At 37.9% G+C, this 238,426-nt stretch overlaps 1 long non-coding RNA gene across 2 annotated transcripts; it reads left to right on the plus strand.

Moving 5' to 3' along the window:
- The first annotated feature begins 9,205 nt into the window (after positions 1 to 9,205).
- Positions 9,206 to 154,957, plus strand: LOC107326512 (uncharacterized). 2 transcript variants are annotated; one of them, XR_015795807.1, is made up of 12 exons: positions 9,206 to 9,284; positions 10,585 to 10,765; positions 106,549 to 106,618; positions 108,164 to 108,230; positions 137,901 to 137,957; positions 139,115 to 139,229; positions 141,540 to 141,849; positions 144,923 to 145,012; positions 147,886 to 148,005; positions 148,963 to 149,043; positions 150,587 to 150,745; positions 152,183 to 154,957. It is a non-coding gene; the product is annotated as an uncharacterized LOC107326512 (long non-coding RNA). The 2 variants fall into 2 exon arrangements; XR_015795808.1 differs by lacking the exon at positions 106,549 to 106,618.
- The last annotated feature ends 83,469 nt before the right edge of the window (positions 154,958 to 238,426 follow it).

Below are 238,426 nucleotides of genomic sequence, written 5' to 3' on the forward strand. Positions count from 1 at the left end.
TGACATTTATGTTATCTTCACTCACACTAATATATGCATGCATAACAAGCCATAATCTATTAGTGAAATTTACCTAAATGGAGTTTGAATTATTACAGTGACAGAGCTTATTTAAAACTTCTTCTTTAGTGCCAACATTATATTGATTATCCTAATCATAAAACTAAATCTGCTGTAATTGTTTGGAGAAAACATTCTCAGTCTTCAACATTGAAGGACATAGTAAAATACCATTTAAAACTAGCAAATTAAGAATATACATTTTGGATTTCTTTTGCTGAACAAATTTGTTGGCATCTTTCCCCAGTCAGGTGGACCTGTTTTAGGCACTGATTTGTTTTTGAGAATAATAATGGCTAATATACTGTTATTGAGAGTTTTAATATATATATATATTAGGTAAGAATTTGAAGTGAGGTAATGGTGCTATAAAACATAATGTTTTCAGGATATTGTTATTACTACGAGGACTATCATAATGATATCCATGTGATTTACATCAGACTCAGCCCTTGATATTTTAAATCTTTTATTAGCCTCCTCCCTCATTCCTCTAGCTACTGGAAACCTAAAATACATTATATGATATTGGAACTTCATTGTTCCTAATTTTAATTATATAAAGTAATTATATTGTGATGTAACATACTAAATGGGAGGCCAACTGTCATGGAAAATACTAATATAAGCAAAGGAGATACAGTTAATATATAGTTGTTACCCAACATACAAAACAATAATTTGAGAAAGAATGGCAATTAACATTACCTAGGATATAAGCTATCAAAGCCAAGAAGATACTAAAATCCCTGGTGAATTTAATTATCACCATAGAGAAAAATATTAATATTTGAATATATTTCGATGGTCTGTATGTTCTTTATGCCTTTATTTTCCTTAATCGTAAGCATAAAATTGAACTAGAAGCCAACACTCAGCTGGTGACTGGAGCTTTCTTTAGCTCCTTTACCTTTCTTGATAAGAAGTGCTATTAACTGAGTATAAGATACAAATGACCTTCTGTTATCTAGGAATCTTGATATTTCTTTAAAGAACAGAGTCCACATACAAATTGCTGAACAGCTCATAGTTACACCTATTCTTATGTTCTCATCAAACATTTTTGATGTTTGATGTTGTTTGAAGGGCCACCTTTCCCCAGTTACATCTACCCAGTTCACCAGAGTGGGGAGGCACGGTGCATTGCAGGTCCCTTCAATGAGGGAGGTATATCCAGTGAGACTGAAAAAAAGGGCCTTCTCCATGGTGGCTCCCTCTCTAAGGAATATCATTCCCCTGGAGATAAGACTGGCCCCTACCTTGATATTTTTCTGGAGACCCTGAAGACGTGGTTTTGTCAGCAGGCCTGGGGACCCCAGGCTGATACGGAGATGATCAAATGGTTAGTCTGAGTGTGTTTGTTGCTGCCAAGGGGGTAGGAGTGGGGGTTACTGGTTTTTGTGTTATGAGTTTTAATTCTGTAAGCTGCCTGGAGTCACCATGTGTGAGCTGGGCAGCCATATAAATTTTGTGGAATGAAAGTCAGCAAGTGAAAGGCAAAAAAGAATGAAGCAGCAGATGCAAAATCAAGTTAGGTTTGAACCCTTTCATCCACATCTTCAAAATATTTTGTGTAGCTTGCTTCTTTCTGTCATTGTGATCTGAACCAACATAAAGGTAAAGTATGTTAGCTAGGTAACACTGACAATAACTGAGGATCAAGAATCAGTCACATAAACAAAAAGCTTAGAAGCACGTAAGTAATTGTTTGAGTCATTGTTGTCTTCACAGCAAGTATAAAGGCAGAGATAGTTTTTCACATTTAATAGTATAAGGTCTCCCTGCTGACAGCATGTACCAGATGCTGGATTTCCTCAAGGTTAAACGTGATTATAGTACATACTCACAAAAATTGCAGGCAGAGATTAAATCATAAAATAATGAGATCTTCGCACGAAGCAGTGTATTTATGATTAGCCCTTCTTTTGTCTCTAAGCTATGCTTCTGTTTTAAAATTCTTTATCCAAAATATACATGGGAAAACAGAATATCAGGAAGTTTCATGAAACTCCTTTTATGAATTGATTAGTTTTTTAGTATTTGGAAAATACTCTGAAAAGGGTTTTCTATATTATTTCTCTGCCAGTTTTATATTAATCTTTCTACAAACATTCATGAGTTTGTAGCTTGGACAATTCCTTAGTTAAAATGATTATTGTAAAATAGTTTAAGCGCATCAGGTTAACTGAAAATATACAGGAAGACATCTGCTAAGAGTTTGAAAAGGTATTCTTATTAAACAGAAAAGCTAAGAACACATCTAGTTCTATCCTTTGGATAAATGGAATTATTTTTCATTGGAAGAGAAGTAAAATCCTCTTGGCTTTCTGGAAAGAACTAAAGACCGAACTCTGCCAGGTTGCATGGGGCAAGAAGAGTTTTAACCATCCCTGGGGATGGTTGGTGCCCTGATGATGCTCCTCAAGCCTAACATTCTCTAGTTACCATCAATCCTTGGAATATACTTAGTATTTATTTAGGACTACTGTTTTATTGTATTTTTAATTAATATTTATCTTTTTTGTAAACTGCCCAGAGCCATTTTTTAACGAGATGGGCGGTGACAAATTTGATATATAAAATAAATATATACCGTATTTTTCCGTCAATAAGACCCCTCCATGTACAAGACACCCCCCACTTTTCCAACCCAAAATTAAGAAATCAATATTTTAAAGATAGTGCAGAACACATTTTTATTTAGTAATTAGGTAACATTTACCTGATACACTCGGTGGGAGGAGGTCCAAACCGTCTCTCTGCAGTTCTATTTCCATGCTCTTTTGCATAACTGATTACATTCAATCACAAGTGAAACTGCCGATAGCTTGTCTCTGCAAACAGACTTCCTCTAATTGGTTTGTTCAGCATCAGCTGACATCAGTTACATAAGGCTCGTGATTGGAGGAAGTCCGTTTGGGAGACAAGCTATTTCACTCGTGATTGGAGGCTAGCAATAGGAGGAAGCCTGTCTGCAGAGACAAAGTATGGGCAGTTTTGCAACCGCGCGGTTCTCTCCTCGGCTGACTTCCTTAAATAAGACGCCCTTCAATTTTTAGCATAAGGATTTTAGAAAAAAGTATCGTCATAGTCGGAAAAATACGGTAAATAAATAAAAATAAAAGCTGAACTCAAAAGTAGATTGTGGTAGAAGATAAGCAACATCAGGCCACTGATGACTGGATTTCTCAGAATTAATCTTGATAAATGGTCAGCAACTGTTTCAGTGGGTATTGCAACAAAATATTGTTCGTGGTGCCAAAATATAAACATGTCCAAAGTCTCATGAGAGTTCAACATTAGAAAGTTAAAATACCGGTCAACATTTGAGACCTGTTTGGGACAATAAAATTATCTCATGCTTCTATAATGTTCTATATTAAATACATAAGTAAAGGCCATATTTGCAGTTTTATGATGCTGTAATTATATCCATCCATACAATTAAATTGGGTTTAGCATTTAATGGGTAAGAAATAGAAAGCCTCAATCTTACATTCTGTTACCTCCATTGGCTCAGCCACAGGGAAGAATTTAGAAGAGTCTGCTCCTAGTTTTGACCAATTGCAGCTTGTTGTAATATATGAAATGGGGTATTATCATAACCCAATCTAGTTTCATGCCATAGGTTATGAAATATGCTTGCCTTTTTATAACTGAACAATTTCTTTCAATTCAGCCTCTCTTATTCCTGGCTTTGTCTCAATGTGCCATGCACATACAATAAAATCCATAAGTGTTCATTTTGTTCACTCTAATAACATAGACTTTGCATTTTCTTTTAATGGGTCTCAACCCAACTCAAGCCTTCATCTCAACTCATATGTGTCAAAAACCATTTCTGTCCTTTAATCCAGTCTTCCTTTATGCTCTCTAGTACCAGTATATCCTAGATTTGTAGTTATAATTATTTCATGAAACACTTGGGAATAAATAAATGGCTACAGTGTATGTTTATAATTTGACAGTTAGCAATACCTGTATCTGGAGACATATAATTTTAGTGATGCACATCTGTTGATTACCCTGTGAATTCTAGAGGAAATGTACAGTATGAGACAATTAATACATGCAAACAGTTTTGAAGATGTAAAGCCCTGTTAAATAGCTCAGGGATTGTTCAGCTTAGCAACATGCATTTTATTAATGTATATTGCTAAATATATTTAACAAAAGTCTCCTGAAATGGACTTAGCTAAATTTATACAAAAGGGGGGGGGGGGAAACCTTAACTGATTTATGGATAGATAATATAGGAAGACTAGTTATTATACATAGAATTAATTAATATTTTTATGTAGGTCACATTTTGGATTGAAATTACTTGAGAGGCATTTGTTTTTTAATGTAACCAGTACAGTTCTCATTGGACAGAAGCCAATCATGCATTTTCATGACTCACGGAATATTCCTCGTCCTGCAGGTCCTGCAACACCCCATCTCCAACCTTCAGGGGCAGCTTTTGGGGCCATGGAGGGATTGGGACTGTAGGGATTGGAGGGAGGGCGAGGACTAGTCCCATTGCATGAAAGGAGATAATATTTCAATAATCAGATTTAATAATCAGATTAAGTACAATCTATTTTAATAATAAGTTTGCTGACCATATCTTTACACTGAGAAGGTTTCTATAAAAGGTATTAATATGAAATGAATATAACAAGTTTAGAATGTTTATATAAAAAATGTTTCCCTGGAGGTAGCCGTTTATTTCTTAGTTGTTCACCCCTCCCTTCTTTGGTTTTAATTTGAACCAAAATTTCTACCTTCAAGGATAGACATTGTGATTGTTTTTGACTTTTCAAGAGCTTATGCATGTGTGGCTTCCTCAGAACATGCTTTGACTGATTGGAGAAATCAATCAGTTGAGCACTGTAAAGCTGATTCATTCCCTAGGGCACCTTCTATGTACTCCAGACACTAAAACATGAGCTGGACCTCAATGTCCTTTGTTAATTCTACATACATAATTTTTCAGTGATTGTATGACATATATAATACATTTTTGTCACAGATCCTGCTGTTTTGTTCTATTTAAAAAAAAAAAAAGGAATGCTAGGTTATTCATAGTAAAATCTTCACAGGGCTTAACTCCTTAAACTCTAAAACATGAAGACTACTACTACTACTATTACTAGTACTACACCCCCTTTCCGCCTCCTCCTGCTCCTCTCCCTTCTTTCCTTTCCCAGTTCCTTTCCTTTCACTTTTCTATTCAAGAAATAATTTAAGAATACAAAACATATGTATACTTCCACACACAAAAGGAGAAATACAAATATGTTGAATATCCATATCCTTAATGGCATTTAGACTGAAAAAAGAAATATATTAGGAAAAGCATTGTTATTATATCCAATAAATTCTGATCAGATATGAAAAAATTCATCCTTCATTAAATGGTTTTTAAAAGTGCTTTTTTGTGTTAATTTTTCAGTAGAAAAAAATTACATTAGTTTATACATTTAGGAAATATGGACAGCAGAATTAATTATGGACCTTTGATGGTGATTTTCCCAATTTCTTCAAAAGTGTTAGGCTAAAAGGATGGGCTAACTTGGGTATAGTACCACAAAAGTTTGTATTGCAACCCAATTTTCTTAGAACACCATGTAATTCAGAAAAATTACAATTTATATAGAGTGCCATCTATGGATTATTTTCATGGTTAAACCTTGATGACATTGAAATAATTGTTAAAGGAAATGTTTAAAAAGGAGTTTTAGCACAGAATATTAGAAAGAAGGATATGCAAGAAATGTTCAATATTCTTGGAGTTCCAGGGAGATTCATCAAATCCCAAGTCATCTTCCATAGGTTTTTAAAACCTTTCAAGAGATTCTGTCATGCTTATTATAAGAGTTTAATATAATATTGATGAGATTCCCTTGTTATTAAATAATATAAATGTGCACCATTCTTCAACATGGTTAATGCTCTTGATAAGATATGGATAGTTTACATAGAAATGTAACCTATCTCACTTGTACCTGACTTGTTTGAAATCAAGCTGGAACTTGACCAATCCTTTTGCAAAATATATTCTGCAGAGACAGAGTTTTCATCAATAATTGAGTATCTAATTTTACAAAATCCAGTTATCTTCACATTCTTTGTATTGTACAGATTTATCTTAATGGGAACACTCAAGGAATGGGAAAATGGGAGAAAGACAGGGGCCAAAAATCATGTTCATCATTTCTATACTTCTAAAGTAAGTGCTGAAGATGATTTGAGAGAGCAGGCATTGTTTTCTAAATCCAAGGAGGAATAGTATCATCCTTGATTATTAGTTCAGTGTTAAGTCATCACTTAACAATATTCAAATTCCTAATGATATGAATTGTCTTAATTGAAAGACTTGAAAATGATGTTTCAAATTTGCTGTGTCATCCTTTTTTATATTATATTATTTATCCTAGCTTTTTAAATAGTTCTATACAGTTATATATAAATGAAGAAAACATTATTGGCCAAATATGAAACCAAGTTGTAGGAAGTACAGCTGGGAATGTGTGAAGCAGAAAGAGATTTTTAAACAGTAATTTTACTTGCAGCTGTTCTACCAAGGAATGACAAAAGATGTCACCATGACTTCCAATCTTGTGCAAAACAGGGTTATAATTACATTTCTTTAATTGGTGCCAATCTATTGTAATAATTACTTTTAAATACCTAAATTTATCTAGACTGATATAAATTCTGCTAACTTCATGAAGCTGTTTTTGTGGGGGTATATCAGAGTTAATTTATAATCCCAATACTGCATAAAATATATTTAATTTAAATTGCAGTTGAGTGTTTTCTTTAAAATCAATTTGGTTGTTTAAGAAAAATGAACAGATTAATTATAATTACATGATCTGTTTTTACATTAAGACTTGAATATTCTTCTTTTTAATATCTTGTGCTAATACTTCTATAATAACATGGAACAAAATAGGAGATGTTAGGTGTCCCTATTTATCTGAAAATAATCCATACCCAATCCATTGATGGTAATTACTGTTTGTGCATGTGAATATAGCTGCTTAATTATAGAAATATCCAAATCCCATTTCCAAACAATTTTAAGTAAATTTACATTTGTTTCTGTCAAGTACTGAAAACATCTAAAGACAGCAGAATGAATAGAAATTTGGTATATTTAGCATAGTGTATTACATTTAATACTTTTCTAATTGACTCTCCTATATTTCTTTTAGGAAAAAACTCAGATTGAACAGGACATATAATTACTTGCAAACATATTTAAAATTGTAACAAATAATCCAGTTATGTTTTAAATCTTGATTTAACAATGCAGATGTAGACCTGTACAATGACATCTGCCTAAAGTCTTTATTTAATTTGGGAATAATTGGAATAATTTATTTGATTTTGGAATAAGATTTGTTTCCAAGATGCTGGAATACTGTAATAGGTTCCTATTATATATTATTACACAGTTGACCCAGATATGGTATTTATTATTTTTAAATAATAATTGCACTATTCATGTCCAAAATCATACATATTTGGAATTTCAACATTTAATGTATTTCTTATGACAACATCTATTTTATTTTACTTGTCTGTTTGCTTGTTAGTTAAGATAATCTTTTTGCTTGTTAATTAATTGAGTTCAATGATTATCAGCCCTCCCAGGTAAACCAGACAGGAAACATGATTAGATGAGCTAATTCTACTTTATTGTAAGACTATATTAACAGAAGCTTCCAAGTCTGAAAGTACAAATCTCCTGCCCTCCCTATTTACCGCCTGAGTAGTTAGGGCGGGTCCTTTCTAAGTTTCTTTTTCTGGCTGTTACTGTGTTGCAGGCTCCTTTCTCCTTTATCTGATCATTCCCTAAGTGGCATCTCTTCCCCCTGTCTTTCAAGGTCAGCCTCACATTCCATCACATAACCCTCCCCTTCAGACTCATCCCCCACTCTCAAGGTCCCAGGGGAAACAGGCTGTGGACTGTGAGAATGAAATGCAGCTGTGTCACTCTCCCCTTCTGGTAACTCCCTGAGATCACACAATGCTTCCCATAACCATCTGCTCTGGCCAAGGTGACAGCCACCTTTCCCTTGGGAATCTGTTGGCTTACCCCGCTCCAGCCCTGCATGCCTGATGTGGGACGAGCTGATTCATTTCCCCCTACTCAGTCTCTTGCTGTTCCTGAGGCACTCTCCACCCCCTAGAAAAACTCTTCCTGCTTGTCTTGGTCAGTGCCTGACTCTTACAAGGTCAGTAGTTGCCAAGGATGGGGTTTCCTGGGATACTATTTGTGAAAGCAGGGCACCAATTGTGCATGCACCAATTGTGGTGCATGCATGTCAGTTGCTGGCTCCCATGATCTTTCTAGTATATCAGGTTCTTGACCCACTGTGATGGAATGTATCTATGAGGAGGAGAGTGATGTGGGAGATCAAGGCTATCAGGAAGGAGGGGGTGCATTCCAGGAGGGGAAAGGAAACAAGAGGCAACACAGTCCTCAGGGTGAGTGTGAGAAGAGTAAGAGACTCAGGATAGCCACTTCCTAGAATCTCACAGGGTATATCCACTACTTGCTGTAGTATAGATTTAGTTTGGCAAGATTCTGTCTATAAGGTGTAAGCAAATAAAGGAACTGGACTGGACTGTTTCATTGTTGTTCTTGGGCTGGGCCTGACACCCACTTCCCTCTGCGTCTAGAGTCTAACACCTTTTCCACCTCACACTCTTCCTCCCCATTTACTAGAATGGGAGGGGGGTGCTGTCTGTGAATGTAGAGTGAGCTTCCTTTACAGCAAAGACTGATGAAACACAGGGTGAACCTTCACTGATGCCGGCAACTGCAAATGAAAAGCCACTGGGTTAATTTGCTTAATTACTGGGAAAAGGCCAATACATTTTGAGTCCAGTTTCTTGGAAGGTCTTGCAGAGGTTAGAAATTTTGTAGAAAGCCACACCAAATCCCTTTCTGCAATTTTAGCTCCCTCTTGCCTAGGTGCACCTGTTGCTTTTTTGTACGCAGCCTTTGCTAGTTTGAACTGTTCCTTTAAGAGGCTTTGGGCTGCTTGTCTGTCTTGCAGGAATTCTGTGGCATGAGGGATGGTGCTTTCTTGTGTGGTTGTTGATAAGACCTGTGGGTGGAGCCCATAAGTTGCCTGGAACGGTGACATACTGATCAATGAGTGCGCTGCCTTGTTGTAAACAAACTCAGCAAGAGGTATGAGATCAGTCCAGTTGTCTTGCTGGTAAGTAATACAGCATCTTAAATACTGCTGAAATAGTTTGAGAATGCATCTCAGACATCCTCCTCCCCAGTTCTCATGAAGATAAAGTGAGGGAGGGGGGAAGGACATTTAGACTTGCAAGATTCTGTTACTTATAACCTTATAATAAAAGTAGTATTAGCTTGCATGTGTTTGGTTTTCAAGTTTGGTCTATCCTGGAGGGCTAACACCACTTGACACAGTGGGTGATTCCAGTGCAAATGCCAAACCAAAAATAAGTGTTTGTGTGTGTGTGTGTGTGTAGGCCAAAATCTCAGGAAGTGACCAACTCTCTCAATTTTGGAATCCTTTCTCAAAATCTCACAAGATGGGAGACTGGAACACCAAAATAACATGTAATTTGGCAATCTGGGAAAATCCAGGTGCCATTGTACTTTCATTTGCCAGGCTGCCTACTTCTGGTTAATGGAGTGGTCCTCAAAATTTTTTGATGCTGTAATGGACCACATAAAGATAGAAGTTGGGAACAACTGCATGATTGCTTCTCTAGGTCAATATCAGGGCTTAGCCTACAACCTGGCAGTGACCTTTAGGCAAAAATAGGAGCAACAGCAATGTTGACAAGTAGCAGATTTTAGAACATGCTTGCTCATTAGTTCTTGTCTTCTGACAGCAATGCCAAGGAAGGTGATGGGGCTTCTAAAGGTAGAAGAGGCCAAACAGGATATTTTGGCTAACAGCTATCTTACATTCACAGAAATGACCAGAATGAGGCTGAGTGCGAGGGGCGGGGGGAGTTCTTGCCTATCCTTTGTTTTTTCCTGCCTTAAAACTTCAATGAGAAGAAAAGGACGTGGCAGAAGTGGCTATTTTAGATTATAAAAAGTTCCCAAAAGCCTAACACTTAACTAAAATGTGTATCCTTTTTTTTTTTTTAATTTGTATTAGCCGTTATGTAAATAAGCTGCCAATATAATTTAGATATTAGGGAAAAGACGTAATTACTGTATAGTTAAAGAGGTAAAGAAATTATAGTTTATATTATGTACTATCTTTGCATCCTCTTAGGTTTCCTTTATATTGCTAAAGACGTGCCATGGAGAGCAGATATGGCATAACTAGAAAAAGATTACACTGGGTTTCCTTAAACCATTCTTTTGTTTTTGTCTATTTCTTTGGATAGGGAAGCCCTAGATTTTATTTGTTCCAAACAGTGGAAGAACCTCCTCAGTTAGATAAAGAAAGCAAACGTCGTACGTGAGCCAATGCTTACTTACATCGTTTCGAAAATTCCTGATGGATTCTTTGTTTTATATTTCAGAGCACCAGACATATGGCCATTTCTGACACCGGTCCTCTACTTGCAGCGATGCCTGTCAGCTTCCACCAGAGAGCAGAGCAGCTCTATTACCCAAGTCTTTTACGCTGTGGAAATCAGGGGAGACAGCGAGCGACACAGCCAGATCCTGGCCAAACAACATGGATTGCAGTTCATTTCAAAGGTCAGCGCATATTTAAACTTGCTTCATTACTTCCACCTTTATGCCTGAGATTTTCATTTTTTGAAAATCTGTTTACCAAGGGTCCTTTAGAGACAGAAAAAAAATGAAAGTGCTGAGTCCTATTTTCATTTGGAGATATCAAGCTTTTTATCAAATTATAGTGGTGGCGTTTCAGAATATTTCATATCTGATCAAAAAGGAAATCCAAAAATAATTTTCTCTTTATTCAGGAGTCTTTCAGGCACCCGGACTGTTTTATTTATTATTTGATATCCACGCACTAGTCAATCATTTTTGAATTCAGACAAGAAAATACTTTTTTTTAAAAAAATTTTAACGGTATTAAAAAAAAAAAAATCCTAAAATGTATACTGTTGAAATGCTATTTTTATCTGGAGCATAAAATTAGAACCTCACACCTTGCTCTCCTGAATGCATAATATTGGTTTTAACCATAATAGGTTAGACTGAAGCTATGCACTTAGGCAAAGCCTCTTGTGTTGGTTAATTAGGGGCACTGGGCCTCCTGTGCATGTGTACATTTATCTTTTAGCTTTCAGATTTTTGGTTACTTATATCTTTGAAGACACTTTCCATGGAGCTTTATACTGAAACGTTGCTGGCTTCACCACGTGTGCTCACGCAGACGCGGAGCAGTCTTTTAAACAATAGTGTTTCATCTGAATATAACTGGTCAAAATAGATCATCTTTTTTGTTTATTAATCTAACAGAACCCTTACACTGTTATCTAACCTGGTAATGTTTTATTGGAGGAGAGATGAGTACTCCTGGGACCTAATTTCCGATCTTGCAGTCCTTTTGTTTTCTCTGAATATATAAAAGAAATCAAAACATGCATTGTGCGATAGTCATTTTTCCCTTTTTTTGATTTTTTCCCCCTCTTGGATATACTCGGCAACCATTGCTTCCTTGAATAAATTAATCCCCACAGCTCTCTTCTCAGGGTTTCTCATCTCTATACTATACATTAAGAAGATAAGGAGAATGAAGGTGAAAATGGCCTCTGCAATGACTCTCCTATAGCACCCTAATATATCTGGTGGCCATTTTTCTAACCCTTAATTTATAGAGCTTACATGTCAGTATCAAGAGTAATAACACTGGCACATGTATTTGTTATCTGCTGCTACATCTTATGACTCCAGCAGAGTTCAGTCATGACACAGATGATATCTTCAACAGTTTCTAAGTGCTGTCCTTAATGGATTTTCCTACTTCATCTGCAGCAAAGAATAAAATAAAACTTGTGAAAATAGAGTATCAGTTGGTATGTTCTTAGGAATACATGTTTGGGTATATGCGACTACTGGTAACTATAAATGTCAATACTTGATGTTCCTTCTGGGAAGTTTGGCCTAGCATTTCTATGAGAAAAATTGTGTTCTGGCACAATCCATTTAACAATGCATTATAGTAATGATTCAGAACACTAATCCTGAAATATATTTGATTAATAATGGTTTCAGTGGTTAGGATTACTACTCCAGTATTTTATGCTAATAAGGAAGACCTTATAATACAATAGACTTCCAGATGAGGTTTCTTAAGTCCTGTTTTAAGCATGGTTTCCAGGTGAAAGGAGAGGTACCAGGTATTACATATGACCCCCTTTTTCAAAAACTGGTAGTTGAATTTCTAAACCTTCTCAGTTCATGTAATCCTTATTCTGTTCAGAACTGTCATTGAAAAACTACATGCAAGACAACAGAAAAGAGAAAACTTATATATTTCTTACTGCCATAATATGTTACTGTGCTTCTGCCTTTTCTGTGTTTTGTATGAGCAACATTTACCTTTCTTAGCATTCTTATTTCAAAGATAAAACAACAGCCACTGTGGTATTTGGGGCTTAGGGTTTTTGAGCCACAAGAAGCACTGATGCAGACTTAAAGATTCAAATGTGATTAAGCTTAATATTTTTTGAACTTCTTGTGGTTTTCAGTAAGCTACTCTATGTGCTCTATGATAATGGCAACAGAACATGTATTTGACAAAAGCGTTCTGTTAAAGTCAGTATAGCTAATATGCCTTATTACTAAAGGTTGAATTCTCAGTCACTGAAGATGGAGCTAACACAAAAGGAACAGTTACGTCTACCTCTTCTAGCCTATGAGATGAGGGAAGTACAGTATTAGGGGAAGAATCTAACTAGACTCCAGGGTCAGCAGAGCATGGAGAAAGTGAGTGAAAGTGATGGCTTTGATTCTGCCTACAACCCAGCAAGCCACTCAGTAACCCTTTGCCCCAACTCAACAGCGCTAACTGCGGTGACCATCTGGGAGCCTGAAAGAACACCTCTCCTCTGTGGGGGATAAGAAGTGCTGAGAGAGACCCCAATAGCCCTGCCAAAAGACTGAGGCTGATTATAGGGTGATTGACACCTGAGCTGGCAGGCTGGAAAGGAAACAGGGCTGACAGCCCCCAGAACCCATCCCTCCTGTATCAGGCAAGGAGTTGGGTGATGTCATCAGCTAAAGGCTTAACCTAGAGCTGAACCATCACCCAGCCTGTCTACAGAATCGTAAGAAACACCAAGGAGGTTTTTCCCACTATCTTATCCATGGACTTCAGGATACTCTTGCTGAAAGAGTCAAGGGGGAATGGGCTTAATTATCCAAGTAATTTTCAGTAGCAGAAAACAAGTTGTATCTCCTGCCTAACCAGGGATGAAAAATCTAGCAACACCTTGCACTGACAAGCTAGTGAATCATGGTTGCTGAAATGTGGTAAAGTTGTTGTTTTAACTCTTTCCCTAAGACGTTATGCTGATTCCTTGTAGACTTCATTGACCTCATGAATAACTGCCCTTTTCTTGCTAGTTCTGCTTTACAGTATTTATCGAGACCTGCCTTACGAAGTGTAGTTGTGTGGGTAAAGAAGAGCTGCCCAGAATGTTTCAGAAATGCCTGAGTTTCCAAGCCATTTCTGAAGCAAGTTGTTAGGCAAGGTTGCTGGGCTTCCCATTCCTGATTTTTTTTTTCATTAAAGCCATGCTCAGTACAATTATGGTATATCAGGTATGCTGTTAGATAGGTGCTGTGTATCTGACTCTGAGGTGTCATCTGAACAATTCACTGGCTTGGTTCCTGGAGTTTGGGAGATGATTTTAGCAAATTGGGATCAGGGAGATGATAATGAGGGTGGTCAGGATCTCCTAGTGACTTTCTTGAGCATGATATCTTCATAGATGTGGTCTGTGAAGTCTAACCACATTTTCTGATCCTATCGCACACATTCACACTTTACAACCAACAATAAAATCTACTGTCTTTTTCAAGGACTCATGAGGTCTCATCACTGAGAAGGTGGTAGGATGGGCATTAATGGAGCCAGACATAATCAAAGGATCCAATATTTATTCAGATAGATCAAATTTTCTGTATTACTCTTTTGTTCCCCATTTAAAAATAATAATAAAAAAAATTCAGTAATTATTTTTGTAGAATGATTTGTGATTCTAGATCTCCTCAGAAAGATTCTTTTCTAACTGAGATTTCAGCATCCTGGTATGGTAGAGTTTTTTTCCCCCCTTAATAGAAATATAACTTTTCTTCCTTTGCATCATTATGAATAGGGCTGTGCAGATCTTTTGAAAGAGATGTTTTGAATGCACTGGAACATATGCAAAGCACTCTTCAAATAACTGAAGCAGCTGTATTTTTTCCCGTGCTTGCATGGCTTCTCCGTAAGCTACTCTCAGCTGCTTCTGTGTAAGTGTCCATGCACAGCTGCTTTGCTTTGCTAGGAAAAAGCAAAGTGGAGTGTTTAGGCCTGCAGATGCATCTGGAGTCAACTGGGAGCAGCTAAAGCAGCAGCCACGTCCACCTGAAAAAAAGACACAGGAGCTTCTTATGTGCTCCTATACTTCTGAAAGGACTTATTCTGAAGAATTTTGTACAAGCCTAATAATAAATGTATCTGCCCAGGAAAGGAATCTTAAAAGGGGAGAAAGATTATCGTCCACCTCTTGAAAATGCTTTGGCATCAATTGACTTTTCCAGTATTGACTTTGACTCTTTACCTTGGATGCTGCATAACATTAATCTCTAGTTTTGCCTGTTTTAAATAATATTTAAACAAGGGACAGATAAGAACTCTGAATTGCACATCTTTCCTGATGTTGATTGACATGATGTTAATTGTGAGAATGTATCTATTTTATTTTTATGTGTTCAGCAGTAATGGAGAATTCTGGGCAGGAGGTGGTTTTTAGAGAGGGAATGCAAAACTGAATTATTTTTCTCCATGCAATGGTTCTAATTAAATTCATTTCTCTGTAGATGCTCTTTGTATTTCAGATAGAACTTCTATTAAAATAAAGGGGAAGTTTGGTTAAAATACAAGTAGTAACTAGAGGGAAATTATTTTTGTCAAGAATGGGGGATGAAGAGAAAGAGGTGAGCCCTCCCCCCCCCCCAAATTTCAAGACTTCTTATGGTTGTTCTTTGTATTGTAAAATAATACAAAAATCAATGTCAAATCTAGTTTGGTCCTAAGTGTTCCTACTTTGCCCAAGTGTGTGGCAGTATTTAGCCAACTTTGCCTGATCTAAAAAAGTTAAGCAGGTAACAACTGGTTAATACTAGGATAAAAGACTAACAGGAAATACTGGGGCTATAGGAGACTGAGAAATTTAAAAAAGCATCATGAAAAAAGGCAGCAGCAAACTACCATCATATTTTTGTCAAGAGAATTATATGGAAGAGCCCCTATATTCATCAGGAATCAATCTTGTCTCAAAGGAAACTTATATTCACTAAGTGCAGGGTATGGTAAAAAAGTCAAGATGGTGGCCACAGTGGTGTAATTGAATTTCTACTTGTTTTTTTTTTTTTAAATGTGTATTGCATGTGCCATTCAGCAATGAACTATTTCCCTGTCTACAAAGTAATTATTCTTCTGAAGTTAGTGTCCCTAAAATATTGTTATATATATATAGCTATAGCTAAGTTCCTCTTAAAGATAATCAAGTTTTCAAATAAACTTGGTGACCTTATGTACATAGCAGAACATTGATCTTTGGATCCTCTTCTCCTTCAATAATTCTGCTTAGGTAGACTCATCACTTGAAGTATAATCCTCCTCCATCTTTGTTGATCGTTTTGGTGGACCTCAGTCTACCTAGAACTAGGGTTTCTTCAGCAACCAGACCTGTGAAATCCAACTTGGCTTGCTAGCCGTCATCGTCTTTGCCGTCTCTTCAACTTCAGCTGCAACTTGTCTCCTGCCAGTTCCTTGGCCCATTTCAACTTCCTCTCCCCTCAGCATGAGAATTTGTGTGTGTTTGTGTGTGAGTGTGTGTGTGTGTGTGAGTGAGTGAGAGAGAGAGAGAGAGAGAAACACCATTTCTACTTCACTTCCCACTCTTTCCCTAGACTGGGTTTATCAGCTCCAAGTACAGATTGTAATCCTTGGAGATCACCTGACAAAATGTCAGACAAAGTGTATATGCTTCATTCAGTTGTAATTCAGTTTTGGGATTAGATTTAAACATTCCCAGTTTTCAGATTTCAATTTATTTTGGAATATTCTTCCCTGGGCTGTCGCTACTATGCCACGTGAGAAGACAAAATATACCTCTGAAGCAATATATATTGCTAAATTCTTTCAATGTTCCCCCATTAATCAACCCAAATACACATGTGGGTGTGTGCACACGTACACACATATATTTGCAATGGGAACATCCATTGACTTTTGAAGGTAGAGTGCCAAGGTACAAAGCTTTTCTGTTATATGAGGGTTGAGAGAGGACCCAGTGGACACCAGAAGATAATTTTTTTTTTTTCAGAATTTATGCAGAATAAAAAGTTAATTGGATTCTTCCCAATTGCTTTAAGGGAAGGTGGTATGTCTCTTTACTTTAACAGAAAGAAAATGTTATTGTGGTCAGTGAGCATGTATTCATTGTTACTTGCATAGATGAAAATGAAGAACAATTAATTCTCCTCTTTCATGTTAGCTCTTTGATGTTCCAGTACTTGCCTTTTGTCTACTTACATCTCCTTTATTTCACTGAATTGCTTTTAGGTTTTACTTGTACATGAAGTGATTTAACTTTTTTTTTTTAGATTTTTTTCCCACCTTTATTATTTTTATAAATAGCTCAAGGCAGTGAATATACCTAATACTCCTTCCTCCTCCTATTTTCCTTACCACAACAACCCTGTGAGGTGAGTTGGGCTGAGAGAGAGGGACTGGCCCAAAATTACCCAGCTCATTTTCATGCCCAAGGTGGGACTAGAACTCACCATCTCCTGCTTTCTAGCCTGGTGCCTTAACCACTCCACCAAACTGGCTCTCAACTTTACTCTTTACTCAACTTTAAGTTGTTGTTGATCTTCTAATCCAGCCATTGCTGAACTTACAACTTCAGTCATGATAGCCAATGTTGAGGGATATTTCATAGAATCATACGGTTGGAAGGACCTCGAAGTTTTCCAACCCCCTGCCCAAACAACTGAAACGAATGGCTTTGCTTGAATATTTTTAGCAAGAGTTTAGTAATTAGAAAATAACAAGTTCCCAGTGCGCGTTAACTTTAGACTTCATAGGATATTCTTGCTTTTCTGTTAGGGCAACAACTGAAATTAAAAATCAAAGATATCACAAAATGTGTATCTATATCTATGCATTTGTTCCAATGTATATCCCCAGAAACATATGCACGCGCATATGCTTATACTTGAAATGAGAACTAATTTGAAACAGACTTATTTAACATAAACTATTTCTCAGGGAAGGCAAATATTTTGCATACTTGTCTCAGCCATTCTCTGGAATCGTCCATGAGAAGGATGTCTAGGGATTTCTGTAAATTAATCCTATAGTTGAAGTGGTAGGCTAACTCCTAAGTCCCACATATAAGGAAAGACAATCATATATGTTTTTATGTATGTTCAAATAATCCTTCCTCTTGCATTAAGATTCATGACAAGATTTGTTCCTGTGACTCTTCACGGAAAATTGTGACCAAAACTTTAAAAAGGAAACCCATGAACTAGTTCCCAGGGCTTCATAGCACCAAATACAGAATGTGATGGGGGCTTTTTTTGACATTTCATTATTTTTGTTTCTCTCTAAAAGAGATGTACAATGTCACTTGCAACCCTGAAAGGCCATAGATGTGGCTCCTGGTCCCTCCAAAGCTGCTGCTAACAGCAAGGGAAAATTATTACGGACATAAAGAATAATCAGATTTGCTGTATTCAAGTAATGTTGCTGAATTTTAATTGGATTTAAATTAATCAAATTCAGCTTCTGGTCTTCCTTTGCACTGGCCTTATCCACTGTTTGGAGTGCGGCCTGTGAAAAGTGAAGTGTGCCCTCTGTTTGAGAAAGGTGGTGCCGCTCTGCTCTAGCAAGTTCTTAATGATTTTTCATTTCTCTGCCCGACATCAGCAATAGCCCTTCCATGTGTTATTCTGAAGCCCTTCCATATTGTTATGCTGAACAGGAGCCCTTCCATGTGTTACTCTGACTTCACAGAGATTTATAACTCAGAGATGCCTTTTGGCTTGGTAGTGTCTTGCTTCAAGGAAGACAGAGAGCTTCAGAACTAACAGTGTGGGCTCTTTCCAGATTTCAGCATCCCATCTAAAGTACCACATTGATTCTTGATGTGGGCCACTGGTAAGAGAGCAGTGTGCTCCTTACTCACTCTTCTAGACAAAGGTCAATACTGTTGAAACCATGCCTAGATCTCAGAGCATCAGATGCAGATATCTGGTAAGTATTTGTATCTCTTTCGGTGTGTGTGAATGGGCATGTTTGTGTATTTGCAGTCTTTGAGCAAACACCTGTCCATTCCTTGGCTCGCGCTCTGTTGGGTGGCTAGCACAGCTTCATTTGCCCTTTGTACATGTGATTAAATATTAATTAGGCTTCTAATATGAGCAAGTGAGTTCACAGACTCAAGTGCCATATACATAATGCATGAGGTACCCGAAGGCTCGGCCTGAAAAGCTGATTGGCCACCTCGGATTTGTATAATTATGAAGTTTCATTATTAACAGTGGAGGCAGTGGAGAGATTTGCCTAGCTTGAGGGACTTTGAAAGCATAAGCTGTCTCATTAGGGAAAAGGGGAATAAGGCATAATATGCAAACTTGTTAGCGGGAGGGATTTTTTTTTTTTAAATTAAGCCCAGGTCTTTAATAGGAGGTATGTGTAAGAGAGAGAGAGAGAGAGAGAGAATGAGAATGTAGGCATATATAAAATAATTTACGCAAATGGAAAAAATGAAATTCAAATAGAGTTTGTAGCATTACCTTTCATCGCTTTCCTTTTATTTGGAAGGCTCTTTTTGCTTCAAAGCATTTAGGCTTCATATATAACCATGTTTAATATTTTACTGAAAAATCCACAGGTAGCTTAATAGGTTCAGCAAAGTGAGAGGTAGGGAGGTGTGAGAGAATGAAGACTGTCCAGGGTTCTTGGTAGAATGTGTGTTGTGCATGCAATTAAATCTCAAGGTCAAACAATTTACAGACAATTACTTTTCTAACATCTCCAGAAATGCCTGCTTACACGTCTTTAATTTTAAATGATACTGATATTCCAATTCTCCCCAAAGGTTAATGCTGACTAAATCCAGCTGTGACCTGACACGAAGCGACAGCACACTGCCTAATTATCCTCTGGATAGTCATTTACTTTATACCATTAAAGGAATAGGCTGAGAAGATGATTTAGAACTCTAGAAAAAAAAATGCCAGTCTTACTTTTTTCTTGAAGCTAGGATGGCAGCAAAAATAAAAATAAACCTCTTATAAAATGTTATCCATTTGCTCATGATGGAAGAACATTTTTATCCAGCTTTTTTTTTCTTGAAAGGAAAAAAAAAACAGGTTAAATTGCTAACTAGTTCATTTTATCCGTTGCTGGTGGTGTGGCACTAAATGTCAGTGACAAATTTTGTACTTGTCTTGAAGAATGAATTAAGTTATGCACAAAAGCTATGTAGTGCTCTTTTTAGGATGAATGATTTGCAAAAAAAAAGTGGGGGGAGTTGCTCTTTTGAAAAAAAAAAAAAAGATTATATCGATTAAAGGCCTTTTCCATTGTAATGGAAGACAGGTAGTGGTTTAAGATAATTCCAACAGTTATCACCCATGGAGGCTGCAGTCTTTTGCAAGAAATTTTTTAAGAGCTCTCACATCACTTCATATACCATGACTATTATCATAAGGCCATTTGTAATGGTAGGGAAAAAGAACAATTACCTAAAGAGACAACTGTAGTATTTATTAACTAAAGTAAAAGTTACTCTGTTTTTGCACCATTAAGGGCCTGTTTTGTTTTGTTTTTAATATACACGCATTATCTATCAGTGCACAATTAAAAAAAAAAGTACCGTCTGTAAAAAGGCTGATAGAAAAGACCAGTTTATTCAGGAATCTGTTTTGGATGACAGGGCAAGAACTACACAAAGAACCCAGTTCTTAATAATTGATCAATGGTTCTACTCTGTGTAAACAAACTGCAAAAGTAGGAGTGTTAACATTAAATTGTTTAAGCCAGATATAGTCGTCTTGCATTATAATTCCATCTGCTCTCTTTTAATAGTCCCGGTAAATCTGTCCTTTGCAGCAATGATAGCTTCTGCACAAGCTAGAAGCCTCTCTCCACCACCCTGGACTTTCTGGATGTAGATGAAGAGGCCATTTTTTGCTTAGGCAATCACAGGAGATATGGATAATGCTGGTTTAAAGAAAGAGGAGGCATATTTTTGGTCCATATGTGGAACAGATTCAGGAAACTGAAACAATACAGACTGTAAAGAAGGATTCTGTTTCAGTCCAGCTTGAATTTATCCACAGGGAAAGAGTGTGAGAAGCTACCTAGCGTCAGCATGGATAGGAAATACTATACCTAGGCACATATGATATCTTTCCAGTAATTAGTTGTGACTTATTCTTCTCCGGAAATATGATGAAATACTCCTCTTCTCACATAGGCCTTCAGGCTTCAAGAAATCTCTCCAGATTTTAGAGTCCATTTCTTCACACATATCCCTCCTGCTGGAGACTTCTAGTTCTCTTCCATTCCTCAAAGAAGTCTTCTGGGCCACCGCCCACAATTCTGAAAAGCTCAGAGGGTAAGAGGGTAAGGGGGGGACGATGAAAATTTACAAAGAGATAAAGAAATAAGTAGTTCCATCTAACTGTGAAATCCTCTGATTGATTTTTCTTGTGGGTCAATGGCTCTTCATAGGAAAACGGTTCCTCATCTCTGTTTTACAATGTGTATTTGGTTGTTTATATAAAATACTTATAACTCATTCTTTATCCAAGCTTTTCAGGGCATGATGCAATAAATAAGAACAGTAGAGCAATTGACAGATAAGATAATATAAAAAGATTAAGCTGTGGTCACTAAGGCTCAGAATCTTAAGTGAACAGCCAATGTCTTCATCTGTTATCAAGATGAAATCAACATAGGTGCTAAAATGACCCCTAGAGGGAGGCCATTTCATAATAGGAGAGATACAACTGAGAAGAGCCTCTCTCAAGATATTGCAACTTATTTTCCACAGGAAAACTACAGGTTTCTAGAGATCTTTCTAGTCTTCAAGGTTAACCTTTCTACATATACATCTCCCATTAGAGATCGTCTTTAAAGATGCATAAAGCATACCCTAACTTCATGTTACATTATTAGAAAATAGTTTTCTCTTTAAGATTTCTCCAGCTGAGAAGTTTTAAGTCTACTATTGGATACTTGATAATTATTGAACATAAGGCGAAGTATTTGAGTCCTTAAGACATTTAAATATTTCCTTGTTAATCCAAAACTAAATAATTCAAGTGAAATAATATTTAATGCTTGCACATTAAAACAATTCTAAAGTGACCGTTATCACAAATCAACTTTATCTTATGATGGAACAGAAGACTATTGGCTTTTATTAAAGTTTGAGTCATCCCACCCCAAAATAGAATGAGGCTTTGTTAAAAGTCAATAAAGGCAAGATTTGATAGTTTTCACATCAGCAGCCAAACTACTCTTGTATATCTGAAGATAAAGCTAACACAAGAACATTTTTCAAATGGGGTATTAATAGGCCTATGGAGTGAGGCATAGTTGTCAGCCATGGTAGCAACTGACAGAGCTCTTTTCTAAAATTAAGGAAACATTTCATCAATAAATCTGGCAATTCGGTGCTTAAAAGTTCCAAAGGCAAGGACTTTGTATTTGTTGAGTCTTGTTAAGTTGAAATGCTGTGCTAATTGGAAATGGTGTTTGTTCCAGGTCTGGACAACATGTTTTATCACAGAAAATCTACCAGGGTTGGATGAGGAGCCATGAGAGTAAAATGGCAGTGTGCACATTTGTGTTAACTGGTCTGCAAACCTGGGGGGTGGGGAGTACAGAGAGACTAGTTTTTGTTTTTTTAAAAAAAAAACAGGTAAAAGAGATGGTTTCTTATAACACTTGACCAAGAATGCAAAGTACCTCTCTATATATTTAAAAAAAAAAACTTAGTTGTACAAGAGGCTAGGAATATCTTGATGCTTGTGCAGTTTAGGTATTCCAAAAAAGTTTTCAGATTCTGTATAAGGATTTCCCATGCTTCTGTGCATATGTACTATTTTGAGGTTTTGACAAAGTAGAAAGGTGGGGTATAAATTGGATAAATAAATGATCAATTAGTATGTGGAAATTTTAACATGGAAATTCTTACCAAGGTACATCTGGTGGTTCCAATAGTAGTTCAGCTAGGAGTGTCTGGAAGGAGGGGAATCCAAAAAGTCAAGATGGCAGGTGAGACTGCACAATCAAGCCCCCTTTTTAAACATATGCAAAACAGGTTTAAAAAGTAAGGGGCTTTGATTGCATGGTCATAACCACATTTTTTACTTTTTTGAGTCTTCCTGCAGATGCTTCTGGTTTCAGTTCACAGTACTATGGCCAGTTCTATGGCTTTTTGGGGGCTCCACCTTGATTAACTCCTCAAGTCCTGCTATGCTGCCTTCTCATGGTTTAGGGGCTGTTCCTGGAGGAGTGAAAAACCCTGTGAATGGATGCCAAGGGTATATGATTGCAGGCTTGAAGGTTTTCCCAGCAGTCCAGTTAAAGCAAGCAGCCTCCTATATTTGGCAGCAGCAATACAGGAAGATGCTGGAGGTGAATGGTTGCTTTAGTGACAACAGCAAAGGTATCCATTCATGCTGCCTGGTAAAAGACAGTGGTAAACCACTCCTGTATTTTACCAGGGAAAAGACATGGATAGACCACATAAAGTGACCCTATACAGTATATTATATATCCAAATGATGGGCACTTCAGACCAGATGGCACTCAACTGCTGAGGAAGAGCTGAGGATCTTTCAGGATACTAATGGTGTTTATGATGTAGGGTTTAGGATTAAAACCTTTGGGATGTCTAATTGCTGATGTTGCAATCCAGGAAAAGAAAGTCCAGTGCTGCAAAGACCAAATTTCAGTGGGAACATGGAGCATAAGAAATATGAACATGGGAAAGCTCAACACAATGAAAGATTAAATGAATTGATTACACATTAACATCTTAATGATGTTAATGAATTGAAATGGGCTGGGATTGAAGACTTTGAGTCAGAAGACCACACTGTTTACTACTCAGGATGTGAAAAACAAAGAAGGAATGGTGTTGACTGGACACAATCTAGTCAGTGACCAAACATGATCAATTAGACTTCACAGATAACCCTTTAATATAACATTTATCCAAGTTTATTCTCCACCTACTGATGCAGAAGAAGAGGAACTTGACAGCTTTATGGTCAAGTTCAATCTGAAGTTGACAGAATAAGCAAGCCACATGTGCTGCTTATGGTTGAAGACTAGAATGCCAAAATTGGAAATATTAAGGAAAAAGATGTAGTTGGGCTGTATGGCCTAGGAAATAGAAACAAAGCAGGAGAATGACTTATCAATTTCTGGCAATCCGATAATTTCTTCATTTTTAACATAGTCTTCCAACAAAACAACATGGTGCTATAAACATGGACATCACCAGATAGAGTACACAAAAATCACATTGACTATATTATTGGTACAAGGAGGTGGAACAGCTCAGTTATAACAGCAGAAATGTGGCTAGGGGCTGATGATGGAATAGATCACAAACTGCTCATGTGCAGATTCCAAGACAAGCTAAAGTAAAAAAAGAAAGCCAACCAATGTTCACAATATAATCTTGAGCATATACCCACATGTTCAAGGAGATTGATTTAAAGACCTGGACCTCATTGATATGGAGTCAGAGGAATTGTGGAATGCAATCAAATGAGTTTTTAAGAATGAATGTGAAAACAGACTGTCAAAGACCAAGAAACAGAAGAAAGCAAACTGGATGTCAGAATAAATGGTGGAAATTTCCAAGAAGAGAAGTCAAAGCTAAGAAAGACAGATCTCAGGAAGGAACTTAAAGAATTTCAGAGAGCTGTTAGGGGAGACAAGAAGCAATATTACAATGACATCTGTAAAGTTATTGAAGATGGAAACAGATATGGAAAAGCAAGGAAAGACTTCCAGAAGATCTTTAAATTCTGAAGGCGGTTCTAGCCTCCCACTGGTATACTAGAGGATGCCAATGGGCAGATGGTTACTGATTCAAAGAAGGTCAAACAAAAATGGAAGGAGTATACTGAAATTCTGTATAGTAGAGATGTCAACATCCAAAATACTTTAGAAAATATTCCCTATTTACAGGAACCTCTAGTATTAGAAGATGATGTTATATCACCACTCTGGTCAATACCAAGTCAGAAGGCTACAGGAATTGATGGAATATTTAGAGAAATATAGCAAGCAACAAAGGAAAAATCTGTAAGGTTCTAACCAAATTATGCCAGCAAATCTGTGGCAAACAGATTGGAAGAGGTCAGGCTACATACCAATACTAAAGAAAGGAGACTGTCTATATACCAGTACTAAGGAAAGGAATATGCAAACTATCAATTCTTAATTCCACATGCTAGCCAAATAATGCTTAGGATCATCCAACACAGATTAGAGCTGTCATGGAAAGGAAGATGCCAACTGTTCAAGCTAGTTTTAGAAAAGGCTGAGGAACAAGGAACATTGCTGATACATATTGGACAACTGAGAAAACCAAAGGATGCCAAAAAGAACTTGATATGTGATTTGTTAATTATGGAAAAGCCTTTGACTGTACTGACCATATCAGGATGTTTTATTTATTTATTTGATTTATAAGCTGCCTGACTCCATTGCAACTTTGGGTGGCATATAGTAGAAAACCTTATAAAACAATAACCTGAAAAAATATCTGGAAAAAAATCTAATAAACCAATAATTCCACAAGGGATCTGCCACCTGCTCTGTCCCAAGGCCTGTAGGAATAGCTAGATTTGGAGGGCTTGTTTAAATAAAGTCAGGGTGGGAACCATACAAATCTTAGAAGGAATATTATCCCAGAAGGTAGATGCTACAGCAGAGAAGTTTCTTTTCCTGAGTCCCATCAGATGACACTGTTTTATTGATGGCATCCAGAGCATGCCAACTCTGTCAGATTGTACAAAGGTGGGCAGACACTACATAAGATAGCAGTACCTCCGATAATCTTAGAAAACTTGTCTAATTGTCCTCATACAAATCTATATGCAGCAAAGGAAGCCACAGTGCAAACAGAACATGGTGAAAAAGACTAGCTCCATATAAAAAAGTGTGAGAAAAGGCAGTATATTCTCTCCTTATTTATTCAACCTATATGCTGAATATATATTGAGGGAGGCTGGATTGGAAGAATATGAATGTGGTTTTTAAAATTGGAGGAAGAAACATCAATAACCTGAACTATGCTGATAACACTACTGTAATAGTTGAAAATGCAAATGATCTGGAAACTCTAGTAATGAAAGTCAAGGAGCACAGTGAAAAAAAAATGAAGATTTAAATATAAAGAACATCAAATTAATGACGACAGGTACAACAACCAGCCTGATGACTGACAATGAAGATAGTGAAATGGTGGTTAACTTCTGCTTTTTAGAATCAACTATCAACTTTTGCCCTTTAGGATTAACTAAAAGAACCAGCCATCAAGAAATATGCCACAGATGAGCACTTGGTAGAGTAGCAATTAAGGTCTTGGAAAAGGTAGTCAGAAGCTGTGATGTGTTTATACCTACAAAGATTTGAATCATGCAGGACATGAACTGAAACACACAGTTATAAACTTCTATAACGGCAAAAGTTTGACTCAGCATTGAACAAACAGGAACCAAAACCCTGAGCATAGGCTTTAACTTAAGTTAAGGGACTAGATAATAAGTAAGTTGATGAAGATTCTCAGTCATCCAGGTGGAATTATCTGGAGGTTGAGTCATGGCAACTGGACTTCTTTTCTTTTGGTTTGATATGTTTCGCTGCTTGTCCAAGCAGCTTCTTCAGTCTAGAAAGTTGGTTAGGGGGGACCCCATAAATGTCTTCCAGGATGACTGCATTTCTCACTAACATGATGGGCTCGTTGAAGAGATGACAGGAGATGTGATTAGTAGAGACTTTGGGATGTAGATGTCTTGCTCCTAATCCTTCACTCATCCCCAAGTGGGTCATTAAGTGCTGCCTCCCTGGTGAACTTGTGAAGTGATCTTAATCTTCCTGGGGACTGATGAAAGAGCAGCATGAAAAATGGGAGACAAGCTGTGTCTGAGGCCTCCACCTCTATTGAGGGAAGGATTTTCCACTTTGGCATAAATAGATTCCTTCACTCCTCTCTCAAACCACCTATCTTCTCTGTCCAAAATGTGAACATTATTGTCCTCAGATGAGTGTCCTTTTTCCTTTAGATGAACGTAAACTGCTGATTCTGGTCCTGTGTTGTTGCTCCTCCTCTGCTGGGTCATCCTCTTGTGTAAAGGCTGTTTGGTTTCTCCAATGTAGAGCTCTGAACACTCCTCACTGCACTGGATTGCATATACTGGATTGCTCTTCTTATGTTTTGGAGTTCAATATTTAGGGTGTACAAGCCTCTGTCCCAGTGTGTTAGTGGGTTTGAAAAACACAGGTATGTGATGTTTTCCAAATATCTGTTCTATCTTCTCTGACACACCAGCCATGTATGGAATGACAAGATTCTTCCATTGACTCTGGATCTCAGCTCTGTCTGCCGTTTTTTTGTTGGATCTAGAAGTGGATTTAATAAAGGCCCAATTTGGATTCCCACAGGCCTTAAGAGCTATCCTCAGGTATCTGTTTTCTTTCTTTTTGGCCTTCTATGGAGGTGGGGATGGTTTCTGCCCCATGGTGTAATGTCCTGATGACTCCTAGTTTGTGCTGCAGTGGATAGTGGGAGTCAAACTGCAGGTATTGGTCTGTTTGTGTGGGTTTCCTGTAAATCCCTATTTCTAGCTTGCCACAGGTCCCAATTAGAACCTCACAGTCTAGAAGTCATCAGGACATTACACCACAGGGCAGAAACCATCCCCACCTCCATAGGTGCCAAAAAGAAAACAGGCACCAGGGGGACAGCACTTAATGACCCATTTGGGGATGAGTGAGGGATTAGGAGCAAGACATCCACATCCCAAAGCCTCTACTAATCACGTCTCCTATCGTCCCTTCAACAAGCCCATCATGTTAGTGAGAAAGGCAGCCACCCTGGAAGACATTTATGGGGTCCCCCCTAACCAACTTTCTAGACTGAAGAAGTTGCTTGGACAAGCAGCGAAACATATCAAACCAAAAGAAAAGAAGTCCAGTTGCCATGACTCAACCTCCAGATAGATAATAAGTAAGGTCACAGAGCTATATCAAATTGTCCACCAATAGAATTACCTGGGAAATTAGTGTGTATTGTCATACGAAAAAAGGTCAATTTCTAACAGGACAGAATTTCTGGACAAATCTATCTGGATTAAAACACACATTAAAACTTCCAGGAGCTTTGTTTTCCATAAAATGAAGAGGTTAGAAAAGCATAGATGATGTGGCAATATATGAGCAGCAAATTGTACCCATGTTATTGGGGAAAAGTGGGTTGGAGCAAAAACTTATATCTGTGTTAGCTGATTGTCCAACTAAATCCTGGGAATAGAGTAGAATCAAGCTTAAGGGCTGTTCCTGGAGGGTGAATTAGATTAAATCAGGTTGAGGAGTCAAGGAAGTGCCCAACTCACTTGGAGACCAATAAACAGCACATTAAGGAGATTGGGATCTTATATAGCAGCTTATATAATGTCATGCCCATTGTCCAAGTATGAAGAATCAGCTGGTTTGTTTTCAATCATTTCTATGTGCTATTCAAGGAGCAGAAATGACATTTAAGTCATCTGTTCTTAAGGGTGTTAGTTTATTATACCAGTTCATGCCATGATTTGGGAGTGTAGTGACTTCTTTGTACGAACCTGCAAGGAAGACAAAAGTAAACATAGTAGTGTGGACAATGAAATGTCAGTAAGCTTTCTAGAAGCTGAAGGATACTTTAATGATTCTGCTAATGTTGTAAATTCTAGATCATAATGAACACTTTTATGTAGCCAATGATGGACCAAATTTTATACTGGAAGCTGGATTATTGCAAGAGAAAGGAAAGTTAAAGTGCCCTGTAGTTTAACACATTTAGAAACTCTGGAAGGGGGACACGGCGGCACAGCGGCTTAATGACGCTGAAAGTTGCCGGCCAGAAATGGTCGACACTTCAGCGGTTCGAGCCCAGCCTTCCCGCAGCAGAGTGAGCTCCTGCTTCCTCCCCCAGTTCCTGTCAACCCAACAGATCGAAAAGTCACGTGAGTAGATAAACGGGGACTGTCACTCTGGTGGGAGGAAAAATGCTGGTGGCGCTTTGCAAAAGGAGTCGGGAGCAGTTGCCGGTAGTGCAGAAGCCGCACTCGCCCGAAAAAGGCGCGAAGCAACGGAAACCCTGCCTCCTGCGCTCGCCAGCTGGGCTCTGCTCTAGGAAGGAGGCTCTGGCAAACCACTTCCGAAACACCTTGCCTTGAAAACTGCAAGGGACTCATCCAAAAGCAGTCACTGCAGAGTCGGTAACGACTGAGTGCAGACAAAAAAAAACAACAACTCTGGAAACAGGAAATAATTTTTTAAATAACACAAAAGATATGTTTAGCTGTGGCTTGAACCTTTAGTAGGTTATGGGCTTATATATGAGGATTGAAAGTAACTTTAACTGATTTGAAGGCTGTGCAATCATTCAGAAGGGTACACTGCAAAACACCAGACTCACTGCTTGGAGCATTGAGGCATAGGCATCCTCCCTGTTAGGCGTTCTACAGCGGGGCAAACAAGTACTTAGTCCGCCACCAATTGCGCAAGTATTGAATTATAGTGTAATTGTCATCATAGGCATACCTCAACTGTGAGAGACAAAATGGGGGGGGGGGGAAATCCAGAAAATCACACTGTCTGATTTTTAAAGAATTTATTTGCAAATCATGGTGGAAAATAAGTATTTGGTCAATATCAAAAGTTCATCTCAATACTTTGTTATATATCCTTTGTTGGCAATGACAGAGGTCAAACGTTCTCTGTAAGTCTTCACAAGGTTTTCACACACTGTTGCTGGTATTTTGGCCCATTCCTCCATGCAGATCTCCTCTAGAGCAGTGATGTTTTGGGGCTGTCGCTGGGCAACACGGACTTTCAACTCCCTCCAAAGGTTTTCCATGGGGTTGAGATCTGGAGACTGGCTAGGCCACTCCAGGACCTTGAAATGCTTCTTACGAAGCCACTCCTTCGTTGCCCGGGCGGTGTGTTTGGGATCATTGTCATGCTGAAAGACCCAGCCACGTTTCATCTTCAATGCCCTTGCTGATGGAAGGAGGTGTTCACTCAAAATCTCACGATACGTGGCCCCATTCATTCTTTCCTTTACACGGATCAGTCATCCTGGTCCCTTTGCAGAAAAACAGCCCCAAAGCATGATGTTTCCATCCCCATGCTTCACAGTAGGTATGGTGTTCTTTGGATGCAACTCAGCATCCTCTCTCCTCCAAACACGACAAGTTGAGTTTAGACCAAAACGTTCTACTTTGGTTTCATCTGACCATATGACATTCTCCCAATCCTCTTCTGGATCATCCAAATGCTCTCTAGCAAACTTCAGACGGGCCCAGACATGTACTGGCTTAAGCAGGGGGACACGTCTGGCACTGCAGGATTTGAGTCCCTGGTGGCATAGTGTGTTACTGATGGTAGCCTTTGTTACTTTGGTCCCAGCTCTCTGCAGGTCATTCACTAGGTCCCCCCATGTGGTTCTGGGATTTTTGCTCACCATTCTTGTGATCATTTTGACCCCACGGGGTGAGACCTTGCATGGAGCCCCAGATCAAGGGAGATTATCAGTGGTCTTGTATGTCTTCCATTTTCTAATTATTGCTCCCACAATTGATTTCTTCACACCAACCTGCTTGCCTATTGCAGATTCAGTCTTCCCAGCCTGGTGCAGGTCTAGTTTTGTTTCTGGTGTCCTTCAACAGCTCTTTGGTCTTGGCCATAGTGAAGTTTGGAGTGTGACTGTTTGAGGTTGTGGACAGGTGTCTTTTATACTGATAACAAGGTCAAACAGGTGCCATTACTACAGGTAACGAGTGGAGGACAGAGGAGCCTCTTAAAGAAGTAGTTACAGGTCTGTGAGAGCCAGACATCTTGCTTGTTTGTAGGTGACCAAATACTTATTTTCCACCATGATTTGCAAATAAATTCTTTAAAAATCAGACAATGTGATTTTCTGGATTTTTTTTCTCATTTTGTCTCTCATAGTTGAGGTATACCTATGATGAAAATTACAGGCCTCTCTCATCTTTTTAAGTGGGAGAACTTGCACAATTGGTGGCTGACTAAATACTTTTTTGCCCCACTGTATGTTTACGTGAACTCTTGTTGACTATACAGTACATTTAGCTTTAGAGCTATCATGGCCTGTCTGCCAGTAGCTTGCAGGGAGGGAAGTCTTATAGAAGCTATGCCAAATATCCCTTCCTTTTTTCTATATGATTTTGTATCAGAGTTTGTTTACCTCCTAATGGTCAGTAGCTAATCTAAAACTACATAACCCCCCCCCCCTTTAAGGGAAGGTGGTGTTGAGACCTTTAGCATGAGTCCAGAACAGTAAAAATCAGCATATAGAAAAAAGAAAGGCATGCTTGCATAGCTTCTGTAAGATTGCAAGAAAAGTATTCCAGGCACTATCTCAAGAAAGGAACAGCACAAATGGCTAAACAACTAGTTTGATGACCACTTCGTTGGCTACTACTCACAAGCATAAAATCACAATTCCACTTAGAAAGCAGGATGTGAAATACAGTCATCTATTTATACATAGATAGATGTTCTGGACTTTTTGCAGAGGTGAGATTGGTCAGCTGGGCTGTTTAAGTTGTTAAATACTTAATGAGACTGTTAGAAATTTGAATTCAGCAGGAGCCTGTGTTAGAAGATATGCTCCTGAACACAAGCAGACTGCTGAAAGAATATGAAGTAATTAAGTAGTAGAACATGCCATTCAAAAAAATTGTTCATAATACTGTATAGTGTCTTGGATGCAGCGTGTAGCCTTAGCCCAGCTATCAACGCTAGCTGATGTTCACTGTATTTGAAAAAAAGGTAGATGGATTAATAAATATGTGAGGATAGAAAAGGCTCGCTTGTATCTAAGCTGACTCCTGTTTGTACTTGACACCTTGCCTTGTATGTCCACTGGTTAAAAAAACACAAAAACCTATCCTTTTACTTTTTTTTTTTTTTTTTATCCACTTGGGCTAGAAAGGGAAAATGACACACAGTGGAAGTGTCTGCCTTAAATGAAATGAAGTACATCAGATGAACCAGTTAGTGCTGCTTGCTATTTGCACTGTCTCCTGATGCATAGAAGGAGAAGACACATGGTGATTGCCTTGCTGATGGGTGGGTAGGTCAGTGGGTGGAATGTCATGCATTCAATAAGTGGTCAGTGGCTCATTCTTGTGTTGGGACAAGATGGTTGTGTGGATAAGCCCTTCAACACAGGGGCTCATTTAACTAGCCATAGGCCAGGTGAGTAACAGACAGAAGGGCAGTATGTGAAGATCTTCTTTTCATCTGTCTCTTGCTATTTGGCCTTATGTCAAATAGGCTCATAGATGCAAAGGAGTGATATAGTCTCCAAAAAGGAGAAACTTCAGAATAGCTGGAAGCTGTAGCTTGATGGCAAATGAAATTTGTTAGAGTGGTTTATTTGGCTTTGTGAGGAAAAAATAATTTATTTTTACTTATTTTTATATATCCAGAATGGTTTGAGTAAATTCCCATGTGACTAAAGCTGACATTCCTGACCAAATTTTCTGATATACATAGCGTACTTGAGGGTATGAAGAAGCAGGGAAAATAATCCTTTAAAAAAAAAATTATTGGAAATTTTGATTACGGTAATGAAATCAAGTACAAATTAAACTCAGAAAGAAAAGGAGAGATAGAAGTGCACAGAAAGAAAAAGAAAAGAAAAAAGAAAATAAGATAAGATAAGATAAGATAAGATAAGATAAGATAAAGAAAAAGCAAAGAAATGTTTAAAGAAGTGACTTCTGATCTTCATTACAACAAGTATAAACAAACTTTATAATTCTTCACCACCTATAAGATTACAAACAAATATCTCTTCTTCCCATAACCCATCCCTTATCTATATACAAATCCATAAATCATCAAGTTTTCACTCCTGGTGTCAGCAGAAAGTCTGAAAAAGGGTTACCAGAGCCTTATAGAAACATGTCTTACTTTAACCTTGGTCAAATAAACCAACTTTATATTCCTTCCTTTTACTTCTAACAATCTTGATCTTTAATTCATTCAGATGTTGTCATAGGATTTGATTTCTCTTCTTTTTTTTTCCATTCCAAAGGCTTCTTTGAGGCTTTAGCAAACTTATTTTGTAAATCCAATAAAAAGTCATTATCCAGATCACTCTCTTGGCTTATCATTTGTGTTTCCACTTTAGCTGTCTTCTCTGTCTTATAATCCACACTTTTTTTATTATACAGTATTTCTGGTTTTGATATTTCTGCATCAGGCAAAATTTGTTTTACATCTGTCATTCCTTTGTTAACATCTTTTGGACACAGTCTATCCATAGCTGACACTGTAGCTGTTAATTTCTGACCCTATTCTTCAACAAAAATCTCATGGAGTATTTCAAATGTCATAATGTTTTGTGCATTTTGTAAATCCCAGCGCTAACCAAAAACAAAATGCAAGGATTCACTTTTTTTTTTCCTTTTCCTTTTCTGCCTGGAATCTTTAATCCCCTCTAGTGTCCAATTTCTGAAATCATAAAGTCTCAAATCTCTGTTATATCTTAGGATAGACAAAATAGTTTAGTTCCCATGAAAGACTATATAATTATTTCCAAAACTTATAGTAAAAGTCTTAATATTCCAAATTTATCTGGACCCTTAAATCATTTACAACTTTCTTGGATCAAAGTCTTATTTAGCTTTTTGCCATTTATTTCTAATTCTTTAAATTCTTAAACTTATAGTTGATTTTTCTTTTGTTCAAGAATGAAGGTAAACTCACAAGTGGCTTTTCAAACTTCTTGTTCTGAAGAACTCTAATAGCTTAAGATATTTAAATAGGCAATTTCTGAAAGTGATTAGAAAGTGAGGTTAGTGAACCCAGCATCCTTTAAAAGGCTCCGCTGTGGGTGTGAGCTTGATGGCTGTTCCCTTCATCTCCTGGCATTCAAACCCACAGGAGACCACTATCCTACTGTCTCCTTGTAAGGAGCAACCATCTGGAGCACATGTGGATAATTTCCTGTCCTCTCCTTATCTGGAGAGGTTCCATGGAACTGGTCTGCTGACTGGTTCTTTGGTCTTTGTTGCAGTCATCATCTCCACTCACTTGGAGATGTGCTAGTTTGCCATGCCTCCCCTGGAAATTGCAAGGAAAAGAATCCTTAGGTGGCAACTGAATACCAACTATAAATCTTTGTTCCTATATAGTATGCCATCAAAGAACTAAGGGATGTCAATTATTCACCATAACCTTAGCATTGTTAGGCTTCAAATATGTAATATCTATACAGCGAGTTGTAAGAAGATAGTTTTTATTTAGATTCAACAACCTTAGAGCCATTGTACCATCCCTTCCCTGGTTAGTATTCATCCAATACTATATGATAATAAATAATTATGTTGGTAAAAGATTCTTCATAAAATAGTACTCATAAATTTATTTAGCTTTATCTTAAAGTCTGGGAGAGTTTTACTTCAAATTGTTCTAAAAAGTTGAGATGTTTTCATAATTCTCCACTGGAAATGCTTAGAGTAGTTTCAACTGTATATCTGCATGTATGTATGGATTATACGTTTGCATTGTCCTACTCAAATTCCTGAAATGCTTGCTGTCTATCTGTCTGTTTCTCTCTCCACCAAATGTCAAGCTCCATGCATCTGGGTAAGATCTAAGAAGCAAGAACTACCCAGATTTCATACAGCAAAGTTTCCTTGAAGTAGCTGCTTATGAGATAAACTGTCAACTGATTTGCCCTCCATTTCTTGATTGTTTATGTCTATTCTCCCTTCTGTTTCTTTCCCAGTCACCCCACAATCTCTTCCATCACTACCTCCACAGCAGTTTACAATACAATAACAGTGAATTATAAAAGATCAGTATCAGAAAGCATGGTGGTCAAGGTCCACCAACTGCATCAAAGGTTTGTCAAAACAGAATGGTTTTAACTGCCTTACAAAATTAACGATGTACTTCGTTCTTTCCCCACAATGTATTTTTCATCAGACAGAAAGTTCTTTCTTTTTTTGGTAAATTTTAAATTGGAGAAAGATTTCCTATGAGATCATCTCAGATTAGTGTTTTCCTTCCTTCCTTCCTTCCTTCCTTCCTTCCTTCCTTCCTTCCTTCCTTCCTTCCTTCCTTCCTTCCTTCCTTCCTTCCTTCCTTCCTTCCTTCCTTCTTACATCTGACACTTTCTGACATTTTGGCAGAGAATTCAAAAGGGAGTACAACAAGAGGAAAGACCAAATGAAAGCTAGGACTTGGCTTTTTCAAAACTGCAGTTTTGGCATGTGAAGTGTTGTGGCTCTCGGGGCATTATATAAATAGAATCTGCATTATGTTATGGTGCTTACCAAAATCTGCCTTGCCTCACATTTCTGTAAGCCTTTGATGGTTTTATTATGCAGGGGTGGGGAAGCAGACAGAATGCAATGAAAGCTGCAGGATGATTTAGCACTGTGGGAACCTAATCAATAAGGCTGTTGTAGAGAGCTCCCAGGAAAGAGAGCTGTTTTCCATCCAGATGATAATGAGGCAGTCTAGCAGCAACCTCTAGAGATAAATACCGGAGCAGCGATTTTTGTGTGGTGCTGCTTTCCTAGTTACTAATTAATAGTTTTGAGGCCAGCAAGACACCCTTTGGCCTCTCTGATACCTGCAAACTTTCTTACAGCAAGTCTCACTTGATTCTTCTACCATAAGGGGTCACTCTAGGCTGATTAAATCATGTCAAATCTTAACTTAATGGAATTTATGCATATTCAGGCAATTAGCTCAGAGATCAAAGCTTTCAGTCATCTTTAATTTTTGTTAAACAAATTACTTAATTTTTATTCAGATCCTAGGATGGCAGAGCTGATACATCTTTACATTTTTCACTTACCATCCATTTGCATCTGTATGAACAGAGGAAGAAATAAGTGGAAGAACCAGTGCCAAGCCTTGAAATATGGGAGGGATTAAAACCTTCAACAGTTGCAGAGCCTCAGATTTGTAAACAAGTCAGTGAAACGAAGCCATGTTGCCTAGATTCAACTCTTCTTAAGGTTTAGGAAGACTGTGATGGAGAACATTCCAAAATTCATCATCCCTCCTCTGAGTTCTCCCTGATCCAAGGACAGCCATCTGCCAGACTGTTCAGTTACACAATATTTCCTCTCAGTGCGGGTTTACTCTCAATCAACAGGTGCCAGGAGCTATTTAGGGCAATGGCTGTTTAAGGGTTCAGGCAGCTCCTCAAAAAAGGATGGACTTAATGACAGGAGGAGGGTCATCAGCCTTCTTAAAGCTGTGTCATTCCTGGAAATAACAGGAAGAGGAGTTCAGCAACACCTACTGCAGTGTCTTTTCAAAATCATGATAGTCCCAGCTACCTTCTTGATCTTGAACAGTTATTTATAGAGTAGTTCTATTTGTAATAGTGTACAATTTCCAATGATGAGTATTTACATTATATTAGAATTGTTTTGCAATCATAAAGGCTTGGTTTGCCATACCCATCCTTGAAGATTATCAGTAACCATACTAAACCTTGTTACATGTTGTAGGTGAATGTATATTTACAAACAGTGTAAATGAGTCAAACTCACATTCGCAAGCTTATAAGCAGGTATAAGAATCAAAGTCCAGTTGCTAATTATAATGTGTAAGCCTTGTCAAAATCTGTAGTTTTGAGTCCTTGTTGCAAAACTAAACTTGGTTGCAAAACTACCTTTGCTAGTATAGCATATATGAAATGGCCCTTAGTTATAATTATCAGTTATATGAATGTGTCTACATGAAAATTTAAATACTACAGAATTTGACCAGACTTAGAACTTCTATTTTGATTAAGTTTATGCGTTGGTAATTTCTAATAACTTACTTTGTAGTTTTATTTTATAAATTTGACAGTTAAACATGCCTGCATTTGATTTTTTTAAAGTATGTATTTTTGTGGCTTGAAGAAAAATGTTAATCTGCAGAAGTAGGATTTCAATTCAATGTACTACATCTGTATGCCAGTATGCCCCCCTCCACTTAGTTTATAAGCTTAGTTCACATCACAATAACTTAATAGATAAGGTTTAGCTGATTTTTCTGATCTTAAAAATCTATGCCATTTTTGATAGTCCACAAGTCTAGCTCTATTGTGTATTTCAAAATATACTACACATTTTTATGCAATGAAATAGCTTGCTTTTTCATGCACTTATAACTAGGCTCAATACAAATACAATATCACAACTTAATATAGTAATTCACTACAATCCAGTTGAAGATCACAACTGAAATATAGAGCCTCAGTTGCCTGAATGGTCCATAACATTTAAAATTTTAATTAACACATCTAAATAATAATATATTTTTACATAAAATAATGCTTAAATCAATTTCACAAAGGTTTATAAAAAAAGAGAGATGTTTTTAATGCCTTTTGAAATGTTGATAGATGTAATTCTGGAGGCAGTTGATTCTAGAGGATAAGTGCTAGACCAGAAAGAGCTCTTTGCTGTGATATATGTATTTTAGCATGAGAATGTACCAGTTGCCTTTGGGTGGATGATCCAGTTGAGCACAAAGAGAGATGAGTTAGAAGCAGCTATAAGCACAAGTCTTAAAGAATTAACATTAGCAATTTAGCCAGTAATATCCAGCCAATGTAAGGACTGGCAATACAGGAAGTAGGGTAGTTTGGGGAGAATGGTACAGATTATGCTGTTCTGGATCCTGATCAGGGACAGAGAGAAGTATCCAGAAGACTGCTGCAATAATCCAGTTGTGAGAGAATCAATGTATGAACACTTGCTTTACCATCTCTGTGATGAGGAACCAATGGATTCTGTGAACATTAATTAAATAACAGTTACAAGCTTTGATGCTTTTGTCAATGGAAACCCTCATTCATTTGGATTCTGAGATTCCTCACCCAAAAGGATACCTGAATCTGCAGCCTTAAAAAGAAGGAACAAAAAGAGAAAAGGTGAGATGATCAGGTTGGAACAAAACAATTTCTGTCTTTTCCATGTTCAGTTTGCAATGGTGGGAAGCCATCCAGTCTGAGATCTCACCGATGCGCTTAAGAAAGGAAACCCCAGACCATGTCATCCAGAACAGTGTCCGAAGGGTATACATGAGTGTCATAAGCCTATACGTAACAATTAAACTGATGGGGGGAAAAAATCAAAGGACTAGAAAGAAAAATGTACAAAGAAAATAAGAAAGGAGTCAATGCTTAAACTATGGAGGACACCTACTGATGAAGAGAAAGGGTAGGAAATAGTACTATTCCACATAAGAGGAAAAAGTGCTGTGGAATACAGAGGACTGAAGCTATTAGGCAGGAAAATAGTATTAGATGGTCCAGGGTATGAAATGCAGCAGCACTGAAGAGGGATGGCTTGCTTTGGGCCACCAGCAGATTATTTATGTCATGAGCCAATGTTGACTTGGTAGACTGTCCTGCACAGAAACTCAACTGAAATGGTCTAGGAGGTTGTTGGGGAGGGAGATGGAGAGAGAACAGAGAGGCTTCTATTTTCTCAAGTACGTTGGATAAGAATGGAAGGTGTGGATGATAATCAGAAAACACAGAAGGATAGAAAGCTATCTTTCAACATGGAACAAAGGTAGGCAAGTATCAGGGAATGTGAATAATTGCCAGTAGAAAAGGAGCACTTTGCCAGCCTAGTGAGAAAAAAGTGGGGAGGAGGGCAGTAGAGATGAATAAAGGAAAGAGGGAAAGGGATCAGAAGGACTGGTAGTATAGGGAGCAGATTAAATTATTTAGCTACCACATTTTCTGTTATAAAGGAAAAAGAAAAGTTAGATATAGGGTGGTAGGACTCAATACTAAAGTAGTAGCTTGGACCTTTTCCATTTTGGATCCAAAATAATTACCAAATTTATTAGGTGTAAGCCAGGAAAAACATTCCTTAGCAGCAGTAGGTGGAGTTAAAAGGGGTTGAAAAATGACAAAAACCTGTCTGCAAGATTTGGCTTGAGCAAATACTAAGTTCTGATAATAAGGTTGTACTGCCTGATGTTGCAGGCTAAAATAGAAAGGGCTTGTTAGAAAGATGTCCTCTTATCAGCGGTCAGGTGTTTCATACACTTTTGCCCCAGTTTTCAAACTTGAATATGGTTTATGCAAATTAATCAGTTAAGGTAAACAGAAGTTGAATTTTTAGATTTTGACGATGAGCTTCTGTGTTGACATAAGGCAATTTAAGCACATTTGAACTTTGTTTGTCACAATCAGGAAGCCTCATTTTTCAGATGTTCATCATAATTTAACAAGGGCTTTTGCATGGCAAATCACTTTTAGAATGTATGAAACCCTGTGAGCTCTAATGCTCTGCTATGCAAAATTTTGAAAGGGACATTATTGTTGATGAAACAGAAAGTGGGCTACATCAAGGAATCTTTTTATTTGATGTCTGTTGATCAAAGTATCTGCAAATCTAAAAGTAATTTCAGCTATAGCTGGCAGAATGTGATCTCCTTCCCTCCCATTTTGAATTCTAGTATCTTCTCTTTCTTCTGGTTAATATCCCTTTCTTTGAATTTTCCTACATACCTGTCAGGCAAAACCTCTAAATGGAACCTGTGAACCTATGTGCAACCATGTTTTCTGGTGAATATTTCCAGTAGTTTTTCCCACCTTGCTTCTCGCCAGATATGTTGGCTCTACAGCTGGGATGAGGGGCATACAAATTGGATAGAGCTAAAAAATATGACTCTCCTTTTCAACACAGAAAATTAATGGAGAGAGGTAACGCTATTGGCCATGAAAATAAACTGTTCCAAGAATTAAGGTTGGAAGCTCCTCATCAAGCTATTTAAACAGTCTTGATAAAACCTAGCCCCCTTGTAGAGCATTGTGTAGGATTGCTCTGAAGCAGCTTCTGAAGTGCAGTTAAAATCTGCAAAACTTTGATGGGCAGTCAACCAGATCCATTACAGTTTTGAAGAAAGGGGAATATGGAAAGTAATATAGGCACTTGCGTATTACCAAGAAACAGGAATGGGAAATGTTTGAATCAGAAAAAGAGAAGGGCTTTTTTTTCTCTATGTGAATGTGTGTGTGTGTGGGTATACATATATACATAAATACACATTTATAGATGGAAATAATTATAATCTAGATAAAATATAATGTATCTCACCATAAAATGCAATATTGGGACCAGATGAGCTATGTATTTATTAAGTCTGTGTCCAGGTGCTGAATCTAAATGGGAAATTAGGATCCATCTCTCTATCTTTCTTCATATTAGACCTAAGTGGAATCAAGACTTCAGATTCAGGATGTCCTGCTATAAAATACAACTTATGGCTACTCTAATAGAAAGCTGTTTTACACATTGAATTTAAGGAAGTGATAAAATCTTGAACCTTGGAAAAAACTATAGGGTTTGGGGTAAAGGAGAGCTTTCTGAAGTCTTGAAAGAAGGAATTATGTAGTCTATGAGGCTAATCCAAGTGTGTCTGATCTACATAGAAGAGTTACAGGACTTCGCCATTGGGTTTGAATCTGTGTCCTATTGTGTCCAAATTTGCATTCTGGAGCACATGGAGAAAATATAAGCAATTCTTGATGTCTGGAAGAAATCCCAGGCAGTTTTGTTTTATGTGATTTATCTAATCTATGGCCTGAATAAAATCTGAATCTGAATCTGAGTAATGCAACCTAGTTTCTGATTAAATTAATAAGATGCAAACTTGACTGCAGAAATACGGTATTGCTTTAGCAAACCGACATTTAGGAAGAGCAGTTTAGAAAACACTACTGAGCACATCTATTTTGTTGTATTTGTTTCCAGAGGATGAATTATGATACCGCTACTGTTCTATAAATACTTTTCATATCACTAAATTTGATCTGGTACAGAATAGCTTGCCACTTTCACCAAATACATCACTTTAACTGGATCCAGTATTTAATTGTAATTAAATTGTATGTCTAGCTATCTGGATTTGTGAGAGCATTTTGGTGCTCCATAGCACTTGCTATCCAGGGTGGTCCTAATTGATTCATTAAAAACATAAATGTATATGAAAGGATGTTCTCTGCCTTCTGAGATATGTTTACCTTTTATTTTCTGGGTGGACAGGTAACTTTCAAACAAAGTAATAGTGTAAAGTCTCCCATAATTTATATTTTCTAAGAATCCCTGTGGGTGGAAAGTAGGAATTCTGTTTTTAATTGCCTCTTTATTGAAATAAACATAACATTAAGGCAAAACTAAATTTGCAGTTCAAAAAAGAAAATGGATAAAGGAAAAACAAAAGCAAAGCAAATAACCCGTGTGTGTGCTTATATGGATACAAACATGAATACATACTTTCACGCATACTCTATATGCACATATTTATATACGTGTATATGATTTCAAATGATCTTAAAAAGAAATACACACATTTTCAGGATACAGTTTCACTATTTATATATAGAGTAACATTTGTACAGATGAAGATAGCATATTGGGAAAATAATTTTAATACAGCTACAAATTTTTACTAGATTTAAATACAACTTCTCTTAATTGTGGTGTTTTTCAAAGCTCTTCACTGTTAGCTTATGTTTTTCAGTCAAAGGAATTTCCCACACTTTTAAATACCTCTGGTCCAAAGAAAGATGTGCTTTAGTTTACCAGTCCCTGGTGGTAACAAATCTAGCCTCTGAATTAATTTATCATGCTGCACTGACTTAAAAACCTTAGCAAAAAAATGGACAGTAAATCAACAGTAAGATTCATTGTCAGAGATTGTTGAGTATTTTTACTGATTTTTTCAGAAATATTTGACTGAAATGTCACCAACGGCATTCTTGGAAATAATCATGATACTGGAACCTGATACTAATTTATTTTTAAAAATATATCTTTTAAAAAAATGATACGGGGTCTACCAAGTGAGTGCCAAGAAATGTGACCCTAGTAACCAGCTTGTCTATCGGTGTTACAAAGGCATCACAACTGCATTCCTAGAAAACAAGGATCTACCTTTTAGTTAACCATTTACCATACTGACTAGTAAGAAGTGTTCACATTGTATTATATATTTATCGGGGGTGAACTAGAATTGAAAAACATATTATGTTTCAAGTTTAAAACAAAACAGCCCCACTCAACATATTCTGTTAGAAATGCTTCAAGAGTTTTGTTTTTCAGTGGAACAAAATTCAAAAGGTTTTGAATGTTTTATGAATAAAAAAAATGGGAACTTAGAACAAGCTCCATATTTCCTTGTTTTTCATCTCATGCTGACTACAACCTGCCACCCAACCTATACTGTATGTAATTGACCAAAAAGATGGTTTTAGCATTCTTAAGATCACTTTAAAAAATCTATGTAGAAATAACACAAGTATTTACGTTTATTGTTAATCAAAGTGTATATCTTTAGCCAATTTTTATATAGACTGGATGGCAGCAAGCAATCCAAATGAACTACTGTTCCAAGTTCAAGCAATAGAGTTGTGGGGTGTGTGTGTGTTTGTTTCCGCCCCTTTTTTTTTTTTTTGCAACCTGCTTATCTCACTAGTCCAAAGCCAGCAAGAAACAACTGGTATTTCACTCTTTCCTGGGGATGTGTGCCTGCTGGGGCTGCAGCAATAAGGGCAGCTCCTTCCATGCATAATAATAGAACTACAGTAATAACAATAGCATCGCAATAGTTCCAGCAACAACAAAAAAGATAGTACTCTAAACGTCAGCGTCAGCGGAGCATGAAAAGATTCAGAATATATACATTCCAAAATTTAGCCAACCTTGAATAGCATAGCAGTGTATGCATGTATGTATATTTTGGAGCCTGTTTTCAGCAAGAAATAGGAAACCAGGTTAAGAGGAAAGAGAGAGAGAAGATTGTACAAGGAAAGGGTGATTGAGCTGCAAATAGAAGCTGCTAGAGTAAGCTTTGCATAGTTAACAGTGAGAATACAACCCAGTTAGTGGATGTGAAACATCTTCCCAATTTCACAAAAGGCAGTGATAATGAAGCCTTTTTCATCTCATATGAAAGGGCCTGTAAGGGCTTTGGAATATTTAAAGAAGAGCACATGAAATATATCTGTTCTCAAACCACTGGGGTATTGAAAGAAGTACACACAGATCTAGCAGATTCTGAATACAAAAATTATGCTCTCTTTAAAAACCAAGTCAAAATTCATTTTAGATTAATTGAAGAAGAAAGCAAGGGAAACTTCAGGGCTTTGAAAAAAATATACTTTCTATCAGATCATTTAGGGGCATTCCATTTGAAACAGCCTTTGTTGCAACAGTGGAAAGGTTAAGGAGCCTTGTTTTCTAGTGCTGGGAGCCAGAAACGTTCCCTTTCTTCTAGAAGTGGAACCATTCCTTTTATCTGGTTCTCTAGATTTGCATAAGGAAATAGCCAAGTACCACCAAAAAACCTACAAACCATTGCCAAGGCAATAGAAGCTGTGAACCAAGTGGAACTGCAAGCATGGAAACTTTTAGGAGGAGATAATAATTTCAAAAAATATTTTCTTCTCCCCAACTCCCTCAAGAATCACCCAATAACTGGGAGCATTGATCCAGAGAACCCAATGGCATGTTCTGGCCAACAGCATAGCTAGGTGAGATTGCTTGTTTTCATTGTGAGAAGAGACATTGAAAACAGATTGTCCAAAGCAACAGAGGTTTCTCTCAATGCCAGCTTTCCAAGACTCCTGTAGTAGAAAAAAATAGAAATAGAAATTACAGTCCCAATACAGTAAAGCTCCAAGGGCTAGAGATATCCAGCTCAGAAGAGTCAACCTTTGATTCCTGGAAGTCTCTGATAAAGTTAGATGAATTTCAGCCTATTCAAGTAAATAATGACCATTTTCAGAAAATGTGCTGAGCACTTCAGAATCCTCTTAAATCTCTACAACCTCCAGGGACTGTGGAAGAAGAAAGTCTGAAAGAATCCACCCTAAATACAAGACATGATTTGGAGAAAGTTAATACACCCTGGGCAATCATGATGCCTCCACAAAAGGTGCTGAGCACCTCTGCAAAGAAATGAGCAAAAGCTTCTCAAAGAAGTCCTGTCCTTCGAAACAAATCAGATTTGGATGTGGGGTGCTCTGCTTCTTATGTCACATGAAGAGTTGCAGCCCTAAGACTCCTCCAGAAGTGGAGGAAATACAGGGAAAAGAAAATGTTTGTTTTCACCATTAGATCATTTCAAAGGTATGCTTATCTACTCAAGCGAGGACAATTTTCTGCCCTGTGGTCAGGGTGGGTGGAAGGAAATTGGGGTGGATGGGTCTATTTTAGAATAGGATAGTTATCAGTCTCAGAGACTCTTTTTTTCCCAAGAGTCAAAACTTTGAGATCCTCCTATATACAGTCTGAATTGCCTGCTTCAAGTGGGCCTATTGATAGCTTTAAGGCTTGGGAGAAATTCTTTCAGGAGCCAAATAGTTATTTAAGAAATAATTCAGTGAGACCTATCCCATTAATGCTCTGACTAAAAAACCCTGTTCTGATTCTATTGAAAATTGTTATCTAGTCTCAGTTGCTAAAGGGTGCGATAACCTATGTCTTTGGAGATTGATGCAGTAGGGTTACTTTCTATTGACCCCACCTTGCTGAAATGCAACATTGCAATATAGCTTAAGGGTTTTGTGTAATCTAGGAATTAATCAAATTAGCTGAAGGGGGAAGAAAAGAATAGATCCTGTTCTTTCTTAGATTGTGAAGGAAAATCTGGACAATACTTTCCTTTAAAAAACGTGTATCTTCACAAACCCCACATTATTATCAATTGCTCTGAAACTGGGATCTGCAGGTTAGATGAAACAATAACAGCTTCAGCGTATGAGAAGCTAACTGGAGCATAGTTACTTCATACGTTGCTTTCTGCCAATTTGGATGAGTTGTTTTACAGAGGATTTCCTTGTTTTAAACCCAAGGTGGGACAATTACTTGCAGCTTGGGTGAAGTACTGCTATACCTTGAGGAAGTTAATTCAGTTTGGGAAATGTTGTAGTCTCTATGCTTTTCATTTGGACTTCTTGTATTACTGCAATGAGCTCTGTTATGTATCTTGAACAACCTCCCAATGGTGGAAACTAATATCATAGAGTATGATTTGTTTTAACATCTTACTTAGACATTCCTTTTGTGTTATACTCTTTAAGTAATAATGTTTTATTTTTTGAATGCTTTCTGTGTGCTGTTTATAGTGGTAAATGTATAAGCACCTTTATTATTGTCCTGTGTAGTCCAGAAGTTCTGTAAAATAAACCCTGCCACAACTGAATTTAATGGGGGATATATGACTCTGCTGGTAACACTAGTCTTATAGCTGAAAGTGCAAATGATCTGCAAGTTCTACTACTGAAAGTCAAGGAGCACAAACAGGATTACAATTAAATAAAAAGAAGACCAAGCTAATGATACCAGGTACAGCAACCAACCTTAAGAATTGACAGTGAGGATATTGAAGTGGTGGATAACTTCTGCCTTTTATGGTCAACTATCAACAGTAAAGAAAACGGCAGTCAAGAAATATGGCACAGCTAGCACTTGATAGAGTAGCAATTAAAGCCTTATATTTAAATAATGTGCCATATCTGTACCTACCAAGATCTGAATCATGACGGGAATGTTTTTCCCTGTTGCACCCTGTGGAAGTGAAAGTTGAATTTTGAGAAGGAGGTTAGAAAGGATATTGACACTTTTGAACTTTAGTGTTGGAGAAGCCTCCTGAGAATACCATGGATAGTCAGGGAAACAAACAACTGGATCATAGAATTAATCAATCCTCCAATCATCCAAGGCACAAATGAACAGGCTTAAATTATATTTTGGACATACTACATGAAGACCTAGTTCCCTTGAGAAGTCCATAATGCTGGAAAAGGTGGAAAGAAAGAGAATCTCTTCTCTTTCTGGATGGATGGACTGGTTTAAAGCACATTGGAAGACCTGCAGGGCCAGACTGGGGACAGATCAGCCAGGAGAAGATGTATCTAGGTAGTCACTAAGAATCAACATGGACCTGATGGCACATAAAGCTTATGTGACAAACCTAGTCTTGGTATGGCACAATAGTGACGTGTATGTATCTGACTGACACCATACTGAGCCCCACAGATAAATGGAATTTAGGTTTTGTTTCCCAAAAATGTCTCCCATCTGATCATATTTATACAATAGCACTGCTGATGGAAAATAGACTTCTTCTAACAAGGCTCATTAGGGAGGGAGGTTTAGCCACTAGATAATTTTGCAACTTAATGTTTCAGGATTGGTACAAGGTTTGTTAATGTCTGTATTTCTGGACTTTGGGTGGAAGATCAAAAGCACCTTCCTTTTATTTTTCCTAAGGCTAGCCTGTAGGAAGAAGTCCTTAGAGGGACTAAAATCTCAGCTGGTTCGATTAGGGTAAATCAGGAGGTGGGGAGGTTGTACTGTATATCTCCCTTGGGTAGAAGTCTAGGAGCAAGTGTTTTGAAAAGACTCCATCTTAATTAACTCAGTGTAAATGAGGCTAGGAAATTCCTGTTCCAGAATCAGAGATTCTGTATTTAACCCAGATACACATTCCTCAGTGGAACTTGTGTAAGTTCTTGCTTTCTTGGTCTTGCTAGCTATGCAGGATTTGATGGAGGTTCAGGTGAAAACCTATTATAATTATCTTTTACAGGGGAACCTTCCCAGTTTATGCCAGGGAGAAATTGACATTATGTTGTGAGGAAGCAATTGAAACAATTGCACGAGGGTTTCCCCCATGGAGGGGCTTTATCCAAAGTATGGTTCAGCATTTGAAAGGATGGATCAATCTTTAACATTCAAAGGAATAGATCTAATCAGTTGGAAAAATATCATCTCAAGAAGTTTAAATACACACACACACACACACACACACACACACATATATATATATATATATATGGGGTTTCTGAACATTTATTGGACCATTGGCTTCAGTGGACCAAAAAAGCAGTGGGGAAAAGAATTATCTTCCTCACAACATAATGTCAATTTCTCCCTGGCATAAACTGGGAAGGTTCCCCTGTAAAAGATAATTATAATAGGTTTTCACCTGCACCTCCATCAAATCCTGCATGGCTAGCAAGACCTAGAAAGCAAATACAGTGAGACAAAATGGACTGACCCAATGAGCATTCTGTTTCTGGACCTAAGACTTCAAGGAAAGTATTATTTGGTAAGCAGAGGGAGGAAAGCCACTGACAACTGGACTAGAGAACTGTTCTGTGGGAAGAAGAAGTGCAGTCCTGCTATCTGCCTCTCAAAACAGTCTCCAAACTACACAGACTCTACAAGTCTACATGTAATATTGCATCTTGCATATACTGTAAAATGCACGTGCAGAGATTTTAATGAGGTTTTAGTGAAGTTTCTATACGAGCATCATATCGTTGAAAAATCAATCTGAGTATACATCTTTTCTTTTCAGCTATGCATGCAGGCATAGTGGAGACTGCTGGATATATACAGCACTTTTCCATCTCCCTCATTATAATCATTTTGGATCACTGAATTTGGGTCTTTATACAAAAAGTACCTGTGCAGATGTTATACCATGTCTCTGGAAAATAATGATGCTCCATCATGAATATTACAAATTCCATCCTTCGATATAAATTAGATTACAAGTTGTGAAGAAGAAATAGATAGACTTAGAATCCGGTGCCACATTTTGAGGCACCTCAACTCATTTACTTAGTATAATATACATCCATAATAATGGATTCTTCACAGACTGGGAGAAATGAAAAAAAAAATTAAGAAAGAAATATATTTCCGAATTCCTCACAATTTAAAACTGAATATTCTGTGGTGAGAAAGATTCAGAAGATTTTTAAATAGGCATAGCCAACTTAGGATATTTTGCTACAAAGGCAAAGGATGAAATCCCTCCTCCCCCCACCTCCCATTTCACATATAGAAGCTTCTTACCACCCCTTGAGAAGATGTGTCTGAGGCAGTTGCCCGGCTTTCCCTAATGGGAGACCCAGCTGTTAAGACTGGTATCATATGAATAGCAGTCAGAGCTGTTTAAATCTATTTTGCATACATTGAATACAATAGCTGCTGCTTCCTCTCCAGATCCTGCCAGTGTTTCTGAAACAAACAAGTTTAGGAATGTTCTTATGTAAGATCATCTGATGAGAAAGCTATCACTTTACCCAGTTTGAATTTTGGATCATGTAGATGTTGCCTGGCAAAAAAAAAAAAAAAAAATCTTCATACCAGATACATAAGGCTTCTCATTTGATAGCTTCAGTAGGTGGCAACCTGGGATTGCTCTTGGCTGATCCTGGAAGCTAAGCTGGGCTGGCCTTGATTGTATTTGGATGAGAGACCATCTGGGGATTCCAGGACTGCTAGCCAGAGTAAGAAACATCCTGAAAGAAGGCAGCAGAAAACTCCTTCCACAGCCCTATCAAACAAACTCTGGGAATGCAGTGCTCTGGAACTGAGCTCACATAAGGGTGAATTACCTTTCAGTCATATATATCTATATCTATTTGTCCCTTTAGTCCCTTACAATGTTGACTCCTGGTGACTGCCTGGACAAGTCCCTGCAGTTTTCTTGGCAATGTTTTCTGAAGTGGTTTGCCACTGCCTCCTTGCTAGGGCTGAGAGAAAGTGACTGGCTCAAGATCACTCAGCTGGCTTTTGTACCTAAGGCAGGACTAGAACTCACAGTCTCCCGGTTTCTAGCCTGATGCCTTAACCACTACATCAAACTGGCTCTCATTTAGTAAGGATCTAGCTATAATGATGGAAGTAATTTCCATCCATGACCATGATGAGCAGAACTAGAATTGTAAGGCCTATATCTTGTTTCAAAGATTGGAAGTATTTTTTCCCAAAGTGGCTTTTTGTGACAGATGTTAATGAAAACTGTAGCATTTTCAGATAAGAGTTATATTTCATACACAGGTACAAGAAGTAATTTCCTTATCTAATTTCTTAATGAGCCTAAACATGGGTGCTAGCCTTTCCTCATCTGTAAAGTTCTTTTCTATTAAGTTGCCTAACAATATTAAATGATTCAATGGCATTTTAAGTTAATTCAGCACTCCACGTAAATCTGAAATTGCTTTTACAATACAAATTAAAAGTTTGGGTGTCATGTATTCTGCAAGATCCACAGTATTTCCTGAAAGGAACATCCTAACAAATTGGGCTTTTAGCACTGCATTTTGCTAATATTCAGTTTATCTCAAAGAATTGTTTGCTTTCTATTTTGTTTTCAATATCATCTATCACTCAGATATTGTCGTTTCCTCATAGCTGTAGATGGCTTGATATTTGTAGAGTGGTAAGGGAAAAATGGATTATATTTAAGAATTTGGACCAGTTAAATATGTGATATAAACTGGGAAAGCATTTCCACTAAGTGGATTGAAGCCTCACTCTTTTTTACGTCTGTCTTCTATCTGTCTGTCTGTCTGTCTGTCTGCCTGTCTCTCTCTCTCTCTCTCTCTCTCTCACACACACACACACACACACACCACACGGCACTAGATTCCTATGGTTTTTGCCTCTGGGAATCTTTTACTGAAGAAAAGATTAGTAATTTTGTTTGATTTACTTATTTAAACTTCAAGCACTGTCAAATCTGTCCTGCAAGTTGAATGTGCCTTTCACAGATCTGTTATACATTTGGTATACATGAGAATACATGAGAACGGTTCCTATTATGAAATAGGGGTAATTGTGTAAAGTTACAATAATAATTTATCATGTGTTGGGAGACAGGGAGTAATTGTTTGAAATATGCGATTCAAGCCCCAACCTTCTTACAGCTCCTACTGTAATTTATTGTCACTGGATTAGTAGACCAAGCACTCTGGTAAACAAAAGAAGAGATCCCCTTTAATGTTATGCTATAATAAAATTGTGCTGTGTTTGTCACCTTTTAAAGCTTGAAGCCTGAATATATTTGGTGGTCCCAGAGCACAGAGACACGATGCCAACTCTGAGTAAAAATTCAGCGTCCTTTACATATTAGTTCACCATCATAGCTTCTGAAAGGTATCCTAAATAGTTAGTTCTGTGGGAAAACCTCCACATTAGCAAAAACATTTTAATAAACTAACTTTTGATAGTTGGATCATGTGAATCAACATCTTGGCCATGATTCCTGCTTTCCTTTGTTCACGATCAAATAAGAATAAGCTTTGCATCCTCAGTAAAATATTAAGGCCGAATTCCTCTTCCCGCGATAGACAGAAATGCTATTCCGTGTGGCATTCCCAAGTTGCATTTTCCCTAGGCAGTTATTGTCTACCTTGATATCATGTTGTGAGATTCACTGACGTAGGAAAATGGAGAAACAGCAGCTGTGATGTCATAAAGACCCAGGTAAACTGCTACCTCTTTGGTAGATCTCTTTGGAGAAGACCCTGATGCTGGGAAAGATTGAAGGCAAAAGGAGAAGAGGACGGCAGAGGATGAGATGGTTAGATAGCATCACTGAAGCAATGAGCATGAAACTGAGCCAACTCAGGGAGGCAGTGAAGGACAGGAAGGCCTGGCGCAATATGGTTCATGGGGCCACAAAGAGTCGGACACGACTTAACGACTGAACAACAACAACAAAACTGCTACACATTTTGTAAAGAAAAGGGAGAGTTTGCTATCACAATACTATTTTCACATATTCTTTACCTTTTTAAAGAACAGTGCTACCTTAAAAAAAAATACTGAGAAACACAGCCACGGTCTAGTTTACTTTTTTATTAGTGTTTTCCCCCCTTTTATACAGATCCTAATTTAGGCCCCTGACAAAAAGAAAATGTATCTTGAATATGCATCACAGATTCCAAAAATGAAAAGAAATTGCATTTGGATAGCACTTACTCAATAGACAGAAATGATACATGGTAAGAAGGTGCACTGTCTGCCCTGTGATAGATTAAACTACTTTGTAGGAAAATTACTGTGAGACAGTCACCACCACCACCAGCACCGTGGCTAAATCTTTAATAAAATTCTCTTCCATATTCAGGAGCAAGGTATGAAGTACACAATAAGCAGAGTGAAGTAGAATGCCATTTATCAAACCACTGCAAGGTCTGTAATCTCCTGCTTTATCTTCTTCTCTCCCCAACACCCCCCCCCCCCGTTTCGTATTTTATTGTTACAATGAGTCACATTTTCCTATGCGTTGGGCAGGCAGCTATAACATACTATCTGCATACTGTCTCTCTGTCTGTAATTAGTTTTTGTCTTTCTGGTGGACCTTTGATTGTTGTGCTTTAAATACTCACCTGTTATTGTTACAATTATGGGGGAGAAGCATGGGAAACAGGCTTCTGAAGTCCCATCGTAATTTAGCAGGAGCCAGAGGACGAAGGGCTGCACAGAAGGACTAGCTTGCCTTCCATTTCAGGGCAAAGGAAACCTGAAATACTGGATTTGGCCCCTGGGTGGCACTACCTGGCTGGAGCTGCTAAGCCCCCAAGGCGTTGCAGCTTTCAGAGGAAAGGAGAAAGGAAGAGATCATTCCCGGAAATGGAGGGGAAAAGAACAAAAAAGAAAAAAAACAGTTGCTCAGGACTCAAAGGTTTCAAAGTTGCTAGGATGTAAAAATCAGAGTTTTGTGAGGGTAGCCTTTTCTTCGTATGGGATGGCAGCAGCATTCTTGTGCTTGACCCTTGTTCAATAAAGATGCCAGAGCAGCCTTTAATACTACACTGTGGTTTATGTACCGATGTGGTCGGTGAGAAAGGTAGCAGATTCCTGGCATTTCATGTAGCCTGAATATGCATACATACATATTCAATCAGTGCTAGAGCCCGGGGATGACTGTATTTAGTGCTATTATAACCCTTCCTTTATTGTCTGAATAGCGTTTTTATGACAAAACATTTATATTCAGCTTGCCTTTATACTTGCCTGAAAAGAAGCAGTCACCAACAGAGATAAGGCCACAATGGTAACGATAACTGTGCTTGTGGAAGCTCTTGCAAGACGAACAGCTGCGCCCAGATAGGCTCATACTTCATCCTCTCCTCACGGCTGATCCAGACTGGAACTGTTACTTATCACAGAAAGCAGTGGTGGGAATGTTGTGGTGTTTTGCTTAAGCAGCCCGCCCTGGGTTTGTAGATCTGTGGGAGATGGCGGGCCAAAATCACTCGTTCCAGGAGACTGAAAGGAACCGATAAGTTGGATAGAGTTAGACACTGATTTCTTCTTGGAGATTTTAATAAATGGCATGGTTTCTTTTCTAGTGCCCAGAGACATAACAAATAAAAACATACCTATACCAGTTCCACCAGTTATCTTGCAGAAGTGAAGATCATCGATTGCCCTTCAGGCAGGAAATCACCAAGAAAAGCTCAGCCAAACCTGAGTTGGATAGAAATGTCATCTTATAGCTCACTTCTCTGTTCTGGCCTTGAAAAACAGATTTCCCCCATCTCCGACTTCCCTTTGGTCTCTATCCTCATATCTCTTTTCCCTTTCCCCTGTAAGAATACAATGATTAAAAAGGTTCTGTATTTTTGCCAAGAAAACAACACAGATGTGTCCATGTAGTCACCACAAGTCAAGTTTTGTGGTGTCTCAGATGGTAAGTCTGAAGGGCAGAGTTCAGTCTCTCTCTCTTTCTCTCTCTCTCTGAGATGTAATTGTTGCTTAAGAAATGGGATAAAAATAAACAATACTATAATAATAGAAATGCATTAGTGTAAAAATGAAACCAAGATCACTAAAACACAGACAGAAACTAATGATTGCATGTAGTCTACTGATGACTGACTGACTGAGCATCCAAAGAATTTTCATGGGACCTCTAACCCAGGTCCTGTGAAGCCAGATGCTTATATGATAATATAATGCTATTAAACAATACATTATTGGGAAGAAAGTGTTACTCCAGAAATGGATGGACAAGTCTCACAGTGAGTTTCCTCAGAAATTGAGCATTTTGACATGATGGGGCATATCTTCTACAGGTAATTTTTCCATTAGCTTCCTGACTCTAAGAAACCTTTGAAGATAATGGAATCAAGTGGTTTGTGTGCTTGTGTATACATAGGAAGCTACCATATCACAAGCTAGACTGTTCATATTGCTCAGTGTTTTCTATTCTGACTTGTCAAGGTTTTCTAGAGTTGGCTGCTATATGACATATTACCTGATTCTTCTAATGAGTTATGGACTTTTTTGTTTTGTGAAAAGCACTGTTTTGCTCTCCTGGGCAATGGTCTGAACAATCATAAATCCCTTCTAAACAAATTGTTCAGCTAAAACAAAACCATATTAAAAACTTAAAGAATTAGAACAGTGTATATAATAAAAAAAACCTTTAAGCTAAAAGCAAGAGAAAACAAATAAAAAAGTTTAAATAAGCTTACTTAAAAACAACAGGTGGGGTCACTTCCAAAACTCTTGGGAGAGAGTTTGGGAGAGTTAACTGCAGTGAGAACACTTCCAATAATAATATGAATAGATGGGCAGGTTCATGAAGGTGTGGGCAAGACCCCACATAACATGGACTTAGCTCGTTTAAAGTTTCAGAGGTAAAAAAGAGCACTGAAGAACATACCAGCGATGAACATGGCTGTACAGAATTGGTGTCACATGACCCATCTTTCTACTTAGACCCAACAAGGTCTCAAACAGGCTCATTCTACGCCACCTGAAGCTTCAGAAGTTTCTTCAGGATGTTAACTACCACATACATCACTGAGCTTAGCTCCGCTTTCCCTAGATAAGAGTCACAACTTCCTCAGACAACTTCTAATCCAGAAACATCTTCAGACTATGAATTTGGTCAGGGGGATTTTAAGTCTGTTCAATATCTACTTTTTGTTTTCTCAGAGAGACATAGTAACCTCTAAAATATTATGCTGCCTGTCTGGCACAAATGATAGGTAGCGGACTGATTTGCTGTCCAATAGTATTGCTCAATTTATTAAAGTCTAGCTGCACCATTCTGAATCTATATTATTTTTGGGTAAACTAAACCTAATCATCAGTTTTACAGGTGAGCAAGCAGAGATTCATATAATGATACTGAGTTGTGTGCATCCTCCTCCTGATGTGTCAAAAGCTTTGAGAAACAGAACATCTTGGCATCTCTTTTGAAGCCATAGAGAAACACAGAAAGTCCTTCTAAGCTTCCTACTCATATCCTTGGTCCCTGAACAAAGATCAAAGCTACAAGAGGTGCCAATATCTTTGTGGAACATCAGCTGCAATGGAGGGATTTGGCTGCTCAAATCCATCATATGGTGCTTATTTTTGGATGCCCTACCACTTGGGCATCACTGTCATAAAATGTACATGTTGTTTTTAGCAAGACACATATTTGGAAGTATATTGGAAATATAAAGCAAAACCAACATTAGATGTTCTGGGTTTTTAGTAGCATAAATATATGAATGATTAAATTGAGTGGATACTTTTTTGTGCTAGAAAATTCTGTATGATACGATAGCGTCAGTCATATTCGTGGCAGTAAACTATCCTTTACATTAAAAAAATGTATTGAGCTTCATATCACCATGACACTATTGTTCATACTAATAAGGAGTGGCTTATCAGTAAGAATAGAAACTTATTTCCAAAACCATTTAACAGCAGTACAATACACTGAGCTTAATGGGATTGCAGCTATATGATTCTAATAAGGATTTCTGTCCACTTCTGTGGAAGGAATGGAAACCCACCGCTGCCCTCTCCAACCTCTTAATTACTATTTGTCCACTATGACAAACCAAACCATTGTTTTTAATCTGTAACAAATAAAAAATTATGACAAATGTATGTAATCAGGGGACACTGATTAGAATAACATTTGTATTTAGCATTAGTGTCCTCCTGTGACCTTGAAGGCTGGTGCCTTTTATTCTTAAGCATTTGCATATGTTTGAAATAATCAGAAGTAAGAGGGGAAAATGCAGTTTTACTAAATATAGAAATATAGCAATAAAGGAAAAGGTGTCATGCATCTATTTCTGGCTGCAGAGTTAATTTACAGTAAGGACATACATACTTTATTCTACTGTTTCTAAAAGACATGAATGTAAAGGAATAGAAGTACAGAATTATGAATAGACATCTAGATAGCTGTGTCACTTTTTAAGTGCCTTCATCGGTTATCACACTGGTTTTCCACATGTTTGAAAAACACATAACACTGTATTTGCCAAAAGCAATGCATGTAATGGGAGTCAGAGACAGAATTTCTCTGTGCTTCTAGCATTTTATTGAAATAACAGATGGAAAGATAAGGCATTTTCTACCAAACTTTTTTTTGGGTAAACCTTCTTTTGACTTTCCCCTAGTCTCATTACCTATTATTGAAGATATTGCTTCTTACAGTTTCTTGGGGAAAGAAAGTGCAGGAACATTTAATGTAAATTTTAAAATATGTGCATGGACTACTTAAGAATATGCACATTGAATATTAAACAAACACCTGAACTTCCTGGTGTTGTTGCCTAGATCCAGCACTTTGTTATCTGCTACGTGCAATGGTTTTAAATTTCTTATTAGACGCTAGTCTCTCAGTGTATGCAGCTTCTGCATGATGTATGTGAGAAGGACTTCCAGCAGAGATACTTATCACACATTCACCTAAAAGTTGATTTTTCCCCCTTTTAGTTCTTGGGTCCAAGATACTGCATATTGATCATAAAATATCTGACTAAAACATTTTAGTCAAACCTGCTGTGCAATCATATACCACATAGGCCGAGCATTATGGATAAGTGATGAGTGATGAATATCTTAAGCTTGCAAGGATATAGGCATGAGAACTCAGCTGTTTACAGGCTAGGATGAGAGAGGGGCAAACGGCATCCTGACATTTTCCACCAAATTTGTGGAGAGAAATTTGGTAGATGATTTCTCCAGATTTCTGTTGGGAAATAAGAAATTCTCTAGAAGTTTCTCAAAAGTACAGCATGCACCAAAAGTCTCTGGATATTTTTCCTTTTATTTCAACATCATTCAAGGGTAGCCTAAAAAATGTATGCAGTCTGATAGGCTTTGTTACTCATAACCTTGGAAAGAAGTCAGGTGGCTACAGAGGCTTGAAACAGAGGCAATAGAGGAAGAATGGAGATTAGCAAGGGGACAAGAATTTTCATGGTGCTGTGGTTTTCTCCCTACTCAGTAATGGGTGAGCAACACTGGGAAAAGCCATTACAGACACTAGTAGCAAAGCTGCTGAAAAAAAAATCCAATGGAAGGAAATTCCTCATGATATATTTTCTTGAAATGTAATGGAAGAGAAAGAAACCAGGGAGGCTGAGACCACTGGAGAGATTACTGCATAATGAAAGACTAGAGACAGTCACATGTCTTGACATCATCATCATCATCATCATCATCATCATCGCCTTTGAGTCAAAGCTGACTCCTGGGTACTGCCTGGACTAGTCCCTGCAATTTTTTTGGCAAGATTTTCAGAAATGGTTTGCCATTGCCTGCTTCCTAGGGCTGAAAGAGAATGACTCAGTTGGCTTTGTGCTTCAGGTGGGACTAGAACTTGCAGCCTCTTGGCTTCTAGCCTGATATCTTAACCACTGCACTAAACTGGCTCTCATTTCAGAATCAGTGCAAGGAAATTGCACTTTACTCATAAGCATTTCTCCAAAATTCACTTCTCCTTTCAAAGAATGTCTGAAGGAAATTTCCTTTATCAACTGTTACCAAAAAAAAAATGCAGGAGAAGATCTTTCTCTTGCACTAGCCAGGACATTAATGTAGGCCTCAAACCAGGGCTTCCAGGAGGAGGGGGCAGCAGGGTCAAAAAAGTCAAGATGGCAGCTGCAACCATACAATTGAGGCTCTGCCCCTTTTTTTGTATGTATTGTGTTTGGATGCTCCTGGTCTTAAGCAATAACTGATGCCATCCCATGACCCACTTAATGAAGCGGATGTGAAGAACATGATAGGGAAAGCTAGGAGAAGAAGTTCCATCTCTTAGAAGACGTACTGAGTTTTCTGTAGTCAGTTCAGAATCACCATTTTTTGATTACTAAACAAATAATTTCGTTGTTCAATATGGCATACATATCTCCTCTTAATTATCTCTGTATGCAGTTGCTTCCTTTTGCAACTCAGTTTGTGCAAAAACCTTATGGAGGGACTGAGGAATTTTTAAAGGATTAATACAAGAAACAGAAGAAAAGAATCTTGTGTTCTTATTCATTGTGGTTGCATATGCAGTTTTTAAAACAAAGCAGGGAACAGCTTTTTCCCCCCAGCCCCTGAGCACTCTGCAGTTATAACACTGACATTCAGTGTCAGATTGCTGAAAATTGGAGGCATCATTTCCTGCCAGTTTCCAGCAGAAAATTTAATAAGGTACAGCTAGGCTTAATTCACTGGAAACAGACAAACAAATGGACACTAGTGAAAATCCCTAAGAAATCCATTTTGAAAATTGCCACAACTATTTGCATGTCACCACCCACCCACTGTGGCCCCCAGGCTGCTGAAAATAATTCTAAAAAGAGGGAAAGAGAGGGGAGAAGCCTCTGGTCACAAACTTCTGCTTTCCTGTATTAAACAAACCTTCAAACAATCCTGATCTGCAGATGCTACCCAGAACCGAAACATTTTAAAATGGAAAAGCTGGTTTAATCTTTGTAAAATGAACACCACCACAAGAAGTCTGCAAAGAGGAAAACAGGAATACTCCTCCCATTTATCGGGAAACAGAACTGACATCGATAAGAGCTTTTCTATGTATGCTTCTTCGTGATCAGCCACTGATCCAGAGTTCCCAGAAGTCATGGGGGCTGTTTTGCCAAAGGTTTCCATTTTCTGCAGAAAGGGCATAACAGCCTTGTTCCCACAAAACACTAAGGTTGGTTTGCTTTGTGATGAGCGAGGCCCTAGGGAGTCAGTCCACAATTAATCCATTAAATCTCTCTTGCTTAAAAAGTCCTGGTTTTGCGTTATGGGGAGGAGAGGAAACCCTGGACCTAATTCTCCATGCTCGGTGTCAGACACTGTTAGCATTTCAACAAGAAAATATTGTCGTTATAACGATTTCCTTTGTCATTGACTTTGCTCTGTGCTAGAGGCACAGGTCTATTAATTGTAGATTTGTAAGTTGGCTAGGTTACAAAATCTTGAAATGTATTTAAGCTGTAGCCAGAGGAGTTCTGTTTAAGCCCCTGGCAGCCTGCCACACTCTTGAGTTATTATAAGCTCACGTAGGCCACTGTCTCCCACCCTATTTATTTCCTGACAGTTAACATTCTGTGGCTTCTGAGAATCATCAGAACTTAGATGGCTCTTCATTGGTTTGTTTTGGAGGGACGGGGGTCAGCTTTAAAGAAATAGGTAATGGATTCTGCAAGTTATGCCTGACCCCCAGAGACTTAAATAATAATAATAATAATAATAATAATAATAATAATAATAATAATAATAATAATAATTGTGGACAGAATTGGCTTACGCCTGCCTTCTTTCAAGGTGCTTTTGGACTTCCTGGCCTAGTTTATGGCCCTCAGTTTTTCTAACCACATCTGAGGCAAGTTGGTTATGTGCTGCCTCCTGCTGTGGACTGTAGGAAAAAGCTGTTTTATACAGAATATAAACTATACAGAAACAGGTGTTTTGATTAGATTGCAAGTGTCAGAGGTGAAAACTTCTTTGGGTAATGGTTGATGATGAATCTGTGAATATCCTAAGGGTGGGTGGGGGGAAGAGTATTGTGCAGGATGCATACAAGAGAGAAACGAACCAAAAAACAACTATATAAAAAAAGATAAGAGGTGTAATCGTTGAAATGAAAGGAGAGCCAGTGTGTGTTCCTTTTTAATAATATTTTAATTTTTTCTCCTTGCATGAATGCAAATACTAGTTATTAGTAGTATTGGCTAGTTGTTGCTATTTAATATTAATTAAATCTTAATGCTAGCACTTTTAAATATTAATTAAATACTAATATTTCTAAATGTACTTTGAATTTGGGGGCCTTCAGATTCTGGGTACTTACCATCTTTGGCACTGGATGGGTTTGCACTACCCCAAAGAGACCCAGTGCATAATCTGGGGGTCCTCCTGGACTTGCAATTCCTGCTTAAAGAGCAGGTGGCAGTCATGGCTAGAAGGGCTTTGCACAATTTCGGGTTGTGTACCTGTTTTTGGATCAGGAGGCTCTACTCTTGGTCACTCATGCCCTGATCCCTCCAGAATGGATTACTGCAATGCGCTGTATATGGGGCTGCCCTTGAAGAGCATCTGGAAGCTACAGCTGGTACAAAATGCAGCGGTGTGGGCAGTTATGGGCACTCCTCATTCAGTGCATGTTAAACCTCTGCTCCATGAGCTGCATTGGTTGTCAGTTTGCTTCTGGGTTCAATTCAAGGTGCTGGTTATGACCTATAAAGCCCTACATGGCATGGGGCCAGGTTATTTGAGGGTCCACCTCTCCATGGCTACATCTACCTGTCCCATCAGGGCTGGCAGGAGAGGCATGTTAAGGGTCCTGTTCATTAAGGAATGTCATCCGATGGGATCCAGGGGCAGAGCCTTTTCTGCTGCAGCACCCACCCTTTGGAATATCATTCCCCCCGAGGTGAGACTGGCCCTGACCCTGCCAGCCTTCTAGAAGGTTCTTAAGACATGGTTTTGTCATCGTTCCTGGGGGTCCAGTGATGGTATCAAAATTCTTCATAGGTTGCACTGTAAGTAATTTATTGTTTTCTCCAGCAAATTAGTGTTATTGTTTTAATTAACTGTTTTAATTGGTTTTAATGGCTTTTATTTTGTTTTTATTTCTAATTTTTGTTGTTTAGTTATGTAAGCCATCCAGAGTCACTTAGGTGAGATGGGTGGCTATATAAACTGAATAAATAAATAAATAAAAATACTAAATGCTAATTTAATTTTTTTTTTTTTAATCCGCACTCAATCGTGACCAATTCTGCAGTGACTGCCTGGATGAGTCCCTGCAGTTTTCAAGGCAAGGTGTTTCGGAAGTGGTTTGCCATTGCCTCCTTCCTAGGGCAGAGCCCAGATGGCGAGTGCAGGAGGCGGGGTTTCCGTTGCTTTGTGCCTTTTTCGGGCATACGTGGCTTCCGTGTTACCAGCAACTGGTCCCGCCTCCTGTGCAAGGCGCTGCCAGCATTTTTCCTCCCATCGGGGTGAGAGTCCCTGTTTATATACTCACAGAAATTTTCGAGCTGCTGGGTTGGCAGAAGCTGGGCAGGAGGCAGGAGCTTACTCTGCCGTGCAGAGCTGGGCTCGAACCGCTGAAGTGTTGACCATTTCTGGCCAGCAACTTTCAGCGTCATTAAGCCGCTGTGCCACCGTGTCCCCAATTTAATATTTAGAAGTAATAAATGAGGAGGATTAATTTAGAAGGAAGTCTGAGAGCAAGCCAAAAATCAATACAAAGATGCCTTATTTCTTTAAATAAACACAAGGTTTTGGATTCTAAAATTTCTTGAAACTATTAGAAAATTGTGCTTCTTCATGGCAATTAGAGAACAGATTTCCTCCTTTCATCTATTTTCCTTGTTGTTGCAACACTTTGATACAGCTGGCATTCTCCATTAATCCCAACAGAGGCACTGGGTATTTTGTGGCATGAATTAGTTTTATACTGGCCGTATGAATTTGGATTTAATATCCATTAGTAAGAAATTATTTAGCACATGATAAGTCATTGGGTTCTGTATCACTGATGCATGCTCTTTGGGAATTCTGAGAGTTGTAGTTCCAATGGGCACCTGGAGGTTGCCAAGCTAGGGACAGCTAATATGAGCTAACCTACACTGCAGAGAGGACTTCTTACTTCAGCAGTTTTGTCAATTTTAAACAGGCATCAAGACAGAACTACAAAAATCAACAGCTGCCACCAACAGGCTTTGTCATTCAAAAGGACTTCTCTTACCTATAATCCGATTGCTTTATGCCTTTCACAAAAGCAAAGGTGATTCTGTCCTTGCAAACTTATAAGTGATCTCTGACTAATGTAATACAGGTCTTCATTCATAACAGACAGCATAAATTACCACTTTAAATTATCATTTTGACCTTTCCTTGACTAAGGCTACTTGCTTGTGATAGATAACTTCGGATAAGAATTGTAATGCATTTTGTCCAAAAGTATGCTAGAAATTATAATCAGGAATGGAGAATACTTTTGATTCTGGTGTTATGTTCCATAAACATTGCCCTTTTCACATCTGAAACACAATTGCACTACCATTAGGCACGCTGCTTTCTACTCCCATTACCAAGGGAGGTGTAGCTTAATTCTGCAGATCCTATGTGAAATGCTGCCAAGAGCATATTGGTTTGCCAAAAACAGCTATTAACATCATATAAAAAACATGTACTAGAAGGAAAAAAAGGTATAATCCACTGAGTGGCAATGAAGGCTTCTCTTCTAATGCATATAGCAGCAGCCTGGAGGCTATTTTTATTGAGATCATAGCAAGGTGGTCCTTCGCTCTTGCTGCTGAGTGGATTTTTTCCTGCACTACACCACAATTGTTACTTACATGTGAAGAAGGCACAGATTCATTGCATCTCTAATTTGACCTTGCTTCATAGTAGATACTTTCTAGAAATACTGAAGTTTTCTCGTGCCCCTCTTCATTTAATTCAGAATCCTGCTTTGACCAGATGATTTTGCATAAAATCTGTAATAAGAAGCGGGCTGCCTTACTACTAGCAGGAAAGGAAGTTATGGTAGAGGGATAAAAAGAAAGTGTACATCCAATCTAGAATTCCTTTGTTGACTGTTAGAGTATTAGCTTTATTGCTTGTGGAACCAGGGAAGAGGTACACAGCTTTTTAAATTGATTTTATTCCCAAAATAAAGCAGGGTGATCCAAATCTCTTTTGTAGGAATTTCTGAGAGAAAGAGAGATTTTATTGTTACCAGCTAGAGACTGTACAGGTATATAAATACATAAGTGAGTTACATAATGCAATATTTGGAACATGAATACAGTTTAATTTTAAATAATACTTCAATTGTTCATTTGTATATTATCATACTTCAGATATCTAGGCAGAAGTAGACAGAAGAGAAATGGATTGGATTGATCAGCTCTCAAGATGGTTATTCAGAGGGGAGAAAGGAGGGCACAGGCTCTGGGTGTCCATCTGACTCAAGTTTTCTGTTGGGCTGATCAGCTGCAAATATCCATTTCTTACTTGTCTCTTGTACAGTTTTTGTCCTAGTATTTGCCAAATGCAATTCATGCAGCCTTCTGCATTGATCTCCTTTGCTAATCCTTGAGCTGGTCATTAGATTTCCAGGAATCTATTGTTGATGTAGGTAGATCTTGTTTTAAAAACACTGTCCCTGATGTATGAGAAATCTATGATGTCTGGGACATGCCTTAGTTATAAGAATCATGCTCTATTCTTCTCAATGCATCCTTGCCTATTCCCAGTAGGACCAGTTTCTGATAAGAGTCTGGAACCATATCTGATTGTTGTCCTCCATTCAATTCCATTCCCATCTTTATGGATATCTCTTTTTCTGCTTGGCCATTGATATGATTCCAGGGTAGACCTAACTTTGTTATTTGCAGCTGCTGTTTAGAAAGCTCTCATGATCCTAGCTGCCACCTGCTCCTTGAGCAGAAGCCATGATTCAAGGAAAACCCCCAGATTGTGCACCAACACTGCTAGTATGGCTTCTAGATAATGGAGAACATTACTGGGGAGTCTCATTTTATGCACATCAATATCATTGATTCTTAGGTGTTTACTTCTTGGATCATGTCCTTGAGTATTTTAAAATGAGAAACAAGAACCATTTGCAACCTCTTTGCTTTGTTTACAAAACACTCTGAAGCTCTCTCCTTCTATGCCTACAAAATTTGTGTAGTTGAACTGTTTTCTTCTTGACTGCTTTCTGCAATATTCCATTTGCTCCATGGCATTCGGATAACACAATAGGAGCAAAGGAAGTCAGATCATGCAGTTCTTAGAATGAATACCAATTTATAGATTATTGCAGTTTCTCTAATAGAAAGATGAGGGTATTGGGACAAATGCTAAGCATCAGTAATAACCAATGTATATATACATGTATGCTGTAAATAATTAAATAAATAAACAAATAAATAAATAAATAAATAAATAAATAAATAGAACAAATGAAGTATGGAAACTGCTATATAAAAGGGCTAATGTTATAAGAATCTGAGGTATCTATGGTGGTGTGTGCGCGTGTGTGTTAAAGGCAAGATGACTGCTACACAATTGAAGTTCTGCCCCTTTCACACATGACATCTTGAGTTTGTTTGATACCCTCCAGATGCTATAATAAGGATATAAAAGTTTTTTTAAGAACATAAGAGAACTCAAAAGACTTAATCCTTTATCAAAATTTCCAAAGCAGTTTATGTCTAAACTTATGATAAAAAATACAAGTAATCTCTGAACGCTAATAAAAGGACTCCTGAAAATGAATGCAATCAAAAATGATATTGGAAATCAAACCAAAAAGAACATTAGGAACAATCCAAAAACTTTGAGCAATTTGCAATTATAACAGTAATTGCTATTTTAAAGTGTTGTGTTTATTTTAAAAGAAAACCTCTGCTATTAGCTGAAGTTCTTGGCATTTTAAATCACACAAAATCTCTTTGCAAGTAATGAAGACTGAAACATACAGGCAATCCAAATCACCTATTATCCGCATATTTTAGTTTTAAAAAGATAACTTTTGGAACTTAAAAAATATTTTCCCTGAGTAATGTCACCCAACTAAAATTTATTTTAACAGACCAAAACATTGTGGTGATGATGATGATGATGATGATGTTGATTGTCATTATTGTACAGAGGTGATGGGTTTTATATAAGAGTTGAACAGGCATTAGGAATTCCTGTTCCTATATTCTTCTATTGTTACGGGCATTATTTTCTTAACTTTGATTTCTTATCTGTCTTGTACCATATATTTGCTATATTTCAGATTTCTAGTTCAGTTTTCACTAAATCTAGATGTTTTGCTTTTCTCATTTAGGGATGATGAGAACAAGGGAAACCTATTTTGCTCAGATGGAAGTTCATTAACTTAATGTAGGACATAGTCCATTATTTGCTTTGCTGTGTATATTCCATAAATAGGGCTTCAGGCAATAATGTTAGTACAAGAAAGACACTCCCACTTTTAATGGTTTGGAAAAAGACTTATTTCCTGATCAAAATCATACAACTCCAAGTTGCTTTTCAACCAGAAGGAAAAAAGACACATGAGTAGGTTGCTCTCATGCCTTTTCAAAGGATAGTCCATTATTTGCAGTAGTCTTCTACTAGAAAGGCAGTCTCTTCTGAGTTCACTTGACAGAAAAAGTACCAGAAGAAGGGAAGAAGGGGAACTGGTTTTCACAATCGTCAGCATCTGAACAGCAAACTGAGAAGGCACATAGATGCAGATCTATTACTTTTATCCACTTTTTTCATGATGCCTTTCTGGATTTTTGGCAACACCTAAGTGTCTTCCCTATATGGAAGGCCCAGTAATATAGGTGACCCAATAAAATGAAAGACAGTCCAGAAGCCGTTTTAGAATGAAAACTGTAATTGTTCCCTTATAGGAACAATGATTTCTTTCTATGATTCTCAAGAAACAGAACTATGAGTGCTTCCACCCTTACTAGGTTTCACATTGTTCCTCAGTTTTAAAGCCTACTCTTTCCCTGCTCATTTTTTCATTCACTGTGCCTCTCCCACTCCAGGCCATTATATAATTTCTCCATAATACTCAGAGGTACCGTATTTTTCCGTCAATAAGACGCCCCCATGTACAAGACACCTCCCACTTTTCCAACCCAAAATTAAGAAATCAATATTTTAAAGATAGTGCAGAACACATTTTTATTTAGTAATTAGATAACATTGACCTGATACACTCGGTGGGAGGAGGTCCAAACTGTGTCTCTGCAGCTCTATTTCCATGCTCTTTTGCATAACTGATTACATTCAATCACGAGTGAAACTGTCGATAGCTTGTCTCTGCAAACAGACTTCCTCTAATTGGTTTGTTCAGTTACATCAGGCTCGTGATTGGAGGAAGTCTGTTTGGGAGACAAGCTATTTCACTCATGACTGGAGGCTAGCAATAGGAGGAAGCCTCTTTGCAGAGACAAAGTATGGGCAGTTTTGCAACCACGCGGTTCTCTCCTCAGCTGACTTCCTTGAATAAGATGCCCTTCAATTTTTAGAGTAAGGATTTTAGAAAAAAGTATCGTCTTATAGTTGGAAAAATACGGTATTTTTTCCCCCTATCGGTTCAATCATGTCTGATTCTTGGAGATGAGCTGAGAGAAAGTGCCTGGCCCAAGGTCACCCAGCTGGCAATTAGTCCAGCCTAAGGCAGGACTAGCTCACAGTATCCTGGCTTCTAGCCTGGTGCCTTAACCACTACACCAAACTGGCTCTTTACTTAGAGGTATATCTTGAGGTAAATAGATTTACAGCTTTTATGGACCTGCTTTTCATGTCCATACCTTTGGGAATATTGGGATATGATTATTAATAGGACTATAACTAATAACATGTGAAAAACTGAACAGACATCCAAAATACTCTTTATCCATATCCTAAATGTATCTTAATTTTTTCTTAAGAAGTTACTATTAAGAAGTACTGTCAATTAGAAACAAACTCATAAAGAACAACCATGTGAAAGATGCACACCTTTCTTTTACAAACATTTTTCCAATAATTACATTTGTTTTCAACATCCTTAAGGAAAAAAAAAATTACAGTTATTGGGATTTTTTTTTTTAAAAAGCAAAAATAAAAAACATTACAAACTATCTGGTTTTTTTCTCTCTACAATATAAGTGTATATTTTAAGTTCAATCCATTTTAATGTCAACTTTGCTGTTCACTTCATACATATTGCCTTCAGGTTATATTTCTTTTAAACAGTGGTAGCTCAGCAGTTTTCCTGATAATGCTTCTTCTCCCACCCCCACTACCAAGTTGTGTCTGCTTCATATGCAGTGGAGTGGAGCCTTGGTGGCAACCAGTGATTAATTAGTTCCAAAAGTGTGCAATCCCTAAGGATATCCTGGGAGATGCTTTCCAGGTCTTGTTTAAAAGAAACATATTGCTTGCATTTACAGGTGTTGGTAGAGTGAATTTAGATTGGCTATAACCCTGCTCTGAGTTTGTGACATTGCTGTACTTACTCTGTTCTCCTGTTACAGGGCAATGTATTAATTGTGTTTAATGACCCATTGCTAAGATTAAATGTTTGCAATACTTAAGTATTTTCACCAATAGTAATGTGGCCATTAAATTGTTTTCACTTTTCTGTGAACAACAATAATCCAATAATTTTCCAGCAATCCTTTATCCACAGTTCCTCATCATTGGCAGGATGGCTGGGTTGATAGGAGTTGAGAAAGCTCCAAACATCTGAAAGATACCATGTTGCCTACCTCTTCAATAAAGACTTACAGAAGCAGGAAAGAAGAAGATAGGTGGTCTTCACAAATGTTCTCCTCTCCATGCCAACTGCCACATCATTCTAATGGGTTTCCCAGGCTTAGAAATTGGGAAGTACAGTGGTACCTCAGGATATGAACGCCTCTACTAATGAACTTTTCGGGTTACGACCAGCTCCGGCCGCAAAAATTTACCTCGATGTGTGAACTCTGCCTCAGGGTACGGGTATTTTTCCGCCCTGACACATGGTCCGCGGCCATTTTCCCACCCCTGACACGTGGTCCGCGGCAGTTTTCCCGCCGCGCCGCGCAGCGCCCGGCCGTTTTCCCGCCGCGCCATGCCCGGCTATTTCCCTGCCACGCTGCGCCGTGCGGCGCCCGGCCGTTTTCCCGCCCCTGACGCGTGGTCCGCGGACGCCAGAATGGATTAACGGTAATTACATTGAACCTTATGGGAAAATTTGCTTCAGGGTGCGACCAAATTCAGAGGGCGGAACGGATTAACCGGATTTACATTGAACCCTATGGGGAAATTTGCGTCGGGTTACGACCAACTCGGGATACGCCCAGAGTCATGGAATGGATTAAGTTCGTATCCCGAGGTACCACTGTACATAGGTCATAAAAGGAAAACAGATAAAAGTCACCCTTTTCTTTCTGTTCTTACAGAAATCTCTACTGGCTCAGAGGTTTTTCTTTTTCTTTTTGGCAATGGTTGAGACATAAAAACTTATTATTCAAGATTTTTGTATCATGATACTTTGAACAAGTAACTTTATTATTAATGCATATCTGATGGGTTGGGGTACAGGAAAGTTTTCTGAATGTGGAAGTATGGCTTAATGTCATGAGATGGACAATTTTTATATGTAAAAGACAGTTCTACTTAAGGCTACCAGATACATACTGGCCCACGCGCAAAGTGGAAGGACAGTGGGAAAATGTTCTTCTTTCTAATGATTTTTATGTGGAGTTGCTTCATCCTACAGCAGTACAGTAGTTGGAACCTTTTTTAAAGCAGACCCATTGAAATCAGTTGAAATTAAATAACTAATTACAAGCATAAGTCCTGTTGATGTCAGTGTGCCTACTCTACATATGATTAAGTCTGGAGTCTGAAACAACTCTGAGTTGTTTCAACAACTTCTACCATACTTCTGGGCTTCTGTTTTGTTTCAAGTACCAAAGAACTAATATAGACCCTGTTTCTATTAAGATACCCATAGGAAAAGTTAAATCAGGTAGTAGTTATTCCAAGAATGTTCTGATAGTTATTAACCTTTCCTTTATGCTAGGATAAAAATGTGGGATATGTGCACAGATGGTCACAATTGGAATTTGAGATTCATTGCCTCAGTATAGAGCTATTCATGGTGCTTGATACTGGAGCAGGAATATTGCCATTTGGCCCTAGTCTCTGTCTGAATTTCTTCTACTGTGCCCAGCTAGTGGTTATGGTTTATCTACGTATTCCTTAAAGTAACCCCAGGAGAGATTTTTTGAGAAGAGTCTCTTTAGATTGATTATCTTCAGGCATGCTGGTATGAAGGTGACAAGAAAGTCAGTTGTCTTTCAGTTAGTTACCTAGCTTTGTAAAGTAATCACACAGTTATTAAAAGCAGTGCTGAGATTAACAACATGGAGGATATTGCCACCATCTATGAAAGTGGATTGTGTTGTAGTAGGTTGAGTGGTCAGGCACTTTTTGATAAAGTTGCATGGATATCAATTTTGTTGGAAGATGTTGTATAAGTGGTCTGTTTTCTTTTTCTGCTGTTCTGGGTTGCTGCAATGTGTTTGTGCTCACTTGAATAATGTTCTTACACAGCTCCTCTTGCTTTTGGTTGGGTTGTTGCTTTGGAAATGGAGTATGTGATTGGTGTGGGTTGTCTTCCAATAAACTTGGGTTTCTAATTTACTGTTGTTTCCTCTGCTGATGAGGATATCCAGGAAGGATAGCATGTTGTTGTTTTCTTCCTCTCTGGTGAATTTTACTCCTTTGAAGATCTTATTAATGGTTTCATGTGTCTTCTCTAGTTGTTCCTTTTTATTATAACAAAGGTGTCATCTACATACCGGATCCATACTTTGGGTTGTATGTGAGGAAGTGCTATAGCTTCTAGGCATTGCATTACAATCTCTACTATGAGCCCTAACAGTGGTGATCACACTGCCATACATCAGAAACGTCTCAGAAACCACCAACAGACTATTACACCTGACCACTCAACCTACTACAACACAACCTACACAAGCTATGAAAAGGATCACAGAAACCACCAACAGACTATTACAATCACATGGCATCTCTGTAGCACACAAACCAACTAAAGCCCTCCAAAACATTTTAAGTAAACCAAAAGACCCAGTAGCTCAAGAAGAAAAAACAGGAGTCATCTACAGCATACAGTGTAAGGACTGTAACAACCACTATGTAGGACAGGGGGGCAGAAGACTAGCACAGCATATCCACGAGCACCAACTAGCAGTCAGAAGACATGATGAAAACTCCTTAATCTCACAACACATGGACAGACTTAACCATAGTTTTAACTGGGAAACTGTCAGCATTTTAGACCAAGCTAAATCCAAAAATCCAAGAGAATTCTTGGAAGCTTGGTATTCAGACAAGGTAGCAATTAACAGACACATAGAGATAGACAGCATCTACATACTATTCAAAAGAGACAAAAGACTGGAAGATTGCCTCACCAGCAATCATCACCCAGATAAGCAAAGGTTACCACCAGGCACACAATCAAGCAGTAAACATATGCCAATCAAAGAACTACCAGAGGAGCAAAACAAAACCCCCACCCCCATCAACACTGGCAAGCCATGCCACAGTATATAAATAGAGAGCAAACCCCAACCCATTTTAGCACTGAAGATGTTACCTAGCCAGGTAATGAAACATTTGCAAGAAAAGAACCAAGCTCAGAGAACCCCAAGGACTCCTTAGGTAAGTCTGTATGGTGACTGATGCAGAGTGAAGGACAATACATGCATGACTTTCATGATTTTCTTTACACATTGAAGTGGCATTTAAAATGGGGAGTGAACATAAAAAATAAAATGGGAATAATCCTCAGACCCAACAGCCATATCTCTTTATGTTATAGAAGCCCACACAAGGTTGTACAAACTGTCATCCTCCCAGTAGATTCTCCGACCATCACAATTTTGCCGAGCCTTCTGTTCTGTGGTAGACAGATGGAGATTTTATTAAATCAGGCCTTAAACATACAGAGATGATTCTTACTAACAGCAGGCTATGTGTCTGAGAAGACTGAAATATTTATCTGCTAATATTAAAATCACTATTATAGGATACAGTGACAACTTAGAAGCAGATGCTTCTTTAACGCCTGTGGGAAAATATAGGGTAAAGGTAAAGGAAATATTGCAGTAAAAATACTCACGTTTGTAAATAGTCTAAACAAGAATACATGAAATTCCCCAAAATGATTTGGAGCTGAGAAAACAACCTGACAATTCATTTTTGTGCTACTTCAACAGTTGTGGAGGGGTACGGGTGTTTTTGGAAGATTTTCATGTTGTTAGGTACGATGCATAGGAGAAGGGTGAGAAAGTGATTTCATGCTCTATTTATTCAGTTGGAATTTGGAGGTTTGCTGATAAATACTGTCATGTAACCCCTAAAAGAAAACCTAAATCTTGCAGTAGTCAGCAATAGTAAACGCAAAAGGTGTCTAAACCAGTTACAGATTTTGTTATAAATTTAACAAATTTCTTTGATTTGGCTTATGTAGGTCAGCACATTGTTGTCTGGCTTTGGGAAAATGCACAACTATCCGTGGTTCCCAAATTCTTTTTATCAGCATTGGATTGGGTTATGTTGATAGGAGATTCAACCTGAACCTTAAGGGGCCTTGCAAGCAGCAATCTGAATAGGATCCAGTAAGGTTTTCTCCATTCCTCCCAGCTGTATCTCATGAGACAAAGTAGTGTTTGGATGGAGACAACTCAACAGCTTCCTGTCACTACCACAGCCAACATACTGAGTTGTATATCTGTATAAGGGACAGGGGGTGGGAAGTAAGGAACAGAACCATTGTATTCCATGTCTATATAGGAGCCAATTATCCCTTTAAAGCTTCAGTTGGTTGTTGGGGACCAATGATGATAAGTATTAAGACGTGAAGCTGAGGACATATTTGTTACAATGTGGCAGTTTGATCGTGGCACATTATTAGTAGATTTTGAAATTAAATAATCAAAGTTAGGCTTTATTTGTAGTAAAGAATAAGAGGTAATAGTTTTGTTTGTTACACTATCACTTTATTATATAAGGAAAACTACAACTATGGAATTATTGCCTATTAAAGTGTTAATTAGTAGACATGTATATGAAGGATTTGGCATTATGCAAATTTGTGTAATCAATTACCTTGCTCAAATTATTTAATCAGAGTTCAACTAAAAGTTCTTTAATCAGTTGGCAGCCATAACATCAGAAGGATAATAACAAGGAGATACATTTTGCATGTGTAATATCTTGTTGAATTGCTGATCCCAGTATAGGCCAACCTGGCCTTTGATATCTATGGAGATGGCTTTTCTGTCAGCCCTATGAGGTTGTCCCAATCAGGAAGCATATTCCACAAGATGATTAGAAGTCTACTTTATTGAGAAAGGTTAGAGTAATGAAAGTCTGACTGTGTTTTCCCTTCCCTCCCACTTATAATCCAGGGAGTCAGGGGGTAGCAAGTCTGAGTCTCTTTTTAATACTTCCCCTTTACTCTGGGCTCAAAGCATGCTTGTGCCCCTGTTGTTATCTTGATAGCTTCCAGATAGTTTCTCTAAGGTCATCTCCGTAGCTCCCTCTGTCTCCTTAGATGATGCCAGGGAACGATGGCTGGGTACAGTTACCTGTGAGAGGGTCGGAGTAGAATGGCAGATGCCCAGGTACCTCCCTCCCCTAAAAAAGTGGAATTCACAATTTATACTGTGCCAAGACTTTTTAACCTTGATTTGTGGAAAAAGCCATAGTTGGTTGTTATCATGTTAAGCCATAATGGATAGGCTCTTGCAGCATACTATACTGGGGTGGGCAACAAATATAGGCTGCCAGCATCCCATACTCTAAAGTATCCCAACATTTTCTCAGCATAACTTTTGGCTTCCAAACTGGAACTGCTCTTATTTTCAGTATTAATCCTCCTCAAAAGACCTCAGATTATAAAAGCACGCTGAACTGTCCCCTTGGCTGACCCCACTGTATAACTGGAAGGCCTTTTGTGGCCTGCTGGTTGTAAGGCAGCTGCAAATATTTCCTACACTTCCAATAAATACAAAACCAACCAATGAACTGACATTGTTCATATGGAATATTGTTCCAGAGAAGCAGTTTGGAATAACTATGCAACTTCCTTTTATATAAGCAGGCAAAGATTTGCAGCCTGCCAAATTTTATGAGTGATAGTCTATGCCTAAAAGACTGAGATAAATGCATCTATTTTGTGTATTTGATGAGATAATTTCTGGTGAAAGTTTTGAGAGGCATCCATTCCGTAGCTCTAAATGATAATGTTATTAAAATTATTTAAAAGAGTCACATTTGTGAGATAGGTGGCTATATAAATCTGATAGATAGATAGAGCTGTGTTTTCCAAAGAGCACCTAGTTTCTGTGTTGTCGTACTATGGTGTCATGCAGGTACTCAGTGCAGTATAGTTGATAAGAAAATATATGATATTTCCCCTGGAAAAAAATGAAAAGGACAAATCAGCTAAATTTAATAGTAAGCTGTGGAATTCTTTACTGCAAAGGATACACAATATGTTGTTGGTGGTTGCCATTTACGGATCCAGGAAAATGGTGTCTTGATCTTTCTCTGCTCTTCTTTCATAGGTTTGAAAGAGCGTGCATTACATCTTCATCCTTCTCTGTAAATAAAGTCCCACGTAGCATTTTGCCCTTTGTCATTTGCACCAAAGTATACAATAAAGCCACTCTTAATCATCTGCATTCAAGTTAGAATAGAGGATCTGGTCCATCTTTTATGTGTATGGTGCACAAGTGTAATTCTCCACATTGGCTGTACCTCCCACCGAGATGGGGATTTAGCAGAAACACTCTACCCTACTGAATTATGCACATATACTGTACCTCATCTTGCTTAGTTCTCCATGAAATGTCAGAAGTACCTCCTACCGTGCCATGTCGACAACTCCGGCAATACTGATTAAATTTCTATATACTATCAAATTGCTGAGTCCTGCCATCCATAAATTATGAAATCTGTCTTATACTTCATAAGCCACTTCTTAAATGTGAATTTTCAGCTTAGCAGGGTTGAATTATAATTTTATTTATAGGTAAAAAAAGCATGGCCCATATTTTAAGTTTAAGGAATTAGAATAATTTTAAATGTATTTCTTTTAATGAAAGAAGTAAATAGAGTAATTCAACCTATTACTGTAGTCCAAATAGGGAAATGATGTTGGTGTGTTCTAATACATAGCCTCTGGCATATCTGTATATCTGTATATGTGTGTGTGTGTGTGTGTGTATAAAGTGTGTGTGTCTCACACACATGCACATACACACATACATATATACGTGCATACATATGGAAAAGAGTCTCTACCTAGGTTCTATCTCCAGTGAAAAATGTTCTGTAGAACTGTAATCAGGACCAAAGTATTATTCTAGATACTGCTGCATACCAGGAGATAAGTGTTTCACACATCAAATGGATATGTGTGTTTTCTCCATTCTAGGTTGCATATTTTAAATCACATTCACTACCACTGACCTTTTGGCCCTAAATACTAAGAACTTAACATGAATAGTCCATTACTGTTAATCTAAAGATTCTGCTTAAACTTGTGAAAAAAGGAGCAGTAAAAAGTGAAGGACCATATTCACTCATTCTATGCTGATCATTGAAATGCAGTTGTTCCTATCAACAGGATCAGCCACATTCATGTATGACATGCACAGCTTGTTGATTCACAGCTTAGGAAAATGCTCCTCTTAAAGAAAACAGCTCGAGTCACTGTGTAGCCATTCACAACTACATTCAATTCAACATAAAATACAGTGAAATTTAAAACAAAAACTCATCTGACTAATAAGACACATAATATTCTATGACTGGTGGAGTCAAGAGCTTGCATTCAAAGATGCTGGGTCAGTCTTAATTTTTCACATTAACTATGGACTATGACAAACAAAATGATAAAACCAAGAAATAAGCTGCGACAAATAAATCAGAATCATCTGAAGTTATACTTGGTGAAACGGACACATTCAAATCCAGCCAGTAACAATGTTTCTTCTGTATTGTACCACAATCTATAGATGCGTAACATCATTACTTTTGTGTTAGGACTTTGAAAAGTACATGGGGCTGCAGCACCATGGATAGCACCAAGTGAACTCTGCTCTGAGAGCCTTTAGTATCAGAAGATGGCAGCACCTGGCTGTCTTTTCAAGTCAGAGGTCCCCGCTTGCAGGGATGGGGTGGAATCTGGGAGAATGCTTTGACTGTCAAGGCTTTAAAGTCAGGTTGAACTTGAGTCTTGGTGATTACATGCACACAGCTGTGCACTTTACTTGGCAGCACTAAGTAAAGTACCAGGGCAGGCTTCTGACTTGGAATGTCCCATCCCTTGATTTTTCCAAGAGCTCATAAAGGAGGTGTTGCCCTTGTTATTGCACCAACTCCATGGATTATGGAACTCCTGGGATGTATGGCTCAGGGGCTGTCATTGAAGGTTGAAGGACTGGGCTGAAGGCTTTCTAGCATCTCAGGAGGCTCGGTTTTGTAGTGGTTTTTAGTTTTGTAGTGGTGCCTAGGTCTGGTACTTCCTCTATTGCCACCTCTGATTCTTAAGCCACTATTTTTACATACAGGTCATTGCTAGACTCCAGAGTCATTATTCACTTACCTTGTGAATTAAACTTTCTTGCCCTATAGAGATCACTTACAAATATATTTACATTTGTTGTTTGTTATACTACAAGGGGAGGCCTCACATACAAATATTCTGTTCTAGAATAGCTTCCTCAATATATCTATGAATTGGAAGACCAAGTCTATGATAGTTGCAGCAAGATGTTCTGCCACATGGCTTTGCATACTGGCATAATTGAAATTATTAAGTTATCTATAGTTCAATGGGCACTAGTAAAAATATGTGAGTTGACACAACAGCAGTAGCTGGATCCTGAATTATAAGATGGTAAAAGTAAGTATAAATAAATAAATAAGCAACATCCAAAGAAATAAGAATACTAAACAATATCGAATCAATATGAATATATTCAAATTAAAAACCAAACCAAACACGCAGATAAAACAAGACAAGAGGTATGATCTCAGCCTAATAAAGATTATGGCAAAAAGAAAAGGAAACAATTGCTTGAAGAATCCAAAAATATATCTTTGGTTTTGTTAACAGATTCACCTTCTTTTGTGGCTCAGCAAAAACTTTCTTAAAAGAAGGCATCTTTTATGCCTAGATCATTGATCCAAAGACCTTAACAAGAATTGAAACCCTGACTGCAGTTCTAAGCCTTCTTCCCAAGTGAAAACAATATGTTTCTGCAAGTGAGATGATAGAAATAAGGGAGAGGAAGGAAATTGTAAGCATAAAGGGAAAGCAACTGCAACTGACTTCTCTGTACCTTAATTTACAAAAACCAGCCTTTTCCCTCTGAAATCTTATGCCTGCACAATTCAGAACAATGGCTGTAATGGAACTTCTGATGAAATGACTTCAAATGCCATTTTATTTGCTCTATAGGAGTACAATACAATGGAATTTAATTTTATCTAAATGGTGTCAAGTGATACTGAGCTATCCCCATGATGGGGAACTTATTCTCATCCTAACTTCTTGAGCTGTAGCTAGCAGGCTAGTTTAAATGAGAAGACAACACTGGATTTTGGGGTTCCAGTCTAAGGATATCAGAAATAATGGCAGCAAAATGAACATACTGTAGTTTGGGAGGGAGTAAGAGAGAGCACTGGGATCATAGGTTGTTTCCAGAACACCCCAGTGGTGGGTGTTTCTATATACCTCCAGGGGAAGACAACTGGTAGAGTCCATCTAATTGCACAAAGCCTAGGGTGTTTCAGTTTGCTTATTTTGGAACTCACTGCATGATCACTTCCTTGCAAGCTGAGAGCTCAGCATGAGATATTAAGGTTTTGCTAGGTCATATCAAGAGATTTAAACGAAAATCTGCTAATGTTATTTTTAGAACTATTTCATTTATACCCTTTCTTTTTTGCTCTTTTTAAACTTCTGTTTTTGGTGGGTGTATTGAATTATGCCAGCTTCTTATTAACCATACATTAGTTATAATTCCATACTAAAAAACTTAGTGGGACAAGTGATAATTGTGTTTGTTAATCTTGAATGGTGTGGCTATGAAATAATTCTATGAAATATTAAGATGTTGATATAGAACTTGAAGGCCCCTTCTAGTCTCATGCTTCAGGTTCTTGATCTTTAAACAAGACAACTTGGACTATTTTCAAATAGAGAATTCTCTCCAATAGAGTATTAACAAGTCCAAAGCAGGACACATGGCCATCTTTTGGATGCTTAGCTATATCTGCTCTCTTCCCCCTCCCCCTTGACCCACACACAGGCTGTGATAGGATGTATTCATAGTCCAGTTTGACATAAGGATGGGTTCTGTCCCACCATCCTCCTTCCTCTCATCATAATGACTTTCTAGTAAAGCTATATGCTTACAAGGTATTCAGTTTTCATCAGTTGCATAGCACTGTTGTGGGTCCAGTTTCTTCATCATGCTAAATCGAATGCAAGAATGTTATCTGGAATATTTAAAACTGGCTTTGAAATGTAGAAAGATATCTGTCATTAAGTAGAGAAGCATTAACTGGACAATTGGCCTGTCTGGAAAGAAAATTACTGTTTTTATTAGCTCTGACTAGTGACTAAGAGGTGAAAGTTAATATGAACCTAGATTAATAAGGTTTATTGAAGCAATTAGGACTAATTATACACACACACACACACACACATTTTTAATTGAGGCTACATCAAAGTGAACATGCATGGGCTGCAGAGGTGAGAGCATGAACCACATTTCCTTTACAGTATATGCTACCTTGAATGGTATTAGAATGCCCAGCGCTAGTCTATTATTATGGTTGGTCGCACAGTCAGCCAGATGTTTAGACTAGATTTGGCATTTTTATACACCTATTGAGTCCTTCCCAAGGACCTGGGATAGGCCAATGTTGTTGTTTGATGATGATAAAAGTATCATTGCAGGATATAATCTGTTCCAAGTAAAGTTGCCTTTTGCAATTGACTGATGTTGATTTTGTCAATGCTGATGGTGGTGTTGTTATTATAATATTATTATTATAATGAATTTTTTATTAAAGATTTCACATAAATAAAAGATCAACACAAAATTATATAGAGTGACAGTAAGAAAAAAGAGAGAGAAAAGATAAAAGAATAAGCAGAAAAGACAGTGCGGGTAGAAAAAGAAGAAAAGGTATTTAAAGTGACTTCCGATCTTTACAGCAGTTACAAACAAATCTCTCCTCCCTCTTTAAAGTTACAGCGTGGTTCTCTTCTTCCCATATTCAACCCTAGTGCTAGTCTTTTTAAAATATTTTTCCTAAAAGTATAGCTTTGTTTATTTATTGGAGCAGGTTATGTAGGCTAATTAGCCTTTGGCGAGGGGGCAGGATTTAGAAGTGGATTTTTTTATGCTGGCACTTGTTATATTCTGGGATTACACATACCTGAGTATGATGTCCAAATTATTTAGCAAAAATGTATGAAGGGTTTGCACCAACTGCTGGGGAGCTGGGTGAGACATATTCTATGTTGTTGTTGTTTAGTCGTTAAGTCGTGTCCGACTCTTCGTGAACCCATGAACCATATTGCGCCAGGCCTTCCTGTCCTTCACTGCCTCCCTGAGTTTGCTCAGTTTCATGCTCATTGCTTCAGTGATGCTATCTAACCATCTCATCCTCTGCCGTCCTCTTCTCCTTTTGCCTTCAATCTTTCCCAGCATCAGGGTCTTCTCCAAAGAGATCTCTCTTCGCATTAGGTGACCAAAGTATCTGAGCTTGAGCTTCATTATCGATCCTTCCAATGAGCAATCAGGGTTGATTTCCTTTAAGATTGACTGGTTTGACCTCCTAACAGTCCAGGGGACTCTTAAGAGTCTTCTCCAGCACCACAGTTCAAAGGCATCAATTCTTCGGCGCTCGGCCTTTTTTATGGTCCAGCTCTCACAGCCATACATTACTACTGGAGACATATTCTATACATCTATGCAATGTAATGGATGTTGATGACACTGCATCTCCTTGAATTAATTAGCCCTTAATTTTCCCTTTACAGTGAATACCCTCTCCTCTGGGTTTCTGATTCTCTTCCCAAGGCAACATCAACTAGGCAACTATTTAGCTGTGCTTTTGTACCAGCTGGCAGCCAATGGCTCTCTACAGGGACTTAAAAAGGGGAAAAGCAGCCGATCATGCATAGTGTAATTTACATCTGATTGATGAAGATCTTAGAATCACAGAAACAATTAATTTGTACCATGGCTCCTGTGGGTCTAAAGCTGAAAGATTTTTGCCACTGGTACAAACATTAATTTTCGTCTTGATCAATCTCCCATCTTTTTATATGTCACATTTGTTCATGAGACACCTTTAAAATCATGCATGTTAAACAATGACTTGGGCAGAGTGTGTATTTCAGAATTAAATAATCTAGTTCAGCAAATTAACTGACTGAATAAATTTGAAATTAGCCACAGGGAAGATTTTGCTAGGATATATTTATATAATATTAAGTTGAAAGTTTGCTCTTGGGACTTTCCCCAACAATTATGCTTGTTTTTATACTTTTAATATTAGAACCATACTGTGTCCAGCACTAATCTTTTAAAAGTACATGATTTGAATAGAACACTTGCAAATTATTCATTAATCAGATTAGAAATATCCGTTAAAAATAACTTGTACTCATTATATTGGTAAGTGGGATTTCTTTTAAAAGACCCATGCTGTGCTTACCCAGCCTGGTGTGTGCTAGATGTCTCAGCCTTCAACTCCCAGAAATCCTGGCCAGAACCATAAGCTGACCTGCAATACATCTAGGGGATACTAGTTTAAGGAAGTTGGTCTAGCACAGTTTGCTTAGATTTTATGTATTTATTTATTTATCGTATTTATTTGGATCTTAGGATTCAGACTGTTGTACTTCAAATATGGCCTAAAAAAGTCTGATTTCTTTCCCTTTGTCCTTTGGCACAGATCCTACTAGGTATGTATATAGAAGGAAAATGAAGCCATTACATGGAATAAGAAAATTCCCATTTTTCATACCAGCCTAATGAAGTGTAAGCACATATATTATTTGCATGTACCAAACAGAGTTAGGTAAGAACCTTTATTTTATTTTATTTTATTTTATTTTATTTTATTTTATAAATTATTTATAACCTGACATATCGACACATATCTGTTCTGTTATTGCTGTATGGCAGTCCTTCTACATATGGTTCTTATGCCTACAGCAGAATGGTAAGTCCAAAGAGGAGAATATATGTAGCTCAGGATTGAACTGTGGAGTCCTTGGGGTTCACTGAGCTTGGCTGTTTGCTTGCAGATATTTCATTACCTGATTAGGTAATATCATCAATGCTGGTGGGTATGGGTGTGGTTTTCTCCTTGGTAGTTCCTTGATTAGGGTATTGGTTCCTGTTCAATTGTTTGTCTGGTATTAATCCCTGCTTATCTGGGTGTTGGTTGCTAGGAAGGATGTGTTCTGGTCTTTTTGTTTCCTTCTTAGTTTTTTATTGTCTCTTTTGTATAGTGGGTACATGTGGTTTACTGTATCTCTAAGTGTCTATTGATGGCTGATTTGTCTGAGTGCCAAGCTTCCAGGAATTCCCTTTGTTTTTGGATTTAGCTTGGTTTGAAATGCTCACAGTTTCCCATTTGAAACTATGGTTGAGTTTGTCCACATGTTGTGAGATTAAAGAGTTTTCATCATGTCATCTGACTGCTAGTTGGTGTTCAACTAAAATGTGGCACTGTGGGTAGTGATGGTCATGCCATGGGATGAGCATGTAACACCACTGCTCTGCAAGCCACATTGGTTGTTGGTAGGTTTCCATGTGCAATTTAAGGTCCTGGCTATCATCTATAAAGCCCTTCATGGTATAGGGCTGGAGTTATTTGAAGTACTGCCTAGTTTCTATAGTTTCTGCCCATCCAGTAAGGTCGGGCAGAATGGTAACACTCCAGGTCTACTTAATTAAGCAACATCATTTATCTGGATGTAGGAAGCGTGCCTTCTCTGCAGTGGTTCTTGCCTCTGGAATAGTATTCCTCCAGAGATCTGCCTGGCTCCCACTCTAATGATGTTCCGAAAGTCTTTGAAAACCTGGTGGTTTTCCCAGGCCTTTGGGTAAGGTGGCTGCTGAGCCTGTAGGTTGTTTTTGTTGCTTTGCTTGGTTTCTGTTCTCTTCTGGATGCCTATGATCTGTTTGTCAAGTTTTATGGTTCTTGCTTTTAAAGTGTAAGTGGCCCAGAATCATTTGGAATTTGTTGGCCTCTAAAATTAAAGAAACAAATAAATTTATTTAAAAGACTTTGTCACCTTAAAAAAAATGGATTTTGCACATTAGAACAGAAATGGTACTCTCTATCAATGAAAACCTTGAGAATTGTACTTGCTTTCCCATTCTAAAATATAATCATGGTAACCCATATTTAGTAATAGAATAAACCCATTGAAATCAGTGTTACTTGATTCTAGTAAATCTGCTCTAAGTATGATGAAGTCATATTTGCACAATTTCTTGCACAATTGGTCTGAGCTGCAGACCAATTCCTGTTCATCTGATTCTTCACAAGATATAACTTGTACACCCCTCAGAGCCTCTGAAGGAAGAGGTTTTATAATCTAATAAACAATCAACAAACAATCAAGCAGAAAACAATACCATAATCAAGGAACTACCAAAGAGAAAACCATACTTCCACCAACACTGGCAGGGCAAGCTACTATATATAACAGAGAGCAAACCCCACATTCACGAGCACTGATGATGTTACCTAGTTGGGTAATGAAATGTTTGCAATCAAACAACCAAGCTCAGAGAGCACCATGGACTCCACGTGGATCAAATGCTGTCTAACATGCATATTTGCTAAAATCCAAACAGAGCTAGAAGCCCAAGCTTAACATGCAAGTGGAGCCTGGAAAGAATTACCTGGCTTCAAAGCACAGCTTGGATAGATTCAGAATAATGAATCTTCACCACAAAAACATGTGGGCATTTATCATAAGGCCTCTGTATTTTAAACATGAGGTCTGTGGCCTGGCAATCACAAGGAAAACAAAACTCTTACAGATCTCTAAATCCAAATCATGATAACCTAAAAAAATAGGGTAAAGAACAAAAAGGGAAAAAGGTATTTTATATCAAGGCAAAAGGCAGAGATGGCATTGAACAAAAAAGAAAGCAAGGCACCTAACAAAGATGGAAGACTTTAAACTAAATTAAGGAACAAAATAAGATTACACGGGAAAGCCAAAACTGAAGCAAGTAAACAAGTCATGTTCATCAAAAAGTAGATCATAACTCAAGGTTCTAAGGAGAAGAGTTTCTGACACTATAATATTTTGGAGTTTTCTATATTTCTCCAACTCTGATCAGCTTATATATCTGGATGAGTGAAAGGGAGAAACTATAGACTTCTCTTGTATTTTCATTTCAGTGAGCATTTATTCTAAGTAAAAATGAAACAAAGCTGAAGTTTATGACATAATCAAGAATAGAAAGTCAAATTCTCTCCATCTTTTCCCACAGAATCTGGCTCTTAAAAGAAGCCATCATTTTCTTATAATTAAAAGTGAGATACTTTGCATCTTTACATTTTGTAAGGCATGTGAATAATATTTTTAAGAGTGTTATGTTCTTTCTTCCAGGATTTTGTGCTCATTTGGTAATTCATCATCAAAGCCCCTTGAGATGGATAGGGGAATATTTTGTGAATCCTACTATTGCTATATTTTATTTTAGAGTCCAACCATCTGCAGTCAACTGGTCAATAATAAGTAGCAAGAACATAATACAGTATAGTACATAAAATACAAACCCATTACAATGACAGTTCAAAATTATCCTGGTCTCTGCTGATTGAATTCTGAACCCCAAAGCTACCCCTTGTTAGATCAGAGTTTAAAAACATGCGAATTCCCAGTAAGTTACAGGAGAAAGAATTCTGTAACTGGATGAAGGGTATTTCTCTCCTTATGCCCTGCATCCTGAGCCAGATGCCCAGGTGGCACAATTAAGAGAGTGTTCATGGTGGAGATTACATACATAACATATATACAGTATGCATGTGTTTACACATGCATGCATATTCTCTCCCTCTCTTTCTCTCTCTCTCTCTCACACACACACACACACACACATACAGAAAGTGAATTATCACTGGCTGTAAGGAGAAAAGCTCTGAGTCCTGGTTTCATACTACAAGCATCTGAATACCTTGTCCTCAGGGATACTTGCAGAAAAGACACAAGACCTCCTGCCATTCTCAGTGACTGGTAAAGACAGAAGTGGCACAGAAGACTCATTTTTTAGGATATAGGTTCCCACCGAAGAAATATAATGTAGTTCAGACATTATGTCATTCAGGAAAAGGGAAGATCCTTCTTCTATTCATGATTGTTTTTCTGACTACTTACCTGTTCCTTTTCCTAGTTCCTAGATTAGAAACAAACCATACTGGGACAAATCAGTATCCTGAGTATAATTTTTTCCTACATTTCTGCTGCTGCTTCTCTGTTTTATATCACCCTACTTTTTTTGTCCTGCATCTCATATATCACCCTACTTTTTTGTCAAACCTCATATTCTAAGACTTAGGCTATGCCACTGTCACACCTTGAAATCTCCATATTTTCTAACACAGCCTTCCCCTTTGGCCCTTCAGGTATATTTGGACTATGATTCCCAGAATTCCTTTTGGCCATGTTGGTTAGAATTTCTGGAGTTGCAGTTTTAACATATCTACAGACACTGTATTAGAGATGCTGCTGTAATGAAGGCATGCACCTTCTTAGGAAAGGACAGATTAATGCTGGAGAGGAAAATGTAAGAGTTGATAGTAAAGACAGTGGACAAGAAAGTTTGGATGAATTTTGTAGAACACTGAAAGAACAAAACGGGTTTAATTTGGAAGGATTAAAAAAAACACAGATGGAAAATGAGGGCAGGCAAAAGATAAGGGGAAATAGCAGATAATAAAATAAGGAAAAAGAATCAATAGAAAAGGAGAAAAGTAGAGATAACAGCTGAAATTAAAACTGAGGATGAAAACAAAGGGGGAATAGAAAAATTGGGAAAAACATTTAAAATGAATAAAAAACTGTGTTTCAATTAAAACTTAGGATAGATGATAGTTTCTGTTTCAGGAACAGCTGCTGTCTGAACCTGAAGATATTTTTCCCTGGGATGGCACAAGCAATGATGAGCAAGGAAGATGCACGAGGTATTGACCCCTTTGACCATTCGATACCTATACGGATCATGCAGAATTTGCCTACACAACTGACAGGTCATGTAATAAGCCTGCTTCTAGACTGTATAACTTCAAGTTGCAGATCTTTGGCCTATGAACATGTATGCAATGTCTGAGTGATTTCCTTTGGAGAAAAGCACACCTACCTGGAGTAAAATTAACATTCTTCTATTCTGCTATCATCTCTATATATAGGTAGAGAAGGTGTGAAAGTGATCTCATCCCCCCCTCTGCAGTACAGAGCAATATAGTCCAGAACAAAGTTTTCCCTGTGCATTCTACTTTTTATGCAACCTACCTCAGAAGGTAAGGAATGCTATGTACAATATAGAATAGTTCTGACTGACAGTACCATCCTATTCATATTCACTCAAGTTACTCTCTGGAGAGTGAATTTTTAGCTAAAAAGTGGTTGTTCCATAGCTGCACATCTTGGTTGGCCCTTTTAACAACTTCAACTAGTTTTATTTTATTTTATTTTATTTTATTTTATTTTATTTTATTTATATATAAAATTTGTCACAGCCCATCTCATTAGAAAATGACTCTGGGTATTTTACAGAAAAGATCAATATTAATTAAAAATACAATATAACAATCAGTCCTAAATAAATAATATCTTCCGAGAAGTGATGGTAGCTAGAAATTACTTAGGCTTGTGGAATGTCATCAGGGCACCAGCCACTCCCAGGGTTGGTTAAAGCTCTTCTTGCCCCATGCAAGTTGGCAGAACCAGGTCTTCTTTGTAGCATATTCTATTTTTCCCTTTCTTAGGGATGCCTAAAGCTGCTGACAATGAAACAAAAGCAAATTAATACATCATGTCAGAATATTAATAATACAAAACAACAATTTTCCAAAATATAAAGGGTAATCCTCCAAATGCAACTTGGAAATATGTCCATGTTCTGGATGTTAAAGAATTTCAGTTCTGTGCTGACAGGTTGAAGCTATAGTTGTAGAATGAGTTGGTTTGGTTTCTGCTTTCTTTCCTTGAAGAAACGAGTTGTTTTTCAGGTCTACTGTTAGCAAGGAATTTATTTATTTATCATATTTATATAGCTACCCATCTCATACAAGGTGACTCTGGGCAGCATACAACAATTAAAAAATAAATACATAAAAACAACTACATATAAAAAACTGTAAAAACACAGAAAACAGGAGGGGATGAAATCAATAAGGGAGCCATTGTAAAATCTCCCCGGTCCCCTGGGACCCCCAGGCCTGATCACATAGCCAGGTCTTGAGCGACTTATGGAATGTTAAGAGGGATGGAGCTAATCTCACTTCTGGCGGGAGAAGATTCCACAAGGCGGGTGCCACAGCAGAGAAGGCCTGCCTCCTGGGACCCGCCAAATGTAATTCTCTAGCAGACGGGACCGCAGCATGCCTTCTCTGCCAGATCTGATGGGACGGGCAGATGTAATTGGGGAGAGGAGGTCCCTCAGGTCACCCAGCCCCATGCTATGAAGGACTTTAAAGGTCAAAACCAGCACCTTGAATTGGACCTGGAAGTAAACTGGCAGCCAGTGCAGCTCGCAAAGCAGAGGTGTAACATATTCTGCCCTAGGGGCACACATAACTGCCCGCACCACGGCATTTTGCACCAGATGAAGCTTCTGGATACTCTTCAAGGGCAGCCCCATGTAGGGTGCATTACAGAAATCCAAATGATATCCTTCAGCTGGTAAAGCTGGGGTGTGAGCCAACCAAGGGAATCCCAGGGCTAATGAAAGAAAGAATATGGAATTTTTTTGTGAAACAGACAGCAAGAATGAGGGCAGGAAAGAAGCTGCAACAGCAAGCAGAGAAGGAAAGAAAAGGCAGGAGGTGGAGTGGGGGGAGGCTCCAGGGCCCAGGAAAGGACTGGGCTATACCACTTGGGATGTGGATGTTATGTCATCACTTACATTGACTCTCTTGGATTCTCTTAAGGAGGAAATCTGGAAGAATTTTTTTAACATGTCACAGGTGAATTATCTTTGGCTTTAATAAGACAGAAGGATATGAAACCTTATGATGGGGAGTTCCTTTGGCCAGTCTATGAATCCTGGAGAATATGATATGGCTTCTTAGTCAGTCATAGAGTTGGAAGGGATCTTACAAATCCTCTAGTCCAACTCTCTGCCCAGAGCAGGAATCCTGCAACCAACCCAGACAAATAGCTGTCCAGCCTCTGCTTAAAAATCTCCAATGATCTGTGTCTCCTGGAGGAAGGCTGTTCAGGAAATTCACCCTTTTTTTTTTTTTTTTTTTGAGTCTCTATAAAGCTTCCAACCATTGGCTCTTGTTCTCAGGCACTATGGAAAATAAATCCACACCATCTTCTCTGTGACAGCCTTTCAAGTACTGCAAAACTCTACCATGCTTCCCCTTAGCCTTCTTTCGGCTAAACATGCCCAGTTCATTTAACTGTTCTTCATAGATTTGCCTTCAGACCCCTTGCCATCTTTGTTGCTTTTCTCTTCACTCTTTGCAATTCTTCAGAATTCTTCTTGTATTGTGGTGACCAAAACGACAATGGTATAATTTGAAACTAACACAGTTCCAAGAACCATCGAAATACCTTGAAACACAGTTTTAACAGACACAGAATAGAATCACAGAATCATAGGGTTGGAAGGGACCTTGGAGGTCTTCTAGTCCAGGGTTCCTCAACCTTGGCAACTTTAAGACGGGTGGACTTCAACTCCCAGAATTCCCCAGCCAGCATCCCCAGCCAGAATTCTAGGAGTTGAAGTCCACCTGTCTTAAAGTTGCCAAGGTTGAGGAACCCTGTTCTAGTCCAACTGCAGCCAATAGTAGTGTGATATATATAGTTATGAGGATGTGCTGCTGGACTTTTGTGAGCTATGATGCTGGAGATTCATAGGAACAGGATATTAAAGATTATATTAAAGTAATATATTTTCATTCTTGCTTTCCAATGAATTTCAAGAGATGGAAAGAAGAGACAAAAGTTTGCCTGTGTTCTGAGATCTGCAAACTGAAGAACGTTTATTTTCTGCTGACCTTATGACTGTATTTCTTTTGTGTGTGTGTGTTTTCTTTTAGTTTTATATTATTGAATATTGCATTGATTTTAAAATTTTATCTGGTTGGAGGAATAAGGGCAATTACTTAAGGAGGGTTTTTCTCTGTTGTGACTTTTGGCTGCTTGTGAAATTTTGCTGCCCCTTTAGCATTAAATAAACCCCATTAAATGCCCCTTTAGCATTAAATAAATTAAATGAATGTTAATGCTAAGGCATTAAATTAATCATGAATTTAAGCAGTAAATTAAGCATCAGATGTTTTTATTTACTGGGACCTTTTAAGATCTGTTCATTTCAATATTTTATAATTTTTTTAAAAAAAAACTGGTTGCCATTAATTTCTGATTATATTGAATGTCACTGTGATTTTGAATTTATTCTAAATTCTTTTGAATCCACTCTTGGAGTTTGTCTGAAAAGTAGGTGAACATCACATCTCAAGTTTTTCAAGCTAATTATTCTAACTTGATTTAAAACACAGGGCATTTTTTGAATCGGGAGTGAGTTACTTTACTATTTAATTAAATATATCTACTTGGAAAACTGAGAACTCTAGGGATACCAAAATGGCTAGATTCCCACCTTCAGTTTATTTTATGCCTGGGTAATAGGCAAGGTGCATATCAATGGAATTGGCAGAATAAAGTTTTGAGATGACAGTAGCTGTCTCAAACAGGCCAGATTGCTTAAAATTCTACCACAAAAATGATTACTCATTACTGAAATGTTTCATCAAACAAAACATAAATTGGACATACAACATATTAATAGCAAATTTTGTTTACACATTTTATCTCTATTATCTATGCCCATAAGAGCAATTCAATCAGTTTTTCACTAAGTACTTTTCAAAATATAATTACTCTTATGGGCAGATCTATGAACAGCCGCGCTATCTACACCATAGTTCACTAATTGCACTTCTGAGCCATTATAATGAATTATTCTTCTACGTTCCTTAAGAAGATCAGTTAAAGCTAATCACTTCCATCACATATATCACTTCTAAGAGATCAATCTATAGCGGCCTCTTCATTTACAGCTTCATTTCTTTTTAATTTTCTAGCATTCCAGGATATGGCGATAAATACATACATCATAATCTGTTAGCATCATAGATTTAGTAACTAAGAAGCATAGCGTGCGTTGATTAGTTTATGAAACCTTTGAGGCATGGTTCTCTCTCTCTGGATATATTCTCATTTATTCCTAGGACTGGACTGTGGAAAGGATTAAAAAGAGATGCTTTCCAAAGTGTATCAGTGTGAAGGAAGCATTCAGGTATTTGTGCCTTTTGCAAAGCTCTTGCACCACCTTGGTTATCTACACATGTCTGTGCATGTACCAGCAACACTGCTGCTAAGAGCATCAGAAAAACAAAGTGGCTGTGCATATATGAGTTTTGCAAAGGACATAGCTGCTTTAATGCTTCAGAGGTGAGCATTGTTGCAAAGCATCTTTTTCACAGGCTTTACAGAGTCCTAATATAGTTGAAGTACAATGTGGATTGGGGTGAAAGAAGTACCATATTAAAAGTGAGAGCTGGCAGAATAATTCCTCATTACACAATTGAATATAAACCAATGGGCTTTTCAATCCCATTATCTTCTAAAGAAAGATTGCCTGGACACTTTTCTCATAGAAGATTGCAATATCACTTTATGATCCTACAGACTTTACATAACACAGTTAAGAACATGCCTCTGTTTCTTTGGAAAAAGAATAATTAGCACCTTATTCAAGGATTCCTTGGCTAGTAGATAAAGGCTTATAAAGAAGTAGTTTTTGGAAGTACCTCTGCCTTGCCCTATATCAGGGTCTTTAGCAGATGCTTATTCTTTCCACATGTAATTATCTCAGAGTTTTATTTAGCAAGATTTATTGAGAAGAATACATTGTGATTATAAGAATTCCAGAAACAGAACTCTTTCCCCTAAGTAACCAATTTATTCCCTTGTGCATTAGTGTGGAGCCTTTGTGATTTTCTTTTTAATAGCCTTCATATGATGAGATGAAAAGGTTTGTCTTTTCATAATGGTCTTCTGCATCTTTATCAGTCTAGGAAGCAACCATTATACTTTCATTGGAAAATTCAGACATATTGAATTAGGGAGGGCTTCATCAAGATAATCAGCAATTAACTCCTTGCCCTTGCTGTTGTTGCTCAGTCTGTTCTCTTTGAACCAGCAGTGAGAAGTGCAGGGAAATGCAACAGTACCATTCATTTGCCTTGTATTTTCCTTTTGAATGGTTGGTAAGTTTAGTGCAGAAAGGAGACATCAAGGAAATGAGCAATGGCATCAATGAGAAAAAAGAGTTAAGGTCTTAGAGTTACACTGAAAACATATTTTCCAAGGATCCTCCAAAGCCAGCCTTCCGTATAATGACACACTGTAATGTATCATAACATTAAGATGAGTTTCCTGGGTGGCACAAAAACATTCATGGGAGAGCTAAAATGCTACTTTAAAAATGTTTTGAAAGTCATGGTAAAATAATATATTTGCTACTGAAGACCTCTCTTGCTATGAAAAGCTGAGGTCAAAAAGGAGGAAGTTAAAGAATATCAGCCATCCATAGACACATAGAAATAATCCATATTTATGCAACATTAAAAAAAAATAAAAAAAACAAGAAGGAAACAAAAAGACCAAAACACATCCCCTCCAGTAGCCAACACCCAGATAAGCAAGGGTTAACACTAGGTAAACAATCAAGAAGAAAACAATACCCTATTCAAGGAACTATCAAGGAGAAAACCACATCCCCACTAACATTGGCAGGGCAAGCCACTATATGTAAACAGGGAGCAAACCCCACACTCACTTGCACTGATGATGTTACCTACTGTAGTTGGGTAATGAAATGTCTGCAAGCAAACAACCAAGCTCAGAGAGCACCAAGGACTCCACAGTTCATCCCTGAGCTACATATATTCTCCTCTATTGGAGTCATTGTACACTCAGAACATGTGTATGTGTCCTTGACTCAGAACTTTAAGACCAAGTTGAAGGTGCACGGCAAGTCATAATCTGAATTTATTTACATTATTTTGTATTTCATATCTGGTTTCATCTCAACATCCTCCTATCCTTTACTACTTCCTTTCTAAATTATATACTATTATCACTTCCCAGTTCTCATATTCTCCTTACTGCTTGGAATTATCACTATGATTCAGAAAGGTGCCTCTTTATCCTTTGGTCCACTAATTGGTTTTATTTATTACTTTCAACCCTGCTTATGTTTCATGCAAACTGTCAAGTTTTATCAACAAATCTCTCTTTTTCTCACTCTCATTGTTTCTCTTTCCTATTGGTTTGATTAGTGAACTTTTCAGGAAACCTTCCACCCTTGGTGAAATTAAAAATGTTCTGCTTGGCTGCTGGATGAATTATTTCAGCAAGGTGCTAAAAATGTCAGGTTATGGGTAATGCAAGTTGTTGTTGTTTTTTAATTGCCAATCTTTATTGGAGTGTAGGCAGCTTGACTGAGAATGAATAACATATTACTCCGGTGAAACAGTATCGCTATTTTCCCCATATCTTGTTTTTGAAATTTGAAAGTTGAATACAGAGAATTGCTTGCTGCAACATTTATTAAAGTTATCAGATCTTACTATGATGCTGCATTAACTATAAAATCTAATCATAGCTTTAACATAAGTCCCTTTTACCATTGCTATATAGAAACTAAGGAGATGACTCATAGGGTTGCTGCTGCCGCTGGAGGATATTGATAACACGAACAAAATTAAAATATACATTGGAAAATTATTTCTAGAAGATAATAAAATGCTTGATGAATGCTTAAGTGTACAACTTAGGTCAAATGGGCTTAGCTAGTCTTACTAATACATACATTAATGTCCCCCAGATAAATAAGGTGAATTTTCACTCAAACCAGGGATAAATGCTCTACAACAGTTTTCATCTTCAGCCTTTCCTGTGCTGCATATTTCTAGGACAATCCAGTCATTTCAAAGGCTATAAAGTGATGCTGACTCTGGTCAAATCTTTGGCATTAGCAAGCCGCCTTCTAATTTCCTCTAGTGGCTGTGTGAAAGATACCCAGCATGCATGTAGACGCACAAGGAATTGATTGATTAGGGTTCCAATTCACATAAAGGAATGCTACACACACATACAAACCTGGTACAATCTATTTGTTCCTTTTTTGCAATCAGGAACTACAAAACAAGGGTTCTTAGACTGGCAAGTGGCCTACAGACCATTAGTTGCCCAATCTGATCTTATTGCTTTTTCCATCTAGAGCAAACTGTGTTTATATGCAGTTGAATTCTGCAGTTTACTGCAGAACTTTGGAATCTGAATTGTGTTGGCCTTATCATAGTCCAGCATATCTCAACATAGGCTGGTAGATCTCACTTCTACCCACTCTTGTAATGCAGAGAAGCATCCTTATTTTCTTCCATAAAAGTTGGAGTTTATGATACTTTGGAAAGTTGCCATAGCCACCTTTACACAACAAGTAAAGATTATTTAGGGCTCCAAACTTACATTAGAAATTCAACAGCATATCACTCATCCTCTTCTCCCACAAAATCATTTTAGAAAATGATTTGTGCTATGCACTTGTCACATCTGTTAAGGTTGGAAAACAAGCAGTTCTTAATTTTCATTTGTAATTACTATTGTTATGATTTCAAATATCTTTTCACTGCAGATGAAAAAGGAAATTCAAGCCCTGCTGCTTGAAATCAATACATGAAGTTTATTTTATACAAACACACAGAAAGTTCTCATGACAGTTTGAAAAAATGTAGAATTGCCTGAAGAGGATATGAGTTTATTGAATTTTCTCACTTTACTGTTTTATAGACTGTATCCTAACCAGATGCTATAATCTGATTGCATCAACTTAGAAGTATATAGGATTCTATTTTAATGTTAAAAAGCCACTAGCTTTGGATCTTAATTTCTTTCTTTCTTCTATACTGCACTGGAATTACAGTACTGAAGGTAATACAAGATAACTTTAATAAAAACAGTTGGGTTTTATAGGCTTAAATTTACTTATTCATTTCCTACATATACAGGGAAATTCTGTAGGTGCTCTTTAAGTTAGTATCAAAGCAATATATATTTTATTGAATGAGGGGTGAAATGTCTATTAATGTAGTTGATGTGGATATAAGATTTCTGCTAAAGCATTTTACAGTATTCAGTGTTACATTTTCCCCATTTTTTTTAAAAAAAGCACATTTCAGTCATTTTTAGTTTATTCTAGAAGTGAGTCTTATTTGATGCAGTCAGCTATCATGTCATCAGAACCATTTTATCGTTGCATTTAATGAAAATGTATGTCCTCAGTTCTTTTGCTCCTTGACCATGAGCTTTTATAAACTGATTATATGTTTTGGTTAAAAGAAATATAAAACCAATACCAAAATAAAATAAAAACCCCTTACTATAGAAATTAAACACTAGACAAAGTGAGACTAGAGAGCTAGAAGAATTTACCCTTCAAGAGCACTTGGGTGGTACAAGATGGTAGCTTTGTGCACATAACACTCAGCCATAATTGATTTGTTTCACTTTGGCATTTTGAGACATGTAATCAAAGCCATTGTGATTACTTTCTCCTTTGAGAGGAAGAGTGATATATAAATAAAAGAAATAAGTGACTTAAAAATCATGGTTTATGGTTGAGTTGGTTATGCAAACCCAACCAGTTGGGATTTGTTCGAAGCCATAGCTACACAAACCATCGCTTAGCATGACATCCGCGACAGGTCAAAGAAGTCCTGGCTAATTTTCCAAGGTTATGAATGAAGTAGCCTGATCGATGGGTCTCCTGAATGAAAGTTGAGAGAGTAGAAAAGGACCAGTGCTTGCTGATGCCTAATTCTAGCCACCAAGATAGCATAGAGCAGATGACAATGGCTTGCTCAGAAAGAATAATGGTAAAATACTCTGGTCTAGCATGGGCATCCACCAGAACATGTTGCTTTTACCAGAATGATGAACATGGCATCATGCTACAAGCTCCTCTTGTTTTGTATCTGCAAGTGATATCATCACACATGTAAAAAAGGGGCAAGGCTTGCATCATGACACTGCTTTTGTTACTCAGCCTCCCACCCCCCTCGTGTGGACCCTATGTAGATAATGAGGAAGATAACCTTGACGGAGATATGCAGCAACTATTACCCAAGGCAAAAGGGGCTAAAACATTTTTGAGGCCCAGAACAGCAAGATAATATTCAGAAGTGATTCAGGCAGTGAATTATAAGGAGGAGGAAGAGGTACAGCACAATCAGACTTGCAAGATTATAGCCAATCTCAGTAATAATAGTTTTAGCCTTCACGTGAAGTTGATTTCCAAGTCTGGTCTACCTGGTGGGGCTGACACATTACCATGGCTTAGGTTTTGATCCGTGCAATTATAAACAAGGATTTTGCAATACAGTCCTATTCATGCCTACTGAGAAGCAAGCTCAAATAAAATCAGCAGGATCTCCTTTCAGATCTGTTTGTCTAGGAACACAGCCTTAAAATACTTCTGAGTATAAAACATAAACCTATCTTCAACTTGTTTTAATCGATCTCTTTCACTTGGTCATCTTTGACAGAGTATCCAAATTTGGGAGGAAATGATTGCTGAGCCTGTCATATTAATCAGGAAGGCAAGAGATTTATAACATGATGGAACAATAAAGTTTACCTTCATCTTCTACAATACAAATGGGCATATTCAGTGTTTCTGTTATAGAAGAGATTCTGCAATAATAATGCTACTATTATAATACAATTTCTGTAATAATGGCATTTCTGTTATAAAATACCATTACAGAAATGCTATTATAAGGCAAGCATGGTTGTTTAGTATTGCTTTGGCAATAAAGGTGCTAAAAAGGCTCTGCATGCTATAGGAAATTATTGCAATTTTTTCTCATCTGGCACAGAAAATTTTTCACCCAGAATCTTGTCTGCTGCTGCAGCCTCTGGAAAGCCACCCTCATACTTCACAATGATGTTTCTTTGAATTACAGTAAACATTGTGCATTTATAACAGGAAATTATTGGACAGGCTAAAGGCAAAGTTCCCACCCACCACTATTCCATCTCTGCTTATCTTAATTCACCTTCTCTTTGAAAATATATTTCATATTGGAAATATTTGCATAGATTTATCATATTTGCATAGTTCACTGTTAGTGCTTGGAAGGGGGAAAAATAAAACAAAAGTTCCCATCTTTTCCGACTATCTTTGTTCCATGTGAGCAGCCTCCTCTTTAATGGATACCAGTGACATTATTTTACTCAAGTCTCTTTCTAGCTATTTAGTTGTGATAGACGCCACTGTATAACAGCTGTAAGACCGAATCCAGCAAGAATGCATTGTGTGAGGAGAAGACTTTTCTGTGAGGGGCCGCTCATTATGTGGGACTTAATGGCTGCACTCACGCAACACGCATGGCCAGGGTGCTTAAGATCTAGCAACTGTACGTGTGCAAGGTTCCTTAGTTTTGACACTATGTTTTCTTTTGTTTGGTAGTTTAGCACCAACCTAGTCTGTTTGGGTGGTTTATGGTTCAGTGATGATACTAATGCAGAAATTAAGTAAAATTAAGTAATATTAAGTAAAATATTAACCATTAAGTTAATATCGACTCTCAAGTTAAAGGAATACTGTCAGGTTGTGCATAATGGATTCCTTTCCAACATTTACGATGGAGTCATCCTGGTCCTTGCTGGATCTGAATGAGGGTTTTTGTTTAGTCGTTAAGTCGTGTCCGACTCTTCGTGACCCCATGAACCATATTGCGCCAGGCCTTCCTGTCCTTCACTGCCTCCCTGAGTTTGCTCAGTTTCATGCTCATTGCTTCAGTGATGCTATCTAACCATCTCATCCTCTGCCGTCCTCTTCTCCTTTTGCCTTCAATCTTTCCCAGCATCAGGGTCTTCTCCAAAGAGATCTCTCTTCGCATTAGGTGACCAAAATATCTGAGCTTGAGCTTCATTATCGATCCTTCCAATGAGCAATCAGGGTTGATTTCCTTTAAGATTGACTGGTTTGACCTCCTAGCAGTCCAGGGGACTCTCAAGAGTCTTCTCCAGCACCACAGTTCAAAGGCATCAATTCTTCGGTGCTCGGCCTTTTTTATGGTCCAGCTCTCACAGCCATACATTACTACTGGAAAAACCATAGCTTTGACTATGCGGATCTTTGTCGGCAAGGTGACGTCTCTGCTTTTTAATATGCTATCTAGGCTTGCCATAGCTTTCCTCCCAAGGAGCAAGCGTCTTTTAATTTCATGGCTGCAGTCTCTGTCTGCGGTGATCTTGGAGCCCAAATAAATGAAGTCTGTTACTGCTTCCATTTCTACCCCTTCTATTTGCCAGGAATTGATGGGTCCAGATGCCATGATCTTAGTTTTTTTAATGTTGAGTTTCAAGCCAGCTTTTGCACTCTCCTCTTTCACCCTCATCAAGAGGCTCTTTAGTTCTTCTTCACTTTCTGCCATTAGGGTGGTATCGCCCGCATATCTGAGGTTGTTGATGATTCTCCCTGCAATCTTAATTCCGGCTTGTGTTTCTTCCAGCCTGGCATTTCTCATGATGTACTCTGCATATAGGTTAAATAAGCAGGGTGACAATATACAGCCTTGTTGTACACCTTTCCCTATTTTGAACCAATCGGTTGTTCCATGACCGGTTCTGACTGTTGCTTCTTGGCCCGCATACAGATTTCTCAGGAGACAGGTAAGGTGGTCTGGTACTCCGATCTCTTTAAGAATTTGCCACAGTTTGTTGTGATCCACACAATCAAAGGCTTTTGCATAGTCAATGAAGCAGAAGTAGATATTTTTCTGGAACTCTCGTGCTTTCTCCATGATCCAGCGAATGTTGGCGATTTGATCTCTAGTTCCTCTGCCTCTTCGAAACCCAGCTTGTACATCCGGTAGTTCTCGGTTCATGTATTGCTGAAGCCTAGCTTGTAGGATTTTGAGCATAACCTTGCTAGCATGTGAAATGAGTGCAATTGTGCGATAGTTTGAGCATTCTTTGGCATTGCCCTTCTTTGGAATTGGAGCATAAACTGACCTTTTCCAATCCCGTGGCCACTGTTGCGTTTTCCAAACTTGCTGGCATATTGAGTGCAGCACTTTAACACCATCATCTTTTAGTATTTTAAATAACTCAGCTGGAATACTGTCATCTCCACTAGCTTTGTTGTTAGCAATGCTTCCTAAGGCCCACTTGACTTCACTCTCTAGGATGTCTGGCTCAAGGTCAGTGATCACACCAGCGTGGACATCAGGGACATTAAGATCTTTCTTGTATAGTTCTTCTGTGTATTCTTGCCACCTCTTCTTAATCTCTTCTGCTTCTGTTAGGTCCCTGCCTTTTTTGTCCTTTATCATGCCCATCTTTGCACTAAACGTTCCTTTCATATCTCCAATTTTCTTGTAGAGATCTCTAGTCTTCCCCATTCTATTGTTTTCCTCAATTTCTTTGCATTGTTCATTTAAGAAGGCCTTCTTATCTCTCCTTGTTATTCTCTGGAAATCTGCATTCAGTTGCTTATATCTTTCCCTTTCACCCTTGCTTTTCGCATTCCTTCTTTCCACAGCTATTTGTAAAGCCTCATCAGACAGCCATTTTGCTTTCTTGCATTTCTTTTTCTTTGGGATGGTTTTAGTTGCTGCCTCCTGTACAATGTTACGGACCTCCGTCCATAGTTCTTCAGGCACTCTGTCTACCAAATCTAATCCTCTAAATCTATTCATCACCTTCACTGTGTACTCACAAGGAATATGATCTAAGTCATACCTGAGTGGTCTAGTGGTTTTCCCTACATTCTTCAATTTAAGCCTAAATTTTGCAGTAAGAAGCTCCTGATCTGAGCCACAGTCAGCTCCTGGTCTTGTTTTTGCTGTCTGTATAGATCTTCTCCATCTTTGGCTGCAAAGTATATAATCAATCTGGTTTCGGTATTGACCATCTGGTGATGTCCATGTGTAGAGTCGTCTCTTGTGTTGTTGGAAAAGAGTGTTTGCTATGAGTAGCTTGTTCTCTTGACAGAACTCTATTAGCCTTTGCCCTGCTTCATTTTGTACTCCAAGGCCAAATTTGCCTGTTATTCCGATTACTCCTTGACTTCCTACTTTAGCATTCCAATCCCCTATGATGAAAAGGACATCTTTTTTTGGTGCTAGTTCTAGGTGGTGTTGTAGGTCTTCATAGAAGCGGTCAACTTCAGCTTCTTCAGCATCAGTGGTTGGGGCATAGACTTGGATGACTGTGATATTGAATGGTTTGCCTTGGATACGCACTGAGATCATTCTGTCGTTTTTGAGGTTGTACCCCATTACTGCCTTTCCCACTCTCTTATTGACTATGAGTGCAACTCCATTTCTTCTAAGGGTTTCTTGCCCACAGTAGTAGATATAATGGTCACCCGAATTAAATTCACCCATTCCCGTCCATTTCAGTTCGCTGATTCCCAAGATGTCGATGTTCAATCTTGTCATCTCATGTTTGACCACATCCAGCTTGCCTTGGTTCATAGATCTTACATTCCAGGTACCTATACAATATTGTTCTTTACAGCATCGGACCTTCTTTTCGCTTCCAGATACATCCACAGCTGAACGTCCTTTCGGCTTTGGCCCAGCCGCTTCACTCTTTCTGGAGCTACTTGGAATTGCCCTCCGCTCTTCCCCAGTAGCATATTGGACACCTTCCGACCTGAGGGGCTCATCTTCCGGCGTCATATCTTTTAGCCTTTTAACATTGTCCATGGGGTTTTCTTGGCAAGGATACTGGAGTGGGTTGCCATTTCCTTCTCCAGTGGACCACATTTTGTCAGAACTCTCTGTCATGACCTGTCCGTCTTGGGTGGCCCTGCACGGTATAGCTCATGGCTTCACTGAGTTATGCAAGCCCCTTCACCACGACAAGGCAGTGATCCATGAAGGGGATGAGGGTTACCTCCTGAAGGTAAAGATGCCTACCGATCAGGTTCAATCCCAAGAGACTGCACCCATGCAGTTTTCTTGGCAGCATTAGAAAAGTAGTTTGTCATTGCCTTCTGGGAGAATTTTTTCTAGCTTCCCAGCCTTGCCAACTGCGCTGGGATCCCCAGGTGCTTTCCCATGCAAGTATTAACCGGGACCAGTCCCGCTTAGTTTCTGAGATTAGTCAAGACAGATAGACAGAGGAAGGACTTTAAGAGGGGGGGGGAGTGTTGAAGTCATTATGCTGTCCATGAAATCACCAGCATGAAAAGACTAAAAATGCTGTTTTAAAAGGCACCGATCTAATACCCAGAGAGTCCTCAAAGCCAGAATCAAAGGGACAAGGTAAAGCCATACTATCAGGTAGGACCTTAAAGAAAGAAGACATCTGGTAAAAGAGCGTAGGGGTCTGGTAGCACCTTTTCTAACTAACAAATGTTATTAAAAGGCACAAGCTTTAGTCAGTTGCAGCTCACAAAACCATATGCCTTTTAATAACATTTGTTATCTGGAAAAGATGCTACCAGACCCCTTCTGAATTTTTGCCATGCCTGTCCTCCTACATTGACTGGTAAAAGAATGCAGCTTCAGAGCAGAGTCCCATAGTGGGAAGCAGGGAAACTGTGCATCCAATTCCAAGGGCAAAAAAGAAAAAGAAAAAAAAATACAAAGGTATTCCTTCTTTATTTATCAGAATGAAAGCTGGTATGTACTATACATTTAAGCAATAATTTTAATTTTCACATTCAAAGCAAATTCTAGTCTAGTACTGGTTTAGCTGAAGCCTTTGCAGTAATATTTACTATGGTTTCCCCCCTAATAATCCTTAAAATAGCTTATAAAGTAATGCAGTATTAGCCTATTCAACATTTTGTGTACTAGCTGGCTGTGGTAACTCAATATGGTTCATATGAATTACCGAATATCCCATTTTCTGAGTACACATATCTCTAAGCCACAAAAACTAATGAGGTTACCATGAACCAAGTTTATCATGTTGTGCAAATGCATCTACTAAGACTTACCCTGTTCTTCTAGCCACACATAGGCTTCTCATACAATGTGTGAAGTAAAACATGTCATGATGGTGACTTTGGCATTTCACGCTTGGGTCCCAATGTCAGATGCAAGTACATAAGTCATGTGGTTTGCATTGTGACACAATCTCCCATCTTCTTTGCATGGACACCTATACAGCCATGGCTTAAACTCATTGGTAGCTGGCACAATCTAATCTGAAGGGAGAGTTAGACAGCAGAGTGGAGTGTCATGGAGAAAAAGCAACTTACTGAATGTATAATCCATGGTTCATAGTCAATTCATATTCTGGAGTAGAGCAGTAGTTAGAGTCTAGTATAGTTTAGAAGAAGTGATTGAAAGTCAGTCTAAGGGTTTTAGATTTATAAGATTCAGGATATTTCACAAGGAATTTCACAAGATACATTGGAAAGGATCACAGTGACCAGCAACTCCAAGGGATCAAAGAGCAGTGTCTCCCCCAAGCATTGCCAAATTCTGCTAAAGCAATTCTGCTCTGCCAGTCTTAACTTTATGAACTCTGTCTTCATTCCTGCAGCCCTAGTAACCTTGCTTTCTTGCGCTTGGAGGAGGAAGTATGGATTTCCAGCTGTGTCCTCTTTCAGATAAATTTGCCTCAGACTCCCTCTGACACCTGCCACTGTGTCTTGAAAGCCCTGATCCTAAAGCGATACCAAACATTCATCTTCAGGAGACAGGAATGACAAGTCTTTACTGGAGCTGGTTAAATATGAACCCACCAATGTACAGGATTCCATGGCAGCTGAGGGTGAGGAATGCTGTAGTCCAACACATCTGAAGGAGACTACATTGCCAAAGCCTGCTCTACATTCTGGACCAGTGTTTCTCAACTTTGGCAAGTTTAAGATATGTGGACTTCACCTCCCAGAATTCCCCAACCAGCCAGAGACTCAGAGAGGAATGTTGCAACTACATGACCTTCATATTGAACTGAAGCCCAACTGTAACTGAGGTTTGATATTCAGCACTTTATTACCAGCATTTCATTTTTCCTAAAATCTTGTTTTAGGTTCTAACAAAGACTCCTGATAATCTGTAGCCTTTTATAATTATTACTAGCTCAGGCAACGAGTGAAGTCTATCAAGAAGAAAAAGAGTTGGAGCCGGGTATGACTAAGGATCAGAATAGCTATATATGAGAGGAACTGGAAGCTTGTGAGTTAGTTATTTTTCCCCCCTTTAGTTTGGATTAAAATACAATACAAAGCTTTTGAGGTCTGTAACATTCACCTTTGTGCCAGAATTAGTAAAAATGGAACAGAACAAACTTCCTGAACTTGCAAAAGCTACTGCTGAGAATTCTGGGAGTTCTCACCATAGCCTTCCTTGCTTGGGGAAGGTTGCTCTCAAACTGAAGAGTGATCAGGTTGGAGAAGAGTGGAATAGAAACTATTGGGAGCTTAAATAATTGCTTATTTTGCTCAAATAATTGGTTATTCCCAAACCTTGGTTTGGAAAATCTTAAGATGCTAGAAGACAGAAATGTAGAAATTGCTACAATTTCCCCTTGCTTTTGCTTGTCTGTTTCATCATGTTATTCAAAGAGGCACAGCACAGAAGAAGAAAAGGGATGGTTTGAGATCACACATTAAACTGTAGATGAGGTACTATACAGTTCTCATTTAGTGGCCACAGTTGGGACCAACAACTTGGTTGTTAAACAAAGAGGTCATGAAATGAAACAGTGACTGTGGTTATCATCTTACTTCAGGTTTCCTTTCTTTACAACATGCAAAGGTCGTAAATACAAGGACTGGTCATAAAGTTACTTTTTCATCCCTGTTGTAACTGTGAATGGTCACTAAATGAGGCAGTTGCTAAATGAGGATTACCTGTACTATATATGGTTATGAAGATGATTGGATTTCCTTTCTGAACTAAATATTGTTAACACTTCTTGAAATGCAGGGTTGAGGGGTTTTTTTCCCTCTGAATACATGTTTAACATAGTTGAAGACCTGTGGAATTGCATGCTTGTTTCTGATGTTGATGTGTGCCTACCATACCACTTTAATGAAGAGGGCTGATTCCTGCACAAGAATGAGATATCACTGGTAATCAATAACTTTTCAAGAGATATTATCAAGTGCCATGAAACATTTTTACACTTTAGGAATCAAAGTTAGGGCATGTAGGTCTAAAGATCTTGAAACGTGGTTGATATTTTTATCTGCAACTGTAAATATTGTATTTCCCACATACAGTTGTTCAACATTACTTATATGCATTTTTGAATTACACAGACTAGTTTGGAACCCTTCCCTGGTTAATAATAGCTTTCCTTCTGGATGACCTTTCATAATTGCCTCTGCCCTGCCTTGACTGAAGATATTCCTGATAATTAAATTATTTGCAGTAACTTCAGGGCTTACTGTTATTTGTCTTCATTGGCCTCACAGAAGCTGATCAAATGAAAATTTCTTGTTTGTTAAGTTTAGGCAAAGTGTTTGAAATTTAATCCTAAATCTCTCAAATGGATCTCTATGTTGAGTTAAACAAAACTTTTTTTTTTCTCTTCATTTCTCCCATGCTGCTTTACCATATATGAAAGTTTCTTCCATTCCAATATCTCTGCAATGTGCTATGCTTTTAAAGAGGTTTCACACCACAGCCTACATTTGCAGAAGTGTTTTGATGAAATGTCTTCTGGGTGTTTTGAAGCTGTGCTTTGTCTTTCTCTCTTGTGAACTTAAGTGACCTTTGTCTTTCCTCTGTCATTGAGAACTGCAGATGTTTTGCATTAAGGTATAAATATGGACCATTCATTCTGTCAGAAAGGCCTTTCCCTATTCTTAATGTTTAAGACTTAGCTATAATTAAGCATTATATTTGAATAGCCTGTCTGAAAACCAGTCTATACACTCAGAATAAAGGAAGAATAAAGCTTTTCCTGGCCTTTATCTCTCTGATTGTGGGAAGAACAACTAGCCTATATATAAGAAAATTTAACATGTTAGGTTGAAAATTTCTCATGATAATTTCTTATATGCAGGAAAAGCCTTTCCCTCCCTCACATGGCATCTTTTGGCATGCAGACATACAAAGCACACCTTCAAGCAACTAAAATGATGCAGTCCAGGGAAAGCGTTTTCTTATCATTGCCTTTGTAGTGTGCTTCCAGGCTGGAATTGGGACTGAAAGGACTATGTTCAAACGTCTGAGCTATGGATTCATTGAAGAGATACTGTTAAAGGTTAATTTGCAGCCAATATAAGGGGAATGCAACCCACTCTTCAAAAGGTGTTTCAGGCAAATTCCTTTGTATGTGCAATAATTATCAAGGAGAAAATGCTAAATTAACATAAGTAAAGCATTCTACCTGATCAGCCATGTTCCACTGTTTACCCTAGTGAAGCCTCCAGGATTCCCAAATCTCTTTCCCAACACTGACTTTTCACTTTGTGTTCAATTGGTAGCTCTAACGCTTTGCTGACATTTCCCACTGTTAAACAACTGACATGTCAAACCAAATGCTGTGAAGATGGAACTCCTGATTTTAATGCCACCCACTTCACTTATAAGTGTTAAGGTATTGTGTGTCTCCCATTCTGCCAAGAATCAATACCGTGATTCTTTTGCAAATAGTTGTGTTCTCTCTCTCTCTCTCTCTCTCTCTCTCTATATATATATATATAGAGAGAGAGAGAGAGAGAGAGAGAAAGAGAGAGAACACAACTATTTATAGACTTAATAGACAACTATTAATATATATATAGATATATATATATATCTTTCATAGTATTGTGGGGTTGGAAGGGACCTTCCTTGTGACAGCCTTTCAAGTATTGGAAGAATGCGATCATGCTTTCTATTACCATTCTCTTCTTTAGGCTAAACAGACTCACTTCCTTAGATGCTATTCATAGCACTTAATCTCTAAGCCCCTCACCATCTTTGTTGCCCTTTGCATTCTGTTCAGTTCCTCAGCATTAAAGGTAGTCCTTGAGTTATAACGGCAACTGGGACTGGAATTTCCATTGGTAAGCAATGCAGTTGTAAAGCATGACATCACATGATCACATCGCTTCATGTTGGCAATCCCTGCAGTCCCCGTTGCCGCTGTTAAGCAAGGATTGTGAGTTGTTCAGTGAGGATCTTCTTGCAACTTCCTCCTGGCTTCCAAGAACCACAGTCAGTGGGAAGCCAGAAGGAGGCTGCAAGTCTCAAGTGGCTCTCAAGTAGCCTGGCAGGTAAGTAAGTGGCTGCTGCCAGGTGGGAAAGGGAGTGAGGGGGTACATGGGTAGCTGGGGAGGGATTGTGTGAGTGTAGCAGGACTTGGGCTGCCTGCTGCTGGGTGGAGAGGGTGTTCGAGGGTATGCAAGTAGCCGGGCACTTTTGACAGCACATGCATAATCTGTAGTCTACCAGGATACCCAGATTCTTCTCACAAGCACTACCACTAAGCCAGATACTACCTATCTAGTATGTGTACATCTAATTTTTCCTACCGAAGTGCAGAACCCTACACTTCTTGCCACTGAATTCCATTTTTTGGAAAAGGCCCAATGTTCAAATCTATCAAAACCCTTTTGCACTTGAGCCAGCTTTGTGTCATTTGCAGATTTGCTAAGCATCATTTCTATGCCCTCATCTAAATCATTTATAAAAATGTTGATGAGCACTGAGCCCAGGACAGAACTCCGAGATGCTCCACTGCTGTCCATGTAGTCATACAGTAGGTGCATTAGTGATCACACATTTGATACGGTGTTCAACCAAGTGTAAATCCATCTGTTAGTAGGACAATCCATCCCACATTGTTCCATTATGTCAAGGAGGCAGCTGTGCTCAAATTGTCTTATGAAATATAGGTACACTACATCCACAGCATTCTTTTGACCTCCTAATCTAGTCATTTTGTCTAAAAAAGCAATAAACTTAGTCTGGCTTGACCTATTTTTAACGAACCCTTGCTGTCTTCTAGGAATCACATTTTTCCTTTCTAAGTGTTTGCAAGTCCCCTGCTTGATGATCTTTTGGCAACAGCAGTGTTAGTTGCAGATTCAGCTGCATCAGTACTTTCCTCAGTAAACTGGAAACTACTGATTTAAGGAGGGGAACTTCAGGACAAATTGGCAGCAGCATCAGGTTACACTAAAGGCTTCCAGATGGAGCTGTAGATCTGATCACAGAGAGAGCTGATCCACTGCTCTTAGCAAACATATGATTCTGTTGTCGGCTGCTTATTAAGTGCGTCAGCTCCTGGCTTCCTCCTACTGCATTCCCAAGGTTTTTTTTTTTAAATCAAGCAGGGAACTGTTTGCAAATAGTGACTGTTGCTGCAAAGGCAACATATTGGCATCTTTTGCTGCATGTGGTCATTGGAGAAGAAGCCTGAGTCAACATGCCTCTCAGTTCCTCGTATCCTGGTATGGTGATTGAACATCAGGATAGAGTAAAGGAACCCAAACATAGCACCAAAAAAAAAAATGCTTGTTTTCTTTTTACAGAGGGGGAAAGCATGCATTTTTTTCAACAGAAAACTGAGGGTACAGAATGAGGCACTCCATCCAGAGTTGTTGAGAATGGGGCATGATACACATTTAATAATAAATAAATTATATGACTTGTGGACAAGGAGGCAATTGCTGATTGGCTGAGACAACTCTGTGCTCATGGCTAGGGAAGATACCTTCCTATTGACTCTCAATTCTGTGTGAGTACTGTAGACCCTTAAACAAGTGAACATGCCTGTTTTCTGATATGCAGAAATAGTCTGCGCAATCCATACAATCTTAGCTGACTTTTAATTGTGGAGTGAAGGGAGCTGGGGAACGGAAAGGCTAATCATCTGGATGTGCCCTTAAAGTAATGTATCTTTGTTTGCAACTCCACCAAAAAACTGAAGGGCATTATTTTAGTACACAATTTTATATTCTATATATATTTTATAGAGATATAGATATGTTTCACATAATGTATAATTATACCTGTAAGAGTGCACTCTATTCTAAAGGGTTAACTTACTTTATAAAGAGCACACCATTCTCCTACCCCATCTCCCTTAAAAGCAATTAACCAGAGGCCTGTAGCCATAAATTAATTCTGTACCAGGCTGGTGTTAGGCCGATGTCTGGAGAGAAAGGTTTGGGATTCCAAAGGATAGATAAGAAGGAAAAAAAGTTAAACTTAGATTCAACTTTCAGGGACCACCTCAACCCCTCCTTAGACCTTCCCCAAAACCCCATGTATGGATATAGGGGAATGTATCACCTGCATACATTAATGGATGTCTATAAAACTCTGATGTTTGCTTTGTGAGGTGTGATTCCTTCAACATTCCTTTCTAATGGGTGTTGATTGGAGTCACCCAGCTGTGTCTTGATCAATATACATCTGTTATCTTAAAGAAGCCTCATCTCAAGTCTCTTTATTTGGCTTTATTGGAACTTGGGAAATAAAAGGTGCCATACAAAACAACTGCAAAGACTCCTTTTTCTACTCTTTTCCTGTGCAGCTTCACTGAAACCAATCATGAAATTCTTCTTCGCAGACAGAGTGAAGAGAGAAAAATAAATGAGTCCAAAAGCATGTGCAAAAGCTTCTCTTAGCTACCTACTTTGGCCTGCAGTCATGCACGTTACCTATGCAGTTAACATGTTATTACAGACTAGTCGAGGCTGCCTACAGATATGCCTAGTTACACCTGTTTGACAAATCTTTGATTGATAAATGTGGGAAATTTACTTACTCTATGATGGGAAGTTCCCCCACCCCCACTGCATTCTTCTTCATGTTGCTTGAAAAGGTAACACCAAGGCTATGGTGCCTTTTCTCCATTATTTCAGGCGTGACAATATGGCTATCATTCCCAACAGCCTGACATGGTATTAGGTATTCCCAGTGTCAGATGAGAAAAGCTGGTACTATGCTTTGCTGTGTTGGAAAATTAGATGGGAATCTCTCACTCTTTCTGGATGTGTGTACGTGCATGTGAGAGAGTTTAAAGCAGTTGTTCAAGACTCTGATTTCCTGGTGTTTTCTTGGCTGCTGTGGAATTTGATAGCCAATTTGCCTGAGGTGTTAAGAAGATGATGCATTTCCTGTGGGCATGAGTAGGCTCCTAACTAAAGCAGGAAACCTTTTACGCGCACACACACTTCGGATCAAAGGAAGCAAGACCAATTAGCCCAGAAGTTTAACCTCTTTTAACTTTGCTTCTTTTATGTGAGCTTTTTAACCTTTCTTTCCCCTCAATACTTTTCTTTATTCTTTAATTTGGTCTCTTCCTTACAGAACCATTTCCTAATGTTTCTCATCCTGGGTCTGAGGACTTGGCTGCTTAAATCCAAGAATGATTTTTGAGGGGATCAAGTGTACAAGATTTTTGAATTTGTGCCATAAGTCCTTGGCAGTCAGCCAGGAAACCTCAGAGGAGCAAAATTAATGAAGGGAGGGTAACGAAGAACTGGAGTGTGTGGCTGGTAATGCAGTATTCATTTAATTGGGAGCAGGTATCAGTGCAAACTTCTCCATTTTAATTGGAAAAGGAATGGGGGGCGGAGGGCGTTAAGGGAGAAGAAAGGAGAAAAAGAATGCATAAAGTTTTCAAGCTGAGGAGCCAAAAGAAGGCTGGTCTGTGGCAGAGAAAGAACTCAATTTAGGGCAATTTGCTCTGCAAGCCAGGCTGCCACCTCCCCTGGGGATGGGGATGAGAGAGAAAATGGAACCAAAAGAGAACTTGATAAAATCACCTAACTGAGACAATCTCAGCAGAATAGGTTTTTGACTGAGTTAAACCTGCCTCAATCAATGCGGTTCTTTTCATATAAGTTACAGATAAAGAGCCACCAGATTACAATAAAAATTGAGGATGTTGCACATGGGAGCCTTAAGGACCAGTGAAATACAGAGGAGGGTTTTTGTTGTGCTTGTTACCATCAGGTTTGTTTGTTTGATTTTTCCCTCATTGGCCATGGAAACAAATTTGATGTTTTCACTCCATTGCTCTCTTTTCTACTTTCATTTTTCCTTATCATCTTTAAGTGTTATGATTCCAAACAAGGCCTTAAGTCTGAGATTCGCTCAAACTTACGTTGGTTTCTCTTTTAACTGAGAACAGATCGTTCCTTGTATCCTGCTCCATTTTTGCTCAGGATGTTGTCTTCCTGGTGCCTTGAATAAAATGAATATACAATGAAATAAAATGAATTAAGAAGTTTAAGAAGTACCCAACCCATCACTTTCTCCATCACCTACTTTAGTGAGATTTCACTGATAATTCTCCTGACTTTTTTCTGAAAGCAGTGCAAATTAATAAAATGCAATTAAAGTAGTGTCAGGGTTGCCACTGAACTTGTCCTAACGTGAAATCTCAAGACAAATATACGTTCTTATTCAGCAGCCAAATACAGAACCAGAGAATTTTGATAATGTCTGTGCAACTCTCCAGTCAGGTAATGAACATTAATAGTGAGATATCCTACCATTGAATCCTTAATGCAGTTTGTGATTCAAGGAGTGATGTAAGCACTTCTAGGCAATACCAGTGTTCTGTTTCAAAGTTCAAACTATTAGTGCGCTTGACACTTTTGGCTCCCAGTGAATTTAGACTACTTGTTTGCTAATGCTAGAGTCTTTCATATGTTCTAGGATTAAATACTTCTTAAGTTACAGGCTATTTTGATTTATTATGTGCCATCAAGTCGGCGTTGACTCTTAGCGATCATATAGATAGATTTTCTCCATGATGATCTGTCCCTAACATACTCTCTCAGGTCTTCCAACAATGCATCCATTGCCACTGCAACTGAGTCCAGCCACCTTGCTGTTGGTTGTCCTCTTCTTCTCTTTCCTTCCATTTTTCCCAGAAGAGCCTTCTCCAGAGAGCTAGGTCTTTGCATAATGTGTCCAAATTAGGATAATTTGAGCCAGGTCATTTGTGCCTCAGTTGAGAAATCTGGGTTGATTTGTTTGATGATCCATTTGTTTGCTTTCTTGGCTGTCCATTGTATTTTCAGGAGTCTTCACCAATACCAGGGTTCAAAAGCATCAATGAATGCATGACAGAAAGATACAGCTTGGCTATTGGTAAATATGCGTTTCTCCTTGACCTATCTTGTATATATTTTTTAATGTTGGTGTTTGAGATCAATGTTTACAATGGGGTAGAAATCACCTGAAGTATGATGTCAAGGCAATTGAGGGAGGGAGTCGATGTAAACCTGAAACGATGGTGGCAATTTGACATTACCCAATTCTAATGTTGAGCAATGTCATTTGGAAGAGGGAGAAGCTGCAAGGGCTTGGAAGCAAGTGGCTCTTGAGATGTATCTGAACTGCCGTTCCCAGCCTCTGTACTGGGGGCCAGGCAGTCTGAGGTTTGGTGGAGTTGTACTTCAATATCAGCTGGAGGACAAAAGTTTCCATACTCCTGGACTAAAGAGTTTAGATGATAACTAGTTCCTCAGGATTACAAATTGTTTTGAGTTTGTTTTAATTAGGCTAGGGTGCTTATAAAGCCCAGTTAATTGTGGTTGTCCAATCACATAACAATTTATCTTTACTATTTGTATTTTTAACTGTAAGCAGCCCAGAAGCTGGGCAGCCTCTAACAACAACAACAGCAACAACAACAACAGGCAGCTTTACTTGGAACAGCTTACATCCTGTGACAATACCTTTAACACCATCAAACAACATCTGCCTATACCAGGTCCTTGGGAAGGACTCGATATGTGGATAAAAATGCTAAATCCAGTCTAAACACCTGGCTGACTGTGTGACCAACAATAATATCTCAAACACATGCTAGTTATCAATGACACCCATTTTTAAAGTGTTTCAGTAGACTGATGTTGTACACATATTGTCTATCTGGGATTGGAATATTCTATTTTCCTCCAGAGTGTGCTAATTCATCTTTTGGACTATGCAGTTCCATGAGTGGTTCGGCAGGTTCCTGAAATAAATATTCCAAACTAAAAGCTGTTTGAAATGTTCTGGACATGGTATTCTGAATAAAACCCCTGGATCACCCCTGGAACCCCTGAAACTGCTTCTGGTTTGGTAGTTTTACTGCTGAACTGCTGGGGGAATGGCATGACTCAGGAGATTGGACATGGCTCCGAGAGAAATGCAGAGTTCCAGAGCTTTATGTAACATTCCATTCCAGGATGGGTAAATTTTGCACATTCCTAGGATACATCCTGTTATTTTTTAATATATAGTGTTATTTCAAGTAAGATATGACAAGTTTATTCTAAATGTGTTTGTGTGTGTGTGTGTGTATGTGTTTATATGTGTTGGAAGTGATAATTTGTTGACTGGGCATGTGTGTGTGAGGGGGGGAATGCACGCACACACACGTTCATAATTTGTTAATTGGAAAAGGCGCTACCAGACTCCTGATTTTTGACTACCATAGACTAAGAAAGTTCTTCAACAATTCTTAATAAGTTCATTTTTTTTTTTTTTTTTTAGTATGTGATATGAATGTGTGGCTATAGCCGGGGGCTAGTAGTGTAACTTTCTGCATGTAGTAGTTGTATGTGGGTTGGCCTTAGGTACCAAACATGTGTTTCCCTTCTGATATATTTGTAGAAAGTGAGCTTTAACCTTAACCTCTTTTTGCAGGCACTTGTAGGGATGAGATGCTCAACGCTTGGTGCATATTCTACATGAATAGCAGCACTTTTCCTTGGTAAGTACTTTTGGGGGAGGCAGCTGCATTAAACTTCACTGAATTTAATTGCTGGGCTTTGGTGAGGCATTTTATTCAGCCCAGCTTTAGTGCTTTGTGGTTTGTGGATTAGTATCGTGTGTGAGTCCAGCCATGGTGGTTTATTCAACAAAATATGGTTGAGGCTTAGTGCAATATTTGAACCCAATCAGTGAGAATTCTGACTAAAAAAAGGGGATGGTTTTGCTGTTTGCTGACTGAGAAGGGAATACCAGAGTTACTTTGTGTGAGATGGGTGGCTATATAAATACGATAAATAAATACATAAAATACGTAGAAAAACACATATCAGAAATTCAGTTCTCTGGACTATAAGGGATTATTTGTGCTCCAGAGGTGTCTCTAGCATGTGGTAAAAAAAGTCAAGATGGTGGCTATTTTGATCCCCCCCCCCTTTTTTTATGCGTGTTGCCTGTGTGTTGCACATAAGCAGGCAGAGCTTTGATTGCACCACCCCAGCTACCATCTTGGCTTTCTTGATCACATCCTGCACACGCTCAGTTTGATCGCCACCAAAAGCATTATGTCAGCTGGAAAGGCAAGGTTATATAGGGGCCCATATGCAGCTAGACTTAATGTCTGTTATACAAATAGTAAGTTCCATAATCTGGAAAAGCGAAAGGTTGGTGTTGATCATTTGTCACATAAATGTGTGTCTCTGTGTGTGTGTGTACATGACACACACATACACACACACATTCATTCACTGTTTCTCAAAATCCATGTTTGGGTTGGATTTTCATTAAGAGCAAGCAACATAGCAGAAATTTGTGAAATCTTTCAAGTTCTATAGCATCCCTGATGATGCAAGATGGAAGGCTGCTGTAAATATGAGAAGTTGCAGATTCTTCTATGCTGATTTGTTTGATCCTAGTATTACTGAACTATGGAATCTGGATTTCTATGGTTACTCATTTAACCTTATACACTCATGACCAAACCATCCATCTGTTCCTGCCTCCCAACAATAAATTGAGTACATTTGGAGTTTAAAAGCTTCCCTTCCCTTCCCTTCCCTTCCCTTCCCTTCCCTTCCCTTCCCTTCCCTTCCCAGGCTCTTAGCACCACAGGCCTTGATTAAATGAGACATTTTGGTTCCATTGTTTTTACCAGCTTTCTCATTCAATTCTTGACAGCATTTCCTCTCAACTGAATATTGTTATCACTTCTTAACTCTAATTTTCTTCCAAGCTGCCTATATTATCACCCCCATTCCCATTTCAGAACCTTGATTCTTACTCTTTAATCTACTAATTGGCTTTTACCTTCAGATCCTACTGCCTCCTATGTGTGCAATTTGATCTGCTTAGGCAGAGTTCTCCCTTACAACTCCTTTTGCTTGCTCATTCTTTTAGTGCCCTCTATATATTAGTTGCTAGTTAGTATGTTCAAAGAAAATGCACTTGGGTGTTTTTAATATTGGTATTAGTATTAATGTTATAGAAACGCTTAAGTAGCACACTACTTTCTCTTCACGGCATGGTCTTTCATGGCTTTTATGAAAGAAATTATACTCCATTGCAATGTCTTCAGGGCTTCTAAGCAGTACAATAATGGTGTCACCAGTTTTATTTCTAAATTGCTTACTGTATTTCCATGTAGATGTATTCATATCTTTTAGGCAGTAGAGACAAATAATAGAAAACTCAGAGGTAGTTGATTTATTTTATTAGATTATCTTGAATATTTGTGCTAGTTCATAAAATAGCATCTGTAGCCCACATTGCACACAGTATGTGAGCTACTGAGTTCAGCAGGGTTTACTCACAGATAAATGCATATATAGGATTGCAGCCCTTTTCATCTTTCAAATTTGTATTGCTTTTTTCTTGCTATGGATATTCTCCTCTCCTTTCTATTGTTTTCCATGTAATCTCCCACTTCAGCTCACTGTGTTCAAATAATGTCTTGCTTTAAAACATCTTCACTCTGAACTACTCTTCTTTTTTTTTTTCTAATCTGAAAGTATTTCTCCTTCCTTTATTCATTTTCAGTATCTGCATTTATTTTATGCTACTAGTTTTGTGGAGATTAAGATACTTTACAATAACTCTTACCTGGACATAAAGTGATTGTTGATATAGTGCCAGATGATAGGACCATCAAGTTGGATGGCACTCAACATGATACTAAGGAACAGCTGAGGATAATTTGGAGTACTAATAGTGTTTATGATGTGGCCAGAGTAGGGCTGTCTAGTTGCTGATGTTGCCATGTAGGAAAAGCAAATCCAAAGCTGGAAAGACAGAATTATAGTGGAACATGGATCACAAGAAGTATGAACATGGGAAAGTTTAGCACAATAAAAGATGAAATGAATTCACTATACATTGACATTTTAAACATCAGCAAATGAAAAAAGAATGGGTTTGGATACTTTTGGTCAGAAGATCATACTGTTCACTACTCAGGACATGAAAGACAAAGAAGAAATGGCATTGCTTTCATAGTCAGGAAGGTTATAGCAAAGACAGTACAATGTAGTCAGTGACTGAATCATATCAATTCAGTTTCACAGACAACCACTTAATATCATGGTTATCCAAATTTATGCTCCAACCACTGTTAAAGAAGAAAAGGAAGTTGATGAGTTTTATGGTCAAGTTCAGTCTTGACAGGATATGGGAGCAAGATGTGCTGCTTGTGGTTGGAGACTGGAATGCCAAAGTTAGAAATAATAAGGAGGAAAGCATAGTTGGACTGTATAGCCTAGGAAACAGAAACGAAGTGGGAGAACTACTAGTCAGTTTTTGCTAATCCTAGGATTTCTTCATTACAAACACAGTCTTCAAACAATCAAAATCTATCTGATGATGTCCATGTATATACAGTAGTATATATACTACTATATATATATATATATATGGGCCTACCATATATACATGGACATCATCTGATAGAGTACACAAAAATCACCAGAGATCGACTGTGGAACACATCACAAACCACTCATATGCAAGTTCTCAGTCAAGCTAAAATGGAAAAAGAAAGCCAACTAGCTTCCACAATATAATCTTGAGCATATTTCCACAATTTTCAAGGAGAACATCAGGAATTACTTTGAAGTCCTGAACCGCATTGATAGGGAGCCAGAGGAACTGTGGAATGCAATCAAAGAACTTGTTAAGGATGAATGTGAAAAGAGACTGCCAAGACAAAGAAACAGAAAAAAAAACCCAAAAAAAACAGGATGTCAGAACAAATGGTAAACATTACCAAGAAGAGAAGAGAAGTCAAAGCTAAGAAAGACAAAGATCTCAGGAAGGAACTTAAAGAATTTCAGTGAACTGTTAGAGGAGACAAGAAGCAGTATTGCAAAGACATTGAAGATGGAAACAGATATGAACAAATGAGGAAAGTCTTCCGAAAGTTCTCCCAACTCAGAAGGACGTTCCAATACCTCAAACTGGTATGCTAAAAGATACAGCAATAGACAGACAGTGACTGATTAAAGAAGATCAAGCAGAGACAGAAGGAATACATTGAAATTTGGTACATTCGAAATATTAACAGCCAAGATACCTTAGAAAATATTCCCTGCTTACAAGAACCTCTAGTACTATAACATGATCTGGAGAATGATACAGTGACCGAACAGATTGGAAGAGATCAGTCTACATACTAATATTGAAGAAAGGAGTTTTAACTTATAAACTTGTGAAAAATAATTTGTGCTATTCTGATAGTTGAAAATGCAAATGATCTACATGCTCTAATAATGAAAATCAATGAGCACAGTGAAATAAAATGGGACTATGATTAATTGTAAAGAAGACTAAACTAATAACAAGATGTGTAGCAACCAACCTTAGAATTGACAAAGAACACATTGAAGTGGTAGATAGTTTCTGCCTTTTAGGTTCAACTATCAACAAGAAAAGAACCAGCAGTCAGGATATAAGCCACAGACTAGCACTTAGTAGAGTAGCAATATAAGCCTTGGAAAAGATATTCGGATGCTGTGACATGTCTATAGCTACAAAGATCTGAATCATTCAGGCAACGGTTTTCCCTGTGGCACTCTATGGATGTGAAAGTTGGACTTTTAAGAAGCAGGGTGGAAACAGTATTGATCCTTTTGAACTTGGGTATTGGAGAAGCCTCCTGTATATACCACGAATAGCCAGAAAACAAACAAATTGATCATATAACAACCAGAGTTCTCACTTGAGGCACAAATGACTAGGCTCATATTATCATGTTTTGGACACATTATACAAAGACCTAGCTTTTTGAGAAGTCTGTAATGCTAGGAAAGGTGGAAGGAAAGGGAAGAAGAGGGCAACCAGCAGCAATTTGGATGAATTCAATTATAGCAGTGATGGGTATACCATTGGAAGACCTGAAGGACCAGTTGGGGGCAGATCTTCCTGGAGAAGGTCTGTGTATGTGGCTTCTAAGAGTTGGCACTGACTTGGTAACACATAATTAATCAACCAATTTTTTTTTTTAAATTAAGGTCAGTGTAATATTGCTGCTCCATGAGCATCACTTCCAGAAATACCATAAAAGTGGAATAAATGTGGAATAGAAAAAAAAAATCTATATTTGGTCCCCATGGTTTTTTTCCCCTTCAAAGAATGGAGATCAGGACTATTTAGACAAGGGCTGGATTATCAAAGAGGCTAATAATTGGTTCTGAATAAGGACAGTGGTTTTTGTAATATGAATTATGTCTTTTGCTTTTGAAAACAAAAAACTAAGGCCATCTAGCAATGTACAGATTTCAAAAATAAATAAAAAGTTTTAAAATTGTAATACCACACAATACTGTTGTAATTTTTCATTTGCTTTTGAAAAGTGATTGAATATGGCTTATGGTAGCACAAGTTAGGAAGAAATAATCCTTTGTCTTTTAAAGGAAAGCCACCTCAGGTTTTTCAGTATTTCTGATTCCCATTGCACTTTTTGAAACCTGTTTTTTATAGGGTGAAGTCAAGTGGTTGGCTAAGACGTAATCCACATGAGTTTTTCTGGAGACAAAGGAATGTATTTCATTACTGTTCTCCTTTCTAATATGGTCTCAAACTCTATCATAAAAGGATTTAATAAATTAAGCTAGGAATTGTAATTATTGTTAAAAGGATAAAAATGTCAAAAATAACATTATTGTTGTATGAAGCTCTTACAGTTTCTGAAGAGGCTTAACTTGCCCCCCAATGGATCTTTTTGCTACATTCAGTCAAACTAATTTGGTATTTTGGGTTCTTTACAGTGGGCCTTTCTGCTTTTTGTATACAGATGCACATCTGTAGATTTTGAAGAGCAACTGGATAGGGATGTGTTTTTTATCTTAAAACAAAGAGTCTGGAAAAATTAAATATTAAAAAGTTATTCAAAGGATAGCAGAAACAGGTGTTCTAAATCTGTGTTAATTGGATTTCTGTTAATTATTTCTTTTGCAACAGGGAATGTATGAGAAAGGTATACAGGAAATGATCTTTACAACCCTTCTGACATACTAATAGCTCTAATATTCCAAACCTTTGAATAAAGTATTAGGTACTAGCACTAATGTGACTAGACTGTGTCTGATCTAGGATAGACATGGAAAGGCCCATGAAGCTCCCTTCTCTTCCCTTGCCAAAGTTTTTTTCCTACAACACACCTAGTTTTCTTCAGGGTTGTAGAACCTGTGGCCAGTCAGGTTTTTTTAAAGCAATTTTTAGCAGCCTATTCAAGAACATCAAGGAGCCTCCATTTCCTTTAGCAGACAGAAGTGATGTAAAGCATTCAGAATGATGCAGCCACCCCCTAAATGCTGTTGGGACTGGTTTTCCCTTGTTGCTGTTCATCCCCATAATACTCTGCTAAATCTTTTGTGCTTCATTATAATTAGTATTTTTGTCTCCAATGAATCCATGCTATTCTTAATTTAATTCAATCTGTCAGTTGCTTTTTGACCAGGAAGGCCACCTATTTATTTATAAGTATGTTAAAGCTGCTGTGTCAGCTTGATAATATCAAATAAAAAGTTCTCTTTTTAGTCTTCGAAGAGTTAAGAGAGGACTAGACTGACTGTTGTCTTTAGAATCAGATCTACTCTGTCATTCACTGGACATTTAATCTAATGGAAAGGTTTCGGTTTTAAATCCACCCTCACAAATGAATACACAAAACACACTCACACACTTATGCCCAAAAGAATAGACTGAAGCTAAACGTCTCCATATAGCTAAAGCAGTTAAATCAACTAAAAATAAATAAATAAATGTATTGCTTGTTCTAGCAACAGCGTACCAATATATAAAATATATTCAGTCAACTCAGTCTAGCAAATCTTAACATTTGATGTGAAGACCTAAGCAATGAAAATAAAAATGAACAACAATGTAATGCTCAGAGAACTGAGAAAGGTACTTTTTTTTCTTTTAAGTCATATTAACCACATCTACTTATTTTAACTTAAGACTGTTTAGGATTGCTACATATAGCTAAAGGTGATCACTATCTCTTAATTTATAACTTCAAAGCAGGTATCCATCATTCAGTTTAAGATTTTTACAATAAAATGTTTAAAGAAGTGTTAAAGTATAATGTTGCTATTATGAAACAGATGTACTGTCTTGTCCATCTCAGGGCTATAATAACTGTAGAATAGAACAGAAATGCTCTTTTGGCTTGAACCAGAACAAAACCAAACCAAACCAAACCTGAAAAGAATAATTTTATCATGAATTCAGCTAAGGACAATGCAAGTTGTTGGTGCCCTCAAGACTTTTGCAATCTTTTAAAAAGTTTTTAGTACAAACAGATTCATATAACATTTGACAAAAGCAACCATAATTAAAACACGCTTCAAAAATTAGTAAAGCATTTGAAAACAAAAACATTCCGGGGAGAGAAAAAAAAGCCTGAATTTGATCTAAACATGAACACCCCTTTTGCTGCTAATGTATATCATTTTTAAGAAATGTAAATAAAAGATGAGTTCAGAAAGAGGAGGTCATAGCTGCTGCTTTTGGCTTAAGAGGATTGACTTCTGTTGTTTCAGCTGTTAGAGCACGCCTGGCTTGTCAATTCCTTGGTTTGTGAATTGCACTAATAATGACAAGATAGACTCTTGAAAGAATATGAGGGGAGAAGTGGGATTAACTGGAGAAAGGAACATCTTGTCTGTCAAGCACTAGAATAGTGTAGGCCTGCAATCAGTTTACTACTGCTTGTCATGCTGGTCCAGTGCTCTGACTTCTTTAGAGGCAGAACTTTACGACCATATTAGTGAACATCACCCCAGTTTTGTAAGCAAAACCATCCTGTTCCTAGCTGAAATTTTGAGAAACATAAATGTACAAATTTGGTGCATCCCAACACTCTTCATGAGCCAGTTTGTGTAGTGGTTAAGGCACCAGGCTAGAAACCAGGAGACCGTGAGTTCTAGTCCTGCCTTAGGCATGAAGCCAGTGGGGTGACCTTGAGCCGGTCACTCTCCTTTGGCCTTAGGAAGGAGGCAAGGGCAAACTACTTCCAACAAACCATTCCAAGAAAACTGCAGGGACTTGTCCAGGCAGTTGCCAGGAGTCAAAAACTGAGTCAAAGGCACCAAAAAAACCAAAGGAAAAAACCTCTTTCTTTATAGATGGGTGTGTAGATGTACATTTGGGGTGTGGTCAATTTTTAAATTACCTAACCCCAGTATTGATTTACCCCTTTCACTAGTAACTGGGGAAGAGGCTTGAGCAATAGTGGACCAATAGTAAACTCTGTCCAATGCCATTCACTCATAGCGGTTCAGGGGAGGAACCTATCTATTTACAGCAGTGGAGTGGGAAGCACAGGGCAACCAAAGTCAGGGAGGAATATTATCTTACATCCCTCATGTTCCTTCCTTCCAGAAAAATGAAGATATTATGCATGTTAAACCTCCCTCTCAAAAGTTTTCTCTGAAGAAATGTGAAATAATTTTGACATCATTAATTTTCAAGCAAGTTTTTTCAGAATTGCTAATGGCAGGGTTAGGCACTCTGATGGTTTCCAGCTGTTTTGGCCTACAATTATCAGAATCCTTAAGAACTGCCTACAGGTAGTCCTTGACTTATGTCAACAATAGGGACCAGAAAATTCATCGTTAAGTGGTGTGGTCATTAAGCGAGGCATCATATGACCGCACCAGATTTTACGACCTTTTTTGTGGTGGTTGTTAAGCAAAACACATGGTTCCCCATTGACTTTGCTTGTCGGAAGCTGGCTGGGGAGGTTACAAATGATGATCACATGACCCTGGGACACTGCAACCATTGTAAATACATGCCAGTTGCCAAGTGCCCAAATTTTGATCACATGACTGTGGGGATACTGCAACAGTCATAAGTGCAAGGACCAGTCATAAGTCGCTTTTTTCAGCACCATTGTAACTTTGAATGGTTGCTAAATGAACAATTATAAGTTGAGGACTACCTGTATACTGATAGGGCTTAAAGGCAGATAGGGTATTTCAGGCCTAGGCTATATTGCCTGAGTGGTTATTGTAAAAAGGGCTCTGTATATAAAAAGAAACTTTCCTTCAAATAACTAGAATGATCTAGCAGCGGGGTGGAAGGAAATTTGTATCTTCTCCCCTTTCATGCTAACTTTGGCCCTTAGATTTGTCAGGAACTAATAATATCATTCTGCTAATGTAATGAAATGGATCTTGTTTCCTTCTCTTCCACCCCATGTGTTTCCAGATCTGGGATACATATGGGTGAAGGAAGCCCATGTCACATGCAGAAATGTGCTTATGTAATTGAAAGTCCAACAGGTATTTGCTCTATTGAGGTGAGAGTGTTTTATACAGTCATGAATAAGAAAGGTAGAACATAGTTTCCCTCCTGTTATCTAGTAACTAGTGACAGCTTCTTTATAAGGGCAACACTGATCCCCTCATCCCCTCAACTTTTCAACATGTGAAAAGTTACACATACAGTTTCAACAGCCCACTTTTTCTTCTTTGCACTTAAATATTGCTACACATATACTATTTCAAGCCCTTACTTAGTTTATCAACTTTAATAAAGTGGAAATGCTTTGAAGAAGTGCTTTGACGAAGTGGAAATGCATTTGGGAGACAAGCTAAAGACCCATTTATGATTATTGAGAGGCACTAGCATGCTGCTTCATGCTTTATAAAGCCAGTCTCTCCATATGACGAGCATTTTGCCACCATCTGGGGAAATGACAGCCATGTGCCTAAGATCAGAAGCAAGTCCAGATTTGGAGCCTTCAGAGACAAGTGTAAACGGATCCCTTGACCAAATTAAGCAACATGGGGAAAAGTCACACCAATTGTTTAAATTCTGAGAATTTTTTTCTGGCCCTTTCTCACTGCATAATACACAATATCTTTGGCATCCCTGAATTTTGCAAAGAACAGCAGATTTGCACAGCATGTGTAAGTATTCCCCCCCCCCCCAGTTTTTATATAGTGGACAGAGCTACACTATGACACATGTAGAGAAAGAAGAAGCACATGCTGTTTATGAAATAATATATTGCAGGAGAAAATATTTATAAACTCCTTAGGAGATGAAGCGCAAAGAGCCCATCTCCTCCCAATGAAAATTATGTGACACTTCATCAGTATTTAATGCTATCATTGCTTGATCTCAGCATAAAGAATTTAGCAGCCATTTATCATAACATGCTGCACTGCTCATTTGCTGATGTACTTGCGTGGGGTACATTGGTGCTTTAGTTTTGACAGAAGCCACAGGTCTAATTTTACATGTTTAATGAAAGGAAAACCCAGAGAGGGTTGGTGGGAGAGGATGAAATTTGGCTGGAGGGAGAGGGAGGGAGCTGAATTTCTAAATGGTTATTAGACACTGACTCCCACAATGTGAATTGGTTGGGGGAGGTCTCTTCCCCTCCTCACCCCCAGCCCCTGTAAAATACTTGCTCCCAGAAGCCCTTGCTTGGTTTCTGCATCAGATGCAGGTGCTCCCTTGTACTGTCAGCCAGGAATGATTAATGAGGATTTGCCCCTCCGAAAGCAGCCTTTGGAGCATTGTTCAGGGCATCTGTGGAACTGTCGAGGGAGACAAGGAGACCAAGTGAACAACCAATTATTTGGCCATCACTAAGGCAGCATGAAAAAGACATCAAATCGGACAGAAGAGCTAATCTTTTGTTTGGTGTTTTTAGAGGTATTAATAGTAGTAGAATTTTTACCTTTTTTTTTTTCTTCCCCAAATGTAAGCTTTAAGAAAAGAAAAATTGGCATATGTTCAACCATACTGGGTTTTTGCAGTGATGGTTGTTCAAATAAAAGTTGGCTGTAAGTTTTTACAGCTAGCAGGTATTTCGTGATACACTGAAAAGAGGAGGTAAGGCAAATATCACGCTGCTAAAGTTCATCATGATGAAGAGATACTGCATCATGATGAACTTTAGGGTGGGGTGGAGGTGTTGCACTGAAGATTAGTTAGCAAGAAATAGAAATTTGGAAAAATCTTGCAGGGAAGATCTTTGATTGCTGGCTGCACACAGAAAGTGTTGGGCAGGTTCCCATCCTAATATTTATAATTTTATATAGAAAGTAGTCCATAATAATTCTGTACGTAGCAGTGAAGTAGTGAAACTTTGCCAGCAATGGACATTCAATAGGCTTTCTTTAGTTGATCAAGTTTAAAAGAATTAAGCCTAAGATTGCTTTTTATTCCACAGATCAAGTGGTGCCATTTAAAATACAATCTCACGTCTGCTAAATGATGAATAGAATACTTAACTAATCAACAGCATTCTGCATTTATCATCCCCATTTTCCCTTATCAACTCTTGTTGATAGGCAGCTCTGGAGGATAGGCTGCAGTCAAAAAGGATGGCCATGGTGTTTGACTTCAAAGGAGATAGTGTTCTTCAAGCATAAGGCATGTTTATTTCCAATAAAGCAATATCTTATGAATGTTTCCTGCATTTGTACATTGTCCAACATTTCTGTCTTTTGGGGTTTTGTTGTTGTTTGTTTTGGTATTGTTCTTAAACACACACACACACACACGAACAACTGTATCACTGAATAGTTATAGAATTCATAAATGTTTTGTGGATTGAGACCACAACTGGCTTTGTTCAGATGACATTATTGCCCAAATCATTTATTCCACTGGTCAGTTACTCTACTCATGCTCTAGTGGTGCACCAGTGCACAGTTTCAAACTTGTGCAGAGGACATTTTTCAATCCTCTCAGCTTCCACAAAGGGGCATAATTGGGGTTGGCACCATTGTGGATACAGTTGGAGGTTGGGTGGCATTTCCATTCTCTCCATTTCCTGCCTTACTCCCACCCTTCCCAAGGGGAGAAAAAAATTAAAAAAGCCCAAATTGGAGTTTTTTAGGGCCTCTTTAGGATTGTGTCTTAGAAACAGAAAAAGACAGATAACAGCAGGCCAGTCATTAATATGACACATTGTCTAAAGGGAGTCAGAGTAATCTCTGAGTTTCTTATTTGAGACTTGAGTTCACATGACATGCTAGCCCCTCTCCCTGCCAAGAGAGTGTTGTGTGAACAGAGCCAAGGACTTATAAATGCCAAAGAACTTGAGATTTGGAGAAAATATTCTCAAAGTAAATACGTTATAGCGATAATGGTTATATATGGCTATTTCATTGTATAAGTTAGAAGTCAGCAACTCATGGTGTCTGGGACAAATCTGTTCCTCCTCAAGAGATGATAACTGGCTTTATAGTTGCCAATCTGAAAATAAATACGATACAGTAAAAAAAAAATCTTAATTTGGGTGATTTTATTTACTTTTAGAAAAATATTCTCAATATTAATAAAAATTGGAAAATAACCATAGACTAGTTTAAAAAGGTAGAATTGAAAATAAGTGAATCTAATGGAACAGCACCAAGAAAAAATGGCAGCTAATGTAAATTCAATATCTGGATGAAATTTGGTGCCAACATTTAACAGGATCTGTGGGGGCAATACTCCAAATCAAGGTACCATCCTTAAAAAGCCCTTCTCCACTTTCCACTGCCTCACAAATACTAGTGGATACATCCACACCCAGGCCTCTAATGTAGTATATAATAAAAATTGCTGTGGCTTCCTAAAAGCTGTCCATTATATCTTTCCTTAGACAGAGTTGGTATATGTGTATGCATGTGTGTGTGTGTGTATCGCAGAAGCCATTGTTTGATTAAACATGTCTTGTGGAATAAATGATCATTTGGTTGAGTCCATACAAGGGTAAACTAAAATCCATGATTTACTAACCATAATGTCTGTATTCAGACAACTTACTTAGCCACAAAAAACCAAACTACACTGCAGCTTAACATGTTGTGTGAACTCATAACTAATATAGTAATAATATTTAGCTCTTACATTGAACATAAACAATCTGTATAATGTGTAATAAAAATATTTGCTTGTGATATCTTGTGCACTTAAAACTTACTTTTTATTTCCACTTAGAAATCTACAGCTTTTGCTAAAACTAAGTGACTGTGTTCAGCTTTCTCCTGAGCACCAGTCTCTTCACAGAAGTGATATAAATGGATTGCCCCTTTGACTGCAAGTTCCTTATCCAGTCTTCTCTTCATCCTTCTCTGTCACCTTAATATTCTGCTTATCTTAAAATCTCTTCTCCCTTTCTAATGTTTCTCTCTGGTTTTCCCCCTCTTCTATTACTTATCCAACCATTACAGAAATCCTACGGTTCTGTTTTTTTTCCCCCTTCCTTCCCCCTTTATTGATTGTTCCATATCTCATTTCTTCTTTATTCACATATTTATCTTTTTCACTCACTGCTATTCTGGTTGGTCCATTTTCCTTTGACAACAGAATGGACAAACATGTTTTTTTTCTTCTCAAGAGATTTATTAGTTATAATGTGATTAAATTTGAGGAGGTTGCTGTGCAATATTATATATTGCTTTCAAATATTTGAATGGCTGCTTAGTACACAGATCATGGACACATCTTCCCTTCTTGTTTTAAAATTAGGAAATAATGTGTAAACATTTATGTAATAAAAGGAATGATGAAAAGCAAGAGAAAGAAAGAAAGAAAGAAAGAAAGAAAGAAAGAAAGAAAGAAAGAAAGAAAGAAAGAAAGAAAGAAAGAAAGAAAGAAAGAAAGAAAGAAAGAAAGAAAGAAAGAAAGATCTTCAGAGTTGTTTGTCAAATATTGATTGGGAAGACATTAACTATTGGTAAATGGGAAATGGTGGGGCAGTGATTATAGAGGGCCCTGATTATCTGGACCCCTTTCAGTCAGGTTTCTGTCTCAGATATAGTATGGACACAGCCTTGGTTGTGCTTGTTAATGACCTTTGGCAGAGCCGGGAAAGGGATTGTGCAACTGTCTTGGTTTTTCTTAATCTCTCAGTGGTTCATTGGGAGGCACAATGTTGCAGTGATTGTCCACCTTTCTCTGCGGTCAGGTCCAGTTGGTGTTGACAGGAAGAGAGAGATTGAATCCACAGCCCCTGGTATTTGAAGTACCTCAGGGTTGTACACTCTTGCCCCTTTGTTTAGTATCTGCATAAAGCCATGAGGTAAGATCATGTTTTGGTTCAAGATTAAATATCATCTATATGCAGATAATACTCAATTATACATCTTGATCCCAGACCAACCAGGTGGTTCTGTCAAGATCTTGTCTGGAGTAGATTGGATGGAGACAAACAGGCTGAAGCTCAACCCTGTCAAGACTGAGTAATTGTAGGGTTTTGGATTCCCTGGCTCAGGGATGTTTCATCTGTAGTCCTGAATAGGATTGCACTTCCCCCTTCCCCCCTGTATAATTTTGGAAACATCTTGAACTCTCCCTCTTGCTTGAGGAGCAGATGGTGGCTGCAGCTAAAAAGGCCTTTGCACAAATCCATCTTGTATACCAACTGTGCCCTTACCTGGACTAGAAGGCCTTTCACACAATCAGATTTTGGTTACCTCATATAGGGAATACTGCAATGCGTGCTGCTTGAGGGTGCTCTTGAAAACTACTTGGAAGTTACAGTTGATACTGAATGCAGCAGCATGAGCAACTGTGGGCATACCTCATCAGGCCCTTCCTGTTCAGATCTTGAGATAGCTGAGATGGTAGAAATGGTGGGATACACCAAGAATTACCAAACTGTAGCCTCTGATATTTTTCCTTCTCTGGGCTATCAAAATGACTAGCTGGACCAGAATGAAACTCTACTTAGACTTCATGATACTGCATGAACTATACAAAGTCACTATTACATAGCTAGAATCCCTCTTAATACTGTATGTGCAACATGCATTTAATTATCAAAGATTAGACTTTTTTTTTTTTTTTTGGAAGGAGTAGATGTAACAATAATTACTGGACTGCAACCACCATGAATCCTTAGGGCTGGTGGGAGTTTAACAACACTTAGGGAAAGGGTGCACAAGCTATAGCCCAAAGACCTCATATGGCCCTTGATGCCCCACACACAGCCCCCAAAATCACACTGCCAAAATCTGGCAACAAAATGGCCAACTTGGAGTAGTGCAGTTACAAATTAAAACTGTTAAAGCTAGATTGAAAATTGGTGTGCTAAGTCTTCAAGAAGTGAAACACAGTTGTTTCCACTCTTAAATCCCACTCCACCAATCACCCTGGAACATCCCAAAATTGCACTGCTGAGATTTGGCAGCAAAATTATCACTATGGGGTGGTACAATTGCAGTTAAATCTTTAAAGTAAAAATAGACAAGAATGTGTTAAATCTCTGTGAATTGCAAAGCACCCATTTTCTCCTTGAAGTACTGCCAAACATTCTTAACTCCCTCTAGAATCTGACTGAACATTTTATCTCTGGCCCCAGGTGATGTCATCTTATCACCTGACATGCCATATACATCTACCAGGTAGCAAATGAAAGCAAAGTGCAACACCCAGGACAAAAAAAAGTTGGCTGCCCTTTTCTATGTACTGTAGCTGTCTGTTTTTGGTGAAGTTGACCAAACCTGATGTCATGTGCAGTTAACATTACCTGCTATATAAAGAGCAACTGGGGAGGAGGGCTAATTTAACTCTTTCCTTCCAGGCCACAGGTCTGACCAAAACTCCATTTAATAGCTACAATTTCCATTTCAAAGGAAGCTCTCTTTGGGGCTATTGGAGGTTTTCCTTGAAATATAAACAGGTCTAGCAATGAACATGCTCCTTTCTCCAATTCTTTCTCCCCCACACCCCCAGCTCATTGGTTCTTCAAACTCCCACCTACTTCAGCTTCCATTTAATAACAAAAGATACATGTTTTTCACACAATTTTGGCCATATCTGTTTTGCCCCTTGGTCTGACGTCTAATAGAGCTGAGCAGAGAGCAACTGCATCTTTTCCTGGTTGTTCTCACAGCTGATGCTCCAGCTTGGAAAAAAGCACATTTGATTTAAGGTGTTCCCAACAGGAGCTGCACGAACACCCACCAGTGCTCCAAATCACATTTGGTCTTCTATGTATGGCCCTAGTGCCCACTACTAGAGAAAGAATATCCACAATGCCAAAGATTAGTATGCAGACCAGGATAAACACATTCTGTTTTCTAATCTATGTTACAGTACATAGATATTGTGTTTTAATTTTTTTTAGTATAATTTCCATTTTCATTCACCTCTTCCTTAACATACAATTGAGAAAGAACATAGGAGGAGTGAGGAATGAGGGAGTCTGCACAGAATAATTGAGAAATGGATATGTAAAGACAAAAAAGAGCTGGAGGAGAATTCAGGTATGTTTTTTTTTAATAAATATTTCCCTGTATAAGTTTTTCTTTTAAAAAAAGCCCAAAGAGATTTCCATTTTATATGCATTTTTAAAAGAATATCCTTTCTTTTTCAAATTAATCTCTCAGAAGAGTTTTTTCTGAGCAAAATTCTGATCAGGCAAAACCAGACACCAACAGATTCTGGCCTAATAATAGAAAATCCAAAATATATATTTTTTATTTATTAACCTTTTGTATGTCACATCAATGTTCTCTCTTAGCTAAAATATCTAGTTGTTACACAGAATGGAAGTCAAATCTTTTATCCATTTTTCCATGAAAAATGGAGTTGGATGTTCTTTCTTCCTTCAAATCTCTGAAGAAAATACTTGATCATATTACAAGGGGGTTCAGCCCTACTCTTGTATGAGCTAGGCAGTTTAAAGCCCATTAACTTCTTCAGAGTCAGCTAGCTAAGAGGAGTTCAAAGGGTGATGGTCATGTGGTGCAAGATGAGAGGAACTGAGCAGAGGCCATACAGATTCTTTGAAGGAGTAAAGGTATGTTCAAAAAGAATCTAATATTAAGGGAATTTTCTGTGTATAGAATTGTATACAATGGTCTGTGATCTCTGAGAAGTTTTGGTTCCTAGGGAAGACTATTTCTCAGTGATGTACAGAAAGATAAAATAACTCATTCTAGATTGGGAAATTTCCATTGAGAGGTAGAGTGAAAAAGGAGATTTTCTCTTCTCTCTGTTTGAAAGGGTAAAAAAATAGGCTTGGAAGGAGGAGGTCAGTTTACGTGTACAAAAAATGTCTTAAGCAAATGCAATTTCATCTCCACATTCCATATTCAACTGCTCGTGCAATTTCCTACAATCCTTTGCACTCTTCTATCCCTCCTCTGGGTTTCTTTGAAGTTTTGCATTACTTGAGTGGTCCTCTTTGTATTTTCTTACCAGGAATAAAGCATTTTGAAGAGGAATCCCAGATTTGAAACTGGCATACACTTTTCATACCTGACATGTCTGTGTCAGAGCAGTATAGAGTATATCATGAGAACTTACACTGAGCCCTGAAGAAGTGTAGTGGTTGACACCAGTGTCTGGGGGATAAAGGTTGGCAGATGACGTCCCATGCATCATAGTATCATGGCCCAACTGATGTGCTTTATGTATTTCCATCAGCCAGGATGCAGCAAATGCATAATTACTCCTGGCACTTAACAAAAGCAATGCTTTTCATGGATTATATATTTGTCCTTACTGTGGCTTACTATGGACACTTATGGTGATTAAGGTTGACAGGGGAGATCCAGTATGAAATTTTCATTCAGCCATTGCATTATTTTGGATAAGTCATTCAACCATTGGATTATTTTGGATACGTTGTTGTATTTCAGCCCAACGTATCTCACAGGGCTGAGGGGATAAAATGAGAGGATGTCAAAAAATACAGGTGGTTATAGTTGTTGTTTATTGTCCCTGTAGTTACCTTCTGTTTGGCAGAACAATATCATACAGAAAAACAGTGATGCTGCTGTACAGCATGTGTAATTTTATTATGCAGCCTATCTTAGGAACATATTCTTTGTATTCTAATAGTAGTGGTTATGATTGATTTACTCAGATCCACATCATTCTCTCTGTCCCTGTTGCATATCCCGCCATCAAAAGGAGTTTGGTCAGTGGCAGCATGAGACAGGAGCCTTTCTATCATAGTACCTTAATTAGGGAATTCACTTTCATTCCTGGTGAGCATTTAAGAAGACACTGAGATTTACACTACTATGTCTATCTTGCTTTAAAAAAAGATATATATATTGACCACTTTGATTCAACTCCTTAGACATTAATGCTATTGACTGGGCTTCCCAGTGTTGGTACAAATAACTTTATAAACATTAAATACAAAATCATACCCCAAAGCTGCTAATAAAGTAACAGAAAAGCAAAGCCAGCAGTGAAGGTTGAAAACATATGCCAGATAATAATAGTAAAGCACATCAGCAAATGTAAAAATCTAAAACCCTTAAAATTATTCTTAAAATGATAAAAAGGAGTACAGTAATTTCATTATATTCATAATGTAGATGCACAGTAAGCTTCTCCAGGGAGGACTTTCTGCGGAGAGGAAGGTCCTCTTAGAGTTATTTGCCTAGCTTCATCTGAACAGGTACCCAGAGGAACTACTAAATATAGAAGGAGATGCTCCTTCAGGTAACTTGATTCCAACTTGATTCTAAGTCACAAAGGACATCAACAAAAGTTGTTATGGCACTTTTTACTAGATCTAGAAACAGACTAGTTGCCAGAGCAAATAATCATATTGGTCTTCCTAGTTAACAATCAAATTGTTGTTTTGGACCAACTCAAGTTTTCAAATCACATTCAGAGGCAACCCAACCACTGTTTTACAGTGATCCAAACAAGAGAATACTAGAACATGAGTAATTTTTATTTCTAAACCAAATTACAGTCTGAGTTGATGAAAGATGCTCTGGGTCAACAAAATAATATTTGCCTTTAATGACAATCATGGATCACAGATCCCAAGGCTACCTCCTACAAAACAGATTGTACTGTGTACAGTTTTACTGGACAGAAGGATCGCCCACAAATACTACTACTACTGCTACTTGCCTTCTTTGAGTTTCAGTTTACTGACTCTTTGTTCATTACCCTACCCAAACATTAAATCAGAGAAGTAACTGTGGTACTTATATCAGTCTAAAAAGGAAAGCTGAGTTGGGTATCATCTGCATATTAATGACCCCTCTGGAAAATCTTCCCAGCTGCTTCATGTAGAAGTTGAAAAATTGAAAAGGAAAACTAAAACCCTGAGAAGCCCTACTGTTGAACAAAGTCAAACTCTTCTGGCATCATCTTCTGCATTTGCCCACCCTGTAAAAGCAGAAATCATTATAATATAGTGCTATCAGACCCCAACTCAGATTCCTAATAGTACAAGCAGTATCAAGGTGTATGAATTGGGATGAATTTAATTCTGTTCACTTTTCTTTAAGAACTTTTCAAATCCCACTTCCATCTCGATGAAAAAAGCTATATAAATGAACACACACCCAACACAGTTGCCCCACAAAAACGTTTTTGTTGTGAACAAAACTCTTCTTGCACGCTACAGTTCAGACTTGCAACTATAATCTAAAATCCATCCAAGGTGAGCCAGCAAGTATCACTCTCATGCTTTTTATCTACGCAGGTACAAACACATGCGCACACAAACCCTTGCTTCAGTGATGGTAAATAACATTGTGGGAGGTCAAGAAAGTTAATGTCTCCACAGCCATTTAAGTAATGGATGCTTTGCTTGGTACAATCAGAACCATGATACCAACTTAGCCAGTTAGTGAGTTCAGAAGCATCCCTGCCTGCTTCTGAATCAGCAGAACTAGGGCCAGAGCGTCCATTAGTGGCTAGCTTATGAAATTATATTTTGAAACTTTTTCCCATGGGGGAGGCACTACCTTCTTTCCTGTCCATTTTTCCTCTTAATTCTCCACATCACATGAATGCTTCCTAGTTATTCTCCAAACTTCTGGTACTCATCCCATGGCACTTTGATTTTCATTCAAGGATTGACTGATGGATTGATTAATTGATTGATTACATGCCATCAAGATGGCATTGACTCTTAGCGACCACATAGGTAAATTTTCTCCAGGAGGATTTGTCCCCAGCTTGGTTCTTCAGGTCTCCCAATGGTAATTGCAGTTAGAGTACCAAAGAAAATCTTTTAAAAATCACTTCTTTCAGCAATGATGTGATCTGCAGCATTGCCTGACACAGAACAGGACTATTTTCTGGAGCCTTGTGCTGGATCAGTAAGGAGGAGGTGATGTGAAGAAGCATGAGCTTATTGATTTTTCTTCCTGCAATTTTATTTCTTCATCTTGAAAGTAGGAAAAAATATCAGTGGAAAGAGAAACAGAGAGATTTTCCCTGCTCCTTTAACTTTCGGCTTTTTCTTTCAGTACCATATCAGTGAGTCCAACTTACAACATTTTAGGGCTGCATAATAAACTCAAAGTATTATTTGAAGCTAAGTGTTTAAGGGACAAAAATATCAATAAGATGCTTGCCTTGCCTGGACAGTACTGATTAACCAAGGTATTTTGCAGCCTTTATTATCACTCCTTTTTCCATGAGGAGGATAATGACAAATCTGGGGGACATCCTTTGAAATATAAGCATGGATTCTACCTCACAGTTATGGTGTTGGAAAGGAGCATTGTTTCACTGTCATTTTCATACCGAAATATCCAACTTTGTATACTTGGCTAGTCTTCTCCATGCAGAATGGCCTGTGTAATATTTGATGGCAGTTATTTTTTATTAAAAGAAAAAAATAGAGACAAATGTAGTATCCTGGTAGAAATTGGTTGATGGTTTTATGTCACTGAATCTGAACTGAAATGCGCTATAGGCATACATACAAATGTATAGAATTTTAGCCATTTGGGACTATGGGCTGTAGAATACAGGGGTGTGCAATTATCTTTGTCAAGCACAGGCAGAAATTTACACTGCTGAAAACAAAGGTGGTGAAGAGTAGAACCGATGCTTGGTTTTAGCTACCCCTGTTGGGAATTGTCATTTGAAAGCTTTCTCAAACCTATGTCAATCTGCCTTATTCTCTGGTGCAATAGTCAGTTCTTCCATGTCATTTAAAATTATAAAATAACATCTGATTCATATGCATAATATGGATACACAAATGGTCAAAGCTAGAATGAAATGTAAGTTCTGAGGATAGAGACAAGCATGTTAAAGAACTTTTTTTTTAAAAAAAACTTGCATCTCAGGACTATGCATAAGGATTGTGACATCTGAGGTTTATTCTTAAGTTAAATGTGCAGGGTACCATAATACCACTATCATACAGATACTGAGGTTTATCGTAACACTAGAAATCTTCTGAGCAGATCTGAGAACTGCTTCACACATGATGCTAAACCATCATGTGTTTTGTCTGTTTTTAGCATAATTGATATAAGAGTCCAACTCAAAGATAACCATGGATGGGTTCACACATCACATTAAGCCACATTATGGGTCCTTGGCATGATATGTGAATCCAGACATTTAAAACAAAATGTGAGATATGAGAATTTTTCAGACAAGAGAGAGACGTGAACTTATGAACCTATTGTCGTCAAATTCAGTCCTTTTTGTCTTGTGAAAGAGCCATCTTTTGTGTTCATATCTTTTACATTTCTTGATGCTCCTTTCTCCTATTGGTTTGCAAACTCCCACTGGTGACTGAAATTATATGAACTATATGAAATTATTTTAGTTATTTGGTGGGTGAGCTCTATAAGCACTATTATTAGTGACATTTTTGCTTTTTCCTATTGTAGTTGCTTTAAATGGAATTATCCTAAACTCTACAAGGAAGAAAAATACAATCCCTTCCCCCCCCATGAAAATACTGACACAAATTAAATCACAAGTTGGGAAATATGGTGTCAGGAATATTTCTCTAGATATTCACTCAATCTGATCACAAGCTCAGTAAGCAAATGAGACCTAGAAAAAAAAGTTTGTGCATGGCCAGTATTTCATCCAGAAACCACAGGACAATAGTCCTTTCACATGTGGTTTACATATGGGAGAGAGCTCCTTGGAGGGCTTGTTAAGTCTTTAATTTGGATGACTTGACCTGTCACTCACTGATTAGCCAGCAAGAATGGCAGACATTGGTTTAAATCAAGGCAGGGCTATAATCACACACACACACACACACACACATATGCACACACATACATATATACATACATACATACACACACACGCATATATACCCAGATTGAATGTTTATATAGCCACACCACAAAGGAATGGATACAGTTTTTCTTTGTGCTTGTATGGCTATAACAAAGCTTTCAAATATTTTAACAATGTGGGGAAAAAAAGACAATCTCTCAGCTGAGAAAGTGCAATTTTCAGATTTTACACACTGCCTGTAAATGTGACCATCTTGTTTATCATCCCTTTCATTTAACTCCCATTAATGCACATTTATAAGCTAATCTTTTGCATGAGATAGATAATAAACATGTTTTCCATAACAGATGATAGGGGTGAAAATGTGAGATCTGAAATTCCTAGAGCATTTTATCTGCACTTTCAAATGCACTTATTATTTTTCATACAGTAACAAGAAAATTAAGTTAATGCAAACCAGGAACAAAAGAAAGTGAATTGGAACACACTGTGATTATTTTGTAGGGGGGAAAACTGTGAGAAGGCAAAAGATATACTTTTTAACAATGTTTCCTTATCAAAACAGTCGTAGACAGTTTATGTGTGTGTGTGTGCCTGTATTTGTATTATTCTATGTTAATTTGTCAAGGGATAATAAAAATGAAAAAATCTGGTTTCAGTAACTGCATTAGCAATTTATTTAAGCTTTAAAAAACTAAAAAATGCAAAAACAGAGGTGTGAAATTGGGGCTCCTGTAAAATCCAGAAGAGAGAGAGAAAAAGTTTAATTTATATTTAAAGCAGATGTACGGTTGCAAATACAAGGTTGTGGTAATATTCTAAGCGCATATTTTAGGGACTTCCTCCCTTTTCCAAACCTCACTCATGTGGAACATACACTCATTTCTGTAACAAAAATTCTTTCTACTCTATTGGCAAAATGAATAGCATCAACTCACAATATTTAAAAATTTAGTCACATCCACATCTTGCAGCCTATAAGGAGCTTTCACGCTTTTGGGCTCGCTTTAGATCTTTAATACCCTTTCCTTTTGTGTCAAGGAGCTCACGAGGCGTAAAGAAGCACTGATAAACCCACTTAGATCCCTTCCTGGGCCGTCACCTCTTTCTGCCAAGCAGCTTTAGGTGGTAACTGATCTGTGACAGGCTGCCAGTCACACAGAGCATTTCTGAAAGCTGACACAAAAGACTGAGCGCTGGAAAAAGGGTAGGAAATAAGAAAAGAAACCAAACTGTATCAGCCTTTCTCTCTTTCTCTCTCTATGGAGCCCCCCCCCCATCCCTCTTTCTTCCCCTTCCTCAGGTTCATGGCAAGGGCAGCTTACAGGCCAGGAGATAGAGATCAATAGCCCTCCCAAGCTTGGGACTGCCCCAGTTTATTGCTGATAATAGAGGCAAAAGTGAGAGTGACAGTCAGACAGAAATGGACACGGGGCTTCCCATGGGACAACAAGGAGACAGACGGGAAGACAGTGGGAGAGGAGGAAGACAGAAAGTGTGTGTGTCTGTTCAGAAGGATGTCACTATTGATGACTGCAGCTGCTTTTTCCCCCTTTTGGGGTGTCATGCTGAACCACACTGGAGAATGATCCTCCATCCCATCCAACAGATCTGCTTGATGTGCATTTAAGGGTTTCACAAGCAGGAAGAGGTCACCATTGATATCCTGGCTTAATTTCCCCGGGTCTGAAGGTATGACACTCAAGCTACGACGGTGCTTGAAGGTTCTGTCTGTTGGCTGCCTTTGAACTCTTCAGATGGAGAAATCTCACCCCGCTGAAATGCATCACATTATTACTCCCGAGCACTGTTTTTTCTCAGTGCCTATGCAGCCTAACCATTGAGTAATAATAGCAAGCAGGATTTTTTAATCGAATAAATGCAATTCCATTGTTTTGTTCCAGCAGTCTTGGAAGATTTTAAGGAAAGGTTTAAAATAACTACTCCAACATTTTTTGGAATAGGTAATCATTGAGCTTGCCTGTCAAAGAACTGCAACTTTTAATATTTTTAATATTTTCATTCACATTGCTTAAAAATTGGATAGCTTTCTTTCCCCAGGATTATATTAGATTACAGTTGTAATGGCATACTCCAATTGGTTTCAAGTACCCATTGGTTTGGGGGGACACAGTGGCGCAGCGGCTTAATGACGCTGAAAGTTGCTGGCCAGAAATGGTCAATGCTTCAGCGGTTCGAGTCCAGCCTTCGCATTAGCAGGGTGAGCTCCTGTTTCCTCCCCAGTTCCTGTCAACCCAACAGTTCGAAAACTTACGTGAGTAGATAAATGGGGACTCTCACTCCGGTGGCAGGAAAAATGCTGGCGGTGCCTTGCAAAAAGGAGTCGGGAGCAATTGCTGGTAAGCGCAAAAAACCGCACGCACCTGAAAAGGGCGTGAAGCAACAGAAACCCCGCCTCCTGCGCTCGCCAGCTGGGCTCTGCTCTAGGAAGGAGGCTGTGGCAAACCACTTCCGAAACACCTTGCCTTGAAAACTGCAAAGGACTCATCCAAGCAGTCACTGCAGAGTTGGTAACGACTGAGCACAGATTAAAAAAACAACAACAACATTGGTTTGAAGGCAAATCTATACTGTCATACTTAGTTTTTACCACACATCTTATAATGTTCCCTTCATTAGAAGTGATTGCATTATGCTGACCTTCTCATTCATCAATCTAATCAGTTATTATTTTGGTATCTCTTAGTGATAATGTTATTTTTCCCATTCTAATTTATATCAAAATGCCTTCATGGCTTTTCTTATGGGAAATAACCTTATCCAGCTGGAATTGCAGTTCTCATCCTCTTCCTCACCATGAGTTCTTGTATTCTTCCAACTTGGGGCATCATGAATTCTTTCTGGAGGGGCAATTAGAAACAAACAGATTGACAGAGAGCATGTTGAATGCATACTTACACAGGAGCATAACATTTGTCCCAGTATTTATGCCAATTCAATGCATATTCAGAATTTAATTTCTAATTCTGAAATATTTACTAGAGTGAAAATATATGCCACCTAGCCATGGCAGTGCCCAGGAGTCACTTCTTCTTGGCCATTGCTCATGATGCTGTTATCCTTTTCAGTTGCTTTCTCTCCCTGGGCCATTTCTGCATCTTTGGGCAGAAAGAGTGGTCAAAGCAGCTGGATACTGTGTCTTCTTACAAGTTTTCCTTTCCAATACACCATGAGCAGCTATGTAGTTTTTGAATCTAGACTTGAAGGCCTTTCAGCCCCCCATCCCACCTCACTCCAATTACATGCTTTAGGATTCCTACATGGCTGGAACATGTTTGGAGTAAAACCAGCAACCTTATTTATCAACTTTTATATATTTCCAAGGTAAAATATAAAATGAGCATTAGTGAATCTTGTATATTGTCTGGAAAATCCAGTTGGGTCACTGGTGCATTTAACAGGCCATACCTGGGTTGTAGTTACATGAGACTGAAGAAAAGCATTACATGTTCAGGAGGAGTTTCTTTCTGAATATTCTCATCTGCAAACTCTTATTCCCTCAGAATCTAAGGAACAGTCTTTGTGTTTCCTCCTACTTCTCAGATGCTTCTTGCCATTCCATTTTGGTACAGCAAAGGTGGGCATACACAGAACAGACTGGTCCTCTGTCTGGTGCTCTCTTACTAATGAGCTGCTAACAACATATCAGAGTAATTAGCCACATACCCGCAGCTCTCAACTTGGGGGTGGTGATCTGGAAAGAGATCATAACCAACTCACCTTTCCTTTCCTTACAATGCTCTAGTGTTCATGGAAACAGAAGAAAACACTTTACAGAATGTAAAGTTGCACTAACATTTGAGTGGCCATCTTGCAACCTGATCCTGTATAATATTATTCCATAGGCTTTCCTATTTTGTTCAGTGATGCTTATTCACTAGGATGCATGCTGCCTTCTGACTGGACCTGATATGAGTTCACTTAACAGTTATCTGCACTGAATTAAGGCTCACTAGTTGTTAAAAGGGTAGGAAAAATGCCTGGCCTATAACCTAGCCTATAAGAACAGAGTCACTTTTGTGTGAGATGGGCAGCCGTATAAATTTGATATATAAATAAAATAAATAAATAAACATAAGAACAGCCCTGTTGAATCAGCCCAAAAGCCCATCGTAGTCCAGCATTTTGTTTTTTACAGTAGTCAACCAGATGCCTCTGAAGTCTCATAACAGGAGATAGAGACATACTCTCTACTGCTGATATTACCCTACAGCTGATCTTTAGAGGCATGCTACACCCCCCGCCCCCATATTGGAGGTAACATTGAATCTTCAAGACTAATAGCCCTTGGTAGACCTGTCCTCCAAGAATTTCTCCAATCCCTTTTTAAAGCCATCCAAGTTAATGGCCACCACCCCACATTGTAATAAATTCCATGGGTTAATTATGTGTTGTGGTGTGCACTCCCCAGGTTCCCTGTTCTTTGGCCTGAGAGGAACCACCTCAACTTGCAGTACATGGGGTAAATTTAATTAAATATGGAGAGCATATATCTGGAGTGAATATGTATAGTGTTTTCTATGTCTGTCACTCTTATTATTGTGCAGTAGAGATTTGGTTGACAGAGATTTGGTGCAATAAGAAACACATGAGTTTGGTACTAGCTGTTTCAGTGAAAGGAATACTGATACAAGAGTACCATAGCGACAATTTTTTTTTCTATTAGCCTGTCAGCTGCTTGCAAAGGAGAACCCTGAATGATATAATTCTGGGAACAGTTAATAGCAGCAGTGGGTTGCTAGTAGTAAAGAAATGTGGGACCTTCCAAAGAAGAAAAGAAATTTCCTGGAAGAGGAGAATATAGAAACCTAGTGTTCTTTCTTTGATGAACTGCAGCAGTGGCCACATCTCATTGTCTGGCATACAGGCACGACTCTGGAATTGGTTATATCTGGATAGATTTGGTTCTCCTGAATAGTTGCGAGGCAGGGAATGGGATAATAGGGGAGGAGAAGAAAAATGTAGTTATAAATGCAATCATTTTCTTCCTTGAAACCCCCTTCCATTAGGTGCCTCAGATGCCTATGGGAAGAGGCCAGCCAATCAGAGCCTGATTTGCCATTACCTCTATATCTGATTGGTCGCTCCCCCTCCCCAATTTATTTGAGAGTGCCACCTCCTATTCTTTTAGCTCTTCTCATCATCCACAGCTCAGGCACAATAAAATAAAATAAAGAGATCAGTCGGGAAGAAAAATAGATTTTAAGCAGAATCCAATCATTTATCCCCATTTTAGCTAGAACATGGTTCATCTTCATTACTTTATTTTGCAGAAGATACTTTAATAGCTTCTTTAAAAATAAACATAGCTTGTACTTCTGCAGTGTCTGCTATTCTTTGCTACTTCTGCATCATTTTCTGAGGAAAATATAAGATAGTACATGGAGAAAGAGTGGGCATTATTAATATCCACTAGTATTAACTATTAATATAGTTCTCTAAGGTATAATTTTCTAAAACCTTTTAAGAAAATAATATTTTCTTCTTAAATGGTCCATTTTCTAAGTCTATCAAGAAAACCTCCCCACTTTCTCTTAAATGGACTGCATCCTATTCAATAAACTAACACAAGTATAATATGAGTAAAATGTGCAAATATTTTAAATTATATTTAAAGTATATCTTGATTTCAGCTTACATCAGTGTAATAAGGTTGATGAAAACTTACTGTTCATGGAAAATCTGAAAACAGTACCTAAGTTAATATTTATGGGCTTACTGAACTGTCAAATCCTCCCCCCACCCCCTTGAATGAATGGGCAGGTAGTTTCTGGAGGAGAGAAGCAGCCAGCATTGCCCTCTATTGATCCCCCACTTATCTCTGAATCAACTCAGGGTGCATTTTTCTGCTCCCCTTCCAAAGAACATTTTCCTTGAAATGTTCCCTGAAGTGTTCCTGTCCATTTGGGATGGGATGCTTCAGTTTTTTGCAGGTTAACCTCAGGAATTCATTGACTGCTTTGCAGGAAAAGGAAAGCCCCGTTAGCTGAGCCAATGCATTCAATAATATTCAAATATTCAATTCAGTAAATATCAAGCATTCAGATAGATTCAATAACAGCCTTTAGCACCAGAGCTGAAATAGCAAGATGGCTATGGCCTAAGATTGCCAATTTGAAAGCTGGCAACTTTATTTTAATTACAATTTTTCTTTTCCTGAGTACTTAGATTTTACCCCTGGGCTTTTATTTTTCAAAAAATGTCCTGGGCTCCACCATTTTACCATTTTCCCAGTCATCTGATGTAGAAGAATGATAACTCCAGCCCTGAAATAGCCCATGTTGGCTGGGGATGTGAATATATATGCACTTTTGTACAGAGACAATACTGTGTTGACAATTATGAGCCCAAAGGACCTTCAGCAAATGGTAGATGGATTATATAATACTATGAGGAGCATGGATCTGAAAATTAATGTATCAAGGATCAATGTAGTTGTGTTTGATGAAGTGATGGAATGCCTAGCAGACCTTGGGAACACAGAGGAGACCAGCAAGACAGTTAAAGGAGGAAAAGAGATTCTTGAGCCCGGAGGAGGGGGGAAGTGTGAGAAAGAGATTTAGAATAACTTCACCTTAATTACACTAGATTTAAGTTGTGTGGGAGCATTACTCTGCTAGGCTTTCAAGATTCTGTTAATTACCTTACCAGCAACAAAGTTCTTTCCAGATCTCTAAACAGTTCTTGTTTCCTGAGCTTGCCAGCCTCAGAGGGCTTAACAGTTGGGGAAGTTTGAGAGAGTAATTGCAAGTTATACCTACACAGTGAAAAAATGCAAGTAGGCATTACATTAGTAGAATGTTTACTAAAGATAAAAACATGGATTGAGAAAATTTAAGACATTCAAATGCTTGTAGAAAGGGGATGAATATTATGTGATCTGTTGCAAAGAATGACTGTTTGTCAAAAGAAGCGAAGATGGCTGCCTATATGAGCATGTTTTGTAATAGGGAAGTGAAAGTTGTACAGTATATGCCAGAAACACAAAGTAAGTTAAATGCAGCAGGAATGAGGTACTCAAGAAGCATGTTTTGTAAAAGAAGAAGAGATAGGGTCAAGAGTGAATGGGTGCTGACAAATGTGGATTGAATACAAATATGGTGACTGGTACAAAATAAATATACTGAAATGGTTGATCATATGGAGAAAATAAATGAGGATCAAATTACAAAATGAATATGTGAAGGAAGAGTGAGAGTGAAGAAGAAGGGGAATTCTGACGGAATCATCATACATCAATGGATCTCAATGAATGACAGGACTTCACTAGGCACCAAAATGAAAACAATGTTGGCATCATCGCAATCTAAAAGGCCTCCCTGGCATTATATCATACTTACTACTCCAAACTGTCATCTTTGGCAGGTCTCAGTGTTGGGCAGAGGAATACTCTGCAATCAAGGCATTACATCATCATCATCATCTTTTATATGTTTTAATTGAGCAAATAAAGCTATTAATCTTTGGAAAAGGAATGTAAAACTATGTTTCCTTAAGCAGTTTCTATAAAATAGTACACTTTTAAATGTTTTAATAATGAATTCACCTTCAGTAATGACAAGGAATATTCAGTTTTACCTTAAATGCTGAACAAGATAAGAAAGATTTGTGGGTATCACATGAAGCACATTGGCTTTTTCTTATCTAAGAAAATTGACATTTCTAATGAAATACATTTTAGAAATATATCCAAACACAGAGTCAACCATGGGTGCTGATCTCATAAGCTCATGGCCTGGAAAGTCTGTTCTAGTAAATATTTTTAACAGGATGGGAGTACAGTTTGGTTTTTTTTTAAATCTAAGATAAAAATAATATAGTTAATTAGAATGACTGAAAAGATGCATGGAGAGTTCAGAGACAATGAGCAGACAAGCTATGTTTGTGAGGAAGAAAAAGATTTGAAGAAAGTAAGAGGCACAAGACATATCTGTGCCTTCCATCTCAAACATGATTGCAAACAATGAGGCACAATGGCTGTTTAACACCTGTATCACAAAGAGCGATGGTATCTACTGAAGAGAACCAAAGATGAAACCAACACATTATGCAGTAATTTAGACATTCTCAGGAAAGCTTTGGCTGTTGAGTTTCACTTTTTGTGGTGATGTTTCTAACTTTTTAATTGCTACAAAGGCACAGCTGTCACAGCTAAAACAGATGTGCTGTAACTGCCTTGTCAAACAACTCTGTGCAATGTCTTTTGCAGTTAAATGGCCACAGAAAAAGTAAGAAGTCTTGCTGTGCTGCTGTTGACCTGAATAAGGTAGGGACATAAACATTACATTTTAACTTTATTAAAAGTACTCTCTGCTTGAGTAGCTAAAAAAAAAAGAGAAAAAAGGAGCAAGACATTTGAATAAAGCATTATTTTTTGAAAAGTCGAGTCTCCTCAGTATTTTAAAAATGTCATATTGCTCTGGTTCACATTGTACTAAGCTGTGGTTCACTTAATCATGCTGAATAAGCCACAGTGGTCTGAGTTTACACACTGAACTATGCCATAAATATGTTGCAAACCACAATGACTGAGTTCACATAATACTGTAAATCAAAATCAAACAAGCCACACTGTGCCTCACTCCACCGTGTGAATTCAGTCATCAGTGAATGAATGATACACACTGTCTGGAAAAGGGGTTGTGTCCTTGCTGGCAATCTTCTATTCAGAATGAATTCTATGAGGTGTATTTGTCAGTGAATGCAAAGGATGCCCCATTTAATTCCCTGCTACAGATTCTCACTTCATGCATAGAAAGACTACAAGTAATCCCAAGTTTTAAAAATGAGAATCTTTGGATAACCAGTTCCATAGGGAAAAGTAGGACATTCTCCTGTAGAAAGTTTTAATTTGTGTTAAAACAAGTCCAAGAAATGGTCACTGTTCAAGCACGCATATCCACATGGGTTGTAATTTTCTGTGTCTTGTCTCAGAATTTCTGTGAATGGTCTGGAAATATTCAGATTTGTTTATAGAATTATCAGTTTATCAAACATTTCAATGCCCCCATAGGCATCTGCCAGAAGGGACAAGGTGGGCAAATGATGCATGTTGTGATATCATGATGCAAATGAGATAATAATGTCATTTGAATAATGACCTCATGATGCATATGTCACTATTTTGATGCTGTTGCAGTTTGTTATGGGCACCACTGAACACCATGAAAAGCATTCTGAAAATTTACTGAAGTGAAAACTGAATATATTAAGACCATAATTTTAAGGAAGAAAAGGATACATGTCATGTACAAGTACACAAGAGAGTTAAAAATTGTTTGCAATAGTTCTTTGTGCTATGACTCCTAAGTTGGAGGAAATAACAAATTGACTGATTTGGCACACAAATTGGTATGGTTAGATTGATTTGATGTTGTGGGTGGACCTCTCCATACTTTTGAAGTTGCAATGTTTTTATTTCAGGAATAAATTGGATTTCTGGACATGTGTGATATGCAGCAATTTAAAATCATTGGAGTTCTTCATATTGTTAAGTGTGCTTCAGTTTGAAAGAGTGAGGCTTTCCTACAAATGCCAGGTAAATTGCTCTGTAAGTCCAGAATCCCTGATTACCTCAGAATTGAAATGCTTGGAGTGTTCTGATAATTTCCCATTCTCTATGATTCATGTGCTTAGAACCCCAATCATTTCTAAATTGAAGGGTTCCCATTATTTTGAAGTTTCATGTGCTACATAAAACTATTTATGTTATTTTCTACCTTTCTACCTTTTTATTTTTATTTCTTTATTTTTAATGGGGAGAAATCTTATGTCTTTTCTGACATGTTTTAGAAGATTACATATAGAGTTCAGCATTCACTATTTAAAATGGAAAATGAACCAGATTTCTTGGAATGTTGTGTTGATGGCTGGGTGGAGAGAGTGGATGGAAGCAACAACACAGGGAGGGGAACTAAAATGGTTACTTTTTCAGACCTGGGTGGTGGTGGCAGGGGTGGGGGGGAGATCAGGGTTGGCATTCATCCTTCCTGGGAAAAATGAGAGGAATAAGAAATATATAGTGCAGGCATGGCTCAAGTGAATAGAATACTTTGGCAATGAAAGAATGGAGAATGTACAGATACAGTTAATCACTGTCAAAAGATGTTTTTTAAATTAATTTCTATTAAAGTAGTTTTTTAGAAAGTGAAAACAATGAAAATTTAAAGAAAAGAGAAAGTAAAGAAAAGTAAAAGAAAAGTGATGAGTAGAAAAGAAGTGAAAGAAAAAGGACAAAGAAAGAAAAAGGGGAAAAGATACAGAGAAGTGGCTTCCGAACTTTTTTACAGCAGTTACAAATGCATTTTTAATTTATCCTCTCTCTCTAAGGTTACATCATAGCTCCCTTCTTTCCACATTCTACCCTTTCGAATAATCAAACCCATAAATCACAAGTTCATTTTTTCCTGTTTTCAGCAAAAAGTCCATAAAGGGTTTCCAATCACTGACAAATGTAGCTATTGTCTTTTCCCTAATCAAACAAGTCAATTTTGCCATCTCTGGCTGTGAAAAAGACTTTAAAACAATACCACAGCAAGCTTATTTGTATTTTCTTTCTTTCTTCTTGTTGCTGCTCCATCACCACCATTACAGCAAACATTTCTCTGAAGATGAAGATTTTAAACAAGAAGTGTTGATTTATTTTTTGTATATTTATATTTATTATTTTTAATTTCTTCTTTGAGAGCAGGGCCAGAGTCCTCTCATTTTACATAAGGTAAAATCCTTAATTTGTATGCTGTATAATTAGTCTAAAAGGCAGGTTATTTCTCCTCCTACTGTTCACTGGAACAGATTTTCTGTGTAAGTAGTGAACCAGAATTTGGGCCTGGTGAAGCATCAGGAACTCTCCCAGGAATGGAAACTTCCAGGCCAAATTGGACAGTAGTTACCTGTTCTGTTTCCTAGCCTACATTCTTATGTTTCCATTTCTCAATGTTAGTTATTACCTCCATGGATAGCCAAGAGGCAAGTTTCAATGGGTCAGTGACCCATTCTTCTACTAAAACCAACCATCAACTTTTTCGGAGAATAAGAATCCTGTCTTGCTGGCCTCACAGCTTGTGAGACTGCCCTGGAAGATTGTTCAGAAGCTAAAACTACAGTGGGTACAATGTTTGAGGACAAAGCTGGGCATAGGGAATGTATTTTATTAATACTCTGTCAAGTATACTGGCATGATGAATTAAAAACACAGCTGAAGATGTTGGTCAGGGGCAGGTTAAAGCTTTTTTGCTGGCCAAAAGATAAAAGATACCTGCCCTTCACGCCAGCAGGTTGCCAACGAACCTGGATGTGTGGATGACAGTCTAACTAAGGAAGCCCAAACAAGCCATTTGGCATGCATGACTGATCTCTGTCCTCCAGGTTTTTGCAATGATTTCCCCACAGCTCTGTTGTCTGCCTCACATCACTCAGCCTACAATGCAATGTTGGCAGCATGTGCTAAATGAATGGACTAATGCATGCACACACATGGTATTTTCTGGAGTGTGTGGCTTAGGCTTCTTAGCTTTCTGCCCACATGCTTATTCAGATACTTTCGCATAAAACTCTCCCCACCATATGCTAGGAAAACACAGCTAAATCAGACACCATGCCCAGTTTGGTAGTAAATGAGACTTTCTACTCTGGAGTGCTGAGCAGGAGATAAAGCCCCTCCACCACATCTGCCATTTGAGTCAGTCATGGTATTCTAACTAATAGGAGGTTCATCCTTGCTGCTTGTAGGTTATAAATGGTCCAGGTTAGGCATATTATAAAAGGATTCTGGTAGTAAAGCCCATGTATGCACTGTTTGATTTTAAAAGAAAGTATTTCTTACACTTATATCTGATCTTTCATGCAGGAGGTCATGGCACCATGCTATTCCTATTTTTCCCACAGCAAGAACTCTATGAGGTAGCTGGACTGAGAGAGAAGGACCCAACTTAGCCAGTGAGCTTTTATGGCTGAAAGTGGACTTGAACCTGGATCTTCCCAATTGTAGTCCAAGACTTTAACCCCTATGCCACACTGGTTCTCCCTGAGATGTGTAAAAGCATGATGCCTCAGTCTTCCTGGCCAGAAGGGACTCTCGGAGACTGATTTTGCTTAGTCTGGATAGGTACATACTGTAAAACAGAAGCATAACCATATTGGCAGGCTTTGCATTCAAGGTAGGGTGTTTTTCATCATGCTCTGGATTACACTCTGTTTCAGAATAGATGTGATTACTTTATATTTAAACCTTTGTTTTGTATGTGGATTTACTTTAATTTTGAGTGTGGATTTACTTTAATTATTAATAGACTCAAGCCTTCACTGGTATATGTGTCTGACATATAAATAGGCAATGGAACTACATGGCTTCATTCTTGAATATTTGTTTTGTGTGCATATTATTTTTTAAAAAATCACTGATAAGATTAATTTTCACTCATTTATTTTCCATACGGAAATGGAGACATCTGATGAATATTCCTCTTTTGGAATTTCCTGGTGTATTAAGAACTGAACTCAAACCCTTCCAAATATAGTCTGGCTAATAAGATTTCATAGTTGCTAAAAGTTGCTGTCTCTGCTGCATCCCCTTGCTTTCTAAAGCAAGCTTACCCTTCCCAAAGAAGAAAGGGAATTCTAAGCTATAGCATATGTCAGTCTTGTCCAAACTTGGCCACTTTAAGATGAGTGGACTTCAACATGGCTGGCTGGGGAATTCTGGGAGTTGAAGTCCACTCATCTTAAACTGGCCAAGTTTGGACAACACTGTCATATGTGGAGAATATTCCAGATCAGCTGCTTGAGCCTACCATGGACACTTGCATGGCATAGGGTGCAAGAGGATGGTGGCAAATCATGAGAAAGAAACAAAGCTGGCTCTTGGTAGCTTCTTCTCTGATCTTCTACCTAATGCCTTGAAGGAATGTTTTTGCTTCTCTGTCAGTCCCATGTGTGTGGGCTGTTTCTATAGTATTACTTCCCAAATACATTTCACAGCAGAGTCCCAGGGAAGCCCTAAACACATCATGTTGAGCAGTGAGATCAACATGAGGGAAAATAACAGAAATGTAAAGGTGTATCTGAAGTGATCTGTCCCCCCAAAAGAGAATAGTACAGCAGAGGTTAGTTGTAGGAAATATTTGTTTTGTTACTGGAAGCTGCCTTGACAACTTATATAAATAGAAAGATGGGGTATAAATATTAGCATTGTTGTTTGTCTTGTGTGTTGTTGCTAGATTGTCCTTAGGATGAACTCATTTGGTTTTTCCCAAGCATGGTCTGGACTGACTTTTTCCACTGAGGTGTACACTATGTGGTTTATCAGTGCAGTAAGCAGAAGGCATAGCCAGTGCAAGTCTCATGCAGCTTTGGAAAAAAGGGCACGCATGAACATCCTCAAAGGTATCTACCCCAGTTATGAACGAGACTTATCAAAGCAATCCTTTCTCTAGCAAGCATTCCTTCCTGCCAATTCTCATTAGCAATGGTGTGGAAGGAAGGCTAAGATATTTCCCATTATCAAGATGATCTCCAACTCCACCATCAGAAAACAGGAAAGGGAAAGAGAAGCCTTTTATATTCGGGAAGCATCATAGAGTGGAGATTGGGTTAAATATGTAGCTTTTGATTTTCGCTCTTCTAAACTCACATTTTTTTTTCTGAATAGACTTAGGAGAGCCAACATTTATTTTTATTGTGAAGTGTTGTGTTGTACTGTACAGTACTGTATTGTACTATTCTGGAAAGCAGCTTAGTTTGTCCCACCCAGCTGGGAGGTAAGGTGGAAAGATTTGCCCATTATACGTTTAAGGTGCTCTAAATTCTTGAGGCTGAGTGACCGTAAGGAAATGAAGAGGACAGAAAATATCAGTCTCACACGCTTTTATTTCTAGCATTTCTCTAAAATGTCAAAAGTGCAGTTTAAGTGTCTCCTCTTCTCCAGTCACGATAAGAAGCCAAATATGACAAAGCACAGTATGGAATGTATGCCAGGAGATATCCTAACCAATAATGGTCTTAGTTGGGTGTTGTCATCTGCCTCCAAATTAAAACTGGCTGGACCCCATGTATGCCAAATGTTGGCACCAACATACATATGCATAAAATCCAGATAATTTGCAGAGGATTGTCAATGCTCCTTTTTAAGGGCAATTTGCTTGTTTATTTTTCTTTTGAAGTGCTCTGTGTATCTGCTTAAAACAATAAGATGAAAAAAATTCTGTTCAGATTGACTTTTGCCCTAATCTTTGGGAGGGAAAGTGATAAAATCTCTCTGCCCATTCTAATGGGGAATATCACAGGGCCTTAAATTATCATGCATATTGTTAGATATGCAAATATCTGCACTCAACACCTTTTCAGTCTCCCTTGGACTCAGGAACCTAATGCAACAAGAGGCTAGTGGCCATGCAAATTCATATTAGTGGTTTGAATCTCACTTGTCATTCCTGAGGCTAGTTTGTAAAAGACCACTGAATTAAGCCATATTTCTTTAGATTGGCTCCTATGGAAGTAATTGCAAAATGAGCAATGACACCATATGTTATTAATCATTACTGTTAGGTTGAGTCCTCAACAGACCAAATTTTGCTTTTGTCAGACATAACACAGTAGTACAAGAACCATTATGTGTTTCTATTTTACTGCAAGAGGAGCACTTAATTCTGGCTTCCTGTCAATCGTTATTTAAGATACATTTATAAACAGTGGTCTTCCTGAGGGATCCATAAATCATACATTACTTCTTTGTTATGCCATATTTTAGCAGAGTGTTAACATGCAAAAATAAAGGTTTGTCATTCACAATGTAGATAAACTTCCCTTACACTATTGTGTTATGGCTAATCCATGTACTAAAGGCAGACACAGAATATGCTAGAAGCTTTAATATACTGCCATTATGAACCTCAAAGCACACAAAGATGTTAGCTGTTCCCCCGTAGCCCCTGACCTTGTAACTTTGCTTTTTATCTTCAAATAAAAGAGAAATGCGTTTTTCAAAGAAGCCTAGCTTGGGCTCGAGGTACTGTGCCCACCACAGCATAATAGCCTGTGAAACTGATCTCCACTTTTTATTTAAAATCTTTGTTCAGGAGTGTTTTTCTTGTTTTCTTGACAGTTTGGTTTTCCAAAGCAGAAAGCCTTGCTTTCAAATGACATAAACATTCATTCCAGGCTTGAGGCTGATACTTGCCCATTGGGGAGGCATCCTTTTGCACTGTTTAATATAAATATGATCATATTTTTCAGCCTGATCTTTGATGGGGTGGTAACTTTCTACCTAGTTGTAGACGTCTTCATTAAACAAGATGCTAAAGTAGGAAGAGGGAGAGTTCTAAGGTAATCTTTTCTTTGATTTGCTTATATTCTGTTTGCAAGGCTGTTGGTGGTGATTGTTTTTATAGTATGTAAGATCATTTCTTCAGGTGCTAAGTCTTATCTGAGGTTTGCAGGAAGAGGTCTGGATACATATGAGTGGGCTTAGCTGAGTGACAAATGCTGCCAATGGGATCCACTAAGAGAAATACCAGCAACTGCTGTGTAGTGATCTGAAAGGGAAGGGTGTAATGGTCTGTGGGAATGACCTTGGGAGAGAGGAGGAAGAGCCACAGCCTAGACAACCATCATGCAAAAGATATCTCAGCCCACAGAAGCAAAAGGGATGTGGGAAGCATCTCAGAAGGGACCCTCCCTTGTTTTCTGGAAAGTAAAACTAAAGGAGGGTAGAAATGCTTTCAGACTTGCAAGATTCTGTTACTGTAACCTTACACTAAAAGTAGTGTTAGTACTCATAGTTTGTGGGCTGACAAAGCAGGGGATCATTGGCAATATCATAGAGCATCAGAGGTACTAACGATGATGGGTGTGTTGTGCAACAGCATGGTTGTGGATTGGGTACTCACCCTAGTGCAGATACATATTTCTCAGATCAGCCAGGAAGCTTCTCCATATTTAAATGTAGGCTTGGGAATTTCCCGCTCCTCAATCACCTCCCACTAGATGTCAGCAATTGTGGCTATTAATCTAGTGAGGTTGACTAGCTTCAGTGAGGACCGAGGCGTGAGTTTAGCAACAATAAAATGATGCTACAAATCATGAGCTTTAATTTTCAGTCATGTAATAAATCAGTGCCTAGTTTTTACATTTGATACTACATGATTGAATTGTGTATATAGGATACAGGCATGATGATTTTTGTTGTTGTTGTTCTTATTAATTGCTTCAATGCGAGTGGTGTGAAATGGGACAGTCCAGAAACAGGTTTACATCAGCATCTGAGTGACGATATAGTCTTTCTACAATAGCAATATTTTGTTTTACTGATTCGGTATATGAAAAAGATAGAAGGGTTTTCTTATGAAAATATAAACTGTCATATGAGACGTAGAGCTGAGCCATATTTTTTATGAATATTTGTTTCACTTAAATTCAAAATGTCAAGCCCTTCGGTTCTTGTTCTAGTGTCACTGAGAACTAATATAGTTACTCCACTGCTATCAAAATACTTCTGTAAATATTTTTGTAACGTGTGTTGGATTATACAGGGAGTTACATGCTTGCCAGCCTGTATACTCCCAGTAAGATGCTTACCAATGTGGTTCCTGCACAGAACAACACTGAGCAGAAAGAGTTTTAAGTATCTCTGATGTGATTGTTGCAACACTAGGATTGGTTTTAAGGGAGAATTAATGCAGTGAAAGTACAAAACTAGAAACAACTCTGAGAAAAATCTTTTCAATGCTCATAAATCTTGAAAGAGCTCAGATTGCCTTTGTGTAGACATGGGCTGGATTCGCACTTCATGCTAAACTAAGCTTAGTTTAACAGATTCATTGAATAAGTTGCAATTGGCTGAGTTCATATGCTCAACCATAAACCATGGATTAGAAACAACAATGGCTAGGGTCATATAACACATAAATAAAAACCAAACAAACTACATTATGTATGCCTTTACAAAGAGTAATGCTGGGGCACCATGACTGAGCACAATTGTTTTTATGAGAGAAACTGTAGAATGTACTGCTGTGTATAAACCTGTATACGGTTGTATTTGAACACTGCAGAATGGAGAAATACCGTGTTAAATAAGACTAACAAACCTAACAAAAAATATTTCCATTAATCTTTTATCTCTACCTTCCCAAACCTGGTGCTTTCCAGATGTGTTGGGTTTTTATTCCCATAAGGCCAAACGTGTGTTACCTTCTGGGATCCTGGTTAAAATCATGGGATCTGAAGTCCAGTATAGCTGATAGACACCATGTTGGGAAAATTATTTAACTTATTCAACTTTATAATGAGGCATAGTTAATTGTCTTCTAATAATTCCCATTGTGCATTTAAATGTTTGATAAATATTTACTTTACAAATAACAGCATTGCTTTCCATTTCCAAAGAGCTACCTATGGTTAAGCAGGACATGTTGGTAAGCAGTTCCAGAGTAAAGATTTTTTCATAAATGTTTGTTGTCATCCCATGGTCATCTGGATCTTTTCAGCCCAGATATGGTAGCTCTACCTAAGCCCATTCTGCAACGCATTCAATGGGAGATGTATTTGAAGAAGTATTGGAAGGACTGTCTGTTAGGACTGGATTAAGGCCAAATGATGCCCTAAGCACAGCTCAACAATGGTGCCCCTGGGCCCTTCCATTGCTTAACCCACAAGCCATTAAGACTCAATAAGTGCTGAAAACTAAAGTTGAATGTGGTAGTGAATGAGTTAAGGGCATGATAGCTAGGGGAAAAAACTCTGTGGTGCCGCCCTCCCCTTGGTGCCCTAAGCAGGTGCTTCTTTTGCTTAATCCAGGGCTGTTATCCATGTTCTGGCATAGCTAGTATATTTGCTTTTTAAAAGCATGGTTACATACAGCTGTAGTGAGTGATTCATACAGAATATTACATTGTTAAATTTGGATGTTATTTTCAAAGCTTAAATTGTAATGTGTCCCACCTGTCAAATAAAGCACACAGGAAATAACCCCATACAAATCCTAAAAGGAAAAATGAAAGAAAAACAACTACTAACTTCCTGCCTCTCATTTGCCAGTAATTAAATCCAATGATTCTCCCCATCGTAATCGCATTAAATTATGCAAACTGCCCTAGATCAAATATCTATTCCAAATATTAGGTAAACGTGCACCACAATATGTCAAAAGCAAAAACAGCTGTTGATTCAAGCATATTTTTTTGTAATATTGCTATCAGCAAAACGTGTAATGCCTCACCTGAGAAAGCATCTAACAGAAGTGAGATTTGCCTAGGAGAATTCAGATCCATTGTTTCTGTTACTCGCAACACTACAGGGCTGTAAGTCCACCACTCAACGTGAGTACAATATTAAATGTGAATATGTCTTCCCCTTTTAAAATGGTTTTCCACTGAACTTTTCAAGAGTTGTTAATTTATATAATTATTATGAATTCCATTTTAAAAAACATTGAACATGACCTACTTCACCTTACAATATCTTGGCCATAGAAAGTGGGGTAAGGATGGATTAAATAAATGTATCTTGGTCGTTTGAATAGTTAGAACAATAAATGTGCTGTTTCTGATGTAAATTCATATGATTTTCATATTGCTCATTAAGGGGGATGGCAAAGTTGATGCCCGCAATATTTAGAAATCCCGTGCTTCATTACCAAATTAGAAAATGTTTTTCCAGTATTGAGTATTGAGAAACTAGTGCAGTCATTCCCAATTGACATTCTCCACGTGTGGCTGGAAAATCTGCAGGTTGCAGTCTTCCTAACTGAGGCACTAGATTGGAGCAAACTGGGCGTGTGTGTGTGTCTGTGTCTGTGTGTGCATTCTATTCTATATAATAGGCTGTCAACCAGTGAAAAAAATTGCACCTTGATTTATCATCTGCCCTTTAACTAACTAATCCATCAATTAATTGATTAAATATATTGGCATATACCCAAACCTGAATCATAGGTGCCTTTTTAACATATTGAAGGAAACGTGAGATAATTTGTATTTTAATAAACAAAAAAATGACTGCTCATTAAAAAGAGAGACTATCATTTGGTAGTTTCTTTTTCGTTCTTGATTTGGTAACGTATTGACTTTAAATTGGAAGCAGCGCACCTTTCCTTTTGCTGATTGATGAGAATGAAGCCCTTGTTGAACAATCCACCTATTAAACAAATGAAACACGGAGTGCCTGCGCCTATGTATGCAGGCCCACAATACTTCTAATAGCCCTGTATGTATTATAAAATTAAGCTTTATGACTGGTAACTTATGGCTACTTACATTTTACCTCTGTTTTTACAGTGAAATGGGTGGTATATCAGACAGCTTATTAAAGAGACAAGCTTGCTGCTTTTTCAAAGTGGGATGACAGAACAAGTCATGGTATGTATTGTAATTTCAGTGCTGCAATACATCTTGAAGCTGTCTGAGGCAAAACGCTTGCTAAGCATTGCATTGGGGCTGTCAGAATGCTTCATGGGGTAGTAATTAAATTGAAGCAATTGTACTGTTCATTTTGTGGAACCAAGCCAAAACTATATGTAGAATAGAAATGTTTTTCCATAAACCTTGCTTGTTGTGGTGGTGGTTTTTTTTTAAGTGAGAGAACGAAATGTCTTTCATTGAAGGATATTTACTTCAACAGAACAGGTTGAACTTTTCACTGTTGTTCCTTCTCTTTCATTTCTTTGTTTGTTACCGAAGGTTTCTTTTGTTCCACATTATCCTTGAAGGAAAGAGGGCAGTAAGAATTTGAAATCTAATTGCTCTGATACTATGGACCGCTATTAATGGACTAAAGACTTGAAAAAGCAGTCATGGGTCATTATGTGTGTCTGCATTGGTCCCTGATATAACCTGAAATAGTCTTCTTAGTTCTATGACAACACATAGGTAACACCACTGATGAAAGGTGTTTGAATCTCCAGTCTGAAACCAGTCCTCTGAGTCTGGCACTATTCTGCTTGTGCAGTCTCAGGCTGGCTGGGCTGTAACGGGCAATAGGGGGTCTATGTGGCTTGATGGGATGTACTTTGTGCAGAGCTGGTGGTAGAACATCTCATTGCAATATGGAACCTTCTCACATTAGAACTACCTGTTGGCTTTGATTCCAAGACAAGTGAAAATTAGAAAGGTTTGAAGTCCCTGATAATGACCCCAAAAGGCTTATGAGAGATGTGGTTTAGCAGCTGTATGACATATTCACTGGGTTTTAGTCCTTGCAAGTGATTCCTTCTTAAACACATCATGTAGTTGCCCAAAGTAAAGGTTTGCTGAACATGTACATAATGTATATGTAGAATCAGGTTGAATAGTTAGATCTTTATATCATCAAACACAAAATACCAACTATTAGTGGTATCAGCTCTAACCTTAACTCTAACCCTCTCCCTTACCCCCTCCCTCTTATCCCTTTAATAGTCAGAGGGGTGTGTCTTATTGTTTATTTACTTAAATCTATCTATCTATCTATCTATCTATCTATCTATCTATCTATCTATCTATCTATCTATCTATCTATCTACCTACCTACCTACCTACCTACCTACCTACATTTTATTTTTTGTAAATACAACTGAAACAAAATATGTCTTATCTATACCTTGACAAATCTTGTATGCTAACCTGATTTTGTGTTCATATCCCTAATCACCCAGTGTAGTTCATCAGTATATGGGGGCATGAACAAAATAGTTAGATTATGGCTTGAGATTTGTTTTAAATATGTTGATTGAAAAAAATGTCAAAGATTTTTGGAGGGGATAATAAAAAATTGTAAAAATAAGAAAACTATATATTTATGCTCTTGGCAGCCAAATGTGCCTTTTAATGGAATTTAAATAAATGGAATTTTTATGACAAAAAAAGCAACAGTAAAAGTCGTGATTATATTTTTCATAGTTCATTTGTCTTCTTTGCCCTGCAGATCTAGTGTGGAAGGAAAATGAGATCCCTAGTGAAATCTACATTGTGACTGACTCTGAAGACTCTGAAGACTCTGAGACCAGTTGTTGCTTAATGGCCCTTATTGGCCTGTGCAATAGAAACTGATATGATCTTAAAAAACAGATGGTTCTTAAAAATGGTAAGAAATGTCATTTTTGTCATACATTAATGTGACATTTAGGCATTCTTCAGTGCTGCTGGCTGTGGAGAAACGGGGTAACCAAAGCTGTGCACTGACATCATAAAAGTTCCCCAAAAATGTGATAGTAGGCAATTAGATTGCTTAAATAATGTGTTTAGTCCTCATGAATGTCCAGAAAAAATAGTCATTATGATGGAGAAAGTGAAGATCATAGTGACTTTATTTCTGAATCTGGCATGGAATAATAATCTTTGTCTTGTGGTTTAAGACAGGAGTATGTTCACCTCACTAGAACTTCTGAAAGTTATAGAATACTCCTCTAGACCATGATGACTGTCAAGATCAACTCCACCCTAATTTATAGGCATTTAGGGTTTGTTTGTTTTTAATCTAAAACATGGCAGCATATTTTAAAAAGTCTCCATTATTTGTGGTTAACCATGTGCTCACTGACATGTTCCTTGGTGCTCACCGAACTGTCTATCCCATTTAATTTTATTTTTATATACCTTTAATTAAAAACTTGAATGAGAAGCAATGCACCTTCCTGAAGTATACTGTGACCTGCTTTTCCAGTCATGCCTCTGGGACTTTCACCGATCCCAGATATATTCTTTGAAAATTAAATGGTGGATTGCTGCTGCTCACTGCTTTTTTGGAAGTATGCCTATTTACCAGTAGGGACTTGCTTGAGATCCCAGCTGTGACCCTCAGTAGTAGTACAGGTCAATGTTATCAATTTAAACAGATATTTTATATTTCACCACTGTCAGTATTGCAGGCATTTTTGAGAGTGCTGGAGACCCTGTTCTAGAATAGTTATTAGCAACTTGTCACAAAATAGTGACACGTGAACTTTTGAGTTAAGAAAAGCAAAGGAATGATAGTGTGTACACGTGCATGAGCAAGTGGCCCTTATGTTAGAGACAGATGATGTTAGTTGTTATCTGTCTCTTTTGGATGAAATTCTCCAAAACTGCTCAGATGATCCAGAAACAAGAAGATGTCATTTCTTTGGCATATTTGATCTCAGTGCTGTATAGTTCAGCAAAAAGTTTCCAATAAGCTTTGAAAAGATAAACCAAAGCTTTGAATTCAGCACAGTACTTTTCTAATCCACCTTCCCCTGACACTGTAAAAGTTCAAATGGTGAAAAAAGAGTACCTGAGTCAATGTCAGGAAGTCAACAGAGCCTTTAGTAAGGTCTAGTATTTGTCATATCTTGTATTGTCTGTTTCATCCCTTATTTGGGCATCTATTACAAACTCAGTGAAAAGGTACGGGGAATTTTAGTAGAAGCACTTTATTTCATATATGCTGAGTTGAGAAAGAGGTCAGAGAGGATAAGGCAATAATCTTCCCCTTATTTTATATTTTAAAGGTTTTCTGCAGTCAAAAAACTGTAACCTTTCCCTAACTTGTTCTTTCCTGAAGGTGTCTGTTGGACCCAAAGTATGATGACTTAGTGAAATGTCACATAAAAAGGTACATGAAGATTTAATTAGAAGATATTGTTTTATGGAGGATGTGATCATTGGCCACTTAAAATTTCTTTGGCCCTTCGAGCAAGATATGATAAGTTGACATGAAACATTTCCATTTAAAGGTCTACAATAAAAGTGATGTGTTGTTCTGTCATTTCCTTTCAGCATCTTGAGTGTTTGTAAGCATCCCATGCTTTGTATGTGGGGTTCAGAGCTATAGCTCGTCATGCTGTCTTTTGGTCCCCATCATCATGGATCATAATGTTTCTTTGTTATTTGGCTTTCTTTTTTTTTTAATGTAGCTGTTTTGGGGCCAAACTGAAAGTTGTTGCATTTAATATGGCAGGTATTTCAAATCTTTTGCTCCATGCTACAGTCTTAGTGAAAATCCTTACTTTCAGAAGCAGGTATTGGTAATGGAATGAAACCTCCTTTTGGTGCTTCTGGGAATGTGTGGCTTTAAAAGCGGTGATGGTGGGGAATTATGTTTAACTGATCAGGAAATTATATTCCCAAATAGGAAGCATCTCTGATTAGATTCAGTGGGATTTATTCCTAGCACTTGACCGAACAGCCATGAAAGCCTTGGAAAAGATATTCAAATGCTGTGAGGTGTCTATACGGACAAAGATCAGAACTGAGCAAGCAATGGTATTCCCTGTGACATCCTATGGAAGCGAAAGTTGGACTTTAAAGAAGCAGGATAGGAAGAGCATTGATGCTTCTGAACTTTGGTGTTAGAGAAGGTTACTGAGAACACCATAGACAGCCAAAAAAAAAAAAAAAGTACAAATAGTTCATCAAATAAATCAATCCAGAGTTCTCACTCAAGGTGCAAATGACCAGACTCAAATTACTCTAATTTGGACACATTACGCAAAGACCTAGCTCCCTAGAGAAGGCTCTAATGCAGGGAAAGATGGAAAGAAAGAAGAAGAGGACAACTGGCAGCAGGTGGATGATCAGTTAGTCATGGATGAGCTCTGTGGCTGCTAAGAGCCAACCATGACTTGATGGCACATAATCAGACTTGCTTATGACTGCCTTACCATATAGGTTCATTTTAATCAAGATGCAATAAATTGTAGGACTAACATCTACTGTTACAGCAGTAAGGCCCAACCTGTGCCTGTTGATATGTAAACCTCTGATATCCAAAAGCCTTATTCTTGGCAACCTAGTATCATGCAAATAGTAATCTTCTAATGCAAGATAGACATATGGCAGCAGTTCATATAATGAGCTTAATGGTACTGTCTGGTGGCCCCGTTGCCAGCATGGCAGAGCAATCAGTTTTTTGAGCGGAAAATACATGATGTCAGCTTTTACTTACCTCTGTCCCATTGCAAATTCTCTGTACCTTTTTCTGCTGCAGTTTGAAAGCAGTCTTTCTTCTTATGTCACCTTCAGTGTTTTTGTCTGTTTGGGTTGAAGCACAGTTAGATTACAAGCTAACCCCAGCTGTCCATTGGCTGTGTTGTGAGGAAGGAAGGAGTACCCTTCAACTTGAGGCAATATCACCCTTAACAATAATGAAGGCAGCGGCTTTGTCACTATGGAGTCCTCTTTCCACTTGGTCAGAATGGCCCTCACCATTCTGTCATTCAGAATGGTGGGTCTTCAGTAGTGGACAACAGTGACTGTATCTTGAGCTTATCATGTGGGTGTGCTTTTATATATTGAATACTTATATTATTGTAAGCTGCCTAGAGTAGTCAGCATACAAATTTTGGTAAAAAAATACAAACGCAGGTGTTACTTTTGGGAGACTTCTGTACAGTAGGATCCAACCATACGAGACATCTGTCTATTTCTGACTAGTTCTCAAACAATAACAGGATCACATCTTCAGAAGGCTTTTTCCTTACTTCAAACCTGTATGTTTGAGTAGCTATCCCTGACACCAAAAGGAATATATGATCAATGCCAGTAGTGTGAAGTTGCTCTAAGAATAAAATTATGAATATTTGTATCTAGGTACTTTAAAAATGTTCTCTATATAGAACATTTTATATATCTGGAATACCAAGTTATGCATAACTCTGTTTTACATGGCAACACATCCTACATAACAGTGAATGCCCAACCAAATTTGTTCTGAGACTCAAAAGAAGCCAAGGCCAATGTAGAAAGTTTGAAGCTCTTCTTCCCAAAATTATCTGGGGCCTCTTCAGATGTGAGCTGAATGGATGAAGGTTTGTCAGTCTTTGAAGATACAGCTTGCATCTCTTTGACTACCAACATTCATCAGGGAAGTTGAAAAATTATCTGCCTTATTAGTGAGAAGAATGGTACTCACTGTCCTTCCATTTAAGCAAATGAAAGTACAACTGTTCTTCAGACTTCTAGTTCAATGCATGGATGTTTTAGAGAGTTTGGCCAGCTCTATCCTGTTCCCATTTTCAAGCCCTCACACATTCCAGTGAACACCTGAAGAAGGCTTGAATGTCTCATGCAGCTGGGGGGTTAGGTGTCACGACTATATCATAGAAGATCTGGTGGCTCTTAGTTAACTAAACTAGTTAAATAATGAAGTGGCTTAAGAGTCAAAGTTACATACTGTAATGTAAAATTTCCTTAAAATAAGTGTATCAGCTCCAAATTGCTAACAGTGCACGTGAGAGGGATAAAATGTCTCCTGGAGTCACTTCACTGACAAAATTTATTGCTGTTCCATGTGTGAAAGTTTTAAAAAGAGAAAATACTTGTTATGCATTGATTTTATTCTTGAGTAATTGTTAACTGTTGTTTAGTTTTTATTTGTTAATTTTTACTGTGGTTGGACTGCAACCTGGTGGTGGGCACATTATAAATGTAATATTTGTTTCCAATGCCTGCCTACCTGCTCGCCTTCCTTCCTTCCTTCCTTCCTTCCTTCCTTCCTTCCTTCCTTCCTTCCTTCCTTCCTTCCTTCCTTCCTTCCTTCCTTCCTTCCTTCCTTCCTTCCTTCCATATGTTAGTCACCTTCGGCAATTCTTAGGGCAATGAACAAAGGAAACAAATTAATATAGAGATGAAACATTAAAACATGCCATGAAACAGCTGAAACAAAGTAGATAATCAAACCATGTTAAAAGGCCAGGAGATTCAACAGGTCTTTATTTGGAGTCTGAAACAGGGTGGGTGGGGAGTCATCTATTGATAAGGTTGCAGAGCTGGTTGGAGCAGGACCATTGAAGATGATACTAGGATGGATCAGGAAGTTCAGAAGAGATATTCCTATAGTTACTTTGGTCCAAAGGTGCAAAAAGTTTTGTCCAGAACAGGATAGGGATCCCATGGAATAACTTTTGATGAAATAAGACAGAAAGCTAAACCAAGGTGACAATGATGCTGATCATTTGACTTTGGAGAGAACCTTGCAAATAAATGTGAAACATTTATACTGAATAGGCAGCAGCAGTTCTTTGCTTCTGATTTTGCCTACCCTCATAACTAGATACCTACAGTATGTATGTATGTATGTATGTATGTATGTATGTATGTATGTACAGTTGCAAGAAAAAGTATGTGAGCCTTTTGGAATTTCATGGTGTTCTGCATTAATTTGTCATAAAATGTGATCTGACCATCATCTAAGTCAACAGTAATGACAAATATAATGTGCCTAAAATAATAACACAAAAACAATTCTGATCCTTCATGTCTTTATTGAGAACAACCATAAAAACCTCATAGTGCTGGTGGAAAAAGTATGTGAATCCTTGAGTTGACCTCAAAAAAGCTAACTGGAGTCAGGTGTTAGCATACCTGCCTGGAGTCTTGTTAAGAAAATGAATTTGGAGGTGTGGACTAGAGCTATGTTGACTGATAAAAACCACTCAAACTTTTTGAGTTTGCTCCACACAAGAAAAATATGTTTATGTGAGCCATGCCTCGCCAAAAAGAGCTTTCAGAGGATCTACAATCAAGAATTGTTGATTTACATAAAGCTGGAAAGGGTTACAAAGTGATTTCAAAGACCTTAAAAATTCACCAGTCTATAGTTAGGCAAACGATCTACAAATGGAGACACTTTGGGACTGTGGCTACTCTACCAAGAAGTGGGCGCCCAGTCAAAATGACCCCAAGAGCACAATGAAGACTCATCAATGAGGTAAAGAAACAACCCTGAGTGACAGCCAAAGATTTGAAGGCATCATTGGAACTGGCTAACATCTGTGTTCATGAGTCTACAGTACGTAAAACATTGAACAAGCAGGGTGTCTATGGCAGGACACCACGAAGGAAGATCCTGCTTACTACAAAGAACATTGCTGCACGCCTGAAGTTTGCAAAAGAGCACATTGACACTCCACAGCGGTATTGGCAAAATGTTTTGTGGACTGATGAAACAAAGATTGAACTATTTGGAAAGAACATGCAGCACTACATCTGGCATAAAAAGGGCATTGCACATCATCATGAAAACATCCCAACCGTAAAGTATGGTGGAGGAAACATCATGATTTGGGCCTGCTTTGCTGCATCAGGGTCTGGCCAGCTTGCAGTCACTGAGGGGAAGATGAATTCCCAAGTGTATCAAAAAATTCTTCAGGATAATGTGACAATGTCTGTACGTCAGCTGAAACTCTGTAGAAGTTGGGCGATGCAACAGGACAATGACCCAGAACACCGGAGCAAATCCACAACAGAATGGCTTCAGAAAAACAAAATCCGCCTTTTGGAGTGGCCAAGTCAGAGCCCAGACCTCAACCCAATAGAGATGCTATGGAATGACTTGAAGAGAGCCATACACATGAGATGTCCAAAGAATATGACAGTGCTAAAGCAGTTCTGCCAGGAAGAATGGGCTAAAATCCCTCCTGAATGATGTGCAGGTCTGATCCACAGCTACAGGAAGTGCCTGGTTGAGGTTATTGCTGCCAAGGGGGGGGGGGGGGGTGTCAACCAGTTATTAATTCCAAGGGTTCACTTACTTTTTCCACTAGCATTTTGAATGTTGAATGAATGTGTTCAATAAAGACATGAAGGATCAGAATTGTTTTTGTGTTATTATTTTAGGCACATTATATTTGTCAATACTGTTGACTTAGATGACGGTCAGATCACATTTTATGACAAATTAATGCAGAACACCATGAAATTCCAAAAGGTTTGCATACTTTTTCTTGCAACTGTATGTGTGTGTGCGTGTGTGCGTATAATTACTTATTATGCCTCATTTTGTGGCTTTTATTTGGCTTTGGGTTTGCTACCAAGGTTGATATAACTTGTGCTATATAACAGCAATGTTTTAAACTGCTTTCTTAGTAACCAGTGTTAATTTCTTCACAAGTACTCCTGCGACTAATACCAATGGGAGTGCAGTCCTTCAGTTTGGCTTATTCGAGGCATTATTTTCTATCTGGTTCATGTGAGACTGATTTTTTGTAATGTTGTCCAAAATTTTCATGGGTTTTATGAAATGTAACAATTTCTATGAAAGAAGATTATTTTGAAAATCAATTTACCAGCATGAAGTAAGCATTTCCATGTGGGAATATTAATAGGAAAGAAAAATGACATGGATATATAAGAAATTGAACTCGATCTCAAGAGAGTAGATATCTGTGAATATTGCAATGGATATTATAAAACATAAAGCCCAACATTTTGCAGCTAGAAGAAAAATGAATGTAGAAAGTTATTTCTCAGTCTTCTTCCTGGATTGATATAGACAAGAAGCATGGAACAGAAGCCCCATTGTAACAGAAAGCAGAAAATCTATTGATATTGTGAGGGAGTGAAGTTGGGATTGCTGTCTGCACTTGGGAAAAGTAGCTGCAGCCAGGCAGAAACATTTTCCAACCCATTTCCCTCATACATTCATTCACTCATTCACAACTTTACTCACAAGCGTCCAAGCCAGTGTTGCAGCTGCCTGTAATAATTGAGCCACACCCTGGCATTTTCAAGGACATACCAACATCCAGAGGCAGCCTCACCCCACCCAGGCCCTTAGCTTACAAAAGCAAATGTTAAGACAAAGTGTGGATAGGGATATAGGAGAAAAGGAGGTAAGCAAATGGCAGGCAGATGGGGAAGCAGAGGTGACGTCTGGAGATTGGCAGCTATTACAAGCAGACAAGAGGACTATTAGCCAACTGCCAAGACTACAAGCTACAGTGAGCAGCATATCCTGCTGGGAGCTCGGTAGCAACTAGAAGAGGAACAACCACACTGAGGCAGCACCTCAACCCAACCAGTGTAAGAACTTTTGGAAAGAGGCAAAGATTGTATGACCCTTTAAAGACCTATAAACTTTTGCTTGAAGTAAGTATTGAAGGACTGAGTATTAAAGATATATTTACAGGGCAACGTCACCTTGCAAGTCTTAGAAGGGTGGAGAGGAATAGTCTATTGTTGGGGAAGGTGCGTGCTGCGTGTGCTGCAATAAAGCATTGTGTACAGATTTGCTCTGCTGAGGTGTGCCCAGTCCTTGGAAAGCAAAGAACCCTCACAGATATCAACAACATTCCTTTAAAGTCTACACTGTACACTGCAGATCTGGATTTTAAAAAATGTTGTTTTTTTAATAACAGGGACAGCAAGGTTTCCAAAATGTGGTTGTAAATGATTCATTGAGATTTTAAACTTTAAATTTGTTTGCAGTGGGAGAGGTATGAAACAATGGTTTCTAATCCTCCAGCATGAAACTCAAGGCATTTTCACTCTGCTCAGATAACTCTAACATAGTCTCCTAGAGATAGCCATAAGACGTTAAAATAGGCTGAATCAGTTGTAAAATAAAAAGGTTTTTTTCTATTCAAAGTGAAGAGGGAAAAAAATTATGTCAAAAAAGACATGGAGATTTCTTTTTTGGAAATAATCATAAAGAAATTTATATATATATATATATATATATATATATATATATTTATATATATATTTGTTTATTTGTTGCTGTAAGCCAGTGACTCCAGATGTTTTAGACTGTAACTTTAATCATTCTCAGATACCCTCCTCTCCAGCTGGGGTTGATTTAGGCCACAGGTGGACCTGGACATTTTTTTCTCCTCAGAAACATAATTTGACAAGCATAAAGAGCGATGCAATCTGATTGGTGGAACTCCAGGTTGAATGTACTGACTGTATTTTTTCAACGGTACACAGACTACAGTTCTCAAGATAGAATGTATTGCTCTCAGTTTAGATAAACTAACTTAATGATGAACTGCAAAACTACTGTGGTTTTCCCTTGTCTTTAGACTTCTTGAGTTGAAGGCAGCAATTTATTTTGCTTTGATCATTTGTGGTGCTACCTCCAGTGCAAGGGAACATGTAATTTTGATGGCGTCAAAGTTTAACCAGTGTTAGCGTGAGGCTTGGAGTATGCTCTGACTATAATCTGTCAGTATTTCTGACATAATTTAATTTCTGCAAGTGCATGTCTTCCTGTAGTAATTTATGCACTCTGAAATAAATCCCAAGTGTTGAAATTGAACTTGTACCTAAATTGTATTGGAATTTTCATTGTCTCTATTTATTACCCACCCTCCCCCCAAGCCACAAAATTGGATAAAGGGTAATTGTCATAACAATAAAACAGTATTTATACATTACATTATTCAGTTGCATTTACTTTCACTGATTGGAAAGCTCTTTACAGGAACAGGGCAGAGAATGAAAATAATGATAATTTCCATCTCTTCTGATATAGTGCAGGACTATGAGTAGGTTTCCCTGCCCCCATCTTCTGTAATACAAGATTATTTAGGAGAAACATAACTGAACTACTATTAACATGATTAGAGGAGCTACTCTTACAGTCTATTTTCTCTTATTTTCATTTTGTTTCATTGTAAAACATGTTTCAGACAATTACTATTTACCAGAGATTTCATGCAGGGAAAAAATGTAATGTTCAACCTGAATGTTAAAATATACTCTGCGTTTTGAAGCAGATAGAAATATCATTTAAATTGTCCTCTTCATGTAAAAGTAGAGCAGAGAAATCACTTAGCAAATAAACACTCTGATCAGTTATAGATTGGAAACCTCGATCTATATAAAACCTCAGTCTATAAATGGAGGCATGCACGGAGTCTTCCTACCTGATATTAGTCAATACAAATATATATGTAGGCATAACTTGTGACTTATAGTATGAATGGAAATAATCATATAACTAATAATGAACTCAGTGGCTGAGTTATACTGTTAAATCCAGCTATTGGAAAATAAGAGGGAGGTATTACTGGTCTTAGAGGAATCCAAGCATTTACAGATACAGGGCTTTCTCTCCCCCCCCCCCCCCCCAAAGAGCAATAAAGGTTGAGTCTTTTATAATCACAAAATACTCAGTGTTTCTGGGGGGAGCTCAGTGATTGGGAAGTATAAAAGAATAAGTGATGGGGGACCGTTAAGAGTTTGCAGGAGAGCTCTGTTGGAGGAAAAAAAAGGAGAGGAGATGGATAAAGAAGGAAGCTGCATGTTCTGGGTGACTGTGATCTTAAGTGTGTGGGATGAAATTGTTCCATCTATCTGTCTATGTATCTATGTACTTATCTTTGTGTGTGTGTGCCTGCGAGTCAGCGTTAACTCCTGGTGATTGCCTAGACATGTCCCTGCAGTTTTCTTAGCAATGTTTTTGGAACTGGTTTTCCACTGCCTTTTTCCTACAGCCAAGAAAGAGTGGCTGGCCCAAGGTCACTCAGCTGGCTTCATGCCTAAGATGGGACTAGAACTCACAGTCTCCTGGTTTCTAGCTTGGTGCCAACTACTACACCAAACTGGTACTATATACTTATCTATCTCCTATTATCTCAATTTGCTACCAAATTAATTCCCTTGATCAAACTGTATTCTTTATTTGCTTTGTTTCACTTATAAGAACAACCTCATCTTCAATAAGAATTGAATTTTATTTCCCATGCTCTGAGCACCAGCATATCAGCATCAATGTTTTTAATTAAGATACTTCCCTGATTTTTCACTAAGAGGCCCCAATTATCTTACTTCCCCTTACCGCTGTCTCCAGCTATGAAGGAATGTAGACTTGGCCTTTGTGATAGGGAAGGAATGAGTGTACTGTTAAGGGGGGACTTTTAGAAAAGATTACTCAAACCTGAGAATGAGAAAAGCATGAGAAAGAAATCCCAAATAATGCTGCTTTGATTTTGTTTGATATAAGATAGGGCAGGTTTCAAGACTCTACTACTTTACCCTATAACAATAAAGATCATTCCTGCCATGCCAGTTTCTTGACCCTGCCTATTCTGAAAGGCTGATAACAATCCTGAAAAAGAGCTCAAAATGTGTGGGAATTCCTAAAACAGAGAAATTAAAACTACAAGCACAAACGGTCCTTTGAGAAAAAGACTAAACACAGTACAAAAATGAACTTGAATATTTCCAAAAGTAGTGGAAATCTGAAATTTAGAAAAGAAAGATAGGCAATGGAAACAGGGCAAATACATATGCGTAGCTGGATATGTTGAGGTGATGTTGGGAAAGCTAAAGCTCAGAATGAATTGAGACTGGCAAAAGATGCAAAGAATAAAAACAGCTTCTTCATATAAATTGAAAATAGAAAAGAAATAGTGCTAGCTGTTCAGTGAAGATGGCAAGAGATTAGTAAGAAAGAAACAGCAGGCAGAATTATTCAATTTCTATTTAGACTCAGTCTTATCCAAAATAAGGCTATACATTTCGCCAAGCAATTGTAGCAGGCAGTTTGAAGGAGCAGGATTCTAATTTGAGTTTGACAGAAACATAGTTAAGGAATACCTACTAACCTTGAAGATATTTTAGGGATTGTTGATGGTCTGGCTAAGTCTCTTGAAGAAATCCTGAAGATTAAGTGACATATTAGAAGACTATATAAGGGGGAATGTTAAGTATGTTTTCTAAAAGGAGAAAAATGAAAATCTGGGGAACAATAGACCAATCAGTATGACATTGGTACTTAAAAGATTCTCAAACAGATCATAAAATGATTGATACCATAGAAACAAAGTACTGATTATTAGAAGTCAATAAGAATTTGTAAAGAACAAGTCTTGCTACAGTAATCCCATTTCATTTTTTTTAATTGAATAACTTCCTTAGCCGATTGAGGAAATGCTGTAAATGTAATATATATTGATCTCAGCTAAACATTTGACAAAGTGCCCCATGACATTCTAATTAACAAGATAGTTAAAATATGAGCTGGGTCGCATGTGTAGTAGAGAATCCACAGCTGGTCTGAAAACTGTACTCAGAAAATACTCACCAAAGTTTCTCATTCAAGTGGAGTGATGTATCAAGCAAGGGTCAGTCCTGAGACAGATACTTTTCAGCATTTAAAAAATGCTTCACATTTGCAGATGATGTGAATGGGTGGATGGGATGACTAATACCCCAGAAGACAGAATCAAAATGACCTGTTTTCTATTGTTCCTGTGTATAGGACATAGAATAATGGTCTTAAGGGATAGGAAGGCAGGTAGCATCTATTATCGTGAATTCTCCTTTTCTGGAGATTTTCAGATAGAGGGTTGGTCAGCAATTTGGGGAATGCTTTAGTTTGGATTTGGATATTGAACAGGAGGTTGGACTCAATGGCCTAAGTGGCCCTTCCTGCCTCTCGTACTCTATGAATGAAAGATTCCCAGTGAAAGCCTGGCTGGCTGGTTGGGTTCAGCTCCAGAGATTACAAGGCCAAATGCTGATAGTTTCACCAGAAAAAAGAATGGGCTACTAGGAGGGGAGAGCAGCTCCTCTAGCCTAAGCAGTCTTCAGTTGCTGCTAGTGGCAAACAGCCCTGATTTCAGGGTTTAATTTGTGTACTTTCATTTCAAAGCATGCTGTATTTCTAAGTTAGCAAGCCTACACAGGAGAAAAGTACAAAACTAGCCAGTTGCACATCATGGGAGGATGGTATTAAAAGAACAAGGAGAGTGTGAAGAGGCAGAAATCACTTCACTGGACTGTCAACCACTGCATGCACCAGTGATGCTTTGCCAGTTTACTGTACTATTTGTTGATGAGTTTGTGTTGCATATTAGCAAAAAAAAAAAAAATGCTCTGAGTGTCTAACTTTCATATACTAATGAAGAGAATTTAAAAATGCCTGAGTATAACAGTTTGACAATAATGTGACTTGGATTCTCTATAATAATTGAAGAATGAGCAATTTGCTTCTACAGCTAACGTGGAAGCAAAGACCAAAAATAATATGCTGATTATTCTGATGACTCCTTAATGCCTGGAATATCCAGCTCAGATCTGCACTCCTAAATTATAAAAGCTCAAGCACTGGGAGTGAATCTGTTAGGACTCATTTGAGTTTCTTAGGGAGACCCAGGCTAAGATGCTTAATTCTACTGTGTGTGTGTCTGTGTGTATAATACATAATATTAACTTTTGACCAAGATATGGGGTGATATACATACATACATACATACATACATACATATAGAGAGAGAGAAAGAGAACAAGAGAGTGCTATATATCTGTGCATTGTGGTCTGTGTAATAGATATAAGTATATATACACACGTCAATATTTATTCATATTTTCTATTTATATACTACTTTCATAAAAATATCAAAGGATGATAAACAAATTACCTGGATTCTGGAGTAAGAAACAGTGTTCACTTACAATTGGAGGGAATATATTTAACTCTCTGGATGATCTAACTATCTGGTACATTAGAGGTTGTGGCAGAATTTGGAGCCTTTGGAAGGTCCATTTGAAGCCATCTGATGTCTCCCAAAATCATGTAAGGGATCTGATATCAATATCCCCCTCTGAAGCTGAATAGTTCTCCAATCTCAGACAAATCAAACCAAAAGATCAAATGGGCTCTTTCTATTGTAAACATGGGTTTATACAATTGCTCTGAAACATTTTTAGAAGGTGAGATATACAAAGTTTTATAGAATTTTTCTTCACAGAGATCTTTGTACAATTCAGCAAATTGGTTACTTTGGGGAATAACCACTTAAGAATCTAGTATGATTAAATGTGCTGCTTATATATTAGAAGCTGGCAAAATGCTTGACATGACAATGTTGCTTTTCTTTCAACATTGAACATTTGAGCCTTGTTAGAAACGTGATTGTCAAGGCATCTTCGTATTGAATGAAAAAGCCTTCAGTGCAGGTAGGTAACATTTTCTTCCATTAAGCTATGGAGAACAGTAAATTCTTGGTTTGGCCTAGATGCAGTTAGTTTTTATTTCATAGGCTAGATGCACTGAAATAAATGGGACCTAAGATAGGTACTAACTCAAGTATCATTGATTCAATAGCCCTATTTTAAGTATGGAACCAACCCTCTAAGGTTCTTAGAGGAGGATAATACCAAAGGGGTATTCCTTTCCTTTCCTTTCCTTTCCTTTCCTTTCCTTTCCTTTCCTTTCCTTTCCTTTCCTTTCCTTTCCTTTCCTTTCCTTTCCTTTCCTCTCCTCTCCTCTCCTCTCCTCTCCTCTCCTCTCCTCTCCTCTCCTCTCCTCTCCTCTCCTCTCCTCTCCTCCCCTCCCCTCCCCTCCCCTCCCCTCCCCTCCCCTCCCCATTCCATTCCATTCCATTCCATTCCATTCCATTCAGGATTCCTTATATTCCAGAGAAGCTATTTTCTATAGAAGCTTTGTGAATGTTAAAGCATAGATTTCAATAAGTGATTATATGTGCCAAATTTTCTATATGGAATAAAATTCAATTCTATAAAGCAGAGAGAGAATGTAGGCAGCGCCTTTTATCAACTGGGAATATGAGGAGGATGAATTTTAATATTTGCAAAGAGGGTAAATGTTACAGAATGTTTAGTGTATTATCTTTTGGAGGATTAAACCTGTATGCTTTGCTTCAGTATTTTAATTTATCTTGGACAAATACATATCCCATTCTATTGAAGGATATTCTAATTAAGTTTTTTTTAATGATTGCCAAGGAAAGAGATAACATATTTTGTGAGATCACTAGGGCTGGGATGGTCAGAATTCATTACCTTAACAGTGTAGTCACAAAGGGCAAGGGGCAAGGCGCGTTATAATACTTTTTAGCCTTATGAAAATCTATGTGCCTCCCCAGCAATATCCATATGCAGTGCTATATATGACTGTTAGCAAATACAGCTAAAAACAATTTCTCTTGGGAGAAACAACATATTTGAAAAGAACTCGTTTTAAAATCAAAATTGAATTATCTTGGTCAATATTTCTTGCTTTTAATTTTAATGGCAAATATTAATAGAGCCCTCTAAATAAAAACAGGGCTGAGCCAGTCCCCTCCCTGCCCAGCTTTTATTGTTGCAGCGCTGTTTGTATTTACATCCAGTCATTTATTGCCCATTAAAGAAGAAATGCTATGTTAATGTAAGGGAAAAAATCAATGCTACTCAGATCAGTAGCTGTGGGGAAACAGTGCAGCAGCTGGTTTGCAAACAGCAAGCCCACATAGATCAATGAAATTACAAGCTAAATCTGCTGATGCTCACAAACTGCTCCAGCATTCTGAAGTCTAACCTTTCTCAAGTTCAAGATCTTTGGAAAGCCCGCAATTGCTAAATGAAAAGGAGGGGTGGGGTCGAGCGAGGGAAAGGGAAAGAAAGGGAAAAAGAGAGGAGGAGAGCGTAGCGGTTGACTCCTGGAATTTTCAGCATCATCCGTAATGTAGCACTTTTGAAGTTATCAGTAAAACTGCACGTCTGCAAGTGATATAAAAGCTTCTGTAATCTTTAAGTGAGCAACGCTGTAATCGGCACACTTGGGAGACTTTCTTCTTTTAAAATGTTCCAGTCTGTCACATATTACCTTGAACTATAACACTGGAGGGGTGCGGAGAACTTCTGTAATGTGTTTGGTAATGTGAATTCCAGAAAACAATTTATCAATGAATAACAGCAGGACTTCTGGGATGCGCGCGCTGCCTTTTGTTTCCTGCTCTGAATTGTTGCCTTTAAAACATTCCTTTGACTTGGTGCAATTAAATGTGTACACGCTGCAAGACAGATTCATTTTGATATTTTACACAGATTTTCCAACCTGCAAAGATGCAAAGATGAGTAACCATAAAAACTCTCTCTCACACACACGTGTACATAATTCCTGCTTCCTTACGGATAATATCTCATATTTAATCGTAGCATGTACTGTATGCCATGATTCAAAAGGAACGCACCCAGCTCTCGTGTAATTGAAATTTCTCATTCACTTCACTGGCAAAAGCTCTTTCACATACCTATCTATCCTCATTGTTTGGAAGTTTGCTCTTTTGAAATCAAATGTGAATACACTGAAGTTTCTTGGCTAGCATTTCTTTAGAGGACCTGTGCTTTGGCATTTACCGCATTTTAATTGTTATTCTTAATCAGTTTAATGATGTTTAGGTCTTGGGCAAAATTCTGGGCAAGAGTAAGTCAGTGGTTAATCCTAATTTGTTGGTTAGCTGTTCCAGGGTACAATTATTTTGGGTATCTAGAAAGTTGATTTCTATGACATCCTAAAATTGTATTTTCCCACTCTACAGGAAGGTGATTCAAGTTGTCCATTGCTACAACTATTTCTTCTCTAATGGAGAGGCTCCTCTAATTTTATTTTCCATCAGTAAGTCAGTTTTAGTTTCTTGGTCAGAGGAGCAATAGCATATCCCTAGTACTAACTTCCTTTGGGGGACTGATATGGACACCCACAATGATTCGGTGTCAAAGTTTGCTCCATTTCTAAGTTTTGCTTTATTGGACTCTGTGCCCTCTTTGGCATACAGGACTACTTCTTCCTTGGTATCTCCTCCCTGTCTTTTCTATAGAGCTTGCATCTAGAGATAATCATATTCCATGGGTTATTTGCATTCTACCAGGTTTCTATCACACTTGCAGAGCCTGTTTTCTTCCAGTGTCAAGCACTCCAACTTTCCCATTTGGCTCAGTAGCTCCTGGCATTTACATACATATATGCACAGACTCATCCTTGGATTTTCTGAGGCATGCACCTTTATCCTTAAGATTGTGGCTTTTTTGACTGACTATACGAATTTCCTAGGTCTTCATTTTCCCTCTTTGAACCAGTTACAAAAACCTTTCCATCATCCTCCAGGAGTGATTTTTCCTGAGCCAGATGCTCCTTGCATCCTGTCAGTTTTCCCTAGTAGGGTTCCTTTCTCTTCACAGCAAGATAGATCTGTATGAAGAAGGTCAAACAAAACTATGACAGACATATTCATTTATTTACAGTGTGAAATGTACACACACAATGCAGTTTGAGCAGTGCATCATACAAAATGTGAGAGCATAATTAGCATTTAGTATTATGAAATGAGTTTTTACTATAAACATTTCAGAAGTAGGAAGGTAAGTGGAGATAACTCCAAAATGCATAGAGCATAGTTATTCAACAATATAAAGTCACAAAATTTTGTAAGTGGAGTTGCTTGAAAGACATTTGGGGAGATAGAGTCTTCCTTTGTTGCCAGGTTACTTTAGTAGGTGCATCTCTCCTGCTAGAGATGTACTTTAATTATCTTTTTGTTTTACAATAGTACCAAAAGCTTCTGTTTTTCCTTTGTAATATTAGAAACATTTTAAAAGATCTCTATAAAATTGCACAGAATATTTATGCAAGGATTTTAGTTGATACTGCAGGCTGACGCTAGTCTATGCAGTATCAATACTTGCTCTCTGAAGCCAACAGGGACAGCGGTGTTATCTTGTTTGTGCAATCCAGTTCCTATGAACTAGTTGTTAAAAAAGTTAATTTGATAAAATTTAACAGCCACAGTGTGGGAAATAAGTTGGGAAGAACAAGTCAAAAGCTGCAAGGATTCCAAGAAGGGAGAGGAATATTTTTGGTCCCCAATCAACCACAAAACCTTGGTGAGCACTCAGTGTTGAGGCCTCCTAGGTATATGGTGAGAGAATGACTTCCCTCCCCTCTCAGGGATGGGACTGTAGCTGCATTCAACTGAGAACCAGATATATAGCTTGCCCACTATTCCCCCTTTATACCTAACTCTATGCATGTGGAATGGATGCATGTGGAAATAATCTTCCACTGAGCTTTTAGGTCAGGTTGGTGGCCAGAATTGCAGGTGGAACTGTGGGGAGGGAGAAAAGGCAATTCAGGCCCAGAGGAGTCCTAGAGAAAATAGGGGAATTTTCACTTCCACATCCAGTGGAGAAGGAACTGGCACTCTCCACCCTAAGAATGGAAAAAGGGACCGCTCTAGCCTGCTATCCTACTTATGTTTTCCTGGGAATAAATCCCATAACATCTCATGGGTCTGTTCTGAGAAGCTCTGAGTAGGTCAGCATTATTGTCCAAATTGCTTATTGCTTAATTATTGCTTAAACAATGATATGTTTATGCAAGTCCTGAGAAAAAATAAGCCAAAGGAGAAATTGTTACCTCTGTGGGAGCTCTGGGTATTCACGGGAACTTGCAGAATTTCCTTTTAATTTTGGTATTTCAAGAGGGGAAGGAAAGAACCTAAGATGATCTATACCACTTTCGTTTTGAAATTTGTTTGCTTTTAAAGCAAGCATAATGCATTCCAAGTATGAATTTTTTAAAAATCCATCAATTCTGAGGATAGCCTTAATTTGTTCCATAGACAAATAGGGAAATTGTTGTGTTCATTTTGTGGCTATAGGAAAGCAGACAAATAAAAAGAATCATGTCACTTGCAAGGGAAAAATGTTACACTCAAGCATGGAAAGAAAGAAGTAGATAGATGTGGGTTGTCTTTTTAAGCTTCCCTTCCACATACTATTATAACAAAAAGGCATTTCTGTGCCCAGTGATCCTGAGTAATAATTCCTCTTTAGTGCAATAAGTACCTGCATTTGAGGATAGAAGAGTTGATGAGCTGCAGGCTTCCCTGCTGCTAAATTCAACAAGCTATTCCTGATGTTTTCTGCTTTTAAAGCCAATAGGACCTTTATAGATTTCTTTGTTGCTTTCCGTCTCAATATCACAGTGACCCAGAAATTTATTGGTCAAGATTCAGGGTTCAGCCCATCATGCAAAAGCATTATCCCAATCACGAAAAAAGAGGAGTTACTCAAAAGTGTTAGATACTGTTAACATAATCATGCATCCATGAACTTTTGGACTGACATTCCACAATGTTAGTGCATCTTTGGGAATCCCAGGTTCACATGGAGATCTGCCCAAGCAAGAACTCTGCCACTCATGTTAATGTCAAGAGTTCTGTGCATGCCAGCAACTTGTATGGTTAGAGTTCCCTGATACTGAAGTGGGTCAGGACAAGTATCTGCTCAAATAGAATCAGTATGCAAAAGACAACAATCAACCCTTTGATGTAATTGTAAGTTGAATAGGATGAGATGTCTACATGTAGATTTTGAAGTCAATCTGAAATTCAGCACCTTGCCAAGATGGTGAGGGGGTGAAACTAGCCATGCTGCAAGGTGCAAGTCCAAATGATCTTAGCTTTTGTAATATGTATGTATGTATGTATGTATGTATGTATGTATGTATGTATATATGATCTCCTTTCCCTTTTTTTTGACCTCACATTGCAGACCTCACACTGGAAAGCATTGTAAAAGACATGCAGTTAGTCTGCACTTTCATATTTATATTTATTATAATATTCACATTGTAATAATGTAATACATTATTTATATTATGCTATTTTTCCAGCAATTACTTCTTTCGACAAATACAAATGAAAAGCTAGATTGCATCATATCAAACAATAGGCTCTTGGAGCTCAAAAGACTCGTCTGAGGCAAGGCATATTGATTGCTCTTTCAGTCTTTCAGACCACCTCCTTTTAGGGGTGGCAAGACCTATGCCATTGTCCCTAGCCTGGATGGGACTGTCCAAAGAGGTCAAATGAGGAGTGTGACCTAGATGAAGTGATAGTGGCAAGTGGCCCCAATCCAGCCACAGTCCAACTTTAAATTAAACTACCAAACTAAAATCAACTAAATTCCACCTGTCTAAGCTTAATAACAGTTAGCTTGCCATTTTCCTCTCCATGCTAAAGGTGCAGCCATCATTTCTCTAATTCAAGATGGCCTCAGAAGACGTCTACAGACCGTAGCAGATTAATGTAGGGAAGGAAGGCTTACAATAAACTTTTCCAAAACCAAAATTATGGTCCTTTTGAAAGGATTGAGATGGCAGATGAACAGTTATCTCATAGACCAAATCTCATCATTCAAATATACTGGCATAGTATTTCAGTCCTTGGATGTCTGGTATAAAGAAATTAAATCTATTTCCAATAAGGCTAACAACAGTGCTAAGATAATTTTGGGCTTTTTTCATACCAAAGGAGATTAAAAAAAAAAAAAAAAAGCTGCAGCCATAAAATGCTTTAACCTAAATTTATTTTCCAAATATTATATGACTCCCAGGTATGGGTATTTAATAACCTAAAGCCCTTAGATATCATCCAATCCAGATTCCTAAAAGTGTTATTTTGAGTTCCTTGCTGTGTCTCAAATGCAGCATCTCATTTACATCTGAGAATATGCCTCTGGAATCCAGGGCTCACAGATGCTGGTTTTATTGCTTAAGCCTCCCTTTTCTAGCAACTTCCTGGTTGCCATGAACCTTCTCAATAAATTTTCACATTCTTGGCAAGCGAGAATGCAGACGCTTGTCTGTCTTTGCAAGTACAGCCCTCCTAGCTGTGGGCTGACCAAGAGGTAGAGCCACTCTCTGCCAGGAGATGCTTGACATAGCCTGGCAGAGAGTGAGGGCATAGGTGAATTAGCATACTGACACTGGCAACATATAAAGAGGAAACCTTTTTACTTATTCAACACTAGCTGCCTGATACAGTTCGGAGTTTTTCTTTAGCCTCCCTTAGTGACTTGCCTTCTACAGTTTTGGAGGGAAAGTATAATAATACTTCCTTTGCAGAGCAAACCTAACTTGGAGGAACTAGAAACTCTAGCCCACATATTTCTTAGATGTGTAAGTTACTCCATAGCAACTTGTGCCCTAGCCTTATAACTCCACTTACTAACAGTAGTCCCACTAGCTCTGAGTATGACTTCATTTGCTTCCTACTGTTGGACAGGAACCCTAATATCTCTTGCAGACCAGCAACATGTCTTTCAGTCACCATTGAAATTACTCCCTTAACTTTTAGTTTCTTACTTTTTGTGTGTGTGTGTGTGTGTCTTTGAGTTGTCCCTGCAGTTTTCTTGGCAAGGTTTCAGAAGTGGTTTGCCATTGCCGCCTTCCTAGGGTGGAGAGAGAAGGACTGGCCCAAGGTCACCCAGCTGACTTTGTGCCCAAGGTGGGAGTAGAAGTCACAGTCTCTTGGTTTCTAGCTGATGCCTTAACCACTACACCACACTGGCTCTTATCCTACTAATATAAAAGTCTTTTTTTTAAAAAAATATATTTTTGTTGTCCTTTGTTTTAGGTCTCTGTTATATTTTATCAGTCACTGACTCTATTAATACGCGCACACACATACATTTGCTCAGCAGCCTAAGTGTTTAATATTCAAGCATTCACAAAGTAGTTTTATAATCCTGTTAATTAGTTTTAATATTTAGATTTCTTAGTATCTTATTACCTCTTTTAATAGTGTTAGAGTGAATTATCTTATTCATTTCTATTGATTTTAGAAAGTGTCTGTGCTTTTGAATTTGTACTTAGTAACATCTCATAATAATTGTTCAAAATGCTGGTCAGTGGCGGTAATAAAGTTAACTAACTAATAATAGGCTTTCTGTAAAGCACAGTTGCATAAATGCTCCTTTCCCTTATAAGTACCAGCCTAATTCAGCAGTGAGGAAGTGGAAGGAGGCTCAGTTCTAAACATCTAAAGAAGCTGCAGTCATTTGTTTTTCTTAGGGACCCAAATCCTGGCCTAACTACATAATGAATTTTCATAATTGTTTCTTAAATAATTCAGAACATCTAAACGGATCAACCTTCAAATTAAACATTTTAAGACAAAACTAGTGGAGATGACTTTGACCTGTAACCCCTGAGGAAGTGGACAAGATCTTCAGAATGATGAACCTGAGCACCTGTTTATCCCATCTATGTTCCTCCTGGCTTGTGAGATGTGGTTGAGTCCATGTGGTTGTATCAGCCTCCCTGAGGCAAGGGGTACTTCTGTCTGCCTTGAAGGAGACAGTGGTGTGTCCTTTCTCAAGAAGTCATCACTGGATCAATCAGTCTTGGACAACTTTTGTCCAGCCTCAAGCCTTCTAGTTGGAGAGACTGTGGCTCCAGGGGGCCCTGGAGGAAATGAACTGAAAATCCTTTTTAGTCAGTTTCAGACCAGAGCATAACATTGAGACAGCACTGATTATGGTTGTTGATGGCCTCTGGTACAGCCAGGACTGGGGTCCTGCTATCATCCTTGTCTTCCATGACCTCTCAGCTGCTTTTGATATAATTGATCATGGTAACCTTTTAGGTTGCCTATGGGGATTGGGGGGGCCACTGTGTTGTGGTGCCTGTCCTTTTTCTGTGGGTGGTTGCCATAATATGGGGGAGGGATTGATCCTGAAACCCCTAAGTTGTGGGATGCCTCAAGACTCAGTGCTCTTGCCTCTTTTCTTTAACATCTTCATGAGGCTGCTGGGTGAGGTCATCTCTCAGTTTGGGGTCAAGTATTATCAATGTATTGATGATACCCAGCTGTATATCTTAACCTCAAGTGATGTTATCAAAATCTTGTCCCAGTGTCTGAAAGCTGAGTGGGTCTGGATGGAGAAGAACCCTAGCAAGACTGAATGCCTGACCCCTGTTCCTGGAAACTTTTCATCTTTAGTCCTGGGTGGATTTTCACTTCCCCATTCAGGATTGGTGTGCAATCTGAAGTTTTTCCTGGACTTGCAGCTCTTCCTTGAAGAGTAGGTAGCAGCTGTAGCCAGGAATGGCATAGCACAGATCCATCTAGTGCATCAGCTAGACTAGAAGGCCCTTCAGTCATTCACACTCTAGTTATGTCATGTGTGGACTATTGCAATGCACTCGACATAGGAATGTCCTTGAAGATCACTCAGAAGCTGCAGCTGGTCCAGAATGCAGATGGTGTGGGCAATAATGGACATGCTATGGTATGCCAATGAAATGCTCCTGTTCGATGAGCTGCACTAGCTGCCAGTTGGGTTCTGGTACAAATCAAAGCCCTTCATGGCAAAGGCCTGGCTACCTAAAGGGCTGCCTATCTCTGATAGTTTCTGGCCATTCTGTACTATCGGACACAGTTGGCGTGCTCTGGATCCAACCAATTCTTGAATGTCATCTGATGAATGCAAGAAGTGGGTCTTCTCTGTCACAGTGCCTGCCCTCTAGAACAGCATCCCCCTCCCCCAAAATCTGTATGGCCCCAACCCTGACTGTGTTTAAAACGGTTTTAGAAACCTGTCTTTTCTTCCAGCCCCTTTTATGATTCTACATGTTAGGGTCCCCCTTCCCTCTTCTGGACATGCATGTTCTTTTCTTTATTATACTATTTCTTACTGTTTTTTAATGTAGTATGCCACCCAGAGTGTTTATGGAATGGGATGGTTATAAATTTGACAAACAAACAAATAAATACAGTATAGAAAGAACAAACTGTTTTTTTCTGGTGTGCATTTTCTGGAAATATAATGTTTAAAATCTCACATAACCTGATTTTTAAAATTTCATAATTGTAACTTGAATACTCAGGTAATATAGTGCTCAGGAAAATAGTTCAGAAAATGCAAAATGCACATCCTGCTTTTTTAATATGGATGGAAAATATACAGGATCAGTTCTTTAGCTCCTTTATAAATTTTAAATCAACTGTTCGTTCCTCTGTCCCAGTGAAATCCTTCTTAGATTTGCTAGTAGATAATACAAGTACAAAGAACTTTTTGTATGCTTTACCTTACATTGGAGACTAAGTAAGACCACATCCTTATTTGCAGCATAGACTGGCCTTATACAGCATATGGCCATCAAGTTGGCACTAGTGAGGTGCTGAGTTAATGATGTGAGTGAGCTACTGAAACAGGAGCAGTTTCTGAGGCTTAGGAAGTAAGAAAAATAGCAAATATCAGACAGTTCTTAAAGTATCCAAGTGGTTAGAAAGTATGAGAACCCTTTCCCCAAACTGGTATCTTCCAGGTATGCTGTATCTTGGTACATGTGGAATGTATCTTAGGCAGCATATGTACATGTAGAACGTATGGAGCCTTAGACCAAGACTAGGAAAATGAAAAGAAGCTTGCTTCTGAGAAATGATTTCTTGGCGAATAAGAGGATATGTCTCAGTTCAGACACAAAGACAGAAATCAGGAGAGGGAAAGGTAAAACTGTTTTATTAATTGAAACTCCTTAGGTCTGTCTGTCTTAAGAGAAAACATGAGTCCATAAAAAGTTAATAAAAGCAGTATCTGTTTGACAGAAATTCTCACATAAGATCATATTGGCTCAGTGTTGCTTTTTCCAATACAATGAGGGAAACAGAGAACAAGCGCAGGCAGAAATTCTTTGCATTTGGACTTCACAGAGGCTACGTCCAGTTTCTTTCTTAAAACAGGTGTTTTGAAGTCAGGAGTCACTTTAAGGCCTGTCAAACTTTTCCTGTCAAACTTCAGAGGTCAAAACCAGATGTGACACCTAAAATTCAAATGTAATTAGTTGGAGATTTACTTGGATTGTATGCCAATCTCCTAGTAGCTTGAAAGTGACATAGAATCTAACCTTTGGGAATCCCAAGAGAGGTGCAGGTGGATGTGTGGATATAGTAAGCTAAACTGGGTAATTGTTCAGTGGGATGTGTTGCAGGAGCAAAAGAAAAGGTCTCCCCCCCGCCTCCAAATGTGGAATTATAACATTTACACAAAACAGGTCTATAGTCTCTAAGTCCTTGATTTCTAACTACCCAGCAAATGTATTTTTTCTTAGATATTGTTTGTGTGGTATGTGTTACTCTTGGGTCAGAACTTGGATATGCTTTTTTTTTTTTTTAAAAAAGAACCATGCTTGTATAATTATGATAATATATAATGCACTAGATTCACATAAATATTTTTGTTGATCATTTATCAGTGTTATCTTCCCAATTCCTCACCTTTCATCATTCTTGGCCAAATAGATAGTAAGGCTCTTTTGGAAATCATTGGTCAGTTAGTGGTATGAATAGATGTCAAAGAGAGAGAGAATTTACACTGGACACAAAATATACTTTTTGTCACACCTCTGCAGTGGACAATATATGGTTTTGAAGATAATACAGCTCCAACAGATATACTTGCCTAACTACGGCCCACAATCAATACTGCATTCTGCCTTGACAGAAAGCTGAATTTTTATCTGTTAAATGTGTGAGCTTGGGGCAGCTCTGTGTCTGAAGTGGTTTAAATCTGAAATGTGATGTGCTGCACAGAAAGTTGATTGACATCTTTGTTTATTGAAAAGTATTACATGAACAACAAAACACAGGCGGATACAGAAGACTCCATAGCAAAGTGCAGCTGTATGATTTTTCAGCCCTATGTATACTCTCTCTCTGATGCTTGTCTGATGTAATAAAGCCAACAGATATAAAACAAACAAAAATCCTTTGTAATCTGGGAGTCAAAAATGTGGACATGATTTGGGGAGCAAGGGATTGGATACAGCAGCTGACAAGAGAGAGAAAAAAATCTCGCAATCACAACGTGTATATTTTGTTTTGTTTCTGTTTATATGCTATCTAGTTTTCCAACTTGGAAACAAATTATAGAGTGTTTAAAGGGGAGACAATGTGACTGTGTTGAGATATTTTTACATATGTGTAGAAAGAAGAGAGGAAAATATGTTAATGGATAATCTTTAAGGCATTAAAACATGAAGAATAAGGAATTAAAGTCCATTTAAATTTTATGTTAGAATAATTATTCTTTCAATGAAATTTGCCTGTGTTTTATTAAAGCTTTAGTATGTCAGAGTAAATAGAGGTTAATGCTGCTGTTAGTTCTATCAATGAAGTATTATCTTTAATCTTATTTTAATAAAATAGTAGTGAATTGCACAGTAAGGGTAATCACCATAGGCTAATTTAGAGAGGCATAAAATCCTTTCACTGACAACTGTTTTTTTTAAGAAGAAAATCAGAAGAAAATACAAGTAACATTACATGAGAAAAAGCTTCTTTTTCTATAGTGGATACATGCACAATACTCTATTGCACATACCCAGTCCTCTTTTATTTGTTGTTGTTGTTGTTCAGTCGTTAAGTCGTGTCCAACTCTTCGTGACCCCATGAATGGCAGAATTTTTGACCCACACAGTATTAGTATATGTGGGAAGATCAGCATTTGCTTTTTGGATTATGGATCGATTTGCAAAAAGAGAATGTTTGCTCTCACACAGCATATATGTGCATCACCATGTCACTGAAGATGAATGTACGCGAAAGGGTTGGGTTTTTAGTTCAAGTGAAGATGAAAAGCTTTGATATAAATAATGGGTTTATTTAAGGAGAACTGGGATCAGAGGATCTCCTTATCTAGCAAGGATAACGTAGAAAAGAATGGGCTAAAATGGTAATCAGAATACTTAGGATGACTATTAGCAATAACTAGAAAGAGCCAGTGTGGTGTAGTGGTTAAGTTGTAGGAGCAGGGAGACCCTCAGCCATGGCAGCCTATTGGGTGACTTTTAGTCACTCTCCCTCAGCCCAACTTCACAGGGTTGTTGTTCTTCACAGGAGAAAGCACTACATAAGCTGCCCTGAGCTGCTGAATGATAGGGAGGATATAAATTTGAAAAAAATCAGTAATTTTCTAAGCTTAGATGTAATGCAAGGCATGTGCGAGAAGGAATGGAAGATCAAGGCTATCAGGAGGAAGGGAGTACATTCCAGGACAGGGTACAAGGCAAGTGCTTTCTCAGCCCACAACAAGACCATGAGAAGAAGAAGAGCCTTAGGCTGGCCCCTCCCTAGAGTCTCACGGGGTGTATCCATTAGTTGCTTTAGCTTAGATTTAGTCTGGCGAGATTCTGTCTTTAGGGTATAAACAAATAAACTATACTGGACTGCACTGTCTTATCCTTGTTCTTGGGCTGGGCCTGACGATAGATAGATAGATAGATAGATAGATAGATAGATAGATAGATAGATAGATAGATAGATAGATAGATCGATCGATCAAGGGATGGCTCACAATGGAAGAAAAGAGTAGTCATATGATTGCCTGAAGAGCTTTTAGAGGAATGATAGACTGTGTGAATGTGTATACAATAGAGTTGTATGAACAATTCTTTTGATTATAGTTAAGGTTGAACTGAATATTTGTCACTTTCAGTTTTTAAAGTACAGATGTAAAGCATGTCCTAAATAATATTAATCCTTATAAGCTATGAGTTTTACAGCTCTAATTATAGTTAATCTGCTAATTTATAGCGCCTAATGGTTTTATTTTGTTGTATGTCTTTCTGCTAGTTTACTATTGTTTGTGAGATCATAAATTTTCCAGTAATGTCACTTCTGTATTTCTCTAATGAAATGCATGTAGATATAGAGAGATGAAATGGGGAACAGAATGCATTAGTTTTTATTTATTATTTTATTTCCAATTCTACTAGAGTTATGCTTCCTGTTTTGTTAGAGCTGCTTCTTCAGCATCAGTCCACAGAACTCTGTATATCAGCATCACCAAATGCTGTTGTCTGTGATTTACATAGAACTGTTGGTAGTGATCAAGAGGATCAGCTATAAACAAGGCAGCTTAGCTATTGGCTAAAAAGTTGGTGCTGGAATAAGCACCACCTATGTAAATAAGAATAGTAGTTAATGGTTTATGCAAAAATGGGAGAAAGAATTGGAACCTACCATAGTTAGGTTCCAAACTGGGATGGGGAGGATTATGGACTGAATGTAATTAGACACATGTTCCAAATTTAATTCACATTGAATCAAGTGGGTGCCACATATAAAATTTGCCCAGTTTGCTGTACAGACACACACAGAAATAACATAAATAAGATGTGATTGATTGATCCAGAACCAAATAGCCTGATTAAAGTCAAGTTATCTAATTCTTGAGATAAGTTATCTAAGATCGAGGATCAGCTATAAACAAGGCAGATTTAAGATTACAATTATTATAAAATTCATTCTTGAATTTTGTTGAATTTTCCTAAGTTGTCACTTAAGATATAACTGCAAATTCTTGTTATGATAAGAGACTTTAGAAGTGAGAAAAATCTAGACTATTATCAGGCTCAGCCCAAGAATGACAAGGAAACAGTCCAGTCCAGTCCAGTCCCTTTATTTGCTTACACCCTAAAGACAGAATCTTGCCAGACTAAATCTATGCTAAAGCAACTAGTGGATATACCCTGTGAGACTCTAGGGAGGGGCTAGCCTAAGCCGCCTCTTCTTCTTATGGTCTTGCTATGGGCTGAGAAAGCGTTTGCCTTGTCCCCTTTTCTCGAATGCACTCCCTCTCTCCTGATAGCCTTGATCTCCCACACCAGTCTCCTCCTCTCACATGCCTTCCATTACCACTATTGGGACTTTTTAGCTTAGAAAAAAGTATAACTGAAGGAGACATGACTGAAGTGAATACATGTTCCTTCTCTCAAAGGAAGCACCAGGACCAGGAGCCATCCAGATTCCATTCAGACAAAACTAAGTACCCCTATCTAGGTTAGCTTTAACAGAGAAATTCATGGCGGACAGGCTTAGCAATTGCTATAATTCTTGTTATCTCTAGTTTTGAAACAGCAGGCTTCCAAATCCAAGTTGTATGGAAACAATTGCAGAAAAGAGGTCTTCATCTCCTGCTTGCAAGTACCCCAGAGATATCTGATTAACCACTGTAATTTAAAAAAAAAAAAATGCTGAACAAGGATGAAACTTGGCCTGATCCCACAGGACTATTCTTTCATTATTATGAGGTGAATGCCTATAGGATTGCCACTTTAGAAAATAAATGATGAATCAAAAAATAAAATAAAATAAATCTAATGATGCATGGAAAGTGCATTTTGCAATTCACTAGTTGCTCTTGAGTGAGATGAGCGGCGACTAAATTTGAAATATAAATAAATAAACAAACAAAAACTAGATCACTTTAGTTAATGGCACTGGACTAGAAACTGGGAGACTGTAGTTCTGCCTTAGGCCAAAAGCCAGCTGGGTGTCTTTGGGCTGTCACTATCTCTCAGCCCAAGTAGGTGGTACTGGCAAGCCATTTCTGAAAAATGTTGCCAAGAAAACTGCTGTTCATGTAGTCGCCAGAAGTCAGACCTAACTTGAAGGAACACATATGAGACATTGCCTGCTTTATATATAAAATAATCTTAAATGTATTAGATTTGATTCAGATAAATTCTGAAGGTAGTTACTGAAATTGCTTTGCAGTCCAAAGGTGCAAAGGGAAAATACATAAAACAAATTGAAGATTAAGAGAATACAACCCACCAAGGAATGCATGTAACTACTTGTTAAGTTGAGCTAGTTGTGAAATGAGTTATATTGCTATCTTACCCTAGCTACCATGGCAGCCTGCATAACCAAGTAGTAAAGAAAATGTTATCCTCTATCCCACGTATGATAAATTGGCCACTGGCCTTCAATCTCTACACTGAACTGTTTTTTTTTCAAAGAATATTACCATTGCTTGCTTCCCTGTGTTCTCATTACTTCGCAAGATGATACTGACAATTCTCTCAAATATTACCCCATCTGGCTTCTCTGCTTGAACCTTGAAAGTTGGTAGGAATGGAAGCATTTTGGAATAAATGTAACTCCTACCATATTGCATGAGGGGAAGGCAGGCAGGCAGGCAGGCAGGCAGGCAGGCAGGCAGGCAGGCTTTGTGACATAGCAAAAGGGTGAATGTTGCTTCTATGGACTTTGGCATGTAGAACAATACAGAAAAATCCATTAGGTTCTTTCTCAGAAGTAGAATATTAGTAAGCAATTTGATGCCATCCAGGTGTTTTGGATTAGGACAAGCTATTTAGGTTGTCTACTTCCAGTCCCGATCATGTGAAATGTCACCCTGCATAGTCCAGAGAATGCTTGAATGGTTTCTGACCAGTTGTCTGGAAAGCTTTTGACATCCTTCCAGAAAGTTGGGGCAATGCCTAGAATAGATTATAGAATTCATTCTTGATTCCTCTTTCCTGCTCCTAAGTTTGGGAAAACAGAGATGTAGATGAAAGATGAGATAGCCACATCTTATTCAAGAACAACTCCCAGCATCTCTCATCATCAGCCATGGTGGCCGAGGCTACTGGGAGTCATAGTTCAGCATCGCATCACTGCACTAGATGAGACTGGCAACCATCTGATAAGTACATCTGCATACTGAAATAAATTACATTTTGGTCATTTTTTTTTTCTATATTCATCGATACCATTTCAGTTAACATCTCTGGTGCTGCTCCTATTTCCCATTGATAAGTCAGTGCTAGCCATATTTATTCATAAATGTGCCTTTGATTTCAAGGGATTTACTGCTGGATAAGTTTATGTGGAAGCGAACCTTCATTATTCTACATATCACACAGGACAGCTGGGAAAAAGGAAAGATTTTTCTCTCTGGATATTTTTCTCAAGCAAAGAGCCATTTCCTTCCATGTTTACAAGGTTTAGTGCCAGCAAGGTGGTACATAAAGCTTGACTAAGTATCGAAAGCTGTTTTTATCCTGGAAATATTCAAAGCATGCAGCAGTCTCTAAAGTATCTGTTCAGGGGTACATTAATACATTTGAGAGGATATTAAAGCTTAACAGAGAGAGAAAAAATTCCTAGCGGCAAAATGCAAAACTGTTTAACAGAATTACATCCAGAACTTTGTGCGTTAGCTTTGAAAATAAATCATGTTATACTTGCTCATATTCAAGCTGCATGTCAGTTTGGGAGATTTTAGAACATTGGACAGTTTCATTTTTTTCTGGTTCAGAACCTTTTTATGGTGTTTGTCTATGTGCATGCGCACACAGTATACTTAAGATATCTGATGACCTATTTTCCTTGTGCACATTTTTTCCATGATATAGCATCCAAGCATCCTTAAATACACCCCCCCACACACACACACACACAACTCCAAACATCTAGCTCTTCTTCCCCAATATTCAACTGCAAAAAGAATCATGCCTTAATTAAGGAACCTTCTCAGGGTAATGCTTCCAATTAACCTTTACTGACTTTATGTTCTACATAAAACCAAGGATTCTTCCAAAGGAGGGAGTAGATTTGACTTCTGGTGCAAACACTAGGGACGATTTTATTTAACTGTATGGGTAACTCCTACTGATGATCTATTTGCAGAGTGCAATCCAGATTGCTCATCAGGACTGAGTTACTGTGGCACATGCAGTGGAAAGGAAGGTTGTAAATGAACTGTAACTGAGGCAGCATTCAGTTGGTTCTTCATCCCAAGGAGACTCATCCAGAGGTTGTTTTGGGTCCACCTTTATTAGAGGTATGGAAGCCTCAGTGATATGGAATGACTGTTATCAACTTGGGCTTCTTCATCAATTATGGTCCCTCTTAGGCAGTGTTAGCATAGTCAGGAATTTCCATGCACTGGTAATTTCTCATTTGAATTATGTTAATGCACTGTGTGGGAGTTTGAAGATGGTTTGAAAGATTGGCACAGAATATAGTCAGAATTTTAACTGGCACAACTTAGCCAAAGCTGTATTTTGTCAGCATTATAAAAGGCAGTCCACTGTTTCAGTGCTTTTGAGACTGATTCAGGATCCTAAGTTGTTTGAAACCCCAAGTCACTTGGGATCCTGAAGGCATAGCTTCATCATGGTTCTATTTATTAGAGGTGAAATGAGTGATGACGAAGCTGTGATCAGGTGTTTGGTACCCATGACACTGTCTCTAGCAATTAATCAGGGTCCTTGACTCCACAAAAGTTAACTATACATACGTACAAGCAGATAAGCATCCTGCTTTGTCTGAAAGGTATTATGTGAATCAAGGGGGAACATTTCCTAACTTCTTCAAGGGTACAAAATGCTTCCAAAGAGAGGGGTTTTTTTCTACTGTGGAAATTGGTCACAGAACAAAAGAGGCAATCAAGGAAGACTGTATGTTGCTTGAGTAACTTTGCCTTGCCTAACTTCTTTGTATATTAGGTTGAATGCAGGCTTATCATACTTCTGAGTCTACTAATTCCTAGACTGCTTCCGTTTTGAGCATGCAAGACAGATAGGGAGGAAAGGCTAAGGCAATAATGGATTGGTGCATGGTGATGGCGTTAGGTTTCCAAGAACACGAATGGAAGAAATAGGCATTTGAAAATTAAGAGAGATCAGTGCATTTCTAGATGTTGCCCATTAAAGGGGAACTATTTTAAATGCAGCCACCGGGTGGTGCATATGTTTTTTGAAATTCAAATACGTTTTCAAGCAGTTGCCTTTAGTTTTTGTGTTCAGATGGCAACAGTGCTTATGCTACCTACATTGAGTGGCAGGTGTCACAAAGGAGTTGCAGCAAGTACACAGTAGCTTGTAATGTTTGTACCTGGGAAGGAAATAATTTGAAAAAAAAGTAACTTAATATACTTTTTTCCCAGCCAATATCCACACTTTGCTTTGATATTTTAGCCACATTACTTGCAAGATTAGGTTCTAACAGAAAGTTAATCAGTGGCTATTTTAATTGAATTTCTTCCTCAATATTTTCCAGAATTTTGTGCCCTCCAATCCTGGTGCCCCATGCTGTCGTCTTAAAGACAGAGGCTTTCTTTACTTTCATTGATTATGATATTACTAAAGTAAGCATAGCAGATTACAACAGCAATTGGTTATGGAAGAGCTTTGATACCCTTTAAAAAGCAGGGATTGCCTTATACAGTGTAAAAATGGCATAGAGCAAAGCTATTTTAGATATACCCATCAAAATAAAGAAGTATTTCTGGTTGCATAGCAGCTTCCACTTAGGTTCTGGTTAATGTAGGTAACTCCCATGTCCTTCAGACCCCCAAGCTTCTTACAAGCGTGTCAGAAACGGAGTGAACAGAAACAGAGATGTGTGGCTCATGTGCATGCTTCCCCCACTTTCACCTTCACAGAAGTAGGCCTACTGCCTGCATACTGATATTGCCAAGCTAGTCTCAAAACTGACTTATAAGACCTATTGTCATGCATGCCATGTAGAGTTAACATCTCCCTTTCCTCTGCAGATTAGGGAAAATGTATGAATGGATTTCTACTGCAGTGAGACTACCTCTATTGGGAAAACTCTATATTGAGCATACACACAAGACTTAAAAAGGGATGAGGGGTTTTCTTTTGAAGTTGGGTCCTGATGGAGCTTTAGGGCAAATGTACAAGTTTCAACAAATACATCTCCCAAATTCATCAGGGCAAATATGCTGGTGAAATGAAAATTTGATGGAATGAAAGCAATGCTACCCATATTTTTTTCTGGTACTTGTAATTATTTTTTTTTCTGCCAGCAGCTAGACATAACAATGTCAAAGGCAATGCAGAATGGTTTCTGTTGTGCAGCAGATAATACAAGAACGAGTCAGTAGCCTTTAAGTGGCATTCTATTCGTAAAAGGTAACTAAGACAGGTCTAACTAGCTTAGTGGTAAAGCAAGGCTCAGAACAAACATACACATGGACATTAGGAAGGATGAGGTTACAGGAAGCAGAAAAGGTAATGTTCCATTCTCTCCTGGTCTTTCTACATACATTTCCAGTATGTAGTGCCATGTAGTGGCTTTACCACCTCATTGGGAGGTTCACCATAACTGTTGCATATTCCAACAAAAGGAGCAAATGATCTATATAATTTAGAATGCGATTTATCCCAGTTGCCAACTGAATGCCTCCTAGCACGGGTGCTAATAGGACATGAAGGCTACATTATCAACTAATATTCAGAGGCATACTGCTACTAATATTAAAGGTAACCAGTGACATCAGTAGAATGGCTGCATTTGTCTATAATGTTAAGCCAGGATATTTTAAAGCTGGTTGTGGAATGAGTCATAGTCTCTTGAGTCACATATAATACTAAGCCACAATTGGTGGACTCAGCAGCTTCTGCAGCAAACTATGATCACACAAAAATGATAACAGGCACATGGCAATGTCATCATGCATAATTCACTGAATTATAAGAAGGGAGAGAAGGTACAGCACAATTAGATTTGTAGGATTCTGTTGTTATTGTTGTTGTTTAGTCGTTAAGTCGTGTCCGACTCTTCGTGACCCCATGAACCATATTGCGCCAGGCCTTCCTGTCCTTCACTGCCTCCCTGAGTTTGCTCAGTTTCATGCTCATTGCTTCAGTGATGCTATCTAACCATCTCATCCTCTGCCGTCCTCTTCTCCTTTTGCCTTCAATCTTTCCCAGCATCAGGGTCTTCTCCAAAGAGATCTCTCTTCGCATTAGGTGACCAAAGTATCTGAGCTTGAGCTTCATTATCGATCCTTCCAATGAGCAATCAGGGTTGATTTCCTTTAAGATTGATTCTGTTGTTATAGCCTATCTCAATTAAACTAGCTTTAGCCTTCATGTGGGGTTAATTTCCTGGTCTGGTTTACCTACTGGGGCTGACAGTAGGCAAGAATGTCTTGAGGAAGAATCATCCAGTGAATCATAACTTCAGAAAAATATATATTTATATATAGGAGACAGGAAATTATATAATAATCTTTGGCTTAACAAGATAATTGCCAAACTAATGACTATGTAAAGAGAAGTTAAAGTTAGAAGAGCAAGACCATGGAGCTTTTGAAAATAATTGCTTTAATTTTAAATTGAGCATAAGAAAAGAACAGATCATATTAAAAAACTGAAAAAAATATTCATATGACCTAGGTGAAAAGCAGAGGCACATTATAATTATGGTGGCTACCAAAAATGTTAGTAGTCATCAAAATATTACTGGTGATTCACATGAAACATATATTAAAATTAAATAAATATATAACATATATTCATATCTGGTGGTATCTGAAAATACACTTACTCTCTGGAACCAGTACCACTGATGGATAATTTTTTAAAAAGTATCACTTTTCAAAACAAAAGTTTTCCAAAGTATCTTTCAGTCATAACAATATTTCTAAAACCAGTGTCTAAGAAGTTTTAAAGCTCTTGCCATGATTTTTAAGATTAGCCTTTGGAAATTGATTGATCTAGGTACTGTCAGCCAACATAGTCCATGCTGTGAGATTCCTTCAGTTAGTGCTCTAAGGTCATAAGGCTGGAATATCTTCTGTGTACACAACTGATTGGATGAAGAAAACCACTGAGCTTTCAAAGGGAGTATTCCACAATTGCATTAGGTAACCAAACCACTCTACGGTATTTAGAATAAAAGAGAGAAATGCTGTCATAAATCCACAGAAAATAATATCCTCAATGTTTATTTGGCTTATTGAAGAAATAAAATAAAATTCTGAAGTTAGCTTTCAAGTTAATGCTCTCTTCTGATAAAGTAGAGGAGAAAAACCTCAAAGTTTTCCAAAGGAGAAGAAATTTTTAAAAAGATAAGGAATATTTTTCTTGGTGATTTTCAGTATTCTTAGTACCTCAAAGCACTTTTTCTTCAGGAAGAGATATTTGATCTATGCTTGCTCTGACAGTTTCACACTGGGTGGGCTCCTGTGACAATTGTCAAAGAGAGAAAGAAAAGGTTAATTTTCACATGCAGGGCTGAAGCATAGAGCTGCCCCATTACAGAATGTTGAAAGATTTTGGTGTTCTAGAATTCAGTACCAAGAACTCAGCAGGTGCATAGAGTTATAGCTAAAGATGCAGTGAATTACTCTTTGTTAGCGTGGTATATATTCTCTGAAATTACATGTTCTGTAAACATCACAATATTAGAGAAAAAACCATAACAGATGTCATGTGTACATTCAGATGGGTAAAAGCACATCTAAGTGATTCTATAAAGGTGGAGGAATAAAAAAAAGTTTAAGGTACAGTTTAAGGAGCTATGGATGAGTGTAGAAGAATATGAAGAACTCTGCACAGAAATCTACAGGTGGTTCTTCACATTGGAGGCATTTTTATTAGTTTTCTACATTCTTGGTAGCTTTATGCAGAAATCTATGTTAGAATGCTTCTATCAAAAATCCTGGTAGACTGCAGGTTACTTGAATGATTTGTAATTATTCTGATAGTTAATTTCCCTTTAAATGTCTGCATAATAATAGTCTTAGAATATTATGTAATTATCTTACATAATTATCTTGCAATATCTTGTATTTACTTTAATGCTGTTGTTGCTAGTTTGTGTAAGTGATGCATCTGATGGCTGCTTATATCACATTTATACCATCTCCATGAGCATGTGAAAAAATATGGCTGGTGTTATCAGGATGACAAGTTCAGGGACAATCATAGGACAATAACAACAATACTACTCCAAGTGCTGTAAGCACCATGTCTTAATGCTAAAGTTTTTCTGAGTTGTAAAAAAACACAAGATAGTATGAACTGCCTTCTGAGATGATGGTGTGCTCTGGGAAGGTATGGGGGACTTACCATGTATGGTAGACATTGATGTGGATTTACCACTACTCTTGAAATCAGAAACCTCCTTCTCCTCCTCCTTCCTGCAGCCACATCTGAAATTTTCTGTAATACTTTTTTTTGGGGGGGGGGATGAAACTTATGTGAACCTACATTGACCTCTCCAGAACTTTATACATTAACATGTATAGTTAGTGTTGTTTTCACTTTCTTGAAAGAAGAAAGAGGAGAACCTCCTTAACATATTGACAATTGATATTCAATTGTTAGGCATGTTGTAACTCCAAAGACATATCCAAAAAAAAAAAAAAGCACTAAAATAATACTGTCTTTTAATTACATATATAAATACCTACATTCTTAGGATTTTATGCCTTTCTCATATTATTTTCCTTTTCATTTGATTTAATCCACTATGTCAGAAATATGGGCTGTATCTAATGATTGTTTTGTAGAAGTGAAAAATACTCTGCTCATGGAAAGTGGGGTGCCTGATTTTGGAAATCCTCTGAACCAGTATGGCTATGACAATAAATAGGGGGAAATCACTGGAAAATAAATGCCTGCCTTCCACAAATGCAAAAACACAGCCTGTGAGTTTAGGTACTCTTAATGTTAAATTTCATGAACTAAATGCAGGTTCTTAATGGTTGCTGATACATTGCATTACACTGTTCATATATCTCATTCTAACTATTCAAATACCTGCTGCATTATGCCAGCACATTATTACTAAAAGACTGGGGATCACTGGCAGTTTCACCAGTGCAAATATTTAGAATTGGGTCTTTGTGAGATTACATCAACATATGGTTTGTATTTCCTCCATACATCTAACACTATTTCAACCGTTAAAGCGAAGTTAGTTCATGAAAGCTTATGCCATAATAAATTTGCTATCCTGCCACAGACTTCTTGTGATTCTATGTCTGAATCTTTCTCACAGTGGAAAATATAGTCCCTGACACAGAAAAACATAGTTTTGAGGAGAAATGTAAGTTAAACCACCAGGGATGTTAAGAAGCTGCTGAAAGCTGTTAAGGATCTAGGTGGCACACATATTTTTTCTAAATAAAATACAATAAAATTAACCCCTTTTCTTACCTGCTGGATATGTTTATGTGAAATATTTTTTTTCTTAAAGAAAAAAAATAATTCAAAGATGCCGTTCCTCTGCTATGTGTGCCATCTAAACTGGTGCAATCCCAAAATAAAAAAAGCAAATGAATTCTGGATGCTGAGCCTTCTTGACACACCATCAGCTCTTTCATTCATGTTTTCTCTGAGCCCTCTGAGGCTTTAATCAGCTTCCTATAACACTGAAACACTTCTCTTTGCTCTTTAACTTTCTTTTTAGTATTATTTTTTCCCCCAGCATTTAAACTTTAGCCATGCATTCTGAAAAGATGCCAATTAATGGTTTGTAACATCACCAGCAGCTCAACATTTCAGGGGACAATGCTAGAAGGAATCTTAAGAACTGAAATTGCTCATTTTATCTCCCATTTCAATTGGTTTCAGTCAAAGTCCCCACCCAAAGAGGAGGGGTGATTTACTTTCTCCCTTAAGCTATACGCCCCAGCTTTTCAACAGTCTCACCTGAAGCTGGAGCTGATCACAATGAACAGGCTTTTTTCTGATATGTACAAGGCATATTATCTCTTCAAACTTCTAAGATTGGCAGAAAATGATCTAATTAGTATTTCTACTTATCAGATCTCTTTACTAACAGTCTAAAGTGTTGCTTTTATGAGTCACAGAGTGAAGGAGAAACAAACTGCATCTTAGCAGGTCGCCATCTTTCTGAAGGTCCCTGGCTATGGAATGGACTTTCTGGGAAATCAAGATTGATTGGGATGTCCCCTTGCCAGGATTTGAACCAAAAATTGACCTGGGAAAAAGGTGGAGCTATATAGCAAGTAAAAGGCAGGATCCTTGACGATATGGCAGCTCTGTTCTTAAATCTTTATCCTTGGATATACTGAAAAAGCTGTGTGCATGTGAAGACAGCTTAAAAGAGACAGGGAAAATTATATAAAAGAGATGTGTTGACAGTACAGTTTGTTCCCTTTAGATTTCCCATACCGGGGGTGATGCTAAATGCTACTTCGTTCCACAACTCGTTACCACCTCTTTTCTCCCTTTCATCTTGTTCTGACTGAGGCTGCAATTAAAGGCGGAAGTAACTTCTAAAAAATTGCTTCACACAAAAATCATTGAAAATGAAAGTTCAGTGTTTCCACATAGTGGAGTGGAGAAAATGAAGGTTTGGTCACTCATTTTCTGGTGCACCTGCCACGACATGAATTAGTAGAGTGCCTTGAGATAACCTAGTAGTTCTCAGGAGATGTAGTTTTCTCAAAGGTTGTTGTAGATGTAACATGATCTGCGAGAATGACCATGATCTGTTTTCAATGATCAAAGTTGGAAAGGGTCTTCCATTAGAACTCATATATTTGAAAGGAGAGATATCAGATTATCTCTGTTGATGTAAAAAAAGTGAGGGGTCAGTATGCATATGATATGGTCATATGAGCTATTGGCATCTTTTTGGAACAACATTTTAATATATATAAGTAGCTTTACAGGGAATATTACATTATGTTGAATTATGTTCCCAAAATGTGGAATCTGAATGTTTTTCAAGAAGGTTGGTTATATGGGTATGGGGAATTGCTAAGATAATTATTTTGAGAAGTTGTAAAACTATCATTATCCTGGAAATTAAGGATTGGATTCAGGATATGTGTAGTTTATCCATTTTTGAAGAGGCAATGTTTTCTACTAATTACAAAATGATGCAATAAATCTCCCCTTGGCACAGATTCCATGGTATTTTATAACAACAGAGCTTTAATTTTTATAATTCTGAAGTTTTTGTATTTTGCAACACTTGCTTAGATTGGTTGTAATTTTTTGTATCTTTTTTCTGTTTTGTTTGCTATCGTTAATTATATTTTTCTTTTCTTTTTCTTTATAGCTTTTCTTTTTTGTATTTTTGTAGCTTGTTGGTTTTGTTTTGCATTTTTCTATATTTTCTTTTAAATGTTATAAAGTAAAAAAAAAAAAACGATTTTTTTTTAAAAAAAAGAACTCGTATCTTAAGAGCCATGCCAAGGATGGCTTCCAGGACATATAAGGGATGCATATACCTATGAAGGGCAGAATATAAACTGTCATATAAAAATGATATATACTTTTTTTTCTGTATAGAAATATACCAAGTACAGCTGTTTTTCTATTCTTCTCCACTATCCCCAGATATACATTTAAAATGGTGTCATTGTAGAACTGACACAAAATTAGAACTTGGACTGGAATGTAGCTTCTCACTCATTTATAGTGATTTAAAAATTTATTTTTCACTGACAAAAAGCAAAGCAAAATAATGTATTATATATTGCTTTCATTGACTCTTGATGGCAAGAGTATTTTTTTAAAAAAATCCATGTTGAAAAAGGTTTTTTTTTTAAAGAAAACTAATGAACTAATGATGTCACAATTGTCATCATTAGTTCATTAGTAGCTAAAGACAACAGGTCCAAACAATAAATAATACCACTGAGAAACCAATGTAGAGATATTTTGTCAGAGTTGTGGAAAAGATATTGCCTTGTTAGCTGGAATGTGGAATTTCTGCTTCTGCTGTGTTTAAATGTTATAACACAAATATGCCTACATAAAAGCTTATTGATTGGAAGAATCACTTTCTTTTTATGCATTAGTTAATCAGGCTACTGCCTTGAAATTGGTCCAGGAATCCACAGTGGAATCCTCCCTAATTCATCTGTTTAAGTCTCAAATGGTTTCATTGCTTCACTCACTTACCAGCACTGCTGGAATGTTAGTGCTTTATGATTAAAGGATATTGTTGTTCTTTCATCCATCATTGCAGAGTTCCCTATTAATAATACAGTCTCTCTCTGCATTCCCCTGTTTTTCTTGTCCTATTTCCTACTTTAAAAAAAATGCTTGGATTTTCTGTTTCCTTCCTTCTTGTTTTTCTTCCTTCTGATGGGCTGGTTAGTTTCAAGAAAATTAAACAGGGAGGGGAAAATATCAGTATATCTGCAAAACTATTCTCTACTTTCATTGATTGAATAATGAAGTGCAATAAGACAGGAAAGCAGCTTACTTAGACTGAAATAGAAAAATGGAGAAGTTGGGATTGCAAATCAGGGAAACCAAATAACTAGCAAGAGGCCATGCTCTAGAAACCACTATAGTAATATCCATAAGAAGGACTTTTATCTGTCTTTGCTGTGAAATTATTTTATCTGGCAGGAAAAAAATCCATTGCAATTGCTCTTAAGGAAGGCATGTTTTAGCAATCAAGTACAGAGCTAGTCAATCTCTTATAAAATGTTAAGATGTATATATGTGAAGCTATTCATTAACCCTCATATCTTATAATATGAGGGTTAACAAGTTATCAATTCAGTGCTGGCAGAAAAATGTGAAGGCAAATCTTTTGTTTTGTTGCTGTTGTTTCAGATGAATGAGAGCAAGTTATTATATTTAAAGTCTATAATAATGGGGCTTAATCTGTCCCATTGATGGCAAAGGCAAGATAGGAAAATTGCTCAGATAGATTTTTTTTTTTCTTGGGTGTTTATATGTGGAACTGGAAATCTGCAAAGGGAAGCCCTTGGAACCTGTCAGCAAACTTCATATTCACTCCACAGCCTCATAAAGAAATGAAAAATGAGCCTTGTCCAAAACTCTTACTTCAGCACCCAGTGGCAAAAAATAAAATGTAAGCTTGGGACGTGGTCTCTTGGAAGCTGATCCCCCCGCCCCCGCCTCCCAACTCTGTAAGAGGCCTCTGGTGGTTACAGATATTGATCGTCAAAAAGTAATCTGTTCAGGTTTGAGGGCATGCCAGTACAAATTGTGGAGTACGTTCCCTTTCCTCCAAGGAACACAGGGAGCTTTTGATATTGTCCACACCGGCTCACTTGTCAGCTCTCTCCTGCATTTATCATGGCTTATTTTTCCTTGAATGTGTATGTGTACGGGATGGTGGGAGTTTTGGAGGAAGGATATATAACGAAATGCATATCATTGTGAGCAATATTGTTAATCGAGGATTTTAACTCTGAGTCGACGTCTCTTCCTCTCCCCCCAGCCCTCATTTTTCTTCTGTAATCATTATTTGACTCCCTCTGGCTGATTTCTGGTGGTACCATTCATCCATTGAGACCTTTTCATCTGTCACACAGCTTTGTTCCCCCTTCCTCATGCTTCAGTTTTCCAACTGTGTCGTGCTATATTGTGCTATTTTTTTTTTAGTGTGGGGGATTTTTTTTAACGTTTTGGGTGGCAAAATAATGTTGGACAAGCTGAATCACAGATGTTCTAGGAAAGCCCATTCTACTGGTAAGGTGGTCACCATTTTATGGCAGACTTACTGGTCTCTTAACAACTAAATCACAGACAGATGTGGGCAAAGGAAGCTTTTTCCATCACAGAGATGAATTCATCTGCTTAGTTTTTACCTATTTAAGGCTCAGGAGCCCTTATTACTACTTTTTCCAGGTCAGAAACCTGAACCAAGTGGGTGTGTGAGAGAGAAAATAAATGATTTCCCTGGGTAAATGTCAAATTGATACCACTGCAGCTGCATTTCCTTTTTCTAGAATAATTTGATGAAACAAAAATGTTTTCTCCCACTGCCCTCATTGACCTGCTTCCTCTTTCTAGGAGTCGATTCACAAAAGCTTATTTGTTTTCAAAGTTTTTTGGGAGAGCAGATTTATGTGTTTTTTGAGTTACTGAGATTTGTCAGTTCACTGAAAAAGAAAAGCAGTAACAAAGAAAAAACTAGAGGTAGTTTGAGACAACCTGACTTCCAAACCTTTTCTAGAATGTAATAGTCTGTGGCCTCATCAGGATACTTTTAACATGCTAACATTAGGAGAAAATTTCAATGAATGATGCTTTCCTAACATCCTCCTTGGAACATTTGTAGGGGATGAAGTCAGGAGATACGTTCTTATATTGAGCAATTAACCATGGCTGATTTATTTACTGGTGCAAAGAAAATAAATGCAGCCCAGATATGATGCTCCTAAAAAAGGTGTCTTTTCTTCACTGATTTCAATGAAAATTGGACACTGCCAATCTTTGGTATGAAAGATGAAACTAATTTAAAAAAAATTGAATCCCCCCCCCCACACACACACACTCCTGCCAGGTGCCAGCATGTACATTAAAGGTGAGAGACTTCTGCTTCAGGTTCAAGAACTGCATGCAGTGACATTAGTAGCTAAACCTTTCAGTAAGCTGTTAAGCAAGAAAGGGAGAATCAGTTTCTAATCCCTTTTCCCAAGCAACTGATCTCTGGGATTTTAGCTTTTCAGAATGGTATCCAGCATATATATCATAGGGGAACTACACATACAGAATGTATTTGCAGTTGTTAAACCCCATGAAAATATGGATATGTTTCAGAAACCTGCTTAGTGCAACCAACCCATAACGAGATAAGAACAAACATTTTTTTCCCAAGTATACTGACATATCTAGGCGAGTGAAACAAATGTGTAATCAGTATATAATCTACAACCTTTTTTCAAGAATGGATGAAGATTTAAAAAGTAAACCCTAATCTACTTTCCCAGGTTATCAAGGTCAGAAGGTGCACCTTATCACACTGCAGCCTATTAGGAATGCAAGCTATTTCCAACAAAAAGCAAACATGGCCTGTTCTTACTCCCAGTGTTGTAGTGGAACCAGGATTGGGAGACAGCATCTACAATCAGATGAAAAGACTAGAGATACTCCCTTTCCTGCAGAGGTATGAACAGAACTTTATTTCTAGGGATTGCAGAGCAACTGCAGTATTTTGCTATAAATCAGCAGCTGAGCAACTGAAAATTGCTCTAAGAATGCCTTTAGGAGCAGGTACAGAGGTATCCCCCCCCCCCATGTGTGGTTTTACAACTGGCCCTGGACTCAGAAAGCTCCTCCTACAAGCTTTTGGGTCATAGGAGCCTATGACTGCAGAGTCGAGCAATCATAGAGAGCTTCTTAGAGGGAGTAAAATTAACAGCTGGTCCACATCAGTTAGTCTCCAGAAGTCTTCTATATGTTGCTAAGAGAATGGCTATTGCTGAGTGCCAAACAGGACATCCCACAGCGATCTATTCAGTGTCCTATTGTATCTAGCCTAATCCCAAACACTATAAGGTAACTATAATATCTTTGGCATGATTTTCAATTTCAGAGCTGATGCATTTGGATTATCTGATGGGATTATCTGGGCTTTCCTATGCTGAGTTGGAACAGAACATAGTGTGTGGCCAGGTTTATGCACCATGCTAAGCATCCACAATATATGGATGACATATTGCATGAATCCAGTTACTGTAGTTTGCAAATCATGATTAATGTCTTAGCGCAATATGCAAAGTCAGCCAGTTTAGTAAATAAGCAATCCATGGATTAGCATGCCAATATTTATGTATGTATATGTGTTTGTGTGTTCATAGTGAAAGTATTTCCATTTATTCTTACAAAACTAATCAAGCTTGGTAGACGGAGGCCTCTGGATTTAGCAGAGCATTGTAATAAGATAAGTTGGTTAAAGCAGCTTTTGTGTTTTTTCAGATCCTTTCCTTCTGAACTACCACTATGATTTGAATCTGCTAGTACCTGGTAATGGTATCGTTGATTTTAATTGGTTTGAGGACTTTTGTTTGCTTTGGCATAACTATAACTAGACTTGTTATATGACTTGGTTATATGATTTTTCATCGCTGTGCTAACAAACTAGGTTCTTTTGCCTGTAGCTTAGCTCTCTGGAAAGAGGAAGCATGAACTTCCTTTTTATTCTTTCTGGCCCAATGGAATGTTGTAAAGAAATGATGTAAAGGGACTTGGGATTTTGTCAGCAGGATAAGTCTCCATGGGACCCAATGGGAGAATCCAATCCAAGTACACATGGGACCAAATTTGAAGACACAGTTGGGCAGCAGCTTGGAATATTGAAGACTCCTCCAAACTAAGCCTGCCTCTTTCCTCATCATGTGACCAGACTGGAGTGTATGCAGCCAACTTTGTGCTTCCCATTGCCCGTATTCTTACAAAGAACCCACATAGATGCAATACGAGAGGAAAGCAGAAACACATAGAGACCAGAGACAATGGATATGCTCCCACCCTGATTAGTTCCTCAAACACACAGACATGCATACACACAAAAACAGGACATACATATGCACATTAGTCTCTGGGAAGAAAATGTACACATAAAGACACAACGCTTTAACAGCATTACACAGAAGAAAATACACCCATTTCCTATGTCCCCTGGTCATGGGGGGATCAAGATCTTCATGCTTTCCCCAACTTGTTATTCTTTCCAATCCAATAGAATGTCTGTCCCTCAGCAAGACAGCTCTCCAAAAACTAAGCAGAATGAAATCTCATTTGATGTGGTGGGAGAAGGTGACAAAAGAAAGATTGAGTTCAAAAAGGGGCCAAATCCTGCTAACAACTGCAGAAAAAATAATTCTAGAAAAAGGGGCCAAATCCTGCTAACAACTGCAGAAAAAATAATTCTAGAAAAAAATGGTCTCAATGCATCTCTATGGCAGATGCAGTAGGACAAAGACTTCCATTCTAAGCCCCTCCCCCCAAATTTCCCAGTTATGTGACTTAGGACAGCCCTATTGTTAGGAGCTGGAAAGAACTGCATGCTCTGCATGCTTTCCCTAACTTGACTCATCTGAAGGCAGCATCTACTGACATTACAGTTTTCATTGGATAAAGCAAAATGTTGCACTCCATATAGATGCCAGAATATCATTCTGGGCAACCAAGAAGGAGCTTCTGCATACTAGCATAGAATTTTCCTCAGCATGTCCTCCATCCCCAAGAATGCTAGCATGAGGAGAAGCATGGGTAGCTAATCCATAAAAGAAGCATATGAGGAAGCTGTTCCAGGCTATATAACGACTCCCTTAGATCTGCTCTTCAGATGCAAAGAGACTATACAGTCTAGTCCAACAAAAGAATGCAACATATACCAGTGTGTTGGAGCTATGCATGTGGATCGTTGTCCTCTGCTTGTAGAGGCTTTCTGCACTTGTGATATGTACAAGTTCATATAGAATCTATGATGATGATGATTTGTTTTGCAGGTATTATTGAAATACTTTGTATGATGCTTACATTGCATCCTGAAGCTGAGGTTTCTGGCTAGTGCACAGGGAACTGGCACTTACTAGGTGTGGAACCTCCTAATGTGTGTGTATGTATTTCATAGAGACAGAGGTGAAGATATATGTATAGATGTGTATATATAGACATATACTGTATACAATTGCTTCCCTTATTATTTTAATTATTTTAATAAGAAATTACAAAGTCTTTTTGTGAGTGAGGCAGCATACAAGTTGGTAGGTAGGTAGGTGGATAGATAAATAGATAAGTAGATGGATAGCTTTTGTGACGTGGACAAACTTGCAAAGGAGAAAGGAGAGCTGACTGAAGGGCTGTTACAACATTTGTTTTAGAAAAGTCCAGAAGTCCTAAAATTGTCTTCGGTTTCAAGAAGAAAGTATTTTCTGCAAGTGTGCCTTTTTTGCAAGTCACAGCTGTATTTGAACTGCCAAAATGTTTGACATATGAGATACCTTGCTTTGCCTGGAATAAATATCATTCACAACATAAGTATGTTCTGCTGAAAAGAACAAATAGATGTCTGTGCAGGTTTTGTCAAGAGTGTAACTATTTCTGTCAATTGAAGCCAGCGGTAGACAAATTTAACAAGCAAAATAAACGGTTGCTTCTTCACCTAAAGCCACTGTAGGCAATAGCAATTGATCAGAAACTTGGGTGGATGAAGGGGGAAGGGGCTTAGCACAAGGTTGTGTTTCTATTCTGAGGCAAAAAAAAAAAAAAAAGTCTGAGCTATTATTCTTTCCCTTAAAAGTCATTAAGCTTTTATTGATGGACATCATTCTATGCACTGAAGTTAGAAATGTGGAAGGAGAGGCAATCAAGAGGCTTTGATTCCAAGACGCCTCTATCGCCTCTTCATCTTCTGCTAGTAAAGTGTAACTACTTGAATGTAGCAAATTAGCAGGTGAATTAATAACTCAAAATGACACTGACCTCCTCCAAGGTAGTCTGCATGCAGAGATGAGCAGTTTATCCAAGCTATGATCTTGCATATTTTTATTCCCCAACACTCACGCAACACTTAAATTGTATGCTATACAGATATGATTTTATTTTCAGTGTTATTATGTCTTATAACAAGGTGTGTGTGTGTGTTTGTATCTCATATAATGACAATGAAAACTAAAAACAATGACATTCAGTACTTAAGAGAGTGAAAATAAGATTCAAATTTGCTCCTTTGGAGAGTTTTCTTTCAAAGGGGGTGCCTTTTCTTTTCCTCCCAAAGCCAGAGTGCTGGTGTTACAGTAAATGAATGTTTATTTGACAGGCACGAGCTCTGTTGGGCATTGCAGTAGGTTTTCCTCATCTTGGCATGTGAAGATTGAGCGTGTTCTTTGACACTAGGAGCTGAGGATGTGAGCACGACATCTTTCAGGTCACATAAGGAACAATCAGCAATAGAGACTGTGCCGAGGTAATTTTCCCACAGTATGCCATGAATTCAGTCAACTCCTACTCCTGTGAATTCTGGTTTGACAGAGTGTCCCTTGTTGGTGGTAAATAATACACAAAGTGTTCTCTCAGCATCAAGAATTCTCCAGACCCCTTCTGTAGTAAAATAAAAATATAATCCTTATGCCTCTGTTTGAAATCTGACAAAAGAAATGCATACACACAAGCCTGTCCTGCATTTTCAATCTCCAGAAGTTATTTTCAAAGTTCATAGATCATTTCCCCACCCCATTTATCATGGAAGCAAATTGTGCCTGCCCAAAAGCAAGTTTTTTGGGGGAGGGGCAGGGGATGATCCTCCCCTCTGACAGTCCATATGCCACAGCCCATGAGATTCAAGGAGACTACTGATTCTGAATACAGGCTTTGGGGAATAAAGGGAACCACAGGGAGAAGACTGGCAGAAAGCCTTGTTGCATGAACATCTTCCAGCTATGTAACTTTGGACACACTCCGTGCTAGTCAGAAAGTAATTAAGTGGCTTGTGTAAAATGGGAGAAACTCTGCATGCGATCAGCCCCCATGAATATATGCCTTTCCATAGAACAGCAATAATGATTTAAATCTTTGTTTCATTCTAGGACTGTTCCTCAAGGGAAAGTGGGATAGACATAGAGATGATGATTACCCACTCCTGTTCTTGAGGAGCAAAATGGGTATCTGAAGCATTTGCAATGCTCAAGGCACCCATTTTGTTCCTTAAACACTCTGGTGATATCATGACATCAGTGGCATGAACCATGTAGTCCTTGTAATAAAATAAAATAAAAAAAAAAAAGTTTTGCCTATGGCTCCTAGAAAGTGGCCAAGTCTTAAACCAATTCAGTTGTGATACTGTATTCTGAAAGTTTATGTTCATGACTGCTTATACTTTCACACATATATTTACCTATTGTCCTATGCAGTCTCCTTGTCTAACCGGGACAGAACTGGCCCTGTCATAAGGCAGTGTGAAGCTGCTGTCCCAGATGCTTGCTGTTGGGATGGGAAGTAATAACAAGGTCATGGAGGATGCGGTTGTGGGTGTTATTAAGTCTGACCTTTACTTCCACTGCTAATCAGGTCCCCTAGATTACTGGACTTAAAACTGGTTTGTTGCCTAAAATAATTTTAGATTCAACTGAAAGTCAAGTCAAGTCAATTTCTTATGACCATATACGCTTAGAAATGTAGCTCAGACTTGAAACTCCCTTTTATTCAATGTGGTCTCCTCATTTAGTCTCCAGGGTTTGGGTGTGACGAGCTTCTCTTCTCTCCAGCACCTCCCAGGTACTGTGGCATGTCTCACCACTTGTCTACTGCAATTGCTGCTCTGTTCTTTCTCTCCCTTTCTCTGACTTTCTGAGTGGCCTTCTATTTTCCCTGAGTCTCTTTTTTGTCTACAACTCGTGCAAGCTTGCTATGTCTCCTTCTCTGCAAACAGATGATGCAGTAGAAGTGCAGGCCAGGGTCTGGATAAGGAGGTACAGGCTCAGATTGCTTTCTTCCTGGGTTTCAAAAGACAGATAAGATCTGGTTTTTCCACCTAGCAAAGGAGGAAGACATGTAGTGAAGGAAGGTCTGAATCTGGCAAACAGATAATTGTGTTTTGTTTTGTTTGTATGTTTTTTGGGTGGGGGGAAGCATAATTTTGATATTGTTGATATTCTGATAATTTCATGGGTGGGATTATCTATCATTTTTGAAGGTCTTTTAACATTATTCCATGATGTTTCTGACCATCAGCCTCTTAGAGCCTCCAGGAATGGATGGCATGCAAATAAAGTAAGAAATAAATAAACAGTGACCTGTTGTATTAAAAACTATATTTTGGAAAAATGTTGGAATCTTTAGGGTCATACTCCAAATCTCTGAGGACTGCATGTATCATAAGGCCTGTACAACTGTAGTGTACAACTTAAAGATTTTTTTTTTTACATGTACTGTAGTATAAAAATGAACTAGGTGACCAACAAATATTTAAAACATCTTTTATATTTAGGCATGTAAAATATTTTTGACCTGTAAAGAAATTCTTAACAGGATTTACCATTGTGTGATATCTGAGATGGGAGGAGAAATCTGACAATGATTAATAGTAAATTGCCATTGTGTTTACTGACAATCTGTCTAATAATGTAATCCTATGCATGTTTACTTGGAATTAAACCTCACAGTGTTCAATAGGTTTAATGTTAAGGACTGCAGTCTTACAGAAATCCTATGCATGTTTGCTCATTCCTGGATATTATATGATTGTATCTAAGATTTCTAACTCAGATAGATAGATAGATAGATAGATAGATAGATAGATAGATTCTTTTTGTAATTATATACTATTTTATTTGCTCAATATTATGTTTAAAATACATTATTTTAAACAGTATGGAATTAAATGAGTTTAAAGTACAAAATTACAAAGTTAAAAATCTAAAAACAAAAGTCATTCTCCATTTCAACATCAATAAAGCTGTTTTCTGGGAAGAATAAAGCACAGCTACAGTCTTTCCCTGCCTGCTTTTTTAAAATATATGTGTCTCTCCACAACACCAGTATTCAGGGACATATGTTTTTACATATAGGGAGTTGGCAAACTCTTAAGTGGATTTCCAGTTTTCTTTTCATTCTGAAATCCTTGCTGTATTCAGCTGATACCTGGAATTAAAACCTGGCACATTATTATCATCCCGAGTGTCTAGATGCAGAGGGAAACAAATTGAGAGAAAGAGAAAAGAGATTTGGATGTCTTGTATTCTGGAAAGCCTATTTCACATACTTTCATTTGTCTTTGTCCTGCTTCTCCTTCTCAGTCATGTTTCGTGTGTGTGTGTGTTGTGTGTCTCCTTACAGAGTTCTGCATTTGTAAAAGAATGTAAAATTACCACTACATACTGTATAGCCTGAATTTATTTCAACATCGTTTTGATACTTTTTAAAAGTCCACTGGTTTCAACAGCAGTACTTATCTGGTATACGCTGAGAACTAATATTCATAAATATTAACCCAAGGCATGCACCTTTTTTTAAGGGAAAGTATATTTACCCAGATTGCCTTTTCTTCATTAATTCCAAAATTAGAACTGATCCAAAGTACCATGGGTTTTAGTAAACTTGAAATTCGTGTTTGTATTCCTTTTTTGTATCCAGGGCTTGGGTCCTGTAGGTACTTTTTGACAAGAAGACAAAAAGCTCTTTTGCCTATAATCTAATCATGATATTAATGGATGCATGGAATTTATTCTGCTCTGTAACTAAGAATTAAAATTAATGGCATTGTGTATAATAAGTTAATGTAGTATATGTAGCCATCATTATAACTCATATATTAGAGTGCTATTTTTTTCAGTCTTGAAGTAGAAAATATTTCCACAAATATCCATACTAAAAGATATTTGTATCACAGATATTGAGATATGAACATTTGTCTGAAAATAGTATTAGTAGTATTCTCTATATAATGTGCTATGAAGATTCAACCTTGTTAAGTTTATGGAAAACATAAAAGAAACTGACAGCTAGAAGCATATTTATTTGGAATTAAGTTGTGTTGAGTTGAATAGAACTAAATAGTTTCGTGCTTACAGTTATATCCCCAATTCATTTTTTTCTCTATGGCTTTATTGTATATATTAGCATACATATTAAAATATACTTGTTGATGTTGCTACTGCTGTTTTTGTTATTATTGTTGTTATTATTACTACTTTAAGAACAGCCTGTTCCAACCTGAAAACCTTCAAATGCTTTGGGAATGCCCAGGAATTCTTGGAATTGCAATCCTACTATATTTAGAAAGTGCCAATTTGGGAAAGCTGTTTTCCTTCCAGTGAAGTCCTTTCCCATAAAAAAAATAGGGGTTAAGGGGGAAAAAAAGTGGTGTAGGTGGGAACGATGTTGATTTCAGTGTGGTTGCACATGTAATAGTTATATATAATATATGAAAATAGTCATTTTAGTTCTGTATTTAACTGTCTTCATTTTTATGGATCAAATTAAGTAATTTTCACATAGGAAAGATAGATCCTCAAGTACTATATGAAAGAACAATGCAGTCTGGAGCCATCTGGGCTCTGTTGGATAGATACATCTTAAATTCAAATTTCATAGAGTAAACAGAAGTAGATGGTAAGAGAAAACAAAGTAGATGCTGATTAATAGATGCCATAGATACCTCAGTGCTCTGTTTGCTTGGTTAGCTTTGTTTCAAATCTGATACAGATTTCATACTGCACAGTAAATCCAGAAATAGTCCATATTCTTTAAATTCAAGCAATGTATCACTTTCTATTACCCCATGTCACATCAGTCTGTGGCTAAAAGATGAGTTATATAGACATGAACCAGCATGTAGGCCCACTGCAGAGAAATAGAGCATTTCAAATATAAGCCAAACGTTGATAGGAAAAGTATTGGCTGCTGTTTGACGTTGCTATTTAAGATATAGAATTGTATTTGATGCATGTAATATGCATATTTAACATAATACTGGCAAAGTTATATGCTTCCTGCAAATTATAATTCAAGCAGTGCAGTAAGACAGATACTTCAGGATGCTTTGTATTCACTACTTAGATTTTGATCTGAAAGACCAAGAAAAAGTATAGCACATTAAAATAAATCCAAACCATAACAGTATGGAAATGTTTTATTATGAATAAGCAAAAATTACAAAATAAGAGTCCAGATTGATAAGATGATAGATAGACAGATGATTTTGAACTTCAGATTCACAATTTGGAATCAACAAGATAAAGGATTCAGCCATAGGTTTTATTTGTTAAGCACTTAACTTCCTGCAGTTGCTGCATTTTTGGAAGAATATGATGAAATAAGAGGTGATGGTAGGCATTGTAGAGGGCATTAACCCTACAAAGTTCCAGCCAGATAGTTTCAAGGGCTTACCATATTTTTTTAAGTATTCCACCAAATCTCTGTTAAGCCAGAGACAGCAGGGAGGAGGAAAAGAGAGAGGAACAAAATTGTGCAGCAAGTGCCTTTAGAGACCTTGTGCTGAACTCATGCACAAAGAGTAACAGAAAGAGTTACTTTATCTTAACAATAATTTAAAAAAAAACTATTTTAAAAATAAGTTGTTGCGAAAGATTAAAGTTGCTATCACCATTGGTCCGTCTTTGGAATATGATGCTTTCTTTCTTTCTTTCTTTCTTTCTTTCTTTCTTTCTTTCTTTCTTTCTTTCTTTCTTTCTTTCTTTCTTTCTTTCTTTCTTTCTTTCTTTCTTTCTTTCTTTCTTTCTTTCTTTCATAATGACCTTTGCTGCTCTCCTCTTTCTGTGCCCAGAACTGCTGATGTCTTATTTAAATAAATAAATAAATAAATAAATAAGCAGGCTGCCCCAACTCTCCTGGCCTTCCAAAAAGGTGTAAAAAACATGGTTATGCAGGATGGCCTGGGGGCCTGAAGGGAGCTTGCATTGCTGGAGCTGGCTCATGGGATGATTGATACTGCTTCCCCATCTTCCTAATTCATATATTGCCTTGTAGATTTGTTATTTGTGTTTTAATGGGGGGCTATTTATATTTTTATATTTTTAATGTCTTGGTTTTTAATTGTAAGCTGCCCAGAGTCACCCTCTGGGGGAGATGGGTGGCATAAAAATTTAATAATAATAATAATAATAATAATAATAATAATAATAATAATAATAATAATAATTCTCTATCTCCCTTTCTTCCTGCTAAATGAACCTATCTGAATAAATTCTAGCAGAAAAGTAAAGATACAAACAGAAGAGCAGTATTTCTTCACATACTCACCAAATTAAATTTACCGTTTGGATTCACCATTTGGATTCACCAAAATTAAAGAAAAAAAAAAGCACCTTGCTTGGAACTTCCTACATACTACAGTGATGATTACCTCCAAGATTCTTAGGTTCTTGGTCAGAACCTGAATCATCAGAAAATATTTGGTCTAAATACTGTGATATTTGTTGGATGAATAGGCAACAATTATACATTTTAAAATTGCCAAAATCTCTACATTGCCAAAAGGCTTTGAACCATTTGGGCAAAGTATCCTGAGGTCAGAAAAAGTTGCTGACTTCTACAGTTGGCTTATTCCACTGTGTGGTTCCTCCATGTGATTGGACTGCATGAGGAGAGGGTGCAATGAGCTATTTCTGTGCCCAGAACTGCTGATGTCTTCATATTAGTCAAGAAGATGTGAGAAGGGCACTTGCTAAATACATGTAGGCTGTCTTCAACCACCTGGCAAAATTGACTGAGGTCTCTGCTCTGTGGAGATCTTCTAAATCTGTGACTTCAGGAAGTCCTCAAGCAGCAAGGATTCAGATATAGCTAGCTGGAGGCTTCTCCCATTGAACATCAATAGAAAGACAAGGAGAAAACAGACATATTTTATTGACAGGCTACATCTGGTGGCAGTAGACACACTGTGTAGACACGTGCTGCTCTAGGCCTAACAGCACCCCCAAGAAACCATAAGATTGGTAGCCACAGTGAGTGCTGCTAGTTACTTAGCAGCATACCCTTGCTATTTTCTCCTGATGCCCTCTGGTAAAGCTGGAGGATCTTTCTACTCCCATCACTCCTGAATGACAGAAGCCCTGCTACACTCCAGCAAACTGCTTCTGTCAGCAGAACAGGCTCTATTTCTTTCCTGGTTAGAATACCTATTTCTACCTGAAACGGACAATATGATACACGATGCAAAAGTCAACAGTGTACTTATAATCTGCCCGTTCATTGATTTACTCTGTAATGTTGTTTAAAAATTAATATTAATTTCAATTAGGTGACACCTTTGTAAAAATGGATGTTGTTTCTCTTCCAGCCAAATCGCTAACAAATGCATAGCCATACGTTGTAGTTAGACTGCTGCCTTCTCATTTACTTCCTAGTCAAATTTGCAGTGTATTTTTTGCATAACTTTTCACTTTGTTTTCTACACAGGTAGAAAACGTAGAGCACAGTGTAATACTTGCTTTTCCCGAAAGCAAACATGCAGTGCAAATTCATGCCGTGAAGACTTGCAAAGCTGCTTAGGCTTATATACAGGTGTGAAAGAAAAGTTGTGTATCCTGCGAAGGCATGCTTTACACAATCACAGTATTGGTTAGGTCCATAATTAATCCATTTCTTGGAAAAAGCTTTGTGCTCTGCCTCCATTTCAAGAAGACAAAAAAAGGAGACAACATCAAAATGTTTAATCAAAAGAGCAACAAGGAGCGAATTCTTGAATTGCATTAACATGCAAATGCTAAATAAATGCTTGAATTGTATTAACGCTTAATTGTTAAAAAGCTGATTTGTTCACGCACGTACGTTCATGTATCTTAGCGGAGTGACATGGTATGCCCACACTTCTAGGTAAGTTGCAAGGGAATGAATGGGATTTCTTTCCAAGAAAATGTTTTTAGGGCTTGGACTGTTTCTCTCTCTCACTCTCTCTCACACACAAATTCTGACATTCCTTCCCCACTTTGTCTCACAAAAAGGAAATATTTACTTGCAGCTGTTCAAAAGCTTAGTACCCCAATCCTGAATATTTAATAGAAAATAAAATGATATTTATTTTTAAGTGTATTTTACCTTCAGCACTAGTGCATCCTCACAACAAATCTATTGCGTTGCCCTGACATAGTTACTGCAAAGGTTTTTCCTCTGCTGTCCCAAGAGCCCAATTGATTTATCTGCCAGAAGCCTAAAGCCCCAAAATAAGATAGCTTTGAGTTTACAGAGGTCATTTTTCATTGTCTAAATAAAAATTTCTAAACAAAAATCTCTCATCCTGTTAACCGCAGGGTCCTTATCTCCCCAGAGGCTACAAAAACCTGAAAGAAGCCATTTCAATTCTTTTATGAAGAAAGATAAAAGCGAGTTTTCGATTAGAAAGCCAGGGAAAGCTGCCTTATTAAATGGTGGTAACAGTAACTAGTCAAAAAGGCAAAAGTGTTCAGATAGGGGGTGGAGGAAAGACTCATAATGTGCAAAGCGCATGCAGGGATGCCTAAGCAATCTGAATCAGTGATGTTTGGAGAGAGGAGATTCAGTGGCTTTAGGGTGAGCTAGGGATGGCCAGTTGTTCTTATCTTATAAAAAGCCTCAAATCTTTCTTTATCTACTATGTGTTCTTAATTAGGTCTGCATGGCTTTATCAACCAATATTAACTGTATGTTTTGGTGCTTACATAGTCAGACCCTCCTTCCTTGATCTGTCTTGATTCGGTGCACTAAGGCAGCAGGGGCAAGGTTGGAAGGGACAAGTGCAACTTCTGCAATAGGCCAAATGCAAAATTACTACAATCATATGTTGATACGGCAAGATGTACAGGTGCCTGAACTGCAAAGGACCGGGGGGGCAAATACCTGAATCCCAAAGGAAAGGGATATTGCAGTTTGTTCTCCAGTTTGGGAAGATGTTGTTCTCAAATCTGTGTGGGAACGGAGAATGGGAATGGTGTGGGGAAAATGCTGGTCAAAACTCTAATGTGCCCAGATGCTCCTCTTTTAGGGAAAAACAGGCTTGGCTTCATAGACTTGTTGAAATGGATGTTAATGGTCTAACTGCTTCTATTTGCGCTGAAGTATTGTGAGCATTAGACTATGATTGCGATCATTGGTTCTACTGTGGTTTATGGTTGCTTTTTGGTCATATGATGGGACTTGTAAGCTACTTAGAGTCACTGGAGTGAAACAACATAGAAGTTTCAGAAATAAAGTAGCATGTGGCTATTATATTGTTTTTATACAGTATTTTAATTGATTTTATCCTCTCTGTAAACTACCCAGAGTTGCTTTTTAATGAGATGGGTGGTGAAAAATTTAATAAATATATAAATATAAATTAAAAAATAGTGCTTTTCCATAATTAATTACATTTATATGGGAAATGATTCAGCCTTGAAGAGATGGCAATGTACTGGGATTCTTCTCCTGCCCCTTCCCCTTCCCCTTCCCCTTCCCCTCCTCCTCCTCCTCCTCCTCTTTCCCCTCTCGTTGGCCTAGTTAGAACCAGCATCAATCCCTTCTCCTTTTCTCATATGACTGGAATGCTTGGGAGAAAGAAATGCCCTGGACATCAGTGGGAACTCTTTTCTCTGCTTTGTGGGAACAAGAGTTTCACCTCCATGTTCTGTGTTTTTAATAAAACTCATTTGTAATTCAGGGAAGTGAAAAGGAGGATGTGGTTGTACATTCCACATTGAGCATATTGTTTATTGTGGCTCTCTGGGAATGCTGATGTTGAGGTTGGTATTTAGATTCCAGCCAGATTCCAGGGGCAAGATACAAGAAAGAAAAAGTGGTTGTATTAAAAGCCACGTGCTCATATAAAGGACTCTGCACAGTATAGCTCTTTGTACCAAGCTCTTGAATATTTATTAAGTGATCTATTCTATTTCACTTTGGGGCAACGTATATGTGTCTCTTTCCTCAAGGAGTGAAACTATTATTATTATTATTATTATTATTATTATTATTATTATTATTTCTTAAAGCCATTAAAGGAGGATTTAAGATACATGCAAGACAAAACTTGTGTAAACTGGATTGACTTCTCAATTGCCCTGCCATACCTATGCATCCAGTTTATAGGATTTCTGCCTGGGGAAGCCCCTGGGCCCTATGATGATGACCTTGGGACTAGAAGTAAAAACTATGCTGGTTCACCCACATATAAGGATTCTAATCTGGCCCTGACTGTCACTTTATTGCCTCTGAGCTATTGGCCTACATACTACTGAAACGAATAAATAAATAAGAAATTAGAAAGCTTATATAGTCATACCTATGGAGCATCTAGGAGCTCAGCTCCACTTGAAGACTCTGTCTATTTTGACCTTTGGGTTTATGTATTTTCTTTTTATCTCTTTGTTGAATGTCTTGAATTGAGATGGAAACACAGTAACAACAATATTAATAACAGTGATTTACAGAATTTCAGCATGATGCAAGACATGATTATGGATCTTCAAACTTTTTTCCTTCCTTCTGGGTGGGAATGGTATTTAGAGAGCAAATACAGCTGGACATAATCCTAGCTAAGCAAAGAATACAGGAATGGAGGAGCAAGTGCTTGCTGTACATAACTTTACTGTGAGTTGTATGTGAGTGAGAGAAATAGTGCCAGCTACAGTTAAAGTTCATGCAAGCTTATTGGGACTTTTTCTCTGGGCTGGAAGTTATGAACAGTTATTGATTGATTGGATTTATATAGACACCCTACTCCAGCCTTTCTCAACCTTTTGACCCTGGAGAAACCCCTCCTCCTCTTCTCTCTCACACCGCTTCTTCAAAAATCACCACATTGGATCCTCAGACATGACTGAATAAACATGTACAAACTTTATTTAAAATAACGGGATAAAATAATTACAGGAAAACCACAGGGAAAAGATGTGGGAGGGACAATCTGATGCCACAGGCTAAGTTGGACGAGTCCATTAATTTCTTGAAAAATGCACTTCTCCCTCCCCTTCCTGTAATATATTCCTCCCTTCCTGCAATATAGCATTCACCTGTATTCAACAGTCTCCCCATTTTGCATCAAAAATTAAGAATGGATTCAACCAAATAAACACAGTACTACAGCACACTACCCAAGAGTTCAGAAAGAGTCGTAATTAGATTTTTGTTTGGTCTCTGCTCATCACTGCGAGAGCACATTGTCCATAGTTTTTTAAATAAATCATGATCTCCCAGGGAACCCCTAGCGATCTCTCATGGAACCCTAGGGTTCCATGGAACCCTGGTTAAGAAACTTGGCCCTATTCAGTATACAAGTCATAGTGGCTATATAAATTGATTAAATATAGTAAGAACAAGGGGAAAATAAACTTTGCTGTGGTTTCAAGGAGTCATTCATGAGTACCCTACTGTTACATGCCTTAGTAAAGAAACAGAGATGCTGGTCCTATGCCCTAAAACAAGCCCCACACCTCTTCCTTAAAAAAAAAAAAAAAAAAGCCATGGCTTATTTTCAGGTTTCCATTTCTGGCTGCTCTGACAAAATCTATCTGTCCCAGCTGTTGGAAAGAGTAAAGGGTAACTTAGCTAGAACTGGGTCTGTCATTTGGTGGAAGGAGGTGGTTGGTGGAAGGAACTGGAGTGGTAGCACAGAGTTGTGAACAGAATTCTGTGTTTCTTGTGTTCCTGTTCTCTGCTATCCTTAGGTATAGTGAAGGATACCCTTTCATCACTATTACTAAAATTAAATTTAACATGTTAGGTTCTGGACACGGAATGGGAAGCAGGTGCCATCTTGCACCTCAGATAGAAAAATATGTGTGTTTGGCTCTTTACATACCCTGTCATTATACTGAGTATATTAAAATGAACCACTTAAAGTTGACTTCTGGGATAGTGTTTAGAGTCTTCCACTAGGACCAGTAAACCCAGGTTCAGATTTCCACTCAGCTGTGCAACTCACTCAAATACATATGCAGGAATCATTGGAAAGGACCCTGATGCTTGGAAAAATGGAAGGCAATAGAAAAAGAGGCTGACAGAAGACAACGAGAGCATATTATTTTTTTCTACAGTTGTAATTCACCCTCAGAGTTATTCTCTAGGGCTTCTCTTACCAAATCAAGAAAATAAAGTGTTACATCTATGAGGATTTGTATTGTAAAGCAAAATATTGATTGTGGTGTTTGTTTTTAGCAGTAGCTTGCATCTATATTCTAAATTTCTAAGGTATTCAGTGTACCCAGTAGATTAATATTGTTTACTTGCATGGCATTTAAAGTTATGTGTATGGTTCTGAATATGATCATACCATTCTTGACTCTGAAAATATAATGAACAGCAAATGAAAGTTAAGTAAAATTACAATTAATTATATGTAGAACCTGACAAAAACATTTGAAGCCACTGTTTTCAGTAATGAATGTGCTTATGCAGTGAATGAAGATGTGTGGGAGAACTTTGTAAATGAAAACACTTTTTGGATGCATGTCAAGGATAGCGTTTTTTAAAAATATATTTTTTAAGCCTCCTTTCTAGTGGTAGCTGTAGCAAAAAAACTCTGTAGTCAGCAGCCATCCATCGGGAAAAGAGGATTTTGAGTTCCATTCTAGTTCAACTCTAGTTACATCTGCTGAATTCACCTATTGATCAGATACTCTCAGGATTACCACTAAAGCTTCTTGTTCATATTTAGTTTCCATGCACTGATAATATGGAATCTATCCTTTTGGAAGTTTAAATCACAGGAATAATTTCCCTGCTAGAATACTGCTAGAGGTATTGTGAAAAAAATTCCTACACAATCTACCCTATCTATGTTATATAAACCAACCACAGTGTTACTAATGTGGCATAAGGAACAGTCATAGGGTTCAGTGATGATTCAAAGTTGCAAAGTACAACACATTGAATTTCCTCATTAAATTGATACAGCTGCCTATTGCAGAATTTTATTGTAATGGTCTAGTTCCATTTTCCTAAGCTGGGTGCCCTTTTACTGTGTGGACTTCAACTCCTAAAATTCCTTAGCTAGCATGGCTCTTGTTGAGAATTCAGGAATTGAAGTCTACACATCTGGAAGCTGTCAAGTTTGGTCGAGCAGTTTATGACTAGTAGCAAACATTTATTGATGTAATCATAGGTTATAGCACAGACATAATACATAAAACATAAAATACAGACCATGAGCGAGCATGGCATGAGCTTTCTCTGATAACTGCTTAAACAAAGATTTAACTGGTGGTTATAAATATCTATTACAAATGTCTAATTTCGAATCTGTCAAACCAAATTTTAAAAAAGAAAAGAGATGGCACAGGATTACAGGTGGCTACATTATACCCAGTTACTGTACATTATTACTCTATCTAGGTCAGTATGGCTTATGCTGAGTATTGGCAGAGACTCTTGAGAGCGGTATTCCTCATCTTGTCTGCCAATTTTTTCGGACTTCAAGATAATATAGTGCTCAGTAATTCTATATGTTGTCTAGTACACCTAGGAGGAACTTATTAAGAAAGAGCTGCTCTAGAAGATTAGAGAAGGTTCTTTTCAAAGTATAGAAGGAGATACCATGGACTGGACTGGGGGACTTTTTGCATGCCAAATATGTGCTTCATCTCATCTGTGAGCCCTCCCTGTCTACGATGTACTGTGTATATATTTTTTTCAGTTTGAAAAAGTCTAGAGAAAATCTTTGCCCTTGAGAAGATTATCATATTATTGAAGATATTAAGATATGTTGAACACATCTGATTTTGAGGCAGAAATGGGAATTCTACCTCTACATTACTGAAATAATTAACTATAGAGTTTTGAGGATTAATATACCTCAGACAAATCAAGTCTCTCTATCTGTCTCTGTGGTATGTGTGTGACTTTCTTCCATCCACGTTAGCTCAGCTAGTATATTTGTATTTTGACATTCCCTGTATGCCTTTAAAAATGAAATATTCTTCAAAGAGGGAACACCACCCTCAGCAATGTGGAGTCCTTTAAAATGGGAGCCCAGCAGCATTACAGATTCTCTGAAGATGTATTCCCCAAATGTGTCACAAAGTTATAAAAGAGCAAACTTCTTCCACCCTTGCTCTGTAACTCTTGACAAGCTAGGGGTTTTTTTCTCCCATTTTGCATTTTGTCTGTAATTGAATCTATTTAACTGAGTAACAGTATTCTTCTCTTATAATAAACATGTTGCTAAAAAGAATAATGCTTACAACTAAAGATTTCTGGTTTATCTGGAATCCGTGTTCAAAGTCATTGTTTTGATTATCTGGGTTGTGTTTTTTTTTTAGACTTCTGCAAACTAGGCCCCTGGACAGTTTGTTTCTTATGATCATTCTTCCTGACATGTGTAAGAAACTATCAGTTGCTGATGCCTCAGAATCAATCTGTCCTCCTTTACTTCCTTTTCTACAATATTTACAGTCTTGGAAACTTTTACTTACATGACCACCACAAATATTTACAAAAGATTTAAAGCATCCAATGAGAGAGAGAGAATCCCAGACCACCAAACAAGCCCTAACCATTTCTACCTGAATAGATATCAGTCGTTTTCTATATTTATATTTTGGAGTGGCATGCATAATCAGTGGCAATTGTGATGTGGCAGTTTGATTAACTCTGAGTGTCATGCAAGCTGATGGTCCTTGTTTTGTTTGGCTTCACTGTTTTCTAATCAAGCAAAAGGTGGCGGCCTTTTTTTTTTGATCGGAGAGTCAGCTTCAGCTTCAGCTTCTTCAAGCAGTGCTCATGTGAAAGGTCAAAATATATAAATAGAGCTGCAATCTTTCCAATACCTATGGCCTTGCTGCCAATGATATGCAGATCTGTTTACTTCACCTTGCTTTGGAAAATCTTCCTACGTAGGCCTGGGACCTGCTGGATCATTAGTAGCAATAACTGCTCTGACCCTGCAGTTCCTTTCTATTTCTTTTACCCATTCAGATGCCAAGGACTTTTGGGCTTTTAAGTAATCTGAAACTGTGAGTCTATGGTAGCAAAAGGTTGGTTCTGGAATAAAAGCATTGTAAGATTTATAACTAAATAGGAGGGAAAATCTTTCAGATCATTTTTGGTGAATCCACCCCACTGCTTGTTTGTAGGATTTCCACTGACTTTTAATTTGTGCATTGAGAATCTGAATCAGAAAAGAATGTGACATCTTCTGATGAGAGTTTGTTGATTTTTGCACCTTTCTTCAAAAAGTAACATGTAGCGTAGGCTGGGAGAGCTGCTGGCTGGCAAGCATAAACAAAAGGCTTGTAGTGTGCATGCATGAATGTGACTTCATTACAGCTGATGACAGTCTCAGAGGTGATGAGAGGTTCTATGAAAGAACTTTCTGAAAAGTTTGATCTGTTTAGCACATGAAATCCTTGTAATTATTGACTGATTAGTATGGTTCATTGGTAATGGTGAGTTCCTCTTTAGTTATGCTAATTATGAACAAGGGGACTTGCATGTGATTCTTGATTATGGGATCAGAAGCATTGTTTCAGTGTCTTGGATCTCATCTTACTGCATATATAAAGGAAACATTGAAGTCTATTATTCTACATATCCTCTTAGTTGCTTTCCATTAATGATTTCTCTCCAGAATTGCTTTCTCCACCCTATGATGGGAGTTTTACTCTAGCACCAAGTTAGGAAAGTGAAGTTTATGCCCTGTGAGTTATATTTACAGGGTTAATTCCTATGCATCTGTTTGTGAGCTTCTGTAATTTCAAAATTTGAGTATAGCTGTATGGATTTCTGCCTAGCTTGCCACCTAGAGAAGATATTTTCTCAATAAACAATGCTTCCAGATGGATAGTTTCTAGTGCTATGAATAAAAATGTGGTGCATAATTATTTTATGCAATAAAATAAAATCAAAGAAAATTTAAAAAGACAAATGATAGACAAAAGCAAACGGAAGATATATAAACTCTATATCTGAGATAGGGTGATGGTACTATAAAAGCTTCTCTGTGGCTATTTTTGTTTTACCCTTGCAAATTGTAAACACTGATTTTACACTTGTTTTTTTTCTCTGATCTTGCATCATTTTTTCACAGATTCAGATGACATGATTACCATCCTGTGTCCTTTCTGATGCCGCTGAACTACAACTCTTAGAAGCCTCAACAATTTTAGCCAGTGTCAAACATTGTTGGGAATTACAGTTCAACAGCTTCTGGAAGGACACAGGTTGCCCACACAGTACTTGGGGCTACCATGTCTCGGCTGCAAAAATACAGATGATCACTAGATGACAGCAAATAAATACAGGAAAGTTTCATTCTCTGCTGTGATCTAGCGGTCATCATGATTTTTGCAGGATAGATACAATAGTTCTATCGTCCTTGAAGTATCTAAAATGGTAACAATGCTTACTTGGCTCAGCTCAGTGTGACAGGTGGCCATCTCCTCATATGGGCTGCTTCTATAAATACGTTTACTCTTAAATTACTTTCATTATATTGGGTGGGGCTAGCTCCTTTAAAAAATGTGCTCAAAGCTGAAGGGAAACCTTCAGTCCTCCAGGGTGAGGTGAGGGATACTGGAAATTAATTTTCTTTATTACAAATAATTGTATGCCACCCAATTCACAAGACTTGTGCTCAAACAATATAGAGAAAGATACTATTTATTTCCTCTGACGTTTGGATTTGCAAATAGCCATCGTTCTATATCTAGGCCCACCCTGGTATACCACTTATAAATGGTTTTATGAGAAATGTAGTACATACTGTCTTTGGGAACAATGAGCTGTATCTTTAAAAAACGTACCCACCCACCTAAGAACAGTCTACTGAACAGTCATTTTACTATTCCAATCCAAAAGGGAAACAAGATGACTCTACATTTCCTGAATCTTGTCCCAATTATATTTCATTTAATAACACCCAGTAAAAAAAAAAAAAAAGTCTGCTGGCAGGGGAAATGAAATGACATGATTTTATGGGATCATTCATCAAGAACTAATTGAAGCTTTCATACAGTTTAGTGCTGATAAAATGCTGGTAACAATAAACAATAACAAAATTCACCAGAGAAGGATTTGTTTTGCTGTGATGGAAATGGCTCACTTTCATCCTGGGGATTCCTGGTGAAAAAGACTCTCCAATTTAAAAAGGAAGACGCTCCTCTGCATAATGACAGGATGGAAGCTGTGTCAAATGGATTAGTCCTGCTCCGGTGGAGCCATTCTCATTGTAAGCGTTTGCTACTGTGTGTGGCTCAGGGAGGAGGAATAGCCGCCAATAGGATTTTTCTTTTTCCTTTAAGTTGGTTGTTGCTGTTGTTGTTGTTATTATTATTATTATTATTATTAAAATCTATCCTCATGTAGTTTTAACCAGAAAGTAAAGTAAGTGGTAGCAATGTTTTGGGTGGCAGTGGAAAGGGAGAGTGCATTTCCAGTACATGATCTAATGTTGGAATATATTCACTTAAAAAAAAAAAAAATTAAAGTCCTCTTTTGTTCCTTTGCATTGCTTTGGGACTTTTCCCCTTTTTGTGATGGATAGTTCTCCTCTTATGCAATAAAGCTGTGCCATGCTCCAGGTTTGATTCAAAACAAGGTGCTTTGGAGCATGCAGGAGTGTAAATGAAGCATCTCCCTGCAACTCTTTAAAGCAACTGCCTCTTTTCCTGCGATGGCATGCTCCTCTCTGCAGCTGCCTTCTGATCCTAGAAGAAGATGAGGCTGCTATAAAAAGTTGCATACACATGCTCTTATGATCTTCTGCATGCTCTGAGGCATCTTTCTAAATGAAATTTGAACCACTGCACAGCTCTGTTATGTAAGAAAAGAAGCATTTGTAAAATGTGTTGATATTAGGCAAACTGCATAGAAAATGTGTGCGTAAGGAGAAACATACCCCAAAATGCGTGCATATTCATAAGCCAATCTAGAAAGGCGGCTGAAACAAACTTATGATTAGAAGTGAGAAATTGAGCAAAAAGGAAATTAAAGAATGATGCATACATCTCTAATGTCTATTCAGAAATATATTCCTCTGAAAAAATTGGACATACTCAGAGTGAAATGTGCAAAGAATTATTGCCTCCATTTAATGATTAGATTAACACAATGAGAAATATTTAAAGAATCTTATTTCTGCCATGCTAAAATGAAAACATTTTTCTCAATAAAAGCATTTATTGAGAAAAACAAACATTTTTGTAAAAATAGGGATTTAAAAATATTATTTATATGCTAGTTAGTATGTTCATTCAGAGCCTAAAACCCCCTACACTTTCATCCCTGTTTAAGGAACAGGGACCTGCTGTAGGATGTAGGCTTTAGATTAAGATATATGGTGACTGTGCTTAATTATGAACTTCTGAGTCAATTGTTAGTTTAGTACTATTTTTTTCTTTGTGTGTGTGTGTGTAAGCAGAGAAGTGTATGTCCTCCTTTAAAGACTTGTTTTCACTTTGTAAAAATTTGCATTTTTCTTTGCTTCTTTAAAAAAATTCTGTATAATATAAAATGTTCTGTTGTTACTCATTTTTGAGCTTTCTTGAAGGCTCTCCAGAATCCTATAATAAACAGTTACTGTTTGAATTCTGTAAAGTGTTTCCCACAACATTTCTTTCTATCTCACACAGAGCACAACTATTAAAACCTATTGTTCTCTTCAGACATTTCATTACAGGTTTGTGTTTGTACACAACCATTTTTTGTTTTTGTTTTTCTGTAAAGGGCTGCATTTTCTCAGGGATAATCTTTTGGGTGCTCTGTGATGGGCACGGTTGAAGCAAGCTGCAGATGGAGCCAGATCTAATGGGTGGGACCCCCTACACTCTCACTGACACCCCCTTCTTTCCCTTCTGACTCCTTTTTATTTCTCTTCTAAACAGCAGGGAAAGATAGACGCATCTTACAGAGGCTTCCTTTTTACAGAGGAAAGTTAACCTGAATGCCTCAATGTACTCTCTATCTTTGAAAATCAAAGCACATTTCTAATTTTTGTTTTTAACCTCTCCATTGACATTAGAGTTCTGATATCAGAGGAACAATGGTGTTAGAGAAGATCACTTTCGTCTCTCATGGACTTCCTTCTCAATAATAGAGTCCTGCTATATCCTGTAACTCCTGGTATCCTGTCCAGAAGATCATAGCATGGCTTCCTAAGTCTCTAAATATATAACCATTATTTGGCTGGAGTTTCTCCTTAAACTGTGTTTCAAAATAAATATGAATTCCAACTTTAAACAGTTATATTTTATCATATTTCCAGTTTTCTGTCACATAAAAGTTAAAGCATGGTGGCTTCCATGCCATGTGAGATGGAAACACATTCTTTAGTCTTACAAGTTGTACTTAATTACAGTTTCACTTCCAGATACCTAAAGTTTTTGTCTTTCCTTTAAAATTCTTTCAAATTATTTCAAAACAGGAAAAAAAACCCTGAACACATGGGATTTATTTATGGGGAAAAAAAGCATGGGATATAATTTTGTTACATGATTAAGTATTCAAGCAACATAGTTTTTTTTAGTTTTTAAAAAATCATCTGGCTAAAAGTGATAAAATTCAATCACATGCGTGAAGTTCAGTTTCTACACAAATATTTGAATTTAAAGCGTTTTGGAACGAAGCTAGCAAATCATTGAAGCAATCTGAATGAGCTGAAGTTAACATCAGTTATCTAGCCATATGGAAAACAATCTAACATTTAGTAGTTGTAGCAGTGCTAACACATGCCTAGGGAATACAAGACATAACAACAAATTCTGCTGTGCGTATACTGTAATCTTGTATTCTAAGAAAGAGCCACAGGAAAATAGAGGCTAGGAAAAGTGATGGGATGCAATTTCCCTTTTCCTTTCCTTTCCTTTCCTTTCCTTTCCTTTCCTTTCCTTTCCTTTCCTTTCCTTTCCTTTCCTTTCCTTTCCTTTCCTTTCCTTTCCTTTCCTTTCCTTTCCTTTCCTTTCCTTTCCTTTCCTTTCCTTTCCTTTCCTTTCCTTTCCTTTCCTTTCCATGGATTCTGCAACGAAATAGAACAATAGGTGAGTATGTGTGACATCCATTGTAGCAACATATTGTTTTGAATGGATGGGCTTTCTTGATTAATTGCAAGTGACAAATGAGAATCATTCCTTGAGGACCCTGGTCAGCACAAACTGGCAAGTTTTCTTCAGGTTTTTATTTCAGTTGGTACTACAGATATATTATTACCAGAAAAACTGTTTTCTTCCCATTAGAAAGCATTGCACATTTAGTATTTTCAGGTTCATATTTTCTTTTACTGTATTTTAAGTTTGACCAAAGATATGATATAGAGAGCAGTTCTCATTTACTGATGTTTTAAAGCCCATATGTATATGTATAAGGAAATAATTTCAACTGATTTGAGACGAAGGATGGGCAGATATTTGATTAGGAGCTACTGACAGATCTCCATTGCCAATCATATAGATTGACAAGGAATTCAGGTTCACTGTTGTTTTATAGTAATAGTACATAAACACACCCTCCAAAGTTGAATGCTAGCAACTCTCACCTAGAGTAATCTGCATGCAAGTCAACCCCATAAGTGGTTCATAATAGGAAGTTGGAAATTGATCTCATCCTGAAGTTATCATTCAGCATGTATTTCTACCTTCACCATTTCCCCCCACTTGGCTCCACTTGGTGGACTAAAGTGCTGGTTAAAAATGCATTAAATAAATAAATCAATCAATCAATCAAAATGACAAAACAAAAAACAAAACTAAGGACACTGAATATCTTCAGGTATTATCCCTTTTTTCAATATTGATCGCCTGTGTTTGCTTTTTGTGTTGTTTAGATTTTTAAAAGAACATTATGGAAATTCTATTTTTAGGAATGTTTTTAATAACCAGTCATATGGATTTCTGCACTTTATTGTAAACCATATGATGATCTGTTATTATTAGACATAATTGGATGGTCAAGGAGAGGAAAACCAAATAAATTTCCTTGGTAAATCTCCTATTATCAATATCATCTATCAACTCAAACAAAATCTAATGTTATGTAATTATGTATGTCATATATGTCTCCTCTTTCTCTCCCTTTAGTGTCTTAGAGTTCAGTAATATCCATATCTTATTAGAAGTACCTATCACACCACAAACCTTAGTATAGACTTTATGTTATAATCTGAATAGACTCTGAGGTAACTGGAGCTGAGAAATAATGGCTTACTAAAGGACAGTAGTGTGAATTGTTCTGAAGAACTTTATTATTGTCTACCTTTAGAGTTCATCAGAACATGGTAGAGTTAACTTTTTTCACCTGAATGGATGCAGCTAATATTTCCTTATTTTAGCCTGAGCAATTTTACAATACATCTGCTTGCCTCATTAAATGTCTGAATGATTTGTAGTAAGGAAAAGAATAACTTTAGAAATGATTTTAGAGATTTCACCTTGTAAATCAATTGGTGGATTTATAAGATGCCTCTTTATAAATTAATATACATGCCGAGGTCATAATCATGTTGCACAATTACTTTTGGTGCTGTGCAGTGGTTGGCAGACAAAAAGCGATCTATTCTTATTTTCAGCTTGTTAAAACTAACCCATAACAGACTCTTTCTTCCTGTTGTTATTAACATGTTTATACCCCTCCCCCATTTTCCTGGAATAATTTGTTGACTACATATAACGATGCCGTATGAGATCATTATTAGGTACAGTCTATATGTGGTGGACTGTTAGAAGGAAGATAGAATTATGACTGAAAAAGTCTGATTCAATTGCTGACAGTGAAACTGTTAAGTGCACACAGCAAAACTGGAAGGTTACAGGGGAAAGCGGACTTAATTTAGTGGCCCATATCTTGAGATTGTTTCCCTACGTATACATGTAGCATTTAGGCAGAGTTAAGGGTGCAACCAATAATCCAATAATTAAAAGAACGTGGTGTCTTTAGGCAATCCAAAGTTCTCGGGTTCTTATTAAACATTGCAAATACTTTCTGAGATAGAGTGCAGATTTCAAGCATTATATTTATGTAACTTCATTTGCATGCTAAATATATGACATTTGCATTTTAACACAAGCATCTGAACAAAGATGCATCTGAAAAATGCGGTGTTGAAAAATTCTTGAAAATCACGCAACTTGTTACGCTTTCAACAGTAAAAGCAACACTTAAACCATTTTATACAAACACATATCCACATTGTTACTGAATTACTGAATACCTGGGAATCGAGAGGCAGGGAAAGGGAAAGAGGATGGGCTGAGAAGTGGCACATGAAAGGAACAGTCGTCCTTATTTCAGCAGTTCTTCCCATGTTGATATGCAACACTATGTACTGAAAAGGTATCAGTGCCTAGGCCAGGCCATTCAGGCAATTAGGAGATGCTAGTTTTATAGCATACTTCCCTTCCTCTGGAACAGCTTATGTGAGAAACTCAGCCAGCCTACCTAAAGAGGCTTTCTGTAGGGCCAAAGAGATTTTTGGAGTGTGTATTCCTTGAACAACCATGGAAATCACCTTTTAACCTATTCTACACATTAGAGACATCTGTGGTTAGCTTTTTCTTTTCCTTTTTCCTTTGAGGGGTGGGTCTGGTTTGACTTCAGATGCAGTTAATAGATCACAAGAGACCCATTATATGAAACTAGCCTTGAAGGGCTCCCCATTCATTAGTCCAGTTTCAAGTGCTGTTGCTTACCATTAGGCCCAGTATGATGTGCTGGCATACTTACAGCCTTTCTTTCAGGAAGAAATGCATTTGATGCTAATGGAGCAGATGCATTTGTTTGTGCTTCCTTTAGGGGAGGGGCACTGTTACAGGTCATCTAGAAGGAGGAAAACGTTGCACCCAGGTGCATAGAAGCATGCAAGCAGGGGCTTCTGCAAAGGTCGGGTGCTTTTCCCTGAGCACAGCCCAACAAGGGAGAAAGCAGTTTCCTAAATCTGGAATACATAGCTTGGTTTTGGTGGTGGTGGTGGGGGTATATGGGAGAACATTCATTCTATTAGGAAAACAATACTCAATATGACAAGGGGATTATCTCAGCTGGCTTGTGTGTAGACTTACTTAGACTCCTGACCTGGTTCCATTTGGGAAGCCAATATGGTACCTTATTTGGTCATTCCCCCCACTTTCATGGGGATTTATGACCCATTCTTTGGAAGATGAACTGGGATAATTTGGACATTGGCCAACTGAGTACTGATCTGCAAATTATTTTTAAATTTTTCCTGCGCCATATCCGCCTACCTACTCATTATTACAGTGTCAAGAAGAAGGGCAACAACAATAGCTTGCTAAACAAAAGGTTTGCCTTTTGCTGACATCATTGGGCATAACCTTGTAGCTTGTTTTATAGGCACCATTTTTCACCCACTCTTTATTTTATATTCTGGATCAATTTCTCTGATTTTATTTTTTAGTTTCTTAAACTTAGTTTTGTTACTTACATTTCTTTAAACCATTTTCAGCCATTAATATTTGCTGAAGGGTTTGCTACTTTGCAAGAACTCATCTGAGAATTGGCAGATGAGAGACTTGATTGGATATTCAACTGCAAATCAGTTTTTGTTATCCAGATTTCCTTCTGCTAGCCTAAGAAGGCCACCTTGTTTGATGGCACCCGAGAGAATCTGAGGGGAGCAACTAAAAGGTGAGTACCCGGGGATGGTTCTAATGACCACATTAATATGCCGAGCCAATTCAAGCTAGGTGAGAATTGGGTTGAGCACACTGATCCACCATTTGTAGCTTAAGTACAGGCCATATCCCACTAGAATATTAGCACAAACTAAATGTCACTGTAAAAAGTGCAGATCCAGGTGAGAGGGCCCACTTATTTTTAATATTTAATGAAGGATTCTTAATGACATTCTTTCCTTGGTTGTTTTGTGATTATTTCTGCTGCAGACATTTTCATAATATGCATTTTTCCTCATTCCCCCTCTTCTCTAGCCATTCAAAAACATATATGTTAATAAGGACCATGAACCATGTTTTCTTAACAATATTACTCCCATAGGTTTTAGTGCTGTTTCAGCCCATAAATTCTATATATTTGCAACACACTACGTTCTATAGCAGAATATCCCTAATATAGAAATAAGGATAGGAAAGCAAAATAATGACTCGACTTCTCTTGATTTGGTGCCTTTCCATCCGATTCAGCTACCTGGTTAGATAATTTTAGTAAAGTTCAACATTAAAAGCTATTCAACCATCCAGATGTTTACAAATTCCAGTGAAGACTGTTTTCTATTCATAAAGAATCTCATGAAAATGGATAAAGATATTAAACCTAAACGTTATCCTTTCCTTCAGTTTCTGCTGTTAATCCTATTGTTGCTTGCTTCTTTCTCATGTAGATCTAACAACATAATTTTATATGAATGGATAGTGGAGCTTTTCCATATACCTTTAACATTTTATTTGTTGGCACTGGTGCTTATTTCAGCCCTATTACCATAGAAATACCTCTGACCCCTGGGTCTTGCAAACGCTGGGCTTTGTTTAGCTCTTCGTTCATACTCTGAGACTGATCCTGTTTCAACAAAGTTGTTGTACTGAAAACCATTTCCTTTCTCTCCTTCAGACAACTCCTTCTGACAGAATTCTTGGACCTACTGCTAGAAAACATCATTCTCTGGTAGCTTCTGGGACACTGTCTGGTGATTGCATTGACAACCTAGGCCTCCATCTGAGGAGTGGGATTTTCAGTTTCCCTCAGAGTTCTGGAGTCGGGTGGCACCAAAGTCAAATTATTACATAAATAAATATGGAAACCTAGCTGAGGTGAAGGTAGGGAGATTTGTCTATTCACAAGTAGCTTTCTGTCACTCCCTCTAACCCAGGACGCACTATATTACCTTTAGCTTTTTTCTCCCTATATAGATGGCCACAATCCAAACAATGTGCTGCCCTGCAGCCACCCACCATTTTGTATTTTGTCCGTGGCCCACAGGTATTTATGTCAATAAAATAATGCTAGAAAGTGGGCACATTGTCTTGCAATATATCCTCCTATTTGTTTGTTCGTTTGTTTGTTTACTGCTTCGAGTCAGTACTCCTGGCAACTGCCTGGATGAGTCCCTGCAGTTCTCTTGGCAAGGTTTCTTCAGAAGTGGTTTGCCCTGGCCTCCTTCCTAGGGCTGAGAGACTGGCCCCAAATCACCCAGCTGGCTTTGTGCTGAAGGCAGGACTAGAACTTGTGGTCTCCTGGTTTCTAACCTGATGCCTTAACCACTAGACCACACTGGCTCTCTTATCATTTTTAAGTTAAATAATTGTAAACGTAATTTTTCTAAAATGGTTTGGAGAGCTTGGCAGGCACATGGGCACCAGTGGCAGTTATGGCTGACATTGGAGAGAGAAGCACAAAGTAAGAGTGGAAAAAATCTAGAGAGGAAGGTTAGATATCAACAACCATCCTGACCAAATGACTGAAGATTCTAAGTTAGATGGCAACTTTCATACCTGCTCTCCTGCGGTCGTTGCAGCTATTATTTTAGCAAAGCATGTATTTATTTCTATATACAACTCTTCATTATTAGGAAGCAGTAAAATTATATAAATATATAGCTCTTTTGCTTTTAAATTTCACACACTGGACAAAAAAATGTAGAATCCTAGGTGTTTGGAATCATCCACTGAAACATATGCCTGTTTGTGCTCGATTTTCAACAAAATGCTTGCTGAAAATTGTTTTGAGGATACCTTTTTCTTCAATGATATGGGCTACTGTTAATCAAGGTCAAGATAAGATGACGACTTTTACTAAACCTCTGTTTTGGATCATTGACTATGCAAAAGCCTTTGATTGTGTGGATCACAACAAACTGTGGCAAATTCTTAAAAAGATGGGAGTACCAGACCACCTTACCTGTCTCCTGAGAAATCTGTATGCGGGCCAAGAAGCAACAGTCAGAACTGGTCATGGAACAACCGATTGGTTCAAAATAGGGAAAGGTGTACGACAAGGCTGTATACTGTCACCCTGCTTATTTAACCTATATGCAGAGTACATCATGAGAAATGCCAGGCTGGAAGAATCACAAGCCGGAATTAAGATTGCAGGGAGAATCATCAACAACCTCAGGTATGCGAACGATACCACCCTAATGGCAGAAAGTGAAGAAGAACTAAAGAGCCTCTTGATGAGGGTGAAAGAGGAGAGTGCAAAAGCTGGCTTGAAACTCAACATTAAAAAAACTAAGATCATGGCATCTGGACCCATCAATTCCTGGCAAATAGAAGGGGTAGAAATGGAAGCAGTAACAGACTTCATTTATTTGGGCTCCAAGATCACCGCAGACGGAGACTGCAGCCATGAAATTAAAAGACGCTTGCTCCTTGGGAGGAAAGCTATGGCAAGTCTAGATAGCATATTAAAAAGCAGAGACGTCACCTTGCCGACAAAGATCCGCATAGTCAAAGCTATGGTTTTTCCAGTAGTAATGTATGGCTGTGAGAGCTGGACCATAAAAAGGCCGAGCGCCGAAGAATTGATGCCTTTGAACTGTGGTGCTGGAGAAGACTCTTGAGAGTCCCCTGGACTGCTAGGAGGTCAAACCAGTCAATCTTAAAGGAAATCAACCCTGATTGCTCATTGGAAGGATCGATAATGAAGCTCAAGCTCAGATATTTTGGTCACCTAATGCGAAGAGAGATCTCTTTGGAGAAGACCCTGATGCTGGGAAAGATTGAAGGCAAAAGGAGAAGAGGACGGCAGAGGATGAGATGGTTAGATAGCATCACTGAAGCAATGAGCATGAAACTGAGCAAACTCAGGGAGGCAGTGAAGGACAGGAAGGCCTGGCGCAATATGGTTCATGGGGTCACGAAGAGTCGGACACGACTTAACGACTAAACAACAACAACAACTGTTTTGGAACATTGGTTTTGTTTTGTTTTTTGGAAGTTAGAAAATAGCAAATAAATTCATCCAGCACCTATTGGATAGGCTACTGTACTCTGTTTCATTCTCAGGAAGCAGATCATTGGATATCATTGGGTATTTTTATTCAGCATTATACAAAGGTAAAGTCTTTCCAGTAGGCAACACCTGCTAGGCGTGGAGAAAAGCTATTAGCATATACGCAAATGTGTCCACCCTTCTGAGTGTGCAAATAACCATGAATTAGCAGCATTCCATATTGCTCTGGATTAAAACTGATCCAAGAAGGCTATGATTTAGCAAGGAAGCACCGCAAAGGTAAAATTCAATCAGAAAGGTCTTTGGAGCCAAGATTTGCAGAGTCTCAAATGACAGCGTAAGTTAAACAGAATTTCCCCTGCAGTGGTGATAGAGTGGCACTCTCTTGCTTATGAGCCTCTAGTTGTTGAATGTCTTCTTCAGAGAAGCTCATCCAGTGCCTCTATTTGGGGACTTGCTGAAGCCTTTTTTGTTTTTAACCTTGTTTTTATTTTCTTTAATAATGTTTTATTGCAATAGTTGTTGATATTCAGAACTGCAGGGAGGTTGGCTTGGCTATTCTTTTTGTTGCAGAATGCAGAATATACCCCTAAGCCACCAAGTCTAAAGACATTCAATCCATGATCTCTATCATGAGAATGACTGAACTACGGATTTTGTGGCAGCTCTAATTTTCATAATTCCTTGCTATCCCCATCTATTATTTTTTTTTTGTTAACATTTACCTGATGAAAGGCTGTGGAGAAACAGACAGTAAAGTCTCTCTCTCTTTCTTTCTTTCAACATCTCTCACAATCTCTCTCAATCTCTCTCTTTTTGCCATATAGTCCTAAAGATGTTGTGTTTGGATGGTAAATAATCTGCATATTACAGAAACCTTGCCAGAATTCCTCATCCAGGACAAGTGCAATGCTTCAGCTGCTTGAAGAATTGCGTTATAGAAAGTGTAAGAATATAAAATCAATACATTATTGGTTCCCTAAGTTTTAAAATAAAGATAATTTAAATTGAGAGTTATTGCTATTTTGCAATACAGGGGAGAAGAGAGCCACAACTTCAAATAGTGCACCACTTAACTGAAGTGTTTTACAACTGGGCACTAAAAATTGCATCCATTACATTTGTTTTGAAAAAGATCTTATGATCATAAAAACTGACAAATCATGCTAGTATCAGAAAGAGAAAAGTACTTTCTAGGCACTTCTGTTTGATTGTAGTGCCTATTACTAATTATAAAAAGTATAATTCAGCGCACTGATTTATCCTCAAGTTGGCAGAAAGGTTCTGTATTATGACCGCATACAATTATTATGAGGGTTAAAGCAATCTATAGTACATAGATGTTTATAAGGGAAAGAGTAAAATTACGTCTCTTAAAAGAAGATGAGTGTTTTGAAAGCTCTCCCTGGATGGATACTGGGTGGAAATTCTAAGTAATAGTTTCATATAGATACTCCATGAACTTTTTCTATATTAAATCCAGGAAGGCATGCTGTTGCCATATCCATCCCCCTTTTATGCTGCTGATAGATTGCTAGGGCACATACGATTCTTCCATAGACATTAATCTCTCATTTGCAAGTCAATTTAAAAAGTAGAAACAGCCCAGTTGCATGTTCCATGTTTTATGGTACATGTGGAGAATCAAAACAGACCTAGTCTTTTTCTGTGAATCAGCTGTCAACCTGCAAAAAGGCTCTTTTATTTATTTAATTTATTTAAAATATTTTTTATCCCACTTTGCTACTTAAAAAGCACTCAGAGTGGTAACCATGGCAACCATTTTGCCAAAGAGCAACCGGCAAAAGAGGCAATCAGAAGGACGTTACACGCAATGCAATCCTTCCCCTCTCTGAGCAATGAGTCGGCCTCTTATGGGGGACCATCTTCTTAAAAGTAGCGTTTGCTGCCACTTGATAGGACATAGTCTGCATGAGGGCTGTGAAAAGAGGGTGGTGGTGGTGGTGGTGATGGTGATGATGATGATGATGATGATGATGATGGTGCTGCTGCTGCTGCTGCTGATGCAGCTATGAAAGCTGACATTTTACATTTTGCTCTGAGAACACAAGCTGTATGGAAATTTGTCCCAGCCCTATGAAAAGACAAATTCTCCTTTTGTAGGGCCACATGCTGTCACAAGCATATGTATGTTGCCTTAATTTCACATGAACGAAGATCAGTTTTGATTCTGTTTTCTCATGTCTTTGCATAGATTACATCTATGTACATTTCAATTTGAAACTTATATGTACACATGCAGATGGTCTGTCGGTATGATTTCAAGTAAATGCAAATACTCAGGCACATTCAGATCAACCCTCCCAATTAACAGTGAGATGGAAAAACATATTTTCTTTAAAAATGCAAATGTAGCATTTTTTCCCCCCAAAATAGAACATGCAGAGATTCCATAATCTCTCATATAGTTCAGGCAGCAAAAAGACTTGCTGTGCAGTTTTAACTGCTAGTTTGTAATGCTGATGTGTTTTACAAGAGAGGAGGAGACTGCCATCATATCAACCCTTGAGGAGGAGGATCTGTGTGTCTTCAGACTCAGGGCTTGCAGGAGACAGGGGTATCTTAGCCTAAGATTCAGGCAACCACCTCTCTGAGAGAGGACACAACCAGAGATAAGATGGACTGGACTCCATTCCTCTTCCACCTCCAAGAGATTAGAGGCAAATGAGGCTTTTGGGAGAAAGACAAATTGCATGCCTGAATTCAAAAGGTGGTAGGATCAAGACTTCTGTGACAGAATAATTAGGTACCACTTGGAGAAGCTATCCTGATCTGCATATTTATGCCTGCCTGACTTTCTTGCAACTGAGATACTTTCCTGAGTGTCTTGTGAATCTCTCTTGCATACTCTAGGACTGATTTGTGACTTCCTCTTCTCAGCCTACCTGTTTGAACAAGCGTGCTCCTTCTAAACTCAGACAAAACCCTAGCTATGCACCATGAACTATGCTATCAGTAAGAGGCAATTACTCTTGGATTCTCTCATCTCCTTCCTTTGGCTTTCCCTCAGCATTACACTCGCTCCACAATTTACTTAGAATGAATTATAGCAACTGTGACCATAAAACAGGACAGCTAGTGGCAGAGGTGTGCGCTTCGGAAGCTGTCTTCAAAGCACTCTCTTGATTACTTGGGATGTTACTGAAGACATTATGTTTAATTTATTTTGGGGGGGGGACGTGTCTAGATTTGAAGACTTTGCCTGTAGATTCCTCTATCCTGCCCTATCCCCTTCCACAAAATAGTTATGTAAAAAAGTAAAAGCAGCTCCATTCCTTTTCATATAGGAACAGGCATGGCTTGAAACCAATTTGTCTGGAGAGAGAGCAGATTGCTGGTATTGGGACCATGAATCACAGACAGACTGACCGACTTCAGCCCATCAGCTTCTCCTTCATTTTTTGCTCCCAGTGTTCCCAAACGAGAGATTTGATAGTCTGGAGATGATTTTGTTGTCAAAAGAAAAGAAAGCTTAGAAGACATAGGCCATACGTCTTCTATTTTGGAAAAAAGAAAATTATTGGCATACTGATGCATCACTTTGGTCAATAGGAGTACCTATTTCCCCTCTCACAAGACTGTGGTTTGAAATATATGTGAAGGGAAAGATATTCAGTCCAGCTCTTATTTGAATCTGGTCTTCCTAATGCTAGTTTAGAACTTTAATATATTGTACTGTAGAGCCAGTTTGGTGTAGTGGTTATGGCATTAGGCTAGAAACCAGGAGACTATGAGTTCTAGTCCTACCTTAGGCACAAAGCTGGCTGGGTGACCTTGGACCAATCTCTCTCAGTCCTGGGAAGGAGGCAATGGCAAACCACCTTTTAAAACCTTGTCAAGAAAACTGCAGGGACTTGTCCAGGTGGTTGCCAGGAGTCAAAAACTAACTTGAAGTCACACACACACACACGCACACACACGCATGCACACAAAATGTACTGTGCACCCAAAGATATTTGATATGTAGAACTACAGGTCAAGGTATTAAAGCTAAATCTGAATGGGTAGAAAGATACTTCTGTGCAGCGACTGGCTTCAACCCTGCAAATGGTTGAAGAAATATTTTTGAGCTGACCCACTAGTGTTTTCGCCATTGCCATCTTGCAGTGCTCAACACTCCCATGAATCTACTAGTGCTTTCAGGAAGTGCTCCATCTCTATCTTCTCTGTTTACCTGTGCAGTTTAGAAAAGTCAAAAATATGATAAAATGGTGGCTTAGTGCCATAGTGTCCTGACTTCAGCAGGAAAAAGGGAGGGTCTTTCCATTTACAAAGCACAGTGAAGTGGAAATGAGGCACCATGGCAGTTTGAGTTCACCAGGGAGGAAGGAAAGCAAATGAGTTAGGAGGTGGGATAAAAAAAAGAATTTTCACTAATAGCAAACCACCTGCCTCAGAGCTCCAGAGTTAATGCTGCAGAACAATTCTCAAAGCATTTTTTCCTGTTGCGTACTTTATCTGAAAACAGAATTGTTGCAGAAGCCCTATGATTTTGTAGGGGCATGGAGTTCGGTGCTAGTCTTGGACTGGTGCAAATGTCACAGAAGGAATGGCTCTACATTTTACAGATATTTAGGTTTTGAGATGTTTGTGATTATGATGGATGACTGTATTCCTGTCATCCTAAATATCTAGTTGATATTTAGTTTCTGAATCATGTTAGTAATAATTAAAATATGGCATCTTCCATTTCAGGATGTATCCTGTTACAGTACTTCTTAATCTCATGTTGTTTATTAATGGCATTATTTATCCATGTAGTATCCAACACCTTCACAGCCCACTACTTGAAATACATCTTTCCTATATAAAATCATGCCAGTTTACTAACTGTAGTGAGAATTATTTCTCATGAAACAAACATTAAAGCCTGTGGCCATCACATCATATAACAGCAAATTCCATAAATTGATTAGGTACTATATGAAAATAGGCTTCTTTTGATCTACCCAGAAGATGATTTTTATGAAGTTTCATATGACATGTATGAACTATATCAGAATACACATGCTCATAACCCCTGTACCAATTTTCAGTAACAGGATAAATCCCCAATCCCTTCTGCCTAAAGTTCTTCTGAGTGAACTTTTGATACAACTTGATTCTTCTCATATAAAGCCCAAAATTGCACAAGTAAGAAAAGATTACATAGATATTTGCAATACAGAGTCCCATTGTGCATAGACTCTATCCATCACTATCTTCAAGTACTGTACATAGATTTTGAAGAGAAATATGCAGATTTTGAAGGCACTAGAGGAGGAACCATGCCATCCAGATGGAAGATTCCCATTACTAATTCTTCCAGTAACTCTCAAACAACCAGCTTGATTTATATAAGACATATTTCCCCCATATTATGGAGAGGTCAAGAGAAACTTTTTGTAGATAGCTTTTCTTAACACAAGACAATATTAGTTTAAGATTTTTCAGACTGAAAATTCAAAAGACTGAGGCTTGTCAGATTTTGACTAATCTGTACAAAGTACTAGTCAAAATCTGTGTGAAAGGATCAATATGAGGGGTCAATATAAATGTTTAATCAGGCAAACTAGACAGCCTATCTGGGAGAGGGAGAACACCTTGGGAAGTAGTGTCATCAGGCTACATTTTTAATAAGATGCAGCACTGAGAGTATTAAGTTGGAATTGATCTAAATAGGAGGATTGGGCAAAGTCCTTTCTTACAGTTAGAAATGCCAGATGTTTTGTCTTTCCTTGGCATCATTTCCTTTTTTTTCTTTTTATTTTCATAAAGGGAGATGAGATGTGAAATACCTAATATGTAATCAGCCTTTAGGAAACCCGTTATGCATTTCATTTTTGCTCATGTATATAATTTCTACATATGAAGTCCCCTGTGCTTTGTTTGAGGGTTGCTTTATCTATTGTGAGCCAATAATGCATTGAAAGATTCCTCACAATGATGTGTGCACTGGCATATTATCTTGTTGAACTATTCAATTAAATATGATAATGTTGAGCACATTGACATAGTTAAACACTCAGGTGAATGAGCAATTCACTGTGAAGTGTAGAAATATTTAACGTCATCTGCATGCCTCTGAGAAATCTGTTTTTTAAACAACACTTCAGGATTCAGGAAGTGATTTCTGCTTGCAAACATAAAGCTATTGCTGTGATGGAAACACAACTTTCATAGTTTAACATTTGCTAAATAGACACATAAACCAAATAACATCAACTCTATCCACGGTGATGTCAGTGAGTCTAGGTAAGGAGATCTTGTATCTCTTTTGACCCATTAGCACATGACATATGTGCAGTTGTTGCCAAAGGCTCTTGGATGTTGCTGAGATCAGTTGGAAAATCAGAGTGATGTAGGGTGTACAGGGAGATACTGCTATTGCTGCTCTTGGAACTTATTCATTGTATTAAAAAGGATGAAATTCATCTTGTTGCAACTTTTCTGTATCAGCAGTGACTTGTCCACAATACAGTAGCAGTGAATTACACTGATTTCATACACTATAATATATAACTTCCTGAAACTGTTAAGGGACGGAGTGGTATAGAAATGTAGTACATATATGTGTGTGTATATATGTATATACACATATACGTATATGTATATACGTATATGTATATATCTGTATGTATTACATAAATGTAATATATACTATTTGTGGTATATAAATATGATACATACAAGCATCCTTTGGAAACATAAAAAAATAAGTAGTGTACTACGTTTCCACTCTTGTCCTCCTGGGTTTAACTGAGACAGAATTCATGCATCTCTTCCATAGAACACTATATATTATCCTTATACAGAGAATTCTACAGTTGCCCAACAGTGAAGGTAACAAGTTTTCCTTCTATCTTTTAATCTGAAATTTAAAAAATTAGAATTTATTATTTGCTTGCACATTCTCTTCAGTATTTTCCAGATGGCTTTGAAATCACTGTGAGAATCAAAGAAGCAGTTTGCTTAACCCTTCTGCCTAATTGTCACAATGACTCTACTAGGTAATAGTAAATTAAATCATTAAATGTTGGTGGTTCTTTGTATGTCAACCATTCAGTGGACAAGGCAGCAGTAACACCGTTCTAGATGGCCTTAAAGTAGATACTAATTTGAACCATGATGTCTTGCTGATGGGCAGTCCCTTAGCTCTGAAGATGCTGCTGGAACCACTTTTTCACAAATGATGTCCATGACCAAAAGCATCTATTAATGTTCTGATTGCATTAGATTGCCTTTGAAAAGCATTCAGAAACTTCAGCTAGTTCAGAACACAGTGGCCATGTTGGTAAATAGATAATTACCAACAGTTTTAAAGTATCTTAAGAGATCTCTTTTGTTTTGCTACCAGCTTGCACTTCAGTTTACCACTAGCTCTACTTGCTTTATTTGTTTATTTTAGAGAGAAAAAACCTCAGGGTCCCTCTTCTACTCTCTGTATCTATTACCTGTTGCTACTATTTGTTTTGATTTAATCATTTTCATAAGTTTTTCTTTCTCAGATGACATTTTATATAGCCTGGAGCCTCCTTGAAGACCATTATGGACAGGATAGAAAATGTTCAAAGAATTAAACATTAAGTGCTGAAAATCTTTGAGATATATGAAGTGGGGGCACACCTTTCTTGCAAGCAAAATGGAGGCTCCCTTCCATTTAATCAATGGAAAACTTTCTTTTCGTGTTCCACCTTTGCCTTTGTGGTGTTATTGCTGACTCTAAAATGTGTTGAGTTTCTTTGCAGTCTGAAGTGTGCCTCATCAGCGGCTTTCCATTGGCCTTTCATGTGGAAAGTTGACATTAATAAATGATTCTAGGATATACAAAGGAAATCAACTGTGATTTGGATTCAGTTGATGGGAGAAAATGATGGTAGGTTCAGCTGAGGTTCACCTTCCAGTGACTAGGCTTGAGGATACATATATTCACATTCATCCAGTTTCTCAGCTGTCAGTCTCAGGACAACAGGATAACCCACAACCTCATCCTCTCTTCTGTACTGTATACATTTTCTAAATTCATCATATTGAGTCCAGTCCTTTCCTCTTTGTGTGTGTGACTATAACAGTGAAGGCAATCTCTGTTGTTGCTTTAATGTAATTCACTTTTTGACCATTTGGCCACATATTAGCATTTCTCTGACACCTTAACCCCTTTCCCCACTCCATATTCAACAATCTGAATTCACTACAATCTTTTTTTTTTGGTAGCTCAAACTCTGGAAGGAACTTGGGGCTAAGCGTTTGCACCTGTTATAAGTTGAAGGTTATGCTAAAGCACATAATAGCTGAAATCATTCACTCTGCGTATGACCTCTGCATAAAGATAGAGAAAGGTTCCTCATAAATACATACTGAAGAGAGAAAATAAAGTTGCAAACAGCCCTTGGGACAGGAGGACTTCTTGTCAAAGGAGGGGAGGGGGAATCAACAGCCCAGGGAAGAGATTGTATAAAGTATAATTATTCTGACAAATGCTGTTGTATAAGCATATTATTGTTACGGTTGTTATTTTCTGTACTTTGGACAATAAATCAATACAGCACCACTCTTGCCATCCTCCAATGAAGATGTTTGCCAAAAGTGAACATTTCTGGACATTGCTTGTTAATAAATAACATGTCCAAGCATTATCTAACTTTATCTGAAGCTAATATCTGTCTGACAATATTTGCCCTTATTCGGAGTCCTCGTAGTGAAATACTGTATGTCTAGTTTCCTGGAGGGAAGGGGACATTAAGGGAAAATAGAAAGAGAGCATATGCTCCTGTGTTTCAGATCACATGAAACTCCAGGAAGATGTACATCTATATCTTTGGTTAAGATGAGGTATAAAAAGTAGTCAACAAAACTCAGAGTCATGTATGACTGAAGCATCATATACGCCTAGTAAAATAAATAAAAATAGAAATAAATAAAACAGCTTGATGCATTTGCATCATTCAGGAACAAGCCTTTGGAATGTTTGAAATAAACATGTTTTTTATTTGTTTTTCATATTTTAATCAACCCACTAACAGGAGATCTCTGGGGAGATTTCAAAGCTGTTAAATCTGTAAAAGAACAAGAAAAGAAGGGAAGCTATTGTAAAATGCATCAGTAACTAGCGCAAGAAATAAATGAAAATAAAACATGTATAAAAGCCACCATCCAGGGTAATAGGGACATTTAAAATAAAAACTTAACTATCAAACTCTATAAAGCCTGAGAGAAAATGAATATCTCTGCCTGAGGCTGAAAAGACACTAACATACTGTAGGTGCCAGATGTATCTTCCTGGGGTGGCACAATTAATTTGGTAGCATTTTTTTTTTTTTAACAATGAGATTATTTCTAATGGATGCAACAAGTCACAAAACACAAATTTGCAAGATGGAAATCTGGCAAGGTTGCTTCTTGCAACACTCTCTACCTTTTCAATATGTTGAGTCTCAACCCTCTGCTTAGCGATGGTTTGGTTTTGCCTGGGCCAGTGGCATATTTAAGAACAAAGCAGAAAGTTGCAGAGACTTGCCATTTTTATTCTCTAAGAACATTTACAGAGCCTATGTCCTGTGGTTTCCAAGAGCATTCCTAGGAAGTAAAGGGCTTTGGATGATAGATGGTAGTTTCCTTTCAAAGTTTGTTTTGCAATATGAACATTGTTTGTGGTTTGTACTTGTGAAAGCAAATAGGCACTCTGCAGTAAATGTGCTTTTTTGTCATGTTTAAATTGGGCCCGAAATGATAACAGAATTGGTAAAATACTTTTAAACAAGAATTGATGAAACAAACTCAAGGTAAAAAATAATCCTGGTACTAGGAAAAAATCCATCTATGGACTGATCCATTGTAGGCTTTGCTTGCCCTCAGGCTTCTTGCTCACTGCTTCTTGTGGGATAGTTTTAGACCAGTGTTTTCAAACTTGGCAACTTTACGATGTATGGACTTCTGGATGGAGAATTCTGGGAGCTGAAGACCACCCATCTTAAAGTTGCCAAGCTTGAAAAACACTGCTTTAGACTGAGAGAATGCCTGGCTCAGAGTCACCATGGAGAGCTTCCATACTGAGGGTGAATTAAAGTTGGGTCTCTAACCACTAGACAACATTCAGTCTCTAAAAATGAGCTCACAAGTCTTTCCATAAAAATATTGGTCCTCCTAATTGTTCTTTTTTAGCAACTTGGAGGTAAAAAGGGATTCAGAAACAGGTGTTTTTCCATTGCAAATATCCTCTTGGTTTTCCTTCTATCCACCTGTTATACTTCCAGTAGTCTTATTACCTTCCCAGTTCCCTCTGGCAAGGATCCTGGAAGTTTGTTTGCTTTTAAATGATAATTATTGAATTTGTATTTACAATAACGTTGATAGCATTTGTAAGCCACTTTGGGAGATGGTTGTCCTTAAAGGCAGCCTTTCAATAACTATAATAAATTAATCAATGACCATTGGTGGAGAAACTATGTTGGAGAAAATGGCTGTAGTTCGTTGGTCTGTCTAGTATTCTAATACTAAGGAGCTCTCCAAGGCATTTTACAGCCAGATTTCCAGAGATCCTATTAACTGTATATGCTGGGGATTGTGACTGGAATGCAAATTGTGTGCACTTCATTTACATTCCTCCCCATAGAAGTACAGCTTGGAGGAACTAGCAGGTTTTTTTTTTCTTTGTCCATCATAAAACAGCTAAACTTTTTATTGTAGAGACACTTCTTTCAAATTGGTACAGATATTTATTTTGTTCATTTAATTTTAATTGGTATTCAAGGCAACTGAAGCCATAATTCTTGCTATATAGGAATAGGTTCCATTGAAAATAATAAGACTTACTCTTGAGTAGATGTACAGGGCATTCGAGTTTGGATTTTGGATTTCAATTTAGTTCTGATAACCCTGAAAAAAATTTTTTGAATACTTTTATGATTCTGACTTACATTTGGCTTGATTCTCTGAGGTAGTAATTATATTTAACAATGCATTCTACACACACACACAAATAGACAATGTAGATGCAGATAGCTATTCAGATCTGCAAACTCAGGAAGCTGATATTTGACCAAATTGCATTGCTAGGCACAGGCAAACTTTCAAATTGCAAACAAGTGTTTCATCAAAGATAGGTTTAGAAATACATAGAACAATGTTGGTTATACATGCAAATCTTTTGAATTACTTCAGAGAGAAATCAAAACAGAATCACCTTCTTTTGCTTTCAAATGCTTTATCTATGGGATGAACACAACAAACAGCTTGTCTGTTAGGAGAAATGTTATGGCAGATGTTCAAGGCATTTCCAACATACACAGAACAAGAATTAAGAGCAACAGCTATGCAAATGTACTTTGATTGGAAACAGTACTTTTGCTCTTGTGCATCTCTTTCTTTCTCTCTCCCCCAATTGCCATTCTCTAGTCTTGGTTCTTGGATAGCTAGATGCAAAATGAGACTGACATGCTGGATACATGGATATCAAGGCTGTGGTTACCCTAGCAACAGTAACCACAGAAAAGGTCTTAGAACTTCCTCCATTTCTCATGAGACACTTCAGCTATTCACATAAGGTAGTAAATGAATATGATTGGCTCAGCAGAATCCTAACTCTAATAGAAAATAGTTTCTGAGACCCTTTAGTTATAATAATTTAACAAAGCCTAAGTGTAGAATTTATTTGCTTTGAAATTTAACATACAAGTGAGCACACATAGATCCTGTCACTCTGGTCATGATCAGGATCTGAATCTGGATCTGGTTCTGAATGTTTTAGATGATATTAAAACACACAGAAAATATAGTTGCTTTAAAATGCATAGTTGCAGATCAGATATTTAGCATATAATAGGGCTTACCCTATGAAATATTTTATGCCTACAAAGGTTTGAGTTAATTTCTTGTGACTGTTAAAGTTAATAGTATCAAAATTGGCGTGGCAAGCAAAGCAGCCAAACTCCAAATATTATTCTGCAATTTTGACATAGAATCTTCCATAAAATACATTGCTCAAAGGATTATTGTGCTGTTGTAAAATATTGTTTTAAGCTTCACCTACCTTATTTTGTAAATCAATTAATTATTATAATACATTAAAAAAAACTCAATATATTCATTAAGCTACAAGTGATCCTACTATTAAAGCAAGGTTGTTGTTGTTTTTTCTTTTTCAACTGGATTCAAACATCATGTATAAGTAATGCACATCACCTGATTTCTTATAACTTAACGAGGGGCAGCTGAATGTTAACCAGTGGATGACTAGTAGCTGTATGCCCAAATGGATTCAAATAGAAAGATGCTGAGAGAATGTGAATGGATCTACGTACATCATTTTTACTGTGATAGCCTATTCCCGTATGAAAAATATCACCTGAATTTCAGGCAATCATGATATATAATAACTCTCCGTGAGCTAAGTCAATTTTATAATGTATAAGGCAATGTTTAATGTACATACATGCATAGTCATCACATTATTCCCTTTTGAGGTAAGCAATGTTATCCACAGCAGAGAAAAGGAGCAAGAAAGAGTAAGTGAAGGAAATTAAAGGCATGAGATAAGGAACATCAAAAGAGTTGTAAAAAAATAGCTTGCCCCTCCCCATACCTCTTCTTTCTTGCAAACTATCCTTACTTCCACATGTCTATATATAGCTTCATACACTGCCCTTTGTTTTTTAAACTTCTCTTTTTTCGAAATGTCATTGGTTCTAGTCAATCATGACGTTCTTGGTCTTCCCTTTCCTACTGATCCATTCAGTCTTTCTTCATATATTTATTTTGTGATTCAGTCCTCATTAATTTTCTCTATAAGACTATAGCACCTCAATGTACTTCTTTCATACTGACCATTCACTTTCGTATTCAATTCACATTTACTCAGCATCCATCATTTTTGACCTTATATCTTCTTGTTTTCCTGCATGCTTTTCTAAAGTACCCATTCCCACTGCATTCAGCTAACTTTTATGCTTCTTTGTATGTACCTAATTCTCTCTCCTATATAATAAAGCTATTCACTTTATCATATACTTTTGGCTAGATCAACAATTGTACAATAGACTTTCTTTTATTTGTGCATTTCTCAATGACCTGCTATAAAAGTGAATATCTGATCTGCTTAACTGTTGGCCAACAAAAACTTGGCTGCACTTCCCAAATTTTGTTCATTGCCACTTATATTGTCAGAATCCTGCCAAACATCTTCTCAGGCACAAGTAACTCATCCTCCTGTTGTTTCCAAATTGACTCCTGAAACTTTCACTTTGAATATGAGAACAATAATTATATTCTTTGATAATGAAATACAAATGCAATCTTCGCACAACATTAAACAAGGTATGTAAAAGCAACCTCCATCCATACCATCTACACTTGCAGCCTTGGATTCTTCAACATTCTTGTAGTATTTATGGCTTACTTTTCTACATTTTTTCTTTGATAGTAACATGATATTAATTTCAGTTCCACTCTTAGACATATCATTATTATTTGCATAAAAATCTATAAAATGCTCCCACCAGTATTCTCTCACTTCAGTTTCATCCCAGATCATTTCAGTTTTATTTTTAATTTCAGTCACTCTGCTGGAAGTTCCTTCTTTAGTCTTCTTAACCCACTTCCATTTTTAAAAATTTCCATCATAATCACTTTGCATTTTCTCTACCTCTTTTAATCTTAACCATTTCTTGCTTTCTTTGGCCACATTTTTTGCAACTATATTTTCTCTGCAACTATCCTATTCTTTGTTCTTTTTCTACTCCTCATTTTTGGAGAAATCATTCTTTTAGATAATTACTACCTATTTCACTTCATCATAGGTTTTTTCATACTTCCCATTAGTGTAACTTCACACATTTTGAGGCACTCAGTGACATAATTCTTTTCACTCTATTCTAAACAGTTTTTACATCCAAATTTTAAGAGACTTGCATGACAGTTGTTGAATTTGCTAGTCATAAATTGAAATCCTAAGCTGAAAACTTCAGAGAAAAGGAAGGAAGGAAGGAAGGAAGGAAGGAAGGAAGGAAGGAAGGAAGGAAGGAAGGAAGGAAGGAAGGAAGGAAGGAAGGAAGGAAGGAATCCATCTATCTCATAGCTATTCCTGAAACATATTTGATGGACAAAGGAAATAATAAATTATAACTAGATCCTCCACTATCATAATGGAATGGCCAGCATATCTTTTATTTTAGGTATTCCATGTAATATGTATTGTGCTGAGTTTTGGACGGCATGTAAAGGATAAATAATGTAGCTACATAAAAGTTCTCTTGAAACTTTCATAGATAAATCACTACTCTTCTCACCAAGCTTTGAACTGAAAGATTGAACAGATCTGCATGTCTGGATTATTTTTTTCAGAGTGTATTCAGTTATAGGAACATACCTTCTTCTAGGCTTGAGAGAATATTACAATTTCATTTCAGCAATCACACTGAGATTTGGGGATTAATTTGAGCTTTAAGGGGTTTCCAAGCCTAGTGCAACCTCTGCTTCCAGGCCAAAAATTTAGCTTAGCATCAGAACAAAGTCTCCATACTGTTGCCAAGTTGAGTGAAGGCCAAGGTTAATGACAGCAGTTTTCTTTGACTCCGTTTTGGGGGTCTGACTAGTAATAGTTTCAAACTCTTGAGGGCTAAATAAACAATGCTCTCTTAAGAAAATGGATATTTCCATTGAATTTTGAAAGAAGTCATTAAATTAATTTTCATGTGTTTTTTAAAAATCCAATTGTTTTTAAAGTATAATTTATGAACAAATGACTAATGGGTGGAAAAACCCACTGATAGTATTTTGTACTGTGAATTAATTTAAATAATTAAATGGAGACTCAGTGTGGTATCCTCACTGGAGATTTTGATTTAATGCCTGGAAGAATTGGGATGAAATCTCTGTGCAGTCAGAAATCTT

This window comes from Python bivittatus, unplaced genomic scaffold (assembly GCF_059951505.1).
Source record: "Python bivittatus isolate LINGU-HERP-01145 unplaced genomic scaffold, Pbiv_v1 ctg000020_np1212, whole genome shotgun sequence".
NCBI lineage: Eukaryota > Metazoa > Chordata > Lepidosauria > Squamata > Pythonidae > Python > Python bivittatus.